Source organism: Symphalangus syndactylus, chromosome 2 (genome assembly GCF_028878055.3).
Source record: "Symphalangus syndactylus isolate Jambi chromosome 2, NHGRI_mSymSyn1-v2.1_pri, whole genome shotgun sequence".
In the NCBI taxonomy this organism is placed as follows: domain Eukaryota; kingdom Metazoa; phylum Chordata; class Mammalia; order Primates; family Hylobatidae; genus Symphalangus; species Symphalangus syndactylus.
In genome coordinates this window covers 16804259-17092616 of record NC_072424.2, presented here as the reverse complement: position 1 = coordinate 17092616, position 288358 = coordinate 16804259, and the positions used below count along the sequence as shown (strand labels likewise).

Genomic DNA, 288358 nt, shown 5'->3' with positions numbered 1-288358 from the left:
AAATTAATGCCCAGATTCTGCTGACTCTTAAACTTCACCTGCTTCTCTGCAAGAAATCAGCCCTCTGCCTTGGCTTTCTGCAGTTATTTCCAAGAGACCACAGGAACATGTCACCTACCTCCTCATTCCAGCCTTCCTACTTCTCCCTAAGGAAGGCACATCTGTCATGCCTTCCCCTTCACTGCCAGGGTGATGTCACACCCACCCTGAGGGATCTAATTGCATATCTACGGAGGAACGAGGAGATGACTCTTCTTCTCCAGTCTACAGTGGTCCATCACCATCAAGGCACCTAAGCCACACTACTGATGTTCAGAATCTTACAAGTGCTTTGTTGAAACAGCTCCTTCAGCTCTTCATTTGCAGCTTTCTCTCTCACCAGGGCTCAGACCTCATGGTCCATGGAGGCAGGCTGGGAAGGAGGGGGCGAGTCACTACCATCTCCAACTTTCCTCCCAAAGACACACGTATAGAAACCTTCACACAAAACTCTGATTCCATCACCTTCTCCAATGGGGATAAATATTAAGACATTATATTTAGCCGTGGGATATTAAGTCATGGCAAAGTTGAAACCCAAACAAACCCCGAATCTTGGTTTAGACTTGGTTGAAACATCTGCTACGCTGATGACTCCTTTTGTAACTTTCCTCTCCCTGAAAAAATTATGGATGTTTTGAGATGCCCATTTTATTCCACAAATATTTTTGAGGTCTTGTCATGAAGGCAGGATGGCATCCAATGAATTGTTTATATATTGATTATTCCATAACAGCTTAGTAAAGGACTATAAACCATGCTGCTATAAAGACACATGCACACGTATGTTTATTGCGGCACTATTCACAATAGCAAAGACTTGGAACCAACCCAAATGTCCAACAATGATAGACTGGATTAAGAAAATGTGGCACATATACACCATGGAATACTATGCAGCCATAAAAAATGATGAGTTCGTGTCCTTTGTAGGGACATGGATGAAAGTGGAAAACATCATTCTCAGTAAACTATCGCAAGGACAAAAAACCAAACACCGCATGTTCTCACTCATAGGTGGGAATTGAACAATGAGAACTCATGGACACAGGAAGGGGAACATCACACTCCGGGGACTGTTGTGGGGTGGGGGGAGGGGGGAGGGACAGCATTAGGAGATACACCTAATGCTAAATGACGAGTTAATGGGTGCAGGAAATCAACATGGCACATGGATACATATGTAACAAACCTGCACATTGTGCACATGTACCCTAGAACCCTAAAGTATAATAAAAAAAAAAAAAAGAAAAAAAAAAAAACAGCTTAGTCATGATAGAACCATGTTTTGTATTTCAAAGCTGTGATGGTTATTAGGGCTGTTTACAAGAACCCTGAGTCACCTCCTTCCAGGTACATGGTGAGATTTTTTTTCATGGTTTCTTGAAGTTAGGCATAGCCTTGTGGCTTGGTTTGACCAATGAAAAGTGTGCAGTCTGATGACTGTCCCTTCCAGAAAGATATAATTATCAGTGCAATACACCGCAGCACACACTTTTCTCTGCTATAAAGATTGTTGAATAACATGAAAGACAAGCCGCCAACAGCCTGGGTTTCTGAATATCTATAAGGAGCAGAATCATCTGTGACCCTCATAGGATATGTAACCTGAATGAGAAATCTTAGATGTTTTAAGCCACTAAAATGTGGGGAATGTTTGTTAACATGCATAACCTTATCCCTCCTGACTAATATAAAGGGAGAAGCATGCTAGAAATGTCTTTAGGATTGAAAATTCAGGGCCATTGCCTTGCACAACTTCAGGTGGCACCATTCATGCTGTATCCTATGAATAGCATGCATGAAAACACAACCATTCATTCTGTGTTCTATGTCCCTGGAATTAGGCAGTACTTTGAAACTAAATAAATATATATATTTCCTGAGTTTTCTGTCAAGTTTAACTCATGAATGGGGGCATTCCCCAATTTTGTGCCTGGGGAAGAAATATTCTATTTTACCATATATGTAACTTTTAGATCTTCCTTTGCAGTGTCATCTCAGTACCATGATTTACTGTAAGGCAGTAGTTCTCAACCAGAGGCTAGAGATGGGAGAATCTTGCCCCCCAGGAGATATTTGGAAACGTCTTGGGGCACTTTTGTCCCATCTGAAGGCAGGGGGCACTAATGGTATGTAGTACACAGAGGTCAGTGATGCAGTGAACAGCAGCCCCCACTTCCCAGGTAGACATTTCTCCTTTGTACTGGCCAAATGCCCTCCTTCATTGAGAATAGAAAGGAGAAAATGTTTTGATGGTCTAAAGCAGAAGTCCCCAACCTTTTTGGCCCCATTGACCGGTTTCATGGAAGACAATTTTTCCACAGATCAGGAGGGGTGGGGAGATGGTTTCAGGATGAAACTGTTCCACCTTAGATCAACTGGTATTAAATTCTCATAAGGAGGGTGCAACCTAGATCCCTCCCATGCACAGTTCACAGTAGGGCTCATGCTCCTATGAGAATATAATGCTGCCACTGATCTGATAGGAGGCGGAGCTCAGATGGTAATGCTCGCCTACCTGCCATTCACCTCCTGCTGTGCCGCCCAGTTCCTCGCAGACCACAGACCAGTACTGGTCTGTGACTCAGGGGTGAGGGACCCCTGGTCTAAAGCTCAAGGAGGTGGAGCATAACATTCCACTCCAGTGTGCACCTTACCCGGTGGCTTCCTTCCCAGGAGCCCAGTATGTAAGCAAGGAAAGGAGTAACCTGCTTTGCAGCAGAGAGGCCTGGCAAACACTCCTCAGCAGGCAGTTAATGTCAGCATCAACAGCCATGAGTCATGTTGATAGAATGTACCCTAGACACGGTATGATGAGAATAGCACCTTACCTCCCCCAAACCCATAACCCTACCCTGATCATGAAAAAAAGAATCAGAAAAAAAATCCCAATTGAGGGACATTTTATGACATACTTGACCAGTATTTCAGATCAAAATGAGGAAAGTCATCAAAAACAAGGGAAGTCTGAAAAACTGTCACTGCCGAGGGGTACCTTAGGAGACATGACAGCTAAACGTGATATGAGATCCTGGGTGGGATCCTGGATGGGATTCTGGAACCAAAAAAGGAGATTAGATGAAAGCTATGGAAATCAGAATAGCACATGGACTTAATAATGTATTAATATTAAATCATTTGTTATGACAAATGTATCACACTAATAAAACATGTCAGCTGGGCATGGTGGCTCATGCCTGTAATCCCAGCACTTTGGGAGGCTGAGGCAGGCGGATCACTTGAGGTCAGGAGGTCGAGACCAGCCTGGCCAACATGATGAAACCCCATCTCTACTAAAAATACAAAAACTAGCTGGGCGTGGTGACAACATGCCTGCAATCCCAGCTACTCTGGAGGCTGAGGCAGGAGAATTGCTTGATACCGGGAGGCAGATATTGCAGTTAACTGAAGTCATGCCACTGCACTCCATCCAGCCGGGGCAACAAAGCAAGACTCCATCTCAAAAAAAAAAAAAAAAAGTCAATAATGGGGAAACTAGGTGTGAGGTATACAGGAACTCTATTATCTTTCAATTTTTTTGTAAATCTAAAATCATTCTAAAATGAAACACATTTTAAAGATGATATGAGGGATATAGGAGAACTATAAAGAATCTTCCAGCAGTTACAAAGGTCAAAAGTGAAATTGCTCATAAAGAGATATTACAGAAGTATACAATGAGTTGGACAAATGATCAACTCATCAGGTTTGACTCCCAGGAGTCCTGAGGACAAAAGAATAACCCTGTGTTTGAACAAATTTTTGAACACATATTACAGGTAACATGCTGAGAAATGACTCATATGTGAGCCACAGTAAGACTGTAATCTACTCACAAACTTACATGATATGATTGAACAAGACTGAATAGTGTCTGATAAAACAACGTGAGCAGTGGTTTCCAAACTGTGCTCTGTTGAACCTGTGACCCACTGAAGTCTGGTCTAGGTCTGCTTAAACATATTTTAACTATTTTTACAACTGTAATAAAAAGCAACACCATCTCACAACTGTCTCCTATAACCTAACACACAGGAGATCAATAACACACACATTTATACTTGGTTCTAAGAACTAAGCTTCTGCTGCCATCCCTGAATACAGGTTGGAATTTATAAAGGGGCATTAAGCAGAAGGGATGACACCTCATGCTCATCTTTTTACAAACACCCACCTCTGTGTGTGCTCTTTAGATATAGTTGTGCAAGTGAAGATTCCACACAACGTTGGACAAATTGCCTTCTCTCACACCAGCTACATTAGTAATGAAAACTGGAAAAACAAAGTTGGCCGGGCGCGGTGGCTCACCTCTGTAATCCCAGCATTTTGAGAGGCCAAGGAGGGCGGATCATGAGGTCAGGATTTTGAGACCAGCCTGACCAACATAGTGAAACCCCATCTCTACTAAAAAATACAAAAATTAGCCAGGCATGGTGGCGCATCCTATAATCCCAGCTACTCAGGAGGCTGAGGCAGGAGAATCACTTGAACCTGGGAGGTGGAGGTTGCAGTGAGCCAAGATCACGCCACTGCACTCCAGGCTGGGCAACAGAGCAAGACTCTGTCTCAAAAAAAAAAAGAAAAGAAAAAAAGAAATTAGAATTGTTTGGGAGAATTAACCTAATTGACACAAAGTCCTTAACATGCTGCCTGGCCCATAGTGATGCTCAATAAATATTAGTTTGCTCTTTTAATTTCATTATACCATTTTTAGCCTGTTCTACTTGCCAACCTTGCAAGAGATAAGAGGTCTCATGCTTCAAAAACAAATCATGTTTATTCACGTTTCCATACTCACACCTCCATGTGGAGCACCCTTCTTTCAAGATCCTTACAGATGAGGTCCTCTCCTTCCACAAACCTGTCCTTTCCAACACCCCTAGACAGGGGCAGTCTCTCTCCACCCATGTCCCTACAGTGCTGGGACCACACATCTCATATAGTCCTCATTAAACCATAAGTAGTTGTCCATATTTTTTTTCACTAATATATTGGGGTAAAATTGATATAATATAAAACCACTTAAAATGTATAATTTAGGCTGGGCGCGATGGCTCACATCTGTAATCCTAGCACTTTGGGAGGCTGAGGCCGGCAGATCACGAGGTCAGGAGATCAAGACCATCCTGGCTAACATGGTGAAACCCCAACTCTATTAAAAATACAAAAAAATAGCCGGATGTGGTGGCACATGCCTGTAGTCCCAGCTACTCAGGAGGCTGAGACAGGAGAATCACTTGAACCCAGGAGGCGGAGATTGCAGTGAGCTGAGATCGTGCTACTACATTCCAGCCTGGGTGACAGAGTGAGACTCCATCTCAAAAAAAAAAAAAAAAAAAAAAAGTACAATTTAATGGCATTAAGTACATTCACAATGTTGTGCATGTATTACCGTTAATTCTAAGAATTTTCATCACTTCAAAAGGAAATTCCGTAGCCATTAAGCAGCCACTCCCCATTCCCACCTACCCCCAGTTCTGGCAACCACAAATCTTTCTGTCTCTATGGATGTACCAATTTTTGATATTTCATGTAAATTGAATCATTCAATATGTAGCCCTTAGTGTCTGGCTTCTTTCACCTAACATAGTATTTTCAAGGTTCATCCATGTCGTAGCATGTATCAGCACTTTGTTCCTTTTTATGGCTGAATACTATTCCATTGTATGGCTTTGCCACATTTTTATTCATTTGTTGATAGACATTTGAGATGTCCACATCTTTTGGCTATTGTAAATAGGTCTGCTGTAAACATTCATGTATTTTTTAATGTCTGTTTTCAATTCTTTAGGGTATATACTTAGGAGTAGAATTGCTGGATCATAGGCTAATTCTATGATTAAATGTTTGAGGAAACTCCAAACTCTCTTCATAGTGGCTGCACTATTTTACATTCCCAGCAGTAGTGTGTGAGGGTTCCAATTCTCCATATCCTCACCAGCACTTTTTTCCTTTTTATTATTTATTATTATTTATTATTATTATTTAATTATTATTATTGCCATACTAGTGGGTATGAAGTAGTTACTCATTGTGGTTTTATTTTTGAGGCAGAGTCTAACTCTGTTGCTCAGGCTGGAGTGCAGTAGTGTGATCTTGGCTCACTGCAACCTCTGCCTCCCAGGTTCAAGCAATTCTCCTGCCTCAGCCTCCCGAGTAGCTGGGATTACAGGTGCGTGCCACCACAGCCAGCTAATGTTTGTAATTTTTTTTTTTTTTTTAGTAGAGATGGGGTTTCACTATGTTGGCTAGGCTGGTTTCAAATTCCTGACCCTCGGCCTCCCAAAGTGCTGGGATTACAGGTGTGAGCCACCGTGCCCGGCCTCATTGTGATTTTGATTTACTTTTTGTCAGTGGCTAAAGATGTTGAGCATCTTTTCATGGGCTTGTTGGCCGTTTGTATAACATTGGAACATGTTGGTTATTGAGCTTTACACCCTCTGTGCCCTCGAGGCTGTGAGCTCAATGACAGTGGAGGATGCCGCTCCTTCTCCTTTGTGTCTTCAGTGCAAAGGGCAACTGACATCGTAGGGGAAAAAATACCCAAAACCTCTTCTCTTAAAAATGAGCCGAATGTAAACTATCGCAAGGACAAAAAAACCAAACACCGCATGTTCTCACTCATAGGTGGGAATTGAACAATGAGAACTCATGGACACAGGAAGGGGAACATCACACTCCGGGGACTGTTGTGGGGTGGGGGGAGGGGGGAGGGACAGCATTAGGAGATATACCTAATGCTAAATGACGAGTTAATGGGTGCAGGAAATCAACATGGCACATGGATACATATGTAACAAACCTGCACATTGTGCACATGTACCCTAAAACCTAAAGTATAATTTTAAAAAAAGAAAAAAAAATGAGCCGAATGAAGTAAAGAATAGCCCAAGAGATTCTGCCAATGGTGGAAGCTGTGAGAATCAGGGTGGAGAGGACACCAACCAGGTGGAATGGGCACAACTATGAGATGGGACGTCAGCTGGGACTTGAGGGATGAGCAGATTTTGATCTAGATCCCCAACTCCTCCTTTCATCTCCATTAATTCATTTGTTCATCAATGCAATAAACAGATCCTGAGTGATTACATCGTGCTGGGAGGCAGGAGCTTTGGGGGGCTCTTGCGTGTTTGAGATACAGGGAATACCTGACATTGAGGCCTCACACCTGCCTCAGGTCCGCCCCCGTCTGTGGCAAGCACCCTCCCAGCGCCCCATACCTATAGCTGCTCCTAACCTGGTGTTTCACTCTCTATCACAAGCTGATGGACCTATAACATGTAGAAATGAAAATAAGATGAGGGTTCAAAGTGCTTTATTGGTTTACGTGATTCAAAACTACGTCATATTTAAACTTCATGCAGATGTATTCTCTCTTTTTTTTTTTTTTTGGTTACAATCTGTTTCCCACCATCTTCCCGTCACTCCCCAAGGGCTGGAGTTGACACATTTGCCCTGGCTATTTTCTTTGATTGTTCAATTAAATAATCTCAGGGATTTTCAAAAATGTTGAAATTCTTATTTCCTAATTCTATAATTACAGTGCTCAGAGATGACCTTCTGCTCATTGATATCATGAATAATAGTTATCATACATATCTGCACACACCTGAAAGTTTAAAGAGGCCTCTCACAAAGATGATCTCATTTATTTTCCTCAAAAACCTGGAAAGTACACACTGCCACTCTCAGTTGACAGAAGAATAAACTAAAGAACAAAGAGGTGAGATGCCTTGCCCAAGTCCACACCATTGAAAACCAAGTGACAAAGCCAAGTGACAAAGCCAAGACTTCATTTTAGCCCTTTTACTTTTAAATCTTCTGATATTTCTTATCTATAAGAGCATTACAGAAATTGTAGCACAGGAAAAAATTATGTTGTACCTGTGATAGTATTTTTTTTTTCTTTCTTTTTTTGAGATGGAGTCTTGCTCTGTCCCCCAGGCTGGAGTACAGTGGCGCAATCCAGGCTCACTGCAACCTCTGCCTCCCGGGTTCAAGCGATTCTCCTGCCTCAGCCTCCCGAGTAGCTGGGGTTACAGGCGTAAGCCACTACGCCTGGCCTGTGATCATATTTTTTAACAGGTGAGTAATAGTTAAAATTTGGCAAGCAGAGCTCCCTGCCTTAGTTTCCAATTCTCTTAACATTTTTCATATTTGATTTTTGGAAGCCAATTTCTTGGCAAGTGATCCAAACAACATTTCAAACCCAAGCCGTACCCTTGACGAAATGACTGTTTTTCCCAAAATAGTCCACGGGCAAACTGTTACACATTGTGCTCAATGACCAGGGACACAGCTGGCAAAAAGCACCATATAAAGTTTTTCTATTTGCTGAGACGGTTTCGTGCTTGATCCTCACAGATCGCTCTTAATAATTTAGTCACGCACTCCTCTGCAGTATATTGCTTCCACAATGCTAATTTAAACCATGTCAGTATGCTTGCAATATGACTGACAATAGCCAAAATTTAAGACAAGGAATCGTTTCTTCAAATTAAATGTGTACTATTCAACTGTGAACATCATGCTTGAGATGCTAGTTAGAATTCTCTCTCTCCCTCCTTGTCCCCCTTTCTCTCTCCTCCTATCTCTCTCTTTTCCCTCTCCCCCCTCCCCTCACTTCCTCTCCCTGTTTCTTCTCACCCTCTTTCTTTTCCTCTATCCATTTTCTCTCCCTCCCTTCCTCCTCCTCCTCCTCCTCCTTCTCTCTCATACACACACATACACACACATACACATGCACACACATGCACACACAAAATGCTCCCTGGAGAATTTCCAAGCATCTAACATACACTTTACTGAAACAGGCTGGACTGGACCACACACACAATAGCAAATTGCCTAAATAAGTCAGATGCATAAGCAACAGCCACTCAAGTGCAGAGAATGTTTAAACTTTAGGGAAAAAACAATAAATTAAAGCACAGCCTTTCTTCTAAAGTGATTCCTTATTGAGGCTTCTGCTCTGAATTAGAAGGAGGTCGTGTCAGAGTGGTGTGCAGCATATCTGGGGCCCACCCTGAACTCACTCTTTCTCCAGGACAAGTCAAGTGGCCCATGGAGAGGGCCAGCCCTGAGAAACAGAGTCCACACTCAGCAACAGGAAGAAGGACAAAAGCCAGGGCTAGACTGTCTTGCAGTTTACTGAGATCATCTTTAAATCTTTCAGAAAGACAAGCCGTTGAGGTTTAAGGTCATTCTTCATGTAGGTTTTCAAAGCTGGCCTGCCCTGTTTGTCTTACCTGCTAGCAACAGACATCAAACACAGCCAGAGTTTTGAAAATACAAATAGATGTGTCACCCCACCCCCCACCACCATTCTTCCCATTGCAAAACCCAAACCCCAGATTGTGGCCTACAAGACCTCAGCACCGTGACCATATGACCAGGCACCTGCCTACCTCTCCAAGCCTCCTCTTGCTCAGTCCCATCCAGTCATACTTGATTCTTTTTGTTTCATTCACTCCTTCAAGTCTGTTCCTGCCATGGGACCTTCTCCCAACTGAGTCCTCTGCTTGGAACTAGTCCTCAAGATCATCACAGGGCTGATTCCTTCTCTTTGTTCAGGTGTCAGCTTGAATGCCACCTACTCTGAGGGCTTCGCAAGCCTTCTGAAATACACTAGATTATGGGTCACAGTTCTTTGTTCCCCAGTAAGACATCCACATCCTTGCCAGATATCTTTGCAGTGCCTGTCCCCTTGAGCAGGGCAGCTGCTTCTGTCAATATCAGTCATGTGATTTGCTTTGGCCAGAGGAACATGGGCGTAAGTGACACTGGGCCTCAGCTCAGGTCCGAGCTGAGGTCCTAAGAGCTGTTACATGGTTCTACTCAACCACTTGCTCTGCTGACAACCACAGTGAGAAGTACAGGCTCACATACTTACCAGTCACCATTTGTCTAAGGTGAATGAGGAGCCCATAAATAAACAAGAAGCCCTCAGATAAATCCTTGTTGCCACAAGCCACTGAGCTTTCAATGTCACTTGTCACATAGCAAAAACGCTAACGTACTATGCAATTGTAAGTAATCCTCCTCAGGCTCTGTTATATCACTCTGTTTTGTTTTCATTGTAACATTTACATGCCTAACATGTCTTCTGATTTGTCTGTTGCTCATTTCCTTCTATAAGTTCCATGAGGGCACTGTATTCCCAGCACCTGAAACAGTGCCTGGCTCATGATAGACATTCAGTCAATGTTTGTTTAATGAATGAATGAGATCCCAAGTCTTAATCATGGAAGGATTTGTATGTTTTCCAAGCTGAAGACCCAATTCTATGAGACAGGAAACAAAAGCACTTTTTTTTTAGTTAAAAACTCAACAAACATTGTAATATCAATATCTGAGATAAACGTTATCAGAACTCTGATATTCCCAAGAAATTAATAAATGACTGGCTGTGTTTCATAATGCAAAAATACCAACTTGTCTTACGGTGACACAAGGGCTAAAATAACCATGATGATGATGATATGATGATGGTGGTGTGAGGATGATGATGATAGTGGTGGTGGGAGTGCCAGTGGTAGTAATGACGAGGATGATGATGATGATGATAGTGATGGTGTCAGTGGTAGTGATTATGATGATGAGATGCTGGTGAAGGTGCCCATGGTTGTGATGATGGTGGTGGTAGTTCAGACTGGTTACCCCTACTGAGTTATCTGGGATTGAGTCTACCACACCATCCAAAACATGCAGAGGAAATTAGCAACTTCTGACTGCCTCCAATAAGGAGATCTCTACTCAATCTACAATGCCAACTACTATACTGGCAGTGAGGGCAAAAGTAGGCAGGGTTCTTGTTCCCACAGAGGTCACAGGCTAGTGGAAGAGGGAGATTAATAATCACATACATAAAATTTCTCAATTGTAACTTTAAGAGGAACTACAAAGTGGCAGTGCAATGTTATAAGAGTCTGTAAGAGAGGATTCAGCCCAGCCAGGAAAGGCATGCCTGGGCAGTAATAAGGAATTAGAACTACAAGATGAGTATGACTCACCCAAGGGAATGAGGAGTCTAGACGGGGGAACGGGGTGCATGGAGCCTGTGGTGTAGAAAAGAAGATCAGCTTGGCTAGAATTGAGAGGGCATGGGAAGGGTGGTTTAAGACAAGGCTACAGAGGCTAGAAGTGGCCAGACTCAACAGGGCCCAGTAGGCCAAGTCAATAAATTCCATGTTTGTTCTAAATAAGAAACAACTGGAGAGTTTTAAGCCATGGAGTCACATGATCAAATCTGTCCTCTGGAAGAACCACTCTGGCTGCTGTGTGGTGAATGGGAACAGAGGGAAGATGGTTCCCAGAGTAGCTCGGACCAGGGTGTAGTGGGGGAGAGAGAGAGAGAGAGAATCACGCACATGCCAGAGCTCTTTAGGAGCTAAAATGGTGCTGGATTCAATATGAGGGATAGATAAAAAAGAGAAAGTTGTCAACGGTGAATTCCCCGTCTCCTGGCTTATGTAATGAGATGAATAGTGGTGATATTCACTGAGATAGAAGACACTAGCTGAACAACAGGTTTGGGGAGTGAAAAATCTGTTTGGACAAGTTGAGTGAGTTTCCTTCAAGAGATCAAAGAGACAATACCAAGTAGATGATCAGATATTCAGGCAAAAGGCAAACTCTGATGGAACGAAGTTAAGTTTGTGACTCTCCTGCTCAGAGGAGGTAACAGCAGCTGTGGCCATGAATGAGATGCTACAAGAAAGAAGAGGGAGTGAGGAGACAGAGTCTGGCACAGCCTTTCAAAACTTGACATTTCCTGGCCAGGGAGTAGATTAAACTCACAAGAGCCAGGGGAGACCAGGTAGATGGCAAGGAGGGAACCCAGAGAGAGTCTCAGCCTAGAATCCTAGGGGCACCCACCCCACTCCCCAAATCCACCCTTCACACATTGGAGAATCCTCTTCACTTGTTTTATGTTGTGAAAAAAAATTACGAATAATAACTCTTTCAAGAGTAGTAACAGCTCTGAATGAGGCAAGTTTTTTTTTTTCTTTATTATTATACTTCAGGTTTTAGGGTACATGTGCACAATGTGCAGGTTTGTTACATATGTATCCATGTGCCATGTTGTTTTGCTGCACCCATTAACTCGTTATTTAGCATTAGGTATATCTCCTAATGCTGTCCCTCCCCCTCCCCCCACCCCGCAACAGTCCCCTGAGTGTGATGTTCCCCTTCCTGTGTCCATGAGTTCTCATTGTTCAATTCCCACCTATGAGTGAGAACATGCAGTGTTTGGTTTTTTGTCCTTGCGATAGTTTACTAAGAATGATGTTTTCCAGTTTCATCCATGTCCCTACAAAGGATATGAACTCATCAATTTTTATGACTGCATAGTATTCCATGGTGTATATGTGCCACATTTTCTTAATCCAGTCTATCGTTGTTGGACATTTGGGTTGGTTCCGATTCTTTGCTATTGTGAATAGTGCCGCAATAAACACACGTGTGCATGTGTCTTTATAGCAGAATGATTTATAGTCCTTTGGGTATATACCCAGTAATGGGATGGCTGGGTCAAATGGTATTTCTAGTTCTAGATCCCTGAGGAATTGCCACACTGACTTCCACAATGGTTGAACTAGTTTACAGTCCCACCAACAGTGTAAAAGTGTTCCTATTTCTCCACATCCTCTCCAGCACCTGTTGTTTCCTGACTTTTTAATGATGGCCATTCTAACTGGTGTGAGATGGTATCTCACTGTGGTTTTGATTTGCATTTCTCTGATGGCCAGTGATGATGAGCATTTTTTCATGTGTTTTTTGGCTGCATAAATGTCTTCTTTTGAGAAGTGTCTGTTCATGTCCTTTGCCCACTTTTTGATGGGGTTGTTTGTTTTTTTCTTGTAAATTTGTTTGAGTTCATTGTAGATTCTGGATATTAGCCCTTTGTCAGATGAGTAGGTTGCAAAAATTTTCTCCCATTCTGTAAGTTGCCTGTTCACTCTGATGGTAGCTTCTTTTGCTGTGCAGAAGCTCTTTAGTTTAATTAGATCCCATTTGTCAATTTTGGCTTTTGTTGCCATTGCTTTTGGTGTTTTAGACATGAAGTCCTTGCCCACGCCTATGTCCTGAATGGTATTGCCTAGGTTTTCTTGTAGGATTTTAATGGTTTTAGGTCTAACATTTAAGTCTTTAATCCATCTTGAATTAATTTTTGTATAAGGTGTAAGGAAGGGATCCAGTTGCAGCTTTCTACATATGGCTAGCCAGTTTTCCCAGCACCATTTATTAAATAGGGAATCCTTTCCCCATTTCTTGTTTTTGTCAGGTTTGTCAAAGATCAGATAGTTGTAGATATGCGGCATCATTTCTGAGGACTCTGTTCCGTTCCATTGATCTATGTCTCTGTTGTGGTACCAGTACCATGCTGTTTTGGTTACTGTAGCCTTGTAGTATAGTTTCAAGTCAGGTAGCGTGATGCCTCCAGCTTTGTTCTTTTGGCTTAGGATTGACTTGGCGATGCAGGCTCTTTTTTGGTTCCATATGAACTTTAAAGTAGTTTTTTCCAATTCTGTGAAGAAAGCCATTGGCAGCTTGATGGGGATGGCATTGAATCTATAAATTACCTTGGGCAGTATGGCCATTTTCACGATATTGATTCTTCCAACCCATGAGCATGGAATGTTTTTCCATTTGTTTGTATCCTCTTTTATTTCATTGAGCAGTGGTTTGTAGTTCTCCTTGAAGAGGTCCTTCACATCCCTCGTAAGTTAAGACCAGGACAAACCTGCTGTTTAGATGAAGTTCAGGGAAAGGTTTCCGAATCAAAAAGTCCTTCTCACCTACCAGAGGATGCTTAAAGTGTCCACAATGCCCAAGAAAGGTGAGGCATTGATTCAACTCACATGGGGGGGCATCAAGTTCCAAGATTAGATCCCACCCTGTAGTTAACAAACCCATCAAATCAAACTGCAGTGATTAAGGATGTAAAGTACTCTTCTAGGGGCCTGGGTGTAAGGAGAAGAGTAGCTGGAGGTGGGAAGGACACTAAGAGGACGACGGTGGGTGGAATAAGCAGGATTTAGACCATGAAGACCACATTCAAGTCCTATTCTAGCCACTTGATATCTATGCAGCTCGGACAGTCATTTAACTGCTCTTCAAAACCGCACAGTCTCCATCTATAAAACAGGATAATGTTTTTCCAGAGGGTTGGCATGAGTATCAGAGTATTGGTCAGAAACGTGCCCTGGAAACCATGAAGGCTACAACAGAAGTCAGTCACTGTGATTGTTTTCAAGTTGTGGGGCAAGGGAAATGCTTGGACTTCAGGCTGGGAACAGAAAGTCAGTGTAAATTGACTCCTCCATCCCAGTCATGTTAGTGACTACATAATTCCAGCGAAACACTGAAGCCCTATGTCAGCATATGTACTGTAGAATACAGCATCAAGCAGATACCCGGATGGTCTAGCATTAATTTTCAATTCTCTTAAGTCATCCAAACAAGGTAGATAATTTATTACTCTACTTCATGGAGAGTAAAACCATCAATGAAGTAATATTGGGAAAGAATAAGGACTGTGGAACCAGGAAGACAGGTTTTGATTTCTAGTTCTGCCTCTTACGTGCTCTGTGACCTTGAGCAAATCATTTAACTTCTCTGGTCCTTAGTGTCCTTAAAAGTAAAATGGGGACAACTAAGTAGGTCAGCTAGCTCCTTCCCAGTCACTACTTATCTATTGCTCTGTGTCTTTTCCCCATAGCGCTTTTCACTACCTAAAGTTATCTTATTCATAATGCTTTCATTAACTGACTATCACTTCCAAGTACACCATAAGCTCCATGAATGCAGGGAAAGCCTCATCTGTCCCGTTCACAGATAGATATCCAGGGCCAGATACATAGTAGAAATGCAATCAGTATTTGTGGGATGAATGAATAAATCCCACTGAAGGCATTAATCCTATTTTACAGCTGGAATCTGAGGCTCAGAGAAATGAAAGACTTGCTTAAGATCATGCTTGGTAGAAGGTGGAGAGGAGATTGAAGCCAAGGTCTGTTTAACTCTCAAGCCCACAATTCCTCCAGGACTCCACTCAGTCTTCCAAGAGGAATGTGGGGCCTGCATGTCTGGGAAAAGCCCAGCATCCCTTGGAACAGGGAAAAAAAAAATCCACGCTCCCATGTGGCCCATAAGATCCTGCCTGCTTTAGTCCCACCTCCTCCTCCAATCTCATCTCACACCAAGTTCCTTGTTCATTAAATTCAAGCTACTGCAAATATACAAAGTGTGTTCTCACCCCAGGGCCTTTGCACTTGTTCTTTGCTAAGCCTGGACCACTCTTCCCCCAGATCTTCCTCAGAGCAGTGTTTTCTTACCATTGGAATCTCAGTTCATAGCAGGCGGGTGGGAGGCAGTAGGGAAAAGGCACTCCTTGACAGCATCAGCTACAGAAGCCTCTCATCTCCACCTTCCCCTGCCAACTCCCCAAGTCATTCTCTAGTTTGCCTACCTGTTTAAATTTCAGTGTTTATCAATACCTGAACACATCATGTTTTTTACACGCTATTGTCTGCATCTTTCTGCCTCACTAGTAAAGGTTTCATGAGACCAAGAATCTGTAGCCTTGACATCAACACCTGGCAAGTAAATAGTACCCACTGACTTACTGCACAAATGATATTATCCCTACGACAATTATTCAGACCAATTTCTGCTCTAGAGTTAAAAGAAGGAAAAGTCCTCTTCCCAGAAGCAGTCACTCCATGTGAAATTACGATGAATTGATTTAAAAGGTTGTTATAAGGACTCAAATGAAATAACATTACATTTTTATTCAAAATCCAGACTAGGATAACATCTTTCAATGCTGTTTTAAAATATTTATTGCATATCAAATATGTCCTAGAACCACGGTTATGACAACGAAAAGAAAGCTCCTGACTTCATTGAACTTAGAGTCAAAGACAGATGTGTAAACACTAAATTCCAAGAAGGCGTGGCAAACACCTTGTAGCAGGCTCTACGTGCAGAGCCAACTAATCTCTCACAGGAATCAGGGAAGGTGGGGGTGGGAGATGACATTTCAGTCAAGAACTCAAGGAAGAGGCAGGAGAAAGTACTTCAAGCACGAAGGACACAGGTATAAAGGTGACAAATACAAATGAATTCAGGGACCCAGGGAGAATTACAAATGAGCCTGGCCATCAGATATTGGCATATGAAACACAGCACGCTCCACATTTTGTTAAGCATACAGTCATTTGGGTAATTTTCTATATTTTCACTTTTGGTAAAGAAAGATAAATATTTCTCTAAGAAAAACAAGAGTTAGGATAAATTACAAACTGACAGCCTCAGAGTCAGGGAGACAATAGGGAGTGGTGGAGATGGTAGATTCAGAAAGAGCACAGGCCCTGGGTAGACCCAGCGTCGCTAGATCTTTTGATATTTCAAGGGAAGCTAGAAACCCAGATTTTTACTTTTAAAATTGCTTTTTTATGCTGACTCCTAAGATATTTAAACGATATATAAGCCAAGCAAAACATAGAAGGCAAGGATCGGGCTTATGGGTCCATAAAATGGAATTTTAAAAAAGTTTCTGAACAGGTTCATTTTGAATTTGATAGAATTGTTACAATTTGAAACTACATTCATCTTGAAAGTGCCCACCAGGCAGTAATAACAATAACCTATTCAGAAAGTAGGTAAGAGTAAGAATTTCATTAAAAGTTTTACCTAATAGCATAATACTGATAATCTACCTCTTTCCAAAATTACTATAGCACCATATCCATGCACAGGCTAAATCTGATACACAATTAGTAGAATTCCATGTGCAAAAGCATCTGTGAATTTTTTTTAAGTTTTTAATTTCAGACATGTACATTTAGAGAAAACTTTCTCATGAAGTTAGTGTTCGGTGCATCAGCCTAGCATGGTCAATTTAAACATGATACAGAATGCCATAGAGTAAACATTTAAAGCCCTCCCTTCCTTCTTAGAATGGGGGTGGTCTTTTGTAATATATTTTTTTCCCGTTTTCCAAGTATGAAAACTCCAGCGAGCAAATGGTTTCTGTTCAACTGTTCAACTCAAACACCCTTGTCATTCTTCAGCAAGAGCTTTATTTAGAAGTTCCCAGAGAAATGAAAGTGAGAAAACCCGGTTCATAAAGAGAATGGATATAAAGAGCTCCATTAATACAGCTGCTGGGGCTGGAAAGTCAACAAAGCCTGATAATGTGTTTTATTTGGACCTATCCTCTACTGTGTGCTGGTGATAAGGAGGTGCTTGAAGCGTAGACATTCACTGTACTACACAAATTCAGCCCCTTATTGATTCTGAAACAATGCTCCCTTTCAGATCACACCCACTTAAGTGAATAATAATGAGGCAATACAGGGGAGAAGACGTGGTATGGCACTTGGAGCACAAGGAGCCAGCACAGTGGGGCTTTATTTCAGGTGCTGCCCACTGTCCAGTTGAGTCAATTCATTTACCCTCTGCATACACTCGTTCTTTGTGTGCAAAACGGGGCTGGAGCTCTTGCTTGCAGCCACATTACTTCTTCTTCTTTCATTTTAACCATTTGTTGAGGTACAACTGACATGTAAAAAGCTGTGCATATTTAATTATGCAGCTCGATGAGTTTGGGGATAACCATTACCACCATCAAGGCCATAAACACAGCACCTCTCGTTTCTTCCTGCCGCCATTATTACTATTATCATTATCATTTCTCCAAGGAACTCTGCAAGACTCAAGCTCTCATTTTATTGAAAGCTTGGCAGCCAGTCTCCATACAGGCCATGCAAGCATCAGTCAGAGTTTCAGAATCAGATTTAGAAGGGATGTCAACAGGCACCTGGTCCAACCTTGGGTACCACACCCAGAAGCCCCTTCAGGATTCCTCCTGCGATTTCCACAGCCTGACTGCAGACTTCAAGTGCAACCATTGTTGCACTGTCACTGTCATCCCTTCTGTTCTCCCTGTCACTCTTTCTGCTCCAGTCACACTGGACTTCTGCAGTCTCATTCCAGCTGCTTGACTTTGCACTTGCCATTCCCTGTCACGGGCTTGGCTCAATGTCACCCTCCCTCACCATGCCACGCAAAGTTCTTTGTCACCTTCTCCCATGGCACCCTCTACTAGTCTCTAGAGAGCACATAGCACTATCAGAAGTGATGTTGGTAATTATTTGCTGGGTTGTTCGGTTTCAGTCTTGCATCCTGCAACAAACACTTCAAGGCCAAGGGCCTTGTCCACAATTATATATCCCCAGTGCCTGCAACTGTACCTAGCAGAACCTCAAATGCCTTCGGATGTCAGGCAGGTGATAGCAATCAGTGACAAGCACTGGGTGTAAGGCAACAGGGAGGAGCGTGGACGTCTGTGAGTCCAAGCTTAGTGAAAAACATTCAATATGTAAATCTTGTTCCAGGTCAAGCAAAAATACCGGGAGGCCGAAACCCCTCTCTGTCACCAACTCTGACTTGGCGAAGCTCCTCTTTAAATGCAGTTCCCAGCGTGGTACCTGCTAAGCCAGATGGGGCCTGGCAAGCCCAGAGCAGACATTCTCTCCCCCCAGCATCCAGTCCTCTCCTGGCTTTTTGGAGTTTTCTTTTTTATTGTTTTCAGTGACTACACCTCACCCTTAGCAAATATATTCAACCAAAGAACCAGTCAGGTTTGTTTCCAAACTTGCCCCCGAAACACAACTACCTTTTTCAGAAAGTGTAACTGAAATTATAAATCAAATTTTAATTAAGAAAACTGAAGAATTAGAACAGAAAGAAATCAAAAATAGATTTAAAAACATCAGTGATCAGAGGGGACAGAATGTGTGGTTTATTTTCAACGTGACTTATCTTCTAAATCCCACTTGGTTTAGGCTATCAGAAAGAAATTTCTGTCTCAAGTCTCAGAGCGTGTACTCACAGACACACACCGCCCAGAAGCAGAAAATCCACGTCAACTGGGATTAAACAGTTTGCTATCAGTCACCTGCAATCAGTATAATCAGCATGGAGTGCTCTGAAATAAACTACTTGTATATTCACGAAAAGTAGCAAAACCCTCAAAGATAAGAAATTCATCATCCCCAAGCAAATTTTGGGCAGACCTGAATCAAAATATCCTTTTGAGGTTGGAAAATGTGGGCATTTCCCTAGCTTGGAAAAAAACTGAAAAGTGAAAGTATATGTCCTCTAAAAAGACAGCTCTAGATTTTCTGTTCAATTCAAACCCCGCAGCTATGGAAAGACATCAGAAGCAAAGCTATAGGTTTCATCCCAGTTTCCACTGCGGTTGGGTACTTTTATGCAGGCAGAAACATTTAAAGTCTCAGGGTCTACTTCTCCAAATAAAGCTAGACTTCTGTAGCTCTTCCATCACTAGCCATTATGATGCATGAATGGAGTTCATCTGAAACTTCAGTTCTCTGTATTTCTTCAATCAGAAATTGACGTGAAGAGAGTAAAGCTAAACTCACTGAAAATCCAAACACTGATAACCAAGTAGGATCCCCCCATCCCCAACACTCCCAAATACTTTGGCTGGGAGAAGTTTGTCAGCTCTTTAATAAGACTGATTTAGGGGCTATCCAGCACTCCTTAATTTTGCCAATATTGAATGATGACTGAAAGCATTTTTGATCTGCAGACTTAAGTCTGCTTCAAAGCAATGTCCTTCCTAGACTGTTGTGGAATCAGGAATAGGCAGTGATCTCGAAAGACTAAAAGAAAATCAGAAACTCTTAGGATCATGACCACCACTTGCTGACAGAGCCATCACCCCATTTCTTGTGGCCTAACATGGATTACCCTACACGAAGACCCCCTCCCTTCATTGACTTTCTTCCATCTGGAATCAAGACTTCAAGCAGAAATGCAAAAACCCTGGCAAAGCTGCTTAGATTTTGGCATTCCCACAATTCCATTGTTTGCTCTAATTTGGGGAGGTCAGAGGAGGAGAGTTCAGAGGGGCACAGGATTCTGAGTTACAAAGCCCCCAGCCCCATTGTTCCCAGAGCCGGCTCACTCCCTCCCCTTCCTCTGAAGTGGCAAATCCCCCAACCCCCCTCAGTGGCCTCTCAGTCTCTGAAAGGCTCAGGCATCCGCTTCACATAATGCTGGAGGAGGAATATTTAGGTTCACTGAGACAATGCTGTGAACAGCTCAACACCCTCTCTCCAGGACTGAGCATCAGACAAGAAAAGGGCCAGCCTGTCCTAAAGCCCCTGTCCCAGTGGTAGACTTTTAAATAAAGTCCTCTGGTGTCTTCATCCCATTGCACTTGTTTAATCAAACGGGTTAAACGTTAGTGGTGTCTTTATTATCACATTATGCTCTCCTAGGCAGCAGCTTGGAGGTGGGAGGAGGGGACACAAAATGCTACTCCACTTTACCTCCCCTCTTGCCCAGAGCTACAAATCCTGACAGTGGAAAAAGACAAGTGGAGGAGGGGGCAGAAGTCCACTTTGTCTCCCATTGTCATTCAGCAGGTTTATAAAAGTGGGGGGAGAAGAATTTGAATGGGGTGAGACCAGCCTATGGGAAAGGGAGACAAATCACTAAAAAGCCAGAAGGCTGAGGATGCAAGTCATAAAATGACCGCTTTTAGAGGTCTTATTGGGAAATGCTTTTTGAAGATTCATGTTAGGTTCAAGACAGACGCTGGTGGGGTTGATTTTTACAAATTTTAGAGTTGGAAATAGTCAATAGGTTCTGAAAGCATTCTAAATCCCCATTGTTAACCAGGAATCAATGCATTACTGATTTTCTCAAGAGTTTCTCTTCTGGCAAAGATGTCTTTAATAGAGAGGGAAAAAATAGATACACATGTATACATAGACAAATGATATATATACATATAGTACACATAGATATATGTATATACATACACGTGTGTATCTTGACAGGTTACAAAATTCCTGCTAAAAGAAAACTAGTCAATTTGCTTTTTCTGGTTACCCAGAAAATTGAGGGCCAAGGGGAGAGTTCATTGCAGGACTGATCTATTCTTCAAGTATTGCCAACTTGTTTCCCATTATTTGGGACAGATCCCAAGACAGTGACTCTAGGTGGACTCCAGGGGGCTTCCTGGGGTGATAACACAAAAGAAAACTTGATGGTGAAGGGAGCCCCTACCGGATCTCAAACTCTGGGCTCTGCTGGCCACAACGTGGTGCAGCTGAAATTGAATATGGAGTTCTGTAAATTGGTTACAGAAACACAGCTCAGAAGGAGAAAGCCAATCAAAATCATCAAATACAGAAGGGCTTAATACCAATGGACACCTCAGTAAAACAACTGTAACATTTGAGCCACTGCTGGGAACACAAAGATATGTGAGGATCTACACTGATACCCGGAGCTGGAATCTGAAGACGTAAAGATGGGCTTGCTTTTTGTTTTTGGTTTTTTCTTTTTTTTTTTTTTTTTTTTTGAGATGGAGTCTCACTCTGTCACCTAGGCTAGAGTGCCACAATCTCAGCTCACTACAACCTTCGCCTTCCAGGTTCAAGCAATTCTCCTGCCTCAGCCTCCCGAGTAGCTGGGATTGCAGGCACACGGCACCGTGCCCAGATATTTTTTGTATTTTTAGTAGAGACAGGGTTTCACCATATTGGTCAGGATGGTCTCGAACTCCTGACCTCAGGATCCACCCACCTCGGCCTCCCAAAGTGCTGGGATTACAGGCGTGAACCGCCGTGCCCGACCTGTTTCCGATCTGCCAATGACAATACATGTTTTTTAACCTCTGGATTGACTCGTCTCTTTTAAACTTGGGGAAATCATTCCCCAAATATGACTTCTTGAAGTTTCTCCAGATTATTAACATCAGCTCCACATTTTTAATTAATAACATTATGGTATATCAGGTATTTCGATTATGGAAGATGAACACACGAAACATTTTTAATTATCTGACTATTTGGTGTTCTCTAGAGGGGAAGAGGCAGGAAGGGGGAGCATCTGTTACTGCCCAGAGCCCTCACCCCCAGTGACAGTTGAGTCTGACCCTGTTCTGAGCCTGGGCAGACACTTCCTGGGAATGAGCCGCTCAACCATGTGAGATGAATTAACTGTTTAAGGCCAAGAAACCTGATACTGTTAGTTTCTTCTCACACCAAAGTGGGGCTGTCAAATTGGAGTTAAGGGCAAGGCAATGACCCACATAATTTTGAGATGGAAGAGGGCGAGATTGTTTGGATTATATTTTATGGTTATATACCCAACAAAGACTACTGTCTACGGCGGAATGGAACAACCAGAAATTAATGAGTTAAAAATGTTTTGTGCATTCTTCTATTCTGAAAGATAATGATTTCTTTAAGGGAAATCTCATCTGTTGATTGAAGGCATCAACACTTGAGAATGTTGACTCAGCCTGCTAATTTTAAGATCATAATCCATTTCTGGGAAGACAAACAGGTCTTCCCCTTCCCCGTGATCACTACTGTCCTTAAAAAGAAGTCCAGTGGCAAAGTCAGTCATTTCTTGGAAGACACCACCATGGAAACAGAATGTTAGGTATGTAGGGAACAGGCATCTTGTTTTTCATGTTCAGGTGCACTAGCTGGTAGGGCCCCTCCTTCCTGATGGTCTACATATTTCACTGATTTTCCTTTTTTTTTTTTTTTTTGAGACAGAGTCTCGCTCTGTCGACCAGGCTGGAGTGCAGTGGCGTGATCTCAGCTCACTGCAAGTTCCGCCTCCTGGGTTCACGCCATTCTCCTGCCTCAACCTCCTGAGTAGCTGGGATTACAGGCACCCGCTACCACGCTCGGCTAATTTTTTGTATTTTTAGTAGACATGGGGTTTCATCGTGTTAGCCAGGTCTTCATCTCCTGACCTTGTGATCTACCCGCCTCGGCCTCTCGATTTTCCTTTTTGAAACTGGTGTTGCTCTTTTGTGCCTCTCTGCTGGAATGAAGAGCCAGAGAATCTCCTCCTCCATCTCCTCTGGGTGCCATCTTGCTTATTTCTCTTTCAAGTCTCAGTGCAATTGTCACCTCCTATGAAAGTTTTTCCTTGACTAGTTCTATATCCCTTCCTCCAGTATAATGAACCACATCATCTTCTGAATTCTTACAGTGCTTTTTGTTAACAATGGAGATGTCACTTTATCTCTCTGAGCCTCAGTTTCTTCACCTATAGAATGGGGATCATGCCTTTCATGCCTTACAAGAGTGGTACAAGAAAAATACGCCACATGGAAGACGACAAACACAGTATCTAGTGCATAGCGGTAGTTAATAAATGTGATTTCTTCTTTCCTTCTATCTATATCACTACCATTGAAAATATTTGTTAATGTGTTAGTTTCTTGAGTGCAAAGGACATCACATTCATTTTTGCATGCCCAGAATTTAACTCAAAGCCTAGAACATAGTGGTATATAATGTTTCATGAATGACTTATAATGAGTTATTAATAGTACCTTTGAGGAATATTTATTTAGCATCTACTATGTGCCAGGTGGTTTCTCAGTATTGAGGACACAGGAGTGAATACGACAGATAGGGCCTGAACTCTCATGGAAGTCATCATCCATGGTACACGTGGGAGAGTAAGGACAATAAATAAGCAAGCATATAATGACACTTCCATTTGGAGACAGCATTTTACCTACAGTGTTCAGAGATGGATAGGTAGACAGATGAATGGATTGATAGGTGGATGGCAAATGAGAATTTTTGAGTGTGGTTAAAAACAGACCCAGTAATCCCATGTGGACCAAGGAAAAACCAAACTGCAAATCTGAATCTTCACTAGCCACTCATTGGCAATTACTGACACAATTTACACTGCCATCTTTGAAGACTCCTAGTTCATACAGAGGCCTTTCTGGAAACAAAGGAAAGTCTCTAGTCTTGGTGGCACCTGCTTTGCTGCTCTTCCTGCTGCCACCCCTGGGGCCAGTTGTCCTCCCTGCTCAGGCTTCACTGGCCTTTGGTATATCTTCTGGGTGCTTCTCTCTGCCCCCCCCTTGCTCAAGCCTTCTTCCTCTTACGCCAGGACCCTCTCTAAGACCCAATGTGCATCTTCACCACCCAGTCCAGTTTGAGTAATATGTGTAACATGACCCCCCTCCAAAAAACATAAAGGTGCTTGGATGAAATTTTCCCGGTGTCATTGTAGCTCTCCCTTGTTTGGCTTTAAATCATCAGATGCTGGAGGGGAATTCACTGCCAGAGAATAGTTTACTTCTTTCAGCTCACCACAGAATCATAGCCCCAAATAACATGAGAAGTGCTTTGTTTTATTTTTAAATAAAAGAAGTGCCTTTTAAGTCCAAGACTTCCAAGTGCTCTTCACACATGTCATATTTATTCCTCCATGTAAGGGGATTTTTGTCAGAGGGGAAGGAGAAGCAAGTACAACAAAGTGGCTTGACCAAGGGAACAGTGAGTGTCCTCAGCAGACCCCACGGGAGAAGCAACATTCAGAAGCCAATCTGATGAGCCCCTCCCAAAACAATGCCCGTAACTTGATTTCTGCCTCATGACCCAGAGCCACCCCTGCTTTCTGTTTGGTGCCCCATTTTGCCTCTACATATCTGGTTTCATATTCCACTCTGCCCTTTCAGGAGCTCCATGTCAGTCAGATGGCAGTAGCCATCATGCCTCAAGCAGACCAGAATCTCTGCCACTTACTGTCATTACTTGCATACGTTGCTACTTTCCCCACATAAAATACTCTCCCTCATCTTTGCCTGCTAAAGGACCAACTACCCTTCAAGGGACAACTCCATGGTCATTTTTTCTAAGAAGTCTTCTCCAATCTCCCCAACCAGTAAATACATTTGCCCTTTATGTAGGATTTCTTATGCTAATTATAGGGCACATTTCTATCTGCTGTGTATCACTACTACTATGTCCCTTGAATTCTCAGTAAGAACCATGATATCAAACTCTCTCTCAGTCTTTGGATCATTGGAACTTGGAATGATGTAAGGCAGATGGATGCTGCGCAGAACATGTTTACTGAATAAATGAAGGTGCAAACGAATGACTCAGTCCTTGTTTGAGGAGGGCTCATCTTTCACACAGATTCTCCTTCATCACAAATCTAGTAACTATAAAGATGAGGGAGTTAATTTTTTTTCATCTTTAGGGTTTAACTGTAAGTCTCCCGAGCTAGATTTTTCTATTAAAACACCTTTCAGAAGTCCCCTAGGTTTTGTTAATAAGACTAATGGAAATTTCATTTCCACCATCGCTACCTTCTAATGGAATTTTCTAGAGGTATTTCTTTCTTTATTCACTTTTTCAGGCAAAATACTATTATTTTATGTCAATAACTTTCAACATTCAGAAACACTAATTCTAATGCATAACCAAAGCCAAAACTGTCATAAAAAACCTTAGATCTCAGAGACAGTGAAAGATTTAATACCATTTCCCTATAATTAGGAGATTTCCAATGAGCAAGCTATTTGGCAACTCTTACAGAGATGTGCGAGCATATTTTGCTTCTGAAAATTGAGGCCAGGTGAGCTAATTATTAATTTACACTCAGGTTTTAATTCCCAGAGACTCTCTCTAGCCAAGTTTATAGTTGGTAACTCATTCCCTTATGAAATAGGCCATTAAAGAATCAGGGAGAGGTTTTGCAAAGATGAACTTCTACAAGCAAGTCAGTAACATGGACTCTGGGAGAATCTTTACATAAACAGCACCCTACCACCATATGGAAACGTTGGCACTTCTGGCTGCTTTTAAAAAAACATTTTGAGAAAATTAGATTTGTCCTATTAGAAAGTCTCTTTGAAGACAAATTAAATGCTATGAGAAATGCGCTATCTTTAAATTTACCTGGAGAATTACTAGAAAAATAATTGTCCTCTACTGGAATAAAAGTATTGATCTAGTTTCTTCTGTTTCCAAAAGGAACGTACTTTTCTTCTCCATGGCTCTTGACTGGATATGGTAGTAGCCAGATAAAAAGGGCCTTTATGATCGATCCTTCGTATGTTCCCTGCTGTGGTTCCCTGAGCCATCACACACACAACAGATTTTTCACTGAGATAAAATTCACATCACATAAAATTTACCATCGAACCATTTCGAAGCACAGAACTTGGTGGCATTTAGCACATTCCCAATGCTGTGCCATCATCACCGCTACCTAGCCCCTAAACATTTTCCTCACCCCAAAAGGAAATAATACTCATCAGGCAGTCACTCCTCATTCCCTCTCCCCAGGAGGCCCTCCCTGCAGCCCCTGGCAACCACTAATCTACTTTCTGTCTCTATAGATTTGCCTATTCTGGATATTTCATATAAATAGAGTCATATAATATATGACCTTTGTGTCCAGTTTCTTTCACTTAGCATAAAGTTTTCAAGTTTATCCACATAGTAGCATATCAGAACTTCATCCCTTTTTATGGATAAATAATATTCTCTTGTGTGGATGTACCACATTTTGTGTATCCATCATACCAGGTAGATTTATTCTATGATCTGTTAAAAGTGCAAAGACAGCCATACTTTCGAGCATTGGAATTTATTCCTGGTTTGGGAAATTGGGAGAAGAGCATAAAAACAGTATCCCTATGGTAGAAGTAAGCTTACCAAATAAGGAAATTTTTACTCCCATCTAAGAACAAACAGGTCAACAGTCGGGCCCTAACAATTTAATATAGTGCACCAAAAGCCTGGAACATGTTTATAATGGTAGTAATTACACATCCAGAAATTCATTCTAAGGAAACAGTGAGGGATTATGTTCCAGGGTATTTATCTCATGGTTATGTATATCAGCAAAAGTTTGAAGGAAACATATATACCTAACAAAATGAGAATGAAGAAATTGTGGCATGTCCTTTTGATAGAACACTCTGCAGCTATTAAAATATTATCAGAGACCATTTCAGAATATGAAACAATGCTTATGATATGTAATTAAGCATAAAACAAAGTTTTAGTACTATGAACTCATTTTTTCTTAAAAATGATGTACATGACTATATGTCAATACACACATGCATGTGTCAATAAGTATACTCAAATGCAGTGTCCACAGATGGCATCCCAGAACAGCAGGATTTTGAGCTATTCTTCCTGTTCATAATTTTCTGTATTTTCTCTATTCCCATATTGCATATGCATGACTTTTAGGATTAGGAAAAAGCCCGCTTACTAGTGTAAAAATCAACAAAACACAACCCCTAAGGCACCCATCCCTCCTTCCCCATCCAGAGTCTGAAAGTTTCTCATCCACAACAGTCTGTTCATTGTATCTGTAGTGGTCAATCCCTCATTCTCAAAAAGTCATTTTCCAAATAACATATGGGCTCAGATGACCCTCATTAAATAAGACCATGGTTTTCCCCACGCAGGACCCGTGACCATGCTGTGTTCCTGTCTCCACCATGGTCTCTTTCTTCTCCTCCCTCCTCCATGCCTGCCCATGAACCCTCACCTGACATTCCTTCTGGCCAATCCTTCCTCCCCTCTTCCCCCTTGCCCCACCATTTCCCCTTGCCCACTGCATCTCTACCACTCATCTCTACATCTGAGCCCATATTTTATTTGGAAAATGACTTTTTGAGAATGAGGGATTGACTACTACAGATACAATGAACAGACTGTTGTGGATGAGAAACTCACAGACTGGATGGAGGAGGAGGGATGGGTGCCTTAGGGGTTGTATCTTTGTTGGTTTTACACTCATCTACAGGCTTTTTCCTAATCCTAAAAGTTATGCATATGCAATATGGGAATATGTGAACTCTGGTTCTTTTCTGTCTGAACTATCAATGTGATGCTTACCTAATCCAACTTTTGGGTGCAAGAACTTGGGTTTTATGTCGTTGATCGTAAGCTCTGTAAACACAGGGTGGAATCTTTTCTTGGGGGAGTGAAGGAGAGGTCCCTTAGAAAAGGAGATTGTGGCACATCCTTTCAATAGAACACTCTGCATCTAATAAAATGATATTCTCAGAGACCATTTCAGGCTGTGAAACAGTCTTTACAATATGTAATTACACATAAAACATAAAAGTTATGGCCAGGCGCAGGAGCTCACGTCAGTAATTCTAGCACTTTGGGAGGCCAAGGCGGGTGGACTGCCTGAGCTCAGGAGTTCGAGACCACCCTGGGCAATAGGGGGAAACCCTGTCTCTACTAAAAATACAAAAAATTAGCTTGGCGTGGTGGTGCATGCCTGTAATCCCAGCTATTAGGGAGGCTGAGGCAGGAGAATCACTTGAACCCAAGAGACGGAGGTTGCAGTGAGCCAAAATCGCACCACTGCACTCCAGCCTGGGCAACAGAGCAAGATTCTGTCTCACAAAAAAAAAAAAAAAGCCGGAAATACTTCATGTACTTTGGCCGGGCGCGGTGGCTCATGCCTGTAATCCCAGCACTTTGGGAGGCCGAGGCAGGTGGATCACGAGGTCAAGACTTCGAGACCAGCCTGGCCAACATGGTGAAACCCCGCCTCTAATAATACAAAAATTAGCCAGGCGCAGTGGCAGGTACCTGTAATCCCAGCTACTTGGGAGACTGAGGCAGGAGAATTGCTTGAACCCAGGAGGCAGAGGTTGCAGTGAACCGAGACAGTGCCTCTGCACTCTAGCCTGAGCAACAGAGCAAGACGCCGTCTCGGGAAAAAATAAATAAATAAATAAATAAAAGTTTTGTAGTACTATGAACTCATTTTTTCTTAAAAAACTGTGTATGTGGCACATGGCAGAGTTCACTACATACCTGTTGAACAGACAAACGGAAAGTTCTTCACGGCCAGTGTTGTGCCCTTTTAAACAGCATTTTGGTAGGACATTTGGCAGAGTAAAATTTTCTTTTATCCCTTCACATAGTAGACAACTCAGAGAATCAAGGTCAGATTGCTGCTTTACTCATAATCTCCCAGTGACTTCTTCTTCCAAGGTGATCTGGCCAAGCTCCCGGAGAACTGACCACAATGGTGGAAGAGAGATATGTGGAGCTTCATTTTATTCCTATGTTCTTACTTGGAATGTCTTTGGTAATGGTCTCCGTGAAAGCCTCTGTCTGAAAAGTTTGAGAATGGCATTGGCCCCTAGGATATGAGCAAAAATATTTTTTTTTCTGAAATCTGTGTATTTCAAAATAACTGAAGGAATTTTTATATTTTATTGACATGAAGAAATCTAAACAAAACTGAATGAGGTCTGTTGCAAATTTTCCCAGAAGATCAACTCCAAGATGAGCCTTGTTTCTTCTCGGGCTATTCTAGTACAATCAACAGCAGACATAGAATAACTGCAACAATAAGTCAGAAGTCCTCACACACACACTGCAGTGATTTCTATCAGCAGTGGGTTGGGTATTCCCAGTCAGCTTCAGTAGAGAAAGAAATATTTGTATTAAATTGTGTTAAGGGCACTTTATTTTCCAAAACTGGGTGAGAAGCTTCACAGAAATTGAAAGGAGGTCCCATTCTCTTCCTTGCAGCAAGTGAGAAATGTCTCTGCTTGGGACAGACTTGTTGCTCACAGCCAATCTCCTGTTATCCTGGCCCAGCCCCTCACTCTCTGCATCTTTCACTCTGGGATCCAGCTAAGACCTTCGACAGGTCTAGTTTACCCCTACACCATGGCCTGTGCACATGCCCCTCCCTTGGCCTAAAAAGTTCTTCCCTCTCTTCCTTGGCCACTTACACACTCCGGTCTCAATTTAAATGCCACTTTTGGAAGGGTGGTCCTTAAATTCACCCAAATCCTGAGAATCTAAGTAAGGTTTCATAGTTTTGCTCTTATGGAGCATCCTGTACTTAACTTTAATAGCAGTTACCAAAGTTTATCGTTACACATTTGCCTGATTATTTATTTAAAGTCTGTCACCCCTACTAGAATGTAAAGTTTGCAAAATCTGGGAGTTTGCCGATTTTGTTCATCCCAGGAGTTGGCGCATAGGAGGTTGATATGCTTTAGCTGTGTCCCCATCAAAATATCATCTTGAATTCCCATGCGTTGTGGGAGGGACCCAGTGGGAGGTTATTGAGTCATGGGGACAGGTTTTTCCCATGCTGTTCTCATGACAGTGAAGAAGTCTCATGAGATCTGATAGTTTTAAAAATGGGAGTTTCCCCACACAAGCTCTCTTTCTCTTGTCCGCCACCACGTGAGACGTACCTTTCACCTTCCACCATGATTGTGAGGCCTTGCTAGCCACATGGAACTGTAAGTCCATTAAACTTCTTTTTCTTCCCAGTCTCAGGTATGTCTTTAGCAGCAGCGTAAAAATGGACTAATACAGAGGTGCTCAGTGAACATTTGTAGAATGGAAGAATCAATGACAGCTTCCGAAAGCTGCACTCAGGCACTCAGACCCTGCTCTCTGCTCTAACCTTCTCCCACTTTATCAAACAGGTAGTTTCTGACCATTTCAATTTCCTACCCTGCACATTTAAAAGGAGGACAAACTTAGCCCACCTTATGTAGGCACAGAACAGACTTGTGCTTGTTTACTGGGAAACTCTGAGACACGCGGAAGAACTGACTTATTATTAATGTGCTTTCCAAATTTCCAAAAGAAAAATATGGTCAGACAGATGTGGTGTCATACACATGTGTATGTTGGAGCAGAAATACTCTCCGTAGTGTCTGTTTACTTCCTGAATTTTATGGTTCTTTTGGAAACTCAAATGAATAGTGAATTGAATGTGGAAATGGCTGCTCCACTGGCATCCCCCAGAGGAAATGCATGCAACTGCGCCATGAAAGAGACAAATCAATGCCCTAATTGTAACTATAAATCCAAGATGGTGGCTGCAAGGAAGGCCAGACTGAAGCTATTAGAAGTTTAGAAGCTGGTTTTACGGATGATTGTATTTTTAGCTCCCTATAATTCGCTGAGTCTCCAGTAAATAATTTCTTTACATCTGCTGCTGACAGTTCAATATTCCCTCTGATAATGTTCTCAGGTGTCAACAGAAAGAGCATTGAAGCTTTGATCTCAAGGCAGTGATTTGTCATCGGTTGCCACACTTTGAAGACATTCCCCCTGGAAACCCATCCAACAAATTGGAACGTGTACAGGGTGAGTGTTTCAATTGTGGTCAGACTCTAAGGCCCCTGCCTAAAAATGGGCCTAAATGGCTTCCACTGAATAATGCCAGATTCCTGACAAAAAATAATAACCCGTCCCCCGACCCCCACCTGTTCACCTCTCTCCCTCCCTAATCTGTACCCCCACTCCTCCGGAAAAAAAAAAAGAAAAAAAGTTTGCAGCACTGCCAAAGTCTTTTAAGAACCATTCCAAGGAGCCTCGGACAACCCTGGCTCTCTAAAAGGATACCATTGTAAAGGCAAGTGCTCATATTTCAATGACATACGTATATGTCTCAGAGAAACCAAGGTTTATGTGTCTCAGGATTTCTCCGTAGTTAACCACAATTGCAGGGAAATGGTACCACGTTCCTAGAGTTAAATGTGGTAGCAATTACTTTGCTGGCAAAGGAGAAGGAGGGTCTTGATGGCCTAAGTCCTATGAGTCAGGATTAAATAAACGTGTCTTTTAGAGTTATGCTGATAACTTGGAACACTCCCTCTGTGCTGACTTTGATGCCACAACTGCTGCGGAACCAGCATTTCTCATAGACAAGCCCATTCTGACCTGGCCAGAAGGCACGTGGGACGAGTTCAGGAAAAAAAAAAAAAAATCAGTTTAAAGAAAAAGTAATACATATGTGCACATATATGCATACACAAACACACGCACACACACACACACACACACACACTGAGAAAGCTACAAAATAATCTTGAACTTGTAGATTATTAAATGCTTTTAGATATCAGTAAATAACTTGAAAATTGCTCTCCTGTATCATATTTACTAAAATGGTGCTATCGAATACTTTAGGAAAGGAAAGATATGGGTCAGGTAACCTGAGCATTGTTTAATGGTCACTGATTTTACTAATGGCCAGCCAGTCTTTTGGCTTTCATTAGAACACAAGAATGCGATAAGATTCCTGTGAGCATGATAAAGCTCGAGGGGCCATTTTTAAGTGCAATATGGTTTATGTTTAAGATCCCAGTTCCAGTTGGAATGGAAAATAATTCCCTCTATCTTTTCCCTGGTGGCTAGAATGCCACATACAAATAATTTAAACAAAGAGCTTCACAAGTCAAAAAAATATAAACAGAAATATAGATCCTATCACTTTGACCACTAAAATGTGTCAACTCCTAGATTGGAAGGAACATAGAGTCTATATATAACAGGACACAGTAAATCATCAAGTTAAGAAGGAAGCATTTTTCCAGCATACAAAATGATGGAGAAGTCAGAAGTTTTCTTCTAATTGGAAATGGCAGAGATACTGAGTTCATAAATCCAATAATCCCACATAGTCACCAATGTGCCTAATGACTTTGGCTGGCCAGCCCAATACTAAAAGGCAATCCCTAAGAAGAATGCTCTGAAGGAAAGAGATGAGGTGGCTATAAGGGAAATAAAAAGTATGTATACAGCAGAGAAAATTTCTTAGAAGAAAAAATTGTCCTAAAAGAGAAAGGTGCATTTAAATAGATAGGTAGGTAAGCAGGTTAGGTGGGTGAATAGATAGATGGATGGAATGGACAGATAGAGAAATAACTAGCTATGTAGACAGATGCAGAGTTAAAGACAAAAATGCAAGCTCGATTCATTTCCATTTTCTCCCAGATTCTGAGAAGTAGAAATGTGTTTCTTACCTGGAAACTGACTAGATCCAGTTTCAAAGAACTATTTTCTACAAATCCCTTTGACACCAAGTGGATATGACTGACTGTAACATTGATAGGGCTCAGAACAAGAGTAAAATGGAGGTACAAATTCCAGAAGTCTAAACACTTAAAAGTCATAAATGATGGTAACAAATTGTTAAATAAAATCCATTCTGTCTTCCCTTGACAACTATACCTACATAATGAATTAGAAGGCCCAGTTTGAATTTAGAATTCTGAGTTTCAGCCAGGCACGGTGGCTCACACTTGTAATCCCAGCATTTTGGGAGGCTGAGGCAGGTGGATCATGAGGTCAAGAGATCAAGACCATTTTGGCCAACATAGTGAAACCCCATATCTCTACTAAAAATACAAAATTAGCCAGGCATGGTGGCATGAGCCTGTAGTCCCAGCTACGCAGGAGGCTGAGGCAGGAGAATTGCTTGAACCCAAGAGGCGGAGCTTGCAGTGAGCCGAGATTGCACTACTGCACTCCAGTCTGGCAACAGAGCAAGACTCCATCTCAAAAAAAAATAAAAAATTCTGAGTTTCTTGCCAGAATGTAGAAGAGGAACCAGACCTGAAGCCTGCCCTCTTCTCTCCTCCCTGCATCACCAATCCACACCATGGTGCTCACACACTGGATGCCCTAGCTCACACATCCCAGATCTGCCCACATCTACAATAACAGTCATCCTTTACCACCCACAGACCTGGGTTTGCCACCAGCAGCATAGTTCATCCTCAGAAGGCCAAGCCAAGAGATGACACCACCAAGTCCAGGAAGCAGGTTTGGCCGCCTTTGGGCAAAGAATCCAGGTACCTGGATGGTTAGCAGCTGGGGTACATCAGGCAGGACAGGCTGCAGTCCTCTTTGCCCTGTAGATTCTCAGTCCCTGGAAAGAGGCATGGCAGCAGAATGGCCAGAGTAAGGCTCACAAAAGCCTGGGGACTGGGACCAGACTTCTCTTGCCCAAATTCAAGGCCAATACTTTAAGCAACCAAATACCTGATTAGCCACTGTAGACTTTAGAAAGTAAGAACAAGAAAGTTAATGACAATAAGAGAAGGTAGACTTTATATTCATTATCTATTGCTATATTGCAAATTATCTCAAATTTTATCAAATTAAAACAATCAACATTTATTATATCAGATTTCTCTCAGTCAAGAATCTGGGAGCAGCTTAGCAGGGTGATTCTGGTCAAGAGTTATCGTGAGGTTTCAGTTAAGCTGATGGTTGGGGTTGTAGTCTCAACTGAAGGCCCAAAAAGGGAAGGGAAGACGACTCCACCTCCAGGCTCACTCATGGGCTTGTTGGCAGGCCTCAGCTCCTCACGAGATTTTGACAGGAAATCTTCATTTCTTGCATGTGTACCATTGCAGAGACTGCCTGAATGTTCTCTTGACATAGCAGCGGCCTCTTCCCAGAGCAACTGATTTGAGAGAGGAAGAGCACACCCAAGATGGAACTGCAGTCTTTTTATAACCTAATGTCAGAAGTGACATTCTACCACCTCTGTCATGTGGTATTGGTCCCACAGACCAGCCTTGGTACAGTGTGAGAGGAGACCACACATTGTGGTGAATACAGGAGGAGAGGCATTCGGGGCCAACTGCTCCACCCCGTGAGATGAGGATTTGGCCTACAGCTGTGGTCCACAGCAGCCCTCAATAAATACTTTAGTAAGAAAGGAGAGGAGAAACTGGGTGCAATGACTCATGCCTGTAATCCCAGCACTTTGGGAGGCTGGGGCAGGCAGATCACTTGAGGTCAGAAGTTTGATACCAGACTGGCCAACATGATGAAACCCCATCTCTACTAAAAATGCAAAATTAGCAGAGTGTGGTGGCAGGCGTCTGTAATCCCAGCTACTTGGAAGGCTGAGGCGAGTGAATTGCTTAAACCCGGGAGATGGAGGTTGCAGTGAGCAGAGATTGCACCACTGCACTCCAGCCTGGGCAACAAGAGCAAAACTTGTCTCAAAAAAACAAATAAAAATAAAAAAGGAGAGGAAAGAGGGAATGACGAAGGAAAAAGGATAACTGGGAAATCATGGAATTCCCTTCATCCGACTCCATTTCCCACGCCCAGAAGTTACCTGAAGGATCAAATGGCCCTTTCCCTCACTTCTTTACAAAGAAATCCTTGGGGCTTAGACTCGAAGGTGGGATGCCTTTCACTAACTATCCCGGTCACCCCTCAAACCACTGCACACCCCTCATGTACAGCTCAAATGTTCCTTGCCCTATGAACAATTTCCTGGGTCACCAAATCCCGGTTGGCCATGGCCCTCCTCGTTATTATACTCCTGTGTGGCGCTTTTCATATTCTGTTACAATCATTTTATTTTTTTTTTATTTTTAGCCTCCTTACTGAATATCTGGCCCCAAGGCTCAGCTCTTGAGTGGCTGTGGAGCACCTCCCCTTTGGATGGTAATATCACAAATCCTGCTCTCCACATGGAAACCTCTGTCCACACACCATCCCCTGCCCATCCACAAACTCTCTAGTCTGTTTCGTGTAGGTCAGCCCTGCAAAGCAGGGGTCTCCAACTCCTGGGTCACAGACTGGTCCTGGTTCATGGCCTGTTAGGAATGTGGCTACACAGTAGGAGGTGAGTGTGGGTGAGCAAGGGAAGCTTCATCTGTATTTACAGCCACTCCCTACCACTTGCATTATCACCTGAGCTCTGCCTCCCAACACATCAGCAGCGGCATTAAATTCTCATAAGATCGCAAACCCTGTTGTGATAGGCACATGCAAGGGATCTAGGTTGCATGCTCCTTATGAGAATCTCATGCCTGGTGATCTGTCACTGTCTCCCGTCATCCCTAGATGGGACCATCTAGTTGAAGGAAAACAAGCTCAGGGCTCCCAATGATTGTACATGACGGTCAGTTGTAGAATTATTTCATTATATATTATAATGTCATAATAATAGAAATAAAGTACACCTTAAATGTAATGCGCTTGAATCATCCCAAAACCATCCCCCACTCCCCACTGCCGGTCTGTGAAAAAACAGTCTTCCATGAAACTGGTCCCTGGTGCCAAAAAGGTTGGGGACTGCTGCTGCAGGGCACCTTCCCATCTGCTAGCTCCGAGCCCAGGCTCCTTGAGCCACACTCTGAGGCTCTGTAGAATCCCAAGTGCCACTTGACAGATTCCTGTAAAAATGGGCCCAGCACAACACCAGTGCCATCCATGGAAGAGATTTCAGCCTAAAGAGAAAATGTTAAATTTCTCTTTTCCTCAAATTCCCTTATATCTAGCCCCGCAACCCTCTTCCCTAAGTTATGCTGGAGCTCAACTTCAAACTTTCTGGGGGTCACACAGAAAATGGTACAATGCTTGTCTAGACTAAAAACCATTCTCTGGGTAACTCTGTACTGAAGCAACATCATAAAAATGTGAATATGTAGAAGTCATTTTAAGACATATTTCTTTTCATTACAGCCTTCAGAAACAGTCACTTGAAAGCTTTTTGTGCCTCTTAAAAGGATAATCTTCCCCCCCACCATAAGGAAGGCACCTGAGTGTAACAATATAAGTGATCCCTTACGTAGGAAAAATGGCTGAGACATTTATTGATTCTCTACTTAGCCTCTATTTCATTATATTCATAAAATCTGTTGTAATTTTTAATAAAATCTCAGACAGCTTATGACTACAACTGACTACTTAGCAGTTAGTAAATCATTTCTTATTTCTAAGGGTTGCTCAGTGTAACAGTCCAATGGAAGCGTAACCATGGTAAGCTGCAGTTCAGATAAAGTCTAACTTGCCGGCTCTCCCATCCCTGCTGACAGGCAATGGAATGCAGACCTTCTGTTACTAAGAGCTGTGTCACATCTGGTTCAGGTTGCTCGTGGTCCACAGTGGCGCACGTTCATTACCATCTAATAGCCGCTTGGCCTTTGTCAGGCGCTGTCTCAAGTCAAGCCTGAGGCCTGACACCCACATCTGCTGCACTTCTCTGAATCTTTGAATCTCTCCCCTCGTGACCTTCTCACTGGCTGCCACAGTGTCAAATGCACCAGTAAGTCAAGCAGCCAGTCATTTCAATTAAGAGTCACAGACGTCAGTGCTGATTGGGACCTCGGAGATCACAGGGTAGAACCGACTCCTGTGGCAAACAGGATGGATGAAGCCATTTGTCCCAGGACAGCCCAGGAAGGTCTGACCTGGGGGACCACTGTGACACCTGGGGGGTAGAAGTGCAGTCTCAGCCAGACAGGGTGAGGGCCAGCTCAGTCACAAACCAGAGCTCTATTTCCTCTCTTGCCTCAGTTTCCTCATTTGCAAAATGGAGATAATAGGAGTACCTACCTCTCGGGATGTTTGCGAAAATTAAATGAGTTTATATTTGTGACACCCTTAGAGCCCAACTACCACTGTTTGTTAAACGAACGAATAAAAAGTAAATAGATTAATAAATAGCCCTTTTAAATATAACAGTGATTTTGAATTTTTCTTTGTTAAAACTGAGGAAGTCTTTCTTTAAATAAAATCTCACTCAGAAGCCATGTATCTGTACTTTAAAAATGTGTGCATATATACATATATAATGAAGATCTTTACAATGATTAAAATCAGAACTATTATAAATACACACACAGCATTTCATCTGAGACTTCGTTCTTTGTCACGTGAAGGCAAAGCTCCTCCTGTTATGGCCACTGCTCAGGCAGCTCTGGACTGAGGCTCTCTGAGGAAACTCTGGACCACTGTCTACCAAGCCTGAGAGCTTTGAGGTGACAGGGCCAACGCCAGGAGTCAGGTGGCAGTGCATGGGCAATGGTCTGGTCAGCTCAGGAATGTTTCCAGGGGAATGACCACTTTGCCTGATGCCCTTGACTGGCTCTAGATTTCCCACAGATGCCACGAGAAGGATGTGGCTTCTGTTCTGGAAGCTGATGGGCCAATATGGCTGATTGGGAGGGTGAGAGCTTCCCCCATTTCTAAAATCTCGCCATGGAGGTCACAACTGACCACAGTGGGCATCTGAGTAGAACCTAGGATCAGCCCGTCACCCACAGTGACGGGACAGTTTCATGGTCAGGCAGTGGTCATGTAGGTGTCTCAGGAATGTCCTGGCAGCCTTCAAAAAATGGGTCTGGGACGTTGGGAGGAGCGGACTTTGATCTCAGAAGCAGACAGCACAGCACCTTCAGGAAGCCATATATTCCTTTTTTCTCATCCTTTTGTAAATGTCATGTAAACAGAAAAATATAAATAAAATTTTAAATTTAAAATTTTTTTTTTAAGTTCCAGGATACACGTGCAGAACACACAGGTTACATAAACATGTGCCATGGTGGTTTGCTGCACCTATCAACCCATCACTTAGATATTAAGCCCTGCACCCATTAGCTATTTATCCTGATGCCCTACCTCTCCCCGCACCCTCAACAGGCCCTGATACATTAAAAATTAAAATACAAAAAAAAAAAGAGGAACTTTTTTTTTCCCTTTTTAAGGTCATTTTTTTCTTCCTTCTCCCTTGACTGTCAATTTTATCTGTTTTGCATGTGGTAAAATGTCATTACTTCAGATTCTGCTTACTAAGAACCAGGATAATTCAGACAGAAATGGGACTGAAATTAACATGAGCCTCCTTCATTGGAAAGGGAACATGCAAAGCCAAGACAGGAATCGCTTCTAGGTTCATAATTCACACCACTACCGGGGCATCCATTGATTTCATTGGTGGGGCTTTACGGATTGTGGTGATCCGTGTTGCAGACCACCCAATATGAAAATAAACTCAACCACTAATTCTTTCAGCACACAGCCAAACTGAATGAAACCAAGAGTAACAGCGGGCAGACCACCCTCCATTGCAAGAGGCAGTGTGTGTGTTGGATATGTGTGTTGGGCGTGTGTGTGGAGTCTCAGAGCTGCTGGTCTGCTGCCTCGCCAGACCCAGGAGGGCTGTGGACCCAGGCACTCCCCAGAGGCAGCCGAAGCACCTGGCCCAGTGTGAGCCTTCGTCCTCTTACTTGTTAAGAGCATCCTTCCATCCTAAGAGGTGACAATCCATTTATTCAATGCCTGTTTGGAAGATCATTCAACACTCATTCAATAAACATATTCTGAGTACCCAAGAAGTACAACATGAGAACCAAGAAGAAAAAAAACAAAGAAGAGAAATAGGAGGAAGAGAAGGAGGCGGCGGCGGCAGCAGCAGAGAAAAGATAAACTTCCTGCTCTAAAAAGTCCCCAGCCCTAGGGAACAACAGAAACCCCAAACTAACAAGAAGCCTGCAGGCACTAGAACCTGAGGTGCAAATGGGTCTCAAAGACACACACAAGCAAGAAAGGGATGTGTGGCACTTTCTCAGAGAAAGTGCCCTTCTAAAGAGATAGGAAGAACGGGCCAGGTGCGGTGGCTGACGTCTGTAATCCCAGCACTTTGGGAGCCCTGAGGCGGGTGGATTACTTGAGGTCAGGCATTCGAGACCAGCCTGGCCAACATGGTAAAACCCCATCTCTACTGAAAATACAAAAATTAGCTGAGCGTGGTTGTGCATGTCTGTAATCCCAGCTACTCAGGAGGCTGAGGCAGGAGAATCGCTTGAACCCGGAGGCAGAGGTTGCAGTGAGATCTCACCACTGCATTCCAGCCTGGGCAACAGACTGAGACTCTGTCTCAAAAAAAAAAAAAAAAAAAAAAAAAAAAAAGATAAAAAGAAATTCATTTAATGCAGGAGTTGGAAGAAAACATTCTCAATAAAGTAAACAGAATAAGCACTCTTCCTAGTACACAGTAGGTGCTCAACACACTCGTGTGCAGTAAATATCAAAAGGCGCATTCTTCTCTTATCATCAAAAGAAGCCCCCAGTATTCTAATCCTTGGAAATCCAGAACATTCATTGAAAAGGATAAGTCAATATTTAAAAGAATTCATTTACACTTTATCCAAAAAGCTTTTGAAAGTGGTATATACAGGGAGAAGAAACCTAATTTAGACTCCACTTTCTCATTGTTTCATTAAATACTTTTTTAAAGCTGAATATATCTGTGAAAGCATGTCTTCAGACTCCAGAAAACATTTCACAACTGTTATATCTGACAAACTTAGATAAGGCCCCCAGGATAAAACATGATTATCTTTAGATTTCCAACAAAAGTTTCCTTCAGATAAACTTGATTAGGAGAATTGGTAGATGGAATTTTGTTTTTAAAAGGGTATCAGGCCGGGCGTGGTGGCTCATTCCTGTAATCTCAGCACTTTGGGAGGCAGAGGTGGGCGGATCACTTGAGGTTAGGAGCTCAAGACCAGCCTGGCCAACATGGTGAAACCCTGTCTCTAAAAATACAAAAATTAGCCAGGCATGGTGGTGGATGCCTGTTAATTCCAGCTACTCAGGAGGCTGAGGCAAGAGAATCGCTTGAACCTGCGAGGCAGAGGTTGCAGTGAGCCGAGATCGCACCACTGCACTCCAGCCTGAGCGACAGTGCGAGACTCCATCTCAAAAATAAAAAAAATCAAAAGGTATTGGAGGATAGCCATCCTATCAGGAATAATGTTAGAACATTCCAGGGAGAAATAAAAGAACAAAGTCGCTCTTTGCTTCACTCTAAAGGGAATAAAGTTTGTTTCGTCTAGCTGATTTCATTTAAAAATATTAGTAACTCACTGGACCACAAATGTATTGATCCTAAAGGTCAGCACCTGTCCCTAGTTCATGCTATCCCAACTGGGCTCTCTATGAAGGTAAAGTATATTATATGAGTCAGTCACTTCCTAAGACCAAAATTACACCTGCATTCAGTAAACATAGGTCTCCTTGAAAACCCTCACTGGAAATCCTAAGAGGGTTGGGAAATACAGGAAACTCTAACTGGTACTCTGGATTTTATTTTGGGGGGTGCAAATAAAGACAGAGAAAGAGACGAAAATGAAATACCCATTGCCTGGAAGAGTATACTTAACACATGAGAGGGTTGTGCAACTATAATGCCCCACAATTCGCCCTTCATGCAGAAGCATAACCATTTCTTTGCCCAAAATTTGAAATGAACCCAAACAAAAAAATGTGAGATTCCGAAAGTATCACTTCACTCTTTCGATATTATTCTTGAGTTCTGCATGTCGCCCTGTTTCCCTGTTCCGGCCAACCCCTGCCAAAATACACAGGGAGGCCTGTTCTCACGCTGCTGCCCAGACCAGGAGCAGGAAGCTCCAGAAAGCCTTCTTGTGAAATCAAACCTCCATTTGCATACCCAAGAGTTTAGATAAAAGCCATGTGACGTGCTCAAGTGTGAGGCGCTCCTGGGAGCCCAGTTTCGCAGAATGGAGATTTATCTGAGGTTGTCAGTGCCATCTCCAGAGGCCTTCTTCAGGCACAGCCTTGAATTCTCTCCTCCCTTCTCTTCTAATGGCATCAAGAGGGCTTTAATAAGGTCCTCACCACCACGTTGATTCCCTAGAACCCAACAACCCAAGTTCTTGATTTACATAATTTCTTACCTGTACACTGCTTTCATTTAAAAGGGGATTGGCCAGGCACGGTGGCTCATGACTGTAATCCCAGCACTTTGGGAGGCCGAGGCAGGTGGATCACTTGAGGTCAGGAGTTCGAGACCATCCTGGCCAACATGGTGGAACCTCAACTCTACTAAAAACACAAAAATTAGCCAGGTACAGTGCCATGCACCTGTAATCCCAGCTACTCAGGAGGCTGAGTCAGGAGAATCACTTGAACCTGGGAGGCAGAGGTTGCAGTGAGCTGAGATTGCACCACTGCACTCCAGCATGGTGATAGAGTGAGATTCCATCTCAAAAATAATTTGAAAAGGCAGGGGGCATTGAGCGTGACCAACAGCAACAGGCTGATAATGAAATCATGAATGTTTTTGAGCACTGAACCTTCACCAAACACTGTACCAGGTGCCCAATTAAGTCCTCACATCACTCTGTGAGGCTGGTAGAATTATTAGTACCATTTTACAGATGAGGAAACTGAAGCTGAAAGAGCTTATGTGTAATTTGCCAAAGAAATGTAGTTTGTTAGTAGAGGAGCCAGGATTCAGAACCATTTATCCAGAGATTTCCCACTTAGCTCCATGCTGGAGTGGTGACAAGGTTTCATTCAAAAAGTCATGCCGAGGTCTGTTCAGTTCACGTCCTGAGCACTGTTTACCATTAAAGACAACAGAAACTGATACCCAAGAAGTTCTAGGAGGAACACATTTTTTTAAGTTTCATCATGTTCATTACACAGCACTGTACCATCAGGAAAGATTCGACAATCATAGAACAGTTTTCCAACAAGAATTACAATTTTGAAGGCTTCCTGGTTGACCCCTAGAAGGCTAGATCACTGAGAGCCCCCTTACCCCACGACCTTCACAGCGATCACTTCACAATGCACTGGGCATGTCCATGTGACTTCACACATCAGCCAATGAGGTCTGGCCTCTGTCACTAAACAAGGACTTTTACTTTAACCATCATCATGCCAGCAGAGGTATCTGAATGTGATTATCCAGAACACAAACACACACAAAGGATTTCTGTTTTTTTTTGAACCTGAGATGTGAGGCCCAAGTGTCTCAGCCACCATGCTTTTTGCTATGATCAAGGGTGCAATGTCTTGTTGTCATTTTGAGAACTGTGTTGCAGAGCCAAGGAAACCTGGCTTTACGTCCCAGCCAGAAGGATGAATTTCTTCCCAAAGGAACCCTAAAATGGGTACAGAGTATCAGGAGACAAAAAACGTATCGGGAGCAAATAGGATGTAGGGTGGGAAAAGATTTGGAAGAGGTACAACCTCTCTCTTCCCTTCCCAAACAGTTCCCACCATGGACCAGACAGCATAAGATGGAATGGGGCTGATATGGGGAGAGAAAGGACCATAACTCTAGAACAATTAAACAGAAAGGAGGTTTTTCTAGTTTATCTGACATTTTCAGGCGTCTGACTTTTTCAGCATTTGTTTTTGTTGGTGTTCATGTTGTGGGGGGACTGATATGGATTTGGCTGTAATCCCCACCCATATCTCATCTTGAATTGTAGCTCCCATAATTACCATGTGTTGTGAGAGAAACCCAGTGGGAGATAGTTGAATCACGGGGGCAGTTTCGCTCATACTGTTCTCCTGGTAATGAATAAGTCTCACAAGATCCGATGACTTTATAAGGGAAAATCCGTTTCACTGATTCTCAACTCTATTGCCTGCTGCCCTGTAAGATGTGTCTTTCGCCTTCCACCATGATTGTGAGGCCTCCCCAGCCACGTGGAACTGTGAGTCCATTAAACCTCTTTTTCTTTGTAAATTACCCAGTCTCAGATATGTCTTTATCAGCAGTGTGAAAACAGACTAATACAGGGACTTATTGAGGGCTCTTTGTTACAGAAGTTTGTAATACTTGTCAGCCTTTAAACATATGGAGAGTTCTAGAACTCCTAGCAGGAGTGAGGGTGTATCTTCCTGTCCCTATAGCTTTCTTGAAGCTCCCTCTGCAAAAAAAAAAAAAAAAAAAAGCTTCTAACGTCCTTAACAACAGATCTTTACCTGGTGCTTGAAGCACCACGCACATTCACACAAGGTGACTTCCGCCATCAGAGGCTGCTGCGGGGAGGCCTCTCATCCCTTACTAAGTCGAACACGGTCTCCCTGTAGCTTCCACCCACTTGTTCTGGTTTTGTCCGTTGGCACTGCAGTAAATAAAGAAGTCTAGCCCCTCTGCCAGAGTGATGGTTCTCGGTCCCTGTCTTTCATGATGAAGTCAGCCCAGCTGGGTTTGGAAGACATCTGTGGTTCAAATCAAATGCAAGGGACAGTTTTACAAACAAACTATGGAGGAAGGAAAACCACTCACTTATCTACCACAAGTCATTCACTCTCTTCTCCTGTAGAAATAAAAATGCCAAAACACTTGATAAAGTTCCTTGTCTTCTCTTATTTCTAACTTCTTCTATAGCCCATCCCTGTATTCCCTAGAAGGTTAGAATGTGAGAGCTGAAAGGAGAGATCATAGGGCTTATTTTACAGGGAGAGGAGACTGAGCCCCAGACATCAAATGTCCTGCCTGTGTACCTAGGATGACCGATTTCCTGAACCAAAAGCAGGGACACACTGTCTGGCAAGCATGGATGAGCCTGGGGAGGCAGTGGAGAATATTTGACACTGGAACTCTTCCAAATAAATTGGGATGTGGACTAATGCTGCAGGAATAAGACAATAAACTATGCCTTCCTTACATACCTCAAAGGATTGAGATAAGAAGAACAAGAGACAATAAATATAACTTAATGTGAGATAAAGTACAAAGCAAGAAACATTTCCTATACCCGACTCCCCAGTTGCTTTTCTCACTCTGTCCTTGCCCCTGGGACACCCTCCACCCCTCCATCCATTTTCACACGTTCAGATTGTAGGATTTAGGTCAGATAACAGAGCAGGAGTGTTAGAGTCAATCTGACCTGGATTCAAATCTTATCTCTTAATTTTGTAGTTCTATGACCTAGAGCAAATTCCCCCTCTGAGATTTGGTTCCCTCATTTATAAAATGATAATAATTACTATTAAGAATTGAGGCTGGGTGCAGTGGCTCACACCTGTAATCTCAGCATTTTAGGGGGCTGAAGCGGGAAGATCACATGAGGTCAGGAGTTTGAAACCAGCTTGGCCAACATGGTGAAACCCCATCTCTACTAAAAACACAAAAAAATTAGCTGGGCATGGTGGTGGACACCTGTAATCCCATCTACTCGGGAGGCTGAGGCAGGAGAATTGCTTGAACCCCGGAAGCAGAGGTTGCAGTGAGTCAAGATTGCACCACTGTATTCCAGCCTGGGAGACAGAACAACAAGACTCCATCTCAAAAACAAACAAAAAAAAAAAAAGAAAGAAAGAAAGAAAAAAGAATTGAACTAGAAAATCCAAAATTTAGAATACATTGCAATTCCCTTCAATGGATTATGTTCTTAGTTAGCTAACAGTACGTACACAAATCACTCCAGAATGTTGACGGTTGCTTTTATTTTCTCAGCTATGTATTTGTAATTTTGGCTCAGGCCCTGCTTTTAGACGTTCTCCCTCCTGGAGAGGTAGCATTAGCTGAGTCAGTATAGTAAGGATATCGGGAAGACAGGAGTGAAATAAAAGAGAAAAATGCATAAGTGAGGAAATGAATGAAGAAAATAACACCTCTGAGCCCCCAGTACCCAGCACATAGTAGTAAAGTTTTATATTAATGTAATTTTTTTAAATGACAATTACATGTATAATGAAAAAGGAAAGCATAGGGCTGGAGGCGATGGATCCAGAGAAAAAGGGCAATTTGGCTGAGTCCTGAAGGCTAAATGAGCCACAACCAGTAGGGTGGTTGAGAAGGATAGGGGCGGGGACGGGTCCTGGAAGCTTCTTCCTAGAGGAGTAAGGGTGGAAAATGAACAAATACATAGGGCAGACTCCATGAATGTGTGGTCTATGCAGTCATACAGGGTTCTATGCTCAGAAGGTACCATGCTTGGCTTCATTTTCTGCAGTCGCCATCTTGAAATGCTTAATATCTTTTGAACAAGAGGCCCTTCATTTCTATTTTATACTGGGCCCTGCAAATTACATAGATGGTTCTGAATATACGATGATGCTTTTTCCCCTTATGCCTGAAAAACGTATTAATTCAAATGTTTGAGATACTTATACAGCCTCATCACCCCCTACATTGGGTAAGTTGATTGAAGCAACGCTTAAAAATGAAAAAATACCTATGAAGTGAGGAGGGCCTAAGGACATGAAGAGAGAAAGCAATTTGAATCTGATTTTCCTGGACTTGCCCCTCTGTGCAGGAAAACAGTTTGTACCAGGTGACAACCGGACTATTATAAGCTGGAGTTAAGCAAAAATCCCTATCATAGAATATAAGCTTAGGGTTTGGTGACATTCCAAGAGACATTAAAAGGAAGGTCATTCGAGTGGCCAGGATCCAAGGGGTTAACTTTTTTCCATGCAGAACAGTAGGGTCTCAAAGAGTTTTACATTGAACAAAATATATATACACAATATGACAGCAGGGGGCTGGCCTTCAAGCCTCTATGTAAACATCACGACTGACTTCGGAGTTCTGGAACTCTTACTCCTGAAAACCTTATATTTTCAAATGGCATCCCAACCCCCCACCAAGAAGTTACATTTTTTCCCTTCTTTAAACAACCAGCAAGAGTAATGGCATGATGAATAAATTTCATTTCTTCTGTTCAGCTTTTTCCATCCCGAACACGGCCTCCCTGAGGCCAGATGGCACCAAAGCAATTGCTAGTAAGTCAATACATCTGGCGACATTCCTGAAATGACAAATCTGATGGAGCAACGTCCAGCTCCTACACAAAGCCTCTTTTCAGAGCATTTTCACTGGTACTTGTCTGCTATAAGCAGAACCTAATGTGTGAAAACAAAATAAAATCCAACTCTTTCACCGCCCCATGCTGCAGTTTCATTTTTGCTGCTTTTATTCACGTGACTCTCCTTCCCACTTCTGCACCTCAACCTGAAACTAATGAGCATTCTCTGACAATGAGGGCCTGCACCACAGCCTCTAAATGCTGACTGTGTTGGAACTGCTAAGAGCTCAGCAGACAACAACAACTCTGTTGCTCTTTGCATTATACGCTATAAGTTCATTTAGGGAATTACCTGCAGAAAAGAATCAGTGAGAACGGCGAGCTTGGGAAGGAATTGGAACCCACCCCACATGCAAATCTTTCACCAGTGGAGGTTGAGTTGGGTTTCATGAGTGACCTCTGACTCCCAGAAGGACTACAATATGTTAGAGATCTACTGGCATGATCACAAAAACTGATGAGCTATGGCGACACACACACACACACACACACACACACAAGGTATGCTGGAATTTAGGGCTTTGTAAAATCTTCAAGTCACTACCTAAAAATCATCCAGGTGAGTCTGCTCCATTCAATCAGTGGTCTATTTTCAGCACCATCCTTCAGTGAAGTCTCAATCTGGTATAAGATGTTGTTACGTGGTCTACTTTAGCCAACATTTTTTTCATAATTCCATTCAACTGAAATGTATTGAGTGCCAATAAGGTGTAAGACTTCAGATATAGTAAAAAGAAAAATAGACATGGTTTCTATTCTCAGAAGCTTACTCCTATATGGTAAATTACTTAAATTTACTATAGTAGGAGACAGAAAATAAAGAAGAAAACAGAGGAATACACTAGATTATTCTAGTAAGAATAAGCATGATAAAGGAAATAAATAAAGACCCAGAAAGAAAGAGAGAAAGAAAGAAAGAAAGAAAGAAAGAAAGAAAGAAAGAAAGACAGACAGACAGACAGGCAGAAAGGCAGAAAGACAGATAATACTAGTAAGGTAGGTGGCTTTAGATAGCAAGCAAGAGCAGGGAAGGTCTTTGGCATGAGCCTAAAGGATAAGGAGGAGACCATCAGCCGTGCAAAGATCTGAGCAAAGGGCCTTCCAGGCCGAGCTGTTTGCCTTGAGCAGAAACACTAAGAAGGGAATGAGCTTGGCTCAAAGAATAGAGGGAGGTAATGAACCAGGAGAGACAGCTGGAAGAAAAGTCAAAGAGGAAGCTAAAGGCTTTGTTGGCCGTGGAAAGGACTACAGAAATTACTCTTAAGTCAGTGGTTCTCACTGGGGAGCAATTTTGCCCCCCAGGAGTCATTTGGCAATGTCTGGAGACATTTTCTTTTATAATAATTGGGGGGTGTTGGTGCCACTGATATCTAGTTGAGTAGAGACCAGGGATGCTGCTAAACATCCTACGACGTGCAGAACAGCCCCCCATCCCGGCAAAGAATTCTCTGGCTGAAAATGTCAAATAGTGCTGACGCTTTACGAGTACTGGAAAAACAATGAAGAGATTCAATTGCAGAAATGGCATGATGTGGCAAAAATACTGGAAAGCAAAATATGATGTGAAACTCATCACTTATCACCCTGAAACATGAACTTGCCAGCAAAAACACTTGTTCTCCTTCTGGAAGAAATCCTATAAACATCTTAGGGCCACAGTTCCACCCCCGAAATATCCCTGAGTATGGGCACCACCGAAGCCCAAACTTGCTTCAGCCATAGACCACTTGGCTTCACTTTACTTCTTGGCCCATTGGCCATCTTCTGCTGGCAAAGGTGGCTTTGCTTCCCAATTCTAAGTGACAGTTGAGCTTCCCATGGGTTGCCCAAGACTGTTGAAAACATGAGCGGCAGGAAACCCTTTCAGGTTTGCACACGGTCTTGATGATGGGCTCAGATGCCCCAGCAGTAACTCACTAGCAGGAAGTTTGGTCCCCAGGGTGGAAAGGGGAGTTAAAAGTTCTGGCTATAGGCCAGGCACAGTGGCTCACACCTGTAATCCCAGCACTTTGGGAGGCCGAGGCAGGTGGATCACGAGGTCAGGAGATGAAGACCATCCTGGCTAACATGGTGAAACCCTGTCTCTACTAAAAATACAAAAAAAAATAGCTGGACGTGATGGCATACACCTGTAATCCCAGCTACTCGGGTGGCTGAGGCTGGAGAATCGCTTGAACCTGGGAGTCAGAGGTTGCAGTGAGCCAAGACCGCACCACTGCACTCCAGCCTGGGCGACAGAGCAAGACTCTGTCTCAAAAAAAAAAAAAAAAAGTTCTGGTTATAGCCAGCCCATTGGTTCCACTAAGTGAAAGAAGGTAAGAGTCACCCTGAAGTGTAGTCAACACCAGCAATGCTCTATTTCCTTCCTTCAAGAATGTACAGGTTTAGAATCATTCAACATCACCAGAACCTATTAATCAATGAAGGTGAAGATAATAAATGGCATTTCCTATTATACTATATGAGTTTCCTTCTATGGCTATTAATTTCCCACAAGACCCTTTCAAGCTAACTCTACTCTGCTCTACCTTTCTTATTTCTTATTTCCTCTATATCATAAAATATAGAAAACATGCCTCCCATGTACTTGTTAATACATTGCTATGAAGCTGTTGCTTAATCATTTTATGTCAAATAGTCTATTACCCACAAATAGATTATAAATTTTTGAAAAGGAGAAACAATATCTGGCCATCTTTGAAATATCTTCCACCTAGATGGGCTCTGTATACTATTCCCCTTCCTCCAGCTTTGCTGTAAAAGATTAAACTCTTTGCAATAGTCTGGATTTGTCTTATTAATACGAAGCACTTCTCTCTTTGAAGTCAAACACTGGAAGAATTTAATAAAGTATGTGGGGTATTTAGCATTTTAGAAAGAAATGAAAAACACATTCAAAAACTCATACTAATTTGGAGATTTTTATTATAGGCCTAGCAAAATTAAAGCTATGGTATAAAACTAGGGGCATACATTACATTTGGCAGTAAGTTCAGATGTTATTTGAAATTCAAAAATGTGAGATTTGTAATGTTTCTGTTCAAATTTTGCTAAATGCTTGTCTCGCCAACTCATTTCACAAAAATATTTAAGGTTGTTTTTGGCTTTTGGTTTTTGACATAGGGTCTCGCTCTGTCACCCACGCTGGAGTGCAGTGGTGCGATCATGGTTCACTGCAGCCTTTACCTCCCAGGCTCAGGCAATTCTCCTGCCTCAGCCTCCCAAACAGCTGGAACTACAGGCATTACAGGTATGCACTACTTAAACCTGGCTAACTTTTTTATTTTTATTTTTTAGAGACAGGGTCTCACTATATTGCCCAGGTTGTAAGGTTGTTTTTGAATGCCACCACGCTCTTGGTCTAAAGGAAGAAACATGGCAAAACTATTTTAAAGGACAACTTGTCAACACCTAATAAAGTTGAAGATGTTCTCCCTTGCGCATCCCACACTCCAAGTATCCCGCTTCTATAGACAGTTTCACACACATGCACCACCACGTGCAGTGTACGAAGCTGCTCATCACAGCTCTGAGCAAAGGAAAACAAAACCAAGCTGTGCCTCAAACACTGGAAGAATTTAACAAAGCATGTGGGGGTATTTAGCATCTTAGCAATAAATAAGAAAACATTCAAAAGTCATACCAATTGGATTTTGGATTATGGGGCTTAGAAGGTATGTGGGTAAATATGGACTATATTTTAGTCATATCATAGAATTCCATTTAGCAAGTAAAATGAATGAACTAGACTTATATATAGCAACATCATTCATGTAAAGTTTAAAAACACATGAATACTTATTGCTTATGGATACATAGACATGTACAGTTAGAAACATATACAAGAATGATGTATATCAAGTCCAAGAGGTAGAACTGTAGCCTGGAGGCGAATAATAGTGTTAATAGTTAAAGAAATACCTGGTATTGACATAGCATGCTGACCGTGAAAGGGTAGATAAAGGATTGAACTTCAGCTATATCTGTAGTATGTTGTTTTTTATTTCCCTTTAATGGGATCAGAAACTAATTTGATCATGATTACCTTTTTTCTTTTTTTTTTTTTTTTTTTGAGACAGAGTCTTGCTCTGTCGCCCAGGCTAGAGTGCAATGGTGTGATCTCAGCTCACTGCAACCTCTGCCTCCCTGGTTCAAGCGATTCTCCTGCCTCAGCCTCCCGAGTAGCTGGGACTACAGGCGCGTGCCACCACACCCGGCTAATTTTTTGTATTTTTAGTAGAGACGGGGTTTCACTGTGTTAGCCTGGATGGTCTCGACCTCCTGACTTCATGATCCACCTTCCTCGGCCTCCCAAAGTGCTGGGATTACAGGTGTGAGCCACCACGTCCGGCCTTTTTCTTCTTTTTTAAGATAGAGTTTCACTCTTGTTGCTCAAGCTGGAGTGCAGTGGCGTGACCTCGGCGATCTTGGCTCACTGCACCCTCCACCTCCCAGGTTCAAGTGATTCTTCTGCCTCAGCCCCCTAAGTAGCTATGATTACCGGCACCCGCCACCACGCCCAGCTAATTTTTTTAATTTTTAGTAGAGACAGGGTTTCATCATGTTAGCCAGGCTGGTCTCGAACTCCTAACCTCAGGTGATCCACCTGCCTCTGCCTCCCAAAGTTGATCATGATTACTTTTGATGTTGGTATGTAGGTGACTGTTTTGTTTTTTTCTGTGCTCTTATTTCTGTTGAAAAGAATAATAAAGTTTGAGTGTTTTAAAGCTTAAACTAAAGCTCAGTTTTAAAAGTCAAATGCTGCTGTCTTACATTCTAAAGCAAAAGGAATAGCTCTACTGATTATAATTTCTACTTTCTAGTCACCTCAGCCCCAAATTTCACAATTACCCTATTTACCCCAGCCTATCCCCTCTACCTGGAAACTAGTCTAGAAAGCCCCATCATCCATTCTGAAGATGCTCAACCCACAGAATAAGTGGTTTATGGGAAAGGCGTTTGAGAAAACACAAAACCTAGATGTCCTTTGGTTTCACTTTTTAAAACCAAAGAAATCCTCCCTCCAAAGATGCAAAGATCTCCATGGTCCTGATACCCGGGAGAATAATCATGGTAACAGCAATATTAACAACATTCACTGGCACATGGAGAGCCCTTGCTACGTGCCAGGCCTTAGCCCAGTGCTTTTTACCTTCATTAACCATGTAAGCCACATATCAGATGGGGAAGGTCCTATAATTGTCTCTCTATCAGGGATGGGGAAACTGAGGTATAGAGAAGTTAAATCATTTGTCCAGGTGGCACTGCTGGTAATGCTGGCAAAATCTCATTGATCCTCTCAGGATGTTAACTACAAAATCACTCATCCCTTCCATCCACCCTGAGCTATAACTAAATAGGTTAAACTGTTGACTGGAACTTTAGTATTTTTTTACTCATGAGGATACTATAGAAAGTTGGCCAAAACTGATGATTTGCATTTTAGCATACTGACACTGACCTGTACCTTCCTGCCTGTACCTTAGAGTACATGTTCTTTGTGTGTGTGTGTGTGGGTGTGTGTGTGGGTGTGTGCTTGTGTGACCATCTCCAGACTTAGATCTACATCAGCACAAGCCTCAGGCACTGCTGTGGCCAAGGACAGAGCACGATCGAGGTCAGCTCCACCCCTAAGGCACCAGAAGGGACAGCAATAACAGAGAGGGAAGGAGTCTCCTCATCCAGGTGACACAGGGTGGTTCCATTTTATAACCTACTGGACACACCCAAATCGTAGCCATATCAAGTCAAAACACAGTACCTTCACGTGAGGACAGAGAAGACCAAACCCTGGCCGCCCCACACTGTATCTGGCCTTGAAAACAGTAAGACTGGCTACCATTTATTGGGCTCCCTTATGTCCCAGGCTCTGTACTAGGCACATGCTTTACCTCTTCTTCCTTAATCATACAAAAACCTATAGGTTCAGCCTCCTATCTTCGAGTCATAGATGAAAACATGGTAGCTGGGAAGGGTAAATAATTCGCAGAGCCTCACGGTGGCAGAGCTAGGATTCAGATCGGTTGCTCTAATTCCAAATCCATGCTCCTTGCCCCATACCTTACTGCCTCTTCTTTGTGGGGTGCTTATAAGTGGGTTCAATAGTATTCCCCCCACCAAAATATGTTCCAAGACCTAACCCCTAGTAACCCCTGGTACTTATAAATATGACCTTATTTGGAAATCAGTCTTTGCAGCTCTAATTAAGGATCTCTAGATAAGATCATCCTAGATTTAGGTGAGTCCTAAATGCAGACACTAGTGTCCCTACAAGCAAAAGGAGAGGGAAATTGTCCCACACAGACACAGACACAGGGGAGAAGGCCATGTAAAGAATGACATGATGGTGGACGCAGAGGTTGGAGTTAAGTTGCCACAAGCCAAAAAACACCAGAATCCCATGAGGGAGGCCAGGAATGGATTCTCTCTCAGATCCTCCAGAAAGAACCAACCCTGCCAACACCTTAATTTCAGACTTCTGCTCTTTTCCAAAACCGTGAGACATAAAATTATATTGTGTTAAGCCACCAAGTTTGTGGAAATTTGTTGCAGCCACGTCAGGAAGCAAATACTCAACTATCTCAGAGCGCAGGAACTTTGTAAGTTTCATCACGAAATCCTGCAGACAACCACTGAAAGCAGCATCCAGCTCAACAATTTAGGTCCCAGCTGGTTCTTTACAAGAATGCCAGTAATTCTGCTCTTTAGACTCCCAAAGAGGAGGGAGAACACAACAGAAAGGGTGCGGTTCACAAAGAACTTGCAATTTCTGCACAAGACGGTTACAATTTGTATCGTTTGGGGCTCTGTTTTCAAGGGCTAGGCAACAGCCACAGGAAGAGTCTGATTTATGAGGCTGTCTGCTAAGATGCAGCACCGATGCACACGGATCTTTCATGCCATCTCCTCTCCAGACCAAAAGGGGGTAAATACAATTATTTGTAAGCACCGTGACACATTTTCCTCACACTACATTCTGACGTCTTCAGTCACAGTCGTAATACTTTCAGATAGCCTTTGAATTCCAGCAAATTCACATGTTTAAATATCACTACCTTGTGCTGAGCCTCAAGCTGTCAGAAAAAAAAAAAGGAAAACGAGTCTGATTTCACCGCCCAACAATGTGGCCCACTTGAAATTCTCTCCTAAGAAAACAGCTAAAGTCGCCCCAGGCTCTACTGTGTTTGGTGCCTAGGTTATCAAGGAAATGACCATTATCATTCTCACTTGGAATAAGGCCTCATAGGACCATCCTGTGTAGGAAAGTCAACAGAAAAGGGCTCTGGTGACCACGGTCGCCTGTCATAACAGCAGAGATTACAGTTTTATAGTCTAAACACTTTTAAAAGTAGTGTCTTCTTGATATATTTTCATATCCTTAATGAAGTGCCGGGTTATTAAGCGGGAGAAACTTTAACTACATTCAAGCTGTGGACAATGTTTTTTCACCCAAAATAGACTGTGGGTGAGGTTTCTAAATAAGAACATTGTCATCGAACGATATTTCAATGACATCTCAAAAATCCAGAGATGCAATGCTTCACCGATACTATTTCTCCATAGCAAATGTTATGAGAAGCCTTATAATAAACGCATATGCCTTACAGCGTACTTTACATGCATTAGGGCATACCTACACATCTTCTTGTCCCACAGCCATTAGGGTCTATGGGGTTGCCATGAGTTGCCTAAACTCTAGTTCCTTTCATTTGTCACCTAGAGCTTTCTCCCTCAGGTCCTCCCCTCACTCCCACACAAACTTCTGCTGAATCCATCTTCCCATGATTTATAATGGACCAGAAGAGTCTGAGTACTGCTCTTGATTTATCTGAGTAACGCCGTCAGCAGGGATCACTGACCACTGTTTTTCTGTCCCTGTTCCCAACCTCCAAAGTCTAGAAAAGGCGCAGGCTGGCTAAGGGATTCCAGGAGATCTTAACCTGAGTTCACAGAATTCAGAGGGTCCGTGAACTTGGATGACAAAAATATTACATCTGTATCTTCCCTAATGCCTAACAGAAAATTGGCATCTCCTGCATTATGAAAATAAGCAGCAAACCACGACAATATTAGTAAGATTAGCTATCTAAATTACTTCATATCACACGACAGTTGTTGCAGATATCCACGTTTCATTTGTACTCATCACTATTCCAAAATTACATGAATGAGTTGACCTGCCTCTAGCTCTTATTTAATGTCTTCAATAAAATGACATATATTGTGTTTTTTTTTTTTTTTTTTTTTAGATGAAGTCTCACTCTGCTGCCACTCTGCAGAGTGGCGCGATCTCTGCTCACTGCAAACTCTGCCTCCCAGGTTCAAGTGATTCTCCTGCCTCGGCCTCCCGAGTAGCTGGGATTACAGGCGTGTGCCACCACGCCCGGCTAATATTTTTATACATTTTTAGCGGAGACAGGGTTTCACCATGTTGGCCAGGCTAGTCTTGAACTCCTGACCTCAGGCAATCCGCCCACCTCAGCCTCCCAAAGTGCTGAGATTACAGGCGTGAGCCACCGCGCCCGGCCCCACATGTTGTGCTTTTAATTTTTTTTGGTAATTTTGTTTGGATATAACCAGTTTCTCATGTCACCTTGTGCACTTTATTTCATGCACTTAAGAACATTATTCTGAGGCTGCTAAGGGGGTCCAACACACAAATACAGGTTAAGAACTCTCCACCAAACAGACCTAGGGTGCAACCTCAGCTGCATAGGCAGCAGTCATCTCTCTGCATTCTTCAGCCCCACTGGAGTCTCTGGTACAGCCACACAGCGTTTCTCTCTGGTGCTCTCTCTTATCTCAAACTTAGCCCCCTTCCCTCAGCAGAGCCTTTTTGCCCAGCCAAAAGAGCATAAGCCTTCTACTTCCTGTTGTTCATATAATTAAAACAATCTATTTTGGGGGGAGGTTTTCAAATATCAAATGATATAATATTGAATACACTGTTTTTGAACACCCACGGTATCCATTCTATTCTATTATGCACCACAGCAGATGTGCACCACAGCAGCCTCACAACTCACAGCCCACCTCATCTCTACCGCTCCATCAGAATCCCATCATTCTGTGTCCTCACTCTAATACGGCCTCCGGAGTAAAGTGGAAACTGCCCAAGATGGCAGGAAGGCCTTTGGAAAGTCACACAGTGTCATCTTCTGCATGCACCCACACTTTTCTGTGTCCACTTCCCAAAGCCTAGCTTTAGCATCCTTGGTGCCTCTTCTCAAGCTGTTCCACCTGGTTCTCAAGTTCCCCACACAATACCTGTCCAAGCCATACTTGTCCTCCAAGGCCCAATCCCCATGCTCACTGTCTCAAAGAGACTTGCCCCAACCCCTTCTGGTGGGGCTGAATCTCTCCTCCTCCTTCCCTAAACTCTCCTAACCCTTTGGGTACACCTTTCTTTGTGTATCTATAAAGCCTGCCTGGCTTTGCAGCAGAATCACAACAGAAGTCAAATAACTTACCTCTCCCTCTGGGCAACAAACAAAATGTACGTATACTCACTCATGAGACAAAGAACAATGAAATATTGCAGGAAATTCCTCCTGCCAGTTCAATTGCTGCAAACAGGCCTCAGAGGGAACATTAGGGGAGATGCACCAATCTGCCACTCCCATACCCTTGTCCTGTGGGCACCTTCCCTCTATGGGAATAATTCTAGAGTTCCAACACATGTACCTTTGGAACTGCATGGCCCCAAACACAAGACAACTTCTCTAACTGGAGTGTAAATAAATGGAAGACAGGCTATGTATTCTGGTGCCGGAGTCATCATGGGCTGGGCAGGTCCTGTTGCAAAGACATTGAGCTCTGTCATGTTTTGATTTTATGCAGCTGCCTGTGATCTAACCTCAGAACCTCCCCCACTTCTGACACATGGCTTCCTTTCTTAACTAGGGTGCTCCTGCCCTACACCTAGAGTCCCCAGAACCCAGGGACCTCTCATTCACCCCTCTGTCAGCTTCCAGCACATTCAAAGTGCATAAGTAGTAACAGTGGGTGCCTCAAAGCGAGCAAAGCAATCAAAGGTATGAACACTACCCATTGAACAAACTATGACATTACTTACCTCATCTTGTCTGAACAAAAATACAGACCTCCTAAAAATACTTTAGATTATGTACATTCCCATCAACAAAATTATCATTCACCTGATTGGTTACATCAACTTTCTGAAGCTCCCAAATCTGACATTTCTTTTTTTTCTCCTGTGTTAGCATATCAAGAATGACAACTTCTTGGTAAATATACTGGTTGAGCCTAGTACTGATATCTTATCAAGAAGTTTTGAACTTATTTTCAAACTAAGTTCTCATCTATCTGCCACCTGCCTTTAAAATGACATGTCCTCATTTATTTCAGGCCTCTGGTCTAAAAGAAAAGCAAACCAAATAACAACAATGAAATATACCCTGCATTAATTGCAAAAGGAAATGAGTTTTAAACAAAGTGAATGCTGCAGGCAATGCGTTGCCAGGCTATGTTCTGAGCATTTCAAAGGATAAAATAGAAAATTGGAAAAGATCAATATCAAGACAACAGTGATCTGCAACAGTAATAAAGAAAGATGTCTTTCAGGGCCCATTAACCACTAATCACCCCTTGGATCAAAACTAGCAGAACAGCTCCCAGGCTGTTTGAAGGGGCTGCCATTGGGTTATCCTGAAAAATCAAATAGGGCAGCCCCAGATTTGTTTCATGTTGAAACCTCCATTGTTTTTGTTGCTGATGAGGGGGATGGAGGGTGTTGCAGAGGGTCTAAGCCTGTGCTCTGTTCTGTGGGCTGGATAACTTAAGGTATCTTCCAACCTGCAATTACATGGCTCATCACAGGGCACATTCTGCAGAGAGAGACAACAAAAGGGAACAGGGTATCTATCATCCCTGAAAAGCACATGCTGAAGCACCAGTGTGTATTACACAGTTGAGCTATACCTTGCTATGGAGTTGGATTTCAAGGATTTGTGCCATAGCACCAGACCTCATGGGCAAGGCCTTCCTCAGCTTTTGAAATACAAAATAAAATAAAACACAGTGAAAGGCTGGGCACAGTGGCTTATGCCTGTAATCCAAGCACTTTGGGAGGCCGAGGCGGGTGGATCATGAGGTCAGGAGTTCGAGATCAGCCTGGCCAACATGGTGAAACCCCATCTCTATTAAAGATACAAAAAAATTAGCCAGGTGTGGTGGTGCACACCTGTAATCCCAGATATTCAGGAGGCTGAGGCAAGAGAATCACTTCAACCCGGGAGGCAGAGGCTGCAGTGAGCTGAGATCACGCCATTGCACTCCAGCCTGGGCAACAAGGCGAGACTCTGTCTCAACACACACACACACACACACACACAGTGAAAAAGACATGGCTCCAGGGAACAGGTCCTCTCACCTCAGGTCAACCACTCTGTCAGTCCTAACAACTGAAGCCATTCAACAAACACATCCACGAACTTGCTTTGCAGTATGGTCTAAGTCTAGCCTTGCTACTCAAAGTGAAGTATATGGACCAGCAGCACCTGCCTCCATTGAAAGCCTGTTAGACAAGCAGAATCTCAAGTCTTCCCCCAGACCTATCAAGGTTTAATCTGCATGTTGGCAGGATCCCTGTGTGATCTGTAGACACATTAGAATCTGGGAACATGAGAATCATCTGGGAAGTTTTGGTGATGGTTGTTTAATATTGATATCTGGGCTCCATCCCTAGAGATTTTTACTGGATGTGAAAGAGGTGCAGGCATCAGTTTAAAACAAAATTGCCTGCAAGATAGTGAGTCCTGATAAGGATGGCTGAATGAACTGTACAAATGACCTAATGCACTCAATATAATCACTGAAACTCTGTCTGGGTTCCCTAATTTGATGAAGGAGGAAGCAGAAAATGGTTAGAGGATTGAAACGGGCTTTAAAGAATACTGGCTTTCAAGTGCCAAGATCAAATTCCGTTTTTTTTTCTTTATTAAGGAAAGCCCAACCTATATTCTTAGGGTTATGAACCCAGACTTAAAGACTAAAAGTTTAAAAAAAAAAATCCTTGTATTCTCCCTGTTTCAAGTCAACGGATCTTCCCTTTGCCTCAGTTTCTCATCTGCATGGAAGAGAACACATTTATCCACTCTCTAGGAACATGTTCTAACATCAAAATCCAAAGGTGCCTTTTAATTCAAGCAATTGTGCTCCCTTGGGGTTTCATGCAACATGTTCGAGCCTCTTGAGTGAGCAATTGTGGATCATAGGCAGTTGTGCACTGGGTATGCAAATAGGAGACTGTCATAAAATTTATTTATAAACAACTGGGTGTGTGCTTCACCTGGCTGGCCAGACCACTGCATGACTCCCATGAAACAGTGAGAGGTACAATCCATTTCCTAATCAATGACCTAATCCAGACTGTTGATGGCCTATCTGGAAATCTAAACCGAGGTCAAACAGCGCTAATCTTGGTATGGGGAAAAGCTTTCTACCTATGATTCCAATCAAGAGGCAATAAAAGAAAAGCTTCACAGAATTGGATACAGAAAAGTTTAAAAAATTGTTTAGGGTATATTTGTTATGTAAAGTCAACTGACAAACTGGGAGAAAATATTCACAAAATATACCATGGACAAAAGACTAATATCTCTAGTATATGAAGACCTCTTTGAATTTGTGGGCAAAGGTCTAGAATCCAATACGAAAAAAAGGGAAAGAAAAACCATTGACAATTCAGGCACATACAGTTCTAACACTGACCCCCGAACAAATTTTTAAAATGTTCAAACTCACCTATAATTAGAAAAATTCAAGTTAAAACATTCTTAGGCACCATTTCTCACCTATCAGACTGACAAAAATTTCAAATTATGACAACATATCCTTTTGGTCAGGCTGTGGGGAAAGAGGCCTCCTTGTACATTTCTGGTGGGAGTACAAATTCGTACAACCCATCTGGAGAGAAATTTGGCAATTCCTAATAAAGCAACATAGACATTTACCTTTCTACCCAGCAATCCCACTTCTAGAAAGCTACCTTGTAGATACACTGTCAACAGTCTGAAAGTACGTATGCATGAGATCATTTATTGCAGCATGTTTTGTAATTGCAAAATACTGAGAACAACCTAAATGTTTATACACAAAAGAGTAGCTGGATAAACCATGGTACATCCATACAGTGGAGTACTATGCAGCTATTTTTTTTAAAGATCTCTCTATACAGAATGATTTCCAGGACATACTGTCAAGTAGAAAAAAGAAAAAAGCAAAAAAGTACCCATAACATGTTACCCATCATAAAAAAAAAAAAAAAAAGAGAGAGAGAGAGAAGGTGGGTATCATTTTTGCTATAACTACTATAACAAAATATTGCAAACTGGGTGGTTTAAACCAGCAGTCCCCAACCTTTTTGACACCAGGGACCAGTTTTGTGGAAGACCATTTTTCCACAGACTGGGGGCAGGGAAGATGGTTTCAGGATGATTCAAACGCATTACATTTGTTTTGTATTTTATTTCTATTATTATTACATTTCAATATATAATGAGATAATTTTTTTTTTTTTTTTTTTTTTTTTTTGTGAGACGGAGTCTCGCTCTGTCACCCAGGCTGGAGTGCAGTGGCGCAATCTCGGCTCACTGCAAGCTCCGCCTCCCGGGTTCACGCCATTCTCCTGCCTCAGCCTCTCCGAGTAGCTGGGACTACAGGCGCCCGCCACCACGCCCGGCTAATTTTTTGTATTTTTTAGTAGAGACGGGGTTTCACTGTGGTCTCCATCTCCTGACCTCGTGATCCGCCTGCCTTGGCCTCCCAAAGTGCTGGGATTACAAGCGTGAGCCACCGCGCCCGGCCATAATGAGATAATTATACAACTCACCATAATGTAGAATCAGTGGGAGCCCTGAGATCATTTCCCTGCAACTACACAGTCCCATCTGGGGTCATGGGAGACAGTGACAGATCATCAGGCATTAGATTCTCATAAGGAGCACACAACCTAGATCCCTTGCATGCAAAATTCACAATAGGGTTTGCACTCTGATGAGTATCTAATGCTTCTATAAGAATTGTATTTGCAAACAAAATCACAAATAAATAATCTAATGCCACCACTGATCTGACAGGAAGCAGAGCTCAAGCAGTAATGTGAGAGATGGGGAGTGGCTGTAAAATATAAACGAAGCTTTGCTGGCTCACAGTTTGGGAGGCCAGAAGTCAGAGATCAAGGTGTTGGTTCCTTCTGAGGGCTGTGAGAGAGAACCTGTTCCATGCCTTTCTCCTGACTTCTGGTGGTGTACTGGCAATCTGTGGCATTCCTTGGCTTGCAGAGGTGTCACTCTGATCTTGTTACCAAAGTATCAGGGGTTCAGTCTAGGTCCTGCTGCTCACTGCACAGAAAGCCAATGACCGAGACAGTGATTTTTGCCAAAGAAGAAGGCTTTATCGGGTGCTGCAGCCAAAGAGATGGGAGATTTCTCTCAAATCCATTTCCCTGACAGGCTAAACTTAGGGGTTTATAGCAGGGAAGAAATGCAACAATCTGTGGGAAAGCAGGAATTCGGGAGGGGTGAAGGACAAAAATGAGGAGTCTGGAGTCTGACAGTCAGGATGCAGTAACCTGGTGAGTTTCAGTTTTTTTATATTTTTTGAGAGACCTGAGGGTCCTTTCTTAAGGAAGGAACTCAAATAAAACAAGTATAAGTTTCCAGCTTTAAAAAATCAGAAGGGTCAATTTCTATGTTTAGCTCAAAGTACTGTCTATAAGACTATTGGGTCAGTTTCAAGCTCAAAACCAGGGTAACCAGGGATGAGAGAGGGGTAGGAGAAAAAGAGGTCAAGGGGATGGTTTGCCAGGAAGGAGGAAGTGAAATTTCTGGATTTTGCCTTCGTCTTCACATGGTGTTCTTCCTGTGTGCATGTCTCCGTGTCCAAATTTCCCCACCCCCCACTTTTTTTTTTTTTTGAGATGGAGTCTCATGCTTGTCACCCAGGCTGAAATGCAATGGCACGATCTCAGCTCACTGCAACCTCTGCCTCCCAGGTTCAAGCAATTCTCCTGCCCCAACCTCCAGAGTTGCTGGGATTACAGGCGTTCTCCACCATGCCCAGCTAATTTTTTGTATTTTTAGTAGAGATGGAGTTCCACCATATTGGTCAGGCTGGTCTCGAACTCCTGACCTCAGGTGATCCACCCGCCTCAGCATCCCAAAGTGCTGGGACTACAGGCATGAGCCACCACACTCCAGCCCCACATTTCCCCTTTTTTTTATGAGGACACCAGTCATATTAGATTAAGGCCTACCCTAGTGTCTTAACTACTTACATCTGCAATGACCCTATTTCCAAATAAGGTCATATTCTAAGGTACTGGGGACTAGGAGTTCAAAATATGAATGGGGATGGAGACACAATTCAACCCATAAATGAGACTGTAAGAAAATAGCTGTTCATGTATCTTCTCATTTGTTTAAAAAAAAAAAAAAAAGTAATAGTAAGCAAGAGGGGTTTAAACCAAAAGCCAAAGAGCCTGGTAACCAGTGATGAGAGCAGAGTAGGAAAAAACAGGTCAAGGGGATGGTTTGCCAGGAATGAGGAAGAAGTGAAATTTCTGGATTTTCTTTTTGTTTTGTTTTGATATAGCACTTAATCTGAGAACAACAGTACTATTTCAAATGGCCTCCTCCTGCTGAAAAAAATAAACAATTAAAACCAGCCAAGATGTACAAGGAATCCAAAACTGAATATAAACAGTAACAAATGAGCCTAGCTATATAACAAATACGTGTTACATAACCATGCTGGAGGCAAGAAGAAAACTACCCCGAATAACTTTGGAAAACAGTATCTTGATTAGAAACTATAAGGCTAGGCCAGGCCTGGTGGCTCACGCCTGTAATCCCAGCACTTTGGGAGGCCGAGGTGGGCAGATAATGAGGTTGGGAAATTGAGACCATCCTGGCTAACACAGTGAAAACCATCTCTACTAAAAATACAAAAAATTAGCCGGGCGTGGTGGCAGGTGCCTACAGTCCCAGCTACTCAGGAGGCTGAGGCAGGAGAATGGCGTGAACCCGGGAGGCAGAGCTTGCAGTGAGCTGAGATCACACCACTGCACTCCAGCCTGGGCAACAGAGCGAGACTCCTTCAAAAAAAGGGAAAAAAAAGAAACTATAAAGCTAAAGACAAAACTGTACAGAAATGCTACAATCTAGTTGGTGAATATGTTTCTCAGAGAGGTATGGGTTAGCAATTTCAAATTGTTTTATGTGTATGTTAGAATTGAGCAAATAAATAAGCATATAGTAGATGAAAGGCAGGTTTATCATTGTTGGAGAAAAAATTACAAATAAGGAAAAAATGAAAAGTTGGAATAAACCTCATGTTGTTAGAATGGTATCAGAGGTATTAGTAAGCTGAGACTATTTTATGTATACAAAGACACAGATAAATACAGAAGAACAGATGCACGTATATGCGTAGGTTAGCATACATATACTTCCTAGCTCTGTTTAGAGGCCCAGAAGCAAAGACACTCTAGTAGCAATGAGCACACTTAGCACCCAGATATTGGTTTCTAAACATCATTTTCCAATGAAATAAACCAGGGCTCCTTAGAGAAGTAATTGATTCCAGGATTGAGGGAAGAGATGTATGAGATGAGCTTGGAATATCTTATGATATCAGAAAATAAGGATGTACTCAAAGAAAAAAGACAGTGACTTGTCAAAAAAAAAAAGAAAAGAAAAAAACAAGAGACAACCTGAAAGAGGGCCTAATGGCCAAAGCTAGAAAAATTTGAGCAAAATAAAAAATACAGTATTAGATTTTAACCCATAAGATAATACATGTGTCTATAGTGATATTAGTAATCAAATAAATGAAGGAGAAGGGTCAGCTCTTCCTTACAGAATAATTCTAATAAATACAGAAGAAAAGAGAGAAACAGAAAATTGCCATTAGACAAACATCACAGCAAAAATTGTGACAGGTAAGATGCACTTATGAATGCTAAAATTAGCAAGTGAAAGTTTAAGGAAAAACTATATTTGCCTCATCTCAAATAATCACTCCAAGATACTTACCAACTACAAAAAGGATGGTAACTTTAAAGTGGAATAATCTGGCAGACACCACTTTCACCAAGTGATCAAAGATAGTATGACCAGTTACAACACATATTGACATCAGGATGCATTGATAGGATGTGCTTAGAAGGACACAGCAGCATCTCTGTGGTATTTGCTCCAAAAATACATAGCTTTGTAACCATTAGAAAATATCAGACAAACCCATATGAAGGGACCTTCTACAAAATAACTGACCAGTACTCTTCAAAAGTATCAAGGTCATGGCAGAAAGGAAAGAGTGAGACACTGTCAGGGATTGGAGGAGATTAAGAGAAATAACAACTGGATCAAACACAGGATCCTCCCTTGGGAACGAGAACAATATAAGGGTGCATATTCTCGCCACTCCTATTCAACATAGTACTGGAAATCCTAGCCAGAGCAATCAGGCAAGAGGAAGAAGTAAAAGGCATTCAAACAGGAAGAGAGGAAGTAAAACTAACTCTCTTCATAGATTATATAATTCTATGCATAGAAAACCCCATAGTCTCTGCCCCAAAGCAGAGACTTGATTTGATAAACAACTTTAGCAAAGTTTCAGGATACAAAAATCAATGTACAAAAATCAATAACAGTTGTAGAATCAATAATGTCCAAGATGAGAGCTAAATCAAGGACGCAATCCCATTTGCAACAAAAAGAATAAAATCCTTAGGAATACAGCTAACTAGGGAGGTTAAAGATCTCTACAATTAGAATTACAAAATACTGCTGAAAGAAATCAAAGATGACACAAACAAATGGAAAAACATTCCATGCTCATGGATAGGAAGACTCAATATTGTTAAAATAGCTGTACTGCCCAAAGAAACTTATAAATTCAATACTATTCCTAACTACTAAAGTCATTTTTCACAGAATTAAAAAAAAAACTATTCTAAAATTCATATGGAACCAAAAAGAGCCTGAATAGCCAAAGAATTCCTAAACAAAAAGAACAAAGCCAGAGGCATCACACTACTCAACTTCAAACTATGCTACAAGGTTGCAGTAGCCAAAACACATGGTACTGGTACCAAAACAGACACATAGACCAATGGAACAAGTTGGAGAACTCAGAAATAAAGCCACATGCCTACAACCATCTCATCTTCAACAAAGTCAACAATAACAAGCAATGGGAAAACTATTCTTTATTCAATAAATGGTGCTAGAATGAGTGGCTAGCCATATGAAGATTGAAAGTAGAACCCTTCCTTTTACCATATACAAATATCAACTCAAGATGCATTAAAGATTTCAACAAACTCCAGAACTATAAACACCATAGAAGAAAACCTAGGAAATACTATTATGGGCATGGCTCTTGGCAAAGATTTCATGAAGATTTCAAAAGCAATTGCAACAATAACAACAAAAATTGACAAGTGAGACCTAATTAAACTAAAGAGCTTCTGCACAGCAAAAGAAACTATCAACAGAGTAAACCTTCAGAATGGGAGAAAATATTTGCAAACTATGCATCTAACCAAAGTCTAATATCCAGAATCTATAAGGAGCTAAAACAAATCAACAAGAAAAAAACAAACAACTCCATTTTAAAAAATGGGCAAATAACACAAATAGACATTTCTCAAAAGAAGACAAATACGTGGCCAACAAGCATATGAGAAAATGCTCAACATCACTAATCACTAGAGAAATGCATGTCAAAACCACAATAAGATACCATCTTATACCAGTCAGAATGGCTGTTATTAAAAAGTAAAAAAAAAAAAAACCAAACAGATGTTGCCAAGGTTGCAGAGCAAACGGAACACTTATACGCTGCTGGTGGGAATGTAAATTAGTTCGGCCTCTGTGGAAAGCAGCTTGGGAAATTTCTCAAAGAACTTAAAACAGAACTACCACCATTCAACCCAGCAATCCCATTACTGGGTATAAACTCAAAGAAATATAAATCATTCTACCATAAAGATACATGCACATGTATGTTCACTGCAGCACTTTTCACATTAGAAAAGACATGGAATCGACCCAGATGCGCATCAATGGTGGACTGGATAATAAAATGTAGTACACATAGTCCATGGAATACTATGCAATTATAAAAAATAATGAAATCATGTCCTTTGCAGCAACATGAATGGAGCTAGAGAACATTATCCTAACTGAATTAATGCAGGAACAGAAAACCAAATACCACCTGTTCTCACTTTTGTTTGGTGTTTTTTTTGTTTGTTTGTTTTTTGAGACGGAGTCTCGCTCTGTCGCCCAGGCTGGAGTGCAGTGGCTCAATCTCGGCTCACTGCAAGCTCTGCCTCCCGGGTTCACGCCGTTCTCCTGCCTCAGCCTCTCCGAGTAGCTGGGACTACAGGCACCCGCCACCACGCCCAGCTAATTTTTTGTATTTTTAGTAGAGACGGGGTTTCACCGTGGTCTCGATCTCCTGACCTCGTGATCCGCCTGCCTCTGCCTCCCAAAGTGCTGGGATTACAAGCGTGAGCCACCACGCCTGGCCTACACCTGTTCTCACTTTTAAGCAGGAACTAAACATTGAGTCCACACGGGCACAAAGAGGGAAACAATAGACACTGGGGTTTACTTGAAGGTGGGCAGAAAATGAGGACAGAAAAACTACCTATTAGGTACTATGCTCACTCCCTGGGTGACAAAATAATTTGTACACCAAATTCCCACAACACACAATTTACCCATATAATATACCTGCACATATACTCCCTAAACCTAAAATAAAAGTTGGAAGAAAAAAAAAATAAAAACGTGGGATCCTGAATAGGGTCCTGGAACAGAAAAGGATATTAGTGGAAAAATGTAAAATTCCAATAAGTCTACAGTTCTGTTTATTGCATTGTTCCTATGTTAATTTCCTGGTTTCGTTCATTGCACTGTGGTTATGTAAGATGTTAACAATAGGAAAAACTGGGTGAGAGGTATATGAAAACTCTCCATACTATTTTTGCAACTTTGCTGAAAGCCTAAAATTAGTTCAATATCTTAAAATTTAACAACAACAACAAATAAAACCCTACATTAAAAATGAATAGGGCTTTTGGTATGGTGGTTCCTCAAAAAACTAAAAATAGAATTACCATATAATCCAGCAATTCCACTTCTGAGTATATAACCAAAGCAGGGACTTGACCAAACATGTGTACACCCATGTTCATGGCAGTATATTCACAATAGCCAAAAAGTAGAAGCAACTCAAATCTTCATCAGTGGATGAATGGATAAACGAAATGTGGTACATACAGAAAATGGAATATAATTCAGGATTAAAGCAGAGGGAAATCCTGCCCCATGCTACATGGATGAATTTGAAGGCATGATGCTAAATAAAGTAAGCGAGTCACAAAAGGATAAATACTGTATTATTCCACTTATAAGATGCTATGATCTGAATGTTTGTGCCCCCCTCCACCCCTCACCAAATTCATACATTGGAACCTAATCCTCAAGCTGATATTAGAAGGTGGGGCCTTGGGGAAGTGATTAGGTCATGAGGTCTGTTCCCTCATGAAAGGGATTAGTGCCCTTATAAAAGAGACCCCAGAGAACTATGTGACCCTATTCCACAATATGAGCAAACAGTATAAAGGTGCCATCTGTGAGGAATGAGCCCTCGCCAGACACTGCCAGCACCTTGATCTTGGACTTCCCAACCTCCAGAACTGTGAGAAATAAATTTCTATTGTGTAAGGTTTTCCAGTCTAAGGCATTTTGGTATTGCAGCTCAAACAGTGCATGGTGGCATAGTTTCAGCTACTCGGGTGAATTGCTTGAGCCTAGGAGTTTGCATTTGCACCACTGCACGCCCTGCACTTTAATTTTTATAGTTAAAAATTATTCACATCAAAGTTTTTTGATGTTGTGTTCTGGTCAAGATGCTTCCAACATGAGTTTTCTGTACAAACAATGTTTTATTGCTTAAATTCATCCTCCTCATGGTCTCCCATAGAGTAGGAAAGGACACAAATTCCTAAATCAATATAGTCGATAAAAGAGCTATAACCTTTCACCCCAGGAAATTCAGCCCATCCATAGTCAAACCCGGCTTCTCCTAAACGTGCTCCTCATTCTTCCCCTGTCTTGACCTAAAATGTCTTTTCCTTCACCTGCTCTCTTTTGTTCTTTCAATTCCTGGAGTATTTTCCCCATGAAAACCTCTCCCAACAGCCTCTAGGCAGAGTTCGCCTTATCTTTTCCTGGTCTCCCACCACTTTCCAAATGTAGTTGGCAATGATGCTCTAGCACTTTTTACCATGTTGCATTCTGAACATCTGTTTACACTGCTGGCTGCCCAAATAGACTTCTAAGCTCCATGGAGACCAAGAGTCTCATCAAACCAAACCTGAGTAGCAACAAAAAGTACCTTTGTTTTTGAGCCAGTCATGCACAAGGGCTTGCATTAGGGTCATGCTTCCCATTAGGCCGACCCAGGATATGGACTCCAGTTCTAATGCTTGGGCTTCCAATATCCCTGTCCCCAACCCCTCCATAGCTTCTTCATCCTAATCACAGAGCCTTGACTTTGCTCCTTAGCCCAAGCTTCTCCAATTTTCTAAGCCATATTTTATTAATACAAGGAATCTGGCTTGCAATGCTCCATCCACTGCCCAGGGACTAGAATCCAGGCCTCACGCCTCAGGTGGAAGCTGCACCCTGTTTTGTAGGCAAGGATTCGAGATGTTGGGCACCCCTGCCTCTCTGGATTGGCCCCCTGCTGCAGAGGAGCCCACTCACATCTCCCCACTGCCTCCCACTTCTAGCCATGCAACCCCCCAACTGGATAGATAAACACTATCTAGGAATCAGGCTCTGTTACCAATTCTACCTGGTTCACTGTTTTCATAGAGTAGGAAAGAGCTCCAGAAAACTCCTGAATTAATACAATTATAATTATTAACACAACTATGTAATAATATAAACCACAGCCATCTTTCAATATTAACTTATATGATTATAAGCAATCATTGTGATTCTTCCCCATCCCAATAAGTGATCCTAGACTTTCACAAGCAAATTATCTTATTAAAAAATCAGCTAGTGTCAACAACCTACAGCTTTTCTCTTCTCCCTCTGCCCTCCCTGATTTGTGAGCTACATACTGTGAAAACTACGTAGTGTGAAAAATATTGGCACCTGTGAAAACTTACAGCATTTTGAAGTGCAAGAAGAGAGGGAGTCGGGGTGAGAGGGTGAACCTAGGGAGGAGAACTTAAATGTCACTGTCACTCCTGGATTTGTATAACTTAATTAAATCAGATTGCATTCCCCCAAGCCCTAGCTAATTGAGATTGTTTGGACTAAGGACATAGGAGTTTTAATATGAGAAGATAAATGACTGTAATAATTTTGGTTCAGAGATCATTGGATGAACTGAAGCAGGCTGGATATAATCCTACAGTCGGGGAATTAGGAGATTATGAAAGCAATGAGTGGAGCATTGAGCACAGAAATACCCAAGGGGGGTTCAAAAATGGCATGAGAGCTTCAACAAAGACCAACTGTGAGCTTCGAGAAGGCTCCTTTGCTTACAATCCATGGACATACTCTTCTCAAAATATAAAAAAAAAAAAAAAACAGATTTTTACATGAGATAGATTTCTTAGCACTGAAAACAGGAAAGTCCCAGGACATACAGTAGACTTACCCAAAAGTCACAGAATCATGAGAATTCAAGCAGGAAGCAAAACTAGATGATATCGTCAATGGTTCTCAACTCTAAGCAGAGGACCCATGTTAATGTCAGAAAACCTCACAAATGCCCTTTATGGTAAGCTTTTTTTTTTTTTTTTTGAGATGGAGTCTTGCTCTGTCACCCAGGCTGGAGTGCAGTGACATGATCTCAGCTCACTGCAACCTCCGCATCCTGGCTTCAAGTGATTCTCCTGCCTCAGCCTCCTGAGTAGCTGGGATTACAGGCACGCGTCACCATGCCCAGCTAATTTTTATATTTTTAGTAGAGATGGGATTTCACCATGTTGGTCAGGTCAGGCTGGTCTTGAACTCCTGACCTCAAGTGATCTGCCAGCCTTGGCCTCCTGAAGTGCTGGGATTATAGGCATGAGCCACCACGCCCAGCCTATAATAGCATTTTATCTCTTAATTGAAAAAAAAATTATATACACACATGCACACACACATACACACACACATATATATATAATACTTATTAATTCAGAAACTGTGTTGATTCACGCTTTCAATCCTGAAAGCACCTACACATACTGAACAACTAGTGGTATTGTGTATGCAGGGGTTTGGTGTGCGTATGAATCCAAAGATTCTTTTTACCCCAAGACTCTCCATCACCATCTCCAGGATGGTGCAGTGACCGCACATAGGTAGAAAATTCACCGCTGAGTTTGGAAAAAGGGTGTCAGCCTCAAACTAACACACCTGTAGCTCTGCTTATGATGCCTGCAGGTAACTTTCTTTTTTTTTTTTTGAGACGGAGTCTCGCTCTGTCGCCCAGGCTGGAGTGCAGTGGCGCGATCTCGGCTCACTGCAAGCTCCGCCTCCTGGGTTCACGCCATTCTCCTGCCTCAGCCTCTCCGAGTAGCTGGGACTACAGGCGCCCGCTACCACGCCCGGCTAATTTTTTTTTTTTGTATTTTTAGTAGAGACGGGGTTTCACCGTGGTCTCGATCTCCTGACCTCCCGATCCGCCCGCCTCGGCCTCCCAAAGTGCTGGGATTACAAGCGTGAGCCACCGCACCCGGCCAACCTGCAGGTAACTTTCTTTGGAGAGAAAAATAAAACATGCCACACATTCCCTTCTGTGAGCAAGGTGGCAGTGAAGGACAGTTTCACTTTTGACTAGAACACTGGAAAGAAGTATCTGATGCAATTCCATAACACTTTCTGATTTTTGGTCTAGAAAATGAGTTATTGCTACCATGAGACTGTTACATATGCTCCATTCTTCCTGAAGAGATACTTCCATTTTTATTAACTATGCATCTTGCAATGTGACAGCCAGAAGTGCCCCCCTTCTTTTGCAAACAGTTAAATGATTCCTCTGAGAACATCTGGTCCCTGGAATATGTGAGGTAGCACGCCCTGTTCACAAGGGGCCTTGATCTCCAAACCTTATCAAATAAAACATTTTGGAGAGCTTGCTCAGAATAAAGATGAGCAAAACTGGAGGCCTGGAATGGTGTGGTTTGAGGTCTGTGCACGGAATCAAAGCACCTCAGTCTCAGTTTCACCTGAAATGGCTGTAAAAAGGCATTCAACTCTTTTCGTAAGCTGGCTAGTGGGTACACAGACAGTCTTTATTTCCTACACGTGCAACAAATGTTCTTTTGTTTGTGTTTACTATTTGATTTTTAAATTTTTCTTTAAAAGGACTGAAACAACAAAAATATCATAATCAAGAAAGGCAAAGTTACCCCTAAATGCTAAAGTAATTGCACAAGGACAGCGTTAGTAAAACCCAGTAAATTATTATAATGAATAAAAATAATTCTGAAAGCAGCTGCCTGCTTTGTTCAAATATCAGAGAGTGAGGGCTTTGCAGATGGGTGATATTTTGGACACTTCAGCAGGGCTAAAAATAACTGGCCCTAGGTAACTAAAGGCTATCTTTGTTTTGGTTGTTTTCTGTATCCTCTGTCTCAGTTTTCTCTTCTGTGATACGCTGATAAGAATAGCTTGACCAATGGTTTGTTACAAAAATTAAATTACACAAATCATGTAAAATAGCTAGCACAGGGTGTGCTGCATGGGAAATGTCTAATAAGTAATAACAATTATTATCATGCTATAGTCAGAGTTCTCAGTTGCTGTGGCAGAGGAGTCTGGCCAGTGCATAAGAATCACTAATGCTGGTTACTGTTGTTGTTACGATTTTTTGTTTTTTAAACTCAGAAACCTGGGTGTATTCACCACTCACCTCAGAGCTACTAGTGATTCAGAATCCCCAAGACTGAGATCTGACTATACACACACACACACACACATATATACATATACATGTGTGTGTGTGTGTGTGTGTGTGTGTGTATTAAAGTTCTACAGATTTTCCAATCAAGATGGAATAACAGGAGTGGATTTACTCTCGCATCTGAAACAAACACCCAGGCAAAAATATAGGAAACAACAGTTTTCATGACACCAGGCATGAGGCAATAGAAAACCATGACTCCCGAGAGACAGGAAACAAACAAGGAGAGCCCTGCAGTTGCCCTGAGAGAATCCACAGGATGTAGCACCAAGAAGGGAAACTGAGGCAGAGCTTCACAGACTCCCTGAGTTGTGGATCCACTCAGCAGATTGTCAGAGGAGTGAGAGCACAGAGAAGCACTCTCATCTGCCCTTTCTGCAGGGCTCTGAGCTCCTCATGGTCAATCCCAGCCTGATTTTTGCTGCTTTGTTTTTCTGTGTACCCCAGCTTCTCCACATGAATGCTACGACAGGTGCTGGCTCTCCTCCCTCCATTTTCCTCTCAAAATTTGGCCATTCATCAGTAACTTTGATCTTCCTTCTGAGGAGAACTGACATGTGATATCCCTAGTCAGCCATCATGAAGTTGAAATCCTGAGCCGAGGTTACAAGGCTGACAGCCCAGGAAGACCAAGGCAGCTAGAGATCGCAGGACAGAGAGAAGTGAGCTGCATAGAAAGAAAAGCCCAGAGATCTGTGGAGGGTCCTCAAGGATTCAGCAGAGGACTAATCAGCGCATGGGTGTAAGAAAACTACTCAAGACAAAGAAAGCGCAATAAAAAGGATTAGAGAAAACAACACCTGGTACTCACACAGGACTAAGGATCGTGCTAGTTCCCTCCAGTCAGACTGAAAACAACTTGTAATTCATGAGGCATTGTGCAGAGTACTCTGGAAAGTCTTGCCTCAGTAGTGAGGAATAATTAGCCCTGGAATGAGCCATGCTCTGGACCAACCTAACAAATCATAAACATAAGACTCGGCTGGGCGCAGTGGCTCATGCCTGTAATCCCAGCACTTTGGGAGGCTGGGGTGGGCTGATCACAAGGTCAGGAGATCGAGATCATTCTGGCTAACATGGTGAAACCCCATCTCCACTAAAAAAGCAAAAAATTAGCGGGGCGTGGTAGTGGGCGCCTGTAGTCCCAGCTACTCGGGAGGCTGAGGCAGGAGAATGGCATGAACCCAGGAGGCAGAGCTTACAGTAAGCCGAGATCGTGCCACTGCATTCCAGCCTGGGCAACAGAACGAGACTCCAGCCCCCCAAAAAAAGACTCAAACAAATGAAATATGTTCCAAGTAAATTAACTGCATTCCAGAACAAAACTCAATAATATTTATAGTTACACAAAAATAGCACCCAACAAGGTAAAATTACAATGTCTAGCATCCAGAGATTACCACACATGCAGAGAGGCATGAAAACATGATCCATAATGAAGAGAATAATCAATCAATTGAAACTGACCCAAAACTGACACCAATATTAGAATTATCACAGAAGCACATTAAATCAGTTATTATAACTTTTTAAGCATATGAAATAAAATGGAGACATACAAGATTTTTTAAGGTCTCAAATTAAGCATTTAAAGGTGAAAATTACACTGAGTGGGATTAATGGTAGATTAGACACAGCAGAGGAAAAATTAATAAACTTGAAGGTATAACAACAGAAACCATTCAAAATGAAACACTGTTGTTAAAAAAAAAGAATTTTTTTAAATTTTATTTTACAAAGCACATCAGTATGCTCTGGGACAATTTCATACCACGTAAGTCCCTAAAGGAGACGACACAGAGTGAGTAACAAAAATATTTGAATAACAAACTTTTCAAACTTAATAAACATTATGAACCCACAATCCAAGAAGCTCAACCAATCTGAAACATGAAGAAAACTACACTAAGATGTATCACAATCAAATTGATTAAAACCAATAAGAGAAAAAGCTTAAAAACAACCAAAGACATGTTATGTATAGAGGAACAAAAAATAAAATGGCATAAGATTTACCATTTGAAACAGTGCAAGCCAGAAGATGGTAGAGCAACATCCTTAAAGTACTAAAAGAAAATGTCAATACAGAATTCTATATTTGGCAAAAAGTCTTTCAAAATGAAGGTGCCAACAAAATAAATAACATAGAACTGGGTTACAAATCAAAGCATAAAATAAATATCCAGCCGGGTACAGTGGCTCACCCCTTTAATCCCAGCACTTTGGGAGGCCGAGGTGGGTGGATCATGAGGTCAGCAGATCAAGACCATCCTGGCTAACACGGTGAAACCCTGTCTCTACTAAAAATACAAAAAAATTAGTCAGGTGTGGTGGCACATGCCTGTAGTCCCAGCTACTTGGGAGGCTGAGGCAGGAGAATTGCTTGAACCCAGGAGGCAGAGGTTGCAGTGAGCCAAGATTGCACCATTGCACTCCAGCCTGGGTAACAGAGTAAGACTCCATCTCAAAAAAAAAAAAAAAAATCCATGAATCTATATTGATATAAATAATTGAATGAGGGATAATAGACAAATCTCCCAAACAGAAGAATTCCAAATAATTTGTGTAAAGACTTAAAGACTGCTCCCTCGAGGAGATGAAACATAAATCTCCACCCCTTACGTGTGAACTTCACGAAGCAATTTCCTTTCAAAGATACAGTATGGAAGGAAACGCAAGAGGGGAGCAACTTTACAATGGAGCAACCTGAAAAACTACCTCAGGCAGTTGATTAAGGTCAGCATCAGTAGTAATAAGTCATGTGGATAGTATGCAACTGTTAGTCTGTTCTTGCATTGCTATAAAGAAATGCTTGAGACTGGGTAATTTATAAAGAAAAGTGGTTTAATTGGCTCAAGGTCCTGCGGGCTGTACAGGAGGCATGGGTGGGGAGGCCTCAGGAAGCTTGCAGTCATCACAGAAGACAAAGGAGAAGCAGCCATGGCTTACATGGCAGGAGCAGGAACAAGGGGTGGGTAGAAGAGCTACACACTTTTAAATGACCAGATCTCCCAAGGATTCACTCACTATCACAAAAACAGCACCAAGGGGATGGTGCCAAACCACTCATGAGAAACCGACCCCTATGATCCAAATACCTCCCACCAGACCCTGCCTTCAACACTGGGGATTACAGTTCAACTTAGCCCGATTTGGGTAGGGACACAGATTGAAACCATATCAGAAACTTTTATATAATGTGATAAAAGTGACACTTAACCCGTGTGATTTTCCTTTCTAAAACCCCATAACTCTTTGCACATTTCCTGTAAGACTAAAATTATTCTAAAATTAAAAATAAAATGAATGCAAAATAAAGACATGGTCAGATCTACAAAAGCTGAAAGAACTTATTACTGACAGCTCCACAATATGAGCTAAAAGATGTCTTTTAGGCAGAAGGAATTTGGGTGATCATAAATGGTTATTACATGTATAAATATGTAAGATTTTATTATTATTTAAATATCTTTAAAAGTCAACTGACTTCTGGTTCCACCAAGATAGAACATACCTATTCCTCCCAGGTCCTCTTTCTTATAAGTAAAACATCCTTTTCATAACTCTTACTAGAAAGAAAAAGGGCAAACCAAGCACGAAGCAATCATTAGGAAGGAAAGAACAAAGTACGCAAATCAATAAGATTGAAAATAAGAAAACCAAATAGAAAGCCAATGGAACAAAAAGCCAGTTCTTAAAAATACAGTCTGCTGGGCGCGGTGGCTCACGCCTGTAATCCCAGTGCTTTGGGAGGCCAAGGCAGGTGAATCACGAGGTCAGGAGTTTGAGACCAGCCTGGCTAACACGGTGAAACCCCATCTCTACTAAAAATACAAAGAATTAGCTGGGTGTGATGGCGGGTGCCTGTAGTCCCAGCTACTCGGGAGGCTGAGGCAGGAGAATGGCGTGAACCCAGGAGGTGGAGCTTGCAGTGAGCTGAGATCGCACCACTGCACTCCAGCCTGGGCAACAGAGTGAGACTCCATCTCAAAAAAAAAAAATATATATATATATACATATATATACATATATACATATATATACATATATATACATATATATACATATACACATATATATGTATATATACACGTATATATATATACGTGTATATATACATATATATACATATATATATACATATATATATATAGTCAATAAAAAGTGATTAACCTATAGCAAGACTGACAAAGATTAAAAGGCAGAAAATACAAATGATCATATCTGAAAAAAAAAAAAACAGGTGATATCCCTGCAGATTCAATAAAAGGAAAATAAGAAAAACTACAGACAAACTATAAATTTGACAACTTAGAAGAGATGGAGCAATTCCTTGAAAATCACAAACTACAAGTTAATCAAGATGAAATAGACAGCCTGAATAGTCCTACAGTCTTTTTTTTTCTTTTTTTTTTTTTGAGAGGGAGTGTCACACTGTCACCCAGGCTGGAGTGCAATGGCATGATCTCAGCTCGCTGCAACCTCTGCCTCCCAGGTTCATGCAATTCTCCTGCCTCAGCCTCCTGAGGAGCTGGGATTACAGGCGCACACCACCGCACCTGCCTAATTTTTTGTATTTTTAGTAGAGATGGGGCTTTTCACTATGTTGGCCAGACTGCTCTCGAACTCTTGACCTCAGGATCTGCCCGCCTCTGCCTCCCAAAGTGCTGGGATTACAGGCGTAAGCCACCGTGCCTGGCCCATACAACCATTTTTAAAATTGAATTTGTAATTTACAAAGCTCCAAAAAAAGAAATCTACAAGCCCAGATGATTTCACTCGAGAATAATTGTACCAAGCATTTTTCTAAAATTAATAACAATTTAATACAATGTAACTCTTCCAAGAAAAAGAGGAAGGAATATATACCTGATTTCAGGAGACTTCATTATTACCCTGATACCAAAACCAGACAAAGACAGTACAAAAAAAGAAAATTATAATCTCTCTCATGAACTTAGATGCAAAAATCCTCAACAAAGTGTTAAGAAATCAAATTTAGCAATGTATAAAAAGAATTATACACTAGGACTGAATGGGATTTATTTTAAGTATGCAAAGCCAGTTAAGCATTCAAACAAAAAAATCAATATATTTCACCCTATCAGTGGGCTAAAAGAAAAACCATATGATTATATTTGTTGATACAATTAAAGAATTTGATAAAATCAACACCCATTTATGATAAAAACTCTGAGCAAACTAGAAATACAGGGAAACTCCCTCAACTTCATAAGAGAATTTACAAAAATAACTCACAGCTAATATCATACTTAATGGTGAAAGGTGCTTTCTCTCTAAAATTGGAAACAATGCAAGGATGTAGGCTCTTACCACATTTATTCAACATAGTACTAATCATAGCAGTAAGTCAAGAAAGGGAAATAAAAGGCATACAGGTTGGAAAGGAAGAAATAAAACTGTCCCTTTGCACATGATGTTACTATCTATGGAGACAGTCCCAAAGAATCTACAGAAAAGACTACTAGAACTAATACAAGAGTTCAGCAAGGTTGCAGGGTACAAATCAACACATAAAAATCAACTGCATTTTTATATATAACAATGAACATGTGGACACCAAAATTAAAAACAATACCACTTAAAATAACTCCAAAGAATATGTAATACTAAGTATAAACTTAACAAAACATGTATAGGATCTGTGTGCAGGAAAGTCTAAAATGCTGACAAAAGAAATCAACACACGGCCGGGCGCAGTGGCTCACGCTTGTAATCCTAGCACTTTGGGAGGCCGAGGTGGGCGGATCACGAGGTCAGGAGATCGAGACCACGGTGAAACCCCGTCTCTACTAAAAACACAAAAAAATTAGCCGGGCGTGGTGGCGGGCGCCTGTAGTCCCAGCTACTCAGAGAAGCTGAGGCAGGAGAATGGCGTGAACCCGGGAGGTGGAGCTTGCAGTGAGCCGAGATTGCATCACTGCACTCCAGCCTGGGCGACAGAGCAAGACTCCATCTCAAAAAAAAAAAAAAAAAAAGAAAAGAAATCAACACATGAAGAGACATACCACGTGTTCGTGGATTGGAAGACTCAACATAGTAAAGATGACAATTTTGCCCAAGTTGACTGATATGTTTAGTATAGTTCCTATTAAAATCCTAGCAAGTTTTTTGTAGATACAAACTTCTTTTTTTCTATTATACTTTAAGTTCTAGGGTACATGTGCAAAACGTGCAGGTTTGTTACATAGGTATCCATGTGCCATGTTGGTGTGCTGCACCCATTAACTCGTCATTTACATTAGGTATATCTCCTAATGCTATCCCTCCCCTCTCCCCCCACCACATGACAGGCCCCGGTGTGTGATGTTCCCCACCCTGTGTCCAAGTGTTCTCATTGTTCAATTCCCACCTATAATTGAGAACATGTGGTGTTTGGTTTTCTGTTCTTGCGATAGTTTACTCAGAATGATGGTTTCCAGCTTCATCCACGTCCCTACAAAGGACATGAACTCATCCTTTTTTATGGCTGCATAGCACTCCATGGTGTATACGAGCCACATTTTCTTAATCCAGTCTATCATTGATGGACATTTGGGTTGGTTCCAAGTCTTTGCTATTGTGAATAGTGCCGCAACAAACATACGTGTGCATGTGTCTTTATAGCAGCATGATTTATAGTCCTTTGGGTATATACCCAGTAATGGGATGGCTGGGTCAAATGGTATTTCTAGTTCTAGATCCTTGAGGAATTGCCACACTGTCTTCCACAATGTGGAAGTTTACCATCCCACCAACAGTGTAAAAGTGTTCCTATTTCTCCACATCCTCTCCAGCACCTGTTGTTTCCTGACTTTTTAATGATCACCATTCTAACTGGTGTGAGATGGTATCTCATTGTGGTTTTGATATGCATTTCTCTGATGGCCAGTGATGATGAGCATTTTCTCATGTGTCTGTCGGACAAACTTATTTTAAAATTTGTATGAAGAGTAACAGATCCTAAATTTGCTAAAAAAAAACCAGTCTTGTAAAAGAAAGTGGGAAGAAGCACTTTATCCTACTATACAGCTACAATAATCAAGACAGTGTGGGCGACAGACATGTAGATCAATGGAGCAGAATAGAAAAATCCAAAAATAAACCATAGAAACATGTTCGCCTGATTTTTGACCAAAGTCAAAAGTAATTCAATGGAGGAAGAATAACCTTTACAACAAATGGTGCTGGAGCAATTGGACATACATAGGCCAAAAAAATGAGCTGTGAATAACCTAAACTTCACACCACATCCAAAAAGCAACACAAAATGGAAAATGAACCTCAAGATAAAACAAAACTATAAAACTTCTAGAAAACAACATAGGGAGAAAACCTTTAGGATCTATGACAAATTAAAATAGAATGACGTATCACTACACACCTGCCAGAATGGCTAAAATAGTGACAGCACCAAATGCTGGAAAGGACATGGAGAAACTGGATCATACATACATTGCTGGTAGGAGAACAAAAGGGTAGAGCCACTCTGGAAAGCAGTTTTCAGTTTTTATAAAACTCAACATGCAAGTGCCATGTGGCCTAGCAATTACACTCTTGGGCATCTATCCCAGAAAAACAAAATGTCACATTCACACAAAAACCTACATCCAAATAGATGTTCATAGCAGCATTATTTATAACATTCTTTCACAAAAACTGGAATGACCCAGATATCCTTCAGCAGATGAATAGTGATCCATCCATCCCATGGAATACTACTCAGCAAGAAAAAGGGACTATTGATATACACTACACAATGACTTAAATGAATTTCTAGGGAATTATGCTATGTAATAAAAGCCCAGTTCCTGAAGGTTATATACTGCATAAGTCCATTTATGTAACGTACTTGCAATGACAAAATTATACCAATGAAGAACACATTCGTGGTTTTAAGGTGGGAGGCAGAGAGATGGAGACGGGTGTGGCTATAAAAGGGAACAGGACAGATCCTGGTGGTGATGGAAGTGTCCTGTGTGTTGAATGAAGTTTATCCTAAAGCTGCCTCCTGACATATTTTAAGTTCAGCCTAAAGGTTTCTCTGTACGTTGTGAACTATAACCTAAATGGAGTTGTAAACAGACTGTAGCCTACTCTTGTGCCAATTACCAAGTTTTGGCCAATCAAAGGTGGCCAACTGTTCAAACCATGTTCAAATAAGGCAAACGCCAAACTGTAACCAATCCAGCTGTTTCTGTGCCTCACTTCCATTTTCTGTACCTTTTCTTTTTCTCACTATAAATCTTCTCGCACCACGTGGCTTCAGTGGAGTCTCTGAGTTTACTCTGGCTCTGGAGGCTGCCCAATTTGCAAATTTTCTTTGCTCAGTTAAACTCTGTTAAATTTAATTCAACTAAAGTTTTTCTTTTAACATGTATTTTGATTGTATCAATGTCAATATCTTTGATGTGATTTTTTTTTTTTTTTTTTTTTTAAGACAGAGTCTCACTCTGTTGCCAGGCTGGAGTGCAGTGGCATAATCTCGGCTCATTGCAACCTCTGCCTCCTGAGTTGAAGCAATTCTTCTGCCTCAGCCTCCTGAGTAGATGGGACTACAGGCATGTGCCATCACACTCAGCTAATTTTTGTATTTTTAGTAGAGACAGGGTTTCACCACGTTGGCCAGGATGGTCTCGATCTCTTGATCCACCCACTTCGACCTCCCAAAGTACTGGGATTACAGGCATTAGCCACCACACTCAGCCTGTATTCTTAGTTTTGCAAGATGTTACCATTGAGGAAAATTGGGTAAATGGTATAAGGAATTTCTCTGCATTACTTCTTACAATTGTATATGAACCTACAATTATCTCAAAATAAAAAGTTTAACTTGGCCGGGCGCGGTGGCTCACGCTTGTAATCCCAGCACTTTGGGAGGCCGAGGCGGGCGGATCACGAGGTCAGGAGATCGAGACCAGGGTGAAACCCCGTCTTTACTAAAAATACAAAAAAAAAATTAGCCGGGCGTGGTGGCGGGCGCCTGTAGTCCCAGCTACTCAGGAGGCTGAGGCAGGAGAATGGCGTGAACCCGGGAGGCGGAGCTTGCAGTGAGCCGAGATTGCGCCACTGCACTCCAGCCTGGGCGACAGAGCGAGACTCCGTCTCAAAAAAAAAAAAAAAAAGTTTAACTTAAAAGCTTAAATAAAAATAGATCATAGGCCTAAATGTAAAACCTAAAACAATACAACTTCAAAAAGAAAACAGAAGAAAATCTTGTCATCTTGTCTCTTAGTCTACTCAGTATAACAAAATACCATAAAATGAGTGACTTATAAATAGCAGAAATTTATTTCTCACAGTTCTGGAGCCAGAAAAGTCCTAGATCAAGGTGCCGGCAGAGTCGGTGTCTGTTGAGGACCCTCTTCCTAAATAACCATCTTCTCACTGTGACCTCACAAGTAGGAAGGGCTGAGGGATCTCTCTGGGGTTTCTTTTATGAGGGCTCCACCCCATGACCTAATCACCTCCCAAAGGCCCCACCTCCTAACACCATCACTTTAACAGTTAGGATTTCGACACGTGAATTAAGAATAAACAAACATTCAGTCCATTGCACCTCGAATTAGGCAAACATTTGTAAACTTGGACAGCAAAAAGTACAATCCAAAAAATAACAAAACATATATATTGGACTTCATCAAAAATAAAACTTCAGCTTCAAGACACTATTAATAGAATGAAAGACAAGCCACAAACTGGGAGAAAAACTGTACAAAACGTATGTGATAAAGGACTTGTATCCAGAAAATACGCATATGTGTGTGCATATAAATATATACATATATATACTTAAAAACCCCAAAACTCTCAAAACTCAAGAAAACAAGCAGCCAAATTTTTTTAAACAAGCGAAAGACTTAGACACTTTAAAGATGATATACATGAAATCTACATAAAAGATCCACAATATTATTAGATAATTGCAACTTAAACCCACAATAAGAAAAAACTACCTATTAGAATGGCTGGGACATACCAACACGGACCATACCAAGTATTGGCAAGCACAGGCAAGAACTAGAACTCACACATTCTACAGATGGAAATGCAAAATGGTACAACTACTTTGGAAAACAGTTTGGCAGTTTCCTAAAAAGTTAAACATATGTCTACTGTGTGATCAACTATTCCACTCCTAGATTTGTACCAAAAAGAAAAGTTTATGTCTATACGAAGACTTGTAATGAATATTTACAGCAGCTTTGTTTGTAAACCCCCAAATTGGGAACAGCCTGTTTGTCAGAACATAAATGAATAAACGAATTCTGGTGTATCCATAGAAGGGAAGACTACTCAGCAATAGAACCAAATTAATTACTGATATACACAAAAACACTAGTGAATCTTAAAATAATTACACTGAGTGAAAGAAGCAAAAAGTCACCATGCTACATGATTCCATTTACATAAAACCTTATAAAATACAAACTATAGCAATAGAAAGTAGATCCATGGTTATTGGTAGGGGTATGGGAGCATGGAGGGACTGAAGGAAGGGGTTCAAAGGGGCATTAGGAAACTTCTTGAAGCAGTGGATTTGTTGTGATGATTTTAAGGGTATATATGCATACTAGACATCAAATTATATACTTTTTTTTTTTTTTTGGAGATGGAGTCTCGCTCTGTCACCCAGGCTGGAGTGCAGTGGTGCAATCTTGGCTCACTGCAACCTCCGCCTCCCTGGTTCAAGCAATTCTCCTGCCTCAGCCTCCCAATTAGCTGGGACTACAGGCACATGCCGCCATGCCCGGCTAATTTTTTTTTATTTTAGTAGAGACGGGGGTTTCACCATGTTGCCCAGGGTGCTCTCGAACCCCTGAGCTCAGGCAACCTGCCCGCCTTGGCCTCTCAAAGTGAAATTATATATTTTTAATGTGGATAATTTGTTATATCAATTATAACACAATAAAACTGCTTAGAAAGAAAAATAGTGGTAAACATTTCCCAGTTTTTATTTCTGATGTGATAAATACTGATAAATACCCTCAAATGAAAGCTCTTAGGAGTCCTCAATTTTAAGAGTGAAAAAGGGTCTTCAAACTAAAAAGTTTGAGAACTGCTGCCCTGGGGGATAGAGATCCTATCTTTTCTTCTTTCTTGGCATCAGCAGCACCCAACCCAACACTGAGTGCACAGCAGGTCTGCAGCGGGCATCTGCAGAGTGACTGGAAGGAAACACACAGCAGTTCAGTCATTTGTCTGCTTCACTGGCTGGGGAAGTGTTTTTGAAGAGGGGACAACCCTCTTCTCTTAAAGAAGGTACACTCTTTGAAGCTATTTCCCCTGAATTCCAGCCCTCCTGGAGGACAAACTGTGGGTCTGTTTTCAGAAAAGTTATCCTCACTGCTTCTTCAGGACAGATGGACTCTGCTACAGCAAAGCCAGATCCCCTGGGCAGGCCAACACAAGGGTGCCATATGCTGGTTGTGGAGGCCTTAAGGGATACTGAGACCCCATAAGAAACGATACCTGAGCAAGACATCCCATGGCCTGGGAGCCTTGAGACATTCCAAGTGTCCTCTCTGACCTCTTTGGGAGAGCAGCTCATCTTGGCGTCCCCTCAAGCAGGGCCCAACTCCTGAACAGAGGGTTCCAGGGCTGAGGCTTGCCTGGCCCAAGAAAAACAGGCAGGAGCAGTGGGCGTGTTGCCTCAGATTGTAAAGTGCTCCCAGATAAGCCGGCACCTAACAAAGAGGGCCTTATTCCCCACCAGGAGCACAGCCTTTGACACTCACTGCTTTTGTACAGGCTAAAAGTGGGTTGGACACTAGAAGCCTCTATGATTACTACAAGATCACGTCCTTTAAACTACGTGGCTTCTGGGCCACAGATTTGGATGGCAAATTGTCTGCCCTGAGTGAACTCATAACCCTGGGAGGAGAAAGACAAAAGAGAGACAGAGAGACAGAGAGCCCTTCTCCATGTCCCCTTCTCTTTTCCAGATTGTATCACCATATGTCTCTCTTAAAACCTGGAGAACATCCACAAGTGGTAGGTCCCCTGTGCTCCTGATTTCCTAAAGCTCCAGATTTGTGGACTATGCAGCCCAGAGCCAACCTACCCCAGCTCCCCAGCAGTCAGCACTCCACAGCTGTCTAGGCTCAGTGAGTGCTTCCTGGCACATGTCCACATTGGACCCCTGAGCTGTGCTAACAGTACCTTCATTGGGGCCTAGGGGCTTAGGCCAGCCCCATCCAGCCTTCTCCAGGAGAAAGGAGGAGTCCATGGGAAGGGGGGATTTGGCTCCATGGAAACTCACTGCACCTATACCCAGGGTGATAGTCAGAAAAAGAAAACCAATGCAAGTCAAGCTGTGAATGCAGGTCTCTCTTCCCCTGTAGATCCAGCTACACGTCCCCTTGATTCAGATGCTAGCTGGCGGCAGAAAGGCTAGTGGAGAAACCCTTGCCAATGGGACTGAGAAGAAATGCCAGGGTCCCAGTTTCAGGAGAAAGGACTGAGGTGAAGGGAGAGGGTGGTGACAGTGAAAGAGTAGACAAAACGAGAGCCGCAAGTTACCTAGGGGAAAGTCACTCTGCTGACGGGCCATGGATCCCAAAGTGTGCTCTCAGACAAGCAGCAGCAGCATCTGGACACTTGTTAGAAATGTACATTTTCAGACCTCCAATGCAGACCTGCTGAATCAGAGTCGGGATGAGCCAGGATATGGGCAGTGGTCTCCCCACCCTGGACTACTCATTGGTTTTGCCTGCGGAGATTTAAAACCCCAAACAGTAACACCTGAGTCTCACCCCAGAGATTCTGATTTAATTGATTGATTGATAGGATTGGTCTGGGTATAGCCTGGGCATCAGAATTTCAAGCCTGCCAAAGTGTCAGGTACTTGGGGAGCTTCTGAAAAGGACCATTGCTGAGCCCTCCCCCCAAGACTTGAGGAATCAGAAGCTTCAGGAGGCACTGAGCATTTCCAGTTCTAGGAAGTATCTTCCACCCAGGTGATTCCAAGGTACTCACTGGTTTTGCAAACCTTAGGAGTTTGTTTCCAAGACTGGTTCTTCCCAGCCTTGCCAAACAGGCCCAAGCTTTTAACATAGCCCTTGAACCCATTCAACCAACAAGACATTCACTCAGTGATCAACAAATGTCATCTTTCACGCCCACTGCGTCCCATGCACTGATCTCTCTAAAAATACAAAAATAAGCCATATAAATCTGTAAGTTGGCTGCATTCTATAATGAAAGTGTGTGGGGATGCAGAAAATAAGAAAGAGAAAAAAGGGAGATGGATAAGGAAGAATTAGAGAGGTAAGTTCTTTTTCAATACGTGGGGAAAATAAAATAAGGTGAGTCAGTCAGGAATCTCTTTGGAAATACCCAGGAAGGTCTGCCCACAAGAATAATAAGTGTGTTTCCCTTCCCACGCCACCCCTACCCCACTTATTCCTGGGGAGGTTAAACAAACAATTTGTTTTGTCTTTTGAAAAGGGGTGTAGAAATCTATCACGAGGGGAAAAAAAAAATTAAGTAGCAGTTAGCCAGCTGAGATGCTTCCAATAAAGATAGAGGCCAGAAACAGAGGAGACAAGAATCGAGATGAGGGTGATGATAGAGATTAACCTGTGAGTTACCTGCCAACTCTGGCTGCCGAGGCCAGCAGGGTGAGGCCCGAGAAGCAGGCAGCCACCGCCAGGGCAGGACTGGCTCCTTGAACCACGCTGGAAGCACTGTTCTGGATGGAGTCCTGGGCGCACACCAGCCTAATAAATAGGGGTATTGTAATTACTTGTTTACGTGTCACTCTCCTCCATTAGACCATGGGCTCCTGCAGAGCTGGGACTACTGTCTTCTAGCCCCTGGCTCCTAGCATCTGGCACAGATCACCTGGCAGGAACCACCTGGCAAGGGAGTCTCCAAGACATTTTCTGAGGCCTTGAGTAAATAGCCTATTCTTTAGAGGGGAATTGAGACGGTTACATAAAATCCTGGCTAAGTTAACATGCACCCGGATGGCAGAGGTGGCACAGGGAACTTCATTATGTGAAAGACCAGCATGGCACTATGACCTGTGTGGTCCATCCAGAAACTCAGAACGTGGCCTTATTTGGAAGTAGGGTCTTTGCAGAGGTAATTAAAGATCAAGATGAGATCCTACTGGATTAGGGTACTTCCTAAAGCCGATGAGCCTGTCCTTATAAGAGACAAAAGAGGACACCAGAGACACACAGAGAAGCCATGCAAAGTCAGAGGCACTGGAACTGGGGCTGCCACAAGCCAAGGAACACCTGGAGCTTGCAGAAGCTAAAAGAGGCAAGGAAGCATTCCTCCCTAGAGCCTTCAGAGGGGCGTGGCTCTGCCGACACCTTGACTTTAGACTTCCAGCCTCTGGAATTGAGAGAGAATAAATGCTTGTTGTTCAAAGCCAAGTTTGTAGCAATCTGTTCTGGAGGCCCCTGGAAACAAATACAAGCTGGACATGCATTTGGAGTTCAGGCCCCACAACCACCCTGAGAGGTAGGTAGTAATACACGTGACTTACAGATGAGGACAGGTGGGTTGAAAATAGCCAAGAATGTCACTCAAGTTGACACCACCAGGAACAAAAATCAGAGTCATTCCTTTCTGGCCCTAGTAGAAAACAATTCCAAACAAAGGAAAAAGACACACTGCAATACAGCAGGGATGGATGGATGGGCCACAGCCTGGAGGTGAGAGCACTGGAGACACCTGCCCTGATGCCACAGCACTGACCACTCTAAACCAGGCAGCGCCACAGACACGTTTCTGGGGGAATGCCTTCCAAGCCATTTCTGCGGGACTCCAGCATTTATAAGGAAAGCCTCACTTTTTCAACTGCAAAGACCTGGAGAGACAGGACACATGATCAAAAGGAGCACATAAAAGGGAGAGACACATGTGCTAACCATAATGTGTTATTTCTACTTAGAGAAAAAGAAAAAAGAGTCCACATTTTTTCTAGAGTAAATGTCTCATGATTCTGTTTCAAGATAATAGTAAAAAGCTTCTTGGATCTGACACAAGCATGTTAAGATCTTAAGAAGGCAAGAACATAATAAGAGACTTAAAAACTATTCATTCTTGTTCTTGTTGGCACATCTTTGAAGAGTATTTAAAGTGGCTAGAGCACTGGAGAATACAATCTTCCATGTTGGGAATTCCTCTTTTTCTCCCACACCATAGAAAACACTTAAAAGTATAAGTGACATCCCCATTTGCCCCCAAAGTGGTCTTGAAAGATTTTAAAACTCCTGAAACATAATGAATGAGAAAAGACAAAATAATCCCAGTTGTCAAAGAATCTACTTCTTTGCCTCCTCATTTGTGTGTGAAATTGGAGAATTCTCCACTTAGTGTTCGGGAGGCAATGGGTAGTGGAGCAATAGCCCTGGTCCCATTAAATCCCATCTCACTGACATAGGCAACCATGAAAGACTTATTTTTTAATATCTATTTAAATTGTAACTCTGCATATTCTGGACGTTCCTTTCCCCTTCATCCCTCAGTTTGTGCCAAACCTCACCTTTTCTGTGAGGCCCTCCTGGTATGGAGAGCACTAGGACCATTGTGGGACAGAAGAAAGAGCAAAAGGCTTTAGAAGGCGGGTTGCTGGATTTAACAAACACACAGGATCCCCAGTTAACTTGGAATTTTATATATGCAACAAATAATTTTATTTTCTTTTTAGACACAGGGTCTGTCACCCAGGCTGGAGTGCAGTGGTACAATCATAGCTCACTGCAGCCTTGAACTCCCAGCCTTAAGTGATCCTTCCCATCCAGCCTTCTAAGTAGCTAGGATTACAACAAATAATTTTCTAAAGTATAAGTATGTCCCAAGTAATGCTGGGTATATACTTATGCTTAAAATACATATATTTGTTGTTTGTCTGAAATTCAAATTTAACTTGGCATTCTGTATTTTTATTTGCTAAATCTGGCAACCCTGGTTGGGAGGCAGCCAGGCCTGGACTTGCATGCCAATTCTACTACTAACTAGCTCTGCATACTTGGGCAGGTTAGCAAACCTCTCTGAGAGTCAGTCTACCTTGTTATATAACGTGGACAACTCCCTACCACCTACAGAGCAATGCCCTAATCAACAAAACAGAGCTGCGAAGGTCTCCATAATCAGTCCTTCCAGCAGCATTAGCTGCCACCAAATTCTTTCTGCTACAGCAGTTACAAAATGCTTATAGATTCCCTCATGCACCATGCTTTCTTACCTCTACGCTTCTGTTCACATGGTTACATTTGCCTAGATTATCATCCCTACCCACAGCATACACCAACACACACACCCACACCCACACACACAGTCACCTACATTACTACCCTTTGCTGGGCTAACCTCTGTCACTCCTTTAAGACCTGGTTCTGGCATCAACTCCTCCAGAAGTCCCCCGTAACTTTACTCTTCCACCCCCTTACCTAGAAGGTTGGAGATCACCTCTGCACTACCCCATAACTCCCGAGCTCAACACATGCTTTGTTTTGTTTTGTTTTTGGATGGAGTTTTGCTCTTGTTGCCCAAGCTGGAGTGTAATGGCACGATCTTGGCTCACTGCAACCTCCACCTCCCGGGTTCTCCTGCCTCAGCCTCCCCAGTAGCTGGGAGTCCAGGCATGCACTGCCACGCCCGGCTAATTTTGTATTTTTAGTAGAGACAGGCTTTCTCCATGTTGGTCAGGCTGGTCTCAAACTCCGGACCTCAGGTGATCCGCCCGCCTCAGCCTCCCAAAGTGCTGGGATTACAGGTGTGAGCCACTGCGCCTGACCCAACACATTGCTTTATATTATACTCTTCTCTTTAGGAGTCTGCATTCCCCACTGGGCCATGGACTTCTTGGTCCTACTCATCTATTTATCCTCAGCACAGCGTTTGGTACATAGTGAGTTCCCTTTGCTTCACCCAAAATTAGCAATCCTGGGCAGGAAACCTCAATGATGAGTCCCCAAACCCACGAAACCACTCCAGGAGTCTCTGCCATCACAGACAGGTGCTCAACTTCCAGGTGATAAAAACGCTCATTCTACTTTACACATTTCCTCATTTTTCTCGTGGCCCCAGGCAACTGCACAGATCACAGGCCTGCAAACCCGCCTGATTCTACACTTTCCGTCCTGCCCAGTGTGCTGCATGAAGTGCCATTTGCCTGACACCTGCATAATTTGATCTCTTGCTTCTACTCCAAGAGTTTTTACCGAAAAATCTCTGGACCTGCCTGTTTCAACATTCTCTGGGCTATTCTTGAGACCAAACATTTTGACCTACAGTTTCAAGTTCAAGAAAAGGCTCAAGGGATGTGAGGGTGATCTGGCTGCAACATCTGTCACCCCATTGATCTCCAGGGTTGATTCAGCCAATCGAACTGGATAGGCAGGTGTCCCCTTCCTCCCTCACTGCTCTATGTGCATCCCTCCCGAAGCTGTGTGCTCCAAGAGGAAGACCATCCCTGATAGAGGAGGACCAATCTTCAGTCAAGGGTATATGAGTAGCTATGCTCCCCTGCTAGAACCTCCAAACAAGCTCTCAAGAAAAGGCTCAGGTATAAATGCAGTGGCTAAAGGCCAAGGGCCAGAGAGCTTTTTCCTGCCAGCTGCTGCTGCTCAATCAGAAGCCCCACCTCCCAGAGGCAACAAACAAGCAAAACCAAACCTCATGTTTAAGGACCAGGAGAGGAAAGCAATAGGAAAAAACTTTATGCTATAAGATAAAGAATAAAATTAAATGGGCACAGTCAACAGGGAGTCAGAGCAAACCTCTGACCACAAACCAGCTCTGCCCCAACCATCCTGAGCTAAGCGCTTGAGAGGCAACCCACAGCCCACACGCCAATGGGAAACACTTGTTGTTTCTGTTCTCACCATGCGTTAATTTATAAAGGAAAGAAGTTTAATGGACTCACAGTTCCACATGGCTGGGGAGGTCTCACAATCATGGTGGAAGACGAAGGAAGGAAGAGCAAATAGACTTCTTACATGGCAGCGGGCAAGAGGGCCTGTGCAGCGGAACTCCCCTTTAAGACCCATCAGATCTCGTGAGACTTATTCCCTATCAGGAGAACAGCACAGGAAACACTCACCCCCATGATTCAATTATCTCCACCTGGCCCTGCCCTTGACACGTGGGGATTATTACAATTCAAGGTGAGCTGTGGGGGGTGGGGGGGACACAGCCAGACCACATCACTTGTCTTGCACATAGGTTTGCACATGTGTCACAAACAGGCACAGAACCACATGTACTCAAGCCACAAAGTCCCAGGCACTGCAGACTCTCTGCTCTCAGGCATTCTGTGTTCTACTAATCAGGACTCCCCATCATCTCCCACCAATGACCTCCTGCCTCCACCTCTAGCAAAAGAGACTATAAAATGCTGAAGAACTTTCTGAACCTAAGACGAAATGATAACTCGTAGCTGCATGAAGGGTGTTAGTTAAGTGTACAGTATGGATGCTACTGCTTAAAAGATCTAAAATATCCTAACCCCAGTGGAGAAGAGGGAGCGAGGACTGACATTCAGCAAGTAACTATAATGCAGCTGACAATACCCTGGTCATTTGGGTTCCCTGCCTCATCAAATCTTCAAAACCACCACCTTTGGGCAGGTGAAGACGCAGAGGCTCAACACAGGTAACCAAGGTTACCAAGGTTACCAGGATGTTAGCAAGTAACAGAGCTGGAATTCAAATTCTGATCATTCTGGCACTAGTAACTTTTCTCCTTCCAGTCACCCCCACTGGCTCTCTGGTGTGCCCAAACTTCAAGCTCCAAATCCCCCAGAGGGGCAAGTGCCCAGCCAGGCTTCCCTTTGACGCCAAGTAAACAAGAGGGGTCTGTGCGTCTCTCTCTTGCTTGGGTTTTAAATGTCATCAAGAAATCAGCTGGAGCACTCTACTGACAAATACCAGGGAAGAGACAGAAAGGTGCCTGGGGTGAAGGGACATAATCAGGGGCTTGGTCCCCAGGCTCAGTAGGCCCCTGCCAGCCCAGGGAGGAACCACAGGAAGGAGGACAGGTTCCAGGGATCAAAGAGAAGTAAGCTGTGTCCGTCCCTCCACTCACCCCCACTGTTCCCAGCGAGGATGACTGCGGGCCACCCTCCTCTACCGCCTCCTCTTCTCCCCTACCTTGGCCCAAAGCCAATGCCACCATTCTGGTCACAACCATATACCTTTCCAAAGAATTAACATTTTCAAATTTGAACTGACATCGATGTATGAGTTGTGTATTTTAAATTCTTCAGATGGACTTTGTCTCACTTTATCATGCACAAATTATGACTTGGAGAGGTAGAAAACTAGGAAAGTGATGAACTGCATTTTCCTTCAGGCCTCTCTCCTGACCTCTCACCCCATCAAACTACCACCTCCTCTAAAAGCCAGCTCCATGGCAGGGCCATGAGGACACTCACAGGGGCCCCTGCCCACCAGCATCTCTACCTGTACCCAGACCAGCCTCTCCTCATGCAGCTCTCGTGCTTTGAGACGGACAACAGACATTTTTCTCAAGCGATGCTCTTCTTATGCATGTGCTACATAAAATTGCTTTGGGTGTACATCAAGACTACTCCCCATGGTCCTTTCACTGAGACCACCACCCTGAGGCCCTCCTGCATTGACATACTGGAGGTGTCTGCCAGCACAAACCCCAACCTTCCCACCATAATCCCAACAGAAAATTACCTCCAGCACCCAGTTCTCCACATACACGATGGACACACAGCCCATCCATAGCACACATCAACTACTGCCCTACATGTTAGCCACAGTGAGGTGCTTGGGGGGGCAGCACTGAGAGTTGGCTCATCCTCTTTGTTGCAGACCCTGTGTGGAGGGCCCAGCATACAAACCTCACTTGGGGACTATCTTCTGATTGAATGTAAACTTCTTAAATGTAGGAACTAGGTCTCTGTTATCACTACTGTATATCTAGTACCTAGCATGGTGTGTGGCATATGCAACACTAAAGGGATATTTGGTGAATGAACAAAAGGAATAGGAGAGTATGAGAACAGTGAATGTAATGAGAGAGTCACTCTCTTGATTAGCTTACACGACATAGTAAAAAGGATGGGATAGTCACTCCTACTATTATGTTAGTCTATTTAAGATTCATCTTAGCAGACTGGAGGGAAATTACTTTGCTGGCCTTGAAGAAATTAGCTCCCATGTTAGAAAGGGGACCTCTGCAGGGGCCACATGGCAAGCACTGTGGGTGGCCTTTGGGATCTGGGAATAGCCCCCAGCTGACAGCCAGCAAGAAAGCAGTGACCTCAGCCCTACAACCACAAGGAGCTGAATTCTGCCAATAACCACATGAGCCTGGAAGAGGATGCTGAGCTCAGGAAGAGAACGAGCCTGCTCAGCTGGTCAACACCGGGACTGCAGCCTTGTGAGAGCCTGATCAGAGGACTTGCAAAGCCAGATCTAGTTCCTAACCCACAGAGAAACTGTGAGAGAACAAATGTATATTGTTTCAAGCTATCAAAGTTGTAGTCATTTGTTATGCAGTAGCAGAAAACTAATAGAAAGGCAAACAACATTTGTAATGTAAAAGCATTTTGAGGAGTCATGTTTCCCAAACTTCTGCCTTTTGCTGTCTTTCTTTGCAACTTCCACTGCGTCTACCTTCTAACTGGGCACTGCACCAGTGATTAATGAGGTCTGCATAAGACAGATACCAGAAAGCTATTTGCTTCAGCCTTGCTTTCAGCAACAACAGCACTAAAATCAGAGTGTGGGGTGCTAGCCGTGTGGAGTTCTTATAAATCTAAACAAAGGAATACTTGAATAGCTGTTCAAGCGAAGAAGTGCTTATCTGTGTTGTCCCTAATGCCATAAAGTATTTCTCCCCTGGTGTGAGTCCCACATTCTGGAAGACACTGCAGTATGTAATGACACCATTGCCTTCAGTGCTTCGTGGGAGGGTCTTTAGTGGCAACTCCCTAAGGACAAATGTGTATGGGGAGTGGCCCCTCCCAGACACACCCTATGCCTTGTTACAGCTGTCAAGGAAAGAGGCATTCCTTGTTTTCTGCAATGAATGAGTGGCAAATGAAGTCACAAATGGGGTCAGGCCACCAGCTTTCTTCTCTGCTGAGGCCCTTTGTCACTATTGATAAAATGTTCACCACTGTGGTTCTTTGCCAGGTCACCAACTTGTCCTTCCAGCCACTTGAGAGTAAAACCAGAAGCTGCATGCCCTGCACCAATTTATAAGTTTCCAAGGCATGAATTTAAATCATGTATACTATAAGTCTGGCAAGGGTCTCGGCAGACATCTCTGCATTAATAACTATGTGGCTTGTGTTCTCTGTGCATTGTATGTAAAAACTCCCAGAAAAATGATTCTGAAAAGGCAGCTGATTGCTAATGCTTGTGATGGAAGTTAAAAACGTGGGTGTGTGCATGGATGTTGAATGTTGAATAAAGGCACAGCAGCTCATGCTTGAAATCCCAGAGCTTTGGGAGGCCAAGACGGGAGGTTCTCTTGAGCCCAGGAGTTTGAGACCAGCCTGGATAACATAGTAAGACCTTCTCTCTACTAAAAATCAAAAAGTTAGCATGGTGTGGTGGTATGTGCCCACAGTCTCAGCCACTGGAGGGGATGTGGGGAGTGGTAATGGCAGAGGTGGGAAGGCATCAGATTGGAGGCAGGAGTATCGCTTGAGCCCAGGAGTTTGAGGCTGTAGTCAGCTATAATCACGCCACTGTGCTCCAGCCTGGGCAACAGAACAAGAACCTGTCTCAATCAAAAAAAAAAAAAAAGGAATTTTGAATAAAGAGATGGTTTTTAAGCAGAAAACAGACTTTTTAAGTCTGTTCTAAGGGAACAGAGTGAACATCTCCAATTTTGCAACCAAACATTCATCCACTTTCCAATAACAGTCCCTGATTTCTCCCAAAAAAGAAGTTATTTCCCTATCCTCAGTCTGTGGACTTTCAGGTGAAGTTGACTCTACCATGTGCCAAGGCAAGGCAAGGCAGGTGACTAAGGTCTGAATCAAAGCATCACATTCGCCTGGGGACATGGAGCCCAAGCACAGCTATGGAAATAATGAGTCTTGCCGGGAACTTTAGGGGAACTTGCTCTTTTACTGCTGGACTTGACAATAAAGGCTGTGGCCCCAAAGCTGATGGCAGCCTTTTGCTACCACTCAGAGCTGGAACATGAAGTCAACTCAAACAAGATCAGAACTAAGTGATGCAGGATGGATCAAGACTTAATAACAAAATTTGAGTCCTGGATCAAGCTGTATCTGAAGCTTATGTTTCCACCTTTCACTTACTAGGCTAATACTTTCATTCCTTTTGTTAATTTTTCACTCACGACCAAAATGTCCCGGATTAGAACAAAAAGTCTCTTTTTTTTTTTTTTTTTAGTAACACTTTCTTGCATTTTATGGGCTTATCATTGATTTATGACTATGGGATTAATCAAGGTCTCAGGGCACATGTTTCTTGAACATCAGAGTGGACTCTTTTTTCAGAGAGTTAGCCACTCTTCCCTTGTTTTGTTCTTTACTAATTAACACTTATTTGGTTAGGAATGCTTTCGGCTACAAGTAATGGAATGCCCAACTGAAGGTAGCTTATACTGTTAGTCTCCCATAAGAGTTGAGCTGGAGGTTGGCCATCTGGAGGTTGGTTAGGCAGCTCAACAATGACACCAAAGACCTCAGCTGTTTTTGTCCTTCTGCTCTGCTACCCTTACGTGTTGGTGAGTCTCCCTTCTTGGTCACAAGATGACTACTGCAGCACTGGACATTGAGTCCTCACATGACAGTGTCCCACCCAAGCAGAAAGGAAGAGGGTGGGAGCAAAAGGGGCTTCTCTTCATAATGCCCTCTACCTTTTATCAGAAGGAAAGTTATGTCCAAAATTGCTCACTTACTCCCCATCATTGGCCAGGACTGGGTTATAGGGTCCCTTATAAACCACTCACCAGCACAGAAGGACGGACTTTCCATGGCTGGTTTAGACCAAACTTAAGTGTTTGAAACCTTATCAAGGAAGAAGAGAGAACTGCTCTGGGAAGGCATCTCCCACAGAAGTCTTGTTAACCTACCTTCTTGGAAGCAGAACATTTATAAGAAGAAAAAGCACCAGGCAGGTGAATTCCAATTTTACCCAAGCCAAGCTCAGTGTTCTTTGCCCTTAAAATAAGATCAGAATGAGCCTGAGGGAAAGGCACCCATGTTAAAAACTATATTTGGATCCCCTAGAGCTAGAAGAGACAAGCAAAAGCCAGAAGGCCGGGCCTGGCCTATGCACAACTTTGTCTGCCCCTGGCGATGAATTCTAAAAATACAGACCTCCGACAGTCATCTATTTTAAATAGCAAACTTCACATATATAATCTCCACTTCTTCCTTGCTGCAAATTAATTTTTCATGATGAGGAAAGAATGACACCTACATTTTGCTTTAGCAGAACAAGTAAAGGTGACATTTTGAATCTTGGAGCTAGCATTTCCTAGCTGTGTGGCCTTGGGGAGACAGTGTTCTTCCCTGTGCCTCAGTTTTCTCATCTGTAATACGAAAATATTAATAATATTCACCTCCTATGTGAGAGTTGGAGCCTGACACAAGTCAATTTGGTTATTTTCAATTATATGTCCTTTTGAGTAAATATTCGTAGTCTGCAACAATTAGTTGCAGATGGGGCTATAGTCTGTTCCCCACAACCTCGCTTCTAGATAGATTCCATTATTAACAAGCTAGCATAAAAACACAACCTATTCGGTAAACTTGACAAACTCTTAGCTGTCCTTTCAGATGCTTCAATTGCACTTGCATGAAAAGGTCACTCACTCAAGGTCAATGTCAAAATATTCAAGCTTTGGACACAGGCAGCAAGAACCCTCCAAAACATTAGCTAGACTGAGTCAGTTCAGAATCAAGCCTGGGGCATCATTCCAAAGGGTAGAACTATTGGGCTCCCTATAGATTCTTCTACCTGCTCATGCAGCAGAAAGATGCCTGTATAATATCACAGGCCAACCCACACACATTAAACATATAGTTTATCAATAGAAAGAAATTTTTCCCATCTGTTATGCTATTAGCAAAAATCTCTGGTTTTGATTGTAAAAATAGTTAATACCTTGCAGTAGCTACCTCTGAAGAGTGCCCTTTGGAATAATCTTTCACATATGAGCTGATCACCCCTGGGTGAGTCATTGGAGCCTCATATGAGATAATACACACTCAATGCTTAGGACAGTCACTGGTAAGCAGTAAGAGCTCAGTGCACGTTGACTATTACTCAAAAGCCAAAAGTTAATTTCTATATATTTTCACATGAGGGCATTGCCATTGCTGGCCTGTATTCCTGATCCCAGTCTCATGAATGTTAGAAGACACAAGATTCGTGGGTCAGAGACCAAAGATTTCATTGCACTCAGCACAGCAGGCAGCATGAGCTTCCTTTTTATAGTGGGTTCCAAATAAGCCTGTGTGACCTTTGAGATATTACATTTATTTTATGGTACAACAAGCAAACTTACCTTTTTTTTTTTTTTTTTTGAGACGGAGTCTCGCTGTCACCCAGGCTGGAGAGCAGTGGCGCAATCTCGGCTCACTGCAGGCTCCGCCCCCCGGGGGTTCACGCCATTCTCCTGCCTCAGCCTCCCGAGTAGCTGGGACTACAGGTGCCCGCCACCTCGCCCAGCTAACTTTTTGTATTTTTAGTGGAGACGGGGTTTCACTGTGTTAGCCAGGATGGTCTCGATCTCCTGACCTCTTGATCTGCCCGCCTTGGCCTCCCAAAGTGCTGGGATTACAGGCGTGAGCCACCACGCCCAGCCTGCAAACTTACTTTCTAGCTCATGGAAAAACACTGTCATCCAAGGGTGTTCACTAGACAAACATCCTTGAAAAGGCAACCTACGACAAAGGCTACCTGTGCCTTTGCTCACAAGATGTGCAGCAACACCAGTGACCCATGGAGAACACATCAATTTCTTCCTGTCTCCTCTCAAGCCTAAGAGTTCAAATGGGCTCACCGTCTGGCCCTTATAACAGTTTCTCTTAATGTTTGTGTTTCTCTTCCTGAAACTAGTGACCCCACACACATCTCCTCTTCCCTTCGCACTATCTCTACCTGCATGGACAATGTTACATTCCTCATGGTCTCTCTTCCCAATCCTCCTTTCCCACACTGCCTTCTAAAAACACAGCTCTGACTGGATCCTGCCCTGGTCACAAGCTGACCATGGCTTCCCACAGCCTCCCGAATGAGGCTCTAACTCCTACAAGTCACTGTATTCCTTATTAAATAACGAGTGTCTTGAGTAGAGGGAAACCAGGTCTTACTTATTTCTCTAGCACTTAGTAATAAATATTCATAGATCAAATTGTATAATGGGTTTCTTGGCTTTCCAGTCTTTAAATGTAAAAGACATAAGTATCTAGTAAGCATGGGATAAGCTCGACGGAAAAAAAAAAAAGGAAAAAAAAGCAAGCAGGAATAAGCCATTAAATAGCAGATTTTTCCTTGTATAGTTTCGTGTTTTGTTTTGGTGAGTAGGTATTTGCATTTTGGTTTTTTAACTACTTGTTTTTTCATTAGCTACAGAAAACTTTCTTCAGTCAAAGTCTGACTCGGACATCCAAAATGCAGGGCTGCTCTACAGAGGGGTCAAGGGACACTCCCTTGGCATCCCCTTCCCTGCGGCTTCTGGCAAGAGGAGAGGGACTGCTCTTCAATACTCTTAGGACCAAAGAATTGAAACCCTACACTCAAAGAAAAGTTGCCTCATTCGGGAGATGACCATCCTTACAGGAATAAGCATTGTTCACTTGGTCTGGCAAATATGATTGTACTTTGAGAGGCGATATTTTAATTTAGGTCTGGTCTTTTCAAAAATGCTAAACACATGGAGTGTGGGTAAGGAGCTCCGAGGGAAGTAGCAGCCATTCCCTTCTAAGTAATCTTCACCAGCTACAAGAGGGATGACCCCACGACCCCTGTTGATCCTGTTACCCAAGGTCAGCTCACATATCATTAAAAAGAGTCCGTTTCAAATAATGGGCACTTTCCCCTAAAGACCCAATATTCTTTTGCCATTAGCATCATGTGTTATTCAGAATCCTCTGGGCTTACTGGAATTTCTCTGAAGCATTTCAGATTCCTCGGGAATAATTTTAAAACATTAGAATTTCAAATAACAGCTTCAGGAGAAAGTGACCTGTATCTGGCTCTCCTCCCCCAGCCCCAGTCTTGTGCCACCTAAAACAGCTTGGCCTGCCATCCTGAAGCCGGCTGTCAAGTCTCATCTGAGGAAGGACAACCAGATCAGCTGCTCTCCCCTCCCCCGTTCCCCACATCAAAGCCAAAGAAACAGCTAGCTGGGTTGTTTAAGCAGGGCTGTGTGGACCTGGCTCTCACTAGCTCACAAGAACACACACTGTGCAGATTTCTTCCCAACTGTGTGTTCAGTGACACCTCTTTTATAGCTTGAAGTTAGCCACAGTGGGAGTATTTACACCATGGAAATCGGCAAGCACAACAGGTCAGGATTTCTCCCACCCTCCCCCACCTCCACCCCTTCCTCCATCCCCAGAGCCTGTTGTTAGCACTTACCAGCACACCAGTTTATTTGACAACTAGCTGCAGCTTTTTTTCACCTCTGCTTCATCAACAACAATAAATGGAAACTCAAACAGCCCATAATTTTTACCTTGTGACAAGTACGGTAAAACTTCCATGAATTTCTACAAATTAATAAAGCATGATCTCTCCTGTTGACAGCTTGGGCCGCCCACCTTTTATCAGGCTCTGTCTTCTAGAACCATCTCTCATTTCATCCATTAAGGCACTTCCTAAGCCTTTTGCCTCAAAATGTGCAATAAAACAAATTGGTCTTTATTGCTGTTTCTCTCCAGGCCCCCTTGAAATTACATTTTCCAGTCTATAGCAATCCCCTTCGCCCCGAGGAAGCCTGTGAGGAGAACACCAGGTTTGATCAAGTTTCACTCTGTTTTCATTTGCAGTCTTGCACGGACTCAACGTTCAAGAACTACTTTACTTTTATGTCTCTTAAAACCCTCCAAGTTTTTGTAAGGGCTTGCCTCGTGCACATCAGGAGGCTCCATTGTGTGATGAATTCCTGGGCTCTGTGACTCTTTTGGTATTAGGCAGGCATGTTCCTTTGTGCAAATCAAGGGCACTGAGCAAGCTTTCGTGTATTCCTACACTTGGAGTCTACACCTGGGGCTAAGCCAATGCAGAATGTCAGGTGTCCATTCTCACCACAAAGAAATAGGAGCACCAAGTAATTAACAAGCAGGAGGTCAGAGCTGAGTTAGCTGCTAACCTGATTGTCCTTAAAACTTCATTTGTGCCTAATGTAACCAGAGGCCTCAGTCCTCTCTACTAGTGAATCCTCCAACTCTCAGCCTGTTGGGCCATTTTGATGTGATCAGTGCTTATCTAAAAGCAGAATGTCTCCTTTTGCCTGCTGAAGTTCTGATGTTTAGTCTTCCCCATAGCTGTTAAGAAGCAAAGTGGTCTTTGGCCCTCTGCTGCCCCTCTCCCAAAGGCCCTCCTGTCCCGCTTTCTGCCCCCTGTGACCCCTCTCCACACGTTCCTCACTGGTGTTACCTAATCTCTACTAGGTGTTAGCCCATGAAGGCGTGAGCTCATGCCTCTTAATGAGAAACTCTTGATGACCAAAAGGCCTCCACAGCCCAGGAATGGGTCTCAGCAGGTGGACTCTGGTCACTGGACAGGCAGGTGAAATGGAGAAAAAGAGGGAAATGGAGGAGCCGGGGACTTCCCCATGCCTCAGCCCATGCACCCTAGGTGAACACCTGCTCCAGCTCCACGTGTGGTCTGCCCAGCAGAAGATGTCACGTGGTGAGAATTATTTAAATCCTAGAGGGGAAGAAACAGAGTGGGCACTTAGCTCACCAGAGCCACCATTCCTTCAGGCTCAGGGGTCAGGCGGAAATCCACAGGACCATCTTCTTCAACATTTTTCCAACTTGCAAGTTGTGCATCAGGCCAGCTATGACCTCATGTCCAACCGGTAGGCAGAAGGGCAATAGCTGGGTTGCAGAGATGGTAAGGGCAGCTGGGGTGTGTGCACGTGCATGCACATGTATATACGTGAGTGAATGTGCTTGGGCACAGGCAGGGAGCATGTGGCAGGCATGATCCAACAGGACTGAGCTGATGGGTAGATGAAAGGAGGCAAGAAAAGGTCACTCACTCCCCCAGTGAATCACCAGAAGTTCCTCCAACTGCGTCACCGACTGAACGAGGTTAGAAACCTCTAATACAGTGAAAGCCACAGCGAAATGATTCTAAGCCTTGCTGGAAACCAGCTTTTAAGTAAAACCTCGTGTACTCATTTGTCTCTGAGCAGTATCCAGGACCCATTTTTTCCATTCAAAGAATTTTCAAACCCATTTCCTTTTGCAAACATCATTTGAATGGATGCATCATGTGCATATTATGTGGTTCAGGGTCTGGAGGCAGTGCTGTGTGTGTGTGTGTGTGTGTGTGTGTGTGTGTGTGTGTGTGTGTGAAATCACAATGCTTAGCCTTTTTCTATGTTTGCGGAAACCTTTTAGGGGCATAAGTACACAAGCCAAGTCCCAGTTTGGCAGCCCTGAGAAACAGCTTAGCACCAGGATGTACCCACCCAGCTCAATTTTGCACCACCAGAAAAAAATAGCTCTGTAGCTTGGCACTGAGCTTTGGGATGAAAGCAGGAATTTTCTGACCCACAGAACAACCTCAGAACCACTATGCCAAGTACTCAGCAGAGAAAGAAGATATGGAAACGCAGTTGATCATCCTCAGTTGTTAAAAAATATTAGAGTTCTGAAGGCCAAAAGAACAATCTGGGCCCTAAGTACTCATTGCTGTTGTTAGATGATTTACAGAGCTTAGATAACATAGAGTTTTAGCTTTTTAACAGCTCTGGCGCAGGGCTGTGGGAATCTTCTGTCCATGGTGGTTATATCTAGAGTCACCCATGCTAGATGTGCAAGGGATTTCAAAAACTATGTACACCACATTGATTGTCCCCAGGAAAGAAAAGGAGGACAATTAGGAGGGCAATCAAAGGGCTCCTGGGCGCGAGCATCATTCTATTTCTCGACGTGGGTGGTATTGATACCCAAAGACCCCAGTGTTTGCTTTGTAGAGAATCACATGCTCTGTGCACATTCCTGTATCCATGTTATTTTTTAAAGTTTTTTTTTTTTTTTAAGAATTGTTTAGTCCCATCCCTTCTGCTACGGACTGAATTGTGTCTCCCCAAAATGCATCAGTTGACGCCCTAACGCCCAGTGTGATTGTATTTAGAGACAGGGCTTTGTTTTAGCCCATTCAGGCTCCTATAACAAAATACTTTATACTAGGTCACTTATAAACAACAGAAACTTATTTTCTCATGGTTCTGGAGGCTGGGAAGTTCAAGGTCAAGGCATCAGCAGTCAGCCTCTGGAGGGCTTACTCTCTGCTTCATAGATGGCACCTGGCTGCATCCTCCCAGGGTGGAAGAGAAAAACAGGCTCCCTTAGGCCTCTTTTATAAGGGCGCTAATCTGAATCATGAGGGCTCTGCCCTCTCTAAAGGCCCCACTTTTGAATACTATTGCATTGGGGATCTGGTTTTAACATTTGAATTTTGGTGGGACACAAACATTTGGAGCATAGCAGGCATTTAGGAGGTAATTAAGGTTAAATGAGAGCAGAGCCCTGATCCTGCAGACTTAGTGCCCTTATAAGAAGAAACGCCAGAGAGCTTTCTCTCTGGGTGTGTGCATGCTCAGAGGAAATGTTATGTGAGGGCAAAGCAGCTGTCTACAAGCCAAGAAGAGAGAGAGAGAGCCTTCACCAGAAACCAAACCTTGCTGGACCTGATCTTGGACTTTTCAGCCTACAGAACTGTGAAAAAATACATTTCTGTTGTCCAAGCCACCCAGTATGTGGTTTTTGTTATAGCAGCCCAAGCTAAGATACGTTCACATTGCAAAAGGGCAAACCGAGACCCACACAACCAAGTTTAAAAAGCAGATAGAGGGTTGGAACTGGCATCCTCATTACCAGTTTAGTTCTCTGTCCACTGTTATTTAGCAGTTAATCCATGGCCTGCTATGTTGCATGGGCCCGTTGCATATTTTCAAATGGATTGTAAATCGTCACTAAGGACTATATCTCGTGCTTCCTATTGCTCATAGGCTCCTGCACGTACAAGCACACACATACACACACACAGTACTAAGATCATGGTGGATGCTGGCCTGTAAACCAAGCTGACCATCTATTACTCACGCTGGTTAACACAGAAAAACAATCGTGTGGCAGGCAAGCCCCGAACTCATGCATTCAAGTTTGCTCTCTTATATTCTCATTGTCTAGTCTCCTGCCTTAAATATCTGGTCGTGGCTCCTTTGGTTTGGGGATCTACAGGTTCCTGCTTTGTCCCCCTTGCTACTAGCTCCCGTGGGCATCCTTGGTGCTAGTGGAGAGAAGCTACTCACAGTAACCCAGGCCCCCCAGTCTAGCCAAGAGTCATTCATTTTCATGATTTGGTGTGGAAGGAGGGTAGAGGGAAGAGGGGAGGGGATTTGGTCATTGACGGATCAATATTTGGGAACTGATCAGACTCAGAAATGAAGCTAAGCTGAACAATGTCAAAGCCAATTCAGTAAAATGTCCAAGATACTGGTCGCTGGGTAAATCTTGAAAGGATTCTGCCAGCTACAAAAATGAGAAAACACAACATAGATTGCTTAAGAAAGCAAGAAAAAAAATGGAGGGTGAGATGGGAATTAGGAGAAGTTGACTGACTCACAGAACATCAATGTCTGCCGGACACGCTGTCAGCTGAGGACAGGAGAGGGGTCGAATAGGACTGACAGATGACAGTCAAGACCTGCTCCCCCTGACTTAGACCTTCTCGCACTGACTTCATTCCTCACCTGTCCCCGCAACTGGGGAGCCGAGCTGAGTGAACTAAAAGGTCTCTCTAGCCCTCAGGGCCTCTTAAACCTCCTAAGAAAATAAAACCATGAATGTCACAGGCAACCATGAAAATGTACATTCCTAGAGAAAAGTTTTGCCCTGGTATGGAGGGCTTCATGCCCCATCAAGGATGAATTTCCAGAGAGCCAAAAAAAGATTTATTTATGTAAAACTCAGGATGAAACTAGCTGCTAAGATACTCGGGATTTTGCCAGGGAAATAGTCTTGTATTAGCCACCAGTCAGGCTTTTCTGAATTTGGGCTTTCTTACACAGGTGACCTCTGCCTAGGAAGGTCACCCAGGCTCCTAGAAGTTTTTAACAGAGTCTAAATGCTAGCTTTTACATGTTAGTTTTTGCACGCATATTCAGCATTTTAAAATGGCTCTAGTCCCTTAAAATGTCAGGCAAACAGAATCCAGGAATTCACGTCTGATCTCCACAGAGCCAAAAAATAAGGGCCCAACTTTGGCCTGTGCTCCAACAGTAAAATTCAGCTTCAATATTGACATTCTAGATTGCTACTTCTACTGTTTTCTTAGCAGTGAAATCCACAAACCTTCCATTTCTGAACCTTTGCCCAGTTTGGAGAGCTGAGCCATCAAACTGAATTTTATCTTGTGAGGGTTAACAAGTTTGAGTCCAAATATAGCAGTCCTATATACCTATCAAGATTTATTATCTATTTACGGCCACATTTGCACTGACGGAGTTTTAACAGCCTCTGTGTGTTACCAGAAACCATGCAGACCCAGATACTGTGGTTTTGACATTGTTGATACTGAAAAGAAATACCTTATTCCTTCAGTGTTCCTCTGGAATGAAGTTACCACATATGAATCTGTTTCTTATAAGTTTAGAGCTTGCTAAGTGTGATGAGGAGTCACAACCAGCCCGCTGGTTTACAAAGGAGGAAGCAAGCTCAATGTCACATCTTGTTGGTGAACAAGGGCAACCAGAAACTTGGTCCAGAGCACCTCGCACCACACATATTGCTCACTCCGCCTGTCACGTGAAGTGCAGAGAAGGATGTGTACCGGGGTGTGCACTGCACAGCAGCCATACTCATAGTTCCGTGCAGGCAGAGGAGGATCATGAAGATTGGCCTCCTGCCATGCCCACGAGCACCCAATAGCCTTATCAGGAATATTAGCAGTTCTACCCAGAAGTACCATTCAGCATCCTGTAGATTGCCTGGCCTAGGGGACAACCCTAGCTTGATGGATTGGTGCCCAATGTCCATTGGTACCCAACAACAGTTCTACCGTCTCTCTTGCATGCCTGTGAGTTGTAGAGGCTAGAAAGCTAAAAACTACATTTCCCAGACTCCCCTGCATCTCAGTATGGCTGTGATTTCATCTCAGCCAATCAGATGCAAGCATGTGTGATGAGGAAAGTGGAAGTAAGGCTGAAGTAATGATTCTGTTGACTCTCCCTACTGATAAGAATGGGCTTGGAGCATTTAGCCTCTCGGCAGCAGGTGTTAGTGTCCGGCTTTGTGAGTGTCAGTGAGCAGGGGCACCCATTTTGCTGGTGTGGATCATAGTGGATGTGGGCTTGTTCTGGAGCTGGTGGAAGCAGTAGTGGCCTCCTGCCCAGGGTGCCTTCTGGACTTCAGGAGCCAGTGGTTTCCTTGTCACAGAAGAGCCCGCATGTTCCCGGGTGGTCAGTTCTGCACTCTAGATTTGGGATTTCTTCTTGAATGGTCAGCCTGAGTCTCTTTCTTCAGCCTCAAAACAATTTTATAAGCCATTTGCCACTTTGGGGAAAAAAAAATCAAAATAAAACCCTACTTGCTTAAACAATGTGAGTTGATTCTGTTCTCTGTAACTGAAACTTGAATGATACATCTAGAGAAGGCCTGAACTAGATCCACCCCCATATACTGAGCACTCACCATGAGCCGGGACCACATGTTGGCAATCTACATGACTCTCATTTAATCCTCACAGATGGGGAAAAAAAGGAGAAAGTCAAATTGGTGAAAAACCTCCCAAAATCCCACAGCAGTCAGTAGCTAGTGCAGGAGAAAGTGAGGTGCATCTTGATTTCCAGCCTGGTTCTGGGAACATCATTAAAGGTTCTGAAGTGATGGAGTGCAGGGACCTGAGCCAGGACTCACAACCCCAACTCTGCTGCTTATTAGAAAATGGCTGAACTTCTTTGGACCTTGGTTTTCTTGCCTGTAAAGTAAGGCTATAATAGTCCATATCCTGTAGGACTGCTGTGAAGATTAAGTAAGTTCATATACATAAGACGCTGATCCATGGCAAATGTGAGAGAACCATTTTCTTTTGCTAAGAATTTCCCCCAGCAAAAGGAGGAAATAGGACTTGAAGAAGTGACCATAAGGTGGTCTACTGACCTTTTCTGATGTCTTTAGAATAAGATGCCAGGCTGACCAATACCTTGCCAATATTAACAGATTCAGGTAGCAGCTGCAGAGGCAGCTGCAGTGTGACAATAAGACCATAAACTTGGAGTCTCTGGACCTGGGCGTGACTTCCAGTTCTCTATCTTCGTAGCATGCTGGCCTTGACCCTGTCCTTTAAAATATTTGATTCCTCATTTCTTTGTAAAGTTTCACACTGCTGTCCAGCTCCCAGGCTGTTAGATGAAATGAGAAGGAAGGTTCAGCACAGCTCCAGGAAGAGCGCTCCACTCACCAGGCTTCTTTTGGTTGAGGTGAGAAAGCTCTATTTAACGTAAATCAGGCCACAAGCGAAATGCACTGATTGGTGGACTTTGAAGAGTCATGCGTGGAGCACGGGAAGTGCAGAGATGAAGCTAGAATCTCTCTCCTGGTCTCCAGTCTCTACCAAGGTTTCTACATCAGCACATTTTCCCTCACTACAAACTAGCTCAGAGCTGCAGTCACCAGAAAGAAACTGGCTTTGATGTTCTATCCAGCCAAGAGTAGCCAATGACTTCCCTTTGCTAGGGACTGGCGGGTTTCCCAGGACATGAAATTTTTAGTGCTAAAATTGGGACAGTCCTGGGCAAATTGGGAGAAGTTGGTCATCCTACTGTGTTCTCACATTCAAAGGTAAGGACTGATTGGTCCAGCTTGGGTCAGAGGCCACCCAATACCAACTGACCAGTAGTGCAGGTTATATAAGAACATGTTAGCTCACGCAGTAGCTATGTAGATGTGGGATGGGAGGTGTCCCCAGGATAATGACGGAGAGGGACATCAGGAAGAAAATCCCATCAATGTCACGTTGGTCCCAGAGTAGAGACTCAATGAAGGGTCCTATATTCTTTCCTTTAACGTACAACAGCCTCATTAGTGTACCGCTATAAGACAATGGGAAGGAACTCAATGGAATCTCTGTGACTCCAGAAAAATTGGAATGGATTTGCATATAATATTTGGGTTTCAAAGCCAGAGCATAAAATAAACATCATATTTAGTCCAAATACCTACCTACCTCTAAGCCTTGTCATCTCACTCAGCACGGGATGCCCCATTAAGAGAGCTGAGCAGGGATGGCAGCCAGGTGGGGACACGCAGGTTCTCACCTCCCATTGCAAAGTCACTTTGAGACATGGATCCATTAAATAAAAGGTGGTAGACATAGCCCTTTCTCCCTTGCCCAGAAGTTGCAGATGATATGGTGTTTTCAGATGCTGGGAGGTTATGAAATATATTTAAAAGATTAAGGCTCTTTGACCTAAGAAGGACAAACAGAAGTGTTAAATAGCACTAAACTTTCAAAAGCAAAGATCATTTAGGTGGATGCCATGGAGCATTTATCCTCCACAAAACAAAGAGCTTTTTTTTATTGTTTGGTCTTTCATAAAGAATTTCCAATAGTGATTTTGTATCATCCGTCAGAACAAGTCATCACAGCCAATGACTCTATACAAACAGTTGTGACAATGAAAAGCCCATTTTGCCTGGCTGAAGGCAGTCCTGTCTAAACCTGCCTGTCCTCCAGGCAGCAGCACCCACTGTAGATATCCAGGGCAACAAAGAGGAAGTTTCAATAGCAGAAGGCAGAACTGAACAGTAAAGCAACACCAAAGATTCTTTTCTGAACAGCAGCTGTAGAACCAGGCAACTCCCCCAGGCTCTAAAGTGTGGCTGACCTGACAATTTTAGAGAAATTTTTGAAGGGATTACTTTTTTTTTTTTTTTTTAATACAGAGTCTCACTCTTTTCACCCAGGCTGGAATGAAGTGGTGTGATCTCAGCTCACTGCAACCTCTGCCCCCTGGGTTCAAGTGATTCTCCTGCCTCAGCCTCCCGAGTAGCTGGGATTACAGGTGCCCACCACCACACCCAGCTAATTTTTGTATTTTTAGTAGAGATGGGGTTTCACCACGTTGGCCAGGCTGGTCTCGAACTCCTGACCTCAGGCGATCCACCTTGGCCTCCCAAAGTGCTAGGATTATATTGTGCCCAGCCTTTTGAAGGGAATTTACACCTAGGATTGACTTTTGCTCTTCAACCCCAGTTTACCTGAACCAGTCAGGAGGAGGTGCCCGCAAGCTCCTACTTATCCCCAGCTTTGATCTGTTGACCCTATCTGGAATCTGACTCCAGTGACACCTATAACCTCATTATAGCTTCATGTCAAATGAAAATTGTGCCTTCTGCACCTTATGCAGCTTTTTCAGGGACATCTTGACCCTCTCAAAATTTCCAGACCACCATCCCCCCCACCGTCAGGTAAATGGATTTGTTCCACCCTTTACCCCCACCTATTTCTGTCCCAAGCTGCCCATGAGGTCATTCCACCTCTCCTCCTCTCTGCCCTCAGCCCCACTATGGCCTTGTAAGCAGCTTTCTCCGCATGGGGACCAGCCTCCTTGTGTTAGTCTGTTTTGCGTTGCTATAAAGGAATACCTGAGGCTGGGTAATTTACAAAGGAAAGATATTTACTGGGCTCACAATTCTGCAAATTGTACAAGCATGGTACCAGCATCTGCTCAGCTTCTGATGAGGCCTCGAGAATTTTTTACTCATGGTAGAAGGGGACGGGAGAGCAGGCACATCACATGGAGAGAGGAGCGAGAGAGCTGCCAGGCTCTTTTAAACAACCAGCTCTCATGTGAACTAATAAACTCACTCGTTACCACAAGGATGGCACCAAGACATTCACGAGGGATCCACCCCCATGACCCAAGCACCTCCCACCAAGCCCACCTCCAACATTGGGGATCACATGTCACGATGAGATTTGGAGGCGACAAACATCTACTCCTACACCTGCTTGCTCCAATCCTTGACCACCCATTTCCACTGACCTGATTCTCCACTCCCATTCAGCTATCCCGTGGCCTTCACTGCAGAGTGCCCCACCTCTGAAATCACAGATTCAGATATTTGTCTTTCAGATCACTGCCTCTCTTCCCTCTGGCTTGGTCTTTCAGTGACTCCCAATACTCCACTTATTTGTCCTGTTTTCTGTTCACTCTCCCCCTCCCTCCCTATCTTTACTTTCCATATTCGACATGGGTTTATTCAAACTTTCTCCTACCAACATCCTAAATCCCTTGCCCGTTATTCGTCCATGGCTGTCACTCGGTGAAACTTGAATACCACATCTACTCAATGCTTCATCTTCACCACGTGCACCCAGGATTGTTGAGTAAAGGCCACATTCAAACAGATCAGTGTCACCCTGCAGTCACATCCACAAACACCACCTGGGCCTTTCATTCTGCCTGGCACTCCAGTTGTATGTATCTCCTTGGTCAGTTCGACTTTCCATTCTCCATAATAATAATTTCTAACTGGCATTGTGTTCAAACATCCTCCCTACTCTCCACCCTCCTCATTTTCAGCAGGTAACGGAGAAACGAGTATCCTTTGTTAGAGTGAAGTATCCCAAATGTCCACCACTTCTCCAAAGCTGCCCATTCTTCACCCCTTCCCTCCTACCAAAAGAGAGACGGCACAGTCCTCCTGTCCAAGGGGAACATCTTCACCCAAGTTCTAGAGCCAACTCCTCCCCATCTTAGAAGCCCCTTGCTGTCAGCTCATCACCCTATACCTGCATCTGCGTCCTCACCCTGGATCCTCAACCTCCCTTTCTCTAATGACTCTTTTTGTCAGCATTTAAGCCCCTCAAGTATCTTACATCTTAAAACAAACTCTTCCTTCCCTCCCTTGCCACTGCCAGCCACCATCATATCTGTAGCCTCCCTCATGGCCAGACTTTTTTTTTTTTTTAAAGACAGAGTCTCGGTCTTGTTGCCCAGGCTGGAGTGCAATGGCGCAATCTCGGCTCACTGCAACCTCTGCCTCCTGGGTTCAAGCGATTCTCCTGCCTCAGCCTCCCGAGTAGCTGGGATTACAGGCGCCCACCACCATGCCCAGCTAATTTTTTTGTATTTTTAGTAGAGACGGGGTTTTGCCATGTTGGTCAGGCTGGTCTCGAACTCCTGACCTCAGGTGATCCGCCTGCCTCGGCCTCCCAAAGTGCTGGAATTTCAGGCATGAGCCACTGCGCCCAGCCAAGCCAGACTTCTTAAATGGGAACTCGTTTCCCGAGCAGAAGAGAAAGAAGCCTGATACCTAAGACTACATATTACATATGATACCATTTACATGGAATTTCTAGAAAGGGCAACATTATAGAAACAAAAAGCAGATCAGTGGTTGCCTGGGGCCATAGGAGAGTGGAATTGACAGAGAATGGACCCAGGAAACTTTTGAGGGTTATGGGAATGTTATAAACCTGGATTGTGCTAATGGCTGCACAACTTATAAATTCATGAATACTCATCAAACTGTATATTTACAATGGGTGAATTATTTGATATGTAAACTATATCTTAGTAACAGTGTGTGTGTATAATTTTTTTTTTTTTTTGAGACACTTGAGAGACTTGCTCTGTCACCCAGGCTGGAGTGCAGTGATGCGATCTCAGCTCACTGCAAGCTCCACCTCCCGGGTTCATACCATTCTTCTGCCTCAGCCTCCCAAGTAGTTGGGACTACGCTGCCCGCCACCATGCCTGGCTAATTTTTTTGTATTTTTAGTAGAGAGGGGATTTCACCATGTTAGCCAGGATGGTCTCAATCTCCTGACCTCATGATCCCCTGGCCTGGGCCTCCCAAAGTGCTGGGATTACAGGTGTGAGCCAACACACCCAACCATTTTTTTTCTTTTTTTCTGAGATGGAGTCTTGCTCTGTTGCCCAGGCTGGAGTGTAAGGGCACAATCTCGGCTCACTGCAACCTCCACCTCCAGGGTTCAAGCAATTTTCTTGCCTTAGCCTCCCAAGTACATGGGATTACAGGCACCTGCCACCATGCCTGGCTAATTTTTGTATTTTTTAGTACAGATGGGGTTTCTCACCATGTTGGTCAGCCTGGTCTCAAACTCCTAACCTCAGGTGATCCACCCGCCTCGGCCTTCCAAAGTGCTGGGATTACAGGCGTGAGCCACTGCGTCTGGTGTGTGTAATAATTTTTTAAGTCAGAAAGCAGAAGGAAAAGGAACCTCAAAAGCTTAGACCTGAGAGGACCAGACTGGGGCATGAACAAGGAGTCTGAGTGCCCTTGATACTGGATAGATTCCCAGGTTGGGCAAAAGGGAGTTAGAAGGCAAGTTAACTGAGACAATTGTGGGTCCTTAAGGAGGAATCCCAAACCACACTCCCATACACACATACTCTAAGAAATGAGTGTAGAGGAAAGATGAGAAAATCTAAGAATGATTATTGGAACCCTGAGTAGAAGAACCGATGCACCGTGTCCTGGGTGGAGCGCCCAAGAATGTGGCCAAACTTCAAAAAGATGACTATACTTTGTCTAGGCAGGCAGAGCCCTGGCTCCTTAGATAGGTGTGAGAGCAGCAGATGTTTCCGCGGCACCATGACATGGCACAGACAACCTTCACCCCTGGGGGAGACTTATGAAAGGGAAAGAGGCCAGCTGAGCTGCAACCTTCGCGGACCAGAAGGGGCAACGACGACTCAGTAGACGTCAGCATGAATAGGTCGCTCTTAAGGGCCTGGCCCCGTGACCTCATAAGCCCCTGTATTTTCAGACCCAACCCCAGAAACAGGAACGTTTCTCTCAATTGACAAAGAATTGATTTCTGCCATCCTGAAGTTCAAAATAGACATTAAATTGAGAATTTAGCTAAATAAAGGAATCCACCTTTTGGGACACTCGAATTGACGAACCGCTCTACAGAGGACTGGGCATCCCCCACAGAGCAGGCAAAGAAAGGGCAAGGATGCCAAAATGAGACTGAGATGGCCCAGTTCTCTCAAGTGAATCCAAACCAGGATCTTCATTTTTCCCAGATTAAAAAAGAAAAACGGGCCAGGCGTGGTGACACACACCTGTAATCCCAGCATTTTGGAAGGCCAAAGTGGGCAGATCATGAGGTCAGGAGATCAAGACCATCCTGGCCAACATGGTGAAACCCATCTCTACTAAAATACAAAAAATTAGCCAGGCGTCGTGGCAGGTGCCTGTAGTCCCAGTGACTCGGGAGGCTGAGGTAAGGTAATCGCTTGAACCCGGGAGGCGGAGGTTGCAGTGAGCCGAGATCACGCCACTGCACTCCAGCCTGGTGACAGAGCAAGACTCCATCTCAAAAAACAAAACAAAAAACTACCTTAAAGCCTCTCAAAGCCACAGAGAGAGTCAATGCTTAGCATTGATGGTTTTTCCTCTTCTTACCAAGTCAGTGCTTCATATTTATTGGGTGTCAGAGACCATGGTTGGACAAGGCAGAGGTGGAGAGCGTGGAGGAAGATGGCCTCAGCCACAGTGGCAAGAGTCTTACTTCCCATCCAGGGCCTCCAACCAGGAGGGACCCCAGCCTCTAACCCACAGCCAGTCTGAGAACGGGGTGTTGTGCACAGGTTGAGCAAAAACCCTATTCACAAATGCAAGAGCCTGACCCCAGCATTGTCAGCTTCAAAGCCCTGAGTAGGCGACACCTCAGGGACGCTCAGTCCCTGTGCAGGAGGAAGAATATGGGACTAGCTAAGGCAGGAGGACTGGGATCCTGCACACATCATTCACTTGACTCTGGGCAAGTGACTTCACCTCCCATCCTTGTTTTCCTTCCTGGGTCACTTCTGGCTAGGGAAGGTGGCAAGAGAGCAGCAAGGATCAATGAAGATTATCCACGTAGCTTCTTAAAGCTGAGTTCTGACTGGATTTCTGACACCCAGGCCCCGGCGGCTCACACTCCACAGCTGAAGAGGAGTTTGTTGTGTGGTCCCAGACACATCCCTCCTCCCGCATCTGACAATAAGGCCAGTGCTCCGAGCTTCTTGTCACACAGAATGCCGTTCCCTTCTGCCACCCTTCCCAGCTACCCAGGAGTCGTGATCTCATTTTTTTTCCTACCCTTTGTTGTCAAACAGTTATGCTGGCAGCACAGACACTACAAAACTTATCTTTTCTCAGCAATTGCATTGATTAAAAGGTCTATGTATTTCTTCAAAGAAAGAGATTATAGGAGTGAGACACAACCCTTGGAAATGGACATTTAACCAAAACAATGCAAAATCGAGCTATGGGGTCCCAGTGGATGAAAACTATTCCTCCAGCAAAATTTTTTTTTCCCTTTTTCTCCTGTAAGAAATAATCAAAGCAAGACGATATGCACCCAGGCCACAGCCATTCATTGGCACTGCCTGGGGAGGCTGCCGCTCTTGGTCTTCCTCTCCTGGGATCTGAAAAATCAGCAAGGAGTCACAACTTGAGCTCCAAGCCTTCCTGGGCAAGCGACCAAGTAGCGGTGAGCCGTGTCACTGCGGGGCTGGGGCCTGAATGCAATCCACATTCTAACCACAAATCCCAACATTTGAGGACACACTTCTGGGCACTTTCTTTTCTACCTTTCCTCTTTTTGTTTTTTAAAGCTAATATTTAAAAAAATATCAAATAAGCCTGTGTTATCCCACTTGGGAGTTTTTGTTCCAACTAAAGTTTGGAATTTTTTTTCCAATTTTCAGACAGCAACTGTAACAAAAATTCACACCAGCCCTGGGCTCCTCTCTTGGCAAGACAATGTAATAATTCCATTCCAATTCACTCAGTCTGTTGAAGCTGATGTTCCAAAATGGTCTAACACCCACTTTATTAACATTAGAGCTAATTTCTTTTGAAGGGAGTTTAAAGCAGCCAGGACTTAGATTCTGGGGTTAATTGGTCTCTTTGCCACTGTTTGTCAGGGCCGTCTTTAAAGAACGTCTTCAAAGACTTGCCCTGATACTCGCTCCCGCATTGTCTGAAATGCCTCAAATGCCTTTATCAATGCCAAAAAACGCAGTGAGTGAAAGGGCTTTTTACTTAATTATTTCTGAAAACCAAAAAGGGGATTCCATATAGACAGATAATGAGAATTGACACAATGAAATTAAAATGCATGTTCAAGCCACGAAAGCCAGAAGAGCCACACTTCTAACCAGGGCAGGCAATGGGAAGAGTCCATCCTACCCCAGCCCTCCGCCTCACACTCAGAGATGGGGCTTCATTTGCTTATCTCTTGAAATTGTTTCCATTTTCAAACCCGAGCTGATTTGGTTGCACAGGTTGCTTAGCAACCCACAGGACAACAGTATTTGGTTTTAAGATGCCAACATCTGCACATCATTCAAAGTATAATTTTTAATTCAAAAACTTATGTCTGGAGACAGGGAAGAAAATGTATCTTTGAAAAATAAAACAGAACTGGATTTCTTTATACAAGTCCTCCTGCTCGCCGCCCCCGCCCCCACCCCCAAGCAATTCATGGATTATGTGGCTGCTTTTCACAATTCCATGTCTACATTCATATTTTTTACAGTTTCTTTTCTGGGTAAATATGAGTAGGAAAGGAGAGCATTTCTTCAGGTGTCCGGAAGAAAAGCAGAAAAACCTGCATTTTATTTCTAATGTAATTAGGAACGCTTCAGAGCAGAAGACAAAAATATTTGGGCCTCCATTTTATCGAGAATTGCAGTTATTGTGGATCCAACATTCTGCCTAAGTCAGATAAGAATCAGGATATGTCGGCCGGGCGCGGTGGCTCACGCTTGTAATCCCAGCACTTTGGGAGGCCGAGGCGGGCGGATCAGGAGGTCAGGAGATCGAGACCACGGTGAAACCCCGTCTCTACTAAAAAAATACAAAAAATTAGCCGGGCGTGGTGGCGGGCGCCTGTAGTCCCAGCTACTCGGAGAGGCTGAGGCAGGAGAATGGCGTGAACCCGGGAGGCGGAGCTTGCAGTGAGCCGAGATTGCGCCACTGCACTCCAGCCTGGGCGACAGAGCGAGACTCCGTCTCAAAAAAAAAAAAAAAGAATCAGGATATGTCTCTTGACCGCCATTTGTCTACACTAAGATATTCTTTGCTACCTCTTGGGGAACCCAAGGCTACTACTTCCCCCAACCAAAATAAGTAAATGGCAGCCCCAAAAATGAAATCAGAGAAACCAACTAGCCGAGGAACTCAGATATCCAACACCTAATCAGGAGTTAACTTCGTGATCTCTAAATACAATTCACATTTTGAGAACCTTGGTCTCCATATGTCAAATCCAGACACGCCTGGGTGCTGTTTCGGGCCTGGCATTCCTTGGAAATTGTACCTTCCAGTTCTTGCCACTGTTTAAACTCCCAGGTATCAATATATTTGCATGTTGTTTGGGGAAAAATGCAACAGAAACCGCCACAGGGGAATCAGATTTGGAAAAAATAAGGGCAACGCCAGAACAACACCTTTCTTTTTAAAAAACCCAAATGGCAGTGCAAACTGATGCTATCATTCCACTGGCCTCTGCTTGAGCGAATACATTAGCCTCAGCTCCTTCTAATCTGGAAAGGTCAAATTACCTGCTGGAAAGCAGAGGAAACCCTAAATCACTTGATGCCAGAAAAAATAGCCAGGAGAACTCGAGTAAGCAGGGGAACCTCAGATCTCCATTTAGGGAAGGGTCTCCTTAACTGGTCAGCTTCGGAAGGGCTTTAACTAGGAGATCCTCCAGCAGGAAAAACAAAGGGCTTTGTGCTTTGCTAAAACAAAAACACACATACACAGCTCCCTCACCTTTCAACATAACACCCTAACCCATTGTTAGGTTCTGGCCACTAGGATTTTTTGCCCGGAGCAGAGATCTGATTACTGTTATCTCCGCTTGCATAACTACAAATGTTATCATTACTTCTCAACTGATATGGCTCTGTTTTACAAACACAATGGAAGGCTGTATGTACACTTGCCCTCTCACCAGAAGGGCTGGTTTAAAATAGAGGAAAAAAAGAGAGAAGAAAGAGGGGGCTGGGAACTGAAAGGCAGGCCTGCTGAATGAGCCTTTCAGAAAGAATTATGTGATAGGTTTTGTGTGTGTGCTTTTTAAAAACGCTGCTGCCAAAGCTAAGAATTGAAAAGTATGCAGTGGGCATTGTGTCAGAAACACAATGATTTATTTTGCTGGTTCATTTTCAAACAAGGGCTTTCTCCTTATTCCCTGAAATGTGTTTTGGGCCCAAATCTTCAAAATGTGAGGAACAGAAGTTATGCAGAGAGCCGGGTCCGATTCAAGAAAAACAAGCATTGTAGTATAAATATGACAGTGGCATATCCCTGGCCTCCAAAGAGCCTCGTCTGTTTGCCCAGACTGCAGGCGTTTTCTCCATCCAAAAAAAAAGAAAAAACCCCCCAAAAAAACACACAAAAAAACCTCACAGGGGTAGGAGCAGGGTTCCTCTGGTCAGCCTTCCCGGCTTCCTTGTCACCTGCAGGGCCGGAGAGAGGCCTGGTCATTGAGCCCCTCAAAGCCAGAGCTTGTATACACAGGCTGGGTCAAAATCAGGAGTACAAGACATGTGGCTTCTTTGTTTTCCTGGTCCCATCCCACAAAGCTGAAGCCTCATCCCCGTTAATTCCCACTCTGTTTCCTCCAGGATTGCATGGAAGTTCCTGGAGGCTCACTCGGGCCTGGCTGTGGGAGGTAGGCCAGAGAAGGGGAAGGATCTGATCCTCAAGGGGGCCATCTGTCCACACAGCAGCTACTAGCAGGACTCTCCTGCCTCTGGCCCTCTGCCCACACCACTCTTAGCCACACTGGGCTGCAGAGTTTGCCCCGTGAAGTGGGCAAAGCTTTGCTGCAGGCCCGCTCGGGTTGGGCCCCTTCTAGAACCCTTACCTGATTTTTTTTAACAATATCTTTTTTTAATTATAACTAATTCACGTGCCATAAAATCCACCCTTTTAAAGTGGACAATTTGGTGTTGTGTAGTATATTTGCAGACGTGTCCAGTGATCACACAAATTCCAGAGCATTTCATCACCCCCAGAAGAGACACTGCCTGTATCTCATTTGAAATTTATCATTTCTAATTTTGTTTTCTAAAGAGGGTCTCAAATTGTTTAAACCTTAAGCCCCCTAACAACTAAATTCACCCCTGGATTCAGAGACCTCCTGTAAAGCAGCCTCAGGTCAGCCTCCCTAAGATCACTGGGCAGATCATTCTACTCCAGAACCAGAGACCCCGGGTGATGGGAGGCACGGATGCCCTGGATCGCAGATCCCCGCCACCTGCCTGGGGTTTCTGGTTTTACCACCATTTCCCCAGGTCACGGGCGGGATGCAGAGTCCCCTCTGGAGGACCCAGCTAAGCCCAACCTCTCTTGTTTCTCTGGGGCATCTCCCCAGTCCTGAGAGCATGGGGACCCCATAACCTAATTCTTCATCTAGTTCTCCTTTTAAGCCCAAACCACAAGAATTTGACTCTCTTGTCTCTGAATTGTATCATTCCTTACCTGAGGCTCGTAGGAGAAAGAAGTAGCTGCCTCATCAAAGGTCACAAAATAACTGAAAGTAATGATTGGAAGTTGCTGAGAGCAGCCATGGACACCAGGCTTAAGTGGTACAGGGTTCACCTGCGGCAGAAAGGAGAGAGCAAAGGTACAACACCCAGTCCCTCCCCAGCTTTTGGTCCCCTAAGGCCAGCGGATCTGCTCTGCAGCCGAGATAGGTGATGGGACTGCATACATCCTACTTCATGCTGCAGTCAAAGAAAAGGACCCACTCTTCCCCCATGTCAGGGATCACAAAATAACTGAAAGTAATGGTTACCAAAACCCCTCCAGGGCCAATTTATCCAATTACTCTCCTGATACGCATGGCATAATACAGCTCCAGACTTGCAGCAACTGAAATGTCACTGCCTGGAGGCTGCTCCAAGCAGAGCCAAGAGTGATGCCAAGTGGCCTTGTAGCAGGAACCCTCCCTGAGATTCATACCCCTTCCTCAAAAAAGGAGGTGGCTTTATGAGCCATCTAAAAAAAATTTTTTTTAAATAAAAAAAAAAGGACCCAGGGCTCCTTTCCCCTTGACACTGCAACCTGATGAAAGAGTGGGGCTGGGAGCCATGGTTGCAAAGATGAAGCTCTGCTCAAAGAATCAGGGCCCAGGGGGTCCTGGTCTACCATAAAATCATTAATTTGGGGCTATATATTCACTTTCACACTCTGAACCTCCATTTACCACCTGCAACATGCCAAGCTACTTTGGTTGTAGTTCTCTAGGACTCCCTGGTGCCAAACCTTGGTGAGATCTCATCTCCCTTCAGGGATCACTTGATTTGTGTTTTTACTTGATTTCACTTAATTGAATAGACTGAGAAATGGATGCAACACACAAAAAAGCCCAAAATTCCCCTGGGGTGGCCCAGGGCAAACATCTGAGTTCATTTGCTGCCCTGGAAGAAGATTGTCCGAATGATGGAGCCAGGCCAGGTGGAGGAGCCCAAGGTCAGCTTTCTATCCTGGGAAGGAGGAAAGGAAGCCAGCACTTTCCAGTCACTTCTACATCAGTAAATGGCAGTCCTGTGGTTGGAGCCATCACCAAGGGTCCAAATAGTGGTGGTGAGGATAATGGTGACAATGATAATGGCAGCAGCTCCCCTGTGTTCTGTTGCCAAGCACTGTGCAGTGCAGTTCACATTCAGGACTTTGTTTACTTCTCACCACCATTTTATGATGTAGATACTGATATTATCCCGGTTTCACAGATGAGGAGAAAGCACATTAAAGAGGTGAGAACATTTGACCAGGGTCGTACAACTAGGTATTGAGAGAGAAGCACTTTCACTCCGTCCACCTGCCTCTCGACTCTTGCTCTTAATCACTGCTCTATGCTTCCTCATCTGGGAAAGGCCAAGAACAGGCCATCCTCTGGTTCCAGTGCAGAGATTCCCTTCCCATCCTGGACCAAGCAATGAAGTGGGTTTGGGCTTCCCTCAAGTTAGGACTGAACTTTTACTGCTTTATTTTCTGTGGGAAATGGATATCTGATCTCAAAAATAACTATTAATACCTCAATTATCTAGGGGAGGAAATGCACCCCTACCTCACACCACATGACCAAATAAATTCCAGCTGTATCAAAGATTAAATGATACATTGAAATAATACAAATACAAGAAAAATAGCATTATAATATTGGAATGGGGAAGACTATTATAAGTAATCACTTAACTTAAAAGTCTTAGAAAGAAAAACTGGAGCATTTGAATACATTATTTTTTTTCCTGGGAAGGAAAACAATGCTATTAATAAAGCTAATGGGTAAATGATAAACATATCACAAACAGACCTCACTTGCTTTATAAGTATCTCCTACAAAACAAAGGCCAACAGAAAATATAGGCAAAGGCTATGAAAAGCTCATAGCAAAGAAATTGTAACAGTCTTTTAAAATATATTAAAAGGTGTACACCATTGCTCCTAATAAGAAAGTTCCAAATTAAAACTCCCCATCTGGTTGCCAAAAACCTGCAAGGATCTACAAGAGTGTGGGAAAACACATTCTCAACCAGTGGATGGAGGTCACACACATCCACTCAGCCTCCAAGGAGAGCAATTAGGCAATCAGTATTTTGATCATGCAATTCTACTTTTAGGAATTCAGACTACAAATATGTGCAGATATGTAGGGAGTGGTTATATACAAGAATATGTATTGTATCATTGGTTTTAATAGTAAAAGTTTAGTGGTAACCCAAGTCATAGAACAGAGTATAAAACTGGTTAGGGCCAGGCACGGTGGCTCACACCTATAATCCCAGCACATTGAGAGGCTGAGGCAGGTGGATCATGAGGTCAGGAGATCGAGACCATCCTGCCTAATATGGTGAAACCCCGTCTCTACTAAAAATACAAAAAAAAATTAGTCAGGCGTGGTGGCTCACGCCTGTAGTCCCAGCTACTTGGGAGGCTGAGGCAGGAGAAACACTAGAACCCAGGAGGCAGAGGTTGCAGTGAGCCAAGATCACGCCACTGCACTTCAGCCTGGGCAACAGAGTGAGACTCCATCTCAAAAAAACAAAAACAAAAAGCTGGTTAAACAAAGTATGGAACAGAATGCTACATGGATGTAAAAAAAGATGACCTGTGCAAAAGAATTAAATTGGACCCTTATCTTATATTGTATACAAAAATTATCTCAAAATGAATCAAAGGCCTGAATTTAAAAGCTAAAAATATAAATCTCCTAAAAGAAAACATAGGAGTAATTTTGCATTATATTGGTTTTGGCAATGGATTCTTAGATATGACAGCAAAAGCATAAGCAACAAAATTTTTTTAAAAAGATCAATTGGACTTCATCAAAATTAAAAACTTTTGTGCATCAAAGAATACTGTCAAGAAAGTGAAAAGACAGACCACAGAAGAGAGGAAAATATGTGCAAATAATATATCTGATAATAGTCTAGGATCTACAATACGTAAATAACTCTTACAACTCAACAACAACAACAAAAACAAAACAAAAAACTCAATTAAAAAAAGGGCAAAGAATCTGAATAGACAACTTCTCCAAAGAAAAGACACAGCCAATAAACACATGAAAAGATGCTCAACATCATTAGTCATTGGGGAAATGCAAATTAAAACCACTGACTGCTTAGTGGATACAGAGTTTCTTTTTGCTATGATGGAAATGTTCTGCGATTAGATAGTGGTAATGGGTGCACAACACTGTGAATGCACTGGAAGCCACAGAATTGTATACTTTAAAATAGTTAGAATTGTGAATTTATGTTAAACTTTTGCCTAAATTTAAAAAGGATCAGGAAGTTCTTTGTGTACCAATAGGAATAATCCCCAGGATATATTTTTAAGAAAAAAAACAGTAAGTACACCAGTACAGAACAAAGGGTATATATGTTATCATCAATGGAGTTCTTAATGCATTCATTCACCATGTTTAATAAAGTGTATCCCTCTGGAGGAAAAGCAGAGAAACAGAACCATATCCAAGCCATCTCTAGACTCAGAGGATGAACACCCCCTTGTCCAAAGGCCATGTAGCTGTTCAGTAAGTGCTTGCCATCAGGCCTTGTTTATGCAGCGTGCAAAAGCAGTTAGGCTGCCCCCATTCACCCCAGCTCATACTGGGCCAAGTGCAGGCAGCTTCTGGCTAGGGCTCACGTCCTCTGGCACAGCCACCTCCTTTGTGCCCTGTCATAACAAGCTGAGCAGGGGGCCCAGGGAAGCTGATCAGTATGGAGTCCTATTATGTCCATTTTCCCCACAACCAAAGCTGAGCTCACAGGCCCCCAGCCAGCCAGTGTGATCCGTGGCAGTTGCTTCAGTTCAAGGGAGTTGCATATCCAGTTCTGCTATGGATGGCATGTTAGTATCCCCTAAAGTTCACATAGGGGAACCCTAACCCTCAGTGATATTAGGAGGTAGGGCCTTTGGGAGATAATTAGGTTTAGATGAGGTCATGAGGGTGGAGCCCCAATAATGGGATAAGGAAGAGACTAGAGTTTGCTCTCTCTTGTGGGAGGACACAATCAGAAGGCAGCTGTCCGCAAACCAGGAAGAGAGCCCTCAACAGACACCAAATCTGCTGGCACCCTGATCGTGGATTTCTAGACTCTAGTGAAAAATAAATTTCTGTCATTTAAGACACTCAATCTATGGTATCTTGTTATAGCAGCCCAAACTAACTAAGAAGAGAGAGAACAAAAAGATTCACAGCTCTACCTGCCCAGCACAGGCATGGAGTCAGCTTGAACTGAGTGCCCCTATCTATGGTGTAAGCATCTCACCATGCCAATTGCCATTTCAGTGTTAAAAAATAAGCATTTTCAGGCCAGGTGCAGTGGCTCACACCTGTAATCCCAGCACTTTGGGAGGCCAGGAGTTTATGACCAGCCTGGCCAACATGGCGAAACTTCTTCTCTACTAAAAATACAAAACTTAGCCAGGCATGATGGCCTGTAATCCCAGCTACTCGGGAGGCTGGGGCATGAGAATCACTTAAACCCAGGAGGTGGAGGTTGCAGTGAGTAGAGATTGCACCACTGCACTCCAGCCCAGGCAACAGAGCAAGGCTCTGTCTCAAAAAAATAATAGTAATAGGCCAGGTGCAGTGGCTTACGCCTGTAATCCCAGCACTTTGGGAGGCCGAGGCTTGTGGATCACGAGGTCTAGGAGTTCGAGACCAGCCTAACCAATATGGTGACACCCCGTCTCTACCAAAAATACAAAAATTAGCCAGACGTGGTGGCTCATGCCTGTAGTCCCAGCTACTCAGGAGGCTGAGGCAGAAGAATCGCTTGAACCCAGGAGGCAGAGGTTGCAGTGAGGCAAGATGAAATCACTGCACTCCAGCCTGGGTGACAGAGCAAGACTCTGTCTCAAATAATAATAATAATAATAATAAGCATTTTCATATAGCATGACCCATAAATATAAGCCAACTACTTCATCTGGTGCTCAACACACACACACACACACACACACACACACACACACACACACACACACATAAAACTGTGATCAGTTCCAACACTGGAGGAAAAACTGGCTGAAAAGAACTTTTTGAGAGACTACATAGTACTGTATTTTATGGGTGATTTGAAGTATTTTTAAGGATAATTTTGACCATATGTGACTCTCACTTCGTGTGATGGCTTTACACTCTAGCCTCTGAGTTAAATGTGACTCCACTGTAATAAAAACAGGGTATGGCTGACTTCGTTGTGTAGGAAATGAGAACCAAGAAATGGGGACAGTTGGTGGGGCACAGTGGCTCACGCCTGTAATCCCAGCACTTTGGGAGGCTAAGGTGGGTGGATCACCTAATGTCAGGAGTTTGAGACCAGCCTGGTCAACATGGTGAAACCCCATCTCTACTAAAAATACAAAAAATTAGCCAGGCTTGGTGGTGGACACCTGTAATCCCAACTACTCAGGAGGCTGAGACAGGAGGATCACTTGAACCCAGGAGGCAGAGGTTGCATTGAGCCAAGATCGAACAAGAGTGAAACTCCATCTCAAAAACAAACAAAAAGAAATGGGGATAGCTGTGTAGGTGCTGCCCGAAGTTTCCACAAGCATCCCTCACTTTCCCCTCCCGCAAGTATGTGCTGATCACGTTCGTTACACAGGTACATGGGACAGGTCTGCACGTGTTCAAAACTTACCATGTCCCAGTAATCTATACGCAAATCTCATCCAAATTTATAATATTTATAAAAGGTAAGAAATCTTGTCATTTTATAGGAGGTGGGGAAACTGAGGCTCAGAAAGGCTAAATATTAATAGTCAACCCCCAGTCAACTGGAAGATGCAGTGGTGGCCAAAAACCTGAGATCCAAAGCCCATGTTCTATCCAGCTCATCACTGTCTTCCACCTCTAGCCAAATCACACTGATTATCTCAGCTCACCTGCTTTTTTCCTCTTGTGCTAATTTATTTCTTCAGTATACATCCAATTGAGTCCCTTCTACTCAGGCAGCTTCTTTATCTGCAGATACCCGCTGGGGGAGATCTTAAGACTGTACCCACCCAGAAATGTGTTTCTTTCAGCTTGAGCATACATGCCCAAGCTGGCCCTCTGGGTCCCTAAAACTTTGCCTTGCAGCATGAACCACTTTCTCCAGTAGCTTCTTAGCCATTCCACTAACATTCTAGTCTTTTTCTAACCCCTTGGTATTCCAAATCCTGCTGGCTTCCAAGACTACCTGCAGCTCTTATTATTTTCCTGTCACTGACTTCGTGCTGAGGTTTCTAACTACCCAATACAGATCCCATGCTTTCATTTCTTTTTCTGTCCTTGGAATCTGAAACATCTCCCAATTTACTACCATCTGCTACCTTAATTAATAGGCTGTTTACCTCCCGTGTAAGACCTTGCAGAGATTCTCTTGGACTCCATCCCTAACTTTGTGCTCATTGCAGGCTCTCATTAGTCTTGGTTTATAATCCAGCTTTCAATCTATTTGACAGCTCTCATCTCCAAGCCAATTTGAATTACATTTTTCTCGTAAAATTTCATAAGACACAAATACGCTTTATTCGAGCCTGGAACAAATTACATCTACAACATTCCCTTTGTCCACTCCTTTTATAATTTGAAAGGAACCCAAAAAAAGAAGAAAAGAATATTGATCTGGCTTCTTTGATATAAATTCACTGATTCCTTCTCTGCATGGAAGTCTCAGGTTTGCACTATTATCTCCAAGGAGTTCTGTCTTCTACATAACATAACAGGTGCCTTTCACCAGCCCCCCTTTACTGCACCATCCTCATTGGCAGATTTGTATTGCACACGGTGCAATCATACCCAAATGCATGATCAAAACCGCAAATGAATAAAGTGACTGGTTTTATACCCTTAACTGCCAACATCATTTACCAATGATTAGTTGCTCAGAGCGGAAAACAATCCATTATTAGAATTTTTGTTGCTGTGACCTGACATGGTCATTGCTGCAAGTGTTTCCTCAAAATGCAATTGTCCTCTGCTCTTTCTTCATATGTAAAGCATGAAGAAGGGCAAGAGGGAAAAGCCAGCATTTATCAAGCTCCATCTGTGAGGCAGGTTCTGAGTGTGCACTTGGCTTCCTAAGTTTCATTTCAGTAATGAGTTTTAAACTGGCCTCATTCGCATCTCCTGAAGGTTTTGGTAAAGATGCAGATTTCCAGGCGTCACTCCTATATATTCTAAATCAGGAGTTGTGGAGCGGGACTCAGGAATCTGTTTTCCTAAAGCCTCATGAAGCACTGTTGATTACTAAGTGAATTTGGGAAGCACCAATTTTTTTTTCTTTCTCTTTTCTTTTTTTTCTCTTTTTCTTTTTTTTCTTTTTTTTTTTTTTTTTTGAGAGAGTCTCATTCTGTTGTTCAGGCTGGAGTTCAGTGGAGCGATCTGGGCTCACTGCAACCTCCACCCCCTGGGTTCGAGCAATTCTCCTGCCTTAGCCTCCCGAGTAGCTGGGATTACAGGCACCTGCCACCATGCCTGGCTAATTTTTGTATTTTTAGTAGAGATGGGGTTTCACCATATTGGCCAGGCTGGTCTTGAACTCTTGACCTCAAGTGATCCACCTGCCTTGGCCTCCCAAAATGCTAGGATTACAGGCATGAGCCACTGTGCCCAGCCAGGAAGCACCAAATTTTCAAAGCAGCCCAGAAATATCAACTTCAGCCTTTTTTGTCGGCCATTTGTTAGATGAGATGAGAAAATGAAAGCTCAGAGAGGTTCATTTGCCCAATGTCACAAACTAGGACATGATATGCCCCAGCATTAATGAATGTGCTGTAGAATTCTGGAGCCCACGCTTTCTCCATGATCTCATAAAGCCTCCATTTGATGGGAAACTTAATTTTTTTTTGGTATGGTCAATGGGGATACCTTAGTATCATTTTTATGATGATGAATATTTAGCACTGCCAAAAGACATTTGGTGCACATCAATGTTCATAGCTGCATTGTTTATAATAGCCAAAATGTGGAAATAACTCAAGTACATGTCAACAGATAAATGGATAAACAAAATGTAGCATATCCACACAATGGAATATTATTCACCCAGAAAAAAAAGAATGAAATTCTGATGCACACTACAACATAGATGAACCTGGAAAACATTATACTAAGTGAAATAAGCCAGACACAAAAGAACCAATATTGTATGATTCCACTTACAGGAGCTACCTAGAATAAGCAAATTCAAACAGAAAGAATAGTGGGCCAGGCGCAGTGGCTCACACCTGTAATCCCAGCACTTTGGGAGGCCGAGGCGGGTGGATCATCAGGTCAGGAGATTAAGACCATCCTGACTAACACGGTGAAACCCCGTCTCCACTAAAAATACAAAAAAAATTAGCCAGGCATGGTGGCGGGCGCCTGTAGTCCCAGCTACATGGGAGGCTGAGGCAGGAGAATCGCATGAACCTGGGAGGTGGAGCTTGCAGTGAGCTGAGACCACGCCACTGCACTCCAGCCTGGGTGACAGAGCAAGACTCTGTCTCAAAAAAAAAAAAAAAAAAAAAAAAAATTAGTGGTGGCTAGTGGCTGGGGGAGGGGGAATGGGAAATTGTTATTCAATGGTTATAGAGTTTCTGTTTAGGATGATGAAAAAGTTCTGGAAATGAATCGTGGTGAAAGTTATACAACGTTGGGAATGTACCTAATGTCACTGAATCATACACTTTAAAATGGTTAAAATGGTACATTTCACATTGTGTATATTTTATCACAATTTTTAAAAGCATAAAAAAGATATTTGAAAGCAGCAGGAGATTAAGCCATCTATATATGCCCCCTGAAACACACCCTAAGAGTAAGACTGTGGAATAAACCAGAGACTTTCATCTATTTTCCTCCAAAGTTGAAAGAAAAACAGATTTCTGGTTAATTGAGGGTCCCAGCTGCTCAAGGCTTCACTGTTTGACTCTGAGCTCATTTCTTCTAAGAGAAAGAATGACTGGGAGCATGTTGGCACGTAAAGGATGAAGTAACCCTGCACGATGGGGCAAATGCCCTCACCTGGGGCATCGGGAGGTATGAAGGTGACTCTGCCACTCCCCTGAGGGATACTCACTTAGATGAATTTGGATGTCAGTTTCTCATCTGGAAGAAGGGAGTGCCCTGGCTGGTGTTTTGCAGCACACCTCCCAGTTCCTCTAGTAGCAGTCCTGCGCTGAGTTGAGCCCATGACCCAAATTGAGCAAACCAACATCCTTCCCCCAGAAATTTCTTTTCTTTTTTCCTTTTTTTTTTTTTTTAGCTACAAAGTTGCAACCCTAAAGGTACCAGCAGCCCTGGCAATCCCAGGTGGATAAGCTTCCATGGTTGCCAAGAGGGGCCACAGGCAGCTTGAGTCAGCAGAGCCTCTGCTCCAGCACAAGCTCCCACCATCCTGGAGCTGCTTGGCCCCAGGAGCCCGCCCTTCAGTCCTGGGCCCCCCGACCTGCCCTCCATCCCCTACATAGGCCCCTCTTGTTCTTGGGCAGAGTTGCTGGCACCTGCAACACAAGGAATCCCGACCACCATGGTGGAAATTTGATTAAATGATTGCTAGGATTTCTTCTGGGTTTTTTTTGTTTGTTTTTTTGTTTGTTTTTTTTAAGACGGAGTCTCATTCTGTCACCCAGGCTGAAGTGCAGTGGTGTGATCTCGGCTCACTGCAACCTCCGCCTCCCAGGTTCAGGCTATTCTCCTGCCTCAGCCTCCCTAGCAGCTGGGACTACCGGTATGCGCCACCACGCCCGGCTAATTTTTGTGTTTTGAGTAGAGTCAGGGTTTCACTATGTTGACCAGGCTGGTCTTGAACTCCTGACCTCAAGGATCCGCCCACCTTGGCCTCCCAAAGTGCTGGGATTACAGGTATGAGCCACCACACCCAGTCTCTTCTGGTTTAAAAAAGCAAAACGAAACAAAACCTAAAAGCAGATTTAAATCCTCTAATCCTGAAAAAGTCACCCCATACCAATTTAACTATAAGAAAGTTTCCCTTTGTGAAGTAAGTGTCTCACCTGAGACTCAGAGTGGCCAGCCTAGATAACGCTAAGACCCTTTATGGCTCCAAATCCTCCCATTCAAAGACCAGATGAGAGTGGAAGATAGGAGAGGGAGAATTATGGAGTAATTCAAAACAATGTGGGTTTTAAATTTGTTTCAAGGATTTATTTAAGGGTGTTTTCTCCTCCTCTCTGTTTTTCTAGATGATTCGTGTCTTCAAGGAAAATGTGATTGCATCCTCCAGATCAAAGATACTGAAACGGGATGCCTATAAAAGAAGATTTTAGGCACATAAAGGTTATGGCGTCTGTGCTTCTACAGTGAAAAGTGCAATCTGTTCTGTCTGAGAAGGAAAGGGAGCAAGAATCTCCCGTGCAAGCCTGGCGTTCAGTTCTAGCAGAGGGAGTCACCAGTTGGAGAAGAAATGCAACAATTGTCCACGTCCGCATATCCTATGGCTGTGTCTTTTTTTTTTATTACAGTGGACACTGCAGTGAGGGATACCCACTCTCCTGGTGGAAAACGAGCTAGCTAATTCAATATCACCATGAAGGAAACTGCTACTAATCTAGGCATGGAAGTAAATCAACAGTGGATCCTGAAAGCCAGGAAAAGAGAGCTAAGGCTTAAAGCAAGAATGGCCAAGGCAGCGGGAACAGTGTATGTTTTAAACTTCAGGTTTTGTTAGCAAGACTTTTGTCCTCTTTTAATAGTTAACCTGACCCCAGCTCAAGAATCCAAGATACTGAGTAGTCTATTGTGCACCTGCAGAAAACTTTCAAACCCTTAATGACTTATAATCTTGGTTTCAGCAATCATCTCAGTAATTCTGGTACGACTCTCCTCCCTCACAGCTCTCAGATGCCCCAGACCCACCTACAGCTCATCTCCAGCAGGAGATCTTGGGTTTTACGATTTTGAAACATAGCTTGTAAAAGTCTCCATCTTATCTCGGAGCAGAAGTGGTGTCACTTGCCAGCCCAAATATTCTAGTAAGTGTCTCCCTCACTCAGCTGCCGCCACTCTTTCGTGCAGCCCAGCCAGGCTCCGGCAGAGATAAAAATACAACTCATTTAGGTCAATGATTAGATTGAAAGTTATAATATTACCAATTAAGTTTGAGCAAAGGGGGAAAAAAAAAACAAATCCTTTAGGAGGGTCACTGCAATGCCTGTCTTCACAAATGGCACTGCCGCCACTCCTCACCTGAATGTGGAATCTCATGAAAGCACCTAAGGAAAGCTCCCCCACGCCTTGTCACTAGGGTCTCCACTTTCAGTCTCAGAACAACTACTTATTGTCTCCTAAGCTCATTTTTATCTGAGAGTCCGTGTGCTCACTGGGCCGTGGAGAAACCTTCCAGAGTCAGGCACATTTCTTGAGCCTGCCAGTCCCAAAGGGGTTGAGGAAGAGGCTGTGCACTGGGTAAAGAAATGCAGGGGGCACGCTGGGAATTATTCAGAGTGTGTATAAGCCAGGTGTAGTGAAGACAGGTGACAAAATAGCTATTAAGGTAAGGCATATTAGACAACAGGACCGTGGCTAGGGTGTGCTTGGGGTGAGGAGAGGGGGGCACATTGACTGCAAACTGTTATCATTCTCAGGTGCAAATTCTGCACTTGCCTGGGCCTGAGTCTAAGTACCTGAGACGGATGGTCTAGGTGCCTGTCTTGCTGCACCTAACCCCAGCCTTGTGGTTTACAGTTCCCCAAGCATAGCAATAACAGGTTCCATTCCTCCAGCTTGGCTGCATTTAAAATACAACTGGTCGGTGGGGAGGGGTTACAGCACAAGCCGAAGCTTGTCTGCGGGAGTTGGCCATGAACTAATAGTCCACATACGGCAGCCTGCCACATCTTCCCACCCAACCCACCGTCACCAGACACTGTCCTCTTGAGTTCCCAGCCAAAGGAAGTCCCCAGTGGCCTAGACATAAGGGCTGGGCCCCCTCCCAGATCTCACTCCAGCAGATTCTCCAGCTGCAGAAAGTGACACACATTGTTCCTGCTCCATTGTGCGTTAGAGGGCCCATTATCCCTGTGATGATGGGCTGATAGTTCTCAACTCATTAAACAACGCTGGCAGTCTTTTAAACAATCCTCTAATTACTAGTCTCCCCACAGAATTACACCCTCCAAATCCTAGTTTGTGCTGCTGTAGACTTTTGGGAGCTAAAGTCGATGGGAGAAACATCCCAAGAAAACATCTTGTCTGGGGTAATGACTGTGCATGGGTATATGGTCTCCCAGTAGAGCTGTTCAGGTAGGATAAGAGTACAGACGTTTTCACTGGACCAGCCCAAACCACAAAAGGTCTCTGGCTAAGGCCCAGATTAGCAAGGGGAACTTTTTATTTTTGGACGCAGTGATTTCTGGGGGTTTTTAAGAGCTGTTTTTGGTTTGGAGAAAAATGATTGGAAAATACAGAGAATTCCCATACACTCCCTTGCACGGCCTCATTTCCTCCTATTATTAAACCTTGCATTAGTGTGGTACATTTGTTACAACTGATATGCCAGTATTGGTTCATTGCTATTAACTAAATGTTAATAGAATGTGGCACATTCTATGGGTTTCAACAAATGTCTAATGATGTGTATCCGCCATTGCAGAATCACACGGAATAGTTTCACTGCCCTAAAAATCCCCCATGCTACACCTACTCATCCCTTCCTCTCCCCAGACTGGAAGGGGTATTTATCTCCTATTTACTAGAGAAATTTATATAGTTTTCTCTTTTTTCCCCTGAAAATAAATGGTGTTGATTTATTAGGACCATTGGTTCATCACAAAGCTGAGTCACAAAGTCTCATAAGGCCAGGTTAGGAACATCCAGTACACCCATGTCCCTTAAATAGTAAAGAAAACATAGGATATTCACTGGAACATCAGGCAGCCTCCCTCCAGGATCCTGTGGCAGAGCCATAGAATCCTCATCTATTAGCCAATGAACAGGCACACATGAAGTCTAGGCTGCACCCAAGAGAAGCAGACAAGAATATTGGGAAATGGGTGCTGTGGCTCACGCCTGGAATCCCAGCACTTTAGGAGGCCAAGACGGGCAGATCGCCTGAGGTCAGGAGTTCGAGACCAGCCTGACCAACATGATGAAACTCCATCTCTACTAAAAATACAAAAAAAAAAAAATTAGCCAGGCTGGTGGGGCATGCGTGTAATCCCAGCTACTCAGGAGGCTGAGGCATGAGAATCACTTGAACCCAGGAGGCAGAGGTTGCAGTGAGCCACGATTGTGCCACTGCACTCTAGCCTGGGTGACAGAGCGACGCTCTGTCTCAAAAAATAAAAAAATAAAGAATACTGGGAAACAATAGGAAAATGCAAAGAGAAGACAGAGCTTAGAAACATACAGCAGTGGTTCCCAAAGTATTGCCTGGGCAAAGCTGGAGGACCCTGAAACCTTTTCAAGAGTTTATGAGTACAAAACAATTTTTATAACAACACTAAGTTCTTTGCTTTTTTCACTCTCCTTATCTCAAAAGTGTAGAGTTTTCCAGAGTCTACATGATATGTAGTACCACAAGAGATCAAATGCATAAGCAGATATAATAATCCAGCTGTTTTCTATTAAGGCAGACAATAAAGAATATTGCAATGTGTAAAAAAAAAATTAAACATGCCACTTTTTTCTTTGGGAAAATATACTTAATTTTTACTCTAAAAGTTATATATGTTAATATGTGATGGGTTCATTATTGCTATTTTTTATAATACTTTAAGTTCTGGGGTACGTGTGCAGAACATGCAGTTTTGTTACATAGGTATACACGTGCCATGGTGGTTTGCTGCACCCAACAACCTGTCACCTACATTAGGTATTTCTCTTAATGCTATCCCTTGCCTAACCCCCACCCACCGACCGGCCCCGGTGTGTGATGTTCCCCTCCCTGTGTCCATGTGTTCTCATTATTGCTATTTTATGTGAAATAATACTTTTAAGTTTTCCTCAGTTTTAATTTCCAATATAAGAAATATTAACAGATGTAACTCACATTCCAAAAGCTTTTAGGAATCTCCAATAATTTTCAAGAGTATAAAGGAGTCCTGACACTAAAGTTTGAAGACCACAGACTTATAACAAAGGATTTGGAGTTAAACAGACCTACCTTGAAAACCCAGGGCTGCCACTGGGACTAGCTGTTTAACCCTCCCTCCCCCGAGCCTTGTTTATCTGTAAAATGGTGATAATACTGTTTATCTCATGGGGTGGTTGCAAAGATTAATGACCTGACATATAAAAAAGCACCCTGCAAGATCCCTGCTGTAGATGAAGCCATTGATAAACAGTAAAAGAGAAGAAAGAAGAAGAAAGACGAAGCTTAAAACATAGGCCCAGCTCTCAAAATGTGTATCTAGAGAGAAAGGTTGTAGTGTTGTGCATGAACCAACAGAAAATAAACAAAGGGTCTTTATCCCCCTCTGTGTGCTACATGCAATGGTTTAGGGCTGAAATTGTGAGCCCTGAGAGATAGGGAGAGTTATAAGGGCAGAAGGGGAGGGTATTACTCTTCTGTTTGAGAGATCAGTATGAATGAAGGCTCAGAAGAAGCAGGGAGCAGAGTCTTTCTGTAGGACAGACCAGTCAGCCTGCTCAGGTGAACACTTGTACACACCCACGCACAGTCGTGTGCACATGTCCATAGTGCGTATGTATGCACGGAAGTGACCATATCCAAAATCGCTTCTCATGTGATCATAATATAATTAACAGGGCCTTGGTACCTCACAGCCTCATGAACACGTGGTTACCAACCATCTTTTCTGTTGCTTCTCGACCCTCTCTACTCACCCAACCCTACACCCCACCCAGAGATCTGGATACAGATCAGAGCCTGGGCATCTGTATGCAATGTAAACAGCTCCAGATGTGCAACCAGAGGAGAGCACACCAGTCCACTCTGGGCACCCAGGAAAGAACAGAGAGTTCCTGCTTTTAGGAGCTTACCTATAACACAACTGGAAAGATGAGGCATGAAAAAGTGACCAAGCTACTCTGCTATAAGCAGAGGAGGCCAATGGCCCAGGGAAGCGAGACTGCGTTGTCACTGGGTCCAAGCAGAAACAAGATGGCACACTGAAGATAGAATAACCCAAGTTGGTTGTGGGCAGTGTGAGGCAGGATAGTACAGGAACACGGGGCTAAGAGCAGCAGAGCCTTTGCCACCCCCAGGCCTGATGGAGTGAAGGAGGGCACAGTTACTGCACTTGGGAGCCTCGTGTGGTAGGGCCAACTGGAGAGGAGCAGGGACCCTTGGTCAAGAGGTAATGATAAGGCCAGGTGTGGTGACTCACACCTGTAATCCCAGCACTTTGGAAGGCCAAGGTGTGAGGATCACTTGAGGTCAGGAGTTTGAAACCAGCCTGGCCAACATGGAGAAACCCCATCTCTAATAAAAATACAAAAATTAGCGGGGCATGGTGGAACACACCTGTAATCCCAGCTATTTGGGAGGCTGAGGCACGAGAATTGCTTAAACCCAGGAGGTGGAGGTTGCAGTGAGCGGAGATCACGCCACTGCACTCTAGCCTGGGTGGCAAAGTGAGGTGCTGTCTCCACACACAAAAACAAAACAGAAACAACAACAAACAAACAAAAAAACCCATAATGAATGCTTAGCTGTAAAGTGGCCAGACAGGATTCAAATCCAGGCCTATTGTACAAAAGCCTGGGCTTTGGCCATTTTATTATGCTGCCTCTTCCCAGAAAAAAAAGATATGTGAATCTGGCATAAAAAGAATTCTCCTTGGGTACCTGTATTAGCCAGGAGAAGTTAGGCTATGATGCAGTAACAAACAAACCAAACATTTTAGAGCTTAACCTCCAAAGAAGTTTATTTCGTGCTCCCATTACATCTCCAGTGCAAGAAAGCAGGGGACTTTGCTCATAGTCACTCGGGGACCCAGGCACCATCTCAAACCGTGCCTTCACAGGTACCTCTGAAGGGTAAGGACACACAGCCAAGCCAAGGCTTCTTACCTACAAAGCTCCTCCACATATAACTGCTACATACATTTTATTGGTGAGAGCAAGTCATAAGGCCCTACTGAATTTCATCGGGGTGGGTAAGTGAAATTATCCCAGGTACCATGTCTTAAGGGCCTTCATGCTAACCTTTGCTTGCTCTTAGCCAAAAGTCCAAGATGCAATCTCCTTCCTTTCTTTGGGTTCTTACTCTACAGGGGACACTGCAGTAAGCAGTTTCCACGTATCACCTAATTTGAACCCCACAGCAACTTATGAGTTAGAGTGTGTTTATATCCTCACCTTACAAATGAAAGCTACAAGGCATAGAGAAGTTTAATTAATTTAATAATTTTCCTAAGGTTACACAAGTAGCAGGAGGTAGGGCCATGATGTGAATCCAATCTCTCTGTCCACAGATCTTACACCCATAACCACTGGACTCCAATCATTTATTGATCTTTCAGCTAATAATTGTGCAAAACCTGCATGGGAGGAACTCAGAGCATATGGAGATACTAAGATCCAAAGTCCCACAGGGCAATGGAGCATAATGCGCTCTTAGGATTTTAACCCCAAAGCTCAAATCTTGAAGACACTGAAAAATCCAAGTCTAAATGCCCCTCTACCCCACACCTTCTTCTCATTTAATGGGGAAATTATCTCTGCAGCACCCATCCTCCCTTCTCCTTCCTGGTGGCCTTGTGGCCTCTAGGTCGGTACCTCCTTTCTCCCTGAGGACAGCTGTGCCTACCACAACCTCATCACATCAGGTCTAGGCTTGCTCTATCCTTGGGCCAGAGAGAATGGGCTGTTCCTTTCTTTGTGACATTCCCCTTTCACATACTTGAAAAGCATTATCATATTCTCTGTAGAAAAGTCAGGCTAGGGCTAATTTTTTTAATGCCCCATCCTGATCTTGGAATGTGCAAGTTTCTTTAAAGGCAGGCAAAGTTCCTGGCACATCCTGGCCAGCCTCCACGTGTCTGCCTGAGCCGTTTCTGCCTCTGCTGATCTGGACGTGGAGATAACATCAGCCCAGCAACCACTCACATCAGCTATGACATAAAAAGGCTTTTCTCTGGGTGGGGGAACACTCACTTAGAAAGATCAACACTTGCTTTGTTTGAGACCTGCGATAAGGAACCCTCCTCGAAAAGGGACAGCAGATCCCCTAGGAGAATTATCTAATCAGTTCAAGTTCCCCAGGCCTTTCCTCTTGAATTGGAACTTCATTTTTAAGAGAAAACCACAAGACTACAGATTACTAGATTTCTTTTCCTTTCCTTTTTTTTTTTTTTTTTGTTTGTTTTTTTTGAGATGGAGTTTTGCTCTTATCGCCCAGGCTGGAGTGCAATGGCGCCATCTCAGCTCACTGCAACCTCCGTCTCCCAGGTTCAAGCAATTCTCCTGCCTCAGCCTCCTGAGTAGCTGAGATTACAGGCACCCGCCACCCCACCCAGCTACTTTTTTGTGGAGATTTTTAGTAAAGATGGGGTTTCGCCATGTTGGCCAGGCTGGTCTCGAACTCCTGACCTTAGGTGATCCACCCTCCTCAGCCTCCCAAAGTGCTGGGATTATAGGCATGAGCCACAGTGCCTGGCCTTTCTTTCTTTTTATCATAAAGATTAGGCCCAAGAATTAAGATCTGAATTATTCTATCTTTTTGCAAATAGATTATATCAAGGGGCCATGTAATCATAATAGCTAGTCTTTGTCCACTACTTTGAGGCTCAGCCAGTGCTTTTATAGATACACTCTTTTATTTGATTCTCATGCCCTTCTGGAGAGATAGGCATCAGTGTTCTATCCATTTTACAGACAAGTCAACTAAAGCTTAGAGAAGTCCAGTGCCTAGTCCAATGTCCCACAGCCTTTAAATGGGAGAGCTGAGGACTGAACTTCAAGTTCAAACCTACCATGTTGCTATTGCTGCTACATCCTTGCCGAATTCCACTTGCCTGAAGTATAATTCCCATTTTTGATGATTTTATGACTCTAGGATAGAGCCAAGATGCTTGTTCAGCGAGTGTATAAAGCATTTCTGGACAGTTGCCATTTTGGTGCTTTGGTTTGAATGTGTCCCCCAAATTTTACATGTTGAAAATTTAATCTCCAAATTCATATGTTGATTGGAGGTAGGACCTCTGGGAAGTACTTGGGATTAGGTAAGGTCATCAAGATAGAGCCCCCATGATGGGACTATGGCTTTATGAGAAGAGGAAGAGGGACCTGAGCTGATACGCACACTCGCTGTCTCACCATGTGATACCTTCCGCCATGTAGTGACATGGCAAGAAGGCTCTCACCCAATGTGGCCCCTAAACCTTAGACTTCCCAGCCTCTAGAAAATTTCTAAGTTTCTTTACAAATTACCCAGTCTCAGGCATTCAGTTATAGCAACAGAAAATGGGCTAAGACAGGGAGTTATCCTAGAAAGAGAATATGAGTTGGCAAACACCACAGGTCCCGTGGAGAGAGGGAGGAGATTCATCCTTTATCAAGAGCTTGTTGGGTCCTCAGTGTATACAAAGCCAAATACCTGAGCTACCTAGGTTAGTCTTTTTTGTGTTGCTATAAAGGAATATCTGAGGTTGGGTAATTCATAAGAAAAGAGGTTTAGGTTGGCTCATGGTTCTACAGGCTGTACAAGAAGCACAGTGCCGGCATCTGCTTCTTGTAAGGCCTCAGGAAGCTTTCAATCATGGCAGAAGGCAAAGGGGGAGCAGGCAGATCACAAGGCAAGAGAGAAAGTGAGAGAGAGAGAATTAGGAGGTGCCAGGCTTTTTTTTAACAACCAGATCTCAAGGTAACTCATAACCACAGGGAGGGCACCAAGCCATTCATGTGGGATCTGCTCCCATGACCCAAACACCTCCCATTAGGCCCTGCCCGCAATGCTGGGGATCACATTTCAATACCAGGTTTGGAGCGGACACACATCCAAACTCTATCACCAGCCCCAGATACTTTCTATCTGCAGAGACAGGACTCCTGGGACAGGGCAAGTCTTCACCAGGAGAGGCGTGGGCAGGCTCTTTGAGCTGGGACTTGGAGAATTAGGACGAGGGTTAGGACAGGCGTAAAGAAAGGTAATGGAGCTGCTGGCCAGGAGAAGCAGCCAAGGCCCAGGTGGGAATGCTGTTGCTAGGGAATTTTTACATTCTTCTTTCTTAAAAACTTTGGCCAAGCCGAGAAGATGAGAACACATGTGATCTCAGAAAGCACTGTAAACATGCCCACCCTTACCCCACCCTGCAGTCTCGTCACCAGTAACCCAGCTCCCAGCAACCCCCCAAAGGGGAAGCAAAAAGAAATAGGGTCTGACCTGAGACCTCAGCATACCTGCACACACACGCAGATGCAAGAGCTTGGGTCCACCCGAAACCAGAGAGGGAAAGTGGCACCTGCCAGAGTCCCTGCAGCAAACCCTTCACCTGCAGCCTGTTTCTGCAGCTGTTTCCTTGTTTCTTCCTAATTAGCTGTAAACCCCCTGAGAGTAGGCAGTGGGTTTCATGAGTCCTGGTATGCCCATAGAGCTGTGCACATAGTAGGTGCTTAATAAATGGCAGTTTGTAGCTGTGCACACAGTAGGTACTTAATAAACGGCAGTTGGTACATAATAAATGGTAGTTGGAAGGGAAGCTGCCCAGAGCAGTGGCTGAAGACCCTGAGTTGGTGGGTGGCACACCCTTGAGCAGGTCAGAAAGTCTGGAGACCCCGGGTCCCCTCCCCATTCGGTCATCAATTGATCATGGAACCTTGGGTGCTGCCTGACCCTCTTCAGCCTCGTTTCCCTCTCTAAAGTAAAACAGTTGGCTTGGGTCATCTCTAAGACCTAGCTCAGCTCAGACTCATGAGATTTCTTTATTCCACTTCATCCCAGGGGCATCTCTTGGCGGGCCGAGGAAGAGTAGCTAGTTCAGCTCCCATTCATTATCTGCCAGCTTTTTCTGCCCCAGAGCTTCAAAATCTGGGGAGCCAGTAAGGCAGTTGTCATAATTGGTGAGAATAGCTCCCCATGGCTGGCCCTGCAGATCCCACAGGCTGCAGATTAGCAAAGCTGGGAACTGCAGAGGCCAGGATGCTAAGCCTGGGATGGGTGGCGAGGGGCTATATTCTGAAGGAGGGGCCCCAGCTCTATGCAGTTTTCATTTATCAGCCTCGTTATCACAACTGGCCCATCACTCAAAGCCACCTTTCAGAATGACCAGTCAGTCTACAACAGAGCAATGTCTTCAGGTCTGCTGCAATTACAAATGCATCTCTGGTTCTTAGATATAAGAGAGAGGAAAGTCTCACCCCACAGCCAGAGAATGGGAGAAATTCTAGCTTTTCCACCCAACACCCGGTATCATGCACGTTTCAGGCTTTCTGGCCACTCAACACAACACCCATTCTCCTCCCTCTTTCTTTTGGTAAAAACATCCTGATTTCTTCCTGAGGAATGACCTCTTTCCCACTTTGATACAGTCTGATGGGATCGTCATTCAAGACACTTGCCCTCCCCAAGCCAGGAGATGGGCACCAGACCCCAGCAGAGCCCACTGCACCTGCTCTCCCTGGAATTGGGATCATAAGCAAAGAGACAACAGCAGGGGGACATGGCTGAGGCCTCTGTTCCATGACCAGCACCGTCAGAGACCTTCCATCAGCTCTGCCAAGAAACCCTCAGAGCTCCTGGGCTCTCATCCTTTGTGCCCCCCTCCTCTCCTGCTTTCTCTCTGATTCTCAAGCTGCCCCCTCATTTTCAACTTCCTATTGTTACCCACAGTAAAATCCCTAACTGATTCATCTTCCAAATCCCAGGGTGTGGTGGTGTAAAGAACACACACCTCCAGTCACCTTGGGGTAGCAGAGCACACCCCGTGACTCTTCCCAAGAACCAGGCCCACCACAGGGCACAGCCATGGGCAGGACCCAAGCTCCCATCTCACTCACTTCTCAGCTGCTCAGCCTCAGGCTCGGGATGCCTCTGAATCTCAGTTTCCTCACCTTTAAAGTGGGAAAAAGTTTGCCTACCTGATGGGACTGGGTAACAACTGGTGTGGGTGAATAAACTGCACAGAGGGCCTAGCTCAGCACTGGAAACCTGCGGTGCGCTCAAGAATGGCAGGAGGGGATTGTTGTTGCCCTTCTGATTCGAAATCCTCCTTGCTTCTCATCCATTAACCCCAGGATATATTGAGAAATGCAATCGGCTTCTTCCTGACTCAGGGCACTGAAATCACCACGTTGCTTTTGGGTTGCCCAAAACACTGTGTCGCCAAGAAAAGCCTTTCAAAGCCCCTTTCGGGAAGGGATTCTTTTTCGAACTTGAAACAAGAAGGAGTCATTTGCCAAACTGAAATAGCACGTAAACCTTAGAACCCACAGATTTGAGTGAATTCTAATCTCGGCCCAAACTGGCAGGAGTGAGGGGGTGTTGGGGAGGGAGGATGAGTCAGAGATTCCGCCCTTCAGAGGGGGCAGCCTAATATGGCATTGGGGAGCCACAGGAGACGGCTTAGGTATGCCTGGACTTTCAGACTGGAGCCACAGCTCTGGCCAGGAACCAGCTGTGTCCCCCCCACACACCTCCCAAAAAAAGAGAACAAACTTACCCTCACATACGCATGGAGCAGAGCCTCGGGGTGGCAACCTGAACTGAGTGTTCAGATCCATCAGCAGGAACCAGCTGAGAGACCAGCAGCTTGCCCCCAGGAATGATGGCAACCAGCCTTCTCCTGGCATGCCCTGGTTCTTGGGCCAAACATGGACCTGTCCCTGCAGACACTGTGTGGTCCTCGCTGACTCCAAATTCTCCTAAATGCAGCCTCCGTGGAGCCTGTGATACGGCACGTGAGCCTGGGAGTAACAGGGAGGCCTCGCCCCGTGTAACCTCAGAGCACGTGTCGTTTATTTTTAGGCCTGGAGTAAAGGGCCTGGGTAAGGGGGGAGCTTCAAAAGGTGAGATTTCTGTCGTTGGAATAGTTTTACAACGTAATGAAAACAAAGAGATGGCTCTTAGAGGGTGTGGGTGGAAGCAAAGCCAAGTTCTAGCCCTGGAGTGGCTCCCCCCAGCTGTGTGACTTTGGTCAAGTCTTTGCACCTGTTTTTTATCTGTAACCTGAATAGAGAATTGGTTCTCAAACTTGAGTGCTCATCAGAATCATCTGGAAGGCTTGTTTCCTGGGCCCTGGCACAGAAATTCTGATTCAGAAGACCTGGGGCAAGAACTAAGAATTTGCATTTCTAACAAGCCTTCAGGGCTATAGGATTCAGGGGTACATTCCATGGGGAACAGTCTCACTCATTGTCCTGTATCCCCAGCAAAAAGTCCTCTGATTGGACTGGCTTAGGGTACATGCCCATTTCCGACCAGGCCAGAGCCTGCTCATTGGCCTGGCCCAGGTACTGGCTCCATCCCTGGAGCCAGGAGATGAATCAGCTTCCCCCTAACCAGTTGAATCATCAAAACAGGGAGTCCAGATTAGGAAAGAGTAAGGGAGGAATTATGCTGGAGAGACAAGCAGCAAGTGCCTGTCTCAGTGGCAGAGCAGCACCTGAGCCAGGTGAGGCTCACTCCTCCAGGTCCTGTCTCTAGCAAGCCTGGCCAATTTCCACGTAGATCCTCTGTTTGAGAGGTCAACTCTGGGTGTTGTTTGCTGAACTTATGCTCCTGTGAAAGAAATTTGGGAGGAGACCTAGTTCAGGTCCCTGCCTCCAGGGAAGGTAGTACCTAAACCATTCCAGGCAGATGAATTCCGACCAAATCTTCTAGGAAGGAGGTAATTACCTGGGTTCTCCTGAGTGGTGTTCCTGAGGGAACTTCAGCAACACCATGTCATTCATCTATATCCCTGTGATCTGTAGCAAATGTACAGACAACTATAACTCATTCTTGCGTGAAGTCTATTTCTGACCTCAAAGCAACTCCCAGGTAATGAAAGTGATGAGATGATGATGATGACAATGATGATGATGAAGGGGCTAATGCGTCCCTTCCTTTTTCTCTGAGGCCTTGACCTTCCCTATTAGGGGTTTGTTCAGGATTTCATGTTATAAATGATTTGCTCAGAAAGGCAGACCAGCAGTTTATCAACCTTCCTACCTGAGCCCCCTGTGGATCACCGAGACCTACGAGCCAAGGAGATGAAGACCACAGAGATCTAGTTTTTGGTCCATAGTCTGAGATGCAAAACTCAGGGCCAGGAATGGATCTTGGGTTTAAGGCCCTGCTATGACTCTTGCCTCAAATCTACCCATAAATTATCTGGGCACTTGGGACTCATTTACTGGGAAACAGAATAATGTGAGGATTCAGCCAGCTGGCAGGCTCTGTGCTGAGATGGCCTGAATTCAGTCCAGGCTATGTGACCTTGGATAACTCACATTACCTTTCTGTGCCTCTGTTTTCTCGGGAGCAAATCAAATTCTAAGCGTGCTTATATTACAAATGTGGTTGTAAAAATTAAAAGACGCAAAGCACTTGAAATATCGCCCGGTGCATGACAAGCCATTTATAAATATTAGGTATGATTATTCAGGCATTATTCAATTCATCAGACATTAATGAAGCATCCTCTGGCGGTGAGTCACCGTATTAGGGGACAGAAATTCATAGCAATAAAGATCTGAAAATTTGTCTTCACAGTGTTCATAGTCTAGGAGAAGATAAGACCCAAAGAAAGATAAACCACAATACATCATGATATACGCTGTCACTGAGCTTTGAATAAAGTGCTGACTCTGTCTGGAAGTGACCAGGAAGGCCTTCCAAGGGACATGATGTTAGACCCGGGCCTTGAATGAGTTTGCCAATGAAAACTGTCTGAGGGAAGCCACTCTAGATACAGAGAACAGAATGCTTGTGTCATGAAAGGGCCTGCAAGTCCACGGAGCGATGGTTTCAAAGCAACAGGAGCACAAGGTTCCTGAGGAGGGAGTGGCGTATATCAGGCCCCAGTAAGGTGGTTAGAACGTGATGCTGCAGACTTTGGACTTGATCTGCAAGCCGCAGGAGCCAACCAAAGTTTTTAAGCAAGAGAATGGGATGGGATGAAATATGACGTTTTTAGGACTATAATGGGTTGGTAGCAGGGTAAAGGGTGGCCTGGATGGGAGAGACTGGTACAGCTGGGCCAGTGAGGAAGCTGAGCCCAGACAAGAGACGAAGGCTTGGGAAATGAGAAGGAGGACGGATTCAGGATACTCTTGTCAGGACAACAGACAGAAAGTGGTGGCTCACCAGATATTAGAGAGAAGAGGAAGGGAGGAGTCCAGGCCGAGTCTAGAGTCTCTGGCTTGGGAGGCTGCGTGGATGGTCTTGGCTAAGTTAGGGAACATGGGCAGAGGCCCAGACTTGGGCAGGTGGGCATGGATGGAGCAAATGGGTGCGTATTTGGTGAGTTAAGTTTGCATTACAGAAGTAGGCCACCCCTTCACACTTAAAATGTCCAGCCATTCTTGGAAAAAAGTGAGTAGATTATACACAGTAGATTTTCAAAAATTTTCCTGAGAGTAATCATATCAGGCCAAAAGCTCTGTTTTCCAATAATTAAATCCAGATAATTTTAAAAACCTGTGACTGCCAGGCAAGGATCAAAACAAGAGTAACAAGCAAAACCCCGCTGTAAATGCAAACCTCTCTTAATTGCATTACATAATTGAATCATGCCCACTTAATTTTGTCCACTAACATAAATTAACACACTTAAGAGACATCCACATGAGGATTCTGCCAAGGCCCCATGTCAGCCTGTACCCCAGCCGAGAATGATGGACAAAGTTCCCTTTTATGCAACACTCTCCTCAGAAAAAAAAAAAAAAGAGAGAGAGAGAGAAAATACCTATTTTAACCATGGAAATAAATATAGGAGATGATGGCTTTAAAATTAAAGGTTGAGAAAATGTCATGCAGCAAAACCCAAACCCCAAACGTGGTCTAGTAAGCCACAAACCACATATATTTGCACTTCAAGAGTGAAAGATCTTTTGAAACAGTCCTTGAAATAAAGATTCCCAGGTTCTACTGGGGAAGGACCAATTTTCATCCAAAACACATCTTTATGTCTAGATTTGAAAGCCCAGGAAAGTGTTCCTAATGGAAATGCTGACCAGCCTCTCCACATACCACACCAGCAAGATCTCAGCCCCTTAAGAAAATAAGACTTTCCTTTGCAACTAGGTCAACTGGGAAAGAAAGTAATTTTTTTTCTGGAAAGTTTGCGTTTTCAAATGGACGTTAGGAAAATAACTCCATTAGGGAATGGGATGTCTTATTGCCTTCAATTTTACCCGAAGCCCAGTTAACTGGTTTCGAGAATCAGAAAGTAGCAAAACAGGAATCACCTGTGGTCCAGATGTGTCGTCTGTGAGACGGGGAGAATTAATGATGCCGGGCAACCAACTCTACTCAGGAGTCATGGGCACGAGTGTCCACACAGACCAGGCAGACACATCACGGAGTGAAGCTGGCCAGGTGGGAGCTGACCAGGTGGTGCTCACGTGCCCCATCTAAAATGAACAAATGCTAATTCCCTCTAGGGACTACGGCCATGCGGCACGGTGGGCCAGTGTCGCCAACATCTGCATTTCTATGAAGAGCACTTGAAATATGCATGCTTCTGTGAAGTCTTCTGAATTTTAACATGGAGAACCAATTCCAAAATATTTTAACCATAACACAGGCCAAACAAAGCACAGCTCACTGGCACCATTTGAGATCTGAGCTCTGCTGCCTCTAAACATCATCAAGGCAGAGTTTCAACAGGTCAAGGGAAGGAGAAAAAAGAAAGGACCCTTCCTTCAGGCAGCATCAGGATACTGCAGTCGGCAGACATGGGTTCCTGTCCCAGCTCCTTTACCAACTCCTCTGCATGTCATCGGCACGGCTGCCCGGCCCCTTCTCTGGGCCTCCATCCTTTCATCTGTGAAAAGGAGCAGGTCAAGGGGAACCGTAAGAGCTCACCTGCCACAACCCAGGATTCTACACCCTCAGCCAATAGAACAACAAACAAGGAAGGATTATTCTTTGGAAAGCAGCGGCAACCTGGAGCTACTGGTGAATTCAGGTGGGTAAAGCCTTCTCTACCACTCCGCAGGAGTCAGGAGATTTTTTGTGAGGAATCTCTCCAGCCTCTGGAAGGAGAGGGAACTGGTAACATGCTGAAGCCGCCCATGTGTTTGCATAGGCGTGGGAACTCCCAGCTCTATCCACACTTCTTATCCTCACCAGAAGCCTGAAAGGCAGGGACACTTGTCAGTACCTCTGTCTGCGTTTTGGAAATTAGGAAATAGAGGCTCAGAAGGGGCAAGCGTCTTACCCCAAGGTCACCCAGCAATCAGGAGGCCAAGAGGAGGCTAGGGAAACCAAGGCTGCTCTCTGTGAGAAAAAACCACCCATTTCTAGGCAATAAAAACCAAAATTCTGCAAGAAGAGCAAGACTCTCTGTTAGAAATGGGCCATTCTCAGCATTTTCTCCTGTTCTGCCCCTTTTCTGACCCTCCAGAGGCACGTGAAGATGGCCATGGGTAGCTCTGCCTTCGACCTGACTTAACAATGGCCACTTCTGTTTTAAAGGACTTTCTTCCACCAAAGAGTCCACCCTCCTTCTACATAACTCAATTGAAAACAAATTGGACTCATCTCCTGGAAAGGACATGGGTTTTCTCCTTTCTCGTCGACGGCATTCTCTTTCAGAACCCCTGATGTGGGAAAGTCGGAAGGCTGTGGGTGTCTGTTTGGCACCTGTGGGGAGCAGGCCACCTGCATCTCTAGGACCTCCCGACATCGGTGGGGACAACAAACAGGTCTGCATCTCCAGAGAGACACAGCTCCCCCGTCCCCTGAGAGAACAGCAGCTCCCTGACAGTGGAACATGTGCTTGGAGCAGCGGCACCCAGGGGAGAGCCTCTCCTGCCCACGGCGTGCATGCCGGGTCCCAGGACTCACGCCCTCGTGTTGAAGCCTAGATACGAATGGATGTGGGCAGAGCCATCTTCCTCGTGGCCCAGGGATGACGACTTCTTATTTACACACATTTGCGGTTTCTCTTCAGAACTCCACCATGTTTTGCCTCTTTCTAGCCCTTTCCCAATGTTACCTGACAACAGCTGTGTCAGGGAGGCAGGGCCTGGGAGTTTAGTATCACCCTAGGTTATAGAAGAGAAACTGAGGCTCAAAGGGACGAAGCGATTTGTCAGGGCCATCTGGAGGGTGAGAGCTGAGCCGGGTTTAAGTCCAGCTTCTGGCCTTCCCTGGGCTGGGCTGCCTGGCCACCCACCGCCCCTTCTCACCCTCACTTGAAGGCTGAGGGGATTCCCTGTGGTCTGAACAGTGAGGCCAGGAGGAGACGCTGGTGCTGGCTTTGAAGTCAGTGGCTACTCAGAAGCCACCCCACTGGCTGGGGAAGAAAAGGGTTAATGCCCACAGTCTTGTAGCTCCCGTAGATGCTGTCTGGGGGCTGAACATGAGACCAGGACTAAAGGAGAGGGGGAGGGAAGAGGGAGAGGGAGAGGGGGAGGGAAGAGGGAGAGGGGGAGGGGGAGGGGGAGGGAAGAGGGCTACTATGGACTGAATTGTGCCCCCTGCCCCCAAATTCATATGTTGAAGTCCTAACCCCCTAATGTGACTAAGAGATGGAGTTAGGAGGTAACGAAGATGACATGAGGTTATAAGAATGGGGTCCTGGTCTAATAGGGTCGGTGGCCTGATAAGAAGAGGAAGAGAGAGGGAAATATCGCTTAATCTCTCCATGCTGTTGCACCAAGGGAATGCCGTGTGGGCACAGAGTGAGAGGGTGGCCATCTGCAAGCCAGGAAGAGGGCCTTCACTAAGAACCCAACCGTCCTGGTACCCTGATCTTGAACTTCCAGCCTCCAGAACTGTACGAGAATAAATGTGTTCTTTAAGGCACCCAGTCTGTGGTATTTTGTTATGGCCGCCAGAGCTAAGTCAAGGACAAACTCAGAAGAAGAGGGAGAAAGAACAGACCTACCTCACAGTGGCCAGCTACCAACCAGGGGGCATCATGTCACCCCACGCACCCCCAGTTTCTCTGCCTAACACCATCCCCCTAAAATCGTTTTCCTCTTTAGGAAGCCACAAGGGATACTACTTCCATTCCATGGAGACCTGGGCTGAGGCCTGCCCCAGTGAGCTCAGACAATCATTTTTTCTTTAAAGAGTTCCCTTCACATGGGCAGATGTGAAGGAAAGTCTTTACAGAGTCTTTTTTTAAAAAAAAAAAAAAAAAAGAGTCTTGCTCTGTAGCCCAGGCTAGAGTACAGTAGCACGATCTCAGCTCACTGCAGCCCCTGCCTCCCGGGTTCAAGTGATCCTCCCAGCTCAACATCCCGAGTAGCTGGGATTATAGGCATGTACCACCACACCTGGCTAATTGTTTTGTAATTTTAGGAGAAACGGGGTTTCACCATGTTGGCCAGGCTGGTCTCGAACTCCCGACCTTAGGTGATCTGTCCGCCTTGGCCTCCCAAAGTGCTGGGATTACCAGCGTGAGCCACCGCACCCAGCCTAAAGAGTCTTTTTTAAGAGTCTTCTCTTATTGTTCCCCTCCTGTGCAGGGCTTATTCCTATAGCTGTTGTCCACCCAAGAATGACCCTCAAACCTTCCTCTGGCCTAGGTAAGCTCACTCACTTTCTGTCTCCTGTTCTAGCCTCCAGGAAGGTCAAGTGTGGGTCCCCACCTCCCTTGAAGCTCCCCCATCAGGGAGGGCCTGCTGGGCAGCTGTCAAGGTTGCCAGTATTAAGATCCCCAGATCCAGAATCAGCCCACACAAATTTGCATCCCAGCTCTCCCGTGTGGCAACCACATGATTGTGTAGGTGTTAACTGACCTCTCAGTGCCTATCTCACACCACTGTTATGAGGATGAAATGAGAAAAGATGCTGGGAAGACCCACCCCAAGCAAGTTTCCTTCTCGGCAGGGTGAGGCAGGGAATGGGCCTGGCCTCTCTAGGCAGTCTCTGGCACCACAGCAGCCCCTTGGATAAAATATATGTTGCCCAGCAAATTATGTCATGAGTACCAGCCTTGTTCTCCACTAACTTGATAGTAAAATTCTTGGAGAGGGCACCAAGCCTCAAATCTCCCACCCTCCACTGCTGCAATGGGTTGAATAGTGGCCCCCAAAAGATATGCCCATGTCCTAATCACTGGAACTTTTAAACGTGGCCTTTTTTGAAAACAGGGTCTTTGCAGATATAAATAAGTTAAGGATTTCAGATGAGATCATCCCGTGTTATGTGGGTGGGCCCTAAATCCAATGACAAGCATCCTAAGAGACACACAGAGGACAGACACACACCAAGAGGAGAAGGTCATGTGAAGACAGAAACAAACTGGGGTGATGCAGCCACAAACCAAGGAACACTTGGTGCCACCAGAAGCCAGAAGAGGTAAAGAATTCTCCCCGAGAGGCTTCAGAAGGCGCTTGGCCCTGCTGACACCTTGATCTCACACTTCTGGCCTCCAGAACTGTGACAGAATAAATTTCTGTTGTGTTAAGCCACCAAGTCTGTGGTAGTTTCTTACAGTAGCCTTAGAAAACTAACAGAACACCCTTAGGACTATTTCAAGGATGATTAATAACTAATATGACTTCCCATCCCCAGTGCAATGCTGGGCCCACAGTACTTGTGACTTGCTGGCTTGCTGGGGAGGGCAGAATGAGCCCAGAAATTGTTCCAGAGGTCTCCCCAGACAGCAACTTCACACACTTGCTTTGGGCCAGGCTTAAAGAGCCAGCTCTGAAGGTGCCAGCCTCGTTTCTCCCCTCGTGATGCCAGCTCTACCCAAACAGCCTATTCTCCCCTGGAAACAGGGTATGGCTACACATTTCTAGAATGCACCATGCCCCTTGGGTCAAAGCACCTGCCTCATGGGAACTAAGTTAACCACTCCACCCCAACTCCCTTCACACAAACTCTGACAGTGTTTCAGCTTTGGAGCTGCATCCATCAGGCAGGCACACCTAGCAGCCAACAGGCGAGGCATGACTGCTTAAAGGAGTGTGGGGGAGCGGGAAAATACTCATGTCCCTTCTTACCTGAAAGGATGGGGAGCAGGCACCCCTGGGGTGGCTAGAACTTTGGTCTGGCAGATTGAGAGAAGGGCTTAGAAATGAAACTATTCAGGCTAACTAGACCTTTTGGAAGTGGCAGGCCAGGGTGGGGTAGCTTGGGGAGATTTTTAAACTCTACATTAGTCTGTTTTCACACTGCTATAAAGATATACCCGTGACTGGGTAATTTATAAAGAAAAGAGGCTTCATTGACTCACAGTTCTACATGGCGGGGGAGGTCTCAGGAAACTTACAGTCACGGCCAAAGTTGAAGAAGGCACATCTTACACCATGGCAGGTGCGAGAGAGAGTGTGTGTAGGAGGAACTGTCAAACACTTATAATAAAACGATCAGATGTCAGGAGAACTCACTCACCATCATGAGAACAGCATGGGGGAAACCACCCCCACGATCCAATCACCTCCTCCCCTCGACATGTAGAGATTACAGGTTCCCCTGTCAACATGTGGGGATCACAATTCGAGATGAGATTTGGGTGGGGATACAGAGCCAAGCCATATTATACTCCAGCCTCCTAAATTAAATGAAAAAAAACTACTTGATTTACATTAAAGCAGTGTGTTTGCTCTGCAAAAGCAGCTCCCAGTCAACTCCCCAGTTCCTCAAACCCCCTTTCATGCCAACTTCAGACCCTCTACTAATCCTTTGAAGAAATTCTGGAACCATCCACGTTCCCCCACACCCCGCTCCCCCACTACCCTTCTTTCTTGCTAGCTGCTGTGCTCTTCTGCGGCTGTAGGGATGGTCTGGGCTCCCCTCCTAAGATGCTCTTGGGGCATGTTGGAGATCTTAAATAACCAGAAGACCCTACATCGTGGGGCCACTCAAGAATTCTGAATGTTTTTAATGTTCTTAAAAGCTGTGAAACCCTGGTCTACAAGAGTGTGTGGGCATGCACACACACACACAACCACAAATACCTGCCTGGCCCCTGGCCCAGGAGCCCCTTCTCAGGTTCTCCCTGGGTCTTCGGGTGCCATGTAGGTCAGAGCAGCCCAACAATGTGGGCTCCAGCCTCGCCTGCTCCTTCCCTCCCACCCAGTCTTTAAAAAGAGTCTAGGCTTTCACCCTGGGGACCTGCCCAAGGCTTTGCTTCCCCAGAGAGGCTATGAACACCCAGGTTTCCACTACTAGGGGTCCCCTCTTCATCTGCGTATCTCCTGCTCTTGACCACATTCACCTGCTTTCAGATCAGAAAAATAAGGGCTTAGTGCTTGATTTGCTTTCAGCCTCATTTAGAAGACAAGGGAAAAACTGAAAGCAGATTCAAGCATTTTTATTACCGGTCTCCATTACCTGTACACATTTATTGCATATGTAGATTTTTTTTTTCCCGGATCTGTTTACGTGGGGAGTGTTGCGTGCTGATTTATGGCACAAGTGGCTCTGTCATTTCAAGCCTTCAGCCATCACAGCTGTAGAGATGCTTTTTAAACTCCAGCTAATGGGAAGAAAAAGAAGTTTCAGTTACGTTGTGTCCAGGCAAACTAAGGCAGTTCCAACACTAGTCTGTCTTGGGATTGCCTTTGCGTTCAGAGTTTGACAAGGGTGCGTGCCTGTCATTGCATCATGGAAAGCTTAATGTGTGCAAGGACACCAGGGTGATGATGGAAAAGAAAACCCGGCCAACAAGGTTGTGTAGAGGGCCACCCTGCCCCCTGAACTTGGTGTTCCAGCCGGAGCAAGGAATACAGTGTTACGGTACAGAGGTGCTCCCTGGCAGAAAGAGACCAGGTTTACTTCCTACCAAACAAGCAGCGTTCAAATCCGAATGTCAGCCTCTCACCTCCCCTCCTTCTGGAAGAACCGCATCGTTTATTTAGCCTTTGGTTTGTGGATCTCTGTGGCAAGCTTGTTAGGAAGAGCAGTGGGCATGTTACTACAGGGGCAAAATGGTACCCAGACGGCTGGTTTAGACATAGCGCGTTGGCCACTTACTGTCTCCAGACGATCTTAGAACCTCCCACTTGGCCGAAGGGCAGTTTTCATGACTTTCATCCCTACCCTCAGTGGCGATCTCTCAAGTGGACCCCAATTCTGTTTTTTGTTTTTGTTTTTTAGACGGAGTCTTGCTCTGTCACCAGGCTGGAGTGCAGTGGTGCCATCTCAGCTCACTGCAACCTCCGCTTCCCAGGTTCAAGCGATTCCCCTGCCTCAGCCTCCCAAGTAGCTGGGACTACAGGTGCGTGCCACCATGCCCGGCTAAATTTTTGTATTTTAGTAGAGACGGGGTTTCACCATGTTGGCCAGGATGGTCTCAATCTCCTGACCCCGTGATCCGCCCACCTCAGCCTCCCAAAGTGCTGGGATTACAGGCGTGAGCCACCACGCCTGGCTTTTTTTTTTTTTTTTTTTTTTTTTAGAAAGAGTATCGCTTTGTCACCAGGCTGGAGTGCAGTGGCACGATCTCAGCTCACTGCTGCAACCTCTGCCTCCCAGGTTCAAGCAATTTTCCTGCCTCAGCCTCCCGAGTAGCTGAGACTACAGGTGTGCACCACCACGCTTGGCTAATTTTTGTATTTTTAGTACAGACGGGTTTTCACCATGTTGGCCAGGATGGTCTCGATCTCTTGACCTCGTGATCCACCCGTCTCAGCTTCCCAAAGTGCTAGAATTACAGGCGTGAGCTACTGCGCCTGGCGTCTTTTTTTTTTTTTTTAGATAAGATTTCACTATGTTGCCCAGGGTGGCCTCGAATTCCTGGGCTCAAGCAATCCTCCCTCGTCAGCCTCTTCAGTAGCTGGGACTACAGACATGCACCACCACACCCAGTTTGGACCCTATTCTTGAAAGCAACACCCAGTTTCAGGCCCTTGTTATCTGCTATTGTCTTTCCCCACAAGGCATGGGAAGGATTCTACCTGCCTGGGTCTGGCAACCAACTAGCACATTGTATATCTAAGCCAGGGGTCATCAAACTTTTTCATAAAGAGCCATGGGTAGTAAATATCTTCAGCTTTGTGGGTAATCCCTGTCGCCACCATTTCACTCTGCTGCTGTTGTGGGAAAGCAGCCATAGACATTATGTACATGAATGAGTGTGGCTGTGTCCCAGTAAATATTTATGGACACTGAAACTGGAGCTTTATATAATTTGTACATCTCTATATATATTTTTTTCTTTTTCTTTTTTTTGAGACGCAGTCTCACTCTGTTGCCCAGGCTGGAGTGCAGTGGTGTGATCTCAGCTCACTGCAAGCTCTGCCTCCCAGGTCCATGCCATTCTCCTGCCTCAGCCTCCCCAGTAGCTGGGACTACAGATGCCTGACTAATTTTTTTGTATTTTTAGTAGTGACGGAGTTTCACTATGTTAGCCAGGATGGTCTCGATCTCCTGACCTCGTGATCCACCCACCTCGGCCTCCCAAAGTGTTGAGATTACAGGTGTGAGCCAAAATATATATTTAAAAACATATTTTCAACCATTTAAAAATGTTTCTTAGCTCATAAGCAGTACAAAGGTGGGCAGTGAGCTGGGTTAGGTCTGTAGGCCTCCATTTATCAGGCCCTGAAATAAGCAACAGCAGAACAAGCCCTCCCACTCCCTACACCTCTCAGCTCAGGTTTGAAGTTTTGACTTTGCCTTTTTCATTCATAGCTCTGGCTGCTACTGGGTGAGAGCCAGCCATCAACAAGGAATTTCTGCATTTTGGTGAAACCTAAATCCAGCAAGAGGCAACGCAAGGGCCAGTCTCATGGGGAGTCAAGACCAGGCCAGGAAGAAGAGGAGGCTCCCAATTTCCTCTCCTGCTGTGATCATGTGTACAAAGATATACACAGCCTCTTTCCAGAGGAGGCAGCAAGTCAAGTCACAGAACAATCTGAAAGGGCAGCCCTGAGCCTGTGTTCACGTTCCAGCCATCTTCTCCCACTTAAACCTCTGCAGTACACGCCTGTAGAAATGATTAAGAACATCTAATGGACTTCCCCACACAACAGAAAGTTTATTTCAGCCTCTCCAACCATGTCAGGTGAACGATGCTAATTTTACAATTCCCAGAAATTCCGTGGGGTGGCCCCTGAACCATACACAATCCCAAACTTCGAGAGCCTCAGGCTTTCTCTGTTTTTCCCATGTGATAGTTCCCTTTGTCACACCACCCATTTCAATTTGCTTGTAACAACACCAAACCTGGAGCCGGAGAGAGCTTGCCGTGCAGAAACCATCCAGAGCTGCTCCTGTTCCGGTCTGCCTTCGAGACCGTGGTATTTCACCATTCACCAGCTTGGTCTGTGCACTTCTTAAGTTCTTTTTCCAAGATGGAGTCTTGCTCTGTTGCCCAGGCTGGAGTGCAGTGGCGCAATCTTGGCTCACTGCAACCTCCGCCTCCCAGGTTCAAGCGATTCTCCTGCCTCAGCCTCCTGAGTAGCTGGGATTACAGGTGTTAGCCACCACACCCGGCTAATTTTTGTATTTTTAATAGAGACAGGTTTTCACCATGTTAGTCAGGCTGATCTCGAACTCCTGACCTCAGGTGATCTGCCTACCTCGGCCTCCTAAATTGCTGGGATTATAGGCATGAGCCACTGCACCCAGCTGCTTGATTCTTAATTTATAAATCTGTAAGTGTCCTCTGTCCCTTTCAAAGAACCTCATGCTATGGATTTTAACTAGTAAGAGACACCAGCAAGCGTCAGTTAAGTATCCTCAAAAGAGAATTAGAGGCTGGGAGCAGTGGAATGGCTTGAACCCAGGAGGCGGAAGTTGCAGTGAGCCTAGATCATGCCATTGCACTCCAGCCTAAAAAAGAATTAGAAGAGGAAAAGAAACCTAAAAGGAGTGCAGCCCAAAAGGAGGCAGTGTTCTGAGCTGCAGAAGGAAAAATCACCTACCCATATGTGCACGGTAAGCTAAATTCGGTCACTGAACAGCTTCATGTGCTGAAGTATCCCTCTGTAAATTGTATTTCAAAGGTCCGGAGCGGATGGTTCCCCAGTGACGGCATTGAATGCCCTCCCATCCACTGACTTCTACAGCACCTCATGTGACCTTCTGAAACAGGACTTCAAGGCAATTTGGAGGAGCCCATTCAAAAACCCCAGACACCCAGCAGAAACAAGGGCACAAGAAGGGCCCTACTCCAGAATGTCACTTAAGACATGGACGGCTTCTGCTGTCCCTGCCCAGGGTCGACAGCCAAGTTATTTCAAGGCTCCTGGGGATGAAATGTGAGAGAAGATAAACTTTGCTTTCATCTTTAAAATCATGAAAAAATAAATAACATCAAAATGCAGGCTGGGTAAAGAGGAACCCAATAGACCCGCATACATAAGTAATGGTGCATTCATTAGTCCCCATGGACTGCTCAAGCTTGCGTGACTTTACTTGGTATAAAACTGGGGATGTGCGTAGAGATACACTCAAGCATTCCAGCCAGAAAGATCCTGCATCCTTGCACCACATAGCAGTGCTTCCTTCCTCTCTCAGCCAAGAGGGAAGACAGGGAATTGATTGGTTTCTCAGCTTCTCCATTTCATGAAGATCCACTGAGGCGTCTTAGCTACCTTGGCCATTTCATCAGTGTGGAAACCAAGCTGATTAATTGAAGTATCTTTTTCTGGAAAAACCAGGAAAGCATTATGTATCTTTATTCAATAATCTGCATCCTATCTCCTCAGCTATGAAATTCTTAGGAAAATACTTCATATCCACTAGGATGGGTATAATAAAAAATATGGATAATAACAAGTGTTGGCAAGGATATGGAAAAACTGGAACGCTCATGCACTGCTAGTGGGAATGTACAATAGTGCAGCCACCTTGGAAAACAGTCTAGCAGTTACCATATGATCCCGCAATTCCACTCCTACATATATGCCCAAGATAAATGAAGACCTGACCACACAAAAACTAACCCAGTACATGAATGTTCATAACAGCACTGTTCATAACTGAAAAGTACAATCTAAATGTCCATCAACGGACAAATGGATAAACAAAATGTAGTACTTTCCTATCATGGAATAGGATTTGGCAATAAAAATGAAGTGCTGTTACAGGCTACCGTATGAACAAATCTTGAAAACATTAAGTGAAAGAAGTTGGACACAAAAGGTCACATAGCGTATGATTCCATTTACATGAAATGTCTAGAGTAGGCAAATCCATAGACAGAGAGCAGATAGGGGGTTGCCAAGGGCTGGGGGAGGGGGAAATGGGAAGTGGCTAATAATGGGAATATAATATGTTGGCTTTCTGGAGTGATGAAAACGTTTTGGAATTAGATAGTGGTGATGGTTACACAATGTGGATATACTAAAATCACTGAAATGTAGAAAAAATTCTCAGGAAGTAGAAAACGAACATTTATTGAGTCCTGTCTGCCACAGCTAAGCCCTACAGCAAATCCTCATGGTAAGTCGAGAGGCTGGTGAGGACAAGGTTCACCTGGAGACAAACATACAGACAGAAGCTGGTATTTGCCCACCATCACCCAGTTGTAAGAAACAAACCCGGCCGGGCGCGGTGGCTCACGCTTGTAATCCCAGCACTTTGGGAGGCCGAGGCGGGCGAATCACGAGCTCAGGAGATCGAGACCACGGTGAAACCCCGTCTCTACTAAAAATATAAAAAAAAAAAAAAATTAGCCGGGCGTGGTGGCGGGCGCCTGTAGTCCCAGCTACTCGGAGAGGCTGAGGCAGGAGAATGGCGTGAACCCGGGAGGCGGAGCTTGCAGTGAGCCGAGATTGCGCCACTGAACTCCAGCCTGGGTGACAAAGCGAGACTCTGTCTCAAAAAAAAAAAAAAAAAAAAAAAAAAAAAAAAAAAAAAAGAAACAAACCCAATCAATTCTGTCCGAGCCCACAGTCCACTGTCTTTCTCCTGCACTGAGGAAGGCTGCAGTCTTTTTCCTTAGACCACATCCCAGCCATGTGACCCTCACGGACCTCAAGCGGAACCTCAGCTTCCTCCTCTGTCCTAGCTGAGCCCTCTGGATCCGGCCCTGCAAGCAATCTTCAATGATGCAGTATAAGGTAGCAGCCCCATTTCTCATTTTCAAAACTGGAGGTGGAGGCCGGGTGCGGTGGCTCATGCTTGTAATCCCAGCACTTTGGGAGGCCGAGACGGGCAGATCACGAGGTCAGGAGATCGAGACCACGGTGAAACCCCGTCTCTACTAAAAGTACAAAAAAATTAGCCGGGTGTGGTGGCGGGCGCCTGTAGTCCCAGCTACTCGGAGAGGCTGAGGCAGGAGAATGGTGTGAACCCGGGAGGGGGAGCTTGCAGCGAGCCGAGATCGCGCCACTGCACTCCAGCCTGGGTGAGAGAGCGAGACTCCGTCTCAAAAAAAAAACAAAACTGGAGGTGGAGTCCTCAGTTCATAGCAGCTCAAGTTGGTCAGATGTTTTACTATAAATGCATGTTTTAATTTCCTATGTTCCTATGTGCGGGGTTAAGGGACTTCCCACAAGATCAGATGCAGAGAAGCTCCCTGAGGAGGGATGGAGAAGCTGCATGGTGGATGCGGGGTACCCTGTCCCCTGGAAAGGCACAGAACCCCCGTGAAGATGCTACTCTTCCACCCGCTTTCTCTGGCTCCCCATCCTGCCAGAGGCTACCATCAGCTAGACGTTTTGAGGCAGCCTCTTGGATATGCCTTTCCCAGTTAGGAACAGCAGGCCGGGCACTACACATCCAAGATGCCTGTAATCTTTTGGTTCTTCACAAATGAACTCATCTCATGATTAGGTGACCATCACATGTGGTTTCAACTAATTTCCGACGCTCTCCTTAGGTTCTTGGGGGAGGAGAGCCATAAGCTCCAGGATTCTTATCGAATCCTGCCTGTGTATGCTCATTTGGGACAGGTCTCAAAAAAAAAAAAAAAAAAGAAATACTGTATAACCTGTCATTCTCATGGACCACACTGCCTTCTCACCCTTCATGACAAGTGTCTCTTTCAAAATAATTCTAAAATCAAAATGGCCAAAAGACCATTTAGAATTCTTGCCCACTCATCTCCGTGAAATGGGCAAGAAATACAGCAGTTCTTACTGCCATTATAATCTACACTGTCAAGGCTATAAACTGCCCTTCAGTGTCTAAAGTACAGCATATGCACCAGAGAGCTGCACAGAGGAACCAGCGTAGACCCCACCAAGTCCATCCTCACCCTCGCCAAGGACATCTCACCGTAGAAATGTTCCCCGGGATGTACATCACCGTGTACACTTGTGTCTAACAGGTGACACTCTTTTTTTTTTTTTTTTTTTTTTTTGAGTCGGAGTCTTGCTCTGTCACCCAGGCTGGAGTGCAGTGGCGCAGTCTCGGCTCACTGCAAACTCCGCCTCCCGGGTTCACGCCATTCTCCTGCCTCAGCCTCTCGGAGTAGCTGGGACTACAGGTGCCCGCCACCACGCCCGGCTAATTTTTTGTATTTTTAGTAGAGACGGGGTTTCACTGTGGTCTCGATCTCCCGACCTCGTGATCCGCCCGCCTCGGCCTCCCAAAGTGCTGGGATTACAAGCGTGAGCCACCGCGCCCGGCCTGACACTTTTCTTAGGTGGCTTTCATACACCTTATTTTTAAAATCACATTCCCAAGAACGCTGTTATCCTGTAAGAAACAGAAAGACAGAGGTTTGGGAAATGCAGAACCAGGACCCTAGGCCACTCCCCTGATGGCTGGTGACACCTTGCTCCACCATGAATGGCCTCAAACACAGAGAAGACCCCAAAGACAGCACTCTTTACCAATGACCCTGTAAGGTTCTAAGAGCCTGGCTGAAGTGCAGGAGAAGTTGGCCTGTGTTCAGTTCCCTTTCCTGCTGCTGATGAGGCTGGCAAGTTGATATAACAGACCCTTAAGGGTCATAGATTTGCATTTGTTAACTGACAGGCAAAACTCTAGTTCCCTCTTCAGATCGTTGGTATGAAAATACATAATTATTCAAAAATTTGTCCAAGTTTTCTTTTGGAAAATTTGAAGCAAATCCTTCTCTCCATACATCATGAAGAAAACACCCTAAAAGGTTTTTAAGTCCCCAGGATTCAGATGTTCTGAACGTCTTCCCTACTCAATACCTGTCATCCTTAGGTTACCTCCCAGTTTGCAAAGCTCTCTACCATGTGGCTCTTTGTTTGCTCCTCTGGGGAACTGGTAGGGCTCAGAAAGGAACGATGATTCCATTGAGGTGCCAGTAAGCAACTGAGCCAGGGCTCCAACCAACCAATTCAGATTTTCCACTGGATCAACCTCAACCTGTCACAGGTACTGCTGGTCTCAGTCAACCCTTCTGGCAAGTCACCCCCGTGTGTAGCACATAAGACCCTTGGCAGCCCTGCCCTTCCTGCATTCACAACAGCACTCAGTCAGCACCTCCAAGCACAGGAAACCATTTGGTAAGACACGAGTATTAAAAAAATAAGTTCCGTGACATTTATTTTTGTCTTGTTAACATTAATATCTGTAGAAACATTTTTATTGTCAGTATAAAAATTAACAGATTTTATTAAATACTTTCTCCAATTTTGTAACACATAAGATCAGTGTAATCTGCATCCATTTGCATGGTTATTGCAAAGTGAGTGGGTGTTTCCAAAGCAAAACACAATACTTGAGCACAGAAGGAATGACGGCGATATTTTGTCTGATGTAGGTATGAGGCTGGATCTTTTGGTGAGGTCCTGCCAGAATTAGATGAAAGCAATCCCTCAAAAAGACGGACATATCCCCAAAACTATCTGCAGAACAACTCTGTGTTTCAGTTTTCTATGATGGGACTTGAAGATCCTAACAGGCGTCTCTAACGTCAAAGAGTCTGGAAGCCATTATCAAAATTCACTGAAGAGAATACAAGCTAATCTGATTAATGTGCAACTCAGAAGCAGAAGGCCAGCTGCCAGAGAGAAGCACATTCTGCTATCATTTCAACTGAAGTCTGTCCTCAAGGAATGGATTAAGGCATCTTTTAAGAGGACGCTGGTACCATTTGTCTTGGGAAGTCCAGTTAGACGTTGCATTGACGTAATGACAGGGTTGTACACCAAAATGAAACACCTTCCTATGAATGAGTTCTTTTAATATGGGGCATTTAGGAGGTCTAAGAACAATCGTCTGACAGCAGCATTTAAACACAAATAAATCAAAACTTCATTTTCCCCAAATTAGTCATATATTGTAAATATTCTCTTTTCAAAGGATCTGATAACTAGTTAAGTCCAAGCAATAGATTAACTAGTCTGCTGTGCTGCCTGCATAGAAATGCCACTTAAATTACAAAAAAAACTATAAATGATTAATTGTTTTGTATATTACCGATTCATTAATAAATTAATGTTATACCATTTTCCCTGAAAGCAAAAGTATTTTTCCACCTCTGCTCGGTGAAAATTAAGAAATTCTGTGTAAGAACAGCATTTAGCAAATAGCTATTAAAAAAAGAGAGACCAATTTTCTAGGTGCATTGGGACATCCATTTAAAATCAATACAAAAAATAATTCCTTGTAAATATATAATATATATTTATACATAATTTGAATATATTTACATACATCCAGCACCTATATACTGCATTTGTGCTCTGTAAGTGTGTGCTGACATAAATCTTCTCCAATTATTACAAAATTAACAAGGAAGGCAGGACACATGTCCACCTTGAGTCCTACTGGTCCACAGCCAGTACGCGTGGCAGGTGAGAGGGGTTACGTGGTGGCTTGTGGCAGTCCACTGCTCCAGAAACCTTCTTCTCCTCCTGGTGAAGATTACAAGTTTTCAACTGTATAAATCTTTACACGTATGCTGATTACTTTTCCAATTATTTACTTCTCTGATCCATATATACAAGCGGAGACAACAAGCTCTGGGAAGCATGGTCTCCCTGCTCAGTGTAGCTAGGTTCCCAGTGCTGTTCTGTTTGGGGACAGGCAGACACAGTCATTCATGTTTTAACACTGCCATTTATGTGTGGATACTGAGGCAGGCATGGTTCGTAAGGCATGGGGTCTGGAGAAAAAACAGAATCATCTCCTGAAGAACAAGAACTTCTTGTGTCAGGGTAACTAGGTGAATACTGTTCGAGAGGTTGGCTGAGGTCCAAGTATTCCTGAAAGAAGGGAAGAGAGACGTTTTATTTCATCTTGGGTCAGGATAACAAGGTGAATATGGTTCGAGAGGCTGACTGAGGTCCAAGTATTCCTGAAAGAAGGGAAGAGAAGAGTTTTATTTCAAACACAAGCTCTTGAGATGTGGGTATTGGACGCGGGACAGGACAGGAGACCCCTTGAAGGTGAACAGAGACCCAGCCCACCTGACTTCCACGAAGACCTCCCTGAGACCACGTCTGATGTACTCCAGGCTGCCCTTAGCTTTTCTCTTGGAATCCATCATCAATCAACTATTGGCACGTAGAGAACCATAAAACCTAGTCGAGCTATAGGTGTCGGGCAGGCAACTCGACTTCACACGGACCTAAATGACCCGCTGAGTCTACACCACCTCCTCACTAGAGCCCTTGCTTCAAATGCGAGCCCCAGCAAAATGAAAACCCGTCACATGTTGTGGGTCCCCAGGCCCCCTTTAAGTAGTTGAGACCATGAATATTTATTTTCTGAATTACATTTTACTATTGTAGTTTCTGGGATAATTGAAGGGGAATACTTCTTCATTCAGCGGGTAATTTAACAGATGTAACTCATTACTCTCAGAAGCTCTCCGAGTTGAAAATGTAAACAGTTCAAAAAAGGCTTGGATATACTCATGTATGTTAACTCCATAATACGCTGTTAAAGGAAACTTTAGGAAAATATAGGTTAAGTTTCAAAGTTCTGAAGGTTTGAGATTCTGAAAGTGTCCTCCGCTCCCCAAGGCATCCAGTGCTGGTGCTGCAAAAAGCCCTCTGGGTGTCACCCCAGGGTGACACTTCCTCCGACTTGGGTGCCCACAGACAGCTTTGTATGGCCTGAGGGCTAAAGATGGTCTTTAACATTGGTAAGCATTTGAAAAACAAAAAAAATCAAAAGAAGAATAATATCTTGTAGGATTAAAATGAATAAAATTTATATACAATTATATAAAATTCCAATTTCAGGATCCATAAAATTTTACTAGAAGACAGACTAGAACACATCTACTAGAACACATCTATTTACATATTGTCTGTGGCTACTTTGAGGCTACAGTGGCAAAGTTGCGACAGAGACCATAGGGCCGGTGAAGCTGAAAATATTTACTCCCTGGCCCTTTACAGAAAGCAGTTGCCGACCCCTGTTCTGAAGCTATGAAAAGCTTTCTCAATTGGGAGCTTGTGGGTTTCTCTGCCTCCACTGGGCTGGCACAGTGGGGCAGTTCTGCTCACACATCCAGAAGCCAACAACTATTCTATGACATGTGGTTTTGCTGAGAGGGGGCAAAAAGTGCAGACCACAGCACAAACAGCCTCAGTGTTATCAGAAAAGAGCCCATGGAATGTTGGCAACTAGACATTTTTAAAGACACACACACACACACACACACACACAAAACCCTATAATTCATCACCAGGGTTGGCAAGAGAAAGAGTCCCCATCCCAGAAGGGGAATGTGTCAGTTCCAACAACATCAGCATTAACCACACAACTGGAAACAAACACACCCACCACATCAAAAGAGAACTTTTTGCTTACAATGATAAAAACGAAATTTTGTCCTAAATGGAACCATTTTTCTTGAGCATATGGTAATGATTTTCAGAAGGAAAGAAACTTCAATTTTTATATCCGCCAGACAATATGGCATTCTGCTTTTTTATTTTAGGGTACTAGATACAAACTTCAGTATGAACGGACCCACTCAACATGTAAATATATAAATAAATCACTTTGAGCATAGACATGAGATCATTAAAATAGAACTTTAGTGCTTTTCCCAGTTTTTTTTTTTTTGGGACGGAGTCTCGCTCTGTCGCCCAGGCTGGAATGCAATGCCATGATCTCGGCTCACTGCAACCTCCGCACCCCCCCCCCCCCCAGTTCAAGCGACTCTGCTGCCTCAGCCTCCCGGAGTAGCTGGGATTACAGGCGCACACCAACACGCCCGGCTAATTTTTTGTATCTTTAGTAGAGACAGGATTTCACCATGTTGGCCAGGCTGGTCTGGAACTCCCAACCTCATGATCCGCCTGCCTCGGCCTCCCAAAGTGCTGGGATTACAGGCGTGAGCCACTGCGCCTGGCCAACTTTTCCCAGTTTCTAAATGAAGCCATAAACTTTCAGATCTGATAGGAAAAAAATAGGGATATCAGTAGATTCCAGGTCTACAGTTAAAGGAACTTACACCAGAAACAACAATTTTGGCAGAAGAAGAAAGTTGGTTTCTTTCCCCCCTTGAACCGTTCCTTTCCTTTCAACTTCTGAAGGTCAGCTGTATTCATTTAAGTGCAATCTCTTCCTTCATCGAGCACAGGCCACAGTCAGACGCATAAGATAAAGCTGCTGAGCTAAGACTTCATATCACTACATTTGATTATTATTTTTTTAAAAATCACTCTAAAACTATTTTCTAAATCAGAAATTAAGTGTATTATTTTCCTTCTAAAATATTTGGGGAAACTTAACTTTTTTCTTGTTGAGACAATTGCATGGCTTGGAGTTAGTTTCCTGTGTAAAAGAACACTATTGTGCATCCTCATTAAATATCTCAAAATACATTCATTAACAATTTCTCTATCTTAAGATCTGACTAGACTTGATGGGTTTATCATCTTCCTGCTCACAGCCTATGCTTTCCATAATTATAAAAGGCACTCTATCTGCATATTGAAGGAGCCACTGACATGGCTAAATTTGCACAATGAGTGACAGACGAGTGTTTATTTTGTTGGCAAGGATCATAAATTATTATTATTATTATTTTTTTAGATGAAGTCTCGCTCTGTCTCCCAAACTGGAGTACAGTGGCGCAATCTCAGTCACTGCAACCTTCACCTCCTGGGTTCAAGCGATTCCTCGACCTCGCCTCCTAAGTAGCTGGGATTACAGGCACACACCACCACATCCAACTAATTTTTGTATTTTTAGTAGAGACAGGGTTTCGCCATGTTGGCCAGGCTGGTCTCGAACTCCTGACGTCAGGTGATCTGCCCTCCTCGGCTTCCCAAAATGCTGGGATTACAGGCGAGAGCATAAATATTTTAGGGAAAATAAATATTTTAACAAAAGGTATGTTTTTATGTAAAAATCATATAAGTTGCTCATTGTAGAAAACAGTGTATGTTTACATACACCTAGAAAGAGGCTGCAAGGCATACGGCATTACCGACAGGATCACGTGGGATAGTATTGTGGTAACAGAAGCTGGTGTTACAAACCTTCATTGTATTCCATCAAGCAAATGATGACGAATGTTATCAGTTCACCCACTAATGACCAAAGCACAGAATCAAACTTGCACAGGAATCCAAGCTTTTTCCCATGCACACCAAAATGCAAGTGAATACTGCTTCCCCCTCCCACTCTCCCACACACCCTGGACTGCTCCACCAGCAGCTACACTGAGGGCGGCCTTAGGGATGTCCCTCTGTCTTTGGTTTCATGAGTCAGAACTCACAAAATGAAGTTCTGAGAAAAATCATGATTTGAGAGGAACCCATAGTTGAACTATCTGACCCTATGGAAAAAAAATAAACAAGACCACAGACTCCAACCAACAGCCAACAGGGGAGTATGTGTGTAAAATGCTACGCATGTCTCACAAGACAAGCAAGGACAAGGGGCTTCTGGAAGGAGGTTCTTACCTCATTGGTTGTGAGAGTGAGAATTCGATCCAAGTCTTCTACCAACTGCTTGAACGTTGGTCTCTGGGAGGGCACTGCATGCCAGCAGTCCCTCATCATCATGTACCTGGGAAAAATGGATTTCCTTGAATTAATTTCATATGCACTGGGTACGTGGTTATATTCAGTCTTAATAGGCAATATGGGGACGTGCTGTGAATTAGGAAAATGCATCAGAACTTTCCAAGCAACTAGATTAGGAGGTCATGAATCACTTTCCCAAAAGCTTCCCCGCAAGTTCCTCCGAAAGGCACTTTGACTTACAAAAACAGCACGTAACCCAAAACATGTTAGAAAGGCATCTAAGCCATCAAGAAAGACACATCTATGTGTTTTCCCTGGTATCCCTGGGCCACAGTGACATCTCACAATGGCATCACACCCTAAAGATGCTTTGGAGGCTGAAGGAAAACACGTATTTCCATGGGCTGGTCTCCAGTCTTCCCTCCCCTGACACCCTGCCCTGCACCAAAGCAGCTCTACTATTTATCTGCCCAATGCTTTGGGTCTTAATGATTCTAGTTGACAAAGCTTCCTGAGTTAAACAAAAATAAAATAAAATTTGGAAACTACAACTTCAAGTTTTTTATGAATTAATCTGCCACCACTGGGCTGCACACTAAGTTCCTGATTAACTCTTAGACACGCTTAGCTTCCCAGGTCTTATCTTGATTATGGGTTTCGACAGATCCTCTACATTAAAAAAAAAAAAAAAAAAATAGGAATGACAAAGAGCACAATAAATGCCTTTATATAATATGCTATAAAATGTGGCCATTCATCAGACATCCACAGTACACCGAAAAGCACTCATGGGATTACTGATATAAAATCCCCATGAAATGATACACAATAGACCGCAGTTTCTGGGACAATCACTCCTCTTAGTTAATCCTGGAGGGGTTGAGGCAGGAGGCAGAGAGACTCCTTTCAAAGCACTGATTCTATTGCACCAGGCACACGTCACAAACACAACATAACTCCACTTAAAGTGTGAGGCAGGTTTTGCTAGAAACCAGCTCATGGTTTTATAGGCAGATCTGGTACTCTAAGGAGGGCGCCTGGACACATTTTTAATTCTCTGCACTAAAACACAAGTGAGACCTAGGTAACCAAACCCGAGTTCCTTCGCTCTGAGGAAATGTGGTTGGCGTCAATCTGTAATGGCAATTTTCAATGGTTCAAGAAGTTCCGGAAACACCGATTCTCGACTGGCCACGATGGGGCCAGGCGGGGGCCAGGCACAACCACCAGGAAAAGGCTGTGTTGGTTCCTTAATCCTACACCCTGCAGGGCGGCCCCGCAGCTTTCTAGCTTGTTTCCTGACCCGTGGGTCTTCCTGTCACTCCACAGGAGACTGCAGAAGGCGCAGCACAGTGGCCCAGGAAGACCACTCCCGCTGGCTCTGCAAAGTCAGGAGCCCTCAGCCAGGCAGCCAGACACCCTCTGATCCAAAGCCCTCTCCATACTCAGAATAATGTTCTTTCTCTCAGACAAGTAATGGTTGTCAGTGTCGCTATGTATCCCAGTTCTGGATTGAGCCCAGAGAGCTTCAGCCATTCTTCTTAGAGCATGTTTAGGAAACCAGGGGCCTTCAAAAATGAGATACATCAGGAGAGGTATTATTGGTGTGGCAAGTCCACTGTGGCACCGGCAGGAAAGACAACAGCCCTTACAGTTCGTTGGTGCAGTTGGCTGGTTTATCCATTCTGTGTCCTTCCTTCAGCAGCTTAAAAAGTTCCTCCACTGGAATCCCTGGGTAGGGCGAGCCCCCTAAAGTGAAGATCTCCCACATTAACACCCCGAAGGACCAGCTGCAACAAAAGGAGAAAGCACGGCATTACTAACCCATCCACGTTGCCAAAACCTAAACATGCCCAGCTGAGACATAAACACCTCCTCACTTCTGAAGTTCAAAGACAAATGGGCCCTCCTGCAGTTCATCCTATGTGCTCTTTCCTGCCCTGCAAGAGCATCCCCAAATGATGATGACACGGGGATGTGCTGATGGAATTTTCCATCAATAGACAAAAAGGCAAACTGCCATCACTCTGGAATAGAGCTGCTTGTCTTAAATGTGGTGTTAGCAATGCAAGGATCTCAGTTTCTCAGTTTCAAAGCCTTTATGTTCCTTTCCAACTCCCTATGTGCCTGACCCAAGGGTTGTGATCTACCAGGATGGGCAGCTGACAGAATAAGGCCAGCAAGCCAACTCCGCAGGATCACAGCTGCCCTCTGTGGCCGGCGGAACATCTTCTGCACAGAGGCTCTGGAACTTACTAAGATTGCACAGGCAATCAGCACAGGGCTGGAGTTAGGATGAGGAATCACATGCCCCAGATGAGTTGCACACAACAAAACTGAACACATCTCGGCCGGGCACGGTGGCTCAAGCCTGTAATCCCAGCACTTTGGGAGGCCGAGGCAGGCGGATCACGAGGTCAGGAGATCAAGACCATCCTGGGTAAGACAGTGAAACCCCGTCTCTACTAAAAATACAAAAAGAATTAGCCGGGCGTGTTGGCGGGCGCCTGTAGTCCCAGCTACTGGAGAGGCTGAGGCAGGAGAATGGCGTGAACCCGGGAGGCGGAGCTTGCAGTGAGCCGAGATCGCGCCACTGCACTCCAGCCTGGGGGACAGAGAAAGACTCCGTCTCGGAAAAAAAAAAAAAAAACTGAACACATCTCACAGGCCACAATTTATTTACACTTGACTCTTCAGAGATTTGGACTTCCTGTGCCAAGTTCAGGAGGCTCAATCTCTGGGATGAGCAAGCTGAGAGAGCCAGGTTTAGCTATGTCATGGTCACTCTGGAAACTCACCCTTCTGTACTCGATGGTGGTGAGTTTCACTCTGCAGTTTTCTACAGAGCAAAAGCAGCACAAGACAGGCAGAACAGCCTCTGTGCCTCAGTTGCTCACAGCAAAAATGGGATTGTCGTGTCTTCTTTTTTTAGGATTGTTGAGAGGACCAACTATGGTAGCACAGAATTAATGCCTACCCAGAACTCTTCCTGCTCATACAAATAAAAAATAGTTCAAGTGATTTTTTTTTCCCCAGACAGAGTCTCGCTCTGTCGCCAGGCTAGAGTGCAGTGGCACAATCTCAGCTCACTGCAACCTCTGACTCCCAGGTTCAAGTGATTCTCCTGCCTCAGCCTCCCATATAGCAGAGATTACAGACACGCATCATTATGCCCAGCTAATTTTTGTAGTTTTAATAGAGACGGGGTTTCACCATGTTGGCCAGGACGGCCTTGATCTCCTGAACTCGTGATCCACCTGCCTTGGCCTCCCAAAGTGCTGGGATTGATTACAGGTATGAGTCACCGCACCCAGCCTTCAACTGAATTTTCAAATCTAAAATATCAGTTGGAGCTTAACCCTATTGGTTTTGTCAGTATATCATAACAGAAATATTCTACTGTGTTTCTAGAATGCTATCAAGGATGCCAAAGCAAGATCAGACCTTTTTTTTGAGGGATAAATATAGAGAGTAGACCCTGTGGACCACATCTCACTCAGCTCCACTCTTTAAGGACAAATCTGGGTTAGAGGGAAATATGACAAACGACTCTTAAGTGGGAAAAACTCCAGGATTACTCCTTTAATGGAGTGAAGAACATGCCAAGAGCTTGGCGAATTAGATAACCGCTTTGTAGTTGCACATCCATGAATATGTTCAAGGGAAGGACTTCCGCTCTGGCAGGAGGAGGTCAGCGGTTCCACCTCCTGTGCTCTTTGAAGCCAGGCAGATTAGTAACAGAGCATTGGTTATCAGCCTACCATAAAATCCGTCCTTTCTAAGGCCAGCTCCTGCACCTTCTACGAATGTGTGAAATGCAGCAGCCACTAAAGAAGGAAGAAAGGCGAAGTACGTACAGTATTTTTGCAGCTCGAGCCCAGGAAGAAGCCAGAGAAAAGAGAGTTACTCACACATCACTCTGATGAGTGTATACTCTATCAAACAGGGCTTCTGGAGCCATCCACTTGACTGGAAGTCGCCCCTGCAAATGTAGAGGAAAATGTAAAAACTAAATATATTTAAAAGAATTTATCTTAGCAGGCTCACTAGGGCTGTGCCCTGTTTAAGAGCTGATATTCTCATGGTTTTTACTAGTCAGTCAATAGAGCAGAAATCAGTCCCAATGAGGACCATACATAACGTGTGAGATGCACAGGTTTGGGCCATTAATAAAATGCCATCTCCTTGGATTCTATCTTTTATCTCCCTAGCACACGATGCTCCTTGACCAGGTATTAGGCAAAAATTAAACCAGTAACTTCCAAGCTGTAGTTTTTGCTATGAAAGTTCTTGATGAGAACCACAAGAAAATCCTAGCGGCTGCTGATTATTCTGTATATAAGTGTTTCACATTTACTAAAATTGACATAAATAGAGGCTAAATTTGCATATTGAGAGTTTGTGAATAGTAAGGCAAAAGAACGGGAATCGGGGCAGGGGAATGGGTCCCCGTCCATCCCACCCAGCTCTCAACATTGACGGCCTTTCTTCCTGGAACAGTCTGAGCCCCACCCCTGCCCCTGCCCACTGTGTTACTGCCATCGACTTACATTGGTGGTCTTTTTGTAATAGTCTATATTGTTGATATCTCTGGCGAGTCCAAAGTCTGCTATTTTCATCACATTGTTTTCTGTTACCAAAACATTTCTGGCTGCTAAATCTCGATGAATACACTGAAATCAAGAAAGAAGCAAGAGAAATAACTAATTTCGAAACACCTCAAGAACAAAAAGGAAATATGTTCATTTCTTAAAATGCAGACAAAAAATATAGCTGATGTTAAAAACCACTTGCAGTATACTATAAGAAACACAATATGGCCGGGTGCCACGGTTCATGCCTGTAATACCAGCACTTTGGGAGGTCAAGGTGGGCATATCACTTGAGGTCAGGAGTTCGAGACCAGACTGGCCAACATGGCAAAACCCCATCTCTGCTAAAACTACAAAAATTAGCCGAGCGTGGTGGTGGGCACCTGTAGTCCCAGCTACTCAGGAGGCTGAGGCACAAGAATCACTTGAACCCGGGAGACAGAGGTTGCAGTGAGCTGAGATCATGCCATTGCACTCCAGCCTGGGTGACAGAGTGAGACTCTGTCTCAAAAAAAAAAAAAAAAAAAGAAAGAAAAAAGAAAAGAAAAGAAAACGCAGTGTGGCTCTAAGATTAAGAAGACAGGTCAACTGGGTTCATCCGAGAGCCTGGAACACGACATGTATTTGTTTTGGAGTTATAAATAAATAGAATGATCATTTTGAAGAGCGAAGGTAGACTAAATAACCATATTCTCTTTTATCTCCAGTTGTCAGCCACACCAGTGTCTTCCTTTCAGCTGCTTATAGATCTGTATCTGATCATCCTAAAATCTTTTGTCTCAACACTTGCTCTCCTGCCCTTTACACCTGAATTTTCAGAAGCATTGGTTAAAATCCAACGTCACGTCTTCATTCCTGGTCACTTCTCAAACATTCTAATCTGTGTTCTACTCTTGCCTCTCCTGAAGCTTATGAAGAACCTCTGAATTGTTAGACGCAAATGACGTCCTCCAACTCCTCAGTTGTTCCTCCTCTGTGGCTTCAGATGCTATTGATTTCTTGCTTGTTTTTTAAAACGGTCCCTCTGTTTAGGTTTTTTTTTGTTTTTTTGTTTTAACATGGAGTCTTGTTCTTGTCGCCCAGGCTGGAGTGCAATGGTGTGATCTCAGCTCACTGCAACCTCCGCCTCCTGGGTTCAAGCGATTCTCCTGCCCCAGCCTCCTGAGTAGCTGAGATTACAGGTGCCTATCACCACACCCGGCTAATGTTTTGTATTTTTAGTAGAGATGGGGGTTTCACCATGTCGGTCAGGCTGGTCTCGAACTCCCGACCTCAGGTGAGCCACCCGCCTCGGCCTCCCAAAGTGCTAGGATTGCAGGTGTGAGCCACCGCACCCAGCCCCTCTGTTTAGCTTTATCCCGTCCCCTTCCCTCAGCTGGCTCTTCTCTTCTTCTGTCCCTTCAAATAGAGGAATTGTTCCATTAAGTTTATGTATTTCCATATATCCTCACGGCATTAATTCTAAACACATACAAAATATGCACAAGTTCGTATCTCCATCCTGACCTCCCTCCTGAGACCCATGTTCTCATTTTCAACTGTCTAAGGGACACTTCCCCACTGACATGCCCTTGACATCTCAAATTCAAGGTTTCAACTCCTCCAATGCTTTGTCTGTCTTAATCGGAGATCTATACACCGGTATTCTTTACACATTCCTCCCAAGTCCTGTTGATTTCAACTCCAAAATGCCTTCCCATGTGTCCATACCATGCCTTTCCCACTGCTAATCCCTTAGTCCAGGCCATCTTCACTGTCTGCCCCCTCCCCCTGAGACTTCCACACTGCCCGCCTAGCGGGTCTCTACGCTTCCAAACTTAGCCCTGTTGTACCTCCTCCATGTCCCATGACTAAGGTTCCTGAAATGACTAGTCATGTCCTTTCTTGGCCTCTACCATGGCCAATGCCCGTCTATCCACATTCTCAGTCCAGTTTCTCCTAACACCTGGCCTCAGCCTGAATTTGCCACATACACTGAATCTAAACACTGAAATATTAAATACTTGCTACAGAACAGCTAATTTATTGTCCTGACACTAACTCTTGGGTCTCAGAAAGATCTAGCTATTACAACTTTTCCTTCCTTTTTTTTTTTTTTTTGAGATGGAGTTTCACTCGTTTCCCAGGCTGGAGTGCAGTGGCACGATCTTGGCTTAATGCAACCTCTGCCTCCCAGGTTCAAGTGATTCTCCTGCTCTCAGCCTCCTAAGTAGCTGGGATTGCAGGTGCCCACCACCACACCTGGCTAATTTTGTATTTTTGGTAGAGATGGGGTTTCACCATGTTGGTCAGGCTGGTCTCAAACTCCTGACCTCAAGTGATCCACCCACCTCGACCTCCCAAAGTACTGGGATTATAGGCGTGAGCCACCGTGCCCGGGCTATGACTTTTTCTTTCTACAAATGATACACTATTGCGAGCTGCTGCATTTTTGTTACACCTTCATATAGCAAGATTTCCACAAGATACAGGTAATCAGGGTCCCCAATCATCACCTTCTATTTTGGGAAGAGATAAGACATAAAGAAGCGAATATCACCACCGAAGGCTTTTACACTGGTTATTGGCAAAGGTTAACTATCATATGAAGCAGAAAGTCTTAGCAGTCCATTCAACAAGGCTGAAATGGGGCCGATCTTAGGCACTCCACGAAATGGACAATTTAAAAGGGGGCAAGCTAAGTGATCCCTGAAATATAAATAAGGAACTGTTTGATTCCACCCCGACCCCCAGCTATTCCTCGTGTTCACACACTTCTGGGCCCCCCGGGTAGCCTAAGCCCAGAAGCGGGAAAGCAAGAAAGCCACGCAAGCTCGCAATCCCTGGCCAGGCTGGAAGCAGGAAACGTGAGAGCTCACAGAAGCTGCCTGGAGATTCGTCTGGGGCTGCAGCCCTGTTCTCAGTTTTGGAGGCCTCTTCAAATTGAACTTCCAAGCCCTGGGCCAAACTCTCCCGGTGGTGTGCTCCTGCCGACACGCGCTCTATGTGTCTGGCAAGCTGTGTGGTCAGAAGAATGTGCTTCCCACGCACTGGGCTCCAACCATGCATTGGGGCTCAGCTTGCACAGAGACACTGCTGATGGCTCCCTCCACCATCTTCTCAGCAAAAGCCAGAGTCTAGCGTGGCCATCCCTCATCCCAGGGGCTAGGAAACATCAAACCCCAGCCTCTGGGTTGAATAAGAGGAGACTTGGAACCCACACCCGAGAAAAAGAAAGTAATCACAGGCAAGCCAAATCCCCGTCATCCACAGGAATGTGAGCTGTTCTCCAGCACAGACAGCTGACCATTTTATACAATTAGGGCCCTGGGACAGTTTGGTGTTCCATAGGTGAAGGTCAGTGGGTCACTATGGGAAGGAAGACCAACATCCCTATGATGTAGACAGTATGCCCTGTGCCCAGTATGGCTGATGACATCGAATTCCTGTGGCAACCTATGACATGGATGGTGTTATACCCATTTTACAGGTGGGGAAGCTGGGGCTTCACTAAAAAAACTGCTCAGGCCGGGCGTGGTGGCTCACACCTTTAATCCCAGCACTTTGGGAGGCCGAAGCGGGTGGATCATGAGGTCAGGAGATCAAGACCACCCTGGCTAACACAGTGAAACCCCATCTCTACTAAAAATACAAAAAATTAGCTGGGCATGGTGGCAAGCGCCTATAGTCCCAGCTACTCGGGAGGCTGAGGCAGGAGAATCGCTAGAACCCGGGAGGCGGAGGCTGCAGTGAGCCGAGATAGCGCCACTGAACTCCAGCCTTAGCGAAAGAGCTAGACTCTGTCTCAACAAAAAACAAAAAAATCTGCTCAGGGCCAGGTGCCGTGGCTCATGCCTGTAATCCCAGTACTTTGGGAGGCTGAAGTGGGCAGATCACTTGAAGTCAGGAGTTCAAGACCAGCCTGGCCAACATGGTAAAATCCCGTCTCTACCAAAAAATAGCCAGGTGTGATGGTACGTGCCTGTAGTCCCAGCAACTCAGGAGGCTGAGGTGGGAGAATCACTTGAACCCAGGAGGCCAAGGCTGCAGTGAGCCAAGATCACGCCACTGCACTCCAGCCAGGTGACAGAGTGAGACCCTATCTCAAAAAAACAAAAAACAAACTGCTCAGATTTAACACTTTGAGGGTTAACTGGGTTTGGGATGCAGTTTAAAAAGTAAAATTAGTGTGAGTTGAGCTAAAAATACTAAGGGTTTTATAAATTGTGTAAGGTTCAAATACCCTATTACCTAATTGCATTGCTATATACATCATGGTGTTTTTTCACTTCTCTGTCTCCAGTCCCCAACCCCCACCCCAACACTCACACACTCACACACATGTACACACACAACCGAAAGCTGCTGGAGGCCGGGCACTGTATGTTCATCTCAATCGGCCCAGCGCTGAGCACAGATGAACCCAGTACATCAGTAACGATGGACTGAACAATTCTCTTTTGCCCCTTCCTTCAGGCAAGCAGGTCTCTCACAAGCCCATGACTCCCCGTTGTGAGGGGATGGGTGTGGGAAAGCCAGGGCCGGACCCTTTGCTGGTTCTTCATTCTCCACCTTCAAGAATAAGCCCTCCATTTTTGGAAGCAGAGCCCTCACAAGGGGATCATGCTTAACATCTTCATCTATCTCCATTTTCAAACCTATTCTGGGTCCTTAACTGCACGTGGCCTCCAGTAAGTGGCTTTGGAACCATGCCATGTCTTAAAGGCCCATACAATATCCCTTCTACCTTGGGCTGTTATTCAATGTAGAGACAATGAGGCCACACTGGAGCACTAAACAACCCCTCCCACCCCCCCCACCCCCCCGCACCCCCCCCCACACACGCGGAATCTCATTGGTCCTGCCTCAGTTTAGAGAGAGTTAGGGGCCTCATGAGAGCAGGAGACAGCTGAGTGGGGGACCAGGCGACCTAGGTCTGGGACCTGCCACTCCACTCTTCGGACCTACAAGTCCCCTTCTCAGAAGTGAGAACATCTGAGTCCTCCTGACACATCTGGGCTCAAACCGTTCATGCTGCTTCTTCATCATCCTCCCCCACACAATGGGGATCCAAATCCCACCGATTTCCGGGTTGTTCTGAGGGCTACATAAGATGCTTTAAGTCAAATGCTCTGCCACGGTGCCTGGAAGGCGGTCAGCTTCTCCCGGAGTGGTCAGTGATTAATAATAACGATAGTTACTATTATCACAAGACTTTAATATGGCTACTTCCATTCTTCTATGATTAAATGGATTCATTTGCCCTGCTTAGCAAAGTTCGTCTCTCAGTTTTCTCTCCGCCAGCTCCAAAACAGGAAGGAGCTCTGAGTCCTCAGGGCTAGGGTGGGCAGGGGTACCACCACTGCCTCTAGCACCAGGACCCAACACCTGTGCTTCTCACCAGTCTGAGTGCCGAGGCTCTACTGCCTGCCCCCTCCTTCCTGAAGCTCCCGTGTGGGGCCTCTGCACTCCGTGTCCTGATTTTCCTACTGCTCAGGCTGTGCCTCCTCGGCCTCCGCTGCTGTTTCTGGTGCTTTCTGTCAATCTCTAGATTTGAGAATTTTCTCAGGACCTGACTTCAGGCTTCTGTTCTCCTCTTCCAAGCTTCTCCGCAGATGAGTTTGTCCACGCCCATGGCTTGGACTCACAGCTCCCTTTGCTGCCTCCCAGCTGTTAGCCCACCCTCAGAGCTGAGCTGCTGCCTGCAGCTTCTTCATTATCTCCCCTTGGATGACTCAGATACGCTCAAGACGAGCTCGGATTTTCCACCCACATCTATGCCCCCTGCCCCAACCCTGATTCCCAAGTCCTCCCAGACTTGGAAGCTGCACCACCATCCGGTTTTTCAAGCTGGAAATCCAGAAGTCATCCTTGATCTCTCTTTCTCTCCCTCCTATCTAATCAATCCGTTCACTATCCCAAGAGCAAAATATGTCCAACATCAGCCCACCAGCTTCTCTCAGTGTCTTCGGACCCAACACACCCTAGCCCAAACCATCATCACCTTTGATGGGCTCAGCCTTCCCATTCACCACACAAGCAGCAGTGAGAGTCACCTTTGAAGCACAAACTGATCCTCTTTCCTCCCCCTCACAGGCTTCCATGGCAGTGACAGCAAAGTGCAGTGTCCTGGCATGAGTAAGGCCTTATCCCACTGTTTCCTCCATGGCACCTTTTTCAATATTTTTTTATAACCTTATTTTCATTCCCACATTTACTGTCAATTTCTCTTACTGCCACCCATGGTTCCTGCCCCAAGAGGTCAAGGACTATGTCTATTCTGGCCACTTTGCTGGAGAGCCTGACCAAGGGCATGAGACGTCGGGGGTGCTCTAGGAGTAGATGTTGAAGGATTTAATAAAATGACTGGGCCAGCCTTCCTACCACATTTCTCCTAGTAGCACCGCCCTGCTGGGTGCAAAACTGCTTCCCCTATCTCCCACACAGGTAGGGCAGGGAGTGATCAAGACCAGAATATCAAAATAGGCAGCCTACAGATGGGCTACCCTCCCCAGGCTTATTTAGGAAGAGTTCACAGCTGCAGAAAAGGAGGGATGGCACAGTGAGTATCCACTGCTGCTGGGTTTGCTTGTTACACCTACTCAATCACTTGCTGTCTCCACGTCCTGCCCCACCTGCCCCACACACATACACACTTGGGATAGTGAATGGACTGATTATATTTTATGGCTGGACCACTTAAAACTGAGTTGCAGGCATCACTGATACTTCACAAATCTCAATTCTTCAGCGTATTTCCCCTACAACAGATACCACTGTCACCCCCCCATCCCAAATTCAACACAAATTCCGTATATTATATACAGAAATATAACCAGTAATATTATACAGTCCATATTCAAAGGACACTCACAAATGTCCTTTCTAAGAACTGGCCACCCTCCCCGACCCACAGGATCCAGTCCAGGATCCCACTTTTACACTTAGGAATTGTCTCCCCTTTAATCTGGAACTGTCTCCCCAGCAGTTTTTGTCTTTCGAGACACTGACATTTTGAAGTGATATCTTGTCAAATGTCCCATGTTCTGAATCTGTCTGGTTGTCTCTGGATGCCAAATACTTTTTCATTGGCAAACTCCCCTGCATACATGCACACACACGCATGTGTACACAAACGCAATCACAGAAGTCTAAACTGTGTTTAATTAGTTTCCTAAAACCTATATATTGGGAGATTTTTATACGAAAAACATCTGAAAAAGTCTTAAACTCTAAACTCTCTTGAAAAATGTTTTTAAAGTTTTTCTCAAATTAAAAAGAGAAAAGGTAAAACCCCGTCTCCACAAAAAAAAAAAAAACAACAAAAAACAAAACAAAACAAAAACACAAAACTAGCCAGGCGTGGTGGCACTTCCCTGTAGTCCCAGCTACTCAGGAGGTTGAGGTGGCAGGCTCACCTGAACCTGGGAGGTCAAGGCTGCAGTGAGCTGTGATCATGCCACTGCACTCCAGCCTGTTTGAAAGAAAGAAAGAAAAAAACATCCAGAACATGGGGTAGCTCTGGGCCATGTTCCTGTGTGGCCAGAGAGTAGAGCTGAGGTGCAGCCATCCCTTGAATCTCTGCAGAGTGATCCACAGGCCTTGGTGGTGTGACTGGCATGGCCCCATGGAGACTTGAGTTTGTGACCCTTCAGGCAACACAGACCCCCAAGTGACAGAGGGTCCATGCCTACCAGAGGATCTCACCTCTTTGGGGACCCAAGGAATTCCTGGCACTGTAATAAACTGCACTGCAGGTAGAAGCAGGGCCCACTTCTGCCCAGGAGGCAGCTCTGCCCCTCCGCTTCCCTATGTGTGGGGCTGACAAGGGAGTTTTGGGTCATCCAAAATGCCTCCTAGGACATCTGGGCACCTGTCTAACTACTTTCAGAATAACTGAAATGTTTCAAGTTCCATGGTAAGTGGCATGCCTGGAATGCAGGCAGTCCACCTCAGGGGACCTGGCCAACTTCTAACCACAGAGGGTCACCCGCCAAACGAGACAAAATAAACGCAGAGCTCCAGGACGCAAGGTTACTAAAATACCCCTTTGTTTGACCTTTACTCTTAGAATATTTAATGCCATATCAAACCCAAAACACTAAACACCTAAAGTCTATGTTCAAAAACTCAGTAACCACAAAATAAATGAGGCTAAAAAAAAAAAAAAAGAAAGAAAATCATCCAAATTAAAGGGGGCCTTTAAAACCATCCATTTCCCACCCGGAGAACTGAATTCCGAGGGAAATCAGACATGGTCCTGTCTCAAAGAAGAGGTATCTTTTCTGCTCATCTCTGCAGCGATGCTATAGGTTTATGAGGCTGCTTTGGTTTTAAAGAGTTCATTAAACTCAAATGTGAATAATGCAATAAGTATTTTCCAGGTTGTACAAGACATGCGAGGGCTTGATCTAGCAAATGAGCAAGTCCAAATTGCCTGTTTTCTTTAAAGACATTTTTAATTGGATTCCACCCAACCAAGTAGAATGTGAAAGACTCACTTTTTGGGAAGCCAAGTACTCCATGCCTCTGGCCAGCTGGTAGGTGCATGACACCAAGTCCTTGAAGGTCATCTGCTCCTCAGGAACACGGTTAATGTCATAGGAGTACTCCATTCCGGGTGGCCTCCGGGCTCGGAGGTATTCTCGGAGGTTGCCTTTAGAGGCATACTCAACTATGACATAGAGAGGCCCTGTTGAGGAAGAAGAGAAGCTCCCTAAAGAGAGAACTCAGGGTCTGCCCTTGGGCAATTCAGCAAAACATTTTTAGTTATTACAACCCATTTTTTTTTTTTTTTTTTTAAAGTTTAACATACAGAGGCCAGGCGTGGTGACTCATATCTGTAATCCCAGCCCTTACGGAGGCCGAGGCAGGTGGATCACCTGAGGCCAGGAGTTCAAGACCAGCCTGGCCAGCATGGCGAAACCCCGTCTCTACTAAAAATACAAAAATTAGCTGGGCGTGGTGACACACACCTATAGTCCCAGCTACTCGAGAGCCTGAGGCAGCAGAATCGCTTGAACCCAGGAGGTGGAGGCTGTAGTGAGCCGAGATCACGCCACTGCACTCCAGCCCGGGCGACAGAGCGAGACTTTGTCTCAAAAAAAAAAAAAAAAAAAAAAGGAAGAGGAAAAAAAGAAAAAGTTTTAACATACAGACAAGCACACATAAAAATATCACTATAATCTCTCCAAAACGATAAATCAGCCCTTGGTCATGATAGCCTCAAAAGGCTGTAGGAAACGAAACAGAGACACAGTTGATGTGCTCTTCCCTGCCACTCTCATGCTGTCACCTGCGCCCTCTTGGAAAGCAATGGATCCCTCCATTCTATCCTTTTGGTTCGTTTTAACTATTCAGTAAGTAATATATTATTTTTAATCACATAAATGAATAATAAAGCTCTTAGAGCTTTGCAACATTTTTTCCCCATACATTATCCTTTTGGAACCTGTTGGGCTTATAAAAATAAAACTAGATCATTCCTTTTCACAGCTGCATATACTGTATCATATAAACACACCACACTTTATTTATCCATTCCCTTATATGCATGGGCATTTGCTTCCAGGTTTCAGCCATAACAAGCAGTAGGCAATGAACATCTCCGTACATGTTCCCTTACACACGTGTGCAATAATTTCTCCATGGTATAGACTTGGGGTTGGCAGACTGCAGCCTGCAAGCCAAATCCTGCCTACTGCCTGTTTGGGTAATTAAATTTTATTGGCATGCAGCCAGGTCCATTCATTTCTGTACTTCTAGCACTGCTTTCTCACTACTATGTCACACACGAGAAGTTGCGACAAAGACCATACGGCCCACAAAAGTCTAAAATATCTACAACCTCCCTTTACAGAAAAAGTTTGCCAATTCCTATATAGACCTAAGAGAAATTGCTAAGTCAAAGATAGGCGTTTTCAAGTTTACTAATTACTTAGCAAATTGATTCCAAAGTGCCAGTAAACATTCAATGGAAGAAGCCAGGGTCTCTCTCCCCCAGGGAAAATAACGTATTCCTTCATACCACTTTCTCCTCTGTTAAGCTATTCTTGGGAGCTCAGCCATCTGTGACCCACAGCAAGATGTGGATTCCTCAATCCCTGTTTTAAGGGAAGAACTTCTCAACCAAAACATAGGATCTTATTCTGAGAAATCTCTTAGCACTTACAAAACAAAAACATAAGGAGGCTGCCTTTTCCAAAACCCCCTTCAGGTTATGACCTAGAAACAGCAGGGCCCTCTAGGCCCTCAAATCCAAAGTCACCCTGCACCCTCCTTTCCACTGGCCCCCAGGTACGGGCACAGACCCTTCTTTGTGTTCATGGCTAGGAACATCTTCCAGTGGAGATTTTAAAAAGAACTTTAAACATGCACACGGGGTGCTCTCGAAGCAGGATCTAGAAGCCCAACCGTTTCTAAAATGATTCAATCAAACTGCAGAGTATTTGGGCGAATGCAGTTTTTCCTCCTACTCACCATCCTGTGTGCAGGCTCCAAGAAGATTTATGATATTCTTGTGTTTCCCAATCATCTTCATCATCTCCATCTCTGACACCAGATCAGAAAGGTCTTTCTCTGTGGCATCATCTATGAACAGCAGGCATATTCACAAATCAGTTCACTTCCTCTAACTCATGGGCAGCTACTGTTAATTGCCAAAGACTTAGTTGAAACAGCATGAAATTGAATTTCAGAATCAGAAAAGATTTTCCAAATCATCTCCCTCATTTTATCGAGGAAGGGACACAGGCCTACACAGGGAACTGCCTCGCTCTGTGTCAAAGAGCTCACTGGGGGGCCAATGGGCCCGAGAGTCAGGACGAGAGCAGGGGCTTCTGACACTAATGCCAATTCTTTCCTAGACCATGAAATAATCTCATCCTCTGCCATATCAAAGATGTCTCAGAAAACCACACCAAACTTCATGGTGCCGGAAACCTGCGAGGAGACCAAGGGTAGGGCCATTTCAAATCACTACAGACTTGTTCCCGACCAAGCATTCCTAACCCAGCCCCTCGAGGCCCTTAGAGCATTCCAAGATGGGTTCAGACGGCTCCCCATAAACAGGGCCATAAACGTGTGTGCATGTGCATTCTGAGCAGGTAAAGGGCTGTGACTTCTAGTGGCTTCTCAGAGGGCACTGCAGTTCCCACCCTAAGAAAAGTTATATAAACTTCCGCTCTGTAATTTCAAGCAAGAATGGCACATAGATCCCACATACGCGGGCTCGTGGTTAGCTTCTCTTAGATTCTCCTAAGTGGCAAGACTTTCCCATGTGCCCTCCATCTCAAGCTAATTCAGTATGGAAATATCTGGGTTTCCCTTAAAAAAAAAAAATGAAATATGGGCATGGATAAGAACCATGTTGCAAACAGTCTTCTAGCTTCACAGAAGGAAGATCAGTACAAGTGACTGTGTGTGCAAAATTTACACTGATGTATGTGAAGGAGGGAGCCATGGGCCATGAGAAGGGAGGGAGACACAGCTATGGGCTGTAAGAAAGGACACGCCACAATGGCTTGGGGACTAATATCCTTCTGTGTCCTTAAAGGGAAGACTGCCAGCCTGGGCATCACAAGAGAAAGAGAACTCCCAGACCTCCCTTTTTGCAATATCCCATGTAACTCTGAGCCCCATTAGCAAAACCAGAAGTTCCGCCAAAAGAGATGAGAAGCCGGGGTCCTCCCCACACCTGGCCCTGGTATACAGCCAGGGGCTGCCTCCGTCAGCGCTGCCATGACACCTGGGGCAAGAAAGCACAGTGTTCCTCCCCAGCATCAGGCTCCAAGGTGGGGAACATCTCAAAGCACTCTAGTTTTCCTTGGGAGTCATTCAGATAAACAGCCTTTTAAAAAACCCAAAAAACAAAACGCACATCTTTTTGACAAAGTCCAGCCTGCTACTTCCCCTTGGGAGGGACGTGATGACTATCCCATGAGAACCCACAAAAGAAAGACAAAGCCTAACTGCAGAGTGCCTGCGACATGCCCGGCACCATATCCCAAGGACGGGCCTCTCTGCCTGGAAATGTGGGAAACACTCGGTGGTATGGGATCTTCTTTCTGAGATCCCTACGAGAGGATTTATAATGTGACCGTTCCCTATAACTCTTCTCATAAAAGAATACTGCAGGACGAATAAGTTAATGGTTAAAAGTTCTTTAAGTTCTTTGGACGTGGGCATGAAGCAGGGTTGGAAGGTTAACGTAGAAGTGTTCACAGTCCCACAAACACAACACGACATTTACATCTCAGGGTAATTGTGTACGTGTCCCAGAAGGCTCTGCACTGGCCCTGATCCTGTTCGCTCCTTCTCAGCTTCTAAGTGACTCTCCCAGACCAGTGTCATTTCTGCTTTGTTCCTCCCGCCAAAGAGAAGGCTTTCTGCTCCCTTACATCTCTTCGTTCCCTCCAAAAACACAAATTTCCTTGTACTTGTAAAGTTAAGGTTTAAGTCCCAAAACCAACACACCAACTCCTAGCTAATAAATCCAACTATATGTGAGTTGATAACTTCTAAGCACATAAAAATACAGAGAGAATGAAGAATCGCAGTCGCAAAGAAGGAGTCAAAGAATAACTCTATGTAGGAGGCTACTGCTTTCTAACAAAACTGGCTTTTCTTTATAAGTACACACAGCTCAAGATAAATAGTCTGTCCGAGATGCTGATTTATACTGAAAACTTCTCAACCCCTAGGTCAACTATGTGCTCTCTGACCCCATGCCATGATAGAGTTCACACATGCCACAAAAGGAACTTTCTTGATAAGACTCTCCACCCAGCCCCTCCCCGAGCCTCCCGCCTCCCCGCTCACCTTTCAACATCTTCACGGCCACGGTGACCGCCTCCTTGGGCTTGTCTTTGTCAATTCCCACTGCTTCCGCCATGACCACTTGCCCAAAGCAACCTTCTCCCAGGGGCTTGCCCAGTGTCAGCCTAAATGTGTAAATAGGGGATTAGCACATAGCATCTGGTGATGGGGTGTAGCGAGGGAAATTCCAGAACTAAATATAAAAATCTTTCAGCGGCTTGCTAAAGCATGGAGTGCTTATCATATGGAACTAATGAGACTTAGGGTACACACGCGCCTGAGTATTTTCCTAGTGACGTTTTGGAGAATGTCAATTACTGGTGGAACAGCTATTAAATTTCACATTGGTATTCTCGGTTTATTTTCTTTAGGGAAGGTATCCTTGCTAGTGCGGTGGTCAGCTTTCCTAAGTGCCAGAGAAGAGCTTTTGATCTTGAGCCAATTAAATATTTGTAATTTAGAATGGCTCAAAGAAAAAACGTTAAGACTGTTCTTATTTTTTTGTCCCTGTAAAATGGTGGCTTTAAAATTATCATTCAAATACCAATGGATTTTATGGTCACATTCCTTGCCAAGTTACAGGATATGCCTCTTAAAAGCATTTCAAGGAATCTCTAATTTTTTACTAAAAAGAAAACTTTAAAAAATTGGGGACTTTTTTTTTGACATAAGTTTAAAAGTCCTTATGACTACATAAAATTAACAATGAAGAAAATCCAAAGTGAACACCACAAATTAAATTTCTAAGATTACAAGGTCTATGCACATTGGACGAATAGCCATATATTGTCCTTGTGCATTCCAGAAACCAACAAAATGCAAAAGTCTTTGGAATACTTATGAATATGGCTCTTTCTAACTTAAGTATAACACAGCAAAGCATGGAGCCGCCATTAGTAAACAGTATTTACGGTTAAGTACACAATAGTTTGCAAAAGTTCAGCATAAAGACTGAGGGCAGCATGTGCTATGCTGAGGTCATTTTGTTTCTATCCAGAACTAAAATTAAACTTAACATCTTGGCAGAAAATAAATATTTGCATTGGAAAAATGGCTAATTTATGTCCCACTGCCTTTCTACTACAAGCATAACAATCCTTTCTTTGTATAACTTCTGTCTCCGATCTAATAAACTGCTTCTAAATAGGCTTCATTCATTGGAAATCTGTTCCACCTACGTTTGCTCTAAACACTGTTTTGAAATGTTTAGCACTCAGATTTTCCACACTCAGGGTACCCCGGGTGGAAGGTAACAGTTGGGCACATACAGACTTCCACTGTTGACTGCGGTGTCACAGGTGGCAAAAACTATGGACTAAACCCGAAAGCTGCAATTTCTTAAAATATGATCACAACTCCCCAATTCAGTCATATATATAGGAATGTGCACGTGAACCTATCTGTGTATATAATCACACACAAACTAGGGCTGGTGGAGTTCATAAGAAACATCCATTTCTCCACATCCTACAGGTAAAGAAACCATTCTTTATGTTTTCTCTGGTGCCCCACCAGTAAATGTCCAATTAACACGCCTTGAGTGAATGAATAAGTAAATGAGTGAGTGGTCTTTTCACTACAGTATACAAATCAACTGGAAATTACTTCCATTAACACTCTAACCAAATAATATCTATACAATTATTCAGTCCTAGCTAACGGTACACATCTCTAAATTGGCAGTTGTGAAACAAAACTGATGTGACATCACGTGAATCAAAATCAGAAGTGCCAGCCACATAAGCTACCTCTCCCTTCCAAATAGAGCTTGTCAGATCAGTCTCTGGAAAAGCTAATCTTTGCATTGCCAAATGTGCGTATGTATACATGAGAAGTGTATATGATCTCAGGAGCTACCGGAAATCTCAAGGCAAACAGGGTAGCTGCTCATAAGCAAGTCAAGAGCTTATTCCCGTGTATGTGATGCAGAAGTAGTCAGCATTTCCACCTTCCCATACTCTCAAGCTGTTACTACAAAAAGTACCCCAGAAGTGAGCGGAAAGCCCTACAATGACCACTGCGCTTCCTTTCAGAAGTAGGATCTGGGGGTCGGTCCCTGCTTAGAGGACAAGGGCTAGTAGCTCAAATTTTGCCCACTGACTCCATGCCCCACACAATGATCCTGCTGAGGTTTGCGGTTCAGAGCCCCCAGGTTACGACCACGTGAAGAGAAATGAAAGGAAAACTCGCACAAGCCAAGGACTCTGCTCAGTCCTGGGGAGGTCTGAACCACCACCCTCGTTTTATGAGAATGAACTTCAGAGAATCAGGTGCCTCACCCGAGGTTGCCCAGCCACTGTCTGGCAAAGCCAGGATTCAAATGCAGCCCAACGGAGCTCCAGCACATGGAGTTCAAGCGAGACCAAGAGATACACAGCCCCAACAACACCCCGGTGGCCACATTTTGACTAAACATCTGATTGGCACACCTCTGTATCATCCAACAAGGAAAATATTATGGACCACAGAAATTAGACGTCAGGTACCATATTTGAAGCTCTTCAGCCCAATATGACATTAATAACCAATGAGAACAGCAACATTGGGTAGAGGTCCTTAAGGCCATTTATATTCTGCGTCTAATTTCTCCACAGAAGTGAACACAGAACAGTCTTGTTCTAGTAACCAAAAGCTGGAATGTCAGATCTGTTTTATAAATTGGATAATTCTACTTTTATTCCATTTGACAGAGTCTGAATTGCCCAGACACTTAAAAAATGATAACCAGATGCCATCTTCTTTGGGGACCAGCCGGGGCAAGTAGCTCTGCTTTCAAGGAGCTATTTTTTTTTAAAATCCATTCTTTTCTTTTCCAGGAGTTGGTTATTTAGAAATACAATCTTACTCCTGCTGACATCATCACAGCAAGACCTTTGTGGCTAAGGGTCATAAAAAAGAAAATGTTAATCCAATATCCCCATTTATAGCTGAGTCTCCATCCTGGGACATGGCCAAGAGAAGTACTCACTTATCTCTTGGAAACTCCCATTTTGGGTCCTCTGGAAGTTCATACTCGGAGACCCCTGCCAGCATGGGGGTGTCTGCTGTCGAAGAGAGGCGTGTTGTTATCCTCACCAGCGGGGTATTGGAGTTCATGGAGGAGCTGGACTCAGCCGAAACCTGGATACAAAACGCAAAGACACAGATGTAATCCTGGCTCTACCTGAGAAGGCTGGAAGTCAGCCAGAGCCCAGCCAGAGTATCGAATCTTAGAAAGGAATGGGTTGGGGGCTGGCAGAAGTCAGAAACCAAATTAGAAAACCACTGGAATCCAACTCCTCTGCCCTCCAGTCTATGCAGTACTAGATTTCATCCAAATTGTATGTTCCTATGTTCAGGTTTTTCTATGAAATTTTTCTACAGCATCTGATCACAATGTAAGTTTTCTTTCTGTCCTAATTCCTCCAGAGAGTCACTTGAGGACATGCAGACAGTCCTCTCTGGCTTCATTAGTGCCTTTATGGTTGTACCTGCACCTGTGCTGGAGCCCTGGATAATGGATCTCCTCTCAGACCACCCAGATCACGGATCAATGCTGTGCTCATGAAATTCTATGAACACTTTTAGGAAACTGGCTCTTCCATATTTCCTCTGTCTTTGGAAATGTAAAGTGGAATATCTCAAGGAAAGAGTTCTAGGACTTGAATGTGGAACACATTCAGCAGCTCTGAGTCCCTTTAACTCAAAATAACCCAAGACCCCAGCATTGGGGGCCATTCTTTGTTTCTCCCCAGTCCTTCTGGAAACTTATTGATGGCCAGGCTATTCAGTGGAAATGGGCTGCCTCTTGTCTTCGGTTTCAGAAACCAGTGCACTAAACATGTGGGATGAAGCATCGACGGAAAGAAAATACACCTTTTCCCATAACCACACAAGAGAACTCCTCTGCCACCTGGCAGTACACAGGGCTCCACCGAGTTACTTTCTTGTTTATCCTGATCCATTTCAGTGTGTCTGATAAAATGATTATTTCTTAAATATATCATTGTCCTTTGGCTGGTTTCTATGGAAAAAAAAGACTCATGCAGAGCACACTGGAAGGCCACTTCTGAGGAGGACTATGCAATCTTAGTCTGACCACAGGCTGCCTGAACACTGTCTTATTCTAAACCATGAACGAGACTTTGGCCCAAGAGAACAAGAATGTGAAATTAACCATGATCCATCTCCAAGCAGCCAACTAGCCCACCCTGGGCTCTGTCTCCTGCGTGACTGCCCAGGTGGATAGTACTCCTGGATGTGCTTACCAACGCCTTCAATCACACTGGCAAAGACCGAGTCCAGATGAACAAATTTAGGTGGGATGAACTTTCACAGGGTGGGTCCTGGGCTTTTCTCACAGGGGACCAGAGGACCTGTCCTGTTCGAAAAGCTTTGAATCTCGCCTTTGTAAACCCAGACTTCCCTCAAAGCAGGCTGGAAGTTCAAGAAGATGCCCAAGAATAGATTAGGGGAAGAAAATCACTTTAGGATTAGGAAGTTGTTTTCAGTATTAAAATAAAGAAGTGGGCCATTTTTCACATAGAATTCCTATTATCTTTTTAAAACATACATGAGCACTTCCTGAGCCTTCTGTTCAATCTTTTGGCAGGGGGCAGTTATTCCTAAACTGCATTATGCAGATAGTATGAGCAACATTTATTCATTGTATGGTAAAAATGTTTTAAAAGAGGGAACTAAAGAATCATTAATTGTGGAGCTGAGATCCTCACACCCAAGTGTCTGGGTTGCACAAGCAAATGGCAGAAGCAAGCGGGAAAAGACGAGACGGTAAATGTGGGTGCTCCTGTGGAATCCGTCCTGCTCCCCACTGAGGTCGCAAACTAGGCATGAACCCCACCCTGGGTGAAACAGACAACTTTAAAGTCCCCGCCATGTGGTATCGAACCTCTCACTGTAGTGAGCTGATCTCGTCTGCAGGACACATCAGAAGCCGGGAACTTTCAGAGAACATCAAGACTTCCAGGTTGCATTGGTCCACAGGAGCATCTCAAGCTCCATCTACAGAGCTCAGAAAGATTTAGGAGCGGGTTTAAGAGCCAATGATGGATGCTTCCCCAAATCTTTCTGTCCTCCTAATTCATTCTGCATCAGGGCTGTGTGCTATGGATGCCTAAGTATGCCGGTGTTTTCAAGACTACGAAGGTCTTCTGAAAGTTCTTCCCCATGAACAGGCAAAAATCACCACTCATTGCAGGGGGAACTTATGCTTGAGGATATCATGGGCAAGAAGCTCCAGCCAAACTAGTAAGAACCGGCCGGCCAGGCGCAGTGGCTCATGCCCGTAATCTCAGCACTTTGGGAGGCTGAAGCAGGCAGATCACTGAGGTCAGGAGTTTGAGACCAGCCTGGCCAACATGGTGAAACCCTATCTCTACTAAAAATGAAAAGATGAGTTGGTTGTGGTGGTAGGCGCCTGTAATCCCAGCTACTCGGGAGGCTGAGGCAGGAGAATCACTTGAACCCAGGAGGCAGAGGTTGCAGTGAACTGAGATTGCACCACAGCACTCCAGCTTGGGCAACAGAGCAAGACTCCGTCTCAAAAAAAAAAACAAAAAACAAAAAAAAAGAAGCGGCCTAGCAATGAGACAATTTCCGCAAATGGCCAGGGTCTGGCAGGTTGTGCAGCCAGAACACTCTCTGCATGGCCTGCAGCGTAGCCCCTCATCACTGGATACCAGTTTCTAGGATTCCACTATGGGGTGCATAGGGAGCTGCAATCAATAGAGGAGTGGGAACCAATTAAGCAACTGCTGGGGACCGCAGTCCCGGATGACGTTAACACCCAGCAGAGGCAGAGGCATGGCTGGGCTTCTGTGCCTCCTCCCTGAAAATCACCGCTCTCATCAGCGAGGCTCACAGAATAGGATGTGGGGAAGGCAGCTGTCCCACAGCGAGGTATGAGAACAAGGGCACTTAAAAGTTTCTGGAAGGATATATAAGAGACTTAGCAGTGATCACCTTTGGGGAGAGAGATTAGGAGTTGAGAGAGGGGGTAGAAAATACATTTTATTTCAGAACTTTCTAGACCATTTGGATTTTATGACTATGTATATGTAATTCTTTTATGTTCCAGAAGAAGTACTTTATTTAACAAAAATATTTTTTAGAATAATAAGGATCTGAGCTGAGGCATGAATAAGGGAAAAGAAAACGAAGGGCATATGCTTGAAATATGCTGACTTCTAAAATGAGTGAAAAGTTACAAGATCACTGCTTTCGGCCCTTCCTTCTGCTACCAGGCTAGGTTTTGTGGCATCTCTGCATCCTTCGAGGTGGGCAGCAGCCAATTCCGTTGCTGCCCTTCCTGTGCTCATCATTCATAACATGAGGCCCCGCATCAGGCAGGCTGCATCCTGACCAACTGCAACAACATGGGACTGTGCGGTCAGATTGTCAGGGTCCCCGTCCCAGTTTCAGCACTCACTCACTATGTGAGCTTTGGGAAATCACTTCACCTTTCTAGACCTGGGTTTTCTCATATGTTAAAAACAAGACAGGGGCCGGGCACAGTGGCTCACACCTGTAATCCCAGCACTTTGGGAAGCCAAGGCGGGCAGATCTTCTGAGGTCAGGAGTTTGAGACCAGCCTGACCAACATGGTGAAACACTGTCTCTACTAAAAATAGAAAAGTTAGCTGGGCGTGGTGGTGCACGCCTGTAATCCCAGCTACTGGGGAGGCTGAGGCAGGAGAATTGCTTGAACCTGGAAGGCAGAGGTTGCGGTGAGCCGAGATGGTGCCACTGCACTGCATCCTGGGCGACAGAGCAAGACCCCATCTCAAAAACGAAAACAGCAGACAGGAACAGGTCTAACTGCACAGCATTAATGTGACGATAAAATGAGGAGGGAAAAAAGAAAACTGATGAAGTGCTTAGTGCTAGGCCTGGCACTAAGAGCTCAGTTAATGTCTGCTATCAACACTGCAGTATTTTCTCTTAGTCCCTTTAGAATCATTTGCTGCCCAGATCTAAGAGAACAGACAAAGGCACTTCTCTCTGGGTAACTTGGAGCGTTTGGAGCCCAGGATGGTTCTGTGTGTAAGATACAGTCAGTCCTCCATATCTGTGGGTTCTGCGTTCATGGCTTCAACCAATCACAGATCAAAAATATTTGAAAGATAACTAATAAAAAATAACCAATACAACAATTCAAAAATACAAATAAAAAACAATACAGTATAACAACTATTTACATAGCGTTTACAACGTGTTAGTTATTACAGGTATGACTAGAAATGACTAAGTATATGAGAGGATGTACACAGTTTATATGCAAATACTACACCATTTTAAATAAAGGTCTTGGGCATCCACAGATTTTGGTATATTCGGGGTTGTCAGAACCAATCCCCAACGCATGTCAAGGGACGACTGTACTGTCAAACTGTGCACAACCAGGAAGATAACCCAGTGACGTTAAGGGCTGACTGCAGAAGATACGCCTTAGTGGGCATGTCTGATTTGCTACATGAGGCCCTCCGTCCACTGCCAGGATGGGCTGGGGTTCTAGCAAGCAGGAGATGAGGAATCCAGGAGTCAGGGAATCACCTCAGGGCAGTAGGCAAACTGGACAGTAAGAGGGTGCTAATGACAAATATGGCTTAGGGCTTACTTCAGAAGAGAAAAATTTAACATTCAGTCTGAAGTTCACCCCTCTATGGCTCACCCATGACCCCAAAGGAATCTGCATCCACAAACCCCTGGCAAAAGTTCACATGTATCTACACCATCCCCCAAACAGACTGTCTCGAGAAGATTTTCATGTGACAGCTTTTCAAATGGAAAGCCTAAAAATAAATAAATAAGAAAACCTTTATCAACTTTAGTGTCATTATTATTAGAATTTAAAAAAATGACGTTTACAAGGATGACTTATGGGAATTTTGTTCAGATGAAGTATGGAGATTCAGATTAAATGCACAAACCTGGAAAATACTTTTATAAGAACACGAAAGGGGGGGAAAGGGTAAGAAAATGTGCAAAGTCTAAGAAACTATAGAATTTGATTGCTCTGTCTACCGAGGTATATCTTAATTTTACCTCCATGCATTTTTACTATGCTTTTAAAATCCCCTCAGGGGCTATAAAATACGGCTGGCTTTCTCTTCATTCCCTTCGACTCCAAGAGCGAGCCTGTGTTGGGGGCTTGGCCCGATCCCGGGCAGGCCATTCCCCTGTGGGACTCCATGTTTTACTGGGCGTCTTTCCTCTGAATCAGGACCCTCAAATAACTCCCACTGCTCTTCTCTGAAATCCTTCTACTTCTTTAGCACTATTAAATTATCTTTTCTTTTGCACAAAATCAAAATCTTCCTTACTCTTCAATTCCTACCTAGAAACTTCAATTCCAGAGTTTCCTTCCTAACCAATTTTAATATATTCCCTTGTTAGTGATAAGTGAGTTACTTATAAACAATCAACATGAACACTCTAGTAAACTGGTTTCCCACTCCCGAATCTTGGCAGGCATTTTTTTTTTAAGCATGTATTTTCACAGACTCCAATTCCATTTCCTCACTTTCTGGAATCTCTCTAGCATGTGCCGTAAGTCAAGCTTTTAAGTAAATGCGCTTTTCGTACATTTCCATAGTACATATGGGAGATTAAGTGAGGAAGTGTTTTTTTTTTCCTTTCTTTTTAAAGGGCCACCAAGAAACAATGTTATCTTTTTCTTTTCTTTTTTTTTGTTTGAGACAGAGTTTCACTCTCATTATCCAGGCACGATCTTGGCTCACTGCAACTCCCGCCTCCTGGGTTCAAGTGGTTCTCCTGCCTCAGCCTCCCAAGTAGCTGGGATTACAGGCATGTACCAGCACGCCCAGCTAATTTTGTATTTTTAGTAGACACACGGTTTCATCATGCTGGTCAGGCTGGTCTCGAACTCCTGACCTCACATGATCCACCTACATTGGCCTCCCAAAGTGCTGGGATTACAGGTGTGGGCCACTGCGCCCGGTCTAACAGTGTTATCTCTTTATACTGAATTAAACGTACCATCTAGAGGGGATTTCTCAGAGAACAGAGCAAGCAGAAGCAAAGATGTTCCAGGGAGAAGAGATGAATTAATACTTGTGTGTTTATTCCCCAGGACTGACAAACACACTTGGACCACAGCCTGCCAAACAGGCCCTGTGACTCTTAGGCTGTAAACCACCTTCCCCCACCAGAACACGAGGCTGGCATTAACATACTTCTGCTTTAATATAAGCCTTGCCCACCACTCCCCTATGGCCAAACAAAATGCTTTCACCACCGTAAGCTGGGTGCCTGAGATAAAGCTTCAAAGGCTTCTGAAGTTGCATTTTTAATTCCTCTATAACAAAATTTAGGTAATTAGGCAAGGCAGTTCATCAGACACTCACTTTTCTCCTGTAGCGAGTCTCTGCCTCCTGCAGGCCTTTCCCCGGGACTCTGAGTAAACCTATCAGAGCCATGACGCACCAGCCCCAGATGCGCTGGCTCTGCTCGAGAGATCGCATCAGCCAAGATCCAGGTCAGATCGTGGGCAAACTGTCATGTCCTTTGGAGGCTGAGAGAGGAGAAAAGGAAGCAGCGAAATAGGGGCAGGGAGGGCGAGGTGCCCACATGAAAGGGCAGATTCCAGTTAAGTCATCCGTGACCACTCTAATTACCCAAATGTTTTCTGGAGCCGGTAAGGTTTAGACCACCTGATTGACCAAAATACAGAGAATATTCCCAGATCATGATGTTCAGCTGCCAGGCAGTAAACGAGCTTCTAGGAGTAGAACATCCATCCCCCTTCCCGGAATTTGGCATATGTTTGAGGATCACTAACACTGGACCTGAGAACTGGCTACTGAGTCACACATTCCTCCCCCGAGGCACCCGCTCCGCTCCTCCCCCTTCATCTTGGTCCTAATTCCTAACGTCCCCAGGAACATGCCATTTGCCTCAAAAGTATTGTTACAAGAGGTAGCCTTCACTGCCCTTGATTTATTATTTATTTTATTTTATTTTATTTTATTTTATTTTATTGTGTGTGTGAGATGGAGTATCACTGTCACCAAGGCTGGAGTGCAGTGGTGCGATCTCAGCTCACTGCAACCTCTACCTCCTGGGTTCTAGTGATTCTCCTGCCTTAGTTTCCCAAGCAGCTGAGACATGAGGCATGCACCACCACACCCAGCTAATTTTTGTATTTTTTAGTGGAGACGGAGTTTCACTGTATGTTGGCCAGGCTGGTCTAGAACTCCTGACTGCAGGTGATCTGCCTGTCTTGGTCTCCCAAAGTGCTGGGATTACAGGCATGAGCCACGGCACCCAGCCTGCTCTTGATTTTTGTCTGGTGTCAGCCCACCTGTATCAGCAGCTGAGAAGGTGAAACTAAAGCCTGGAAAAAAAAAAAAAAAACCACCCTGCAGCCTCTTGTACCATGCTGACGGCAGTGAGAGAGGGTGTAAGCTGCACAGGAGATGAATTTATCTGGACGGAGCCGACCATAAGACAGTTAAATCTCCATCCTACCCTTTGGAAGCTTCAAGCCCCGGAGAAAGAAACTGACGTGCTCGATGTAAAACTGATTCAGCAAACCCAGCAACACTGCACGTCTCCTAAACAGGCATCCTCAGTTTCCTCTGCACACCATCCTCCACCCACCCCTACACCTTCCCCCACCACCCAGTTGATGTGTGGAAAACACAGAAAGTGATGCTGCCCCCTTTAACTCACAAAGGCTGCTTCACATTGGCCACTGGCTGTCCAGCAGACCTGTACCAGGAACCAACACGCTCACAAAGATGCCCCTCTCTGGGCTGGCTGTTGTTGGTCTCATTTAACTTGCTGGGTGCCAAAGGAGTGGGAGTGGGTGAGCAGTGTCTGGCACGGTGCCCAAGCCCTGACACTGAATGTGACATGAGCCTCCATCAAAGGACACAGGGAGATGCCACCTGCCATCTGCCTCCCAACCACCCAAAAGTTGCTTCTCCTTCTTCAAGCCATGTGCATACAAAGTCTCAAAAAATTCACGCTTACTAGGAAATGATTGCAAGGAATTTCTTCTTTGGTACTGGAAAAAAATATTTTTGCTCAAAAAAATAACATAAACTGAAACGTCTGTGTTACACCAGTAAGTCTAGTGCAAATTAATAAATGCCAAGAAGGAAAAACTCACAGGAGGAACAAAAACTCAGCTTTTCTTGTTCTAAAAAGAGAACAAGGATGGACTGAGGGACCTGAGTGAGACGCTGTGTGTGTATGGGTGTTGGAGAGGGAGAGTCAGGGCCACGGAGACATTGAGTGATCCCTGTGTCCTAGAGGAGACTGGCCAACACAGAATAAAAAGTGGCCTCATAAATGCCTAGGAACAACCCATCCCTGACACATCTGATTAGAGGCTCACCTGTCGCCAGGTAAAGGCATGCTTGGCATCCCTGTGGTATTTGCTCTGTCATCAACGTATCTGCAGGCCCTTCTGGGGCTTTTCATTCCAGCTCCAGTCCAATAACCCTCTTTTATCCAGATACCCGATAAGCATCTCTTTCTCTACCAAAGGGGCCATGCTTACTGATGAAACATTCTTTGTGAAGATCCAATAATGTACCCCACTTGGACATATAGAAGGAGCTGAGGTGTGTCAACATTCCCCCCAAATATGTTAATCTTGCAGAGATGTACTTTTCCAGGGAACTGGTATTTGCCCTGTTTCCTCTGCTTCTGTTATACTCCTTGGCCCTACTGAACACAAGGCAATTACATTTTCTTTTTTTTCCCACTTTGGGTTTTGTTTTGTTTTTTTGAGTTGGGGTCTCGCTGTGTTGCTCAGGCTGGTCTTGAACTCCTGGGTTCAAAGGATCCTCCTGCTTCAGCCTCCTGTGGAGCTAGGATTACAGGCATTTACCATCAAATAACCTTGGAACCACTGGTGAATGTGACAGGCTGTGTCTTACATGTAACCTGGTTTATACCCAGCACTTAGTAAATTATGATGAATAAATAAAGGAAGGAGGGAAGAAAAAGAGGAAGGAACTCTGATGTTCCCTCTGGTAACACACGGAAGAGAGGAAAAAGGACCAACTTAGGCTGAATTCTCTCTTTTTTTTTTTTTTTTTTTTTAAAAGACGGAGTTTCATTCTTGTTGCCCAGGCTGGAGTGCAATGGTGTGATCTTGGTTCATTGCAACCTCCACCTCCCAGGTTCAAGCGATTCTCCTGCCTCAGCCTCCCAAACAGCTGGGACTACAGGCATGCACCACCACACCCAGCTAATTTTTGTACTTTTAGTAGAGACAAGGTTTCAACATGTTAGTCAGGTTGGATGGTCTCGGACTCCTGACCTTGGGTGATCCACGCGCCTCAGCCTCCCAAAGTGCTGGGATTACAGGCGTGAGCCACCACGCCCGGCCAGGCTGAATTCTCTTAAAGAAAAAATATAAACGGTATTGCATGTGAGTATACATATAATTACTTAATTTAGAACATTCTTACGTCAACTTCCAATGTCTGCCCTCTATTTAGTCCTCAAGGATACATCCATAAGCAGTATATTTCCAAATACTATTTTTCTCAGACTGTATTCTTAGATGGACAGTGAAGAAAAGCCAGCTGGCACTGGGGAAAGAAAACAGTGACTGTGGCTGAGTCAGGGGGATTTTAAGGGCATCTTACCCTTTTATATTAAGTAAAAAGAAAAGCATTGTAACAGTTGCAGAAAAAAAGATGATGAGATAACTAAGGGGCAGTGGCCTAGCTATGCCCAATTACAAGTTGCCTCCAGAAGTTAGCATTTTTCCCTATTAGAAAAAAAAATAATAGAAACCATGTAAGAGTTATCTCAGGACTGGACTCTTCTAGAAACTGGTTGGCCAACTGGCCTCATCTTTGCTTTCCTGGCCCCAAGAAAGATAATCATGTCACTCAAAATGACAACAGCGTTCTTGGTGGCAGACGTGACCCAACAGGCCCCCTTTTTCCATGCTCTTAACACAATTTGGTCATTCGCCTACACTTGACACACACTTTAAATTCTATCCTCCGTCTCCACAAAGAAAGGCCTGCTTGAAACACGGCTTCAGAGAAGTTAACAAGGACCCATTCAGCCGGGGGTTTGGAGCTGGGTTGTGAACAGCCAGACCCATGCCAAAACCACTGCTGACCAACTGGTTCCTAATCCTTCCTAATGCCTTGTCCAGAAAATGTCATTCCTACCTGAAGTCCCGGGAGAGGCACGCCTGGGATTAACCTGGAGTTTCTCAAAGTGCATTCTAAAATCACCATAGGTCTTGTGTAAAATGCAGATTCCTGGCCTTATCCAAGATGACTGAACAAGAATCTCTGGGGCTGAGACAAAGGAATCTGAAATTTTAACAAGCACCCCATACATTTTACTAAAATATACACTGAAATAGAGCCAATGAGTTTGCTGTTTTACTTGCTATTTCAAAAGAAACCTTTATCAGAACGAAGTTTCAAATGCTTTTGTAAACGTTCTGCATCTACATCTGCCTTCCGCTTCCATCTCTGTGAACAAGCAGAAAAGAGCTGCAGCATTTCCTGTCCCACCGACCTATGCAGGGCTTTGGTTTACAGCAGAGGCTCCATCTTGCCCCATCTCCCCCAAAGCAAAATTAAACCAAGCAAAAAGCAACCACCAAAGACCAAGTTGCGGGTTAAAAACAATCTGTTGCTGGTTCCATACAAATATTCTACCAATAAATCCACAGCCACCCCTGTGAACTACTAACAATGAGACATAATAGATGCATGCAATTCTATTGTAAGTTGCAAAGAGGTTAAGCCAAAATTCCGTGTAGAAAGTTATCGTGCACCAGTTTAAATCAAACAGTTCAGATGCACCCCCAGGGCATAAGATACTGATCTTGACTTTAAAAAATAAGTCCGAGAACTTAGAGTCTCTTTCCTGTTCGTGGCATAAGTCCCAAGCGAATGTTCATGCTTATCTTAAAAAAGGTATTAGATCACAGGACACAAATGTGGCTAAAGCTTCGAAGAGACCGCTGTACTTGAGTCTGATCAAACACACACAGGGGGATTTGCCTCCAGTTATTTCTAGTCCTGCTGATTGGTTTTCTGATTCTGACACTGTTGTCCTTTCTTGCCCTTGGAACTGGACCCCACTGATCCAAGCGACGCACCATGACTAGACTCTCCAAGCTCCAAACACTAACTGGGTGACCGCCAAGCATCACACCAGAATCACTCGCACATGGAAGCTCACAGAAGTCGATGGTATCAAAGCAAGAGTGCAAGATCCATGAGCTGGCTGGGTCATGGGGGAGGAGTAAATTTCTTTAAACTCTTTATCTACTTTCTGTTACCTGTCTCCGCAGGGGGATGCGCTTGGTCAGCTTGTGCACAGCCGGCTGGCTGCTGAAGTCTGGCTTCTTGGTCGTGTTCTTCATTCGGCACAGGATGACTGTTACCACCATACAGGCGATTAAGAAGACCCCTATGCAGTAAATGGCTATCTCCAGGTAGTCTGGGGAAGCTGTAATCTCCTTTTCTCTTCCAGGAGCTAGATTGCAGATCACAGGAGGAGGAACAGATAAGCAGGCCATAGAGTTAGCACACCAGACTGATGCATCATAGCACAACCAAAGGAACCAAAGGTGACGACCATTCTCAAGGCAAGGTGGGCTTCCCAAAAACTCAATCCTGCAGAATGGCAGGGGCCATAGGCCTGCCAAGTGCCTCTCCCAAATGAAAATGAATAACCAGGGGTTCACCATTTGACCACCAGGACCCAGGTAGTCACTGTCTCTAGCCTCAGTGGGCACCTGCAATCCAGTGAGTGGCTGACACCCAGTTGCACAGGGCAGGCTATGAGGCCACATTCTGTTAGACACTTGAGTGGAGGACGACCAACTGTACCCACAATGAAAGGATTATCTTTCATGATGGTCTGTGAATACAAGCCAAATAAAAAATTCTGAAATATCAACGATGCCCGCTTTTGTTTCTAAGGAGACAGTGACAATGCTTCAGTCTTACATGGGTAGGCTCTTCCAAAGGAAGACTCCACAGGATAATTTAACCTGGATGAACACAATTCCATATGAAACTGATGTTCATCTAGTAGGCTGGTCCGAAAAAGTTTTGGTGAATTCCTTAATACCATCCAGTCCATAAACAAACCAATGCATTAAATACACAGATTGAATTGCTTATAATATAGAACCATTAGCTCCATAATACATAAAGCTTATAATATTCCTTAATAACCTTTTAAGTTTATACATATCTGGTTATACTGTTATGTCACTACAGCTTTTCTCTTAAAGAAAAAACATAAAGGTATTATGTGTGAGTATACATATAATTACTTAATTTAGCACATTTTTATATCAACTTCCAATGTCTGCCTTCTTCTTAGTCCTCGATGATCCATCTACAAGCAGTGTATTTCCAAACAGTGTTTTTCTCAAACTGCATTCTTAGTTAAGTGCTAGCACTGTCAGGCAAACTGGTTAAGAAGTGCCAGTTAGGCACCACAGAATGCAGTACTGCAAATAAAAGCAAGCTTCAACATAAGAGACGTCTCTTTGTTTCAAAGCAAATATTCACAGAGCAGATTTGCAACAAAAGGAAAAACGGATGCAATGGTATTATTGAAAGCTTATACATTTTAATCAGAAAAATACTTGCAAGATAGTCAAAACTCTCAGCAGCAACAGCACAAAAATGAAACGATCTATTTTATTTTTACTAGATGTAAAATAAGCATGCAGGTAGGCACTGTACTCTAAAAACAAGGAATTAATAACTGGAGTGGAACATCATAAGCTAGCAAACTACAGTCTCTGCAGTTTCACAAAGGAAATGACAAAGAGGCAGATGCATCAGAGAGGACAGTGTTTAATTTCAAGAAAGTTTCACTAGAATAGAGATGTCGGTTAAAGATTCAGACAGCAGCAATGTTTAGGCAACCGGGCTGCAATGATGTTTATTTCTCTGTGAGGCAGAAATAACATCAAGCCCAAGATGGCAGGAGCATGCTTTGCAACGAAAGCAAACCGAAAGTCCATTCGATCGCAACATGCAGCAAGCCACCGATCCCCAAGGTAGGCAACACACTGCTTCTGTGCACCTGACATTCAGAGGTGCCGCTCCCCAGGCTCCTCCATACACATCCCTCTATTTATAGCTCGTTAAAAATACAAAGTGGGATGAAAGCAATAAAAACACATATAGGATTTTAGCAAAATGGAATTTGAAATTAAAATAAATTACTTTGAATTTTACAAAGTAATGTCAACTTCTTCCTTAAGAGAAAGGGGGATGGGCTAATTTATACGTTGGCTCAATGACTCACTAAAAATATGAGATCCCTTCAGGTTTTAAGGGTGAAATTTCCCTTGATCATAACTGTGAGTGTGGGATCTCATTGTGTGTGAATTTCCAAGGCAGTTTTCTTATCCCTGAGGGATCATTTTTAACATTTTTTATATCTTTATGCAAGGATAAAAGGGGCCATTTCTGATAACAGAAGCTGTGTTAATTTTATAGCAATCAACCAAGAAAAGGGAAAAAAACCCAGAGAGAAAGAATAGTATATACCTGGCAGAACTGTCAACCATGCAGAGTGAAAGGATATCCCAATAGAATTACCCGCCAAGCACGTATATTCCCCAGCGTCCTCAAAAGTTACATTCCGAATATAGAGAACCTCAATCTCTTTGTCCGTGGTGTTAACACCGGCAGCCTAGAAAACAAGGGAAGCAAGAGAAAAGGCTAGACGACACAGGAATGATTGTGGAGGGGGCTGTGGAACCACAAGGCGTTGCACCAGGGGCTTCAGGGGGTGCTGGCCACCGGGAGATTCCGACTGCAGCCCATCCACAAAGCCCACAACCAAGAGACACGGAGCAACACTGACCAGCTCACCTCCACAGGCCCGTCACCACACCGGCTTCACCTCCTAGACATGCACGCAATCAAACGCATGGAAAAAATCAACCCACAGAGGTCCGTTCTCTTGGCCTGTGCTTTGGTTTGCATTTAGGGGTGGTTTTCCAAAAGTATGGTGCCCAGAAGGCCAAGCTGGTTCTGGTCCTGTTGGCTGCAGACTCCCACCAAGAGGAAAGGGTAGTTCTATCTAAATTGCTGTGTTTTAAGACAACACATTGCACATAAGCCCAGATGGACACCTCACCCATCCACCTGGCCCTGTGGCAACCAATCAGGGTGGAAGGTTGTCTTGGTTACCAGGCTCTGGTTATTTTTACTTCTGCAATACCATCTTGCCCTACATAGCATTGACAAAAAGAAATGGAAGCAAGCATCATCTTGGTAACCAAAAAAACTGGGCTTTTTTTCTTTTTATTAATAAACATTTGGATGTGAGTCATGACAAACTTAAAAAGTCAACCTTTTGCCTTTAGTAGCATCCAGTAGTACATTCATTCAGTAAGATGAACTCCCCTCAAATGTGGTGCAACGAGATCAAGAACAGCATCTCATAAGGATCAGGTATGCAACCAAAGAAATGATGCTTTGTTGAACAAATTGCATCATGCCAATATTTCCCTAAAAATTTGAAGTAGAAGGAGACAAACTCTGCTGATACTCAAATGCCCCACATTAAACAGGCATGGAAGCGTGTGTTTTAAATGGTGTTAATGTGCAGTAATGATGGGAAATGTGCAGCCTAAACAAGATCAACCAGAAGGAACAACTTAAAAACTGGGTGGGGTGGAGGCTAATCTCTAGAAGAAATCGGAGCGAGCACTTTGAACGTTGTGGGCATTTTTCCATGGCTACTGGCATCATACCAGCTGCATCACCGAAGAAAGATTATTATAAATATACCAAGGCCACAAGAGTTATCCTATAAGCTGCCTGCAGTCTCCCAAAGCACCAAGTCTTTTCAGCTTCTATATCCAGCTTTCTTTTTAAAAAAAGACAAAAATGAAAGCATTGTTACCTTGCTGTTTTGGCAGGACAGTGAGCCAGGCAGACTGGTTGGCCTGCCCTATATAATTGGAGACCTTACATATATATTCCCCAGCATCCGCCTCGGTCACATTGAACAGAGCCAGCACTTCTGCATTGGAACTATTTATCCCCGAGTGCTAGAACAGACACAGGAGAACAATATAACGGCCAACCAGGAAGGTCTTAGCATTGTCTATGGTCCCACCACCAACACACCGCAAGAAAACAAACTCCATTACATCTAAACAGCGGCATTAAAGGGCTGTGGGTTTTAAAGAACAAAATCAGTCCAGTGGTGGACAATGGAAAGACCTGGTGGAGAGAAGGGCAGGAGGGCGTGACCGATAGCTAACTGGATAAGTTGGGTGGGTCCCCAGGTTGGTCATCTTTTCCCAGTGCCTTTGATCCTTGGAATTGTTAGCTGGTGAGAACACTTCATTGGCTGAAAGTTCTTAGCTGGGTCACCTATGGTTCTACTGGAAGAATGCTCTTCTTAAGGACATTCATCCTCTATGAGCAACTAGACATGGGAGGCATGGTAGGCAAGGAGTTAAGAGCCAGCTGTACAGACTTAGCTGTCCCTGTCCTCAGTCTCCTGAAGAGCAAATCTAGATCTAAAAAAGAGGCAGATGCTATGAAAATGGGGGCTTGCAAACAAGAAATAAGGAGGGAAAGATATTTTCCTTGTTCAACATTTCACTGGTGCAGAAACATGACCTAGAGTTTATTGTCTAAATCACCTCTGAATGGATTTCAAAGGTCAGGGTTTTGTTTTGTTTTTGTTAAAAAAAAAAAAAAAAAAAAAAATCCAAATTGTTTCTAAAAGGTGGCTACTAAAATTGGATCCTAATGCCCTATTAATGGAAAACAACATCGGGGTAACAATCAACATTGGCACAATGCCTTGAGCCTTCAAAGCTCTTTCCATCCACTCCATCCCATTTATTCTGCATAACCGCCCTATCGGGGAGACAGTATCATGATCTCTACTTCTATAGAGGTACAGCTAAGCCTAAATGTCTGCGATCTCAGGGCTGATAAATAGCTGAACTATTCTCTCTCCAAGTTTAGTAGTTCTTCCCCTACTCCATAGTTCCCTTGTGAAATTTTACTAGCAAGCGTAATGATCTGTTAATTCCTTAGCATACTCTCTGCTGGCTAGTCAAAAAAGAGAATCATCCTCTCTCAACTCCAACAGGAAATCAAAGAACCCATGAAGGAGGCCCCAGTTGTGGGTACCTTTAGATTCAGAAAGTCCTCACCTTGAGAACCTTGAGGTAGGGCAGCCCGTCGGGCCCGTATTTACTGCCGTTCTTTTCCACGTGCTTGATCCACTGGATGTGGGGCTGGGCATCACTGTAAACCTTGCAGACAAACTCTACGTCTCCTCCGACCACTGTGGAGGCATTTGCCGGCAGTCCGGCTTGGAGGATGGGCCGGTGAGGCGATCGCTCTGGTGGAGAGAGGGAAGAAAGGAGGAGCAGGGATGGGAGAATGAGAGACCAATAAGTTGTGTTGTCCAGAGGGCTGTCAGTGAACTCGTGCCAGAAAAGCCTCAAGCCTGCTGGCTGACACCTTTGAAATAACACCGTGGCCCCACGAATAACAGAAACGACTTCAAAGGAGACTGCTGGAGTGTGACCCTTGTAAAAAGAACACTTATTTAGAAAATCGAGAGAAGAACTTATTACATCCCAGGTTACTGGCTGTCCACGGCCACCTGATGAATACGGGAAGAGATTCTACTCTGACAATCTAAGTGACAAATGGTAGGGGAGGGAAGCTTCTTCACTTACCCTATTTGAGATAACCTCAAAGACTCACCTCAACCACAAGCTTAACATCACAGGCAAATGACAAGACTAACTTTAAAGACACTCTGAATACCAAAAATGGTTTTGATAGGCACATGTCTCCCGATACATTTTTTTTTTCTTTTCTCAGACGGGGTCTCACTTCATTGCCCAGGCTGGAGTGCAGTGGCATAATCACGGCTCACTGCAGCATCAGCCTCCCAGGCTCAGGTGATTCTCCAACCTCAGCCTCCTGAGTAGCTGGGACTACAGGCACCCGCCACCACGCCCAGCTGATTTTCAAATTTTTTATAGAGAGAAGATTTCATCATGTTGCCCGGGCCGGTCTCAAACTCCTACACTCAAGCGATCCACCTGCCTTGGCCTCCCAAATTGCTGGGATTACAGACGTGAGCCACCACGCTCAGCTCCAATACATTTCTAAGTAATGGTCTGAGAAGACTTCCAACCTTTGTTTTAAAAATTAAAGCCTAAAGCCCAAAGCTATGAAGAGATTTGATTAATAATGGGATTCATCCCTTTATTGTGGAATTCACTCCATTCATTCATTCTTTACTCATCCATTTAGCTCTTTGATGAATATCAGGTGTTACTCTACGCCAGGTACTAAATGCACAAGTAGATGTTTCTTAGCTTGTTCCAATATGGCACTGAATGAAACATAAGGAGATGCTGGTTTCCAACTCCTGGCTATGTTTTAGACTGCCCTATAAAAGGGCAGAGATGGTATCCCAAAATTTCTTCCTAGCTTCACTTGTCTTGCCTCTCTCTCCCTCGAGAACACGTTCTCAACAAAGAATACGCCCTCTCATCTTTTTTTTTTTTTTTTATTTTTTTTTTATTATACTTTAGGGTTTTAGGGTACATGTGCACAATGTGCAGGTTTGTTACATATGTATCCATGGGCCATGTTGATTTCCTGCACCCATTAACTCGTCATTTAGCATTAGGTGTATCTCCTAATGCTGTCCCTCTCATCTTATGCCTGGAAAAGCTTCTCTCCAACTAAGAGGCGGTCTCTGCAGAACTTTTGCGGAGACAATCAAGCCAAGGTGTGCTAGCAACCACACATAAGACTCCTCAAGTGTTAAGTAATATCCATGGAAAAATGGGCTAAGGACTTAACTATGCATTTCTCCAAGACACAAATGGCCACTAGGTGTATGAAAAGTTTCTCAATGTCACTAATCATTAGAGAAATGCAAATCAAAACCACAAGGAGCTATCACACAACACCTGTCAGGATGGGAAGAAAAAAAAAAAAAAGACAAGTGTCAGCAAGGATGTGGAGACACTGGAACCCCCGTGCACTGTTGGCGGGAATAAAAATGATGCAGCCACCATGGAAAACAATATGGAGGTTCCTCAGAAAATTAAAAAAAGAACTACCCTAAGATCCTGCAATCCCACTTCTCTATTTATCTAAAAGAACTGAAATCAGGATCTGCACTCCTATATTCATTGCAACATCATTAACAATAGCCCAGAAATGGAATCAATCTAAGGGTCTGCCAAAGGGTTAATTTTTACAATGTGGCTATATACACAACGGAATACTATTCAGCCATGAAGAAGAAGGAAATAGTGTGATATGGGACAACGTGGAAGCCATGATGCTAAGTGAAACAGGATAGTCACAGAAAGACAGATACTGCCTGACTCCACTGATATGAGGTATCTAAATTCATCGCATTCATAAAATCAAAGAGTGGAACAGTGGTTGCCGGGGCTGGGACAGGGAAGGAAATGGTGAGTTGCAATCAAGGCGCATAAAGTTTCAGTCAAGCAAGATGAGCAAACTCTAGAGACCTGCTGCACGGCATCATGCCTATAGTCAACAACAACGTATTGTATACTGAAAACTTAGTTGAAGACCAGGCGCAGTGGCTCACGCCTTTGAGCATAATCCCAGAACTTTGGAGGCTGACACAGGAGGATTGCTTGAGGCCAGGAGTGTGAGACCAGCCTGGGCAACAAAGCAAGACCCCTATCTCTACAAATAATAAAAAAAGTTAGCCAGACATGGTGGTGCATGCCTGTAGTCCCAGGTACTTGGGATTGAGGTGGGAGAATGGCCTGAGCCCAGGAAGTTGAGGCTGCAGTGAGCCACGATCATGCCATTGCATTCCAGCCTGGACAACAGGTGAGACCCCATCTTAGAAAAGAAAAAAAAAACTTAGTTGAGATGGTAGTTCTCATGCTTAGCATTCTTGCAACAATAAAATGAAATAAAACAAAAAGAATTAAATAACCACCAGACCACCAGACTGCTACCTGATCTTGTCATACAAACTTACTGGAACCTTCCTACACAGATCTGTCAAAAGCCACACAAAACACAATCATGTGTCCATTCATGAATACAACTCCATCCCGACAGGCCTGCACTTACCAGCCTCCTCCCTCTCTTCCTCCCCTAGGTGTGGGCACCACTACCCTAACCTCCAGTGTTAAAAAACAACTGAGGGAAATGAGGAGAACCCAGCCAGCTCAGCACACCAAGGATGTCTCTGCACTGTACCTGAGAATCCCCGTGCACTGGGCTGGAAACAGCAAATTAGAACAATAGATACCTACATTTTCCTGTATTGGGCCTTTCAGATTAAAATATCATCTAGTGGAATTTGTTGGACAAGAGCCAGACCATGTGCAAATTGATTTTACTGCATAAGCCTGTTGCTGGTCTTTAAAAAGAAAGAAAAAGTGCCAGTGGTTACTCTTAGCACATTTCATTTCAGAATCTCCCATCACTTCACAGACATCTATGTTTTCACATTATAAAGATAAGGATACTGGAGCTGCAAAGAAATCATTCATTTGCCCCTATATTGCCCATGTAGGCTGAGCAAAGAGCCTGAAGTTAAGACTTCTGGTGTTTGTGGGCAGAAAATCTCAAAGCTGGGTCCCTTCAGATGTCAGGTGAAACCCTTGCTCTCTGGCTCATACAATGACCCAGGGATGGGCCCCAGCAAGCCTCCTGGTCAGGCCTAGCAGCTGGCTGGACACCCCAGGGACCTGTCCGCAGCGGGCAGTGACCAAGGTCTGGTTTAATCCCAGCTGGCCTCATCCATGTGGGGAGGACAGAGTTAAGTCCGCGCACGAAGAGACACACACTCCTCTCCTCACCAGGCCTCCTACCAAGAGACTTCATAGCACGAGGGGAAGCTGTCCTCTGGGCTAGATCCTGCCAGACAAGGTCACAAACTATGCTCCTATGCACCTAGCAAATAGTAAGAAGGTTTACTCCTTCACACAGAAATGTGAATTTTAGTATCAACTCATGCCCTGGCTCCGTTTTCCAGTTTTGTACTTGCACATGCACGTGTGTGTGTAGTGTGGGTGCGTTTTAAGAGAAATATTTACAGTAGGCCTACATATCTATTCTTAGAAACAAAGGTAATAAAATCTTATATGTCATAAGCCAGATCAACTGAGTTTCAAACCAAGTCCTCTTTCTAAAACATATTTGTTTCTAATAAATCGTTTCACAAGTAAACATTGTGTATGCAGTACCAAATAATGATGCCCCGTGAACAATGAGTGCTTTCATCCCGCCTGACATCTCTGGCCCGCGCCAGGCTTCGGCAGGGAATTTAGTCACTGAGGCAACACTGGCAGGGCCCACTACAGAGCTGCAGTCTTGTTTTCCTTGTGGTCAAAGTGCTGCTGAGCTCCAGTTATTAAGTTATTCCAATGCTATCCCGGCTATGTATACACACACACACACACACACACACCCCAAGTTTGCAATGGTTTAATGTTATTGCATTTGCAAATTACAGCATACCAAATGTTACACGCTTGCAGTCTTGAATTCATCTTTTCAAATTTTCTCACCTTATACAAAATAACCTCTTAACCACCTCCACTCCCCCTCCGCCCTTTCTCACTTCTGGTAGAAAAACTGCAAGCAGGATTGTTCTGTAATAGAAACCTTACACTGTCTTCCAAACTTATTACAGCTGCCTTCAGTATAAAATGAAACCTTAGAGAATGTTATTTAAAATGTTTTTAAAAAGTCAGTAGGTCTCATGTTTCATTTCTCCACATCAGGCTTTGATTTCCTTTGCAACCTTATTCTCTGCCCTTAAACAAGTCGGAGAAGGAGGCCTGGACGTCTTGGAAAAGGGCCCAGGATGCCAGCATCTGCCGAACCCTGCGCTCCTCCTCTCGAATCCTTCAGCGATCCACCACCCCTCGGAATCCATAAGAACCTCAGAAACAGTGAACAGTAAGTGAATGACAGCACCTGGACTCCTGTCCTAACTTCTGAAAAACCGAGGTGATGGCAGGGTGCAGATGGTGGACGAGGATGCAGGCTGGGCAGAGTGGGGGCCCCCTTCGTGGCCTAGCCCAGTGGGCACTACGGCAGAGACAAAGGGGACGATGCCCCCAAGAGCTCATGTGTTCTCCCCACCAGGAACCTCCCCGGTCCCTGGGCAAACCAAACCCCTCAAGTCTGCAACTTTTTTGCAACAAACTGATATAAAAAGAATCCCTTGATGAATTATCTCTGGGTGAGAGACTAAAGCCCAGTGCCAGTTCGTCTCTTCTTCCATGTGATAACAAAAATCACATCTTCTCCACCAGGAAGGACAGGAAAGATTTACAGTTTTAGGCAAGGTTCTCTTCTAGCATGTTTAACTCTCAGATATTATATAAAACAGATTGTCCTTTTTACAAAGGGAGTGAGATAAACACATGGAAAACAGGCTGATGAGTAGCTCCTCTGTTTACTGTAATTTTAATTATATATATATACGCATATAAGAATAGACGTCCTGAGGTTCAGCAGGTTGCAAATGCACAGTGCATGGACCTGGAACAAGATGAGAACCTTCAAAAGAGTGATTGGAAGGTGCCTGTGTGAATTCCAGATTAAGACGGAATGGAAAGCAGTCCAAAGGGTGCGGCCACTGCTGCCGGGACAGTTGGCTGCACTGCTGGAATGAGGTTCCACCAAATAAACGCGTAGTAAACACAGGCTGAAGTGCTTTAAAAAATACATTCTCTCCCAGCGTTCTCTCTCTCTCACTCTCGGTCTCGCCCCCTTTTCTCAAGTGTCCACTCTACTAAAGCAGAAAGCCCAGCTGCTAAGAATTGAAATATCAGGATGGGCTCTGTCAAGCCCTGCTCTGTAGCTGGGAGCCATAACCCACCTAAAGACTGCAGCAGGAAAGCCCAGCCTGCTTCCTTCCAAGAGGTCATTACTGAGGGAGAGAGAGAGGAAAAAAATACCTGAGTGACAAAGAATAAATCTTTGTTAATTGACCATTGAAATTTTATAACATGCCAGTCCTCCTCTGGACATGGTAATATGTTTGCTCATAAGAGATCTACAACTTTTGCTCTGACATAGCAAAGGCCATAAAAAATGTCCACCGAGCCGAGAGGCCTCATGTCTACAGGCTCAGTAAACATGCATCCCGGGGATCAGAAGGAGAACCAGGCTCTTAAATTACACCTATAAATTAATCAAGCACAGAGTGGCTGGTTTCCCGGCTCACACTGGTCTCCTGAGCATTTCTCCCCAAAAGTTAGGCAGTACTTGCCACAAAGAGCCATTTCAAAGCCACCTCTCTCCGGCAGTCAAACACCAAGAGACTCAAATCACACGGAGTTCCCAGTATTGATCTGGAAACAGCCAGTCTCCTGCTCTCAGGCTTCATTCATGTAAGGAGCGTGGATAACCTCGCCTGCTCTGTCTTTAAATTAAAATCAAAATTTAATTACCTTTCCTCCAAAATGGCAGTCTCTTAGCAACACCAAAGAGCTGAAAAGGGAAAGAACATTCTGCGATTTGGAGGACAAGTGAAAACAACTGAGAATTCTTTTTCTAAAGCCTGCCTAGCTTTTTTCTAAAGAGTAGGCGGTGGTTGCTTTTGTTGCATAAAAACGCACTAAACCAGTTAGCATGAGGCATGGTTATTAGGAGGAGGAGGAGGCCGATCAAAGCCCTCTGAAGTCTGAGGAGCCCAGAACTTGCTAAAGGCCTCGCGCTAATTACAATTAGTAGAATGAGTTCATTGCCTTGTCAAGACTCCACCTAATGCACTCGAGCCTGACAGGCTAAATCTCATTGGGTTCTGAGTTTTGTTTTGTTTTCCCAGAAATATGAAGCTTTCTCCAGCTTCTGAAGATCAGCACAAAGGAAGGTCAGAACTAAAAATGATGAGCAGAAAAAGGGAACGCTATGATGGCCAGGAAGACTTCACCTTCAGAAAGAGCCCAGGTGCCCACAGCCAGTATTTTGGCTTGTCACCTCCTAGAATAGATGAGTGGGCTGGGATGCTGGGCACCCAGAGTCACCCGTTTTGTTTTGTTTAAACACATTTTTGTAGAAGGTCACTGGTTTGTTGCTCTTTCTCTCTCACAGGCTTGGCACATGCTCGTTTTGTTCTTTCCTCTTTGCTGTCTGGTCACCCAGGTGTCCGCTTCTTCTGTCTGGATATCTGACTCTCGGAAGTCTTGCAGAATCGGCTGGGGCTCCCACTTCCTCTAAAACACACGCGTCTCTTTGCAGAGAGAGTGAAGTCTGCGGAACAAACTTGTTTGGGTAAAAATGAAGCGTCCTCCCTCCAGCACTAAAGTCACAAAGTGACTTATGGAGGCTGCACCCTGTGAAATGCTAGAAGCAAAACACCACTAATGCCTTTGTGCTTGCTCGATGAAGTGAAGGAGAGAGTAAAGTGCTGGCTGGGCTCAGGGCCTGGGAAGACCAAAGCAGGTGGAGGCAAAGTACCTTCCCTAATTAATGTTACAGCCTGTATTATTAGTACCTTCCCTAATTAATGTTACAGGCTGTATTATTTGGCTTGGGGTTGAGTGGCTTCTACCAGCTGGGTATCAATTTGGGTCTTCTTGGGCGAATTACAGGAGTAGGGCTGTGTGTTATTTATACCCCAAGTGTTTAAGATACTCTGAGCTCTCTGCCTTCAAAAAATTTCACCAGAACTGAAGATTCTTCGGTAACCAGAGAGTTATTATGCCAAATTTAGGTTCGAAATTGGTCTCTTTTGCTAACAGGAGTCATGGTTTTGGGATGATGGAAAAGTCCTGGAGATGAACAATGGTGATAGTTGCACAACAAATTGAATGTACTTAATGTCACTGAATTACACATTCAAAAATGGTTACAGAGGTATATTTTATGTTATGTATATTTTACCACAATTTTTTTTAAAAAGGAGACATAACAAAGGTGACAATATCTCAGAGTGAACAAGATCAATTTCTAGGGTCATGGAAAACCTACCTTCTCAATCAGCGAGGTACATTGACCTTGTCCAGTTTACGCAGTGAGAGCTTTTCTATCTCCTGACCCACACACACTGGGCAGGAGGTCCCTCCCTAGGCTGTGCTTGGGTTTGGACACTGATGTAAAACTCAGACGTCAGTCTCCCAGGCTCCCTCCTGAGGAGCTGAGGTAAACACAGCTGAGAGCATTCATGCCTGGGACTCACATCAGAGCCTCAGCAGCCGCCACTTGCCATAGGGGGTGCAACATCTTTCAGGAATGCACGATCATCAGCTGGTGTCCGCATAGCTGGGTTTCCTTCAGGGGAAGAAAATGTTTCCTTCGAGCTGGAAAAGTTTGTTCTTTTTTGATGTCCAGGAATTAGGTATACCCTCTTATTACAATGGGTGAACTCCCAATTAGAGTATCTTCTCTCAAATGATTTGCAAAGAAGCTAAAAACCAAACCACAGGGGAGCCCTCCGTCAAAGACAGCAACCACTCCAACTAAGGCCCCTTAGCTTTAAAACGTTTGACTGAAATCTATCAAAAACGATCCAGTTAACCAACCTTTACAAATCTGTCCTAGAAAAATATTCACACAGATGCCCAATAAATAAGTGTGGACAAAGCTTGTCGCTGTAGCGTTTTTTTTACTGGAAAACAGAAGATCTGCACAACAATCATGTTGTTTAATATGATTAAACGAATTGTACCATATCCATGAAAGAAGAGCATATTGGCCACTAGTAAGAACGAAGGAGATTGAGATGTGCAGACATAGAGGGATGTCCATTGTAAAAATGCTGGCAGGTTTCATCAACTTTCGCCATCTAAAAAGCCTTTCTTCTAGAGAAGTCTAGAAAATCTACCATGCTCATCTCTCACATGCCTTGTTTTGCTCCTAGGGCGGTTCGAGCAGAAGTAAAAGCTTTCAGCTCATCTGAGCAAACAAGAAAGGCCTCCCTTTGATAGGAATAACATGAGAGGCTGAACAATAAATCTCATTTGTTTTCTTGGAGATGAAACTCAGAAACTGAAAATAATCATGGTTCTAGATACTTCTAAGTACAGCATGACCTAAAGAGAAACTTCAAAATCGTCACCCAGATCACAAAAGCCTTCAATCCAAACGCCACTCCTTTCTCACTGTCCAAGCCAGATGGGAAGCCTCAAGTCAGGCCCCAGCCCCAGTCCCTCCCTATGAACACTCGGTGAGAGTCTCACATACAGAATGGTTTTGTTTTTTCAGTCCAAAATGTAAAATTTATTTATTTATTTTGAGATGGAGTCTCGCTCTGTTGCTCAGGCTGGAGTGCAATGGCACAATCTCAGCTCACTGCAACCTCTGCCTCCCAGGTACAAGCAATTCTCCTGTCTCAGCCTTTAGAATAGCTGGGACTACAGGCGTGCACCATGACGCCTGGCTAATTTTTAATATTTTAATTTTTTTGTTTGTTTTTGAGAAGGAGTCTCACTGTCGCCCAGGCTCACTGCAACCTCCGCCTCCCAAGTTCAAGTGATTCTCCTGCCTCAGCCTCCCAAGCAGCTGGGATTACAGGCATATAACACCACGTCTGGCTAATTTTTGTAGTTTTTAGTAGAGATGGGGTTTTACCATGTTGGCCAGGCTGGTCTTGAACTCCTGATCTAAAATGATCCACTTGCCTCAGCCTCTCAAATTGCTGGGATTTCACACGTGAGCCAGCATGCCCGTCCAAAATGTAAAATTTAAAGGGCTAAATCCTTTACCTTTCAGTTTCAGTCCAGAGTGTACACTGAACCAGTAAAATGAGAACTTCCTTTTTCTAATAGAGCATAATTTCCAAAAGATGCTACTAGAATAATATCCAATGCTTGTCTCTCAAAAGACCACAATCTCCCTGATCCAGTGGGGAATATGTCTGGGGCACCATTTGACCTGTAGATTTGCATACTTATTTGGGATGGACAGAATTCCTGCCAGCCTTGTTTGAGAGAATCCTGTAATCCAGAGGCTTTAAGAGAGAAAAAGTTGGAGTTCCATCAAGACCTAGAAATTTCCATCCTAATTTAGGGTCTTTGACCTCAAACTGTGACCTGAGGAACTCCATGAGGGCAAAGCCTTATGCCTCATTCAAGTGACTGTCATCCTCTCGACCACATACAGGCTGTATGAGCGTACCACGTGCTTCACAGATAGAGAATTAACCACTGCAACTCAGCAAATACACAAAATCCCAGCTAGAGAGCTCTGCTCTATTTTCTCCCTCCAAGCCAAAGCAATGAGGTTCCCATTGCCTCATCTGTCTCTTCTCAGAAGAGGAAACAGAACAACCTCCCTACAGCAACACCAACACCCTCAGCCATCTATTTCCCACAGACACACACATTTGACTGGCTATCGTGAAAGACGCACAGTGGCTCTCTGACACCAACCCTTCCAAATCAAACCCACTTTCTAAGTAAGGAGCACATCCTACCTGTAGGTAGAACCCTACAGCATCCTACCTTCTCTGACTGTGAAAACAAACCAAGCATGAAGACCGTGAATACAACAGCCGGGTTTCCTAAGAGAGAGGGAATCCATGAAAGCAAACCAACAGACACATCTTTTAAAGGGGGAAGAACACACAGCATTCCACACTCACATCTTAACAAGATTTGGCAGGCCAAAGGCAGGTGCAGTGGCTCATGCCTGTAATCCCAGCACTTTGGGAGGCCTGGGCGGGCAGATCACCTGAGGTAAGGAGTTCAAGACCAGCCTGGGCAAAATGGTGAAACTCCATCTCTACTAAAAATACAAAAATTAGCCGGGCGTGATGGTGTCTGCCTGTAATCCCAGCTACCAGGAGGCTGAGGCAGGAGAATCACTTGAACGCAGGAGGCAGAGGTTGCAGTGGGCCAAGATCATGCCACTGCCCTCCAGCCTGTGCAACAGAACAAGACTCCGTCTCATACAATTCCCAACTGAGGTCTTTCAGTTTATAAAGGCAGCCGTTGATAAAGCCACATGAATAAGAGAGTTTAGAGAGAAACTCTAATTTCTTGCTTCAGAATTTGCAATGTTAAGAACCACAAAACTCCAAATATAAGCAACTTATTAAACTGTTTTTTGATTATTTCAATTCAGCACACGCTGATAGAAACCTCGCTAAGTGGCCGGGCGCGGTGGCTCACGCCTGCAATCCCAGCACTTTGGGAGGCCGAGGCAGGCGGATCACGAGGTCAGAAGATCGAGACCATCCTGGCTAACACGGTGAAACCCCGTCTCTACTAAAAATACAAAAAATTAGCCGGGCGAGGTGGCAGGCACCTGTAGTCCCAGCTACGCGGGAGGCTGAGGCAGGAGAATGGCGTGAACCCCGGGGGGGCGGAGCCTGCAGTGAGCCGAGATCGCGCCACTGCACTCCAGCCTGGGTGAAAGAGTGAGGCTCCGTCTCAAAAAAAAAAAAAAAAGAAACCTCGCTAAGTTCCAGCACATTACTGCACACTCTTACTGCCATCAATAAATTGACATTTCATGGCAAATTTATTTGCCCAAGCTCTGACAGAAGCAGCTTTCTCTCTGCCCCATCCTCACCTGAATCTCCAGGTAACCTCTTCTTACATAAAACTGTAAGATATTAACTTGATTTTAACACTTCTACATCCTCTTTGCCCACATCATAAATGAAATGCCAAGATTAAATGCCAGACCAAATATTAGCCCTCTCTCCAGCCACCTCACCCAGGCCCCCTGCAAGAATCGAAAGCAATCAATAAGGCTTCCTTCCTCAATGGTGGGGCAAAGGACAACGGGTAGCCCGCAGAGAATGTGACAAAAAAGCTGACACTGCAGAGTTCTACCATGCCCCATCCAGGCTGGCGTGTGCCTGCTCCCACCCCAGGGAGCTGGCACCCGCAGAATACCACCTGCTCCCAAAGGCTTCTTGCTGGGGGGTCAGTTCTGCGGGACAGTCTGTATTTGCCAGTCAGTACGTTTGGAGTGATCTAGCTGCCACTAACCAGCCTTTGCCCCCCGGGATCCCTGTTGTGAAACAGGAATGAAAAGCTGCTTTGTAGCAATCAAAAGCTCATTAAACAGTAGCTACCAAAGGAAGTTTTGAAATCTCTATCCTGGAGGAAAGGACAGGACTGACCCCTCCTTTCATCAGGATGGGCTCAGGGTGCGCGGCTCTGTCTGGAGATGCAAGAGGAAGTATGAGACCAACGCACAATACCGACTAACAGTTGCATGGTACTGTTATTTAAAAGCGCTGCCTCTCCTACCACCTCCTCCTCCCCCTAGTGCTACAAGGAAAAAGTGGGTCATCGCCCCATTTTACAGGCAAGGAAACTGAGGCTCAGAGGTTCCATGCCTTTTCCAAGGCCATAGAGTTAGCAAGGGTGGAAACAGAACTTGACACCCCTCTCCATGTAATTTCCACCTGAACCTCCAGAGAGGGCATCTGGCACAGAGTAGAGACCCTTAGGGGTTGTCTGTGACAGCAATGATTTATAAGAACAGGATGAGATGGCTCCTGGGGACACAAAAGCGGCAAAAGGAAGGTGCTTCCTCCTCAACTCTGCTCCCGTTCCGTGATCTCCTGTCAACTAAATAAGCCTACTTAGAAAGGCTGTCGCTGTGACCCATCACCTGGCACGCCACCCCAATCCCTTCTCAATAGAGGGGCTTTCTGCCTCCCTCTGGTGAGATTTCGCAACTCTAGAACTGGCATGCAGAGCCCGTGTCAGGGTAGGACACCAAGTCTTAACACTCGGAGCAAAAAATGGAAAAGAATTCACTGGCAGCAAAATCAGGAGTATGGAAAATCAAACGAGGCCTGGCCAGGAAGCCTGTAAGTCAAGAGGCTTCAAGTTCAGAACCCCACAGGGCTCTATGGAGCCGAGACCTTGTGCCAGGAACAGGTACAAGCGTGACAACCTAAAAGGTAATGGTCAGGCTTTCAGTATCCTAACGTCTCTGGACATGCAGAATCACGTCATTTAAATGATGCCACCACAGACACTCCTCATCACGCACAGAAACAAAAATTCCATCCAGAAGCCACAGTGTGATGGAAACTGAAACTGAGATGCAGCCTTCCATCAGGAGCAAGTGAGCAGGAATGACTGAATCTTGACAGTTTCCATAATGAAGTAACCGGTTAATTAATTAACTAGGCCACTGCTTCTTCATTTACTTAACCACTACTTTGTTCCAAACTCAGGAGAGATCCAAATTCACACTCCAGCTGTGGTTTGAGGGACTCTGCCGTGCCTCCGTCCCCTGGCCCCGGCTCAGCTATCATACTGGAGCCTTTGTCTTCCTGGGACAGAGGCTGCCCCAAGCAGTCAACAATTTCAGCCATTCCTCCTTCTCCCACTGGGGACGGGCTGCCAAAAGCTCCCAAAACTCCATTCCAGGTGTCAACTCCACATTCGAGCTTATCAGTCAGTGCTTGGAATAAAAGACGCTTCATTCTTGAACACACACCTGAGGGGGGACTTCGCTCTGGTACAAATTCCTGTGCGCTTTCAGGCTGTGTCCTATCACGTCTGGGGCTGAGTTACAACAGATTTATGTCAAGGGCTAGCTGACAGTGCCATGCTGATCTGCCGCCATCAAGTCGGGGCTGGTAGTGATGCCTGACCCATCCAGAAGTGACATGCGGCCTCTGATGGGCCCCCAAACAACAACTGCCTGCTGCTTACAGCTTCCATTTGAGGGGATGGGGACAGGCAGGGGGAACAAATTTCTGGAAAGTTAAACTGATAAAGGCTGGGCACGGTGGCTCATGCCTGTAATCTCGGCACTTTGGGAGGCCAAGGCGGGCAGATCACTCCAGGACAGGAGTTCGAGACCAGCCTGGCCAACATGGTGAAACCCCATCTCTACTAAAAACTACAAAAACTAGCTGGGCATGGTGGCACATGACTATAATCCCAACTATTCAGGAGACAGAGGCAGGAGAATCACTTGAACCTGGGAGGCAGAGGTTTCAATGAGCCAAGATCATGCCACTGTACTCCAGCCTGGGCAACAAAGCAAGACTCTGTCTCAAAAACAAACAAACAAACAAACAAGGAGTGGGGAGAAGACATATCTGGCCTTGGCAAAACCAGAGGCACCATTTCCACCTCCACTGCACTTTGCCCCAAAATATCAAATGCCAGGCAAAAAGCTTGACGTACCTGAGGGCGTCTGGAAATGCAGAACTGGAATGCCCAAAAGAAGCAAGAATTCATGATTCAAAGCCAAATCGTCTACATAAGTGAGGAAGAGCAACTAGTCTTTTAAGGTCCCATCTTTCTCCTGCACATTCTGCCTTCTGCAGCAAAGAGGTGAAAGCAGGGTAGGGTGACAGCAGCACCTCCTTAGAGTCGGGCTGTGGCAGTCACTACTGAAACACACCACAGTGAACATCAAATGAAGAAGTCGGCTTGGAGAGCAAGGAGCATTCATATAGATAGGCGTGGAGAACACCCAGATGGAGGCCCCAGCTCCAGAATGCCTGCTTCAAGCCCTCACTTAGCAAATCACTTACCCCAGCTGAACCTGAACTTCCTCCACTGTAAAGTGGGGGAGGGGGAGGGGAAGGGGTGGGCGTAAAGAGGCCAACTCCATGAACTTCAAGTCCTCAAACTCCACACCCCTCTCCTGCAAGTCCAACAGCCAAATCAGTCTCAGGATGGCCTTGATGACAGCATTCATCAAAGGTGGAAACCTCAGCAGGAAATGTCAATGTCAGCCTCTGGCCACGTCTGTAGGTCCCAAAATGGCTTTTTTTTTTTTTTTTTTTTTTTGAGACAGAGTCTCACTCTGTCGCCCAGCCTGGAGTGCAATGGCACAATCTCACCTCACTGCAACCTCTGCCTCCCGGTTTCAAGCAATTCTCCTGCCTCAGCCTCCTGAGTAGCTGGGATTACAGGTACCTGCCACCACGCCTGGGTAATTTTTGTATTTTTTGTAGAGACAGGGTTTCACTCACCATGTTGGTCAGGCTGGTCTTGAACTCCTGACCTCATGATCTGCCTGTCTCAGCCTCCCAAATTGCTGGGATTAAAGGCATGAGCCACCACGCCCGGCTTTCTTTTTTCTTTTTTGAGATGGAGTTTCACTCTTGCTGCCCAGGCTGGAGTGCAATAGCAAGATCTTGGCTCGCTGCAACCTCCACCTCCCAGGTTAAAGCAATTCTCCTACCTCAGCTTCCCGAGTAGCTGGGATTACAGGCGCCCACTACCACACCCGGCTAATTTTTGTATTTTTAGTAGAAACGAGGTTTCACCATGTTGGCCAGGCTGGTCTCTAACTCCTGACCTTAGGTGGTCTGCCCGCCTCAGCCTTCCCAAGTGCTAGGTGACAGGTGTGAGCCACCACGCCCAGCCCCAAAATGGCATTGTTTGTTTAATAAGACTTCTGATTGAGACTAATAAAAGCTATTAAAGATCCATTCTAACCCTCAAAAGAATCCTGGTTTGGAAGGGAGGAAACCAGCATTTGTTGCTGGCCACCTACATGCCAGTCTGATGTTTTCATCTGCTAACCCAACTGATGCCTCATAACTAATGTAGTGAGCTGAAGGGTGACCTTCGAGAAGGTAAGTCCACGTCCTAAGCCTTGGAAACTAGGAATGTGACCTTATCTGAAGAAAAAGGTCTTTGCAAAAGTAATTAAGTTAAAAATATCGAGGTTAGCTCATCCTGGATTTACGGTGGGCCCTAAATCCAGTGACAGGTGTCCCCACAAGAGGAAGACAGAAGGAGATTTTGAGACACACAGTGAGAACATGACTGCATGAAGACGGAGGCAGAGATTGGAGCGGTGCCTCTACAAGCCAAGGACAGCCACCAGAAGCTGGGAGAGGGCCGTGGAATCTGCCAACACCTTAATTTTGGACTTTTAGGCTCCAGAACTGTAAGAGAATAGATTTCTTTTGTTTTAAGCCAATTAGTTTATAGTAATTTGTTAGGGGTACCCTAGGAAACCTAATACAACCATCATAGGAATGAGGTAAATATCATCATTCCGATTTTACTGATGATAAAACAGAGCCTCAGAAAAGCTAAATAATTTGTCCCAATTCACTAGGGGCCCCAGGTATGGCCACTGACAAACCTGCTATTCATTCCATGGCACAAGCGCTTTTTTTGTTCTAACATTCATGAGTTCCAGTTCCTTCATTTTTGGACACAAGGAAAGTGAAATGAGTCATCCCAGCATTGCAGCTTCACGGTGACAGGACCTCAGTCAGAATTCGGGGTTCCGGTGCCACTTGATGAACGACGGTGAAGGCTCGCCACCTCCCGGAGCCAGCTATTTTAGGGGAGCCCATTTTATTATTGCCACAATTACCAAAATGTGGAGCGTCACACTAATTTTCCCTTGCAGTAAATAGCTGAAAAGTAATGGTGTCAATTTTAATGAGGATCAAGCCAGGCTCCTAAAAGGGCTCCCATAAATGAAAGCATTTCCCTTACACACAACAATGGCTTGCCGTTTAATTCCAGAACACAAGAATGTCACTTAAATTACACGGCTTTTACATTAAAGTGCTTATGGGAATGCCTTTCCAAGGAAGAATTTCAATAAAAAGATCTCACCCATCTTGATGCTTCATAATATCTGAACCACAATCTATGTATCATAGCAACAAAAATAAAACCCCAAAGAATGTGGGCGAGAACGGGACTTCGCTTTCACTGGGAAAGGGTTTCTGATTTTCTGTGAAACAGAGAGGTGGCTGAAAAGCTGTTATCACACAGCAGTGTATCACATTTGGGCCTGTGGGCTACCAGAAATTCACTGCTTAAGCGTGAATCCTTTTTGTTTCCACTTGCTGAGATGTTCGGAATGACTGCCAACCCTGTACGTCTACATGAGCCTCTTTAGCTGACTCAATTCTTATTTTATTAGTGCTTCGCAAAGCAATTACTAGGGTTTTTGAGCAGAGATGAGAGTATTTCACACTTCCATCTTTACTGAAAATGTCTTATACTCCACTGACTTTTGGCTTCTATTTATAAAGAAGGTTCGAGGCTTGGAAAATTATTGGAGTTGAGCTTTAATGGATATTCCCAACCAGCATTGTGTCATTATTGGCCCGTGTTTAGCTGGGCGATCTCCCAAATTTGTGACATAATCAGGCCTCTCTCTGCATTACTCCATACACTCCACGCTCTCTCTACATTACACCACTGAATCATACGCTCTTTTCAACAAGACTGATTGCCAGGGGATTAACATTAGACAGCACAATTCCATTATTCAGCAGCCCAATTCAAATCCCAACCCTAAACTCTAAGAGAGATTTCAGGGCTTCACAGGGATGAGCTGCCAGAAAGCTCAAAGGGGAGGTGAGTGAGGGGCTTTTGAATGTTTTACATAACAACTCAACCTAAAACTTGCTGTAAGCAAGAGGCCAGACCGGAGTGGCCGCGATCTGACTCTATGATGCCAGGAATGGCCCCAGCCCAGCCTAATGAATGATTTGTAGACCTATGCAAAGCTGTAATCCCAAAAGACTGCTATAGTACAATTATTTTTTCCCACAATAAATTACTTAATTTCAAAATTAGGTATTTAGAGCATTTAGCCCAAAATCTAACTCTCTTTCCCTAAATAGAAATAGTTTTATATCACATTCGGTATACACAGGAACCCAGGTAAAGGCCAAGTCATATGCTCTTTGATCAATGGATTTACAGTGTATCAATGCCAAAACAAATGTTAATAATTTTCTTCTCAAATTTGAGTGTTATTTCTCTTTTTGTTTTGTAAAATATCTGAACATGGTAATTCTCACTAAGAAACATGCCACAAATATCTCTATGGGGAAAGAGCTCTTTATGAATATCTATAGGATCAACATTATTCAAGGACCTATCAAATTTCGCATGAAGGCTTCTGAAGAACAAAACGCAAATCTTCGAATAAACACTATTTTCCCTGAATGCTTATATGCAAATGGAAGTAATGGTTATATAATGCTTTCTAAGGCAGAGTGTCTTGTAGATCCAATTCCATTTAACTTGACAGAAAATCAAAATAGTTTTGTTTAATTTTCAGTTAACCTAAAATTTTAATTAACCAAATCTTTGCGATTTGGTTAATCAAGCTTTTGGATCATTTTTTAGTGGCTTTTTGGGCAATTCCAGTATCTAATGGGGTCTCCCTATTCAAAGATATTTTATTGAAGGAGACCCACACGTGAGATGATACTAGGCACACACGCACAGGCTATGATGTAGGAGACACTTTGTTCACAGAGGCACAGTGGGTGGTGTGGGCTTGTGGAATTACCAACAGTCACCTTACGGCAACATGTGAGTGTGAACTGAGTTGAGTCTAGAGCAGAAGTCAGCAACCTGTATTTAGGGGAGGGCAAACCAAAAGAAAGGGCTCAGGGTGGCAGGTTGAAAGTCAAGGCACACGACAGGAAAGAGAAAAGATGGCCCCTACATGGAAGGGATCTTAACCTGCCATCCTGCAACCATGAAGTATGTCTTGGGTAGAGTTCCATATGTTAGCAATCCTCCAAGACACAGAAACATCCTTTCTTCATTAGTTACAACAAAGCCCCATCATCACAGACAAAACTTGGGAAGAAATTTGAATTTCCAAGACAACAGGCTAGGTGGTCTTCACTGTTTAATTAAAATGGCCTACTTATCTGTGCACTCTGACAAAAATGTATTTATAAGCTCATATACACGGTTCCCTTTGCACGGAGGAAATAGCTGCCAGGAACAGACACTGAATTGGTACCGTCTAATGACTTTCTTGTGATGGAAGTGAAGGGCCCTCAACATTCACCTTTTTCCAGCCAGCCACAGGCTCAGTCCTCAGACCGTTTCCTTTACGCTTCAGCTGGCCTTCTACAGTTGCCCTGTCGGGTAATGATGCTTCTCTTTTAAAACCAAAGGTCTGCTACAGCACATCTGTACCCTTTTCACCTGCCCAGTTAACATTTTCAGAGCAATCTCAGCTTCCAAAATGTCAGACATTTCATACCACATCCACTTTACACAGATGACGCTTGGGAACCATGAGGATCATGCAAAGCTCATAAACCCTGGCTGCCTGGAAAACAGAATATTGTCAAATGACAGAAGCAGCCTTGTAAAATGATAGTAGAAAGAATAAGAATGAACCAATTCTCCTGAAACTTATGGGAGAAACAGGACTTAACGTTCATGCTTTCAAACGAGTCAAGCAAGAATGGGCTGGTATGCAGCCGCCACGCGAGGAGAGGCAAACTCACCCACAACATCCAGGTGGTATGTGTGATTGATGGACCCGTATTCATTCTCCACCACACAGGTATAATTTCCCTTGTCAGATGGGACCACACTTTCCATAATGAGGCTCCAGTGCTGGTTTCGTACCTGAAAAGATCAAAGCAAAGGCGGTTATTTAACAATCCTAGCACAGAATACCAAGTACTGTGCTTTCTTGATTTAAAAAGAAGCTGAAGGAGGCAAGGAAGGTATGGAAGAATCACCTAAATTCTAAATTGATAACTGTCACTAAGAATCGTGAGAAATGAAAACCATTATCATCATCATGGTGAACACCTGTGAGGCAAATATTGACATATTCAGATCTGCAGGAGTATTCGGCAGTGTATAGCGTGGGTCTGTTACCATCATGGATTTGAGGGTTCCTCAGGCCAACTGGCCAGGAAGCCTGAACACCAGCCAGCCAGCCTGGTACCAATGGCCACGGGCAGGCAAGCTACCAGTTTGCCCATCCACTGGGAACCCTCAGCCTCTACGGCATCACAGAACCATCTAGAACTAACACTAGTGAGCATTTACTGTATGCCAGGCACTGCTCCAAGCCCTCTGTGCTGCCATAGCTAATTCATTTCTCCTAAGGAGCTCATAGTTCGCAGATGTCGTCTGGATGTCTCAAGAAGTTTCAGCTGGGAACATCGGTCTGCCCTTCCCATCTCTGGTGGTGGCTGAATAGATATACATGTTCCTCAGAGAACCCAGAATTCCAAATATGGGAGCAATGAATCCTTACAAAACTCAAGTTGTATATCAGTCCGTTCGCAAACTTCTTGAGACTTTTCAAAGATAAGCAGCACATGTGAAAATCAGCTATTGTGACTCCTACCCAAGGTACTGTCAATACACAAAGAGACGCCATTCTAATGTTCTTCCCCCGCTTTTCAAATATTTCCATTGACTCAAATTTTCAAACATGCGAGAGTTTTCCTTACCACAAAATGCAACATCTCGTATCTTCAGGCTTTGAGGCTTTAGTATTTCTATCTGAATCCAAGTCATTCTCTATAGGTGTTTTGGACAAGGCACTCCAGTGAAATGAAATGAAAAAATAAACAGTCAAGGCCTACTAACCTTAGCTATCATTTCAGGAATTTCAACTGACCCTCTGAGCCATGCCCTGGGCATTGCAAGTGTTTTTGGGTTAATCATGTAAAAAACAAATACAGGCAGAGCATTTGCAAGCACATGAGTGATATAAGAAACTAGAGAATAAAGAAAATCATCTCGTAACCACTCCACTATAAAAACAGGAGGGCAGAGCAGCTGTCCACTTTGCAAAGCAGCGCCAGTGATTAGCCTGCCAACAGAGTTAAGAGATGCTAGGAGCACGCCGGAGTGCCACGGTTTTCATGTCAGCCACTCAGTTCTGTGCAGCCATGACTGCAGGGTGGAGGTACTGCTGCTGAGTTCTAAAACCAGGTCGCTGCTCATCACTGACAGTCTTAGAAAGGATCACTGGGTGAAGGTTGGCCTCCTTCCTCCTTAACGGTGTACAAGCAGTGAGTTAAGACAGTTCTGGACAGTCACTTTGCTGGGCTGCTGCAGTCACCGACAACTATGAAGGTAGTTGCAGAGTCTAACAGCCTGGAGCTGGTGATGGGAAACTGATCCTCACTGTCGCAGGTAAAATGTCTGGCAGTAAAATGAATCTACAGGCATCTGATCGACAGTGGAGAGTCTGTACTGTACAACAAGGATTCGCTTTCTGCTCTTGGTTGAGCCGTAGACTTGTAACAGGACCCAGACAAGATGCTAGTGCATCTCCCCTTAGGAGAGATAAGCACCTTCCATGCAGAATGTGTCTTCTGAAGGAGGAGGAGATATGGATGCTAAATCTTCCAGCGCAATGAGAATTCCCTACCTAAATCCTGGATCCCTGGGTGCTACGATGGCGTCGTTATGCTAAGAGCATGGGACACGTAGGTATAAGCTCCTTGATTTTACTTGAGGTCCACAGACCCAAAAGGAGACCCTCCCTTCACCTCAAGCTCTCAGGGGTAACAGAAATGACTCTCTCTTTGCCTACGGGGAACCAGTCACGTGGCAGGTAACTTAGGGATGTAGCCACGGGTCCCCACGTCGCCAAGCCATGTAATCCAGCATTTATCCCTGCTGTAAATATTCAGTTCTTTGAGCCCCCGCTCAAATGTCATGTCCATAAGCCCTTAATCACGGCTAGTGCCTGTCTCTGGACCCCATTCAAACTGTCAATGTCTTTCTTGTGCCTGGATCCAGATTTGGCACATGGAGTATTCCAAATGGAGCTGAACCTGAATTGCACAGGGAGGGGACGTCGCCTGACTCGGCTGAGACATTAAATCTTGGCATATGCAGCTTGGCTCACTGCTCCCTTTTTTTAACCCCAGGGGATATGGTCAGCTCGAGTCTCTCACTGGGGCCATGGCATTCCATACAAGATCCCTCTTCAAGAGCACGTGCTCTCTGAGTATTTACTTCCTGGAGATGCACTACAAATATTAATAAGTTAACGTTTATAAAATGTTTTTACAATGAGAAGCACAATTACCAAACAGGGTGTTTCTGTCCGTCCAGAAATCTTGGTACTAGATCAATATTGCCCCATGCAGTGCTGTTAATATTTATTTTCTTACACCATTGCTCCAGTATTTGATTTATTGACCCAAATTTTATGAGCTGTAGCATTTTCCAAATGGATGCTCTTAAATGCCACCAACAGTGGAACTGCTGGACACTTTTGTAGGGGATATCCTACCACTGATTAGTGGTTGCTTAACAGCAAGCTAAGAAACTACAGTAGTAACTTTATAAAGATGGCAAACAAAAGCACAAAGTTTGGGGTTTTTTTCATTACTCTATTTCCATATGGAGATTCAGTATAAACCTAAAGAAACGACTCTTCCAATGTAATATATACAACGCGTGTTTCTAAATTCCTCAGATTTTCAGTGCTACAATTCTTTTGCCAGTTAGGCCAAATGCACATACACCATCTTTGCTTTCAGAGAAGAGGGAATGTAAATACCCAATAAACATATGAAAAGATGCTTAACCTCATTAACGATCCAGGAAATGCAAATTAAAACAATAATGAGACACTGTTATTCACCAGCTGATTAACAAAAATTAGAAGGATCAATGTTATTCAGTACTTGGTGAATGTGTAGGGAAATAAAAGATTCCAATTGAGAATGGGAACATAAATTGAGAAAAACCTTTGTGTAAAATAACTTGCTGGTACCTATTAAAATTAGCAGCACACATTTTTTTGACCCAGTTAATTCTACTTCTAGAAAGCTAGCCCACAGAAAATAGCACAATTACTTCAAGGCACATGAACAAAACTGCTGCTTCAAGCACTGCTTGTAAGAGCAAAAAACTGTCAAGGAGAGAGACACTAAGAATGCATAGTTCATCCTGTATGAACTAATGGATAGTTATTCAAACAGCATAGTCTATAGTCATAAAAAGAATGAAGTATTATGTTCGGACCTGGTAAGGTATCATTAAACAGTTATTGATAAATGAAAAACAGTTAATTCATGATTCCAATTTACTTAAAAAAAGGAAAAAAGCAGACACATTTACCACCCTAAAGATGCATATAAGACTGAAAGTATAAGCCTGACTATAAACATAGCTAAAATCAGAAAGAAAATATACCAAATTGTTAGCAATGTACTTTATATAATTAAGCAGTGGGATTATGGGTATTGCTTACTTTTTTCTTATTTCTACCTTTCAAACAAACAGAAATCTCAACACATACAACAAAAAAGTATAATAAAACAGCTCCTTAGATAATCATTCAATAGTAGCTACCCCCTGCAGAACCAATGGATCTGGCAAAACAAACACAAAAGCCAGAGAGAGAAGAAATTTTGCACCAACCAACACAAGCACGACTCTTTTTCTTTCCTGCTCATGGCCAAATCTGTGTGGAATTCATCACTATTTTTCATCTGCCAAGTAACAGAATAGGAGAGCATGGGCTTCAAAACTGTGTTCACTAAAGACTTTTTAAAAATAACATTTCAATATTGAAACAAAGCAGATTGAAGCAAAAAGGCCTAAACTCCCAAGTATAATACAAAACGTGGATTCCATGAACATTCCACACTCTATCCACACAAAGACACAAGGTGGCCCAGACAGGTTTTTCGGAATTCCTCTGTTACCTTCATTCCCCCAACATGCCTATTAAATCCCAGGCTACCCTCAGGTGACAACTGGGAATGTAGATTTAGTTTGTTGACACCAAAACACCGAAGCGAAAGGTGAAGGGTGAAAGGTTAAAGACCCAGGCTGTCACCTGGATATTTACCTTCCACATTGCAAAAAAATCCAGACATTTCCAAATACCCAAGTTTTCGATAACAAGCAGAATAAACATCCAGAAGGTGACAGAAAGTTTTACTCTGTGCCAGGTAGAACGCTGTGTCCATGTGATATCAGAAAGATATTCCCAAGCCTTTCTCCCGCCAGTATCGGCACCCAGTTTACCCAGGAAGACAGCAATCTCTTGTAATCCTGGCCTTCACACAGGCACCCACCCCATGAACAGATCAGTTCATTCAACAGACGAGTTGCCACCAAAATGCAAAAAAATCTGCCAGGTGCGGTGGCTCACGCCTGTAATCCCAGCACTTCGGGAGGCCAAGGCGGGCAGATCATTTGAAGCCAGGAGTTCAAGGCCAGCCTGGCCAACATGGTGAAACCCCGTCTCTACTAAAAATGTAAAAATTACTCAGGCATGGTAGCAGGTGCCTGTAATCCCAGCTACTCAGGAGGCTGAGGCAAGAGAATCGCTTGAACCCGGGAGACAGAGGCTGCAGTGAGCTGTGATCGTGCCACTGTACTCCAGCCTGGGTGACAGAGTGAGACTCTGTCTCAAAACAAAACAAAAAACAAAAAATGCATAAAATCTTACTCTCCCATCCCAGCCCCCCACTTTCAGCAGGTGCCTGGGGGACTTGAAACCATCCTTTCTGAAAGCATTTGTGCCAACTAACCTTGCATGTCAAGGACAGAGGTACCTGCTATTGCTCACCACCACGCAGATGTGGAGGCAAACACCTGTTAATGCTTAAACTCCAACATTGATACAAGAAGTTTGCTTTCCAGGAGGTGTCCAGAGAACAGGGCCGGGCGATCTGATCCTCGGGACCAGTGGCAGTAACTCTTCCCTCTGCTCAGTAAACAACCACTGGATCTCTCCGGAGGAGGTGGGAAGTGAATTACAACATGCCGTGTTTTCTTAGATGCCTGTTGCTTGCAGGTGCTCACAAAGGTGGCTGTGGCAGGACATCCACCACCTGTTGAACTTAGCTCTTTAAAAATGTCACGATCTTCCCCACTTCTGATTTTGCAAAACAGACAAATGCCATATGGTCCTGCAATTCCACTCCTAGATATATACCAGAGAAACTTATAGCAAGGACTAGGACAGATACTTGTACACCAATTGCTACATTATTCACAATAGCCAAAAGGTAGAAGCAACCCAAGTGATCATCAGCAGATGAATGGATAAACAAAACGTGGGGCCGAGCACAGTGGCTCATGCCTGTAGTCCCAGCACTCTGGGAGGCCTAGGTGGGTGGATCACAAGGTCAGGAGATCGAGACTAGCCTGACCAACATGGTGAAACCCTGTCTCTACTAAAAATACAAAAATTAGCCGGGCATGGTGGTGAGCACCTGTAATCTCAGCTACTCTGGAGGCTGAGGCAGGAGAATCGCTTGAACCTGGGAGGCGGAGGTTGCAGTGAGCCAAGATCGCCAAGGTCGCACCACTGCACTCCAGCCTGGGCGACAGAGTGAAACTCCGTCTCAAAAAAAAAAGTGGTATATCCATACAATGGAATATAATTCAGCCATAAAAAGGAATGAAGTTTTGATTCATGCCCAATATGGATGGACCTTTGTTAAGTGAAATAAGCCAGACACAAAAGGAAAAATATCCTGATTTCCCTTATATAAGGTACACAGAATAGGCAAATTCATAGAGACAAAAAGTAGGTTAGAGGTTACCAGGTGCAGTGGGGGAGGGGAAATGAATACTTACTGCTTAATGGGTACAAAGTTTCTGTTTGGAGAGATGAAAAAGTTTTGAAAATAGTGGTGATGGTTGCAAAACACCATGAATGTAATTAATGCCTACTAAACTTAATAATGACTTAAATGGTAGATTTTATGTTATACATATATTACCACAATAAATGTAAAAACCTCATAACCAGCCGAGCACAGTGTCTCAAGCCTGTAATTCCAATACTTTGGGAGGTTGAGGTGGGAGGCTCGCTTGAGCTTACGTGTTCGAAGCCAGTGTGGGCAACCAAGGGAGACCCCGTCTCTGCAAAAAATTTAAAAATTTGCCAAATTGTGGTGCCATGCACCTGTGGTCCTAGCTACACAGGAGGCTGAGGCAGGAGGATCACTTGAACCCAGGAGGTCAGGACCGCACTTAGCCATGTTCGTACCACTGCACTCCAGCCTGGGCAATATAGAGGGGCTCTGTCTCAAAAATAAACAAATAACCCACAGAGGTCTTGGAAGTTGAAAGAACAGCATCATATCCCCAACTTTGCTCTCAACAGTATACCTTGGGCTAGATCTTTGCATGCTCTTGGGGAGCCATTACTTTCATTATGTTTCTCATTCAACAGCAACAGTGTTTTTACAAAACATGGAACTACATTTGAAGAAAGCAGTTTAGCAAGAGCATAAATTCCGGTGCAAAACCACGTAGGTCCAAATGGCAGCTGTGCCACCTATGAGGTAGGTGTAGGGCAAGCCCTCAAATGTAAAAGGGCAAAACAACAGTGTCTGCCTCTTTGGGCTGTGGAAGGACTGAGCAACTTGCTCCATGGGAGGCACCTGGAAAGTCACGATACAGGGGAGCAGTCCATAAACGTTGGCTAATATAAACATATGCCTGTGTCCTCATCAAAGACTGCTTGATGTGGGATTAAAGCTGAAATGTCTTCACTGAAAAAAATCTCCATAAAGTATAAACATGCTGATAGGTACATTAGTCATGATTTCTCCCCCTAAACATACTTGTGGATTAAGCATAACATTTGCATCAAAAAGTCTTTAAAATGGCATCTAAGTAACTAACCTAGAAAATGTACATCTAATTAACCTATGCTTCAAAACAACCAGTTTAGCAGCGATTATAACAAGAGCTTTAAAAATTATCTTTTCTTAGATCTGAAATATACTTGGTTCATGCCCAATAATGCTTTACTCTCTGCTGAGGGGCTCCAGGGGAACCTGAACCCCTGTAATACCCAATGCTGAGGGCTTCTGTGCCAATTTCACAGTCACATTGAATGAGCCCTCTGTCCTGCGATCTCTCTTGGTCTATGTTCTTATGCACTTCGAAGTGGCATAAAAGATGGTTTTTAAGAATCCCCTATGCCTAAATCATTACCTACGAAGGAAGTGAGAATTGAGGTGGTCTATTAATTATCTCAGCCAGCTTCTTGCTTTTCTGCACTAAATTGCAATAACTGTCCTGAGCCCTGTGAAATACCTAGCCATAAAGGTAACCTCTTTATAAAAAAACAAAAAAAAACAAAAAAAACTGTGCTGTTGTTTAAGAGAGAAATGGCTGATGCTACACGATGGTGATGCTATTAAATTACGGTTCTCAGAGCCTGAAGGGATCAGGATTATTTACCCAATCTTCTCATTTTAAGGCAGGGGATTCTGGGGCACAGAGAGCTGAAAAAACTTGCCCATGGTCAAGACTGACGTAAAAGCCCAGGCCGGGCGCGGTGGCTCATGCCTGTAATCCCAGCACTTTGGGAGGCCGAGGCGGGCAGATCACGAGGTCAGGAGATCGAGACCATCCTGGCTAACACAGTGAAACCCCATCTCTACTAAAAATACAAAAAATTAGCCAGGTGAGGTGGCGGGCGCCTGTAGTCCCAGCTACTCGGGACGCTGAGGCATGAGAATGGCATGAACCCTGGGGGGCGGAGCTTGCAGTGAGCCAAGATCACGCCACTGCACTCCAGCCTGGGCGACAGCGAGACTCCGTCTCAGAGAAAAAAAAAAAAAGCCCAGGAATAAGTATGATTAGGGAGATAGAGTTATGATTCAAGTCCTTTACTACAATATCAATCACATATTAATAACATCCAGCAAGACTTTGCTCATGTACTTTAAAAATAATAATTTCATTCTTAATCACCTAAGGATGGCATAGCGTGGGTTCTTTGATAAACAAGACTGAACTGCCAAATTCCAAATAGTTCTATTGGTCATTTGAATGAAGATGAGCTTTCTGTCCCATTTCATAATTCTCTTTGGCTTTGTTTTGCTTTTTTTGTCTTCCCACCTCTCTTTATTGGCCACACATGCATGCCATTTCAAAACAAGCTGTATTGCAGGGGACGGGGGCCAAGGTGCCCGATCCGTAAACAGGTAGCAAGAATGAGATGGACAGGCCACCAAAGCACAATCATAGTTTATGGAATGAACAGAATTATAAAGTAAAAAGAAAAATTGCAGAAATAACACACATTTGTTTGAAGAAGCTTTTCAGGTATTTGCTTTCTGGAAAAATGTATCTTGGAAAACTTGACATTTTGCTACTTCATTAAATAAACTGGCAAATGGGCCGGGTGCAGTAGCTCACGCCTGTAATCCCAGCACTCAGGAAGGCCAAGGAGGGTGGACCACTTGAGGTCAGGAGTTCGAGACCAGCATGACCAACATGGTGAAACCCCATCTCCACTAAAAATACAAAGTTAGCTGGGCATGGTGGTGGGCGCCTGTAATCCCAGCTACTTGGGAGGCTGAGGTAGGAAAATCGCTTGAACCCGGGAGGCGGAGGTTGCAGTGTGCCAAGATCATGCCATTGCACTCCAGCCTGGGCAACAAGAGCAAAACTCAGTCTCAAAAAATAAAAATAAAACAAAGCAAAGTGGCAAATGGATGGGAGTCAGGAATGGATCAGTTAGATGTCAGGCCCTCTGAGATTCAATTAGGTCTCTTTGCTTTTGGGGAAGTGCCAAGGAATGAAAATAACAATATAGTTCCCTCGAGTCAAATGTGCAAAGGTACCTTCTTTTTCTTTTTTTTTTTTTTTATTTTTTTTTTGACAGAGTCTTGCTCTATCATCCAGGCTGGACTGCAGAGGCATAATCACGGCTCATTGCAGCCCCAAACTCCTGGGCTCAAGCGATCCTCCCACCTCAGCTGCTTGAGTAGCTGGGACTACAGGTGAGCACTACCACGCCCAGCTAATGGTTTAAATTTTTTGCAGAAATGGGGGTCTCACTATGTTGCCTAAGTTGGTCTTGTGCTCCTGGCCTCAAATGATCCTCCTGCCTCAGCCTCCCAAAGCACTGGGATTACAGTGCCACTGTGCCCAACCCAGAGGCACATTTCTTTAAGTTTATGTAGGTAACGAAGAAAATGTCAGAGGGAAAACCCAGCACCAGGGACCATTCTCCTCAAAGTCTGCCCTGGTCAGGCCCCAACAAGGACTCTCTGAGGCAAACGCAGGCCACAGCCAGCCAGGGAGCTCCCCATGGGGGAGGCCCACAGGTGGGAATAAGCCTCTTTGAGCTCCAGTGACTCCAGGACCTGGGGTTGGCTTAACATATCATTAGCAAAGATGATGCCTTAGGTAACTAAAGGAACCTTCCCAGGAGATGAGAAATGTGTCTTTCCTTTTCAAGTCCCAGAAGCCCTTGGGACTCAATGGAATTTCTAAGAGTTTCTGGCATCTCCAAAATGAATGTTCAATGCCACTGCTGTTGTGAAAAGCCCTTGATCAACCTAGGCTGACCACCTCTGCAACTAGCAGGCCAACCTCCCAGGCCGCCCCACCCCACAGCCATAGCCTTTCTCCACCAGAGAACCAGAAGGTCAGGACCACGCCAGCACACCGCATCCAAAGGTGTGGTCCTCTTTCGCTTTTGGCCTTTTTTTTTTTTTTTTTTTTTTTTGGTAAAGCAAAATGTATTTTAGTTTTTTGTCCCACACACCGAAATTCCATTTCCTTTTCCCTCCAGAAACGGCTCAACGTGACACAACAAAATCACTTTGGTCATCTGCACTCCACAGGGGCAGGCTAAAGGCTTTCTGCTGAGAGTCCTCATTTTGCTTTTAGAATATAGGTGCTCTTCGTCTAGCGGAATGTTGGCATCAATAATTAACACTGAACTGCACCTGTTAAAAATCAGGCAGCATTTTCTCATTAGGCCCTCTTAGTCTCTTAGCATATTTGTAATCACTAATTCAGATTTGCAAAAAGCTCCTTCCCCATAATAATGATGTCGGTTCCATTTATTTTGAGCCCAGGGGTCTCTGGAGCCTCATCAGCTCCTCTTTGTACTTATTTACAAGGCTGTCTTAATTGACGAAATTAGTTAACCACCAGGATTTTGACCACCATTCTCACACTCAGATTGTATTTAAATAAATCATTGGAACTGCATCAATTACGTGAGTTTCAGAAAGCATTTGGTGGTTAAAAACAATCCCAGGGGCTGTGATTTTAGTGGCTTAACTCTTCCTTTCTAACCAGCATCCCCCCATGAAATCTTTAACTTTTTTTTTTTTTCAAAAAGATTTCTTTTAAAAGGGCCAACCTTTCAATCTCATCGTATCTGGTCTAAGCACTGAACTAAGAACAGAAGGACAAATCACCACCCCCCCCACCCCGCCACCCCCTCCCCCACCTCCTGCTTCCACCACCAAGTAGGAGTTGTGGAAAACAACCAAAGTATTTCTACTTCCAAGCTTCAACAGTACCCACCTGCTAGCAGATCTGCCTCATAACTCACATGTTCACTGCCCACCATGCGTTCTTAGAAACTTACTCATAGGCTATCCCCATTTTCCTCTGAATTTTGGCCTCTAGATGTTAATTTCTAAGTGTTAAAACAAAAAGGCAAAAACTTTTGCAGAAGAAAATAATCCTTTAAAGATGAATAACTGTCTATGGAATCTCAGAAAAGGGCTGCAGGGCATTTTTAGGTGGAAAGGAGGCTCATTTACCTACAGCAATGATGGAGCTAAAGTGATGCTGGTGTGTTAAAGACATGTGAGACACAGTCCTGGACGCTCCACTGCTGCTACTGAGGAATCCTCCCCACCTGGCTCTAAAGGACCTGAGTCTGAGCTAAAGAGCGTCTTCTATTCCTCCCATCATGAAGTTTTCCCAGATGGGTTCCGGAGATCCCCTTGTCTCCTGGCATTCAGGTCCTTGGGCAACCTCCTCCCTAGTGTCTTGCTTAATAATGGAAAAAAGCAAAAGTGGTGGCTGTCCCTTCCAACACTAGGTTACAAAAGGCTGTGACTTCTGTGATCCTGCCCTCTCTCTCTCTGGCTCCTCCTTTGCTCAACCTGATGACAACAGCTGCCCTATGAAGAGGCCCATGTGGCATGGAACAGTGGGCAGCCCCCAGCCAACAGTCAGTGAGGAACTGAGGCCCTCTACAAGGAAGTGAATCCTAACAGTAACCACATGAGCAGTTCCTTCCCCAATTAATCCTTCCAATGAGACCTCAGCCTCAACCCTTCCTTGCTTACAGTCCTGTGAGACAGCTGGAGACGGAAGACCCAGCTAAGCCACACCTTCATTCCTGATACAGGAAACAGTGAGGTAATAAATGTTGCTTAAAGCTACCATACCTTGGGGCAATTTATTATGCAGCAACAGGTAACTAATATGCCCACTTATGTTCCAAATGCATCAGAGAATTTCATCATAAGGTTTCCTTCAGTCCTTTTCATATGCTCAATTATTACAGTTCTCCTCTTCCATACTAAATAATTTGGAAATTCCATCTGTCTCTTTCTGAGTCATCTTTCCTTCCAACTCAGACCTGAATCCTTTCCTGACCTCCTTTCTCCTTATTCTTCCAAACAGCCAATCCAATATCACCTTTTCATGCACATCCATGGGATGCAACATGCTCCTGCAACTTCAACCAAACCTGTGTCCCTCCAGTTGCCAGAGTTCTCCTCTGCCTCCCCTGCTGGACTGGACTAGGACCCCCTCGGAGCCGGGGCCATGCCTCACCCTCTTATCTCCCCAGAGCCCAGGAGGGTGCCTGGCACACGGGGTGCTCAATCAATGTCTGCTAAGTGGATGAACAAAGGCTACAGGAGCATGCGCAGGCATCTGCAGGGAGACAACTGCCAATTTCAAACCCCTAGGGAGTGATGAGACTAAATTTCATGGCATTGTGTGACGTGCTCTCCAGAATCCTTCAAGGACAGCAGATTGCCGCTGTCATCTCCACGTACTCTCCCTTAATGCATCATATTTCATACTCCAGTCTCTAATCCAAGTCCCCTCACTATTCATGCAATCCTGCTCTGACAGGGAAACTATACTGACGCTTCTCAAATTCCACACCCGTTTTAGTTTTATACACTATAAAGCATATAGAAAACAGACTCTCAACTTTCAACCCTTCTGTTATTAAACTCTCCTCATATGAAGAACAACACAAACGGGAATTGTACTTTAAAATTACATGCAAGCCTGGGGTAATTTTTTTTTTAATATCAAACCCTGACATGGGCAATTGTGACAATTATTGATTCTTGTTAAAGTATTCCTTCTAATTCCTGCTAACTTTTGAGCACTTAAAAAAATTAACAAAAATGTAGGGCTGGGCATGGTGGCTCACACCTGTAATCCCAGCACTTTGGGAGGCCGAGGCAGGCAGATCACGAGGTCAGGATATCAAGATCATCCTGGATAACACGGTGAAACCCCGTCTCTGCTAAAGATACAAAAAGTCAGCGGGACGTGGTGGCAAACGCCTGTAGTCCCAGCTACTTGGGAGGCTGAGGCAGGAGAATCACTTGAACCTGAGAGGCGGAAGTTGCAGTGAATCGAGATCACACCACTGCACTCCAGCCTGGGCGACAGAGCAAGACTCCATCTCAAAAAAAATGTAAATAAATAAATAAACAAAAATGTAAGAAATGCGATGTCCTGAAAGCTTAATTCTACCTTGTAGCCTCCAATGCGATGCTCCTGCTTAAACTCCTTCCCGTTTTTCAGCCACCGCATGGTTGGTGTTGGGTTCCCCCCCGCTGGGCAGCGAAACTTGACAGTGTTGGCCGCAGGCACAGCATGGAGCCGCTTTTCCATCTTTTCTGTGTTGGTCCAGTATGGTGCTCCTGTTTTGGAAAACAATATTAGAATGTATACCAATGGACAGCTTCCCCTCCATGAGTAGACTCCAAACAGGTAAGATCATTTCGCTTTGCATGTAAATGATAGGCTATTTTTTAAATCTTTGGGTAATATTTACATTTGGAAACTATTTTCAGAAGTCCAATCCAGCTGGCTGAGCAGAAGGTCCCAGAGAGGGATGGTTCATGTCTACTAACAGGAAAAAAAAAAAAAAAAGTGTTTGAGCCCTCTTCTCTCTCTTGTTCTTGATGCCAGAAAATAATTTCATGCCAAATCATGTTTTAAAATGCTATTTTATATACATATGAACAACATATACAACTGCAACAGCTCAGTCCTCCAAAAATATATCATTTTGGATTGCCACACCTATTAAATGACCACATATACACACTAGTAAAAACAAGCTGTTCTCAAAAGCCCTATCAACTTATCCATTGGAGCCTTACTTTAAGGGCAATCAATAGTATAAATTATCATTCTAATATAATAAAATAACCCAGAGAGGCATTCATACATTTCTCAGAACTTATATACAAACAAACAAAAAAAAAACTGTATCACTAAATACATACTAACTTTTTTAATTTAAAAAAAAATTTATTTCCAATGGTGGTTATGAATGCCATAAACCTACCACCCCACCTAACCAATTAAATGTTATGTTAAAGTTATGCCCTCCAAATGTCCCCGAAAGTCATAAATACAAGTGATTTTTTAAACTCAAGAAAAAAGTTTTAAATCACAAAGTAAAGTATATTTTTTCTAAATAAAAGCCACAACATCAAGCCAGAATACCACTGTAAATTGTTCATGTCTGCTAATAAGGGCTAATGACTACTACCGACTGAAAGCTTCTACTTTGCCAAGCACTGCTCAAAGAGTTTTTACATGTCAACACATTAATCTTCACAACAATTCAACAAGAAAGGCACGATCATAATCTTGGCTTCCAAGTGGGGAAACTGAGGCACGGAGAAGTTAAGTAACCTACCAAAAGCCACCAAGCTTGGAAGAGGTGCAGCCAGGATTTGAACCACATCAGTCTGATGCCAGAGCCCACTATCTGCAACCCTACTCTCCACTGCTAGGAAGATGCAGCTTCTCCATGAGGTTGGAATCCGTACCTTCCACCACTCTGATGTTTAAGGCTGAAGTCCCAGAAAGCCAGCCTGGGTCAAGGCACACGTCCTCCTTTTTTTCCTGTCCAGAACCTCTACTGTACGGCAATTTAACTTTTCACATATATGTTTCTGTCTTAGCAAAGTGGTAACCAAAATCCCTGTATTCCTCTGAAACAGCCACCAACAGGGACTTGAACGTTGTAGAAGGCTAATTCATAACTGTGCTTATTTCTGATAAAGGCTAGACTGAACAACAGCACACACACTTCACAAACCCAGGGCAAAATGGCCCTAGGCAGGGGCTTTGTCTCTGATGCATATTTAGAAGTCTCCTCTATTCTATGGGTATAGAGCACATCCCTGGGGGATAAGGATCCCCTTCACTTAGCAGCCAGACTCTCAGGGTACAATTAGGAATTGAAATCACTGCATCCAAACACCTACCCCAATTAGCCTTCACGCTTGCTCTTGAAACCTGTTGTCAAAGGTAGGGCTGAGATTTCTTTACAAGGGCATGCTGTATCTTTATCCCTGTGCTTATCTAAGTGTCAAAGTGATGGGATTTAGGTGCATCCATATGATGCTGAAACAGTGGGAAGAGGGGCAAAACTATAGAAGCCAGGAGGGAAGAAGAGGAAGGAGGGGAAAGAAGGAACAGGGGCTGAATTCTTTCCTTTGAATCCAGTTGCATTTGCAACCTGGGTAGACATTTGGCTTTGGGTGTTGAATGCCCATAAAGGCACCTATTCTTTTGAAGGTTCACCAGGGAGTACTTGATTCCTATTCATCACAAGACTCTCAAGGCCTGGCATATACTGAAACAATTTCAATAATCTTTCATTTTAAAAGCTTCTACTTAGAAAAATCCATCCACAGCCACAGCCACTAAAAAGAAACCATTGAGAGCACAAAACAAATAATGAGCTTTGTCACTACACAAAGACGTTTACAAATCTGACCTAAATGAAAAGCATACCTCATGCTGTCAGGTGTCTGCACTCATGTCATTTGTTTAAGTAAACACAATAGCCTATTCATATGAATTAGCTAAATATTAATGCAGTAACTCTTTCAGATAACATCAATTACTGCTGAGCTGATCCTGTGGAATGTCTTTTCTTTTTTACATGAAAGAAATCAACAGATATGTGCTTACATACCATTAGGCATGATTTTTATGTTCCCTAAAAAAAAGTGGGATTTAGCTGAAGGAACTAGGAATGTTGTTCTTTTCTGCCCTCACTGGGCCAAGCCATGGGTGAGACTGTAACAGCACAGGGACCGCACCAGACCACGCGCACCTATGCAGGCCTGACCTGTGGCAACAGCACATAGGCAACCCGCATCTTTGTCTTGGTGCCTCAGGAGTGATTTAAGGACTAAGGTGAAATAATTTTGCTGGAATTTCTGGCAGGTAGCCACTTCTGTGGGGTGATATTTCAATCATCAAAGCTACACCTATAAAATCTGCTTCTGCAAAACAGAGACACAGCCATACAGCAGGGTACGGGCACAGTGCTGCTCATCCAGGTCTCAGAGATACAAGGTTAGGGGCCACCATAAAAAATCCAGGCACAACCCTCCACCCAGGCTCCCATGTGTGACCAGCCCCACCCTGGTGACTGCTAACATCACACCAGCACACAGCCTCTCTTTAAATGTCAAGCTCACAAATATGTTTAATGAACTTGATATGGGAGAGGAGGAACTTTTTTTTTTTTCTTTTTTTGAGACAGCGTCTCGCTCTGTTGCCCAGGCTGGAGTGCAGTGGTGCGATCTTGGCTCACTGCAAGCTCCACCTCCCGGGTTCATGCCATTCTCCTGCCTCAGCCTCCCAAGTAGCTGGGACTACGGGCACCCGCCACCACGCCCAGCTAATTTTTTTTTTTTTTTTTTTTTTTTGTATTTTTAGTAGAGACAGGGTTTCACCGTGTTAGCCAGGATGGTCTTGATCTCCTGACTTCATGATCCACCCGCCTTAGCCTCCCAAAGTGCTGGGACTACAGGCGTGAGCTACCTCGCCCGGCCGGAACTCTTTTATAATTTTACAATAGTTCTTCCTAAAATACACTAGCTTTATGTGAACCTTGAATCTGTAAGATCTGGAAAAATAATAATACTATAAGATAGCCCTACTGTGTTTCCTTCATCAGTAGCCTTGTGTCCTCTGTATGTTTTTGCAGTTGGAAAGGCCACACATGGAAATGCCAGGGCCTCCCAAGAACTGCAAAGCAGCTGGAGACAAACACCATCCAGACACTTAGAACAGGCTCCTCTACCTAAGGAAGCCCCTTTGATACCAGGGCTCGTGAACAGCTTTAACAACTCTTATTTGGAGAAGGAACTCATGTACCAAATTAAAGATCTACCGAAGCAGAGATCAGCCTTGCCCATAGCAGATGCTCAACAGGGATGTTTACTCAACAATCTTATCTAAAATGAATCTGCAGGGCAGGCACAGTGGCTCACGCCTGTAATCCCAGCACTTTGGGAGGCCGAGGTGGGCATATCACCTGAGGTCAGGAGTTCGAGACCAGCCTGACCAACATGGTGAAACCCTGTCTCTACTAAAAATACAAAAATTAGCTGGACGCGGTGACACATGGCTGTAGTCCCAGCTACTAGGGAGGGTGAGGCAGGAGAATTGCTTGAACCCAGGAGGCAGAGGTTGCAGTGAGCCGAGATCATGCCATTGCACTCCAGCCTGGGCGACAAGAGCAAAACTCTGTCTCAATCAATCAATAAAATGAATCTGCAAGCCAAGGACACATGAGTTTCCCTGAACTTTATATACCTTAGAGGTGTATGAAGAGTGGGCTTAAAGTCAACTAATAGAGACATGTGGTATAAACTTCCAATGGCATTCAAAATGAATGACACTAATCCACCTGTAAAGGAAACAAGTTAACCTCGATGAGAGGTATGGTTCCTTTGGCTCTGACATTCTTAGAACTTCTGATATAATAGGTACCACGAGAATGATGTTCTCCTAATGATTAAATACTAAGAATGAGCTGATTAAAGAACAGTCAGACCTAGCCACAGTCAATCAATCCCATCACATCAATCAAATCCCATCACCAGTGTATAGCATACCTACTCATTATCATTTTCTACACTGTAACAGTTATTGCATATTAGTAATAATGTTAAGTAGAATTTTACTTTAAGACAACAGAAGTCTTTTAAGATGCAATGAGTTAAAGAGAGATTTATAAACCCACAGAAACTTCCTTCAAAGGACTCCAACATAGCCTTTATCATTCCCACCCCAGAGCCAAGTAATTCTTTCTCAGGGCCCCTTCTTTGTGATAGATGTGTGCTTCCAACATCAGTGTCTCTGTACTGAAAAATACAGTTGGTCTGATGCTGACCAACAAGAGTAGGGCACCTGGAGGGTACAGCTGGAGTTGTCTTTAGCCTATGAGGTAGGCACTCAAGCGTTTATTGGATGGATGGATGGATGGACGGACGGATGGATGACTATTAAAAGCTTTAGCTATAAAATGAAGTAGTTGCACTGATTAAGGTCCCTGCCAGTTCGAACATACTTTCCAGGTATCTATGTGCTAGGCAGGTATTGATTCTGTCAACAAATGGTAGGATTATATGATTTCTTTTGACCCTGCAATTTAAACTTAGTGAGAAACCATAGGCTGCTGGGCCTGCCCCCACCAAAACCCTTGCACATCCCAATGCTGACATCTAAGGTTTATAATCTACTCTCTCTCTCACTCTCTCTCTCTCTCTCTCTCTCTGGAACCAAAAAAGAGAGAACATGGCCCAATGATTTAAAGGAGAAACATGGAATCATATTACCAGGCTGAACCAAAAGAGACCTCAGTGACCATCTGGCCCAACGACTGATGTGATCAATGTCATCCAGAAAGGTTAAGTGATTTGATCAAGGTCACACAGCCAGAGGCCGGGCTGCGGCCAGGCCCATCTCTAGCTCCCTGAGCAGTGTTCCTTCAACCACTCCAGCCTGCCCTTTGAACTCTCCCATGGTAATTAAGTCAGAAGTTCAAGATTTATGTGAGCAGCGGCCACTGATGACTGCCAACTGTATTTTTATGGATGCAAAAAATTTTAAAAACACAGCCTGTTTCAGCTCCTAGATTAAGTCTCACAAACTCTCTAAAGCCCCACTAAAGCCTCTGTCTCGAGTCTATAATTAGGGCTTTTAAAAATATCACTAATCAGGACATTTGAGTGCTTTGACTCCTGACAGGGGAAAAATGTCTCAGAGCTCCCACTATCCCGCCGTTCTGTTTTCGGTTTGGTATAAACTAAGAGAAAACAAATCTAACAAAATATGGAGATGTGAGTGAGGATATGATTATGAGGGGGTATGTCTGTGGCTTTGAGAAATCTCATTAAAAACTTGCTAACCAGCCAGGCATTCAATCAGAAATACATGTTTTAAAAACCAAGCAAGTTAACCACAAGTGAAAGAACTGAGCCCACTAGCAGACCAGTTAGCCTGTGGGAATTCCCAAGATCTGCCTTCAAAGGAAACTTCTCCAATCATTGGCTATGCTGTTTGACCAAGGAGGAGACTGAGAAAGATATTCAGTCCAACCATCGGATGGAACACCATCACCAGTCTTTGTGATAAAATACCAAAAGCAGCTTTTTCTTCTTTTTAAGAGACAGGGTCTTGCTCCATTGCCCAGGCTGCACTGCAGTGGTACAACCATGGCTCACTGCAGCCTTGACCTCCTGGGCTCAGGTGATCCTCTCACCTCAGCCTCCCAAGTAACTGGGACTGCAGGCATGAGCTACTACACCTGGCCAATTTTTTATTTTTTGTAGAGATGGGGTCTTGCTATGTTGCCGAGGCTAGTCTCAAACTCCTGGGTATACACCATCCTCCTGCTTCGGCCTCCCAACTAGCTGGGATTACAGGTGTGAGCTGCTGTGCTGGCCCAAACCAACTTATTGATGATGTTTTCATTACAAAGGGAATTTCCAAAAATTTGCGAAGCCTGTGTGGGTTTTTTGTTGTTTTTGTTATTGATACTGTTCTTTTCAATTCCTAGAAACTTCAACACAACTAAGAAGGCTGCGGTTACCAACTTAGGATCTCTACCAAGTAAAAATCCCAATTAGAACAAAGGTGACTTTGAACTGTTATCGACAGATTAATCAATGAAATGAGTTTGGAATCTCAGGCTAACTACCTTCATTTTCCCTAGTTACTTCCAAAAAAAATAGCCTTTCTCCCTGACAATGGAGTGTGGGCAACTGCAGGTCTCAACAGGAATGAAACCAAAATAGAAAATTACTTTTTCTCTCATTACTCGAGAGAAAGAACCACTTTAGCAGCAAAAGTCTTGACACAACTGTCTCTCCATCACTTCCCTCGAGTTAAGCAATGGACCTGAACTTTTCGTCAATCATGATCTTCTCAAAAACTAAGTCTCAAGCTCTTCAGAAACATTAATCACTGAAACACAAGCTGGAGACAACAAAAATCCCTCGAACAAATGGGTATATGTATCTACCTAGTTCCTGCCAGATAACCCGTTAACATACCTAGTACCTAGGGAAGGCAAGAACTAGTTAACTTACACTTTTCTAAGCAAAAGGATAAATTCTCAACCCTTCAAAACCCTCAACCTGGATGCAGTTCAAAAATTAGCATTTGAAATTGCAACTTTCTTTCTGGAGAAAATGTGTTGCACCGAGGGGCATATGTAACAGCATTATTTCCTGGCAGACAGGCTTGTAATGACATCACAGGACTGTTCCACTTGGAAACATCTAATGCTGGTACCATGTGAGGTCATCAGCCAGTCAGCTGCTAAAATATGACCAGAGAATGCCCTGCACATCTGTGATGAAGAAACCAACTTAAAAAGATCAATCAAATCAGCCCATGGCTGGGTTTTTCAATGCATGTACAACATGATGTTAATAGATATAGATTTTTTTTTTTTTTGAGACGGAGTCTCACTCTGTTGCCCAGGCTGGAGTGTGGTGGTACGATTTCGGCTCACTGCAACCTCCGCCTCCCGGGTGCAAGCGATTCTCCTGCCTCAGCCTCCCGAGTAGCTGAGACTACAGGCACCCACCACCAAGCCCGGCTAATTTTTATATTTTAGTAGAGATGGGGTTTCACCATACTGGCCAGGCTGATCTCGAACTCCTGACCTTGTGATCTGCCTGCCTTGGCCTCCCAAAGAACTGGGATTACATCCATGAGCCACCGCGCCCGATCTTTAATTCTTGATTGTTATTTTTGCCATTGTATTTGGCGCCCAAGGTTTTCGTACTCTGCACAGAATCTAAAAAATACGCTAGCAGGCAGCTGAGCTTGCCTTCTTACATTAACCACCGAAATTAGATCGATAATCTAGCAAATCAGCAGAGGGAATAACCTGCAATATATTTTTCCAACTGGAAGATACAGAACTAAATTTTCAATGTCTCAATCCAAAAGGAGAAAAAAAAAAAAAAAAACAACTCAGAAAAGCCCAAAAATGTCACCATCAACACAGGGTCACTGGAGCATCATTTGTCAAAGTTCCTAAAGAAGAACATCCAAACATACCCCAGTGGCATTTCCAGACAATCAGAAGGCACCAAAGAAATCAATCTGAACACATGAGTGTTTTCCAGGTGGCTGAAAATGCAAAGAATCTGGTGCTTCTGCAATTTTCCCTATTAATTGGGTCAGGCATTTGACACTTGAGGTGGCAAAAAATTGTTTTAATGGCAATGTCCCCTTTCCTGCCTTGCCAATTACCCCGGCCATGGCATTCCTCTGTCCACACAGGCCACAGCTGCTTAATCTCAGCCACCCCAGGCTGCACCTGTGAATCAGACCAGCCTAATCACACTAACAGATGGCAGAGGCCAAGTAGCCAGCTAAGAACCGCTATCACTTTAAATAGCATCTAATGTTTCACGGACACCAAACAGAGGCACCTCCTCACAGCAGTATCTCCCTGGTACAGCTAACACTAGCCCTTAATCACTGCAGAGCACCCATTTCAGGGGCAGAGTTGCTGTCATTCGAGAGCTAATTACAAAAGAACCCTGCTTGCAAGGTGAAGGCATGGCAAGTACACTGTTGGTTGGCATTCATCACATGGGCGCTGTACCCCCTGGCCCTTCTGCATGGGTGCTGGGCAGCTAGGAACACTGTTCACAATGCAAAGCATAAGGTCCACAGCACATAATCCTTCTGAACCACTCAGCCTGCCTGTCATGTAATCCATACCTTGCTGTTGCATTCTATTGCCTCACATCGTTTCACGATAACCTGCTATTAGGCAGGTAGCCGACTACCAGGACAACACAGTTCCCCAGGCATCCAAAAACCAAGCTGACAGAATCTGATGTCTCAATCCATAGTGCGGGCACCCACATACAGTAAAACTTGAGAGCTGTAAACACCTGGACAAGCATTCTCACTCCACCCCCATCGTGACCCTAGGATGCTCTCAGGCAACAGGCCTACGACTGAAATGCAGCTCTTCTTTTGCTTGCTGAGCCACAATTTCCAATCAATAAAGCAAGAATAAATACTCTCCACCTGATCGGGTTATTGGTGGCATGGACGGAACCAGCAACCAGCACAGAGCCTGTCTAGCGCAGGCCCTCAGCATCTTTGCCTCCAGCTTCACGACAGAGCCGCTGGCCAAAAGAAGCGAGTGGGCCGGGCGCCGTGGCTCATGCCTGTAGTCCCAGCACTTTGGGAGGCCGGGGCGAGCAGATCACGAGGTCAGGAAATCGAGACCATCCTGGCTAACACGGTGAAACCCCGTCTCTACTAAAAAATACAAAAAATTAGCCGGGTGTGGTGGCGGGCGCCTGTAGTCCCAGCTACTCAGGAGGCTGAGGCAGGAGAATGGCGTGAACCCGGGAGGCGGAGCTTGCAGTGAGCCAAGATCGTGCCACTGCACTCCAGCCTAGGCAACAGGGCAAGACTCCATCTCAAAAAAAAAAAAAAAAAAAAAAAGAAGCGAGTGACATGCTCCACTGTATCAGTGCTTTTTGTTAAATAACAATAATGATAACCTCTTTAGAAGGCTGGTACAAATCACAAAAGATACTTCCACTCACCATATTGTCCACTGTTTTACGAACAAGACCGCTAACGTTAAGCTCCCATTCAGGGCAGACCTCCACGTGCAAATTCTAAGCCAGTGGTTCTCGGTGTGAATCAGAATCACCCCTAGAGTTTCTAAGGCAGTGGGTCTGAGGAGGAACCTGAGCATCTCCATTTTGAGGGAGTTCTCAGGTGATGCTGATGCTGCTGGTCTAGGAACTTCACTTTGAGAACCACTGCCCTAAGCTTCCTCTTGACAAAAAGTAAAAACTGCATCAACCAAAATATTTCCCTTTTGCCCCAGCTGCTAGCAGACTCAGGGACAAATCTAAATCTTCACTTAAGTAACTCATTTATCCGAGGTACCTACCAATATCTATTTCATCTTTTTCCTTTAAAAAGCTAAAAGATAGGCCAGGCACAGTGGCTCACACCTGTAATTCCAGCACTTTGGGAGGCCGAGGCGGGCAGATCACCTGAGGTCGGGAGTTCCAGACCAGCCTGACCAACATGGAGAAACCCCGTCTCTACTAAAAATACAAAATTAGCAGGGTGTGGTAGCGTGTACCTGTAATCCCAGCTACTCGGGAGGCTGAGGCAGGAGAATTGCTTGAACCCGGGAGGCAGGGGCTGCGGTGAGCTGACATCACACCATTGCGCTCCAGCCTGGGCAACAAGAGCGAAACTCCCATCTCAAAAAAAAAAAAACAAACAAAAAACAACTAAAAGACAGTCTTTTCAACAAATAGTGCCAGAACCACTGGACATCCACAGGCTAAAAAGTGAATCCACACACACACCCTACATCCTTCACAAAAATTGACTTAAAATAGATTACACACATGAATACAAAATACAAAACAATAATACTCCTAGGAGGTAACATAGGAGAAAATCTAGATGACCTTGGGTTGGGTGATGACATTTTAGATATAACACCAAAGGCACCATCCATAAAAGAAAAAACCGAACTACGTGAAACTTAAAAATTTCTGCTCTGCAAGAGACACTGTTAATGGAATGAAAAGGCAAGCCACAGGTGGAGGGAGAAACTATTTGCAAAAGAGATGTAATAAAAGACTGTTATCCAAAATATACAAAGAACTCTTATAACTCAACAGTAAGAAAACAAACAACCTAATTAAAAAATGGGCCAACGGCCTTAACAGACATCTCACCAAAGAAGATACATAGATGGCAATTAATCATATGAAAAGATGTTTCACATCATCTGTCATCAGAGAAATTTAAATTAAAACAACAAAATACCATTACACACCTATCAGAATGGCCAAAATCCAGAACACCGAGCACATCGCATGATGTGGAGCAACAGGAACGCTCATTCATTGCTGGTGGGAATGCAAAATGGTGCAGCCACTTTGCAAGGCAGCTTGGTGGTTTCCTACAAATCTAAACATACTCTTCTCACATAATCCAGCAATCACACTCCTTAATATTTACCCAAAGTAACTGAAAACTATGTCCCCACAAAAACCTGCACAAAGATGTCTGTAGCAGCTTTATTTGCAACTGTCAAAACTTGGAAGCAACAAGAGTTTTTTTTTTTTTTTTTTTGAGATGGAGTCTCACTCTGTCACCCAGGCAGGAGTGCAGTGGTGTAATCTCGACTCACCGCAACCTCCACATCCTGGGTTCAAGTGATTCTCATGCCTCAGCCTCCCGAGTAGCTGGGATTACAGGCGTGCACCACTACACCTGGCTAACTTACGTTATTTTTAGCAGAGACAGGGATTTCGCCATGTTGGCCAGGCCGGTCTCAAACTTTTGTTCTCAAGTGATCCACCTGCCTCGGCCTCACAAAGTGCTGGGATTACAGGCGTGAGCTACAGTGCCCGGCCGAGATATCTTTTAGTAGGTAAATGGGTAAATAAACTTTGATACATACAAACAATGGAATACTCAGTGCTACAAACAAATGACCCATCAAGCCATGAAAAGACATGAGGGAAACTTGCATGCATCTTACTAAGTCTAAGAAGCCAATCTGTAAAGGCTACAGACTGTATGATTACACACCCTAAAGTCAACCATAGACTGGGTGATAATGATGGCAGTGCAGGTTCATCAACTGGAACAGATGTACCATTCTGGTGGGGATGTTGATAACAGGACAGGCTATGCATGTGTTGGGGAAGATTATATGGGAAATCTTTGTTCCTTCCTCTTTATTTTGCTGTGAACCTAAAACTGCTCAAAAAAATAAAGTATTGCCAGGGGCAGTGGCTCACACCTGTAATCCCAGCACTTCAGGAGGCCGAGGCAGGTGGATCACTTGAGGTCAGGAGTTCAAGACCAGCCTGGCCAACATGGTAAAACCCTGTCTCTACTAAAAATACATAAATTAGGCCGGGCACGTGGCTCACGCCTGTAATCCCAGCACTTTGGAAGGCCGAGGCGGGTGAATCACGAGGTCAAGAGTTCGAGACCAGCCTGGCCAACATGGTGAAACCCCACCTCTACTAAAAACACAAAAATTAGCCAGGTGTAGTGGCAGGCCCCTGTAGTCCTAGTTACTCAGGAGGCTGAGGCAGGAGAATTGCTTGAACCCGGGGGGTGCAGGTTGCAGTGAGCCAAGATCACGCCACTGCACTCCAGCCTGGGTGACAAAGCAAGACTGCATCTTGGGAAAAAAAAAAAAAAAAAATATATATATATATACATCAATTAGCTGGGTGTGGTATATTACTTAGGCCTTGTTTAAATGTACTACATTGACTAAAATCCTTTTAAGAAAAATGTAGACTATACCATGTAAGCAGAGAACCCCAACACTTTAGGAACATTCTAGCCAAGTCATTGGAAAATGCGAGTAATGCTATATTGTATTTTGTGTATTGAATAAACACTTGCAAGCACTCACTCTTCTGAGCACTACACAACTAGGAACTCACGTAATCCTCATAACAACCCCAGAAGACAGTATTATTATTATTACTCTCATTTTATAAAGAAACTAAGGCACAGAAGTGAAATGAGCAACTCAGAAGTTGTAGAGAAAGATTCAAACTCAGCTTGCCCAGCTCCAAGAGGCTACGCCAGGTTCTTCCTTGCAAGTAAATGGCCTCCCCCACGTTAGCACTCAGTGTTCATGGCCCTCATTACGCAAGCCACTCTTGGCTCCTTTTTCAATCGTGGTCTACAAAGTAAGGCACATGTCCTTCATTTCCACTCAGCATGAGGTGTGTGTTGTAGGAGGCCGGGTTTCTCACCCTAGGGATGATTGACATCTTGGACCAGATAATTCTTTGTTATGGGGCTGTGCTCTGCATCCCTGGCCCCTCCCCAACTAAAGGCCACCAGCACTCCCTCCCTCTTTTGTGATAACCAAATATTGCCCAATATGCTGGAAGAGCAAGAATAGGCAATCGCCCCAGTCACGCACCACTGGATTAAACCAAGTACAATCAGTGATTACAAGGAAAACCAAGGTGTTACATGGTTCTACTATTTTTATGTCTCTGAATAGGGAGAAGCCAAAGGGAAAAGGGAAAATCATGGAAAGAAAAGTAGTAACTGCTTTGAAAAACGAATGACCAGTGACACGAGAAGAAAGGACAAACGATAGAGAAGGCTGTGCAGCAACACTGGTTTATTCTCAGGTTTGAAAGTCAGGAAAGTAGACACAGCAGGGAAAGGCAAGGGCCGCAGGACACAGCATGGTGCAGAAGAGTCGACAAGAAGACAGGTGACAGGCAGGACTTCCCTCCATGCTCCTCTCTCGGGGACCATCGGAGCCGGGCAGTTACTTACTCTTGTTGTTACTGTTCTCACTGACAAAATCTTCTGCACCATCGGTGTCATCCTCATCATCTCCGGATGAGATGGCATCTGTATGCAAAAGAACATATTCCATGGATGTGTTTTTGCAAAGCAAAAAGGTTGCAATTATCTACAACTGAGACCTTCTCCATAGCAAAGTCAACAACCCAGGAACCCTCGCAAAGAGACTGGGATTGTTTTTAGTTAAGATAGTTCTAATGGCTTAAATTTTCCCTCCATGATGACAGTTGGTCTATGTTATGATTCTCAATGTTTTCTGCTTTCATGCTATTTAAACAGGCTATAAAACTGGATATATGAGAACTGGATTTCAAGCTTCAAACAGTATTCAAGCCCCTGACAAATTTACCAATTGTGTAGCACCCAAAGACTCTTTTTCCAACATTAACCTTTCAGTATGCGGGAACCCCCTGAAGAAAGAAATTGATCCCTAACAAAACTTAGTCCCTGTGTGGCCCTTCTCATCATCAACTAACATTCTGAAAGCAGAACTTTAAACTCGGCCACAAAGGGGGCCTGTTCTGTCCCGCTCACTGCATAGAAGGAAATCAAGGAGAGAAACTCAAACTCTAATAAACGAATCAGAAATCTTGAGTATCCAAATTTCAATCCTATATTCTAAATGCCAAAGATGTCAGTGGTACCAAAAAAAAAAAAAAAAGCATGTATTTACTTAAATAAAACTGTACTATATTAAGAAAAATGTTACTTTGTGCACAAGAATTCTGTTATTCTTAATGATCGGCCTTTCTGGTGCACCAGGTCCCAAAGAAGAATTTCAAAAACTATGAAGCTGTGTGCCTGGCATCCAATTAGAGATCTCACTACCTTTTCACTTGGCCAAAAAAATGTAAATCAGATAATGGCTACAGAGAAGAGAGAGCGTAGTGCTGGCGGGCCAACTCACCTGTGACATTCACCATGAAGTACCAAGTTTCACTGTCTACAGTCCTAGTGGCAGTACAAGCATAGAGGCCGGAGTCTCTAGGCGTGGCGCCCTTTATCTGCAAGTACTCCCCAATAAGCACTGTCCTATTGTTGGGCCCCAAGTGCACCCCATCCTTAGTCCAACTGATCACGGCGGCATCTTTCAACCGGCAGCGCACCTCTAGCGACTCCCCTGGCGCAGCCACGTACACTTCTGGTTGAGAGATTTGGTATTTGGTTGGTGGCTCTGCAGAAAGGTGGGAGAGAGAAGACGGAGACAGATGGGAAGGAGGGAGAGGAGAGAACGTCCAACAAAGGTCAGTGGAGGCCTGCTTATTCCCAGGAGAAGCTGTTCTTGCTTTGCAAATGGCCCCAGCAGGCATCCACCTCTCCCCGAGCCCCAGGAAGTCAGGAAGTATCTGGAACAGCAACCAGAGGATACCCCCAGCAAATCGGTCCTGACTTAGTTTCCACATCCTATGGGGCTTTAGAAACAAACCAAACCGTAGCATGGAAGGATATTCCACAAGAAAATGTTTAAATTGATTGCCAAAGTGTGTTGGCACCGTAATACCTGCAAAAATCTGTTATTGTGGTAGGTTTTATTTGTAAGAATGCCGAGTTTTACACATTTGTACATGAAACGTGACTGTGCGTCACACACACATACACTCTTAATTATTGGTGCTAGACTTGGTCTGTTGCCCCAAGGCCAGGCTTCTTAAAATGAATGCCTCAAACTCAAGGAAAACTAAGGGATCCCTCTACAAGATTTTTTGCCACCCAGAGTTTTCATGAGCTCTCAGGTTCAGATCAGTACTTTGCCGGTTTAGAGACCTAATTCTGTGCTGGGTGAGCTGAAACCTGCTGTTTTCCTCAAAATGATGAAAGCCTGGAGGCCTTAACACCAAAAACAAAAAGAACAAAATGCCCAGACAGCTGCAAGGCGGTCTCCATTGCACTTACAGGGGTCCTGAAATGAAGCCGCTGGGTGCTGTGTGCCCCCGACTCCACACGACAAAGCTGAGTCCCACCCTGCTCACCAACTCCCGCCACACATGTCCCAGGCTTCTTCTGTAGGGACAGTCCTTCCTCCCTCTCTTCCCTGTCATCCGCCCTCCAAGGCCCAAATCAAGCAGGGTCCTCCGTGATGGGGGTCACCTTGCATCAGTCCCCCTGGGCGGAAGTGTACTGGCTCCCTCCCCCTCCACCATACATCTGCCCACTTTGCCAGCTCACAGGATGCACCATATTCTCATGAACGCATCCCATCTCCCCAAGGAGACACCAAGACCCTACAGAAAAGGCATGGGTCTCATGGTTCTCTGTGCTTCCCGCCACCAATCCCATCCTGCTTGGCATACACATGGCCATGTCAAACAAGGTCACAGTCCCCAGATATGCAGCACAGGATGGGACCCACAAGGATCCAACCCACACAACCTCTCCACTGGAGTTGAGAGGAAACCATTGGCGTTTATTACTAACAACATCTGGAGCTGCCGGCTGGGGTGGCCACGAGGGCTCGAGAAGCAGGCTTTCATCCCTCCAGTGAGAAGTGTGAATGGGACCCAGAGTTCCAGGCCTGGAAAATGCAAAGCTTCCCAGCACTGAGAGAGCACCAAATCAGGGCAGGATCAAAGGCAACTGTTTTGCCTAGACACCCCTCAGAAGGACAAATCTCCTACAGGAGATTGAAATCAAGTCAATCTGTGTTTCAGTCCCACTGTGAAAGGAGCAAGGGCCACATACATCGGGGACAAGAAATCCGCCTCACCACCACCATCAACAGCCACACGGGAGGCCCGAGGCCTCCCAAAGGGGCATCCCCAAAGGCATGCATGCCAAGCCCCAGATGCCAACTAGCATGTGAACACAAAGAGAGAATCACAACAAAAGGAGGAAAATAGAAGCTAAATGTAACATGGACAAATGCACCCCAAAGCAAGGAAAGCCCAGCTGACGGGCAGGTTATGTTTCTAACGTTTGTTTTCTCACTCAACAATTATTTACTGCACGCCTACTATATAACAAGCCTATTCTGGAAGTTCCGCAGCAAGAGGAGACAAGCCAAAGACCCTGCACTTGTGGAGCGTCCATTATGGTGGGGGTGACGACAATAAATACAAAATCTACAAAAAATACAGTGTTCTTGATTAAGCATTAGGAAGAAGGACATGGCAAGGTATGGGCACACACAACAGTGGCAGGGGAGGGCTGGTCCCTTGGCAGGTGGTGGCGGATGAGATGGCCCGCGGGCCAACCCAGCCGCAGCTTGTTTTTGTAAACAAAGCTTTATTGGAACACAGCCATGCCCATTCCTTATTGTCTGGCGCTGCTTTTGTGTATTACAAGGGCAGAGTTCAGTAGTTGCAACAGAGACCCTGTGGCCTGCAAGCCCTACAATATTTGCAGTCTTGCCTTTGCAAAAAGTGTTTCAATCCCTGTTGTATAAGACAATCAGAGAGACTTCTCCAAAGAACAAGCATTTGAGCTGAGAAGTGAAGGACAAAGCGAAGTTTAAAAGATGCTGGGAACTTAAGTTTGAACGCTCTTAGAGCAGGTCTCTCAAGGCTGGTTAAGTCAAAATGCAGCTGAATTGAGTGACTAATAGAAATACTTTAAACTATGGAGACCAAACAGAAAAGAGAAAGGAAGAGAAATACGAGAAGGAGAAGAGGGCAGGGATTCAGTCTGGCCCCAAATCTCAGCCCATCTCCCACTCCCAACATCCTAGAGTCACAGATTCATGCAACATGAGAGCTGAAGGGGCTCCAAACGCTATTGGTCCAACCCCTTTGACAGCTGGCTAAGGCAAGGACAAGATGTTCTTTGAGTCCCAGGTCTCCAACAACTCATTGCTGAAACAGCACCCACCATGTTAGAATGAATTTACATTGGATTAGTCTGGGTCATAAAATGATCAATGTCTATTATGACAACATCACATGATCAGCAAGTCACCAGGAATGTTATGGAATGTACTTTCCTCTTAGCCAGAATTGGTCACCAGGGCAGCCGCTGAGCAGAGGCAGCAAAGCTTCCCTCCCTTACAGGGGAGGCACCTGGGACCCACACACCAATCTGCTCCATCCTGACCCTCAGATAAGGTGCAACCATGTCCCTGTGTCACGCAGTGGAATACTCTAAGACTGCATTGGGGGGAAAAAAAAAGATAAGCAAGGCATTTGCAATTGTGATACAGAAAAAATCTCTCTCCCGGCAAAGGAGGAGTTACGATGTATGATTTCCTGTTTTCAAAGGAAAGTGTTTTCACTGAGAATCCTTTCCTTCACCTAAAATCAGTAAACCCCAAAATCTTGCTGAAACTGGGGGTATCTGAGCTGCTGGACTACCACCTGCTGTTCTAGAAGGAAGAACAGGGGACAGCGAGGACCTGTGTCTTATTCGGAGCTGGACATGGGAGATGCCTGGTGAAGGGTGCTGCCCTGGATGAGAAGAGGATGAAGCCCGGAGTTCCCACGCCTCTCCGTTCCTGCTTCACCTCTTGGCCTGGCGTTCCCCACCTGTTGCAGGGTAAGAGTACCCAAATACTGGTTTATTATTGGTAAGATTCCAATGAGCCAACGAAGACGAACCTGATCATCAACTACAATGTGTTGGGCTAATGACTGTCACTATCACTGTTATTCTTCAAGGTGGAAGACGCTTGCCGTGATTTTTTAAGCACCGTGATTTTCAGAGGATAATCACAGAACATTTGGGTTTCTTTTTCTTTTTTTTTTTTTCTTTTTGAGATGGAGTCTCACTCTGTCGCCCAGGTTGGAATCCAGTGGCATGATCTCGGCTCACGGCAACCTCCACCTCCCAGGTTCAAGCGATTCTCCTGCCTCAGCCTCCCGAGTAGCTGGGACTACAGGCGTGCACCACCCCACCCGGCTAACTTTTTTGTATTTTTATGAGAGACAGCGTTTACCATATTGGCCATGCTGGTCTTGAACTCCTGACCTCGTGATCTGCCCGCCTCGGCCTCCCAAAGTGCTGGGATTACAGGCGTGAGCCACTGCGCCCAGCCGGGACACTTGGATCGCTATCTCCAGATACAAAGTGGTTTTACAGGAGTCCCATCTCAATGACAGTTAAGATGACTTGATGCACTAAAACTGCTTTTGATCCCAGTAAAACCAGATCAAAACTGTCATCTAGATATCCAAGCTTCAAGGATAGTAAAATATCACCCTCTAAAATACACCAATGAGATAATGATGTTTATCCATAAAAATCAAGCCATCCTCTCTTCAAAGTCTCAAACCAGTAACTGCTGTCTTGGTAAACTGAGAAAGCAAGGACTCCTCCCTCCACCCCTTCAGTGGTCATTTCACAAAGGGCCCATCTTAGGGATCAGTAGTACCTTTAGTAAACAGGCCAGTGATACCCCTGGGTATCCCAGAAGACTCTGCAAGCACATTAGGGAGAATGCATGAATAAACACACAAGAAAGAGAGAAAGAGGTTGGGGAGAAGCAATTAAAAGAGAGGATGTAAGTAAGAAGAGAGGCAGGGATGGGGTGGGGCCACACGCTGGGGATGGGCCAAATGCCACACCTGTAGCCTCCCAGGCCACCCGGTGGCCCCCCAAGCCCAGCCTGCAGGGCCCAGCACACACGACACATATCAAAGACAACCCCAGCCAGGGGGCCAAGAACACAAGCCCCTAACAGCTGGCTCAGCGGAAGCAGCTCTGTCCCTGCCCATGTCCTTGGGTCCATTTGCCGTCCACAGGGCTTGGCTTCTCTTCTGGGTTTGAATGCTGCAGATGACCTGACCCGCTGCCCACTCCCTGCAAACATGTACTCCCTGAGCCCTCCATGTCCATCCCCACAGTGGTACTGACCTGGCCCCAGGCTGTGCGGAGCCAAGATAACCAGCAAATCCCCTCTGTGCCTGCATGTGCAAAGGGGCCTCCCTAACTCTGGTCACCCCCCATGGATGGACCACCTCTCCCTGACTCCACCAGGCTACACAGCCTGCTCTGTGAAAGAGCAAAGAATCCCCAGGAAATGTACATAACTCCTTTTACAGTCATGTGAACACTTCCTGGATTTATTTTTTCCCATTGCTGTGGCATACTTTTCACCTTGTGCGAATCCACCAGGGGTGCACAGCCCAACATCTCCCTCATCTCCTGCCAAAACACAATGTGGAGAAGGTTCCAGAAGCCGCTTTGCTATGCACAAATGCTCTTTCAGAGGCTTCCACAGACAGAAAATATGTTTCCATGTATTTTTCACAATATGAATTAAAATTCGAAAAGAAGCAAGCAAGCTTCACAGTAGTGTTGGACATTCTTTGTCACTGTTTCCTAAAATTGGTAAACAAGGCACCAAGTCTCCCTGGGACACAGCTCAACATTTGTTTCTACTGCTGTGGCCACACTACTGCAGCCCTGCTGCATAAGGCTCAGTTGCATCCATGTGAATTTTCTCCCAGAAGTTTCAAATACTTGGGAAGTACCAGCAGCATGTTAGCAAGCAGGTTTTTTTTGTTTTGTTTTGTTTTGAGACGGAGTCTCGCTCTGTCACCCAGGCTGGAGTGCAGTGGCGCAATCTCGGCTCACTGCAAGCTCTGCCTCCCGGGTTCACGCCATTCTCCTGCCTCAGCCTCCCGAGTAGCTGGGACTACAGGGGACTGCCACCACATCCAGCTAATTTTTTGTATTTTTTTTAGTAGAGACGGGGTTTCACTGTGTTGGCCAGACGGGGTTTCACCGTGTTGGCCAGGATGGTCTCTATCTCCTGACCTCGTGATCCGCCCACCTCGGCCTCCCAAAGTGCTGGGATTACAGGCGTGAGCCACCGCGTCTGGCCTTTTTGTTTTTTTTTTGTTTTGTTTTGTTTTTGAGATGGAGTCTCGCTTTCTCACCCAGGCTGGAGTGCAATGGTGCCATCTTGGCTCACTGCAGCCTCCGCCTCCTGGGTTCAAGCAATTCTCCTGCCCAGCCTCTGGAATAGTTGGGATTACAGGTGCACACCACTACACCTGGCTAATTTTCTTTTTTTATTTTATTTTATTTTATTTTTTTATTTTAGTAGAGACGGGGTTTTACTGTGTTCCCCAGCCTGGTCTCAAACTCCTGAGCTCAGCCAATCCACCCGCCTCCACCTGCCAAAGTGCTAGGATTACAGGTGGTAGCCACCGCACCCGGCCATAAGCAGCTTCTTTAAAAAAAAAAACTGACTGGCCAGGCGTGATGACTCATGCTTGTAATCCCAGCACTTTGGGAGGCCGAAGCGGGCGGATCCCCTGAGGTCGGGAGTTCGAGACCAGCCTGGCCAACATGGAGAAACCCCGTCTCTACTGAAAATGCAAAATTAGCCGGGCATGGTGGCGCATGCCTGTAGTCCCAGCTACTCGGGAGGCTGAGGCAGGAGAATCGCTTGAACCTGGGAGGCGGAGGTTGTGGTGAGCTGAGATCACGCCATTGCACTCCAGCCTGGGCAACAAGAGCAAAACCCCATCTCAAAAAAAAAAAAAAAAATGACTGTTTTGATACTTTAAAAATGAGAGAGACAGGTACTTGTACAGTTAATCAAAAAATAAATGGGCCAGGCACAGCAGGTCATGCCTACAATCCCAGCACTCTGGGAGGTTGAGGTGGGAGAATCACTTGAGGTCAGAAGTTCAAGACCAGCCTAGGGAACATAGTAACATCCTCTCTCAACAAAAAATGAAAAAAAAAAAAAAAAAATAGCCGGGAATGGTGATAAACACATGTAGTCCCAGCTACTCAGGAGGCTGAGGTAGGAGGATCATTTGAGCCCCAGAGGCTGCACTGAGCTATGATCGCGCCACTGTATTCCTGCCTGGGTGACACAGCGAGACAAGAACCTGTCTCTAAAAATAAACAAATAGGCCAGGCATGGTGGCTCATCCCTGTAATTTCAGCACTTTGGGAGGCCAAAGCGGGTGGATCACCTGAGGTCAGGAGTTCGAGACCAGCCTGACCAACATGGTGAAACTCATCTCTATTAAATATAAAAAATTAGCTGGGCGTGGTGGCATGTGCCTGTAATCCCAGCTATCTGGGAGGTTGTGGCGGGAGAATCGCTTGAACCCGGGAGGTAGAGGTTGCAGTGAGCCGAGACCGTGCCATTGCACTCCAGCCTGGGTGACATGAGTGAAACTCTGTCTCAAACAAACAAACAAACAAACAAATAAATAGTATGAATAACAACAGGCATCTGCACATAGCCTGTGGGTAATTCCTGCCTCGACCTGGCCTCCCTCCTTCCCTAAGAAAACCATCCTGTCATTCCTTGGGGGCTCACAGGACCTCTGACTGGGGAGAGAAAGAAACTGAGGCAGGGGCTGCCTGACTCTCTAAGCCCCGCAGCAGATCATGGTAGAGATCGTGACCTCTCCATGTGACATCACATGGATTGCCACTAGCCACAAGCTGCATGAATTTACCTCTCTGTAAGTAAACAGAGAAAAAAATCCTCGCTGTATGTGAAGATAGCCCCAGGAGGGGGAAATCTTGTAGAAGTCAAAAAAGGCTGTGACTTATGTGACTTCACTGCACACAACCAGCTGGACTTCTCACCCATCTCAGCGGGAGGGTTGTCTTCAGACAGTTGAAACAGCAAAAGGGTTTGGAAACGGTAAGCTATTTCAGGTAACACTTTACGTTGCCAAACCAGCGATAGCAGCACTTCAGACTGTCACTTTTTATAATGTTTGCCTATAAACTTTTCCCGTGTGGTTTTTGAAATGGCGCCCAAATGCAAACAGAGAACAGATGGGAAACCTGAGTCTTGCCCCGTCCAATCACTTCATGGAGAACGGACGACAGATTTAAACTGTTAAGGAAGAAAAAAGCAGTTTCTACCAACGGCACAGCTCACTCCATTACTTTTCACAAATTAAGCCTTTTCTGGGGTTTCGCAGGGATGGTGTCTTTTCCAACGTCTAGATCATCCTAGTTCCAAGGATGCGGTGGGGTCGCCCTGGAACACATCCCACTGAGGTTTCTCCCTCCTCCAAAGTCAGAGGTGGCCAATCCCTAAACACACTCCTCCAGGAAGTAGAAGAAAGAGAGAAAGAAATCCCTGAACAGACTCCTCTGGAGGAGAGGGAAGGAAGAAAGAGAGGGAGAGGGGGGAAAAGGAGAGGAGAGATGGAGAGAAGGAAAAGGAAGGGAGAGAAACAGAGGGAGGGAGAGGGAGGGAGAGGGAGGGAGAGGAGGGAAGAGGAAGAAAGAGAGGGGAAGGGGAGAGGAGAAAGAGGGAAGGGGCAGAGAGAAGAGGCAGGTTAGGAGCACACCCGGGAGGCATGTCCTGTCAGGGTTGTGGGCTGCAGGAAGAAACCCGTTTGGACCTGGAGGCACAGCTGGGACTCCCACAAGCACTGTAACAGGAGCGCTGGGGGAAGGGTAGTAAAATGGCCTTGGGTTCCCGGTGCCCTCCCACACCTCCTGCCACCTTGTACAGAGTAAATGTCATGGCTGTAGGGCTGCCAGTGTCTCTACGGAGGAAACAGAGTCCGGCTGCAAATGTCGCTACATAGTCACCGCACACAAAGCACATGGCAAGTAAGCGGCCGCCACTGTCCTCCCTGGTCCAGCAGCCCCCAACTGGCCCTCTTAGTCTGGAAGATGTCCTGTAGTGGCCACGCCCAGTCCCAGTAAGAAGTCTTCACTGGTCAATACCCAATTCTCTGTCCATAGGAACAGAAGAGAGATTTCTGCAAGATAGGGGTTCTGGAAGAGCCCAGCCCCCTCTTTCCTATGGCACAATCTGGGTCTCGCTGGCATCAGAACTTATCAGCAGAAGGAAATAAAGGCAATGGAGGCCAGATGCGGTGGCTCATGTCTGTAATACCAGCACTCTGGGAGGCCCAGGCAGGTGGATCACTTGAGGTCAGGAGTTCGAGACCGGCCTGGCCAACAAGACGAAACCCCGTCTCTACTAAAAACACAAAAATTAGCCAGGCATGGTGGTGTGTGCCTGTAGTCCCAGCTACACAGGAAGCAGAGGCAGGAGAATCGCTTGAACCCGGGAGGCGGGGGTTGCAGTGAGCCCAGATCGCGCCACTGCACTCCAGCCTGGGTGACAGAACTAAACTCCATCTCAAAAAAAAAAAAAAATTAATTAAATTAAAAAATAAAGGCAATGGAGTCCCGCCAATGAAGTCAGAACCAACCACCTTTGTGTGCCCTGCCATGAGGGCTGTGCACACAGCAACGAAGACAGCCTGCTGCAGCCCAGACATCCTCAAAGCCTCCCCTCTACAAGAACCGACTTGCAAGAAGACCAAATTCCTCACATCAAACAGAGACCTTATAAGGCATAGGTACTACGTGTTCTTTAAGGGGGCAAGGAAGGGACAAATACTCCGCACAATATAAAGGTGAAAGTTCTCTACCTCGAGAAATACTGCCAACATAAAAACGGAGAACAAAAAGAAGTCAAAGCAACAAACAACAGTAAGTATGCAGGCTGAAAGGGTGCAGTCCTCTTTCTAACCAGTTGTCAGGGTGTCTGGTAGACATGAGTCGGGACTGAAACCTCCCTGGTCGCTAACAAGGATGCCGGTAACAACAGCTAACAGCTGCCTCTGCAGCGGTAGCTGGATTTCTCCAGAAACTCCAGACTGGCTCATGTTCCTAGTGATCAGATGGGATCATGGCTAATGTTTCCAATATGGTAACCATTAAAAATTATATATTTAGGCATACCCCTCATATCATTTAAGTCTGCCTTTGAGAAACATGCTGGATGGCTCTTCACGTTTAAATTATGTTGTTGCCCATGACAAAATAAAAATGCACACAGAGTAAAGAGCCTAAGAATGCACTTACTGAAGAGTGAGTCACCATGTCTCCCAGTGTCCCCACCCAAAGTGGAAATCCACACTCCCTGTTTTGTCAGTATCCCTCTCGCTTTTGATCTGATGTTTTTGGCTGTTCATGACAGTGTTCTCCAAAAACAGATGCACAGAGGGAAGGTTTTCTCCCTGGTCCCAACACGTGTATTAAACTCATATTTCATGAGTGAAAAATTCCCGATGGAACACTAAGACGCAGGTATTGAATCAGTACTGTGTGCATAAACTCCTAGATATGGGCAGCTTTGCTTGCGCAAGAACTTCAAAATCGAGCCTGGCCAAGTGCGGTGGCTCACACCTGTAATCCCAGCACTTTGGCAGGCCGAGGCTGGTGGATCACCTGAGGTCAGGAGTTCAAGACCAGCCTGGCCAACATGGTGAAACCCCATGTCTACTAAAAATACAAAAATTAAGCCAGGCGTGGTGGTGCACGCCTGTAATCCCAGCTACTCGGGAGGCTGAGGCAGGAGAATCACTTAAACCTGGGAGGCAGAGGTTGCAGTGAGCCGAGTTCGTGCCACTGCACTCCAGCCTGGGTGACAGAGCGAGACTTCGTCTCAAAAATATAAATAAATAAAAAATAATAATAATTAAAAAAAATAAAAGGCCGGGCACGGTGGCTCACACCTGTAATCCCAGCACTTTGGGAGGCCGAGGGCGGATCATCTGAGGTCAGGAGTTCGAGAGCAGCCTGACCGACATGGAGAAACCCCGTCTCTACCAAAAATACAAAATTAGCCGGGCGTGGTGGCACATGCCTGCAATCCCAGCTACTAGGGAGGGTGAGACAGGAGAATTGCTTGAACCTGGGAGGCGGAGGTTACGGTGAGCCGAGATCACGCCATTGCCCTCCAGCCTGGGCAACAAGAGCGAAACTCCGTCTCAAAAAATAAATAAATAAATAAATTGAGTCTTTTGTTCAGAAAGCATTTCCCAAAGTGACAGGCCATTAGATCATATAGCGCCCAGGAAATAGATACTTGCGCTGTTACGTTGAAGTCCTGCATGCCCCGGCTCGGATGTACAATGAGGAGTCTGTGTGCCTGGCTGCCTGGCCAGCCCAGCCCGAGCCTCCTACCTTCTGAAAATACGCTTGCTGGACATAGCAGAGAAAGCTGGTACATCTTCAGCCCTTCAGGGCTTCTTGGGACACACTGTTCTAGGGAAAACCCTTTCATCAGAAGGCATGTGAGGGGCTCACAAGGAGGTGACGGAGTGAATAGGATGTGCCTGCCCTTTAATGACACAATCTTAGGGTTGAAGAGTGGCCCTACAGAGTTGTCACTCGTAAAATGAACACATTATGATCTCCAGTCCTGAAACTGAACCCTCTGGTCTCAAAACGCTTCCATCCCCTGAGTCCTAATGACAGTGCTCAGCCAGAGGCAGCTCTCCTCATCTTACAAAGTAGTAAAGCACCTGTCTCAACAGACAGCTATACCCCAAGCCTCTCATGGTCCCTTAGCAGTAAGGCTATGGCCTCATTTTTGTCCCTTCTCTGGTGACTCTTCAGAAAAGGCTGGGGGTGTTAAAGGTACAGACCAAGGCCGGGCATGGTGGCTCATGCCTGTAATCCCAGAACTTTGGGAAGCTGAGGCAGGTGGATCATTTGAGGTCAGGAGTTCGAGACCAGCCTGGCCAACATGGTGAAACCCCATCTCTATTAAAAATACAAAAATTAGCTGGGCATGGTGGCAGGCGCCTATAGTCCCAGCTACTCAGGAGGCTGAGGCAGGAGAATCGCTTGAACCTGGGAGGCGGAAGTTGCAGTGAGCCGAGATCGTGCCACTGTGCTCCAGCCTGGATGACAGAGCGAGACTCCATCTCAAAAAAAAAAAAAAAAAAATATATATATATATATATATAGAGAGAGAGAGAGACGCCAAACAGACCTGTCACTGACACCGAGACTCTGCCACTTACAAATCGTGTGACCTTGAGTCAAGTCCTCAGAGCAGGAACAATAATAAATGAGATAGGACACAGAAGGCACCCAGCACAATCTCTGGCACTTACACATCTGCCATCAGAAAGACCTTCCGGCTGAAATCCTCACTCCTCCGCTAAACAGGAAAAAAAGCAAGGCTGCCTAGCCAGGTCTTCTCAGTGTGGAAGGTCGGGAGGTGAGAGAGGAGGGGGCAGGGCTCCTGTTCTCTTTCTCAATCCCTAACACAGAGTTGTGGGTTAATTATCTTCGGTTAGCATTCTGCTCCCTGCTGGTGCGTGCATGTGTGTATGTGTTCTTATGGACAGGAACATGTCAAGGAGGTCTTCTTGCCTTTCTAGGAAACTTTTCCTTCCCTGCCACCCCTCCTGTATCCATGGATATACCCAGAATTCCACCTCTGGCTCTTCTGGTCCTTTCCCTGCATTCCAGTCTCTTGGGCACCTGTGGCTTTTCCCACCTCCTCCCCGCAGATGCCACTCAAGTCCCTGCTTGTAGGTTCATACTTCCACCTGCCCGGGGGGGGAGGAAACACATAACCTGGATGTCTGCAGAGGTCGTATCCAAAACAAGCAAGTGACCTTCAACCTCCTCCTCCTCCACCAGCCTCTTCTCTTACACGATGAAGGGAGTCACACCACTGAACTGCCACCTATGCTCCACGTCGGCCCTGAAGCCCCTCTTTTCCTCTGGCCCTTCCTCTGATCAGCCCCCACACCCCTTCACCTGTTAGGCCTATCCCTGATAGAAAGCTTAGCTCTGAAAGAAAGTACGGGCAAAACTGCATCCCACAGGCCTCTTCTAGCCCTCCATAAGACCTCTGCAATGCGCCTAACCCATCACCCATGGTGCACCCCTTGTAGCCACCGCAGACCCCCAGAGGAATCTTCTGAAGAGCACATGATCTCTACTCTTTTAAAAAGGCACAGACCACTCCAAAGTCAGCGAGAATAAAACCCGAAGAACATCATGCGCATTGAGGCTTGGCTGCTCCAAGCCCCACCTCCCCCTCTCTCTGACACTCTGGCTTGCCTGTCCACATGGGCACTGTTCCCTCCACCTACAAGCCCACCCAGCTAGCTGCCTGGCAGGCTCCTATTCAGCCCATTTCCAATAGCTCCTCCGTGAAAATCCCCTGATTCCCATTAAGACACTGCACTGCTCTCATCTCATCCTGTTCATCCTCTAGCACATGCACAGCCAAAGACAATTTGCGTCCCCAACCCACTCCACCCAAAAGATGTATGGAGAGGGACCGGAGTAGGGATCAATGCAATGTTTCTCAGACTTTACTGTGCATAAAACCACGTGGTCAGTTTAAGACAGCTTCCTTGCTCCCACTTCCAAAGATCCTGGGTCAGCTGGGTGCTGTGGCTCACGCCTGTAATCCCAGCACTTTGGGAGGCCGAGACGGGTGAGTCACTTGAGGCCAGGAGTTAGAGACCAGCCTGGCCAACATGGTGTAACCCTGTCTCTAGTAAAAATGCAAAAATTAGCCAGGTCTGGTGGCGGGAGTCTATAATCCCAGCTACTCGGGAGGCTGAGGCAAGAGAATCACTTGAACTTCGGAGGCAGATGTTGCAGTGAGCCGAGATTGTGCCATTGCACTCTGTCCTGGACAACAAGAGCAAAACTCTGTCTCAAAAGGAAAAAACAAAAAAAGATTTTGGGTCAGTAGGCCTGGGGGTGGGGGCTGACATTCTTTATTTCCCACAGGTGAGGCCTGATGCTGCTGGTCCAAGACCCACACTACAAGAAGTTCAGCTCCAGTGTCCAAGGATGAGAGTTGGAGACCTGCCTCTGCCAGTAGTGAACGTGTCAGCTTGGAAAGCTTCACACCGCTGAACCTCAGAGTCATGCTTTAGAGAAGAGAAAAACATCTCCAGGGCTGCCTGCTGCAGGGCAAGGTCACCCCAAGGACACAATCAAAGGCTGCCTAGGAAGGCTTCTGTATACTTAAAGTGAGGGGCACGTCTGAGAGCAAGCACTTCTCATCCTGGCGGGCGGTTGGAGGTGCGGGGGTCCCCATCCTGCAACTCAGCCCTGGCCAGGAGGGCACTCCTGGGTTCCTGTTTATGGGGCGTAACTGGCCGTCAGATTGCTTTTTCCAACCATATGAGAGCCTCCATTCGCATTCCTCTGATTTCAAAACAGGTTTTCTTTCAAGTGAACGAATAGGTCTCATCACATATAAGTTACCTAAGTGAGGATTTCTGGAATGTTCCCAGAGACTAAACTTCTGAAGGTTTTGTGAGATTCATCATTATCAACACCCATGTATGATGCCTGTTTAATTTACAAAGAGGCCTGTGGCTTCTTAAAATACCTTCTACTATTCATCCATCCAACACATTTGAGAGCAGCTGATATGTACATGTGGGGCACAATAAAACACCACAGAATTCCCTTGAGATGAGAACCCCAGCAGGGCTCAGGAGCTAGATAACTTACCCTAGCCCTACAGCATGCCGGGAATAACCCTGCAAACACCAAACCACGGGCAAGAGTCCCCACAGCTGTGCCTCACGCAGTCCACAGAGCTAAGGGCCTGCATTGCTGTGAGTTGGGGCGGCTGGCCTGCATTCCAGAGAGCATACCCTAAAGCCTGACTCATTCCAGAAGCAGGTTTTCAGGGACAGTCACCTTGCCACACTTACTGTTACCTGTGGCTCCTAGAAGCTGCTGCTGGGACAAGCTCACCTCCCTGATGTTGATGTAAACATTCAATAAATGGTGCATACTCCAGCAGATACATTTGCCCTGTATGGCCCTGAAAGGTCAGATCGATGTCCAAATCCCGTTTGACATTTTCCCCCAAGCCCGTAGAGCAGGCCCTCCCACACTAAGCACTTTCTGAATAAAGAAATACTTTTAAAGTGGCCAAGGCTACAAAAGAAAAGGGAAGGTTAAGAGTTATTCCGGGAGGGCAAGGCTGCCTCCTGCTTTCTCAATTCAGGACCTTCTGGGGGTACTGTTCGGCAAGCTGATTTAAAGGGCTCGGCCTTTCTTCTCTCAGCAGGATCTGGGTTCCAACACTCCTTCAGAGTCTGCAGATGTGTCCCCGGCCTGATCCCCTCAGCAGCATCCCAGCCATTTGCAAATGAAGTGGCAGCAGCTGGAGACTGGGAAACAGATGGTCTTCCTCATTTGAATGGGTTTGATCCGGCTGCTTGAGGCTCACCAAGTTCAGGCCTGGCCAGCATCGAAACCTGTGCAGAGGCCTGAAGGCACAGAGTTGTGGCCGGGGGAGCCGGCAGCAATCAGCTAAATGGGAATGACCTGGAGGAGAGGTTCCCCACACTGCCTTCGGGTGGGCAGGACACGGTCCCAGCTTGTTTGCACCGCAGAACCCAAGGAAGGCAGGTCGGAGCCACAGGGATCACTTTTCTCCTGTGCTTTGCAGAGGAAAGAAAAACTCTCCCTCAGGGGATCCTGAGCCGGAGGACTGAAACCCACATTAATTCAGGACATTCCACGTTAAGAGTTGGCGCCACCACAGTTAACCTTTCTTCCCTGCTCCAAACCGCATATTTGCATAGAGGTAAAAGCTTCAAGAAAACAAACAAACTTTAAAGAGTCACTACCTCTCACAACCCTCCAAAGCAGCATTGGGAGGGAAGCTTTAGATCTCAGAAGGGCTGTGCGCGGCTCCCACGAATGTTGGCTTCCTGGGACAGGGCATCCCCCAGGCGAGGCACCTGGGAGGAGGCAGAATCGCCATCCTGCCAACACCTGGCCTGACTCCCCTGGCCACCCTCCGGCCATCTCTCTGCCTCCACATTGGTCTGGCAAGAAGCTCTGCCAATTAGAGGTAGTAACAGAAAACAGATAGGAAGCAGGCTGAAAGGACCCACTCAAATACGGCCTGGAGGCTGCCGGGATGCCCTTGACCGGTCTCCTCACTCGCCACACCTTCAAAGGCAAGCACCTCACAGGAGGGGAGAAGGGGGGTCTCTGAGCCCAGCTGCACGCATTCACTCAGCAGCCTCTGCCCCACCTCCATCAACACAACAGGTGAAGCCAGCAAGGGACAGCAGAGAGGCTAGGCCCTGGAAAATCGCCTCACTGGACAAGGGTCAACCTAGCAGGCAAGGTGGCTGGTACTGGTAAGGGTCAACCTTGCAATGCAGGTGGGTTTGCTGGGGAATCCAGGTGGGTGCCACCTCCTTAAGGGGAAGACCAGCCTCAGGTGTGGTGGCTAACACCTGTGATCCCAGCACTCTGGGAGGCCAAGGTGGGAGGATCGCTTGAGCCCAGGAGTTTGAGACCAGGCTGGGCAACAAGTGAGAACCCATCTCTACCAAAAAAAAAAAAAAAAAAAAATCAGCCTGCACCTACAGTCCCAGCTACTCAGAAGGCTGAGGTGGGAAGACCGCTTGAGCCCAGGAGGTCCAGGATGCAATGAGCTGTGATTGCACCACTGCACTCCAGCCTGGGTGACACAGTGAACAGAGTGAGACCCTGCATTAAAAAACAAACAAACAACAACAAAAAAAAACAGCAGCAGCAGCAGCTTCATAGTCCCAGTCCCTGGAAACTCCTAAACATGGGGCACATGCCTCCAGCCCATGCTTTTCCTTCACAGAATCTTCACCTTCGACTGGACCTAGCCCTTCATTTTTTATTTTTGTTTATTTTTATTTTATTTCATTTTATTTATTTGAGACAGAGTCTCATCCTGTCGCCCAGGCTGGAGTACAATGGCGTGATCTCAGCTTACTGCAACCTCTGCCTCCCGGGTTCAAAGATTCTCCTGCCTCAGCCCCCCAAGTACCTGGGACTACAGGTGCCTGCCACCACCCCCGGCTAATTTTTGTATTTTTTGTAGAGACCAGGTTTCACCATGTTGGCCAGGCTAGTCTCGAACTCCTGACCTCATGATCCGCCCATCTCGGCCCCCCAAAGTGCTGGGATTACAGGCGTGAGCCACTGCACCCGGTCCTAGCCCTTCACTTTTGCAATTATTTGACAAGAGCCTGTCTCCCCCACTCAACTGTTTATTGCTTGCTATTCTATCCCCACAGAACCTGGCACATAGTAGGTCTCAAAAATTATTTGGGGAACAAATGGATGAAAAAACTCAAGGAAACCACAGCAATTACCCTGCAATCTAAAAATCATGTTTATACCATCTTGCCTCTGCCAAGCTCTGAAAGTTGTCATCACACAAGGAGCTGCAAACTTAAGAGGGAAATTTGCAGCATCTCCTAGTCAAGAACTCTACGGCCAGGCGCGGTGGTTCACACCTGTAATCCCAGCACTTCGGGAGGGTGAGGTGGTGGATCACCTGAGGTCAAGAGTTCGAGACCAATATGGTGAAACCCCATCTCTACTAAAAATACAATTAGCCGGGCGTGGTGGTACACATCTGTAATCCCAGCTACTCTAGATGCTGAGGCAGGAGAATCGCTTGAACCCGCGAGGCAGAGGATGCAGTGATCCAAGATCGCACCACTGCACTCCAGCCTGGGTGACAGAGCAAGAGACTCTCTCATTAAAAAAAAAAAAAAAAAAAAAAATTAAAAAATTAAAAAAATTAAAATTAAAATTAAAAAAAAAAAGAAAAAGGAATTCCACAACTTTCCTCCAAAACTCAACTCCCACTTTGAAATGCCTAGGACCCCTGAGTGTTCTGCAATTGCTGTACAAGTAGCCAAGAACAAAGTTCAGCTGGCTAAACCAGCTCGATTCACCTCCACATTAGCTGGTACTGGAGTTCACTTTTAATTTTTAAATACCAAACTGATCTTTGCTTGCTTTAAAAATGGGCTCCATTCCCTGGCCTCTTTTTTTCCCCTAAGGACACCCTTCCTGGCCAAGACTGGAAGAAGAGTAGGTGTTTCTGCTTTTGGCCTTTTCATTCTTGGAATTTTTTCTTTTTTGGCTTTCTTAGTCTCTCCTCCTAATCTCTGCAGAAAAGTGACATTAGAAGGGTCGGGTAGGCCTTGGTGCTTGTTTCCATGACCACAGTTCGTGGGAGTCCCAGGTACAGGGGTCTGTCTATGCAGGTAGCCCTTGACTTCCTACCCAGTCGTAAATCAGAAATTCTGGGAAGAAAAGCTTGACATAATATCAAAGTGGCAACAGCTGAGGGTTAGCAGGCACTAGGACAGACCAGCAGAGGCATCCGGGACAAAGAATAACTGGGGACGGCCTGCTCTGCTGAGGTGGCTCATGCGTCAATGGGCAACAGGGGCCAGCCCTTCTTGTTCTGGACTCCTACGGTGTGGCGCAGCCTAGACCACCAACTGGGACCCAGTCTCCTATTGGTATCCTTGGCAGCAGTCAGGGTTAGCCTCTTTCCAATAGGCCACATGCCACCAGAAGCCATTCTAGAAGAATCAAAAGTATAATTATTGAACATTTTTATTGCCTGGAATTTTTCTTCAAATGTCTTTAGGAGAATTCGGTATGGATGTGTGAGAAAGAAACAGAATCAAACCAGCAGTGTCCCTAACAGGTTTAATAGTCAAATGACAGATTTAGGAAAGAATGAGGGGTCACCACATTCTCTAGCAAAAAAAAAATCCTCCTGCTCAGGAAGGAGAAGGGAAATTTTCCTTACACCAACACATTCACCCAAAGACCTGGGCCCACACTCACTAACGATGAGGTCCTGGAGAAGTCACTTGATTCCCAAGAATTTCAGTTACCTTGTCCATAAAATGAGAATAGGAATACCCAAGATGTTGTGGGTTATTAAGATGAGAGATAATATATGTTAAAGTACCTAGCACAGAGTCCAACCATGACAGGCACTCAATAAATGGTAGCCAGTTATCATCATCATCACCATCATCATCATCATCTCAAGGAATGTGCTAAAGAAACACGACCTCATCCATACTGCCCCCACTGCATAGCCTGTCCTACCAAGTAACCTCCATAGGGGTATCATGTGCAAATGCTTGTTCAGCTCCTGTCTGCTTCAGTACTGTGGGTCCCATCACAATTTCCTTGAGCTCCCTTCCATGCAGATGAAAATCTCATCTAGGAGTGTTCAGGGGAGGTCACTAAAGGCAAACATGGCAAGGATGACCATAACATGTTATGGAGCTCCCCTGTCCAGCCTGGCCAAAAGCAGAACACACCACACTGCACCCCACCCCAACCGATCCCATAACCCCTCTCCATCCCGCACCCCACCCCAACCGATCCCATAACCCCTCTCCATCCCGCACCCCACCCCAACCGATCCCATAACCCCTCTCCATCCCGCACCCCACCCCAACCTATCCCATAACCCCTCTCCATCCCGCACCCCACCCCAACCGATTCCATAACCCCTCTCCAAAGTTTTCACAGGGCCTGATGGCAATCTGGCAGTGTATTTTGTATTTTGAAGCTTCAAACAGAAAACTCTTTTGCCAAAATACATTGTTCCTCATGAAGTATGTGTCTGTTATTATTACAGAGCTGCAACTGACTTTTTTCAACAGAGGGGAAAAAAAATGTCAACCTTGAACCATTTGGACTGCAAGCAGCAGGATGATCCCATTTCTAAAATCCATGGGACTTGCAAAAGCCCAAGATAATAAAAAGGGTTGGACAAATCCAGGGCCTAGAGCCAGTTTTACATTTTAATTAATGTAAATGCCTCTCATCAGACAATTATCACTATACACTGTAGAGTAAACATCTTATTGGTCCAGGAAATATTGGTTTTAGATTTACTTTGACAGGAAGTGGGACAGGGAAGAAATCAGCATTTAATGAACACCTACTCTGGGCCAGGAAATTCAGTAGGGGCTTTACATTTCATTTGCATGTAATCTGCACATTCACCCTTCAAGATAGATACTATCTTTGAGGCTCACAGAGGTTATCTAACTTTTCTGAAATCACAGCATCAGTAGATAGTGGAGAGATTCAAACCTACCTCCCAGGGTCAAGTTCCCTCTGTTAGTTTATGTCTCCAGAAAGCATACCACACGCCATCCAAAACGATTTTATTCCATTCTATTTTTAAGAATGGCAGATACAGAATTTAGATTAAATGCACAGAAGATTCTCGTTCTTTTAAAAATTTGAGTGGTTTTAAATTTGAAACATTTATAAATGTCCACGATATATATTCAGTTGTGCATCTATTGCAGCCAGGTAGAAATGCAACATGCATTGGTAGAAATCCAGGAGGCTTAGCAGGACAAGAAGGCTCCTTAAGGCAGCCACACATCTTTGGGGGCAATCCCACTGTCAACTGACAATCTGAACTTTAAGAGTGTTCAAAGAGTTTAAAACCTAAACTTAACCATTGCAATGATCTTGACATTCATTTTATAACACATCCCCCCCGAACACATACACACACCATAGATACACACAGTGTGCCTTTTCAATGTCTGGATACTTTTTTTTTTTTTTTAATTATACTTTAGGTTTTAGGGTACATGTGCACAATGTGCAGGTTTGTTACATATGTATCCATGTGCCATGTTGTTTTGCTGCACCCATTAACTCGTCATTTAGCATTAGGTATATCTCCTAATGCTGTCCCTCCCCCCTCCCCCCACCCCACAACAGTCCCCGGAGTGTGATGTTCCCCTTCCTGTGTCCATGAGTTCTCATTGTTCAATTCCCACCTATGAGTGAGAACATGCGGTGTTTGGTTTTTTGTCCTTGCGATAGTTTACCGAGAATGATGTTTTCCAGTTTCATCCATGTCCCTACAAAGGACATGAACTCATCGTTTTTTATGGCTGCATAGTATTCCATGGTGTATATGTGCCACATTTTCTTAATCCAGTCTATCGTTGTTGGACATTTGGGTTGGTTCCAAGTCTTTGCTATTGTGAATAGTGCCGCAATAAACATACGTGTGCATGTGTCTTTATAGCAGCATGATTTATAGTCCTTTGGGTATATACCCAGTAATGGGATGGCTGGGTCAAATGGTATTTCTAGTTCTAGGTCTGGATACTTTTAAAATATTACAACTGGTCACTATGGAAAATTTAACAGTAAACTGTCAGGTATAAAAATGGGTCACATATAGTAATATAGGAGCCCAAGCGTTCAAAAATAATCATGACAATTTATATAGAGTTTATTAACGTTAGAGCTCAGAATTGAGTCGTCTCCAAGAAAGGTGCCACATAAATCATACAAATAAATACATCCCTTGTTCTCATTCCTGAATCTATCAGCATTTTCCTTATAAGCTATTTTTAGCCTCCTCATAAAACACATTCAGCATAACCTGAAACTCTATATGTGTGCATTCCATTCTGAAATGAATTGGAATTTACCATACTTTAGTTAGACAAGGGGTTAAAGGAAAGAATATACAACAGCTTAGCCCCCTGACTTGGTACCATCAAAAAGAATGAGAAGTTTTTGAGAGTGGCACGATGTGGCCAAAGTCCACAAATGGTGCAGAATTACTTACAGTATTCCAAAGTAGAGTAAATGACACACTCAGCATCTGAAAACTCTGCCACGGTACCGGTTTCCCAAAACCAAAATTACTGAAACTCTAAAGCATGCCTATTTTACTTGACACACACTCTTCAAGGATGGCCATGGCTTGTCCCAATGATTCATACTTGTGTATAAATATTTAAATGGTAAGAGCTTGAAGTTATATAAATAGAAGTCAGCTACCACATACAAATCACGGCGAAGAAAGAGAAACTTGTAAAAAGTGTGACTTTTGTCTATTATAGAAGCAGACATCTTCAAGACATGAAGGACCACCACAATGACCTGTCCAGCATCTTGTTCAATCAGACCTCTCCTTAAAAGAACTTAGCCTCTGAATAGCCAAGGCAATCCTAAGCAAAAATAACAAAGCTGGGGGCATCACATTACCCGAATTCAAACTATACTGTGGGGCTACAGTAACCAAAACAGCATGGTACTGGTATAAAAACAGGCATGTAGACCAATGGAACAGAATAGAGAGCCCAGAAATAAGGCCACACACCTACCGCACACCTACGACCATCTGCTCTTCAACAAAACTGATGAAAAGAAGCAATGGGGAAAAGACTCCCTATTCAATAAACGGTGCTGGGATAACCGGCTAGCCACATACAGAAGACTGAAGCCAATCCCTTCCTTATACCATATACAAAAAATCACCTCAAGATGGAAGAAAGACTTAAATGTAAAACCCAAAACTAAAAAACCCTGGAAGACAACTTAGGCAATATACCATCCTGGACATAGGAATGGGCAAAGATTTCATGACAAAGACATAAAAAGCAATCGCAACGGAAGCAAAAATTGACAAATGGGATCTAATTAAACTTAAGAGCTTCTGCACAGCAAAAGAAACTATCAACAGAGTAAATAGACAACCTACATAATGGGATAAAATATTTGTAAACTATGCATCTAACAAAGATCTAATGTCCAGCATCTATAAGGAACTTAAATTTACAAGAGAAAAACAAATAATCACATAAAAAGTGGGCAAAGGACATGAACAGACACTTTTCAAAAGAAGACATATATGCGTCCCACAAGCATATGAAGGAAAAAATCTCATCACTAGAGAAATGCAAATCAAAACCACGATGAGATACCATCTCACACAAGTCAGAATGGCTATTAATAAAAAGTCAAAAAATAATAGATGCTGGTGAGACTGCGGAGAAAAGGAAACACTTATACACTGTTAGGAGGAGTGCAAATTAGCCCAATAATTGTGGAAAGCCGTGTGGTGATTACTCAAAGAGCTAAAAGCAGAACTACCATTCAACCCAGCAATCCCATTACTGGGTATATACCCAAAGGAATATAAATCATTCTACCATAAAGACACATGCAGACAAATGTTCAATGCAGCACTATTCGCAATAGCAAAGACATGGAATCTACCTAAATGCTCATCAATAACAGATTGGATAAAGAAAACGTAGTACATATACACCATAAAATACTATGCAGCCATGAAAAAGAGCAAGATCATGTCTTTTGCAAGAACATGGATGGAGCTGGAGGCCATTATCCTTAGCAATAAACCAAATACAGAAAACCAAATACTGCATATTCTCATTTATAAGTGGGAGCTAAATGACGAAAAATCATGAACACAAAAAAAAGAACAACAGACACTGAGGTCTACTTGAGGGTGGAGGGTGGGTGGGAGGAGAGAGAGGAGCAGACAAAATAGCTATTGGGTACTAGGCTTAATACCTGGGTGATGAAACAATCTGTACAACGAACCCCCATGACACGAGTTTACCTATATAACAAACCTTCACATGTACCCCCAAACCTAAAATAAAAGCTAAATTTAAAAAAAATAGAACTTGGCCTCAAGTTCTTGACCAAACTACACTAAGAAGGCAAGTCAGGGAGGAAGACGGTGTGGTAAAGATGGGGTATGGTTAGCAACACCAAGCATTTCAATGCTAGGAAAGCTAAAAAAAAGTAGAGCCATCTCTAAATCTCACATGGGATACAGCAAAAAGATGAAAAAAATGCAAAACTTAAGGCTAGCACAGGCGTGGTGGCTCACACTTATAATCCCAGCACTTTGGGAGGCCAAGGCTGGAGGATCGCTTGAGGCCAGGAGTTGGAGACCAGCCTGAGCAATGTGGCGAGACCCCATATCTACAAAATATTTTTAAAAATTATCCAGGCCTGTAGTCCCAGCTACTCAGGAGGTTGGAGACCCCTTCACCCCAGGAGTTCGAGGGTACAGCGAGCCAAGTTTGAGGATACAGTGAGGGTACAATTCCACCATTGTACTCCAGCCTGGGTGGCAGATCAAGATTCTGCCTCAAAAAACAAAAACAAACAAAAAACCAAAGGCTAAAATCATCTCTCAAGGAAAAAAAAAGTAGAGACCATAAGCATTTTGCACAGTTGCATAAAACCTACTGGATCAGAATTATCTGTGGAATAGCCTAAAAAACTTCCAAAAAATAATTTCTGAACCGCCTACAGAGATGTCCCCCTGCCAAGAATCAGACCAGTACAGTGGAGAGTAGCACACCAGCTATATTTCCTACCTAGCTTAACAGCCAGGCACCCAAAAATCAATTTCCCATGTTTTCCTTTAATGACTAAAATTAGCTTCAATGGAAATGTAAGAGTAAGCTAGATTAGAGGGAGTTTTTAACAATTACCCTCGCTAAACAAACACCTAAACAACAGTCTGCAAACTGGAAGACTAGTGGATACATTTTACTGAAACTACGAACATTAAACAAAACACTTCCAGTTTAAACACGACCCCAGTTATTTCATAGCCATGTAATTATTTGTTAAGTCTGATATTAAAAACATCTCATATTGGATTGCTGTGGTTTTGTGAATTCTCACCCTCAACTGGGTCAGAAAGACTTGAAAGGAATAAAGTCTTTACTTATGGCTTGATGCGGGGCCATTGGCATAGTAAGTGCTCTGTTTTTTAACTGGTTGAAATAAACAGACAAAACAGAAACACACACATATACCCCAAATTTGAATCAGAGAGAGCGAGTATAAAATGATACAAGTACCAGTTCTCTGGGCTTACCAAATTTCTGCTCTATAAGTAATATTAAACATGGCTCTTAGTCTATGAATTGTGAAACACTTTATATACTAATAAAGAATGTGTACTTCATTGTGTATTTAACTGCATAAGCCTGTATTTGGTTTAATTGACCAAGAATAAGTCCTTGTTCCAAAGCTAACTATCAAGTTACAGTCAACTCTTAAATATTAACATTCATATTGAAAAACAAAGATGCAGATAATATGAAACAGAAGATTATTTTAAATCATTCACTCTTGGTATGCGGATATATTCTTTCTTCCTTTCTTTTAACTTGCAATTAAATACGTATGGCTAATATTATGGCATTTACAATACTTCTAACAAAGGACTTAAACCATACTGGAAAAATCTTACTTAGGGAGGTCTCTGTGTAGATCCTGTCCTCAAGGTTTCTGCTACAGAACTCTGGACCAACTCACGCTGGTCCAGGAGAGCATCACCTCTCAGAAGATTGACAAAAAATTGCTACACAAACTACATTGTTTTTCAGTTTGTTACTTTTCAAAGTCACACTCTGTGGAGGGTGGGAAAGTAATTAAGGGTTTAGGGTTGAAAAGCCCTTTCATTTTAGCTCCTACTGGGTTGGTGTAAACAAAGATGCCATTAATGTCAACAATGACTTAATTAACCAGAGTAGGTGACAATGTCAGGAAGAACTTGAAAGTAAGAGTTGCCCCCTCTCAGGGTAATCAAGCTTGACTAGACTTCAAATATTTATAATGTTAATCAACAGAATAGTACTTGGCATTGAGGACTGCCCCCCTTCGAGTCAATAACCATGTTTTCACTCCTCTGCTGGTGCCCTATAACAATGAATGACCAAAAGGAAATTAACAATGAATGACCAATTGGAAAACTCATTTAATCTGAAATATTAAAAACTAAAATCTTCTAGAGATTATTTTAAGTCAATTGAGTGGGCCCAACCCCACTGCTACTACTTCGGAAAGTGTCCAGAAGACAAATTATATATATGACATATGATATGACATATGGTATGATACGATATTGTACAAAGCCAAGATGACTAAACATAACCTTTCCCTGAGGGGCCAAAAGAAAAGGACCCTCTAGTGTTAGGGCCCAGGCTTCTTGCTGGAATTTCTCAGTCACATTTTTCTCCTATCCGATAGACATTATCTAAACGGAGCTTCCAAATAAATTAGCAAACCAAAAGGTCTTACAAGGTAAGACCTTGGTGCACAGAAGGTCAAGGTGGAACTTACTGCTAACCAAAGCTATAGTTGTTCTAATCATGGAGAACTGATGGACAGGGGCACAGGCACGCACACGCACACACACACACACGCACACACACACACACTCTCTCTCTCTCCCCAATTCACCAGCACTGAGCCTAAGCCTGAGCCCATTTTCAGTTGTTAAAAACTCCTTTCTCATCTATAATTCAATGACCTTCCTAATCACCTCTTACACCAAAGTGAACTCCTGCAACAGAACTGGTCTTAGGGCTCAAATCAGTGGCCAGTATTAGACTAACAGATGAGGGGAAGTGGGGACCCTACAGAAAGCAAACGCAGCTTCCTGGAAACACCAAGGGCCTCCTCCCTCCAAAAACAACTTTCTTCTTCTCAACTGTCTCCAAAAGCCTAGCTGTTTTCTGACATTGTGGCACCTGGCACAACCAGCCCACAGGACTGGGAAGACCCATGTTCCCAGCTCCCTGGTGACAACGGTGACAAGGCCATGCATTCAGTGCTTACTGGATGCCAGCCCCTGTGCTAATTGCTCTTTATGTTCAGGTCAAATGGAAATCTCCTAACAACCTTTTGGTGGAAGAGTCAGAAGACTTCTGAGGACATTAATATTCAATGACTATTAATGAAGAGACCCTAAAGATCATCTTCTCAAGCCCTCAGATGACAGAAAGGGAAACTGAGGCCTGGGACTTGTATGCTTTTCCAAAGCCTCCTCTTTGTCAGGTTTTGCACCTTCCTCTAAGACATCTTTTCTTTTCCATCTCATAATTCTGGATGTAGATGAACTCACAGCTCATGGAAACCATAAACCCATAAAAATGCACAAAAGGACATTAACAAAATATTACCTAAAATTTCCAGAACTTCATGGACCTCCTTCCTGATCCATAAGTGCATCCAGAGATCCCAGGTTGAGCAGGCCTGCTTCCAACAATACCCACATTGTTGGATTTAAATTCTTACACAAAGACTCATTTGGGGAACTTCGTCCCTTTCCACTATTTCTTCCCTCTGCCTCACCTGTCCCTCCCTGCACGTATACACAATTTTAAACTTCCTTCAAGAATTAAATATAGTAAAACAAATCCTCCGGGACCATTTTACACTTTATGTTGAAATAAACTCACAATAACGCTGCCCTGAAAAGCCAAAATGAAAAATGACAGTTTTTCCCTAACCTGGGTTGCTCTAAAGCCCGCACTGTAGGAAATCCCAGCTCAGCTTCCTCAGTTGTTGCTGAGCCACGCACTCAAGGGAAAACCAGCAACTACGGAAACATCCATTTTAATTATTAGCAAAATTAAAGAAGTACAGGCATGACTTTCAGAAACCAGGAACTTTTTCCCGTTTACATGAAAGCCCTGTAAAAATGCATCACCCCTGCCAATTACATTCATCCTGGTGTCCCAGCACAAATCACCAAGAAGCAGTTCCGTAATCGGCCTGTAGCTGTAGCTATACAAGCCTCAGACACAAACTCCTACCAGATTCCCTTCCCAGAGACGTAGGGAGATGTCACCACACCTGTTAATTATAGAGCTGCCATCCCTCTGTGTAACAAAAAGTTCCCCACTCTCACACGATTGCTTCAGGTGATAAATGCTTCGGTCCTCATCCTTTAATGACACGTGCCCGGGGTCTTCCTGGGGAGCCTACATCTCTCAGAACTCTCATCTCAGATGGACACAACCTTCCTTCCTAAATTGTCCTGATCCGGCTAAGGAGGCTGGGCTCTCTGTCCTCTCCCAGCCTACCCCACTGGATAAGTGTGCTGTTCATTCACCCCACGCACGAGACGTGTTCCCAGAGCAGCTCAGCTTACCCCAGACACCACTCGGACTGCTGCGGGTTCCTAAAGCCAGGCAGGCACCAGGTGGGTTCTCCGCAAACAGGTTCATTAAGTGGTGATGAGTGCTGGGATCTGCCGTTTTATTCTCAGATTACCACTCGAAAAATAACTCAGCTACCAATATTCCCTACTGATGACAGATTTCAATGCAGCACCAAGTAGAGGCTTGGCTCACGTTGTCTCCAAAGGGCTGGGAGAGAGGTTCCAAATCTGCTAAGCTGAATAATTCAGCCTCATGTAGTCCTCACAATTGGACTTACACCTTGAAAATTAAATTTCCAAAGCTGTGACACCGGTGCATGCCCTGTGATACTTGGAGGTTCTCAGAGCTGGAGGAGATCCCCTGGCACATTCACTTTCAAGTTTACCTAAAATAGAATCTGCCACTCTGTGATGATGCACTGCTTAAGTATTATGAATTACAATAGCTAAAAAAAATTTCTGAGATGTCAAGCCTCTCTCTGTGCTAAACTTCAGAACCTTCTTTTCTCCTTAAACAATGGAAATAAGACATCAGCATTTCAGATGTTGGCAATTTCTTTTAGTGGTTCCTTTTGTCAGAAAATAGCAATTCTTTACATTGTAAGCAGTAGGAATGCTGCTGGGGCAGACTAGAGATGACACATCCTCCCAAGGTTCGTCCTTTCCACAGTTCTCTCGGACACTGGATAAAGGCGAACTCCCAGCTGTCTCCCTCACCCAGCACAGAGAAACACACAGCAAGAAACCACCAAACTATACCATCCTGCCTGCAGTGTTGCGGCAAAGGACCTTCTCTCATCAGCTCTGCCTTGCGGGGAGCCAAGAGACCACGATCAGGTGCTCTTAGAAGCCCCATTTACAATGCAAGGGTAGCTGATTCTAAAACAGGCCTTAACAATCTGCCCCCAGAAAAATCCCAAAACAAGCTTGAAAAGTGAAATTAAATGACTTACCTTCCGGCTCTAATGTGGTATCCTCAACTAAACTGAAGGAGGGCCGGGCCAGGGACAAGGTTGCCATGGTGACCACGACCAGGCAGATGAAACGACCCCAGCTGACCATGGTTACGGTACCAATCCCCGGTCCTCTTCCATATCTCCATGTGGACGTTAATCCCATCTGCACACTTCCTCTACGGGCATGGACTGCGCGCAATGCCTTCAGCCTGCGGTGGGCTCAGGAACCGAGGCGCTGCCGCCGCTGCCTCCGCCGCTGCTGCTGCTGCAGTCACTAAAGGAAAGAGATTGGCGAGTCAGGGAATCTTCCCCAATGCCAAATCACTCCAGCCCAAGAGGGATAAAACCATTTTTCAGCCTCTCAAATGTGTGCAAACAGAGTTCTTTTTCATTATCTGCTAAATCCTTCCATCCTCACCTCAGAGTCCCAGGTGATTCCACCAGACCGGTCCACAGAAATGTGTTAGGCTAATCTTTTTAAAAGCATACTTTTAAGAAACAGAGATAAAACAGTAGCTACAGGACTCAGATACGTGCAGCCACTTCAGTGAGGCAATGTGTGCTCTCTTCTACTATCCACTATCGCCTCCACCGCCCTCAATGAGCAGAAGCAACATGACCTTAGTTTCAAGGGCAACTACAAAAGCAAGTTAAAAATGCTCCGGTTGGCATAACCAACCTCGTTGCCTTCTCTTAGTCCAACTGGGCTTTAGAAAGCTAAACTGTTGGAGGCGTCTGCTCACAGCTCCGTATTTCTGCTGGGCTGGAGGTGAGCAGTCTGTCCCACCCTCACTGTAGCTCTTGGGAAGAAAGGAGACCAGCAAAATCAAAAGAATCCCAGGAAGGCTACAGAAAATTCCCACCAGTTTACACTTGTCAGGATTCATTTTCAAATGGAGAAGTGTATTTCAGTCTTCCGCCAAGCAGCCACTTACGAAGAGTGAACACAACTGCAGCACATTCAACGCAGCTGATCCAAAAAGGACTTCGAAGCCTGAATTTCCTTCCCCTGTAACTAAATGGTAGTCCAGGGCTGCTAAATGTCTTCAACCTCTGTAGAAGGGTTAGGAAACTGAGCAGATGCAAATTCTGATGAATGCAGGAATTTATTAATAATGATGATGTAAATTATGTAAATTATAGTCATGGTATGTGATTGGACCAATAACTTTCAATATGCAAACCTATTGGCTAAATTTTCAGAGTATAAGTTAGAAGAGGACACTCAACTTAATATTCTGTTCACCCATTTGATCCAAGGGAAAGAGAATTTTCCAAGAAAGCTTAACATATTCCAAGCAACTTTAAATTCACTCAGTACCCTCTGTGACTAAGGGTACAGTAAAATGCACAAACTTTAGAGAATGATTAAAACAATCACAAGAAGGGGCTCATCAATCTCAGGCTTCAGATTCTGTGAACCGCAGGAATGAACCACATTTTCTAAGACTGGGGGTGGGAGGGAGGCCTTTAATACAAAAATCTCTAAACTCTACATTTTTTATGTACCCACTCAATGTTTCAAGTTATGTCATAGGATTTCAACACTGCTGGAGCCTCCCCAAATCTCATCATAAAAACTGCTCCTTTTAGCTTTGACTGAGGATAAAAATGGATGAGGGAAAAGAATATGCCACATCATTTCCAAAGGAGGAATAAAGAAAACCTCTGCTTCAAAGATAGCACAGGTGAAACGGTGTGATTCACAGCAAGCCAGAAAAGTATGTGTGCAGTGTGTGTGTGTGTACACGGTGTGCGTGCGTGCATGGTGTGTGTGCGTGCACGGTGTGTGTGTGTGCACGGTGTGTGTGTGTGCACGGTGTGTGTGTGTACATGGTGTGTGTGCGTGCACAGTGTGTGCATGTGCTTTCAGATAGCTTGGAAGATTTTTCCTCCTAACTTTTCTTTCCTCTTAGTCAAGAGCTTCAAAAGATAATTTCGGATCTATTTCTACATACATGTGGGAGGAAAGTACACAAACATTCTCATTGATTTACTAAGCATTTCCAGAATGCAGGGGAATTTTCTACCTCTAACACGACTTCCGGAACAATCCTAAGTCCTCGCAGAGGTTTCACCCCACGCCCCTTCCCCAGCCTGCTCGCCCACCTGTCCCTGCCCAGAGGAGCCTCCTTGGCTCCAGGCAGAGAAAGGTGGACAGGGCTCTCCGCTGAATCTCAAGCCATTCCATCATCCCGCTAGCTGGCACTAGAAATTTGCATTTCAGCCATTTCCAGGTCCAAACCCCACGGCAGCCCCCTCGCCAAAACTGGAAGGCGGAGACCTAAGGCGACAGGTCTGCACGGTTCCCCACCCCAGTGGACAAAAGTATGGTGCGACCTCCTAGGCAGGATAATTAGGTCCCCAGGCTCGGTGTTGGGAACACAGGCCCAGCATGCCGCTGGCGGCCACAATCCCGGCTTCCTGCCTTCAATACCATAATCCTTCCTGGAGTCTGAGCCCCAGTGAAAGCCCCAGCGTGTTTATTTTTCCCCTTGAAAGGGAACTCTCTTCTCAGCCTGCACGCGGGAGGAGTTGTCACCCTCCCTCTGATGGATGGCTCTTCTCGGCCGCCCGCCCCCCGGTCCATTTTCACCTCGGCACAAGCCTGCCCCCAAAGACAGGCAGAGTGACAAGCAGGAAGGGCTTGGCTGCGGAGCGGTCCCCATGCCAGGCCTGTGCTGGGCTCTTCAATTTACCATGACATTCCCAAAACCCCGGCCCTCCAAGAAGGCAGACCAATACAGTGCCCTCCGCTTTGGGCTTCCACCTAAGGGGTGATCTGTCCACTGCTGGCTCGGCCACTGGGAGCACCTGGTGTTTTGTTCCTCGCTAGATTTCACATCAGGAAAGTCAACAGTGCCCGGCTCCTCCAAAGTGCAGACCCATCTCTTCACTTAAGGCCTCCCTACTTCTCCCCAGCACTGAGTAGGAGCAGGAGCTGTCAAGGGGTCAAGTCTGGGGGGAAATTCCTCAACAAATTGAAATCTCAAAAAACACACACTGACCCAGGACCACAATGCCCTCCCAGTTTAACGCTTGCGTCCAATCAGAACTTGCGAGCAGCTTGGGGGTTCTCCCCACCACCACCCCCTTTCAGCGCAGCACTTCTTTCATTTGTTTGCCTGAAATATCCTGTTTTTCTCCCCCTTCTCGGGGCGCTAAAGAGCTCAGAGAAATCTGCATTTTAATTGACATTCCAGGGAAAGGGAGAGGGGCGCCTGATTGCTTTTCTATTCAAACTAAACAGGCTTTTCAGATGAAAATGAGTCGAGCCCGGTGGAAGATTTACAGGGATTTGGGACCAGGGAGACAATGGAGTTTTAAATGTTGATAGCGTTTCACACCAAACACATAATGGGTGCCCTGAGTTTGAAAGCAGGTTTGCCTTTAAGGATAGGTTTTATTGAATTGGGAGAAAGGAAGGAGGGTCTGGAGAACGGTTTGCAAGGGAGCGGGGTGCGAGGAGAGCGACGGAGGCTGGTGGCCCCCGGGCCGGCCTCCTGCGCCAGGTCCGTGGTCCGCGAGGGTCGGAGCCAGCGCCACGCAGGGCCCTCGGCTTTTTTCCCCAGCGCGGCCCCGTGGCCGAAAGAATGAGCGCGCAAGTTAGAACTCGCCTGCGCTTTCGACATCTCCCAGCCGCTGCGGCAGAGCAGGCAGGCGAACTAGAAAAAGTCGGTCCAGTTCGCCCCCTAGCCCCAGGCGCCCTGCGCTCCCTCCAGCGCCGACGGCGGCTGCGGGCGAGGGGCGCCCAGGCACCGAAAACCGGGCACCAGCCGTCGCCTCCCCAGCAGTGCCACCCCTACGGGATGTCACCGGCCCCACCCCAGCGGCCCCCTCCCGAAAAAGGGGTCTCCGCGGGGCCTGGATGGTACAGAAGTTCCCAGGACCCACGGATGGAGCACCTTGGAGATGCCCCCCGGGACTCGGCCTGCGGGGCTGTGCCACGGGCAGGCGAACCTTCCGCCCGTCTGCTCTGGGGTCGGAGAAACGCGCCCAGTCAGCGGGAATGCGCCCGCCAGGGTTTGACAGGGAGGGGGGCGTCAACGCCAGAAGCAGATGTCAGCATCTGGATGGGGGTGGCAGAGGCAGAACTTCCAGAACACCGGCCGTCAGCACGCACCCACCTCCCCCATCACCTATGCAGCCACAGAGGAAGGACACGGAGCGTCCTCCACAATGCCAGTCCTTCCGCGCCCCCCGCCCGGAGGACGGTGCACCCGGCGTCCCGGGCTCCCGTGGCGCCCACGTCCCCGGCTGGCGAAGCTCCCCGAGGCGTCTTGCGCGGCGATTACCTTGAATGGCAACGCTCCTCCGCGATCTGTGTTGTCCCCGCGCCCCGCGTGGGTCGGGATGGAGAAAGCGACGAGCCCGGGCTTGGGGAGAGCAACTCCAAACGCAGAAGAGTGGTCCTTGGGTCTTCGCCGGCGCCAAGCCTCCCGGGCTTCACGCGCACCACAGGCTGCGGAGGAGCGCGGGCATGACGCCCGCGGGCTGCCCTCGGATTTGGGGAACGAGAGGAAGAAAGGACTCAGGCTTGGCGTTGCCTCCACCAAACTTTGCTCGCGAGTTGCGAAGGCTCAGAGCGCGCAGGCAAGCTGCGGCCTCGGGGCCCCCGGGGCTCGCGGCCGGCCCCAGCCAGCCCGGAGAGCAGTCGCCGCGCCGGGCCAAGTACGCCGCATGCAGCCCCGCGGCGCCCGAGCTTTGTGGCGGCCGCACGCGCTCGCTCGCCCGCCCGCTCCGCACCCGCCGCCCGCCCGCTCAGCTCTCCACCGCGCTCTCCTGCAGCCGCCGCCCGCGCCGCCGCCGCCGCCGCCGCCGCCTCCTCGCGGCGGGTCACGCCCCCACTGAAACCCGAGCCGTTTCCTGGACGGCGGCGCCCTCTCTGCCAATCAGCGCCGCGCGCCCGGGCCGCCCCGAGTCCCGCGCGGCTCCCGACGCCTCCGAGCAGCCGAAGACACCGGCCCGGGAGGCGAGGGCTCGGCCGCGATGCGGCCGCAGGGATGCAGCGACAGCCTCCGAATAAGGCCTGGTCCCGCGCCCCGCGCCACCTCCTCCCTCCTCCCCGGGCGAGCGAGGCTGGCCAACGGCTCGCTGAGCGACTGCGTTACGTTGTTTTATGTCAAGTTAGAAAACAAGTGACCGAAGGCTCTAACCCTGCCCTCCCCTTAAAGAGACTTTAAAATGCGCCTGCTTGATACTGCGGGGAGGGTTGTCAGGCAGCTGAAGCTTTTGGAGGAGAGGAAGCCACTTGGAAATGTTCGCAGGACATTGCATGTTTCTGTCCTTCTAAACAATAGAAATGAGAGGAAAAAACTGAATATTAATGGAGGCCCTACTATGGGAGGGTCACACTACATAGGTGATTCTATTTCATCTGCCCAACCACCCTGCAGAGTACTATTCCCAGTTTCTGATAAGGAAACTAAGGATCAGAGAGGTTAAGTAATTTGCCTAGGATCACACAGCTGGCTACTAGGAGAGCCTGACTTTGAATGTGGCTCTCTCAGAAAAAGCCAAAATTGCATCCAAAAAAAAGTGTTTAATAATATGTGTTTGGATTAATAAAAAGAAATTCAAAGGAGTCGAAAGACTCAACTCTACCATAAATAGACCTTGAACAAAGTAATTCCTCCCTCTGAATCTTAGATTAAAAATCATAAACGCAAAATCTGATTCTTCAACTGCACACCAAGCCGTAACTGGTTAAAGTTCCTATTTCCATTTACCTTTTCACTAAGCCGTGTCTTCGGAATAATTTATTTTAAATATGTTTTTTCTCCCTCCTTATTCATCCAGCTCCTGAGCAGCCATGCTTAAGTTCAAGACCATATAGATTAAAACCTTAATTATTTTTCTTTAGAAAAGTTCGCTAAACCCAGAAATGCTTTAGAATCCTTTTGAGGCCTGAAGATAGATGAAGCATTGAGAACAAACCTGACGTGGAAAACAGACTTTTCCTGCATCTAGAAACGTATTTGCACCTGTGTCACTAACATTGCACACTTCATAACACAAAAATGTTTTTCAAGGTGCCACATGATTAGAAAATCATTTTCATTCACAATATAGCAGAGAAAACGTCTATGCAAGTTATTTAAAAGCCACACAAGTAAGAAATCCATTTAACTGCCTCAGGCAAAAGGCTATAACATTATATTTTGGAAATTTGATAGCAACAAAATAAAAACTGGTTCTTAAGCAAAATTATCCCTCTATATGCTTGGTGGGAGGGTATGTTTTCGGTCAAGTCCTCTAACCTGGATTAGCCCCAGAGCCTATACATTAACAGACACCTCAGCCCAGGTGACGCATAGCCATTCACTCCCACATGGGTTGTTCTGATAGCAGTACGTTTTCAAGTTCTCAGAAAAGGGATGCAGTTGAACGTGTCTGTCGCAGGCTGCCACTTACATCTTTATATTCCCCACCAATGGGAAACTCGAGTGTCTCAGGACAGATTCCTTTTCCATCCTGCACTGCATCCATCAGCCATTGAAAATGCTGTTAACACATTCTCACATAAATTAATGGTGCAGGAAGCCGCTGTCCCTATCCCCCATTCATCAATAGCTTTATGCATGTTGAATGGAAAGGAAGCTTTCCGCTGAAAATGACAAATAAGAACACCTACTTTCATGTCCAGGCACAGTTTGCAGAATGTATTTTTTAGAGAGATGAAAAGACACCAATCTATCAAAAGCTCCTTATTCCCTAAAGAATGCTCATATTTAAGGGACTAAAATCCACAAGACCACAACAGCAAACTCTTCAGTTTTGGGGGAAAAAAAAAAAGTATGTTTAGAATTATTTTTAAAAAATCAATTATGTCCCCATATTTAGTCTTCAAGTGACCTCAGACCATCCAGGAAAACCTTCACACCACTGAGGCTTCTGAATGAGAAAATAATCTCTTTACAGTTTTTTTTCTTTTCTCTTCCCTCTTCAAGTGGCTGGAACCCCTTTCGTCAATGGCCTCCCATGAATGGTGTTGCTAATAAAGCCTATTAATGAGCTTCCACGGCGGAGTGTGAATAGGTAAATAAGCCCCAATCTGTTGAGGTTCTGGGGCAAGGGCAGAAAAGCCAGTAAGAACTAAAGGTGACAGTTTGAACTGAACTGCGAACGCCAGCACCAGGTTTCAGCTGAAAGAACCGCCAGACAAGGACACATTCACAGTTCCTCCACCCCCTACTGAGGTCTCTTTTCTTCGCAATTTTCCCCCCTTTACAAAATGTCTTGAGTAGTCACCCTTTTTTTTTTCAAAAGCCCTCGAGACGCCCTTCTTTTTTCACTCTAGTAATGATACATCAATGGGAAGGAAGAAAAATGAGGACACCAGAACTCCGATGCCCCCAAAAGTTTCAAGAAACAAATTGTGCTGCTAGCCCGTTGGTGATGGGAAGAGAAAGGAGAAGGGGGTAGGAACACTCACTACCACGGGCCTCTCTCCTTTGAAGATTTGGAATTTTTCTTTTAATAATTTGTTTTGTAATGAGTGGCTGTGCCTTCACTCTATGGAAATGTTAGATGAAAGTAAAGGCTGCTGACATGAAGTGCTCATGAACCTTCCCGGGGGGATCTGAGCTCCCTGCAACACCAGGAATTTCATTCTCTAAGCTACATCTCAATAATGCCTGCAGCATAAAAGAAGCACTCAAATGGAAGGATATAGAATAGTCGGAGGACTATGATAAGAGTATTTACTTCTAGGTAAGGGGAGGGGCTGGATCCCCTGACAGCTCCAGCCTATCTTCGGGGAGCTTGTGGCATTTAAGTGAAGCAAAATCATTGATCCCACTACTGAACAGCATCAATGATTTTAAACTTAGAACTGGGCCTGAATTCCAAAGCCAAGGCTTCCCTGGAGACAAAGTCCTTCTGGAAGTATAGCCTCACTTTGAGGCAAAGGGGAATGGCTTTCTTAAGGTGAGAGGCTGGATGCAGCTTTCTTCACTCAATAGCTGTGTGACCTGTGGCCGGGCAGTGGCTCACGCCTGTAGTCCCAACACTTTGGGAGGCCGAGGCAGGTGGATCACTTGAAGCCAGGAGGTCGAGACCAGGCTGACCAACATGGTGAAATGCCCTCTCTACTAAAAACAAAAATTGGCCGCTTGTGGTGGTGCATGCCTATAATCCCAAATACTCTGGAAGCTAAGGCATGAGAATCGCTTGAACCCGGGAGGCAAAGGTTGCAGTGAGCTGAGATCACCCCACTGCACTCCAGCCTGGGTGACAGAGCAAGATTCCCTCTCAAAAAACAACAAAAAAAGGCCTGGCATGGTGGCTCACGCCTGTGATCCCAGCACTTTGGGAGGCTGAGGCAAGTGGATCACCTGAGGTCAGGAGTTCAAGACCAGCCTGACCAACATGGCGAAACCCGTCTCTACTAAAAATACAAAATTAGCTGGGCATGGTGGCACATGCCTGTAATCCCAGCTACTGAGGAGGCTGAGGCGAGAGAATCGCTTGAACCCGGGAGGCAGAGGTTGCGGTGAGCCAAGATCGCGCCATTGCACTCCAGCCTGGGTAACGAGAGAAACTCTGTCTCAAAAAAAGACAAAACAAAACAAAAAAACACTGCGTGACCTCAGGCCAGTTGCTTGAGTTATCTGAGTTTTCCATTTTCTCAGCTGTAAAATGGGGAAAATAATGGTTCTTATCTCCTGGATTTTTTTTTTTGAGACGGCGTTTTACTCTGTCGCTCAGGCTGGAGTGCAGTGGCACTATCTCGGCTCACTGCAACCTCCACCCTCCGGGTTCAAATGATTCTCCTTCCTCAGCCTCCTGAGTAGCTGGGACTACAGGCGCCTGCCACCGCGCCCGGCTAATTTTTTGTATTTTTAGTAGAGATGGGATTTCACCATCTTGGCCAGGCTGGTCTTGAACTGCTGACCTCGTGATCCACCTGCCTCGGCCTCCCAAAGTGCTGGGATTACAAGCGTGAGCCACCACACCTGGCCTCTCCTAGATCTTTAATAGGATCACTAAGTGGATTAAATGAGTTAGGACATGACAAGCACTTAGTTTTGCTTTTTTTTTGTTTTTTTATTTGTTCATTTTTTTGGGGGGGTTGTTTTGTGTTTGTTTTTGTTTGTTTTTGTTTTTGTTTTTTGTTTTTTTTTGAGATGGAGTCTTGCTCTATCATCCAGAGTGCAGTAGTGCGATCTTGGCTCACTACAACCTCTGCCTCCTGGGTTCAAGTGATTCTCCTGCCTCAGCCTCTTGAGTAGCTGGGACTACAAGCGCCTGCCACCATGCCTGGCTAATTTTTTTATATTTTTAGTAGAGATGGCGTTTCACCAAGTGATCCACCCGCCTCCCAAAGTGCTGGGATTACAGGTGTGAGCCACCGCACCTGGCACTTAATTGTTTTTGTTTTGGTTTGGTTTGGTTTTTTGAGACAGGATCTTTCTCTGTCACCCAGACTGGAGGGCAGTGGCACAATCTCAGCTCACTGCAGCCTCAACCTCCTGGGCTCACCCAATCCTCCCACCTCAGCCTCCTGAGTAGCTGGGACTACAGGCATGTACCACCATGCCCAGCTAATTTTTGTATTTTTTATAGAGACAGGGGTCTCATTATGTTGCCCAGGCTGGTCTCAAACTCCTGGCCTCAAGTGATCCTCCCTCCTTAGCCTCCCAAAGCACTGAGATTACAGGCGTGAGCCACCACGCCCAGCCTCACTTAGACATTTTTATTCAGATGGTCCTCATGGTTTGGAGAAACTTTGACACATGAGCAAGGCTCTTGAGGATTACTATCCATACACAGTAGTCTACCCTGATATGCAGTTTCCTTTGCCATATGGTTTCAGTTACTCTCAGTTACCTGAGGTCAGCTGCGGGCTGAAAATAGGTGAGCATAGTACAATAAGATATTGTAATTGAGAGACCACATTCATGTAACTTTTATTATAACTGTCCTTTTTTAAATTAGTTTATTATTATTAATCCTTTTTTTTTTTTTTGAGACAGAGTCTCGCCCTGTCACCCAGGCTGAAGTGCAGTGGCGCCATCTTGGTTCACTGCAACCTCCGCCTCCTGGGTTCAAGAGATTCTCCTGTCTCAGCCCTCCAAGTACCTGGGATTACAGGCGCCTGCCACCACGCCCAGCTAATTTTTATATTTTTAGTAGAGACGGGGTTTCACCATGTTGGCCAGGCTGCTCTCAAACTCCTAACCTCGAGTGATCCACCCGCCTCAGCCTCCCAAAGTGCTGGAATTACAGGCATGAGCCACCATGCCTGGCCTATTATTAATACTTTACTGTGCCTAATTTATAAATTAAACTTTCTCATAGTGTGTAAGCATAGGAAAAAACATCCAAACAGGAGGCGTCACAATGCCCATCGGTGCCCACTGCTCCCCAGCAGCGGTCCAGGGGGAGGCAAGGACAGTGCCAGGCAGAAGACACTTTTCCTACTAGGAGAACCACACATAAGGGTGAACGAACCACTGTATATGGCTAAGAATAATCATAGAAAACACATAACCTTCCCATGTGCCAAAGAGTTTCTCAATACCATGAGGACCATCCAAATACAAATGTCTAAGTGCTTGTCACATCCCAATTCGTTGAATCCTCTTTGACCCTATTAAATAGCTAAGAGATAGCAAGGACACCTCTGTCCCCAAGGAAAGAGCTTCTTGAAAACCACGAGGGACATCTGAATAAAGGCCGCCCTGTTCTAACCATTTCCTGAAGTTCTGAGTGGCTTGAACGTCACAGGTTGTTCTTCTGAAGGAGACCAGGCCTAAAGCTGAGGAAGTGCGTGTCAAACCTATGACAGAGCATCAAGTGTGACCCCTGGATTTTACAGGGGAAGAAAGCAGGGCACACAGAGGGGACATGATGGGCTCAAAGCCATCCCTCTGGTTAATGGCAGCAAAACCCAGAAAAGGTGTTCCTGACCCAGCTGGTGTTACGATGGCCACTAGTACAAGTCCACCATGGCAGGTGAGTCTCGCCCATCCAATGCCAGGCAATTGGCTCTTTCTAGGTGATTCTACACCTTATAGAACTGAGATATTTCTTTCTTTCTTTCTTTCTTTTTTTTGGAGACAGAGTCTCGTTCTGTTGCCCAGGTGTTGCCCAGGCTGGAGTGCAGTGGCACAATCTCAGCTCACTGCAACCTCCACCTTCAGGTTCAAGCGATTTTCCTGCCTCAGCCTCCCAAGTAGCTGCGACTACAGGTTCCCGCCACCACATCTGGCTAATTTTTGTATTTTTAGTAGAGACAGGGTTTCACCGTGTTGGCCAGGCTGGTTTTGAACTCCTGGCCTCAGGTGATCCAACCGCCTTGGCCTCCCAAAGTGCTGGGATTACAGGCGTGAGGCACTGCGCCTGGCCAGAACTGAGATATTTCAAGTAGCATTCATTGCCTCTGAAACTGTTGCTATTTCCAGAAAACAATTACCCACTCACCATGAGTTCAGCTCACTTCTCCTCCTTCAAGTGCTCCAAGAAGGATTTCTGTAAGGATTATTATTGTTGTTAATATTTCAAAGAGCCTTCAAGTTTAGGTGCATACGCTTGTTAGACACCTCTTTCACACACCTATAGTTTCATCTGCTGAATCTGCATAGTCTTCAAAATAGGGGAGGAATAAAGGAGCTATTTGTGGTTCACAGAACGATTATTGTCAATAACAAGTGGAAATGAAAAATTTTTAAGAATTACTAAGACTTGCATTTGAGAAATTAAGACTTAAAATTCTGCGACACATTTGCAATTTACAAACAGGTAATCGGGTTTGTTGCTGAAAATGCAACGGAAGGGCAATTTGGGAACCTTGAATGCATTCTGTGTTTTTAAAAAAATTAAATAAAAGCAGAAATCACTATAAAAGTGGGGGAGGGATAATTGGGAAAATTTTAATATCGTCCAGATAGGAGATCATATTAATATTAGAGATTGAATATTAGAGATTGTTGTTAATTTACTTACATAAGATTATGACAGCTTGGCTTTGTAGGAAATTTTCTGTATTCTTATGAGATCCATGCCAAAGTTTAAAGGATTAAATGGCTTGATGTTTACAACTAACTTTCAAGTGGCTCAGGAAAAAAAAGCACAAACACACACAGATAAAGCAAATATGCAAAATGTTAACTCTTGACACTATGCAGTTGACAGTATACATTACTTATTGCACTATTCACCCAACTTTCTTAATGTTTAAACAATTTCACAAATAAAACCTGGGGGAACTCTAGTGGAGGGCATTATGGACTCTGACCCCAGTACTGTCCCTTGTGCCATCTCTGTGGCCACAAACACATTTCTACCTTTGACTTCTGCCAATCTGAATCTATGAAGGAAAACTGGTAGGTCAATTAGCTGGTTGGCCAAGCCAGCTGCATGTAACATCTACAATGTCCAAGGTCTCAAGGTGTTTTTGACAAGTAATGTGATGCCATAGAAACAGCACTGAGTCAGGGCCCCCAAGACCTGGGTTTTTATCCCAGCATGGTCAAGGGCTAACTATGCAAATCTAGGAAAGTTACTGAACAAGCCCCATCCCACCCCTAACCTTGGCCTCACCTTCTTTTGCATAACTGAAGTGTCCCCCTTCTATCTTAAAAATAATCTATGATTTCCAGCCTATCTCTGAACATTCCCCGCCTCCACTTGGAGCTGAAAACTTGTGATTCACCCATCACTGAAGGCCACCCTGGTGTTACAGGAAGTGAACATCCTCTTCAAAGTATTCTGAAACCATAGTCTAGGAACCCTGCTGTTCCTACTGGTAACGAGTATCTACCGGAAAAGTCCTCTAATCCCTGGCCCATTGCTGTTTAAGGGCAATTTATGGCATGTCATTTCTTGGCTGTGACTCCATGCCTTTCAATCACCCCCACCCTCCACACATCACGACCACCTCCACCATAACAAGGTTTCCCAGCTCACTGGACAGAAACTATACAAGTGGTTTTAGCCAGGGTGGGGTAAATGAGGATGAGATTAGCAACAATATCCCTTGTGCTCCCACCCCACCCACACCCTTATCGCTGCCTGGAGCTGTGCTGTCTGATAACGTTAACCACCAGCCAACGTGATTATTTAAAGTTAAATCAATTAAAATTAAATAAGACTTCAGCTTCAGCTCCTCGGTAGCACTAGCCACAATTCAAGTGCTCAACAGTCATATGGGGCCAGGCCACTACATTGGAGGGTGCAGTATTATAGGGTATTTATGTGCAGGAGATACACAGGACAGGTCTTACTGTTGACAATGAAAACGATTTTAGCCGGGCATGGTGGCACACGCCTGTAATCCCAGCACTTTGGGAGACCGAGGAGGGCAGATCACTTGAAGTCAGGAGTCTGAGATCAGCCTGGCCAACATGGTGAAACCCTGTCTCTACTAAAAAATAACAAAAATCAGCTGGGCACGGTGGCACGTGCCTGTAATCCCAGCTACTCGGGAGGCTGAGGCAGGAGAATTGCTTGAACTGAGGAGGTGGGGGCTGCTGTGAGCTGAGATTGTGCCACTGCACTCCAGCCTGGGACACAGAGCAAGACTCTGTCTCAAAAAAAAAAAAAAGATTTTAGTCTGCACCATCACCTTCTGATCCTGGGGCACTCTGGAAGCAGCCCCTGGTCTCAGTGGGAGTTTCTATGGGCCCTAGATTCCTCCCTTCGAGGATTCCTGCTCCCTCAAATCCTCAGAAATTCACAGCTGTGTGCTTTGAGCCTCAAGCCCAGAGGGAGGAAAGGCTTTACTGAACCAAGATAGCCTGTCCATGGGGGAAAGCCTAGCAGCAACTGACCTTGGACAACAATTTTGGTGGAAAGGGGTTAATTGGGGACCACTAAATGCTAATACTCAGAAAGACCGGGGCTGCATCTCCCATCTCTAGATTCCCAGGACCTGGCACTACCTGGCTAGTGGGAGCAGTTTATGGGGCTGTGTTTATACCTTACAGGCTCTTAATAGATGCTTGTTGATTGATGACTGCAACTCAGCCTCCTCCAGGATTTCCTAATTAAAGCATCTGCATAAGTGCAAAGAGGCACATGTACACAGGTTTGTGTACACAGTCAGCACGGTCTCTTTAGAAGGTGGGGAATAAAAGCCAGTTTAGGACAAGGCTGATTGAGCTGTGTGGGGAAGTTACCTTTCCCTGTAATGACCTCATTTCCACGGTGTGTTTCTCTTTTCTATTTCTGACTTTGGTTTGCTACACTCTTTCCCGAGGGTGTGTGTCTACTTCTTCCAAATGTGAAAAGAAGTTCACTTTCGCCAGGCACGGTGGCTCACGCCTGTAATCCCAGCACTTTGAGAAGCCAAGGCGGGCAGATTACCCGAGGTCAGGAGTTCGAGACCAGCCTGGCCAACATGGTGACACCCCAGCTCTACTTAAATACAAGAATTAGCCGGGCATAGTGGCACACGTCTGTAATCCCCGCTACTTGAGAGGCTGAGGCAGGAGAATTGCTTGAGCCCAGGAGACGGAGGTTGCAGTGTGCAGAGACTACGCCACTGCACTGCAGCCTGGCCGACAGAGCAAGACTCTGTCTCAAAAAAAAAAAAAAAAAAAAAAAAAAGAAGTTCACTTTCATAAACCAAAGGGGAGAAAAATGATGCTGCCAGGATCCTGGTAAACTCGGGGAGGGATTGGAGAATACAGAGCCCCACACATCGTAAAACCACAAATCTAGTAACCCTTTTAGAGTCCCAGAGCTCTCATATTGTGTCCTCAAGCTGGGAGAAAGGCCATCAAGTGGGGAGCGATTTCTTTAACAGATTTCTAAGAGCAGCGCTGAGCAAAAATTAACTCCTTCGCAGAGGCCGGATGCTGGCCTGGCGCTGGGGCCAACGCCCGGGAAGCAGGTGGCTCCAGGTAAGGGAGGCCGAGGTCCCGGGGCGCCCTTTGTTCTCCGGGTTCTGCGCAGGGAGGAGCGCATCGGGCGCCGGCGCCCCCGTGTGGCCACGAGCACCACGCGCGCAAAACGCGGGCGAGCGCCGCCCGGGGCGTGGGTGATGGGGCTGGCATCAAGGTAGAGAGCGGCCGGGCCGGGAGGAGGGGCGGCCCCGCCAGCGCCGAGCCCAGCCCTGAAGTCGTTTCGGCTGTGCAGATGATGAGCGACCCAGGTCGAGGCGAATCAGGAGCCCAGGTGCTTGCCCAAGCACAGCTGGACGAAATGTCTGTTGCCCCGATGGCTGGGGCGCAGGACCTGGCAGGCACGTGGTGCTGCAGCGGCCTTTGCCTGCGCCTGGCGTGCGGCTACCTCGGGCTAATTCTCCATCCACTGCGTGGATTCGCCCCCGGGAGGCGGCCCCACATTTCCAGCCTGTGGATCAACAAGGCGGAGAACCACCTCTGCACCCTCGCCTGGAAACCAGCTCCCACCTCCAGCCCCCTGTTGGGCCTTCTGGCCCTGGTGTTCTCTGGGGCTCCCCTCCCACTAAGGCCCAGCAGTCCCAGCTGTGGGCTGTCCTCTCTCTCTTTTTTTTTTAACCTCTGCCTCCCGGGTTCAAGCGATTCTCTTGCCTCAGCCTCCAGAGTAGCTGGGATTATAGGCATGTGCCACCATGCTTGGCTAATTTTTGTATTTTTAGTAGAGACGGGGGTTTCACCATCTTGGCCAGGCTGGTCTCGAACTCCTGACCTCGTGATCCACCTGCCTCGGTCTCCTAAAGTGCTGGGATTACAGGCCTGCGCTACTGCACCCGGTGGAGCTGTCCTCTCTTGAAAGCCACCACACCTGCATCCTTCCTAGTCTCACCACAGCTGCCCTGGAGAGGTACCTGCCAGATTTTGGGTGGCCTCCACCTCTGGTCTCTCCCCTGCCAGTCACCCTGCCCAGAGGTGGGGACCCCTGTCCTGCCCTTTCATCAGGCCAGTGGGAACTTTGAAGGCTCCACATTTGCAGGAACCATGGCAACGGCCCTCTTAGCACAGAGTGGGTGCTTGGAGGCTGACATTTATTGGGTGCATACCATGTTCCATGCAACTGGGATTATGGCCTTTAATGGGTGATCACATTTCAATCACAAGGACCCTGTGAGGTAGCATTACTGTGATCCCCATTTTATAAATTGTGCTATGGAAACACTGAGAGCTCATCCGAGGTTACACAGTCGGGAGGGAGGGCTGACCCTGGAGCCTGTGCTTTCGCTTATGCTGCCAGCGTCCCCACGAGAGTGATGGGGTAGTGACTTCAGCTGATGAACGGGAACAGAGGCTAAAGGGGCTGATTCGCCTGATCTTCCTAGAGAAGTTGGCTGTCCCATCCAGATGACAATTGTCCCAGTTTTCAGATGTTGACTCCTTTTCTAGTGGGCCTGTGGACAGCAGGCTGCACCCTCTGCTGTCCTATAGTGGCTGAGATCATGGGACCTGGAGTCCAGCTGCCTGCTCTGGGCCTTACATCTGCCCCTCCTTACCACGTTCTCTTCTGTAAAATGAAGTCATGCTAATACCCGCTTCACACAATCTGCACAGATTGAATGGAATACTTCAGGTGAAGTGCTGAGTGCATGGTGAATGATCAACACTTGTCAGCTGGCACTATTATTTCCAGACCAGAGGCATCCAGACCTCCCTCTGTAGCTCTGTCTAACCCTATCATACCCCTGGCCTTATTACTTGCTACTTCTCTTTGCTGTGTGACCTTGGGTAGGTTACTCGGCTTTTATGAGCTTCTGTGGCCTTATTTGTAGGCTGTGAATATTAGTGGTAATCATCTCCAAAATTCACCCATAATAGTATTGATTTCAGTAGCAGCTTAGGCTGTC

The 288358-nt window shown here is 44.8% G+C and overlaps 1 protein-coding gene across 9 annotated transcripts; it reads right to left on the bottom strand.

Annotated features, from left to right (window-relative positions):
- Positions 1–155219: 155219 nt before the first annotated feature.
- FGFR2 (fibroblast growth factor receptor 2) lies at positions 155220–276640 on the bottom strand. Of its 9 annotated transcripts, none has more exons than XM_055246788.2 (18): positions 275907–276381; positions 271609–271885; positions 243299–243565; positions 242362–242439; positions 229219–229388; positions 216213–216336; positions 197200–197390; positions 194561–194705; positions 192316–192518; positions 180994–181145; positions 178029–178150; positions 175689–175799; positions 173711–173901; positions 165189–165311; positions 164550–164620; positions 162291–162428; positions 160576–160681; positions 155220–156909 (listed from the first exon to the last, which is right to left on the bottom strand). In XM_055246788.2, exons 2-18 carry the CDS (start codon positions 271772–271774, stop codon positions 156745–156747), a joined length of 2523 nt encoding a protein of 840 aa, XP_055102763.2. In that variant the 5' UTR covers positions 271775–271885; positions 275907–276381; the 3' UTR covers positions 155220–156744. The 9 variants fall into 9 exon arrangements, with proteins under 9 accessions (XP_055102763.2, XP_055102772.2, XP_055102800.1 ...); XM_055246797.2 differs by having other exon boundaries at positions 192322–192518; XM_055246808.2 differs by having other exon boundaries at positions 156777–157001; positions 275907–276386.
- Between the last annotated feature and the right edge of the window lie 11718 nt (positions 276641–288358).

What these genes read in the sequence shown, in the direction of transcription:
- FGFR2 (XM_055246788.2), bottom strand. Translation starts at nt 271,774, where the DNA reads ATGGGATTAACGTCCACATGGAGATATGGAAGAGGACCGGGGATTGGT. An exon ending in TGGGAGTTTCCAAGAGATAA is followed by an intron (nt 178,151 to 180,993) that starts GTGAGTACTTCT and finishes TTACACATTTAG; the next exon opens with GCTGACACTGGGCAAGCCCC. An exon ending in TGGAGCCTGCACACAGGATG is followed by an intron (nt 173,902 to 175,688) that starts GTGAGTAGGAGG and finishes CTTCCTCAACAG; the next exon opens with GGCCTCTCTATGTCATAGTT.